General features: G+C 39.6%; 6 protein-coding genes across 13 annotated transcripts; 5 read left to right on the top strand and 1 right to left on the bottom strand.

The window, feature by feature from the left end:
- The first annotated feature begins 4,452 nt into the window (after window positions 1-4,452).
- foxj1a (forkhead box J1a) lies at window positions 4,453-14,079 on the top strand. Its single transcript, XM_088599447.1, has 3 exons — window positions 4,453-4,689; window positions 6,566-7,163; window positions 10,255-14,079. The coding sequence occupies exons 2-3, from the start codon at window positions 6,627-6,629 to the stop codon at window positions 11,077-11,079; spliced, it is 1,362 nt and encodes a 453-aa protein (XP_088455573.1). The 5' UTR covers window positions 4,453-4,689; window positions 6,566-6,626; the 3' UTR covers window positions 11,080-14,079.
- Window positions 14,080-38,201: 24,122 nt separating this feature from the next.
- Window positions 38,202-52,073, top strand: tsen54 (TSEN54 tRNA splicing endonuclease subunit). 4 transcript variants are annotated; one of them, XM_088599446.1, is made up of 11 exons: window positions 38,202-38,305; window positions 41,973-42,131; window positions 43,057-43,120; window positions 43,768-43,851; window positions 44,628-44,726; window positions 45,876-45,928; window positions 46,426-46,530; window positions 46,907-47,553; window positions 48,582-48,642; window positions 49,730-49,846; window positions 50,938-52,073. In XM_088599446.1, the coding sequence occupies exons 1-11, from the start codon at window positions 38,301-38,303 to the stop codon at window positions 51,086-51,088; spliced, it is 1,545 nt and encodes a 514-aa protein (XP_088455572.1). In that variant the 5' UTR covers window positions 38,202-38,300; the 3' UTR covers window positions 51,089-52,073. The 4 variants fall into 4 exon arrangements, with proteins under 4 accessions (XP_088455572.1, XP_088455569.1, XP_088455570.1 ...); XM_088599443.1 differs by lacking the exon at window positions 38,202-38,305 and adding an exon at window positions 40,570-40,824; XM_088599444.1 differs by lacking the exon at window positions 38,202-38,305 and adding an exon at window positions 40,575-40,824 and having other exon boundaries at window positions 46,910-47,553.
- A 4,626-nt stretch (window positions 52,074-56,699) lies between these two features.
- Window positions 56,700-67,896, top strand: LOC148652556 (5-hydroxytryptamine receptor 3A-like). Its single transcript, XM_088597622.1, has 10 exons — window positions 56,700-56,703; window positions 58,721-58,735; window positions 58,867-59,006; window positions 59,613-59,657; window positions 61,240-61,349; window positions 62,833-63,002; window positions 63,457-63,617; window positions 63,743-63,953; window positions 64,803-64,979; window positions 66,263-67,896. Exons 1-10 carry the CDS (start codon window positions 56,700-56,702, stop codon window positions 66,523-66,525), a joined length of 1,296 nt encoding a protein of 431 aa, XP_088453748.1. The 3' UTR covers window positions 66,526-67,896.
- A 1,330-nt stretch (window positions 67,897-69,226) lies between these two features.
- Window positions 69,227-75,957, top strand: lrrc59 (leucine rich repeat containing 59). Of its 2 annotated transcripts, none has more exons than XM_088599439.1 (8): window positions 69,227-69,415; window positions 69,836-69,956; window positions 70,524-70,583; window positions 71,078-71,236; window positions 72,277-72,381; window positions 73,224-73,296; window positions 74,016-74,195; window positions 74,837-75,957. In XM_088599439.1, the coding sequence occupies exons 2-8, from the start codon at window positions 69,852-69,854 to the stop codon at window positions 75,082-75,084; spliced, it is 930 nt and encodes a 309-aa protein (XP_088455565.1). In that variant the 5' UTR covers window positions 69,227-69,415; window positions 69,836-69,851; the 3' UTR covers window positions 75,085-75,957. The 2 variants fall into 2 exon arrangements, with proteins under 2 accessions (XP_088455565.1, XP_088455564.1); XM_088599438.1 differs by having other exon boundaries at window positions 69,228-69,425.
- Window positions 75,958-76,168: 211 nt separating this feature from the next.
- On the bottom strand, window positions 76,169-83,072 carry nat9 (N-acetyltransferase 9). Of its 2 annotated transcripts, none has more exons than XM_088599441.1 (7): window positions 82,934-83,072; window positions 82,449-82,542; window positions 81,525-81,634; window positions 80,627-80,767; window positions 80,062-80,121; window positions 79,016-79,110; window positions 76,169-78,017 (listed from the first exon to the last, which is right to left on the bottom strand). In XM_088599441.1, exons 2-7 carry the CDS (start codon window positions 82,523-82,525, stop codon window positions 77,862-77,864), a joined length of 639 nt encoding a protein of 212 aa, XP_088455567.1. In that variant the 5' UTR covers window positions 82,526-82,542; window positions 82,934-83,072; the 3' UTR covers window positions 76,169-77,861. The 2 variants fall into 2 exon arrangements, with proteins under 2 accessions (XP_088455567.1, XP_088455566.1); XM_088599440.1 differs by lacking the exon at window positions 82,934-83,072 and adding an exon at window positions 82,739-82,922.
- A 146-nt stretch (window positions 83,073-83,218) lies between these two features.
- slc38a12 (solute carrier family 38 member 12) lies at window positions 83,219-192,154 on the top strand. Of its 3 annotated transcripts, none has more exons than XM_088599436.1 (10): window positions 83,219-83,470; window positions 84,024-84,082; window positions 86,333-86,454; window positions 88,841-88,922; window positions 95,920-96,007; window positions 96,565-96,645; window positions 107,232-107,331; window positions 109,874-109,973; window positions 161,217-161,310; window positions 187,534-192,154. In XM_088599436.1, exons 2-10 carry the CDS (start codon window positions 84,038-84,040, stop codon window positions 188,295-188,297), a joined length of 1,476 nt encoding a protein of 491 aa, XP_088455562.1. In that variant the 5' UTR covers window positions 83,219-83,470; window positions 84,024-84,037; the 3' UTR covers window positions 188,298-192,154. The 3 variants fall into 3 exon arrangements, with proteins under 3 accessions (XP_088455562.1, XP_088455561.1, XP_088455563.1); XM_088599435.1 differs by having other exon boundaries at window positions 83,223-83,470; window positions 88,841-88,925; XM_088599437.1 differs by lacking the exons at window positions 83,219-83,470; window positions 84,024-84,082; window positions 86,333-86,454; window positions 88,841-88,922 and adding an exon at window positions 93,188-93,344.
- The last annotated feature ends 64,579 nt before the right edge of the window (window positions 192,155-256,733 follow it).

Here is a 256,733-nt window from a genome sequence, read left to right as displayed (position 1 = left end):
CATCCCCTAATTTTGTTACAACAAACTCCCAATTTACAAATTTATGTTACAGCAAAGCCAGTAAGTGTCCATTATAGTTATTGCATCATATAGTATATTTCTCACCCAATGAACAATATTTTTCTCTACAACAAAAGAATCCTCTTCATAGGCAGAAAACTTAGGTTTGTGGAGGAGTATGAGCTGAGGTTGTGACTTCAGTGCCCATCCTTGTAGAACTTTGCCCTGCTGTTTAGACCTGTTTGGGTTGTGCTTGGTGTGTTGTGCTTTGCGCAGGCTCTCTCAAGGGTATTTTATTGTGCATTTTCTACACAATCAATATCCAACATGGCTCCAAAACATGGAAAAAGCAGTGGGTGAGTGTTATTAGTTCTTATATATTTTTCTTTATTTCCACATTTTAATTAAATATTTGATCAAATAGAAGCTTGAAAGCTTGAAAGCTTGAGATAACTGTTCTGTTTTATAAGATCATAAATAAAGTGATTGGCAGGTTGGTTGTTTACTGGTTCTCGAATAATTGATTAATATGAATTCACTGCTGGTTTACTGCTTTGCATATGTTGTTTAGTTGTGTTAGTATGGTAATTCGTTATTTTTAAGGCTAAAGCAATATTGATATTGTTTGATGATTTCTTGCTATTTTCCCACGTTATATTCTAATGTACAGTGTTGTGGGGTTCTCTGGGGATCTCATATATGAGTAAGACAATTTAACATGGGATCCTATGGGAACTATATTTTTTATTTAGACATTTTCACCTTACAAACAATTTTCAGTATACAATTTAAGTTTGTAAATCAAGGGATGACTGTATACTGCTGATCATCATGGACATTTAAAATCCTTTCGTATTAACAGCCCCTTAAAATGGAGATGTCCTTGTTTTATTTTTAAGTGTACTTTCCTTGTAGCTCACACCATGACAGTATTGTGCAGTGACAACAAATATTTTCCTGCTGTCCTTCAACATGCCCGCTGTCGGGCCATTTGACATGCTGGGAGTTACATAGGCCCCCCAGGGAGAATCAATATTGATTAGAGGATGGATGCATCTCTCACTGACAGTACTGCATGCTCACTGGTGCATTGCATGTCCCAGGAGTGGAAGTTCTGTGACAGGCCAGAGTTATCTCTTACAGACAAAGCCAGCTAAACCCTGGATATCCTTGGCCAGTTAGCTACTGCTCGAGTCCCTAAAACAGCAAAGTCAGAACGCTTGCATAAAGCTGTGATGTTTGGACTGTAAAACTCAGTCTGTGCTCCAAACCAACACCCCTCTTTATTAAGCTACTTTGAAGTCACTGAATGTTTTTTTTAAGTGGGATCTTCCAATTAACGGTAATTATGGAGCCTCAGCTGGGGTTTAGATATTATTTCAGGAATACATGAATCAGGTTAATAAGCAATCCAGCAGTCACTGAAGAGCGAAGAATCTCGGAAATCCCAGAAAGTGGCCCATGTGAAGCCGTGTTTTTACCCAAACTAAAGAAAACAAAGATTTTCATATTTAAGGTCTGCTGAGCATTTATGTTTTTTTAATATTAGTGCTTTGGTTGCCCGCAAGAAACACGTTGTGTTGAGCCCATAATGTTCATTAGTTTGTACTTGTTTCAAGTTAGCACTGTTGTCTCCAAAAGAAATAATAGAAAACTAGGAAAGAGTTTTCCTAGTTGGAAAATTCCAATGTTTCACAAAGCAATATGTGAAAATAGTTTTGGAGTTTTTCTTTCCCTGTCAAGGTGTTAAGGTGTTTGTTAAAGAACGATCTTAAACTTCACACTCTGAGACTGAGTTGGACCTGCATTGCTTGGACTGACTGTCCTTAAGCACCCTGGAAAAAGCAGCACCTAGAACCTTTCAGTAATAATGCTGATTCAAGGTCTGTTACAAGAGCCGCAAATCATTAAATAATTTGGAAATAATTCTGAGAAGTGAGGTAAGCTGGAGAATTGCAAATGAATCCATCTACAAAAAGAGAACAAACTCAAGAGCACAATATCTTGCCTCTGTACATACAGTATGTACAGCTATATATTATTTAAATTTTAATAATCTTTTAATTAATGGTCAATGTCGGATTGTTAAAGACAGATCCTCTTGTCAATCTGCATTGAACCACGAAGAACTGTGATGGGTAAAAGGGGGCTTATAATGTGTTTAGTTTTCCTGAAGGTGTTTGTTAAAATTTATTGTGAAACATTATGTCTGAAACTGAAAAATACAGGAATCGGTAGTAATGTGCTTAATTTGGTTAATGCATAGAAAATACAGAGAAGTGATGAAACTTCAAATTAAGGTAATTAGTGGAGTGCCAAAGAGATATGTTAAGCCCAACTGGCGTAATTAGTAAACTTATGGAGTTAGCAAGTTACACACATACAGTATAGGACAGGTAGCAAAAACTGTACAAGAAGCTAATGAAATGCTTAGAGAAGTAGACACTGTTCCGTACTGGGCAGATCAGTAGAAAATGAATTTTAAGGAACACAAATGCAAAATCAATGCATACAAGTAGGAAAAATCCATCTATCCATCCATTTTCAATAAATCCAATACAGTATACTGAGAAATGAAGCCTAATCCAGCAGATTACAATGGGTTACCATGGGCAAGACGGGGCAAGATACACCTTGGATAGGACTAGATCAGAGCAGAGCACACACACATTCACATCTGTGATCTTTTGACAGTCCTTAAGGTGGAGTATATGTTTTTGACCCTTTCAAAAGAAGTACAATGCAGATTTGCCAGATTTATCACAGGGATCCTAGTTCAAAACTTGGCTCGTCCGTTGACACAGGATGAGTTATTCTGAACAATAGAACCTTCTGTTCTGTAAAACTGAGGTGTTATCACTGATAGAAGCGATAATTGCACAAACTGTTTCATATACAGTAGATGCTTACGAATTGCTAATGCTATTATGTCTTGTCTTAAACCCTTCTTGAAATATCTCACAGCCACATGAAGTCACATACTTAGTAGTAATTATACACTACTATGCTTCTTGCTGTATAGGTCTGAACTGGCCTAGTTCCTCAAAATAATACAGCAAGGAAAGTACTTCCCACTGGTCAGCACATGCTTGTTTTAAAAAATTATGGGCACAAATATTTGAAAAACTTTCAATGTTAGTCATATACTGAGCAAGTGTGAAATAAGACCAGCCATAGATCTCCTGAGCTTATTCCTGTCTTCATTCTGTAGCCCAGAGACGTAGGTGTCATTTTTCCCAGCCTGTGACTTGCATTACACAGGTGTAATGCTGAGACACACTGGTGCTGAGACAGGTTTGCTGAGGTGAGGGCTGCATGCAGTAATTGCAGCCTGTGAAGAGAAACAGTGACTGTCATGACCTGAAAAAACACAAAGGATAGAAAGTAGTTAGATGAGATTTTAAAAACTGTTTTACTTCAACAGCTTAATAAACTTTTAATTGTACTATTTCTACATCTTCTATAACTGTATGATTTCACAAAATTGGTTGACAGTGTACTGGAATTCCTTGGGGTAGAAAATAGTTATTGTAAGTAAATGCATTGAAAAACGCAGAGTTTATTACTTCCAATGTACTGCAACAGTGCAGAGCTGGTGCTCCAGGTGTCTTGGAGATGTCTCACTGCCAATTTAAACAATACTGGTACAGTTTCCTTCAGTTTCACAAAAATGGTTTATTTGGCCCTGCCTTTTCAACAGGTGGGTTGCTTTCCATAATTAACTTATGTTTTAAGAAAACAATTTTTGTATTTCTACTGAGGGACATCTTATGTATCCAGTGTAACTTCATCACAGCACAATTTTGCGTATAAACGTTGAGGTACAGGTTTTAGATCGAGTTGGTCGTATTTGTCAGAGTGGTTATATCTGTTATATTTTATCCTTGGAGATCAAAACCTTCAAACATTGGGCTTATTAGTAATACATATTATTATGTGCAAAACGACAAAGAATGTCCACAGCTTCACTGTAGGTGAGTTGTAGGTGCGATTATCTCCTCGTAAAATCGTTTAATGTCAGTGTGTCTGGATCCATTGTAACAATATTGACTCCTGTCCGGAAATCGTTTTGCCACGTTGAATCACTCCATAAAAGCAGCAAGCGAGGTAATTTTAATGAAACGCCAGGCGGTTTTAAATGTCTGGAACGGTGAAGGTTTAACAGCGGACGCAAAAACACGCATCAGACAGCGGGCGGATTCCTTCCCCATTTTTACACGTTCCCCCTGTCCTGTCTGCCTGGCTGAATCCCTCTAATTTGCATGAAAACAAGTAAAAGTTCAACAAGTTTCCCCCCTCCTTTGGACAGAAACGGCTGAAAAGACTAAAAACTTTAAGTGAGAAAGTGATTAAAAAAGAAGCACCATAGCAACCACCAAGCCAATGGAAGTACGGGAAGCTGTTTACGGTGCGTGTGGGGGGGCGCCGTTTCTATGGTGCCGGGACAAGCCTCCTGCTGCAGGTATTAAACTGTTCCCGGAGAGCCGCTCTGCACAGCCTTACGTGAAAAGCGCCTCCGCTCCGGGGCCCCGAATTCCACAGGGTTCAGCACACTGGCCAGCCAGGGCAGTGCGGCTCGGGGGTTTAGCACAGGGCCACAGCACAGGAGAGAGCATCAGCCGAGCAGCACTCTTCTGGAAGTTTCTCGAACAGCTTTTCAAGTCTTGTCATTTAGGCAGTACCAATAAGGTGAGCCAAATTATTATTATTATTATTATTATTATTATTATTATTATTATTATTATTATTGTTGTTGTCAAGTGTATTAAACATTTAATACAGGGTCTCCCGTGGCATGAGGCTATCAAAAATAGAAGAGAACTCTATAATACAGAACGTGTGCTTTTTCCGTAGTATTTCTTACTATCTCTAGTGGAATATTTGTCATGGACGATTTCCAAGAATTACATTTGAAGTTCTTCGGGGCTTTAATATTAAACATTGTCTGCTAAGAGCGCCTTATCGTTTTGTGATTTAGCTTTACTGTAGCTCTTTTAATTATGTGTATATAACAAATGTATTTGCAGGTAAAAACATCTATTTTTTAATAATGATTTTTTTTATTATGACAAATGTTGTGGGTGGAAATTTCAATTTGAAATACTTAAATTCACTTAGACCGAAGTAGTGACTTAATACTTTAAATTCACTTAGATCGAAGTAATGCCCTAAAGTCTTTAAAAACATTATTTTTGCACGCAGACGCGGCTCCCTACTTTCACTTGTCACAATGATGAACCGGCTACTTCGAACCGGATAAAACATCTTCTGTTTGTGTTTTCGATTCTTCTTTTCAACTGACCGTCTTAGTGTACTCTAACCCCTACCGTCTTTGTGTCCTAACATCGCCCTCTGACTTTCCGCAGGTTCTCAGTGAGCCGGTGCGGACAGGTGGCGTTTTATAAAAGACTCCTGCTAAGATTACTGTTATATCTTAGCAATTGATTTCGTCTTTAACTACTAGCAGAGCTCGCATATACTGTATAGCAGTCCGCATCATGCATGCGATTGTAGAGCAGTTCTGCATTCATGAAACGCCACTTTGAGTATAAGAAGGTTTTTCAGAGGGGCTGCCTACTTCAACAAAGTGCCTCTGACTGCAACCGGACAGTAATTTTTAAATTAATATTAATCGTCTTCATGTGACCTTTTAGTGTCTTTTTAGTTACTGCACAAATGTGTCTAATAAATAGAGTGTGTCTAATAGAGTGTTACTCTGCATACTTTATTACCTCAGATCAGGTGCTCCCAGTCCTGGTCCTGGTGGATCACACACTGGCTGATTTTAATTCCAGCTGAGGCTAAATGCCTTATTGATCCCTTGACTGATCTAACAAGCTGATTGATTGGAATATGCCCAAGCTTTACTTGAACTCAAACGTTTTGTTTCATTACTTCAGGAATGCAATAGTTAATAGGCAACCTCCAACACGTTAAGGAGCTGAAAACAGGCAAAGTTTAAACTAATCCTATTATTAAGTCAATTAAGGGTTCAATTGTGTAACAGACTGCTTGGCTGGAACAAAAACCAGCAGGTGTCTGGACCACCAGAACCAGGAAAAGGAAACCCTACATTATTACATTCTTCACAGGTAAATATTTGTGCTATAAAATGTTCATATGTCAGTTCCGTTTTCCAAACATTTTCATGCTGTGGATTCTGAGCTTTGGTGTTGTACAGCTCCAGAGTCATACAATATTGAAATATGTATTCCCATATAGAATAATAGGGGAATTTAATTACATGAAGTCCAGTCTGTGGTACAAACATTCATGCTCTTTTTATTTATATCACTTCCAGCACGTATCACAATAGCAAGCAAGCAGAAGCGTATGTGTGAGTGTCTGCTCGTCTCTGTGCTTGGCGGATTGTTACAGCTATGTGGGCTACAAATCAAAGTGTCCAATTTTAAAATGGCAGCGCTCTATGTGAGTTTCCACTATGTTAAACTTCAATAACCATTGGAAACCAAGAGCTAGAGCAGTAATTGCTTGTCACCTTGGGAAAACCTTGGGTGAGCGTGCTGTTCTCAGCTGCTGAAAAGAAACCTTTCTGCGTTGTCAGGTGCTGGTTGGGGTTTCTCGTTCTTTGGAGACGGCTCCTGGCGCTTGCAGAGGACGCAGCCATGATGCACCTGAGCTCGGCTGAGGGCTGGCAGCAGGGCTGCGTCGAGGAAGAGGAGGGGTGGGCAGACGAGAGCCACGCGAGTAGCAGCGGTACTGTCAACCTGGATGACAGCCTGACCAGCCTGCAGTGGCTGCAGGAGTTCTCCATCATCAACGCCAACAGCAACCAGGCCTCTTCCTCCTCTGCCCACCTACAGCATCACCTCTATGGGCACCAGGGCCTGGTGGGCACCGAGGCGCCAGCCTCCCCACTGGCTGCTGACCCAGCCTCGATGGGCATGCCCCACACCCCTGGCAAGCCTACTGCCGCTGCCTTCTGCAGGGCCCCCCAGTCTGCCCTCTTAGGTGCCCAGGGCCACTCACCTGAAGACATCGACTACAAGACCAACCCCCACGTAAAACCACCCTACTCCTACGCCACACTCATCTGCATGGCCATGCAAGCCAGCAAGAAGAGCAAAATCACCCTCTCCTGCATCTACAAGTGGATCACCGACAACTTCTGCTATTTCAGGCATGCTGACCCCACATGGCAGGTGAGCAACAGGGCGCCCACTACAGGGATCTCCAAATGAGCCCATCTCGCATGGGCTTCTATTAGCTTGACAGGAAAACAGCACAGACTCTTCTGTATTGGATCCATTTTAGGCTTTGTCAGCTGCAGTCTCTAGTACTAACTGTGCTGCTGTGCTTATTAGTACTGTATGTAGCACCAGGGCTTGGCTTGCATAAAGAGCCTGCAGATCACCTCCTGGAAGGGATCAAGCTGCGAGGGGAGTCGTATTTCCTTGGTTTGCATTCATTAGAGGTTCATTGACACGGGTTGTGTATTCGTCAGCTTTGTCTTCAGCACCAGGTGAACTATGAGAGAATCTACCGCAAGAGGCTTTGTTTAAGTCATGGACAGAGCTGTGGCAAGGGACTGCCGGTTGTGGCGGTTGTTTAAAAGACCAGAAGTCTTCAATGAGGTCAAAATGTTTCTCAATGCAAAAAAGACCTAAAGGCTTTCATAACACCATGTACCATTTCAGTTTTGTCAAGTTGCGCAGTCCCACCAATACTATCAGTTGTGGCTGTTTCAATTTTTTACTTACTGTACGTAAATCAGGCACTCATAAAGTTAAAATTCCGATATACAATTTTGTTACATTGCTGCCTCTGTTGAGTTGTTGTGAGGGCCTAAAGCTTATGAATCATGGACCAATTCAAGCTGCAATGCACTGAGAGTCTTATTTTCCACCCAGCAATGGCTGGGAATGTTGTCTTACTGTGAGGTTGTTTGCAGTATTTTAAAAGTGATGGAAGTGCATTGAATATCAAGGGGTTCTAGCAATATGTATTGCCGGTTTGCAGCATAAAACAGTAGCAATGGAATGTAAAAATATAAAGTTTAAAGCAACATACAAAAGTGCAAGACATTGGTGCTTCAGAAATAGACATAAGGACTTTAATGATTATGGCACCGGTTCACTTCCTGCTAATTCCCACATATGGTAATTGAAATGGAAACATGTTTACTCCACGGTACAGTATACACAGACAGCCACTGCTATCTGAGTATTTGGGATTGCATTTGGGATTGCTTTCAGGTTTGAAAACGGAGAAAATTCCAGATCATTCCAGATAATGCTCAACATTATTTAAAGCCATACAAAGAATGTTTAATTTATTCTAAATCCTCATGAATTACCCTAATTAAATTGTCCGAGCACACAACCATTTTTTGTACTCTTAGACATAAAAGTTGATTACTGGAAAAAGAAGAGTGAGGTCATTTATTTATGTGGGTGATTTTGTGCAGTTGTGACAAACTAACTTTGCTGTGCATATTTCTGTTGTGGAACGCCCATGTAGGAAATCGCATGGCCCATTCTTGAAGCTGGGCAAGGGTCACTGTGTAGAGACAGTCTGCGCACATGTGAATTGTAATTCATTTACTGAGTAAATATGCAAGATATCAGAAGAATGATCTGGGACAGATTGCTTTTTAAGACATTGTGCATGAATATAAGAATTGCTACAGTATGATGATGTGTTGTTACTGCAAGAACAATAGAAGATCCAAAAGTCACTTCATTTGATTCTGGATCTCCATTTGTGATAAAAAGAAGCAATTTAGGTAAATGAAAAGTATAAGAGGATGTCAAGCAGGTACCAGTTTGTAAACTCAACAGTTTGTAGTTATATTCTATGTATCTATAGTATATTTTCAGATCACAGTTACTTTGGAAAAAGTTACGACTGCATGTTACACAGCTGAAAAACAATAGAAAAAATTGAACGTGAGAAGGGAATATTACAACAGCTATTTCCAAATTTACAGAGCAGATACAAACATGTAAAAGTTGATAGTAGAACAGTAGCTCTCAATTTGCTGAAAGGCAAAATCAACACTTTGTTTTTTAAACATTTAAAAGAACCACTTTTGAAATTCCTGTTCATCAGCATTTTTTTTCACTGTAGGGAGATCATATTGTTTCTTCATTCCCTGTCAAACATTAATGGGATCGTATTAATAATTGGCTGATCTTAGGTGTTCCACTAAATAAAGTTTTATCATTTTGCCAAAGATGGGTACTTTCGCATTCTCTTGTGAAACAGGATAGTTCACACTCATTTCAAGCCCACTGGGCAATTCACTGCTAAGAGATGTGGAATGGAGAATCCAGGAAACATAGTATCCTCAGATTGCTTTCGGTATTCACAAGGGTCTGTGTACTTTGGAGAGAAGCCAAGCTGCAGGATGGGCAATTTTTGGAGAGGGTAGGAGGACTCTGTGTGGGAGGCTTGATATTTTGAGAGCTCTGGGCTGACTGCCACGGTTGACTTGCATTAGGGCAAGGTACTGTGGCTAATCAACCATAGTGGTATCGGAGCAACAACCGTACTTTGCATGCAATTCTCCAGTGGTCAAACCCTCCCACTGAGGACTTCATCCCTGCTGAATTTTTATCCAAGGCTCGAAGCTTTTCCTCCAGTGCTAAGGGTGGCATTTCTACACCCGGTCTTTTAAGTGCAAATTCATGTTTTCAGAAATGTCTTTTCTTTTCATGCCAGATTAGCAGGTGCTGTGCTGAACATTTTGTTCACTAGATGAATTGCCAGTGTAGAATCAGAATTAACGTCTTTCAACCTCTTCCTGATTGGTTCCTGTGATAGCCCTTAAGAGCATTCCCCGGCAGTTTTGTAATTGCACTGCAGCACATGGTTGTCAATATTGAATTAAAATATTTAATTAAAATTCCTGTGTGATGTCTTTGCAGAATCCTATTTCTTTAAGAATAAAAGTTTTATTGCTAGATTTCTCCATCCTGATGCTCATATAGCTCTCATGCAGAAGGCAGCAATGTGATGTACGTACTTCAGAATCATTGCACTTCCTGTCATGGAATCCATGGTGCTTAGCATGCATGAGACAGGCTGTATTTTCACAATCACCTGTGCTGAGATTGTAGTGAAACCACTCAGATGTGATTTGTAAGTTTTGTTTTTGAAATAAGAATAAGTGCTTAAATCAAGGATGACCATATTTTAAAATATCTTTTGTTTTTTTTTTAATATTTGGAGCAGACCTTCCTTAAACAGTCAACTTGATAACCGTAGCGTTGGTCCATTTTTGTGTTGCAGAACTCCATCCGGCACAACCTGTCCCTGAACAAGTGCTTCATCAAGGTCCCTCGTGAGAAGGACGAGCCGGGGAAGGGGGGCTTCTGGAAGATTGACCCCCAGTACGCCGACCGGCTGCTCAGTGGCGCCTTCAAGAAAAGGAGGATGCCGCCCGTGCAGATCAACCCCGCCTTTCAAGCCAGGGTCTCCTCTGGGGTGCCTTCCCCTGTCGCCCACCTGCCCGCTGGGGGAAGCGAGCTGTGCATCAGTCAGGAGTCCCAGCGCCTTCTCCGAGAGTTTGAGGAGGCCACGGGTGACCAGAACTGGGATCCCTCTGAGCATGGGAAGGGCGGACAGAAGAGGAAGCAGCCGCTGCCCAAGAGGATGGCGATGAAGGCCCCTCGGCGATCCAGCTCCCCTCTGCTCTCGGCGGAGGAGCAGAAGGAGCTGGGGTCTCTGAAAGGCGACTTTGACTGGGACGCCATACTTGACTCGGCCCTGACTGGAGACCTGAGTGACAACCTGGACAGCATTCCCTCTCTCAGCCCCATCGCGCAGGACACGGATCTGACTGTGAGGGGGAAGCACATCGACCGGCCTCAGGAGTGGGCTCCACTGGACGGCAGCTTGCCCCACGTGCTCTCCGAGACCCAGCAGAGCAGCCTGGACTTCGACGAGGAGACCTTCCTGGCCACTGCCTTCCTCCAGAACCCCTGGGAGGAGGAGGGGGAAGGCCACAGCGGCTTTCTGTCTGGCTCCGCGGTCAACTTGGACCAGCTGTTTGACTTTGGCGACTCTTTTCCAGGTGACCTCAACGACTGCAGCAGGATAGACTCATTCCTTTGAAGGCGACTGTTCAGGCACACATCGTGTGAAATCAAACCTGTAATGACAGACATTTCCTTGTCCTTTCATTGCGCCTTGAGCTTCCATTGAAAACACTGCTCAGCCATACTACAGATATTTGGAAAGCTGAAGTTTCTATTGTTCTTTGAATGAAGTATACTATGTGGTGCTGTCTCTCTAGGATAAGTGAATACTATGGATGGGTCGATTGTAAAAGCTAAACTAAATCACACCTTTTAATAAAAACCATAAAAACCATGATCAATAAAATTGAGGCCATGATATGATAAAAGACTTACCGGAGTTTCCAGATCCCCGAGTTCTTTACTAAGACTGGAATGTTTTTTTCTAGCCAATTTGTGGACTTGCTATGTGTAGCTAGTGGAGGTATGCATGTACATGGTGTGACAGTGTGATGCCGAGAGGAGGGTGGTGCCAAGAGCATTTCTGAGGCCAGTTACATTGTCACTTATAATTTTGTGGAGGTTTAAAGGTTTTGTGTTTGCTATTGGCATACCTCTCTGGATCAAGGATGACCATTTCCAGTTTTATATATCTGAATTAATAAGGGTTGATTTTAATACAGAATGTTTTAGGCATACTTGATTGTAGCTTCTAAAGGGCTCTGTGTTTACTAGGTAAATCCTGTCCTCTGTGAATTATGAGATGTTTGTGTCATAAAACAAGACGGAATGAGTCATGAATCTCACAGGAAAAAATTGCGTGATGTCCTAAATAAGGGATGTCTTTCCAATTTGTAATTTTTGATACCGAGACTTGCAGGCAATAATTGTTGATTTATTGTTAGTAGTGATGTCAGTCAGTGTTTTAAAGAAATAGGAAAACAACTAGATTTGAGGATTTTTTTTTTGGCTTCTGACAACAGATTAAATGTAGACAATTTTGCTCACTATTTCACTCGGCAATTTGTTTACTAATAATAACTTTTAGCTTAAACCAAGCTATTGTTGCAAGTTAGGTGTAGGCAATTTTGGACCCTCAGACTTTGCAACTTGCTAAAGCTGTAATGTTAATAAGAGTTAGTTCCCTGGATGTTAGGGGGTGGGGTTCTTGTCAGAATATGGTATACAGTATGTAATGGGCAATGCACAGACCAATGCTGATTGTCCCTAAACCTCAGGTCTGAAAAAGTATGGGATTATGCTTCTTTCTTCCTTCTCTTCTTAGGCTTAAAATATGAATGATGAAGTTTTATGGTCTGTATTATGTTCAGTTTATAAAGATGTGAATATATTTATTTTAAAATAAATGGCTAAAATCATAAGCTGAGTTTTAACAAAATAGTGCTTCAAAACTGAATCACGTGCCAAATTATTTCACTCTGTGTGTGCCCAAACATTCAAAAGGGAAATTACAGTGTTTTGGGTTGGATTTGTCAGTGGATTGGGCACTGGAGCTGGTATCATGTTGTGCTGTTTCAGTAAGTACTGGGATTCTGCATTTGGGAAATCAAAACTAGGAACGCTTTCCTAAGCAAGTGTTGATTTGCTCATACACGATGTTTGACATTAGTATATTCTTAGCTGATGTTGGCAAATTGCAGAAGGAGCGTCTTAATTTAATACCCGACACTGAATCTGCTTTGGCGCTTTATTACAATGAATAATTAAAAGGAAAGAGATCACTAGACTTGAATTCATACCGAAGTAATTTAACAGTTTACATTGAGTGCTTACAGTAAGTTTACAAAGACAGGTTTCCCTTTTGATTTTAAAGTGCCTAACCAATGTAGATCAGTTTCATGGAATGCCGTATCTACAACCTATTTAAATCTGACTACAGAGAGTCTTCATGAAATTAGAGGCATTGCATCTGATCAGGATGGTAATGAATATAACTGTATTTAGTCTTTACAGCAGTTTCATAACTTTACATACAGGGTCAAGATCCAAACTTCATAAAGTAAAGAAAAATATAAGTACTATTTGGAGACAAATCTGCTGGCATTAAATCACATCTTACCGGAATGTTTTGAGAGCAGATTATTATGCAGGCTCTTTAAGAGATCTGTCAGTGTGCAGGCACAGGCAAATCACGGCTTGTGGGTGTTTATATCTAAAAGGTTGTATCATTGCAAATGCTACAAAACATGCAAAAGCATGTTTTCTGTTTTTCAGAATAGAGACTACGGAGGTCACAGTGGATCAGGATTTTAATGGATCAGCTATAACATTGGAATCATATGGCATTAAGCAGTTTCAAGTTATGCAAAGGTATTTTCATTTGTTAACGCTTCAGTATAAATGCTGTGAAGGTTATATACCTACATGTGCACAGTCCAAGTTCATTAGACAACATAAACTGTTATGATACCACGAACAAATCATGATGTTGAGAGAAGAGCTTTCTGATATTTCCACTCCAGGGAGTTGTACTAAAGTACCAGAACTTGTTAAACAACAAACAGGTGTAGAGAGATGTAAATGCAACATTGTAGATATGCTTACTTAAAATTTGTAATTGTTTGTCACAATCGTTTACTTACAGTATGGAAATAAGATTTATTTCTTAGCCATTGCGTGAAATGACTTTGTAACTGACATGATGAGTCTTTGATTTCTCCCTAGGAAGCTAGAGAGTTTCATTGGTTGAGGCTTGTGCCCAAATATTAAATAATTTAAAAGCAAGCTTTGCACTTTCAACAGACTGATGAGACAAATGACCTGAAGATCATTTTGATGCTTGGGTTTACATTGTGGAACGCCTAGCCTAGCGCCTCTTTCAGACCAGCTACATTAAGACAGGCAAGAGAAAATACAATACCAGCATTGATAGCTGCAGAATAATATCCCCCTGTTTCTTCTCCCCTCTTCTCTCTTTTTACCATGTGTGTCTGTTCTTCTGAATGTGTGCTCACATTTTGTATTTTTTTTCTTTTTTGATAAGGTGTTTGTTACAGATGATGAAAAAAGTCAACTTGTACAAAAATGACTTTTTTCACTTTGAAGTTTTATTTACAATAAAAAATAATTGTTGGAATTTTTGTAAATGTCTCTTCATAACAAAATGAATTCCCTACACAACGCTACACACTACATAAGCATATTTTATCTTATTTTTGCTTCTTGGACTAACTTGACACAGACCATAGGGCAGAGAAACATCAGAGCCATTCTTGTCAGGGCATTGGAATGAGATGTGTTGTCCTTCTCCCTTGTTTTTGTTCAGGAATAGACAATTTAAGACAAATACAGGCAAATAAGCACTAAGTTTCTTTATCACCTTTGTACCTTTTACGAAGGTGAATCATAGTTAAAAGTGATTATATTGTGAACCACAGTAAACCATAGTGAAGTAAGGCATAGCATGGTTCATAACACACAGGACACTTCCTCTCTATGCATTTTAATGCTTTATACTTTTTACCCTGTGCTTTACTATAACTTACATTAACCAGGGAGCAGCACAGTAACCTTATGTGAGAAAGGATTAAAAAAGCCCTCTTACAGAAAATCTCAGTAAATGCAAGATCTGACATACTGTAGCCCTATTAATAACCCCAAATTACTTTCCCCAAAGCCATCGAAATATTCTTTTGGAACTTCTTCTAGAAGTGGAGAGAGTAGCAGGTTCCACCCATGAAGGCACACCTCCTTTGAGCACTGTAGTCCAGACATCGATGGTTTGATTCTGACCTATGACCTATGACCTATGACATTACATATTGCTTTACAGTCTCCAAACAGAGGTTGCACAGATACCAGGTGTAGCTGTGTCTGGGTGGCCTCGCCTACCCTTAGCTTGTCACGCAGTAGCGATGTCCTGCAAGTTAACCCAATACTTGCTAGCTTGTAGTGTTTTCACTGACAAGATCTCCTCTCTTCCAGTTCATGCTCGTTATTCTGCACAAGCTCCACCATGCCATCTGCAGCGGCTGATTCTGAGAAATGTACGTTTCAGATGAAAACATGCACCTTCTTCAGGCCACACTCCTACAAAGTGTTGCATTGGCTTTTCCAAATTGGAGGGGAGTGTTTGAAGAAAAATGCTGACTGTTCCAAGTTAAAGTTAAAAACAGTAACAAAGATTTGACCCTGAGCTGCTGTTTTTGCTGCACCTCCGTGATCTTGTTCAGGTTTCTATAGGACACATGACTGTCATTGTCTGCTTAATTCTTTTCCTGGCAGCATTAGGGCAGTAAAGGATATGGTCTTTAGTGTCTTTGTCCCTGTTCAATCAGATTATCTCGCCTCTTTAGGCTGCTTTTGTTGTGCCTGCCTGTGTTTGTGAGGTCCAGGAAAGCTTTGTGTCCAGTTCCTAGTTATCCTCAATTGTTCTTTTTTGCTCAGCCTTAACAACTTTTTTCACCCACTACACAGTTTGCTCATCTCACTCTCTGCTATGGGTTTCGAATGAATCTCCTCATGACACATATATGTCATGCGACTGAAATGGTTAGTGTCCCGATTCGGTTTATGAGCTGTGTGTTAACATTAGGTAGTTTGGATCATAGTTTGCAGTTGTGTTGACAGAGAATTACTACCCAGCTGATTAAGATGATGACTGGAAGACACTGTTTCTTCACCCTTAAATGCAGACTTTGCTTCTCTTATTATGTGTAAAAATGAATATCTGTTTTCTGAAGTCTTGTCATCTAGATCCACAGAAAGACTGACTAGCTTACAAGCAGGAAGGCACTTGAGATAAGTCAGTGTACCCCCTGGAAATTCAGTATGTGTTAAAAAATGTGTCACTTGTAAATTGAGGTCTATAATTATAGCGTTGGTTGTTAAATGAGCAGGCACTGTAACTTAATACAGGCATTATATTTTCACCTCGTTAAAAATCAATAACCTTGCTGACAGGCACATGTAACTGGATATCCTTCCTGTAATGTTCATTCAATGTGTTTCTTACTTGAAGAACTGAACGAGCACGTTATAGGACTTGAGAGTGTTTTTTAACAAAACCTCCTAAAAAAATTCTGAAGATAGCAATTCTAGTGAACTGAAACTGCACTTGATTTCAACGGCTTTGAATTCCTCAGCCATTAAAGATAAGAGTGAGCCAGTCCAGACATTGGGGGTAAATGTACGAGCAGTATCACTAGCAACCTGTAGCTGGTTGTTAGTGGAGGTGCACTGGTTTGAGCTGGGTTTAGATGGCCAGGGTTTCAGGAGTTGCCACAAAAAAGTTACTTCTGTCCAGCAACTGCAGGCTTGCAGTGATGTCAGGGAAAGATGAGTGCTCCTTCAGCAAGTCCTCGCTTGTAGTGAGGCAGTATGGAGCTTGAGAGTGTGGTGTCTTATAATAATAATTAATAATTGCTTACACTTATATAGCGCTTTTCTGGACACTCCACTCAAAGCCTTTACAGGTAATGGAGACTCCCCTCCACCACCACCAATGTGCAACATCCACCTGGATGATAAGGATAAGGTCTTGAATAAGTGAAGTCTTAAATCTGACATGATTTTCCTTCTCTCACATATGGGCGATTCCAGGCTGATTCATAAGACCTTCCTCAGGCCTACAGAAGTCAATATGGCTGCACATATGTTATATATACTGTATACTGTATATATCACATTAAATTGCTTTCAATATCCACTTATTTAATTCAGGGTCAACATGGCCCAGGTGCCTTTCTTGGAAAGCATTAGGTACAGAGGCAGGAGTGACCCCAGGGCCCCAGCACAGCAATGCGGCAATGCAGCAATACAGCAATGATAACCATTGTGTTACTGTGATGACCTATATTTATATGTGCCAGTATTGAATATGGTATATTTCATTGAAAATCAAGGAGAGGTTCTAGGTGTATCTAATATTCATACACCGAATAAGACAAGAATTGAAAATACTGTACCCTCCTTTCTCAAAACCTGATTCTTTAAATGATCACTTCCAAGGGGTTTTTATGATCTTACTAACAGGGTCTTTCAACGGTACAAATAAGGTGCAGTGATGACAGAATTATGTTCTAGAGCTCATTTTACAGAGTCAAGCTTCAGTCTGAATCTCAAAACGCCTGGATCTGAGAGGGCAGGCCATGAATTTTTGTTATTGTGTTTAGTAATATCAAATCAAAACAGCCCAGTGTGGTCATGTTAGCTGCTTGAATGAAGCTTTTTCTTACTTCAATAAAAGCCGGTGCCCTCCAGAGAGGCTATTGAGGAACAAGAAAATAACCTTGTCTACCCTCCCCGCCTCCTCCAAACGTCCTTTAGATTTTCTGTGGTCAGTGAGAGTAAAGTTTTATGAGAGACCCAGACTCAGAGACTTGCCACACACATCTCCTGCTTACAGACACAAAACTTGCTTTTGAGTGTCTGCTCAGCCAACTGTGACCACTCTGGTGCTGACCCTGGGTAGTTTTTTGGCCTTGTGAAAATATTAGCCCAGCGCGTCACCAGAGAAGGAACAAACGCTGTCTTGAAAGCCATGTTTTCCCGCTGTTGCCCGACAACCGGTTTGGCATTCCGGGCCGCAGAGACGGCCCAGGCTGCTGGTGGTAGGCTTCCTTGCGAGTTCAGCTTGGCCCTGTGGCCGAGAGAAAAAGGAATTCATCTTTTTTATCGCGCTGCCGCTGAAAGGATGTCTCCTGGGCAACCCTGGTCCTTTTGTCATGCAGAGGAGAAAAAGAGGCGAGAGGGAGCTTCTCTGCTGATGCGCAGGACTTGGGGGGGGGAGAGTAGTGAGTGAGGGTATTTGGGATTAATTACAGTGATGGTGCAACTCTTTTGTAAAAGTGCATTTGACTCACCAAAGTGAACTTTTAATAACCCCACCAACAAGGGAAACTCTGAGGGATTTCCAGAAGCATGCTGTCCCACAGTCACAGTTGGATTTTTACACAAAATCTAGCCTTGCCAAACTGGGAGAAAGCACAGTGAAATTTTCAGTACTTCCATGAAAACACAAAATTTACAAAAGGGAAATGCACAACGTTTAACAACAGTCCAACACCCATGTGTGTGCATATTAGTGAGGGTCTCACAAAAAAGAGCATAATAATTTGTCGATGTGTTGGGCACACAGTTTGAGCTAAATGTTCAAGCAATACTGCTTATCTCATGGATGTAGTCCAAGGGAGGAATGCTGAAACACTGAAACAACGTGGTCTGGAAAATGTATAGTCTGCCCAAGTGTGACCGCAGTGTTCTGCAGGTGAACTGTACACTCCAGATAATGCTCCTTAACTGAAAAAAATCAAACTCAAATCACATTTTTACTCTTTTCACATGTATCTTAATGCCCAGCAGTTTAACCGGGTGCTGAAAATTTGGAAATGGGAAAACACAAATGTACAACTTGCCTTCATGCAGTGTTCCTCTGTCTTTCAATTGCAATAGTCCTTCTTTTGTTTGGCATAGACCTCTTGCTGAAAATCAAGAGTCTTCTCTGCAATTTATTGCAGAGGCTTGACTTCCCACAACCCAGTTGAGTCACGATGCATTTGCACACTATTACCTTTTTAAGACTGAGTAATGCTTAAAATAGTTACAAATGGTTACAAATGAAAAGTAGATACCTTGCCTTGCTTGTTGATATCCCCATCTTAAGTCATGAATACCACTTAACCTCATAGGAGGTCTACCTAATGCGCGTTTCTTGAACCTGAGGCCCTGTCTATATTTATATGACTGTCCACATCTGACCTTGCATGACCCAGAAGGTTAATCTATTTGATGCCGCAAAGTCACTGCTACTGTAGATTAGTGCTGGCAGACATTTTAACGTGGCAGAGCCCTGTCTCTGTTCATGGTGAGTAGCAGCTCCTAAGGCTGACTTATGGAATCAGAAAATGCTCACTGCCTTTGGTTTAAGATAGAGCATCAAGGTGCCAAATGATTGTGGATCCAGGAAACCCTTCTGAGTCTCTGCAGTTGGCAGGCACAGTATGCTCACTACTGACCAAGCTTGATTTATATGGATGTGAGGGCAGCGATGGCTGTCAGTGAGGCTCAGGAGAAAGAGTTTGCGTCACTGGGAGAGAGCAAACAAACCATGACCAAAGTGAAGCTGCGGTACAGGCCTTTTTGTGATAAGAAGGGAAACGTTCTTCACACAGAGCTACCTGGAGTCTCTCAGTGCAGCTCTGAGGTTCCAAGACAGGTGAGAATTGAAGGATTAGGAACCAAGTAGCCTCTAGCTAGTCTGATTGTTCCTCAAAACACTGGACTTTTCTCCCCTTTTGCCCTTTATAAATATAAAGCTGGTAAAGAATATGAGTCCATCACAGATATGACATTCTTTTGTATTTGAAGTATACATTTCAGTGAGTTTTGACTTATGTTCATGACTTCTGTTTTGACTTATATTTCTGACTTATGTTCTACATTGTCAGCCACTACAGAAATCCTCACGGCACTTAATGTTGTTTGGTAGCCTATTGCTACTGAAGTGCCATGAAATCCAAAGCGAATGTTCCAAAGTGTTGTGTAACAGAAACAAAAGAATAAAATGAATCATTAGATTGTGCCATAATGTGAAAAAAAACTTTTTCAGTGGTGATTTTAAAAGACCAGTATATTCAGATTCATAACGGGTTACATTCCTGGATAGTTAAGGAGTCATTCATTGGAATGCTTAGCCAGCCACGAAACAGAGCTCTGTTCTGGATTTGCATAGTTACAGCATATCCATGTTAATACTCTTAGAGTTAGATATGTGAGCGCTTCACCTGTGGAGAACATATTTTTACATAATCATATCATGTATATTAAAGAAAACTAGTGCAAAATGGTTAGGAAACTAGCCAATCACACAGCAGGTGTCTTGGCAGATAGTGAAAATCCATCCAAATGCTTCAGCTTAATCAGCAAAACCAGGAACTTAAAAAAGTATTGTAAAAAAAAAGTATTGACTCCCTTCCCATGATTTCCTGTTCATTCCATTTTGAACTGCTTTATCCAAATCAGGGCTGTGGAGCTGGAGCTTATCCTGGCAAGTAACTGGCAAAAAGAGGGATACACCCTGGACGGGATGTCAGCCTATCACAGGGCACACACACACACGGGCCAGTTTTCCCAGAAGCCAATTAAGCTGTCAGTTCATCTTTGGATTGCAGGGAGGAAACAACATCACCTTAAGGAAACTCACACAAACTGGGGGAGAAGCTCTATGCAGTTAGCACCCCAGGTCTGGAATCGAACCCAATGCCCCAACTCTGCGAGGCAGCAATGCTAAGCACTGTGCCACTCTCCCACCTCCCGGTGATCTCCCATTTTGTTGAATTAGAAATGATGAGTACACAATTTTTAAAGGTGAATAACTTTAATCAAAGCTCAACGTTCCTATTCAATACTTTTTACGGGTGTAAGAAGTTAAACATGAGCAAAACGTGCAGAGAAAAAGCAAAAGCCAAAATATGTTGATGCTTGTATTCAACCCCCGTGTCAAGTCTTTTTGTGTCCGTCTTCCTCAGCCGTCGACACGAGGATGCTGCAGTGTTGGCCATTGCTCAAACTCTGTTAAGTTAGGTGGGGGTCATTGATGAACAGCCTTTTTCCAGACCAGCTTTGAGTCACAGACATTTCCTCCCATTTTGGGAGGAAATCTCAGGAGCTCGTCCAGTGTCGAAGCCGGCCTCACTATAGCATTCCTCACCAATTTCCTCCTTCCCTGACTGCTGAGTGTGGAGGGATGGCCTGATGTAGACCTTCCACTGCTTGATTCACTCTGCTCAAAGGGATATTCAGTGTGTTGAATTTTTTCTCTGTCTCCTCATCTGTGCCTTTCTACAAATTTAAGCCTGAATTGTTTTGAAAACTCTTTGGCCTACATGATTGGATTTTCCTTGAAATGTATTTACCTGACTCTGGGAACTTGAGAAAGACGTATTTATTAGAGACTCATGTATTTATTCTGATATCATGCAAACCATGACTGTGGCACACAGAGGCCATTTGTCTAATTGTACTGTATGATTATTTAAGTGATCTTATGCTGCAGAACTTTAGTTTGGCGATGCAATCAAAAGATTTTACTTCTTCATTTTGTTTTGCAACTTATTTTACTCATAAAATGTCTATACTCCCATCATTTGTAATTCAACAAAATGGGACAATATTGGAAGTGAGTAAATACTTTTGAAAGAAACTGTATTTTTTTAACAAAGTAGAGTTTGAAATTACAAACTCTGTAGCAAATCACACAGAGAACAGTGCGGTGAATCAGTTTTCACCGCTGTAAATCACTGTAAAACTGTACTCTTGAATATCCCGTACATGCTTAGGAAGTGTCTAACCTGTATAGGCATGCTCTGGTAGGTTATTGAGTAGACAAAAATACATTGTGACAGAATGTACACAACAAGCAAAGCCATGCATGCTAAGTTGGGAATAATTTGAAGTCTATTTTTATTTTTAAATAAAAGTTATTATTTAAATTTCAATTTAATCAGAATAGGTATATTTTGAATTCCACAGTACACTCAATAAGTTGTCTGATAACTTTCTTCCAGACACAGGGCGCCAATAATTATACTATGTCTGCAACTGTATATATCTATCTTTCAGCCTATTTTGTAACAGGCAGGGGCTCTGATGGAACTAGGAACTGTTTGACTACCAGTATAAAGGATCTTAAGGACCTTTAATAGCACAAAGACTCAGGTTTCATATATTAATTACTTTGCATTTAAACAGAGCATAGGATCTGTGTGTATGTACAGTTGCACAATACTGTACGCCACTTGGCACACACTCTAGTATGAGAAATGCATTTTAAAGGAGCAAGTTTTCTGGCAGCCAGGGTGAAGCAGATGCTCAGATGTGCAGCAGTGCTGCTCTGAAGGAGGTGTGGGGGGGGGCAGTAATTAGCTGAGCTGTAAACATCAGTGTGTCTCCATTCTTTCTCGGAAGGCAGATCCCCCTATGTGCTCCATTGGAATCCCAGGCAACCAGTGACGCTGCTCAGAGAGTAGCAGCACCCTGGAGCTGTCCTGTCCTTCCTGCCAAAGCTTAAGTAGCTGTAAAATAGAATAGCGCTATCACTTTACACCAAGTACATCTTATCACCTCTCCTGCCACGTCACAGAGAGCTCCTGTTACAAGCACTTACAAGTTACAAGAGCTCTGGAGCTCATGCCTACACACACTTCTCAGTAAACAGAAACACAGTACAAACAGAGGCTATAGCCCAGCTCCTTCTTCTGTTTGTGATGTATAGTGTATTTCCTTGGAACCCCGGCATGACACACACGTTCACTGAGCCAACCCACAGGAGAAATTCTCTTTGCAATGTGGGAATGAAACTAGACGTTCTGTTTCTTTAGTTAGGCCTTCTTTAAAGATGTTCATTTTTTTATACCATCTGGCTTTAGGAAATGGAGTCTGAAGTTTTAAAAAAAGGGTACAAATTTTTTAAAACCTCTACTGAAGCAGAGATTGCTAACTGATCATTTAGAAATTACATAGAAGGCTATGCTATTGTATTGAAGAAGGTGCATTCTGATGACGAGTCCAGGGGGAAGAAAGCTCCCATTGTCTTTCCCACCTAGCTCTCTCCATGCATTTGGAATGCCCTACGCAACAATAAAAAGTATTTGTTCCAACTACAGGCTTTAAGCTGACTGTTTGTTGGAGGTCCTAATTAAGTTGATTAAGTTGCTGCCTCTGCTTTATTTTTGCTCCAGTGCTAGCTGGTTCCGTGGAAACTGTGATTGTTTGCCTTGAATCAGGTGACAGGCTCACACATGACCAAAGCTCACACATGATGTGACTGCATCTGCAAAGGGACGTGCAGAGGGGCTCTTGAGTGGCTGAACCATTAACAAATGATTAAGATGGATCACATTCTTCCTCTTATTTGGAACTTTAGTGGTGTTTGTATGTCCTTAAACAGTAAAGGTTTACAGCCCTACAGTCTAGGCACCAGTCATCAAAGTGTGGGCTGTATCATTCAGTGAGCTCTGTCCAGGAGTCCCCAAGAGGTGATGTACCATTGGCACTGCTGGGTGTGGGTAACTCTGAGTAGCTCAGAGTATCCTTGAATTGCCAGATGTCACGATCGTAAACCCCTCCTCTTAAGGACGCTCCAGCCCTACCTTGTTGATATCTCCCGCACCTGCCTCCGGTTCCAGCCCCCCGTGTTATATAAACCAGACGTTCCTGCCTATCGGGGCTCAGCTTTGGAACATGGACGCCTGGAAGCCCACCTGCCCGCGAGTCCAGGAGCGACTCGACGGCATAGGCTTCACAACGGCGTCCTGACCATCTGGGTCCGGGATCAGGGAGCATCTGGTCCCGTTACCCCCGACCCTTCGCTGGATCCTGCTCTGGTTTTTAACTCTGTATGTCTGTCAGGATGGATTACCCGGCTTTGGACTTTTGCTTCATTCATGGATTTGCCTCGGACTCCCTTGGAAAGTTTGCCTCGGCCACACCTCCCCCGAACACTAGCGCACCATGGACACGCCCCCTGTTTTCCTTCCAGCCCCTAGCATGCCTCTTTCCCCGTGTTTTCTTCCCTCCGGATTGTGTTGTCTGCATAGGGCCCTGAAAGAACGCTTCGTGACACCAGACAGCAGTGATGGCTGTAATCAGTTGGGTCCCGTGGATGTGTAGTGTTGCCAGTGAGAGTTTAGTCAAATCTACAGTCAATCTTCACTTTCCTGCTAGTATTCTAGAGCTGGTATAGTGTGTAAAACCTACGTGACTCCCAGGAATGTGTGATACAGAGCAAATAGCATACACTGTAAGACTCCAATCCTTTCTGTCCATACTCGTTTAGGTGTCAAAGAGGAACATTTAAATGAATTAGCAATTTGGGATCCTAAATTGGGACAGAACAAAACATGTATGAACAATACAAGACGAATCAACATTGATGTAAAATGCCACAGATGCTGAGAGTCTTGGAAAGACACACCCATGTGGAGATGGATCTCCTTGTCACGTTCTGTAGAAATCGGGACACCAGTTAGGTTCATTATTAATTGACAATCTCTGCCCCTGCTGACAGCAGCAGATTATTGCTTCGGTGACACAGCTGACCCATATAAGAAGAGGGGAGTAAACTGATACCCAGTCATATTTAGCCTCCTTCCTTCATCAGGTAAATCACATCTGCTGACTTCTGTGGTCTGATTGACCTGACTCTGGGTGTAGGGAACACCGAAATCCAAACGTTGCAAGAGTAAACAAACATAAACAACATCCATAGCATCGGGCAGCTATTACCGTGCACATTCCTATAGAGCACAGAGTGGCGTTGTGTACTACCAGAGCTCTGTGTACCCGGGGCAAGCCTGGACCTGCCTTTGAATAGAGGGTGTCAGTGAACAAAAACAAATCCCAGCCCACGTTGCCTTCAATATGCAGGGCTTGGCCTGGCTCAATGGGGTTGATGGGCTGAGCTCATTGTAAAGACTTCAAGGAAACTGGAACTCAGTTGGTGTTGTGCTTTTTTTTTGTCTTTCTGATTTTGTTATTGGCTCTCAATAACAACCTGGCAGAGTGTTTTGTTTGGGGGAGGGGGAATTATTTAAGTTGCTTTTCTTCTTCCTTCTTCGAGTTCGATGCGGTTTTCACGGAGGGAGAGCAGCTTTGCATGTCTGAACCGCTCTCAATAGGGGCACCAATGCAAAAACAAAAGCCCGAGAAAGACCCATGAGCACGGTTCCCTCACATGAGGTTTCCAGAGAGTGGCCCTTTTTCTTCCCCAGTGTTCGGCGGCTCGCCTCAGTTTTGCCTTTTCTCTCTCCGACTGAGGAAAACTGTGCGAGGTACAAAGCACTGCCTTCTGAAATGGTTCAATAGGAACCATAACAGAGCCTTGCCAAAATATTATGGCCTGCTCACTTTTCCCACAGAAGCACACAGCCCTGTTGGCAGTTTTGCCTTGCAGTCAGTCTTCCGACTGTGTCCCATGCAGAGCGCGTCTGTGGCGGGTGGAGTGGAGCCGTATCAGGGTGATTCAAAAAACGATACTGTGTGACCGCTTCATTCTCAGTATTGATTAATATAGGCAAGGAGTAAATTACACGAAAAAGGAATAAATCTCTATTTTAAATTAAATGGTACTGGCTAGTGGGAGGCAAGGTGGCACATGGGTTGCCTCACAGCAATGAGGGCCTGTGCTCTGTTCCTGGGGTGCCATCTGCCTGGAGCTAGTATGTTCTCCCTGGGTTCACATGGGTTCCCTCCAGGTGCTCCAGTTTCCTCCCACAGACCAAAAACATACCGGTAGGTCCATTTCCAGGGAATGTTGGCCCTGAGTGTCTGTGTCTGTCTGCCCTGTGATTAACTGCCTTCCCATTCAGGGTGTACCCTTAGTCCCATTGCTCACTGGGATAGGCTCAGGCTCCCCCATGACTCTGAATTGGAAGAAGCAATTAGAAAATTGATGTTTGAACACTGTTTCCGAAACTCTCCCAAAACGCATTTTTTTCTGGTGTTTGTTTTACCTGTTCTAACCCCTAATATGACCACTAATCTGTTTTTAATTATCCTTCCTAACTTTTCTCAGCTTTTCAAAAACTGGAAAGGTTATTTAACATTTTATTGAAACCCTGAAACTTACAATAACTGAGAACTGCTTTTAAATGAGAACTGAGGTAGGTCTGTTAAGAGATCAGTTGAAATTTATATTGCACACCATGTAACAGACCCGACACACCAACATTAAGCATGTTAAGATTTTTTAGTCTGGGGGGGGCGATGCGAGGATTATGAAGCTGACTCTTTAAGACGGCCAGGAGACGAAATCTTTTTGACAGCAGTGAGCTCCGAGGCCCTGCTCAGCTCGTTTTTCTCGATCTGTTGGAGTGCAGCAGGCATGTTGCCTACGTGTGGGGGTAATCTTTAGCTTCTGCTAGGTCTCTACAAATACTTATTAACAGAAAGGAATGCAAACAAGCGAAAGGTCAACCTCCCGTCTGCCAGGTAAACAGCAAGACAATAAAAGCAGCAGCCACACTCTCCAGCAGGGCGATGATATTGCGATCACTGGGGAGCTTGAGACACGAATTTCTCTTATTACCCTGCAGATGGACTGTCACACCAGGGCAGGACGTAGCTGGGAGTAGAACCAATGACATCGTTAAACAGTACACTTGCACTACAAGAAGAACCCTGTCTTTTTCATCCCGGGGTTCTGAATGCCAAATCACAATATCCAAACAAGTCATTTTCGGTCTGCTTGGCAGCAGTAGAAGCAGGCAAGAGAGAGGGGGTTTGTTGCCTGTTTGTCTTTTTTCATGTTTGCTGTTTTTTTCTTAGCCGGACAGACTATTAAACTAAAGGAATGACTCCACTCCCCTGTTATGTGGGGTTATAGCTTTCTTTGGTCTGTATCGCCCAAAATAATTGCCTCTCCGCTACAAGGCCTTCAGTAGAATAGTGTGAATCAAAGATTCCTGCCCCCCATTATCTGCTCGACTTGAAAATAACTTGTAATGGCTATTACGTCTGTAATCTAACCAATTTCACTGGTGACAATTCATTGGTAAATACATTGAGCTTTACCTTTTAGATGGTATATCAATATGTGCTTATCGGGTTTATAATTTGAGAAGATAACAATAAAATGGGAGATGCTATTTCGGACACAGAAACCATATTAAAGTGTGTTTATATATGTGGAATGTCACATTGTGTGGAATAAACAACAAAAACATAATAAATGCTTACTCTAATGTGAATTCATGTATTGACAGAGGATCCTCGTTATTCACCGTAGATGCATTCCAGAAAAGTGCAATGGATAGCAAACATACATCTAACCTGGAATGCGTTACATAAATTTCCTGTCAACTGCTATCAGAGATTAAGTCACCTGGAATAAGGTTCCTCTTCAGGTTAGGTTTTGCATTGTCATCGTTCGTGTTACAGTATTAGTTTACATGCCTAACATCTAAAATATTAATATGTACAATAACGTACACAGATCATACATCATATTTAAACAATTTGATAACCTTTCTCCAAACAGCGTCGCATCATGTCAAGATACCCACGCTAAAGCAGCGCAAAGACTGTTGGGAGCGCTCCAGCTACAAAAAAAACACTTAAAACCCAATCACAGTTCAAAGAATTTCGGGAACTGTTTCCAAAGGAAGGAGGGGCGTATATGCGAAAGACGGAATATGACAAATAATAATAAGAACCTCGTGTATTAGAAGACATGGTCTGTTTAAATAAAAGTTTAAAGTGCCTGTATGTAATTGGAGAGCAACCATGGTTTTGAAACCTGCAGTCCTGAACGCTTTGTAAATTTTGTCAGTTACTCGTGCAAAACAAGGAAGCAATTTGTTCAATTAATCAAATCTTTAATTTAACTAATGGCAAACATAAGAAAAAGTAAGATACTCCCGAGATTTCAGATTTTCCCGAGGAGTGATGTTGCCTGAAACAAATGTGATGACTTGATTTACACTACATACACAGTAAAATGATTTAACCTGCTGAGTTTTCATCTCAGCTAAACGTAATTCCTTATTGAAGCCTTATTGGACTGATACATTGCTTAATCTGAATGTTTGCAAGGTTTTTTTGGGGGGCTCAAAAGTTTGGGTTTTTATTAAATGCATTAGTTAAAAGAGAACCTTCAAAGTGTTTAAGAGCTGAAAACTGTCAATTTAAATTAAAATAATCCTAAAATTAAGTCCATTAACTGTTCAATTGTGTAAAATGTACCATTTCAAAGAGCTTTATTGATATGTCCGATGAATTCCAGTGCTGTCAAAGCACAATTAACAGACTTTTTCACAGAGATTTACATCTAAATACATACTGTATTATTGTACATTTACTGACATCACATAAAACATTATTGTGAGACAAGCTCACTCTCTGTTCCTCAGGCTGTGACAGGACATCATGTACTGGGCTGCTAGTTCTACTGAAATTCCTCCCCCCTCCCCCAGTAGAATTAGGAGCTGTTAAGGTTCTGGCAGGTATGGGATTAGATTTGTTTTAGAGAAGATTTCTAATCCCAGAGTATTTTTCACAGCTAATAAAGTGCATCTCTGTCTATTCTTCTCCCTGCTGTCAGTGGGAGCACAGGCTGTCCTCTCTGGGCAGCCAGGTCTGCCTATCTGTCCCAGTTTCTCTGGCCAGTCTATGGTAACTGAGCCTGTATATCGTCAGGGTCTGCTTCTCCTTGCTATGTCTTAAACTGGTCAAATACTACAGTGTATTGTCTTTCTTCAGGTCTTTCAGCATTCTAGTTTGCATCGCATTGTGTTCTTTGATTTGTGCTGTTATACGATTGACTTTGATTTGTGTTGTTTTTTAGTGTCAATTTGTTTAACTTAAAGCTTGGTTGAACCAAAACCCAGGAGGTGTGTTTCCTTTCAAGATAAGATCACTTTCTTAGCCATCTACAACTCCTTGCATTAGGAATTTGTTTTTTCGCATACCCTGAGCGCAGGGTCAGCCATTTATACGGCGCCCCTGGAGCAGTTAGGGTTAAGGGCCTTTCTCAGGGGTCCCAACGTAGTAGTATTCCTCTGCCAGCCACGGGATTTGAACCAGCAACCTTCCAGCCACAGGCTCCGCTCCAAGACTAGGATTGAGAAATCTGAAAGATTTTTCCTAGTTTTCAAATCACGAAGGACATTTGTCGGTCCAGATCAAGAAGCAGAACATCTATCAACAACTGAAAGCTGTGGAGACGTGATTGATTTGTCCAGTTCAACCTTAAATGGATCAGTTATACATATAATCCAAGTGAGGAGCTGTTTATACCTTAAGGACACATGGAGAACTGGCTGGATTCCAGACCAAAAGGCCTAGAACTGGGAACACTACGCCTAATCAATGTCAGCTCTGCCGTGGGCAGAGGAGCTCACAGTGGGTAATGGCTGATGCCATTTTTGTTTAACAGTTTAAGATTAAACACTGGAAGGCCATACAAAGAAAAGGAATTACTAATTCCAATGTTAAATGTCAAAGAAAGAACAGTTGTACCATTGGCATCTTATTACACCACAGTCTGCATTTACTGGAAACACACCTTTAAAACTAGTTATTTCAACAGTATTTCAACATTATTTATGAAATGTGTGATAAGGCTGAACTCTTAATCTCACTCTGTTAATGTGAAAAACAGAGCTGTGAAAGCATGTGTCTGGTTTTGTTTGTCTTTAAAGAACAAATAAATGCATGACACACTGGAAGCGTGTATACTTTCTTTAAACATGCCATTGAAAGAAATACAGAGTCTTTTAAAATAAATTAACAAATGGCAAAGGACATTTGAAGACCTGTTTCTGCCCATAACAAAAGAATGTAGTGTCTCCATCTCTATGAATTTTTTCCCTCAGGATAAAAGAATAGGTTTCTGCAATTCTGGGAGCAAATACTGATTTCCCATTTCTTTTTTTCAGATGGATGAGTGACTTTTCTCACTTCAGCCAAGAGGGCCAAAGATTCGCATCTTGTACCCTGTCCGCGGATGTGAGAAAAGTCATAGTGGCACGAGAGTCTGCCCCCTCCCCCCCTTTGGAAGTAAAACAGGTGCTTTAGTGTAACTCCATTGTGCTGACTCTCGTCATTAGCAGTCCGGTGGGTCTTTGTCACTGTCATTGTGCAAGACAGGGAGGCTACAATAGGATGTGTACTGGGACGTCAAAGCAAGGTGCCAATTCAGAAAACACCTGACGCTAAAGCATAAAGGTTTTGGAATAACCTGTGTTTTAGGGATTCTTGTGTTGAATGAGCTACCTGAGGTCAGTTAAAAAAAAAGAAAAGCTATGCATTGTCTCACAGCAGAATGCAAATGTAAGAATGGCTGTTGTTTGTAATCTTACGATTTCATTTGCTCTCCCTATTAAACCATGCTTTATTCAATTATTTTACAAATACAGCTTTAACTGTATTTAGCTTTGAGTCTCTGTTACAATTCTATAATGCCTTGCATGTGTCAACATGCACATTTCAAACGGGTAGCTTCTGACTTACTAACATTTGTATGAGGTATTAGGACAAGCCAAGCAATTACTGGTGTTTCAATTACACGAAAATATTTAAAACGTGGGCTTTGACAATGACAACCTCTTCTTGAAACATTTATCTTCTGAGATGCCAAAAACATTCTATTAATATAAATCATTTTCGCAGTAACTACAATAGTGAAAATGGTAAATATATAAAGGGCTAGAAGTGAACTTGTGCCAAAGGTTTGTCTTAATTCCACAGATACAGCATATTAGATTTGCACTAAAAAGAAGTCCGTCCAAGTATGTGTTTTTTCCATTGAGATTTTTATTTATGCAAACAGGAGGTCAATTTTGAACAAAGTAATGTGTTGTAAACTTTGGGGGGGGTGCATTACTTACACTTACATTAAGTAATCTTACATTACTTAAAGTAAGATTAACATGAACTGTAGACTACCAGCAAGTATCTTTTTCCTGAAAAGAAAAATATATTGTTTCATGTTTGTAGCATTCTACCTCTATAAAATAACAGAGAAAAGTCCTAATTTCCACTGATTTTTCTCTGTCCCAAAACTTAATAAAGTGAATTGTGTTTACAGAAAAGCCAACAGGTGTCTCAATCATAGTGAACAGAACCTTGTTCAGTAATACATTTGAATAAGGTTTGGGATTAATCCCACCCAAAGAGAAAGGACATCCATTGTAATTGATCCCCTAAACCACATTACAATAACCCTTCTCATTGTCATCAACCTGCTCAGCCTGTGAAGAAATGATGGTGGCTGTAATTTAGCATTTTATAAATTTACAGTCTCTCTAACAAAGCACAGCTAGGGGTTTACCAGATTAGAAATGTTAAACTCCAATTAGGGGGTCTTTAACACTGGATTAACAGAGTCAAACGTTCAACAATTTCTGAGAAGGTGGAAGTGAACTAATAGGGATTAAAAAACAGCATTAAAGGAAGTAATTGAAGATAATCAAATTAAGAAAGTACTGGAGACCAACTGTGTGCAATGTTATTGGCACCTCACATCCAAAGTAATTTTGGGGGCCACCATACCTAATGTTCTCTGATTTATGTAAATATGAAAATGTATTATGAGATGTCTGAGATAGATTTGTGGCAGAAAGTGATTAAGTGAGATTTTATTAAAAGAGAACTTTGACACAACTGTCATTATAAAAATGTATTAATACATGCATACATAAATGTGTGCATATAATAATAGGATGTGCATCCATTCATTTCCCAAGAAGATAACACAACTTTAAAAAATGTAGTCAATCATTCAGAATAACTTAAAGCATCCAGTAGTTATTTCAATATTCACACTTTCGACTCTCAGAAAAGAGAAAAGATGGAAAGGTAATGAGTCAACACAAGTCTACTTCAGGATCAACAGTGAACACAAACATGAGGCCACAAGAAGAAACTAAGAGGGATTAATTTATGGTATTCAAACACAATGGGAAGCAATTCTTTGCAAAAAGGCTTGCTGGGTCTGGAATACGCTGCCCAACCATGCTGAAGGAGATTCCTTAGGATCCTTCTGGAAAGCATCTGAGTGAGACCCTTAGATCAATAAGCAACCAGCAAGCCAATAACCAAGCCTGGCCATTTGCTATTTGAAACCCTCTGTTGTCATGACTAGGAGGACATGGATTTGAGAACAGAACTAGAAAATAAGAGCAGGATTATTCAGAACTAGAAAAATGCAGGAGGCCTTTCACTACACAAATAGCCTCAGCATTCTAAAAAAGATTACTGATACATGTTGTTGCATGATATATATTATAAGAATCTGATTGGCCATTAGAAACCAAACTGGGCAGAATGGCCTCTAATTTGTATTATTCTTGGGTTTAGTGGTAGACAGCCCATCTATCAAAATCAAAAGACTTGAGAGAGATGTGAGAAAAAGGCCTTTCTCATTTCCCTGGTATATTTTTATGGAAAGGTGTGGCGATGGCATGGGGGTCAGAGATCTCACACTTGCAGACCTTTACAGAGAGAAAACAGCAAGCCTTAGCACTTTCCTGAAGAAAGAAGCACCTGCCTCACCCTCAGCAAGTGTTTGTACTGTGAATTCCCATTCAAAGCTGAGGAAGCAGCCATTTCACCAACAAAAAAAGGTGAGCACTAATACAAAGATCTGAATTGCACTTCAGCCGAAAAAGACAGATTCACACCTGCTGCCCTTGTCACAAATTAGTCAGTCTTTGCCACTGAATGTGAATTTTAAAGCAAAATGTGGCCACTAGCTAAGGAGGACAGACGCCTTAATGTTCAATTGTATCAATGTCCACACTGTTGCCTAATTGTTTTCTGTAAATGTATTTTATGTAATATATTTGGTACAATGAGTACACACTTTGTTTTAAAAAGTCTCAAAGCATAACCTAATGATACACAACAACCCCACTACCCAGCACATAGGGTGGAGAAGTGAGGAATTACTGCATCGAATGCGTGTTTTGTGTTTTGTTTTGTATGATGTTACTGTAACTAAAAATGTGACAGTAAAAGTCTTTCAAACATCTGAAATATGTTTAGTATGCTGCCATTTTTTATACTTTTACTCCAGCTGATAATTCTAAAGGATGAAAAAAAAATAGCAAAAGAAAAGTAATTGAAAGTCAAGCAACAGAAGGCAAGTTATCTTTCACAGCTCTGCTGACACTCAGCTTGAAATACACCATCTGAATTCTTTCAGTTGTTTCCACAGGGCGTTATTTCCAAATGTTTCAGTATTTCAATAATTCAGAGTATGTTTTTTTTGTAAAATTAGTTCCACAGCACAGGTGGTTGGCATTTTAATTTCTTCAGTACTGGCTGCCATGTAAAGCCTTAAAGCTCCTTATGAGTTAGGCACAGCAACGAAAAACACAAAGGAAAATAGTGCTACAGAGAAGTATGTCAAAGTATCTGCATGACTGACCTCGGTATATACGTGATTTTAAATATGGAAAAACTATTCAAATACTGAATAAAAATTACTTCTAAAATCTCATACAGGAAATACTGTAATTCGCACTTGTACTTTTGTGAAAATAGCTCCTAGGTGTTGCACACACCCACCTTCAATGCAGAGTAAAATGATAACAGGATATGTCCTAAAACCTTTGTTGGCTCTGTAATGGTAATTATAGACTGTTTAAACATTGACACTTCACAGTGAACCCCAGTTTACCTGACAACAGAGTGGACCAAGGCCAAGGCATGAACCAAGAGCTGAAGGAAGAGTGTCTTGTCTCCTGTGTTAATGATTACATCTTGGGTTAAAGAAAACGCTTTGGGACTGCAGGAGCAGGTTTTTATGTGAAGATTTTTAAAGTCACAGGAGGATCTTCAGACTGTTCCTTCAGATGTACATAGCAGAAGGAACCTTCTTTGCCACATATCCCAGGGCACATGACTTACACAGAGCCCTGACTTCAAAATGGTTACTCGAATAAGGGTGTGTTTTTTCCTCCTCACTTTTGTGCTTTATGTTATGTTTTTATGGATATTTCTCAGGATCAAGACTGATATAAGGCAGATCTCAAAAGTAAGGCAGGGCTGGGCCTGGTCAGATCTAGAAGATCTTTAAATAAAAACAGGTTGTGGATTTAAGTACTATTGGTTGACCTGTAGCTGACTCTCTTCCCTTTGGACAGAGAATCCAGACTGACCCTGTATGGTGACAGGGACCATTGTGCTGTATAAGGTATCGTCTTTCCAAAGTAATCTAGGTTTTAATCCTGGTGTCCTGGTGAACTTCCCACCCTGACCTGTCTAATGTTTCCCTTATGATCACTTGGTGAAACTATCTCACAGTTTTCTACCTGATGTGGGTCTGGGTGTTAGCTACCCAAATTGTATGCTTTAGTAGTGGACGAAGTTTGTCCCCTCCTATACGTAAAGTGTGTCGAGAATCTTTGGGATGGAAATTGCTACATAAATACAAGTAATGGCTCTTTTTAATAAGTTCTATCAGATAATGGATGTTTGCAATTAACATTTTTCCAGGGAGGAGTTTTGTAATTTGAATACAAGCAGCTTAAGTATAGAAGAAATAAGCACTGCCTATGCTCTACAATGAACAAGGAAAACTGATACTTGTTCTGACAACATTTAGGATTCACTAATGTGTCATTACATACTTTAAAAGGTATTCTGTTTGGGACAATGCAAATTCCTTCTTTATGCAGCTATATTTAATTGCTGGGTCCTGACTGTCTGATTACAATACTTTCATGGCCTGTTGGGTCAATACAGCATCGTTTCCACTTGTTGCTAGACAACATTCTCTAGTCTTTTAGCACAACACCAAAGAAGACAAATTCCAGCTAATGTAATTAAGCTTAATATAAAGTTAAGGGAATTTGTATCTCCAATTTCCCTTTACAAACTTTGCATGTCCTACATGTCCTGCATGTTTTATGAAGTACTTTTTGTCAAACGTTAGATTTGCTGATCTCATGTCATTAAAAATTGCTTAAAAAAATAAATGGTCTCATCAGGACATCAACAGCAGTCTTAGTCTCAGGTACTCCTTAAACCACCTTGCATCTTAAATTACTTCATTCACTCATTAGAATGTCTTTGTTTTTTCAGATTAAGGGTGGCATGGTACTGGATGTGCAATTGACAATAAATGTGTACTGCCGCTAATTAAAGAAGCAGTCTTTGCTGACCTCTAAAGGCACAACGTGAAATTACATTTTCGCAGGTGTGTGTCTTTGATTACGGCTTTGTACAGGATACGCGGTACAGGTACAGGCTGATTGAATAGACCACACCCGATTGCTATTACTGTATTGTATTAGGACTATTACTGAGGGATGCCATCAGCCTGCTGTTGAAAGATTAATGCTTCAGTCGAAAGAAAGTGAAACCATTGTGTATCGTGTGATTTGATTGGCAACAGCAGCCTCCGCAATGGCAGCTGAGTATGCTCCTGGGGCTGAGAGCTCCGTGAAGTTGCCCCCCTACAGACAGCACAAACAATGAAACCCACCTCATTCGTTAGTGCTATGTTTGTGCCGTTGAAAGTAACGTTTGTGCTGCTCTCGTTCCCGAAATATAGCGCCTTGATTTTCCGGTGATCACGTGACCATGCACAGTGACTTTGACCTCCAGTGACCCCGTCTGGCGAGTTCAAGCGTCTGTTACCGGTGCGAGAGTAACAGTTCTGCAATTGTGTTCCTCTGTTTGCCTGGGTGGGGGGTGGCGGTGGATTTTGCATTTAATATTAGTGTCTTCTATGCGTTTTTGTGAGCAGGAAAATTAAATTTATCACGCATATTACATAGCATCAGAATCAGAAGAGTTGCGGGTGTAGTCTCAAAAAGCGAACACTAGCAAACAATTACATGTTCTTGCCAAGAGGCTTTAACGGGCACGTCTTAATACTTCGTAGCGGTGTGCTTTTTAAAAACAAATCTGAAGAAGTGATCAGTTTCTCACTGTCTCCTTCTTAAACACGCGCACCAAGGGAAGTGTAAAGATTCGACCTGTTAGTCCAGCCCCGTGTTGAAAAAGGCTTGATTCTGCAACGTTACAAACAAGACCAGTGTTTACTTTTTATGCAAAACACATTCGTTAACGTGAAAAAGAACCAGGGTGTTTTAAGGGGCACTACGTACAAGGTTGTCTAGGGTAGTAAATGACACATCCGAGAAGCAACACTGGAAAGTCAACCGTCTCACACCTGCGGACCGCGGCAATATTGGAAACATATTTTTTTATTTTCACATAACAGAAGTGAACATATATCTGAATTCTTTAATAAACTTTCTTTATCCGCGTGTTGTATTTACAGGGGTCTTATGCGCAAAAATGAAGCGATGAGCTCACAGTCCTTTTCTCTTTGTGTTTCCGGCCAGTCCTTGGTGTAGAGTACAGCGTGAGGGCACACCTGCCCTCTGAAGACACAGGTATGGGCGCCTGTGTTAGATCCTCAGGTGAAGCCGAGTCTTCTGCAGTCTGCAATGTAATGACCCAGACATGTTGGCTTGTCCTGCTCCATGAAGTTGCCCACCCGCCCGTCGAACAGCACAAACAACAAAACTCACTGCATTCGGTTTGTGTCGCTGTAAGTAGCGTTTGTGCTGCTTTCGTTTCCGAGATATAGCGCCTTTTGGTTTCGGGTAACTCGGTACTTGAGCTCCTGATTGTGATGAAAACAATGGGGGTAATTTGTTTTCCGAGTCTGGTCGGGTGGGGGTGGATGTTTCAATATATTTCAATATAGCGCCCTCTTTCCCTGTCTGTGACGTCACTCTGTGACGTACAAAACAGCAAAGTCACGACCACCAAATCTTTCAGTTGTGATCATTTGATCAGTTGACCCCAGACTTTGCAGCCTTTACGCGAATAAATAGTCTTACATTTAGGGAGGAGTTACTATGTTAGTTCATTGGGTTAGGTGTTTTCTTTTAATTTTTAACCACGTTCTCGAAAATGTATTTCTTGTGTACTCCTTTCATTGGTGAAGGGACACCAGTTTCCAAATTACCACTGGTACAACACGAGAGCCCATATTCACATTTTTAGGTATTAGTTTCAAGATCGATAGAATTTAACAATAAAAAAAACATAATTGAAAGCATGAGCATAATAATACCTGTATAATGATCATAGACTTTACAATTCTATTCATTTTTTAAGTACAAAGCGGAGATGTTTCCCCTACCTTAAATATACGATTAAAATGATTTAAATACCATGTATTCATTACAGAAAGCAGCGGAGACAGTTATATTGCAAATAAAAAATGTATTTATTTCGAAGAGTACGGGATATCGTGAATCAATAAAAACGTTAAAACTATAAGCCGATGTAGTTATTTTGCAAATAAGTAAAGCATTTTAAAAATAGATTCTCATTGACAGTAAACAACCCGATCCACCTGGCGCTGCTTGCTTGAACAGCTCTCAGACCCGTGATTGGCTAAACCCCCGAACAGCTCGTGCCGCGATTGGTTGAAGAGTGAGAATCGATACTCTGATTGGGTAAAGCGCCACAGCGGAAGTTCCGAGAAAATGCAGATGCACAGGTGATAGATGTTCTTCTTGGTCCAAATACTGTAGCCCCGTTTAACGGTGTGTGCTGTATGAGCATGCTGGATATTCAGTAACACATCCATTGGTTTCAAATTACTAATCAATCTAAGAGAAGTCGCACTGAGGTCAAAAGTGAATAGCAGGCAAAGAATGTCATGACATCCACAGCGCGTTCACGACTCCGATAGCATGTTACGATAGAAGTGTGCGCATCAGGATCACACCCCGATACCCATTGCGACTGGCGCATCAGTCATGGCGCCACTGTCGGAACATTAAGTCCATATATCGCGATATGACATACCCCGACAACCCCAACCCCCCGCGTCGCGACATGAAGCCCGCATATCGCGATATGAAAAATGCCCCCGCGCCTATGTCGCGACATGAAGCCTGCATATCGCGATATGAAATATTCCGGCAAAAAAATGCCCCCCACCCATGTCGCGACATGGAGCCCGCATATCGCGATATGAAAAAATGCCCCCCCGCGCCTATGTCGCGACATGGAGCCCGCACATCGCGATAGGAAAAATGCCCCCGGGCTGTGTCGCGACATGAAGCCCGCATATCGCGATATGAAATACCCCGGCAAAAATGCCCCGCCCCATGTCGCGACATGGAGTCCATATATCATCATATGACAAAACTCTCATGCCCATGTCGCGATATGAAGCCCATGATATGAATTGACATGAAGTTCATACTGTATGTTGTGATAGGACATACCCTGACAGGATATGCTGACCCCATGTCCGGACACAAAGTCCACATCTGGGTATATCATGTCCTAATATGAGACCTTTGTTGCGACAGCAGTGCCAAGGTGGCATAGAAGCAAGGCGCCAGTCGTGATAATATCTGATATGTACTGCGATCTACATGCGATATACATTGGGTCCCTATCATGACATGCTGCGGAGGTCTTTACGCGATGGTATCCCACAGTTTGGCAACAGCGTGTCACCGTAGAGGAAGAAAAGGAAAAGGTGCCATAGAAAAAAAAACATAGATCTCACAATCGCGGTGATTTTACGTACATTACAACCACAGGTTTATGTCATAGACAGTTAACTTTTTGGCATCCGTCACGTTTTAGTATTATTCACATGTAAGGAGGCTCATATGTTTATGGATACTGATTGTCTTTAAAATGTTAAAGGTACGAGCTAAACTGTAACAGACGCTTGAACTCGGCAGACGGGGTCACTGGAGGTCAAAGTCGCCATGCATGGACACGTGATCACCAGGAAAATAGGGCGTTATATCTCGGGAACGAAAGCAGCACAAATGCTATTTTCCACGGTACAAACCGACACAAATGCGGTGGGTTTCATCTACTCTGTGGGGTGTGGAGGGGGCAGCTTCACGGAGCTTTTACCTTGCCTTTAAATATTCAGCGGACTTGAGCACAATATACCAGAAAAACGTGCACGCACGTATGGGTTTCAGAGGCTGGAGTAAATGCACCGCCCTAAGGGTAATATCGAGTGAGGCGCCATGAGAATAAAAACTGCGAAGGTATTAAAATATTAAGTTCTGAAGATCTTGTTTGATCCTTCATGATGCTTTTAAACTTGTATGAAACCCACGAAATTAGTATTCTAATTTGGAAATTCGTGACTTCCCACAAGACTTAACACTAAATTGGTATAGTCGCACTACAGTGCTAACCAATTCATCGTACCTTTAATTGCAAGAATGGTCTGCTAATAAAAGTGTCAAATACATACTTTGGATGTATTTTAGCTCTGTAAACGTCGTTCACATAAAAATACTGCAGGGAATTTAGAGGCGATCTGAATAGTTATCTGTAAAATGCACACTCGCATCTACAGTCAGCATTATCTTAATGTTATTCATGCATTCCAAAAACTTGTAATTTGTTTACAGGACAAATTTTAGAACCTCTTCGTGCTCAACTCCTACAAGTCGAGCATGTATCGAGCTGCTACAAGCAAACGCGTGCACATTGTATTCGGGAAGCCAGGCTGTACTCCTTAAAACCCAAGATGCCTGTAATAATAATAATAATAATAATAATAATAATAATAATAATAATAATAAAAAACTTTATTTTATATAGCGCCATTAAAGGGGGCTTCTCAAAGCGCTTTACAGGATGACAATAACAATAAATAAGAAGACTACAACAATAATTAAGAAGATTTCACAAGATAGGACACAATTATAATTACAACAATACAACAATAACAATAGAGGAGACCGTGGAAGGTGGTATTAAGAAGAGCAGAGGGGTGAAGAATGGAACCAGTTAAAGGCTTTTCTGAAGAAGAAGGTTTTGAGTCTAGATTTGAAGGAGTTTAGAGAAGGTGACTCTCTAATATCCTTGGGCAAAGAGTTCCAGAGCTTGGGGGCATAGCAGGAGAAGGCCCTGTCGCCCATACAATGTAGCATCTCATGTGTCTTATTTGTTTCGGGACTGGTCTGGTCATCTACAGGCGGCTTTTTGAAAAACGTAGATATATGCATTTCTTTTGCCATGTTGGCTATTAAACCAAAAACATAGCGGTAGATAGCTCTAACAGGGTCTGACGACAACGATAGCCAATTAGCCTACGGCTATGCATCCACCGCCCTACAATATTTACATAATTTTCTTATTGGTCAGATACAGATACAGCGAGCCAATTTCAAACCACATACGATGGAAAAAAAATCAAACCAGTAACATTAAAAAGTAAATTATGTAACGCAAACAAGGGAAAAACATCTTAAGTTACTTTGGAGTGATTGGGTAGGCCTGGTTTGTCCCAGGTCTGGGTCAGCACAAATGTTATTTTCAACGGGACAAACGTAGCACTAATGAATGAGGTGGGTTTTGTCGTGCTGCAGCAGAGACACAAACTACAGCAAAATAACTAACGTCAAGATTTACTCCTGCTGTACTAAGATGTTGAAAAAGTGTTATTTTAGAACCACTCCTTATGCCTCTCAAGAAAGTACAAACCAATTCCTCTACCGACTGCAGCTGATAGTAACTTATTTTTATTTGGCTATCACCTTTATCCAAATCAGCTTACATTTTCCCCCATGTATACAGCTGCGTATTTTACTGGAGCCAAAGTTCCTTTCTCAGGTGTACAACAGCAAAGCCTCACTGGAGATTTAAACCCATAACCCTGACATTATACTGTATGTTAAAAAACCAAACCACTGAGTCAAAGTTTTGTCTTTGCATATATGCTATATGTCAATTACAGTTACGGTTGTTTTGTGGTAAAATAAATGTACCCAAAGGCCTAATGTTAATGTTATTGTAATGTTGAATATTCCTTTCAATTCTGATTCTAACCATTTAAAATTAAAAATTAAAAGAATAAGAAATCGATTGTAATTAAATCGTTAATTTTGTGTAAGGGTCTGTTTTTAATGTAGTTACTTTATTAGATGCATATAGAAACATCAAGCAAGCAAATCATGCAGTAAAGCAATTCATATTACAGATCTTTTTTATATTTTATATTGCACTTTAAAAATTGTAATAAAGTCAGGAAATTAGATATATTCTGTACATGCTATTATAGTAAATGTTTTGTGTCACGGTCATGTAAAAATTTGACGCTTTACAAAACTTTTAAGCGTATGCAAATGTGTTACAATCTACTGTATATATATTTTTTAGCTGTTTGGCTAAATCGGCGATGCGTAAAGACTTACACCTACAGCTTATGACCCAGTTAGCTTGCCGTAGATTGGTTGTCATTCGTACGGGCGCTAGGACCCAGAAACTCGCAGATATTGAGGTGCGTTTTCCTAAAGATGGCAGATCTAGAAAGCGAAGGAGTGAGTAAGAAAGCCGTTTTCTGCAGCGAATTGCTCTGGTAAGAAACATGTATGCACTCAGAATTTGTAGGCTTTATAGTAATTTACATGATCACCCCGGGGTTTCTTCATGTACAGTGTCAGCTGTTTTTCGCACTGCAGACAGCGAGGCAGGTATGTATTAGACACGTGTATAATAAGTTTCTGAGCGTTATTGTGGAAGAACTGAAACTTCCCAATAACAAAGGCGTGAACTCTACCATCGCATGCTCTTCCGTGATAATAAATGCAAGCTTTTGGTAGTGTTTACATTTCTTCATTGCGAACTTCACAGAAACATCTACATCTGTAGTGCTGTATCGTAATGTGTAGGTTTCACGGAAAGTCGGTGTTTGATATTTGGGACGTTTTTGCACGACAGAATGGCTTACGTTTATTTGTACTGTATCTGCTAAAAAATAGCTCACGTTTCCTAACAGTTTTCTTTATTAAACCATTATATATTATAACTATATGATTCGTGTAGTATTATTACTGTATCTAAACGTTATCTTAGCTGATGCCCTTACGCCCTGCCTGGCACAGTAAGATGCCTTTAGTGTCATCATGATTAACTTGATCCTCTTTTCAGACTTGCATTGAATTCCATTCAGAGATCTCACAGCCTCAAGCTGTTTTTCCTAAATAATGAGAATAGTAACGGTAATGCTTTTCTTAATTATTGGAAGTCTAATACTTATTTTATTATGCACGTTCCACCCATAATTTCTATTGCAAATATCCCCCAAAAGTTTAGAACCAAACAATAAATGTAAATACTGCTAGTGGTAAATGTTTTAAGAATCAGAATATATGTACAGCAGATTGTTGTCATAGTGTCACACTGTGTTTCTTCAATGAATGAGTAGATAGATACTCATATTGTGTCCCATGGATTGCACTGTAAAAAATTCACTCTGTGCCTCTGAAGGATGAAAATTCCTCAAGCTTGCATCACAATCTAACCTCACAAAATTCTTAATATGGTGGTTTGGGTCATGCCTCTCAAAAGAGAGTTGAGCTGGTAAACTCATCTGAGATGAAGATGGAGTTGGGACTTGAAAACGCAGAAGTACATGGAGAGTAACACAGGGTGTATATGTAACAGCACAATATCCCACACTGAGGGAACAACTCCTGGCAGAGTTAACTTTTTTTATCTTGACAGTCCCACAGAGCTCTTTTCTGCTCGGTCCCGGAGCCACAAGATTCCGGCACGGGGCCAGAAGGATTTTCTCCCTGACGCCTCCGAGAAGCAGAAGGAACGGCTGCGGAGGAGCCTGGATGAACACTGGGCTCTGATCGAAGAGGAGCGCGTAGAACGATTGTGAGTGTTTGGGAGAGGGAAGTGGAGGGCAGTGTTGGTCTCCAGTATCAGAGAGCTTAACTCTATACCAGAGCCGTGAGTACTCTGACAGCAGACCTTAAATGTCTCCTGCTAGGAGACATAAAGTAAACCCATGTGTTAGGTGAGAGAGAAAGATGAAACAGGATGCTGCAGGCAGCGTGGTGTGATAGCAAACTGAGGATGCAATAAAAGTGTTGTCCGGAAAGCAAACCAGAATTCAAGCTGAGATAAACACCATAAAAAGTAACCAGCACAGTGTTGACCCAAGAGGTGTAGTGGAGGACAAAGCAATGTCAGGAATGCAAGACTAGCACAAGATGGGAGACACAGAAGCTAAAGTTCAAGAGGCTCTCAGTGTCTATATATGAAAGTCCTGAGTACTCTGAGAGCACACCTTAAAAATACTGCCTCACCTGTGGCAGGTGTGGTGTAATTGCCCACAGGTTATACAGGCTTCTTGTCAACAGTCACAGGGATTTCCATGGCGACCATGAGTGACAGATGAGTGGAGGTGTGACTGGCAGCCATGACAAATGCTAGCTCACTCCACAGTATTCCTGCGAGAGCAGGAACAAGTGCAATAAGTTGAGGAAGTTAGGGATATATCATTTAAAAAATCAGACTGTGATCTGAAACAAGTTACTGGAAATGCAGTCCTACAAACAGCGCTCAGTCCTCAGTTCACAGTTATAGTGTCTATACAGAGTTATGCCTGATGTTTAGCCTCTTCTAGTAAATGTCTGCACTTTTTAGCTTCAAAAAGAGAAGTCTTTCCTGACCTGTAGAGAATGCAACAAGAAAACATCCAGCTTTAAATCACATACCTGAATTTTTAGTTTTTTCCTCTTGAGAGAGAAAAAACAACCCCCCTGGTTTACTGGTAACCGTCTATGTGTATCCCCAGAGGAAGCCTGGTGAAAGCAGAATGGATTCCCACAGGCAATGTTGTGGAGCTTAAATCTCCAGCAGTAAGTACCTTAATCTGGGATACAGTTGTGATGAGAAATATTTTCGTAAAAAACTTATCAATGGTTTAGGTAATAGAGAGTTAAACTATGAAAGTACTCTCCAACATACCAGTTACCTTTATACACAACAGACAAACATGTGGCAACAACAACTGGGCCAAGGTGTGTATGTGCTGGTTAGACTATAGTGGGAACTTTTCTTCTATCTTCATCACATTATCAGTTCCTATTCCTGTCCCTCAGCTGGGCTCCAGCCTTATACAAGCAGATGGATGGACACTTCACAGATATTCAGCTCCAGTGTGAGGGGTGCCCCTCACATTTTCTTCTGCGGTAGGGGAATTTTAAGGCGACACAAATCACAAATATGTAGTTATATATGCTTTGAAACAGCATTGCTTTCACTTAATCTGAGGAATTCAAAAGCCCCCCTAAGCCTTAGGGTAGATCAGGCACACTGCGGAATATTCTGTTTTATATACACTGATGAAGCACTGTATGTTTTGGGATTTCGCAGCAGATAAAACACACAGCATAAGCATTTTTTGCACGAAGAGGATTTTTAGTTCAAACCTATCTGCCACTCATGGTTCCCACAAAGCACCCCTGGGAGGCAAGCACAGGTGTTTATCTTTTTCATTTTCCAGGGGAAATTTTGGCAGACCATGGGGTTCTCTGAGCAAGGGAAGCAGTTTCTCCTGCCGGAAGAGGCTCTGCATCTTCTGGAGTGTGTGAGTTGGGTTGTTCCAGCCTTTGGTCTGTTCTGTGTCAGAATGTGTGGTAGAGTAGTGATTCTGTAATCTTGGCCATGCAGCAGAGAATTATTGGTTTATACAGTCCAAGCTCTATATTGCCTGCTGAGTGAGTCTGTCTGTGCTTTGTGCAGAATTAAGAATCAATGAGAAAGCTGATACATGGTTGTTAATTTAATGTGGCAATGAGGTATCAAGCTGGATTTTCATGTATCTTTGTTTTAAAAAAATCAAAATCAAGAAGGCGCCTTTTAAGGTCCATATCATATCTGTTTTTTTACCTTTACAGGAAAAAATAGTCTGACATATTTGTGCGATTGCAGATGCTTTCACTGTACATGCAATTGTCAGAAATCTGATGTTGGGAATCATTAAATAAGAGCGGTTCAGAATCAATAAAAAAACATTGAGAAAATTAGCTCCCCGTTTTTAAAAACTGGAATCTGGTGAGTGAGAATGTAAGCATGGAACAGAGGAACATATCTAGTTATATGTGGCATTTTTTCATTGAAATTTGCTTAATGTGTGAAAGAATTGAGAAATGTGTGTTTCTGGAGTTTCAAGTTATACTTTCCTAAAATGCTTGACTTTTTAAAGTTATTTACATGCTGTATATTTAGTATGTTTGTCCTTCTATAGATTTTGTTAGTTTCTCACAGTAAAATATAACGTTTTTTCCAGGTTTGTGTTTTTAGAAACTACAGAATGCAATGCATTGTAACAGTTTGTTTTTTTCTTTTGCTGTTATATTGTAGGGGAATGTGCAGGTGTTCTACAGAGATTTACCCCTGTCGGTTCAGGAAGGTTATGAGATGTTTCTTTCTAGTGACACCATAACCTTGCAGCAGTACCAGGTATGACACAGGAAACAAAAGAAATGTACTCATGTGAGCAACTCCCTTGCAGAAGACATTAGAATCCATTTTTGTTTGCCAAACTGGCAACAGATTATAATGCAGCTGCCTGTTATTTTTACATTTGTGAAAAAGTTATTTTATGTTATTAATTGATTCCGTGGGAATATGCCACCATGTTGGCTCAAACTATTGTGGTAAACCACTTCAGGCTGAAGAATGCTAAAAGTGTCCTTAAGTGATGATAAGTGTTAAGTGATCTTCTTTGGCATGATAGTGCAAATGTAATAAATTAAAGGGTGTTTTCTGAGGCAGCTCAGTAGAGCTGCAATCAGTGGTGGCTTCTAGCAAAAGAGCAGCTCCTGTGAGATGGCGGTGAGGTCAGTGGTTCTCTCTGTGCTGGACAGGAGTCGTATCTGTGGGATCCGTTTTGAGCTATTGGTGATTCCAGAGTGGGTGGGAACAAAATAATTGTTGATTCCAGTGTATTGTAACATGACTCTGCTTTTTAAAAGTCTGCTTGCAAAGTTTAAAAAGCATGTAAGACATCCATATTTGATGGAAAATACATATTTAGTGGGTCTCAACCCTGGTTCCAGGATTAACTATGTCTTCTGGTTTGTGATGAGTTCTTAATTACAAGCTAATGTATTTCAATTTTCTGTTGGTGACTTCTTTTTAAAATTTGCTTTGAGCTCTTAAAAAGCTGAAATTTACCTCTGGTTTGAACCCTGTGCTAATCAAGGTGTGGCAGCTTAAATATACCGACTCATCGTTGGAGTTGTCTGATGTAGTAGTGTCATTCTCACTACATCAGCATCAGGAATGTTCACCTTGAGAAAGAAAAGTGAAAGAGAGTCTTCAGATTAGTGTAAAGGAAATGAATTCTCCTTAAGTACCCCATTCTCCTATAAGATGAGGTAAATCTGTCTTCCTTAAAGACAATATGGTAATTGAGATAACAGTTTCATTTTGTTGAGTGATGGGGCTATTCACTAGCAAAAAAGTTCTTGTTTTTTAATTGATACTGTAAAATCTCCCCTAAAGCTTCACTTTCTGACCAGAAAAAATATAATCCAGGTAAATTGGAGATAATTTCATGCAACTCTACTGGACAGTAATGTAATCATTCTCTCTTTTTCCCCCAAGGTCTTCAGCCATTTGAAGAGACTGGGATACATTGTTAATAGATTTGACCCAAGGTAACAAGCTGTAGATTGATTCAACACATTTCATAAGTGGAAGTTATGATGGTGTTATTTTAAGTCACGTTCTTAAAGAGACCACACATTTCTTTTTTGTTCCTTGGTCCACAAGAGAACAGGTTGTAGTGTAGAAAGTGGACATTTTCAGATGTTTTGAAATCATATTTTGTTTTAATCATGTTGATTGGTTTAATCATGACAGAATTGACCAATAATATTACCTGTGATAACCTACATTGTGCCTCGTTGGTCTACATTTCAATTTTTGTTGGGTGTTGCTCAAGGAAGCCTGTAAATAAATGACCTGGCTTGTCAGTATACACTCTAAAGTTTATAGGTGTATCATTTTGCCCGTTGGCATATGAACATGTATTTATAGCTGGGATTCTTTCTTGTTCTGCAGCCTCCTGATTTAATATGGCCTTCAGAAGAATTTAGAAATGTCCGTGAAATAATTATCACATAGCCCTGTTCTTGCGTCTGTGTTTTTGCAGTAGTGTTCCTTCACCGTATGAGAGACAGCTGAACCTGTCCTTCCAGCGAGAGAAGCCTGCCAGACAGCACCTGAAGCGAAAGCGCAGCCATGGGCCCAGCTCCAGGTGAGGAGGAAGATCGGGGGTTGACAACCCCTCCTCCAATAATAAATAATTTACTTTAAAAAAACAGAAGCCTACAGTCAGGAATAAAAAAAATAATTTTCCATTTGCAAACAGAATTGCAAAGAATTTAACTCTTAACTTGGTATAGGTTGTATAGGCTCGGTCATTAAATCGGTGTCGGCACTGTAGCTAATGCATCTCATACGACAAGATTGTATCGTGTCGTCATGAAGAAATTCAGCAAAGTTTGGTAACTAAAAACCAGTGGGATGTGTTGAGGGGCATTCTGCTGACCTAGCCTTTTCTAGGGCCCAATATTCAGCAGACCTGGGAAGAGCTTTAAGCACTGTGGGCTGACGTTGAGTCTCTGCTTCAGCAGGATTGGAGATGGGCAAGAAGAACAACAAGAGAAGCACAAGAAGGAGGATTCAGTATTTGACAGGAAGAACGGTCAGGACCCGGGGAGGACTGTGTTGGGCTCGGAGGAGAAGTTGATGCCGGACCCCCCAGCGCCTGCTGTGGAAATCCAAATGGAAGCTGAATCTGTCTCTGCTGCCCCACAGAGAAGCTGGTGGGTTAGTCACCCAGATGAGCCTCCGTGTCCACCGGAGGGCACAGAAGACAGGTTGGGGAGCTCCTCACAGCTACCCAGGCCAAAATGGGACTTCAGTAAGATTTCCTTCCCTGATTTGGGGTCATCTGGACGGCTCCCCAGCCTCCCTGCCCCGAATCCGGCTCTGCTGCCCCCGGGCCTGTCGGCGGGGACTTGTGACATCACCCCGTGGCTGGGAAGGCTGAACCTAAAGCCCGAGCGGCTCTCCCAGCGGGAGAGGGAGCAGGAGAGGGTGAGGTGCCACAGACGAGGGGTGAACGAGGACAGGGAGGTCCAGCGCTGCAGCAGCTGGAAGGAGTACAGGGAGCTGCTGGAGAGGAGGAGGCAGGGGAGGACGAAGGGCAGGCCGGCACATCTGTGGGAAGAAGCGGTCAGGCCTCTCACTGCGCCGGGGGACGCCTCCTCCACAGGTAGCCTCAGGATCCTTGGGAAGTACAATATGGCTGCGGTCCTACTATAGCTTGTGAGAGCAATCCAAGATTTTTGCCTCAGAAGGCCAGGTTATGCAACATGGTGTGGAGATGTTTTTTATGGGAGCCTAAGCTGCTTTGGGTTTTAGTAGCAGCTGTGTTAGAAGCAAGTCGCAGCCATGTTGCAAAGTGTGGGACCATGTGAAGGCAATGTCTTCGGCATGACTGACAGAGCACCTAGTGGGCCCATGATTAAATTTCATTTTAATCTGATTGACCCAATAGGCCTATCAAATGAGTCAGTTAACCATGTACCTAAGATTTGCATTACTTTTTACTGAAGCAAACAAAGATGTCAGGCGCTACTTGGCATTACCAATATTCATTGACATGTGCCAGGCTTATTTCTTAATAATATGGTTTGCAAATGGAGAAAATAAGTTGTTCCCTTCTTGATCAGTACAGCCTGTACAGCTTATTTGATGCATGCATTTAATAGTCTAATAGTTTAAAAAAATATGTAAGACACAGATCTGTGGTTTTAATATGCATGAAATTGCTGTATATAATTTCATTCAATGGTTTTATACATCTAATAATGGTGTCAGGGTGGCACAGTGGTTGACATTGTTGCCTCACAGCGCTGGGGCACTGGGTTTAATTCTGGATCTGGACTGCATAGAATTTGTCTGTTCACGTGGGTTTTCTTTCAAGGTCCAAAGACGTACTGTTAGGTTAAATGGCTTCAGGGATAATTGTCCCTAGGTGTGAGTATGTCTGCCCTGCAGTGGACTGGCATCCCATCCAAAGTGTATCCTGCTGTTGCTTGCTGGGATAAGCTCTGGCTCTCCTGCAACCACAAATCAGAAGAAGCATTTAGAAAATGGGCGGATGGACATCTAATAATTTGCCACACATTCAATTTTTTCAATTTTAAAAATGTAGCTCTCCATTTATAGTACTGTTTTATTTAAGCTATACATGTTTAAACATTTTAAGTGTAGTCTGATTCTCTTTTTCTCCTTCAGGTGACCTGCTAGAGAGAATCGGTATTATCAAGCCTTCACGCTTGTGTGATGGAGCATCAAAGTAAGTTACTTTGATTAGCTGGGACTTGTAATGACTTGTGTATATTAACTTGTGCTGCATCTGTTGAGACATCTAACAATAGATGTTATGTACAGGGTACAGAAAACACAATTAACATTTCTGTAAGGTGTACATTATAAATGTCTGACCCCAGTTAATTTGGTCTGCCAGCTTATCATGCTTCTTTCTGCTCTGTCTGCCAGCTTGCAAAGCCGAAATGATAGTTAATAATTACTTGATATCTCATGATGCTAGAGCAAAAAAAAATGCAGCAAAATGAAAGGAAAATGGTCTGAGGGTCAGGATACCAACCTTGGACTTTGCAGAAACGGATCATGTTCTATTATGATTAATGTACCACTAATGCACTGCTTGGAGTGCAGGGGGAATAATTGGGCCCTGGGACCCCAGAGGTTTCTTTCCTCCCACTGGGGGGTTTTGTTTTCCTCTCCTCCATGCTCATGCTGTACATTTGCTATATTGTTTACTGCAATATATTCTGTAAAGTGCTTTGTGGCAAGCTGATTCGAAGGACATTATTAAAAAAAAAGACACATCTCATTACTGTCATAAAAAATATAATTTTCTGAGAGCATTTATTGCATGTTCTCCAGTTTAAATGTTTTTTTAAACTACATAAAGCTGTTGCCTACTGATACATGTTAGGGCTGTGAATCAGTGTGCTTGCTGGACTTTTCTCAAGGGATTGAAAGGTAGAGCAGTTTGAAAAGCAAGTAGGCATGTAGGATACATGCTACATGTTACAAAATCAACCCATTCTCATTTGGGGGCTAATAACTTACTGATCAGAGTATCTCATCCTGGAGGATCTGCTTCAGCAACTTGGTCAGTGTTTCCCACAGGCTGTGATCTCAGAGACGTGGGACGCTGATCACATCTGCTCAGCAGGTTCCCCAAGTTCTCCTGTTCAGCCAAAGAGAAATAAATACACCCTTGTGTGTTTCCACATACATTAGCATGAAGCTGAGTCCTCTTGCTGTCGAAACTGAAATCTCCAATTAATATCTGCTAATGCAGGGGAAGCAGAAAATGAGATCTTTGTACAATTACATTTATGTCTCCTCAGCCTCTCAGACAAGTCAGATCAATGGAAAATTGCCTTTGATGTCTACCAGCCTGGTACAGTTGCGGAGTTTAAGAAGACGAATCCCGGGAAACCTTATTCTCGCATGTGTGTCTGCAGGTACTCGGATACTACAAAAGGAATTGTAATTTTACCTTGTGATGTAATGCTCAGCAAACATACAACATGTAGCTGAATACACTGCAGTCGGTTTGAAAACGCAATGAAATGATTTGTGTATGTGCAGTGAATCAACCAATACAAAACGCATTGCCTGTGCAGTCCAGAGGCTGCAGGTTCAAATTTGGGCCACCCCTAGCCGACTGTGGTTGGGGATTCCCCAGCTGCTGTCCTCAGCTGGTTGAGAACTTTTGCTGGACAATACTGATCTCTTTGCATTGCCAGGTACGTGTGAACATGCAGTTTGATAAATGAGAATTTGTGGATGCAGTTCTAAAAATAAAAACTGATATTTCTGGTTATTTGCACAGTCTACAAGAATTTAGTGTATGAAAATTAGTGGCGGAAAACCCTCTCCAGTGTATTTTCTCTGGGATTTTTTTTTGTTTGTATCCCTGCATCCCTGGTTTGCTACATACCAAAAATAATTTTGTTCATAGTCAACGATTGTGGACTCCAGTGAGACAGGTGTGATGTGCAGTTCATTCTTATGTCAGTGGCGTCACTTTACAAGACTAGAACTGTAAGACTGAGGGCTCTGCTGAAGATAGTGAAGCACAAATACTACAGAAAGAACTTGATCTCTTAGAGCACGGAAGATGAAACATTGCTTTGAAACACTGTACAAAAGACTGTGAGCACAGCATGTAATTTTTGACAAAACGTTTCTAGTCACTTTCTCACAGGGCTGAATTGGTAGATGGACATATCAGTACAGATATTATGGAAACATTTTTTCAGTTTACTCACCTTTTTGAGGGTGAAGAGATCAGATGAAGAGATCAGTTAAAAAAAAAGAAGAGAAAAAAAGCTTTGCTTTCAATGAATTCTTCATTTACATAGAGTACATTAGGTAATCAGTTACTGTGATAGGTGAAACCTCAAATACAAAGAGGAAATGATAAGGAAAATGAAATCTGTGGTCCACCCCCTTCACTGATTTAACATTGTATTGAACATAGTAATACATTTACACTGTCTGTAACAAAGAGACCTGAATTACTCATTAATTTGTTTCTGCTGTTTTGTAGCTTTGATGGGCCAGTCCCAGACCTGCAGGTGCTGAAACGACTGGCCCATGAGAGTGGAGATATCCCCGTGATGTTTGCAGTGGTGGACAGCGGAGACATTTCCTTCTTCACCTTTAAGGACTTTCAGCTGCCCACTGATGTTTGGCATTGAGGGGGTCACAGAGCAAAGAGCCCCTGAAACACCCACAGGATATCTACCTTGGGTTTGATGTTATTTTGAGGGGGAACAAGTTAGGTTGAAAGGGGCTGGTTTATCTCTTCAGTCAAAGTAACAATTATTTAATTTAAGTCAATTTCTGTTTTACTGAGCAAACGTTAAACATGTCCACAACTTGAATGCTTAGTTGTGCAGCACCAAAAATGACTGAAGTAGCAGAGGAACTAATTCTAGAAGGTTTTTCCCCCCACACAATATGGAAATCGGCAAATTCACTGGAATTTACTTTTGTTTTGGGTTTTAAATGTAAATGTTTTCTAATAATTATTTCGCAGTACTCTTTAAACGTATTCGTTTTTTTTTAAATCAAATGAACAATGTTAGTAGTTCATTAACTGTTTGAGATGAGTAACTGTAGTTAGGCGAAATGCCTTTTTAACAACATGGAAGTCACTCCTTGGTACAGAGCCGGAGTTATTTCTGAACTCCAGCTATAAAATCAGTTTAGCACATTTAAAAATCGTGTTGTTCATTTTTTCTATGTTACTGTATATCTGAGTATTTTTACAGTGCTTTTGCTGAAGACGATTAATTAAATAAATATACTCTTGATTCAGTTTTAAAGAGTTGCAGAGAATCCTGAAGAAGTGACAGTCCTTTTATGCTTCTGTCTGGCCATACTAAAAGCATGTTCACTGGCAATCAACCCTCCCACCTCTAGATGTCTGTAGAAAGAAACATGCCCATTGGTATGAACTGTGAACCTGCTGATGTTACCAACTATTTTGGGAAGGTGGCACAAAAGCAGTGTTACTTATCCATGGTCGTCTTTTGTTCTTTTAAATTTGGGAAGATGGCTATTAAAAGCCGTTTTATAATGAAAATAAATGGTAATTTGTCGTCTTCCTCATTTCTTTGTTGTGCTTTGTGTTGTAAAATTGAGGAAATGCCTGTTACATAATGATTCTGCCTTCTTGTATTTGTCTCATGTTTTCAAAGTAGAAGGACCCCTGTTGCACCTAAGTTCTTGCAGAGTTGCCTGCTGTTTACTCTGTGTGTTTCCTGCTTCTCTGCCCAGCTGCAATTAAGTGATTTTTTTTTTATTGTTCTCAGTTGCAGAACAAAGTTGTAAAGTTATACAGATTTATTTACTTTATTAAGAGATTTCAGCTGAACCCAGGTTAGTGCACTGAAATTTACGGGGAATGACTGTGATCTCCACTGATTGATCTAGATGTGCCTTCGGAATTGGACACAAAGAGGAACAAGTAAGAGGAGCAGTGTATGGAGAGTCCCATTAGGTTTAGTGATGGGATTATTGCTGTACCTTGTAAAGTCGATACATACAGATTAAGTTAAAAGTAGAAAGATATTCAAATATAATGATGAAACAAAATGTAATGAACACCAAGAATGCGATTTAAGTCAGTTGGGGATGGCTTATGTATGAATACGAATTTGGCAGATACATAGCCATCTAAGCAAATGTAAATTTTAAAATCGATGCAGCTATGCACGGTTTTTGTGCTCTAGTCACATAACTGGGAACATTCTATAGAAAAAGTAATTATTCAGCAGAATGAGTCCTGGCAATTTGAGGACTTTTCAATATACAGCTAAACTTTTTGTTTGCTTCAAGAGATCTTGTTCATTTAAGGTTATGCATCCTCACAATAGTATTCCCTGAAGTTGTTCTTCCTGGAGATAAGTGCTCTTTTTATTCTAATTTAATCAATTTGGGTCATCAAGAAGTTGCTAATGCATATGAGGTACTGGTCTCCTTATATTTATGCTGTTGTTGTGAAAAAACTAATGCAGACTGCAATTCTTTTAGGAATGAGTTGTAGAGGAAGTGGAGCGGCTATGCTAACTGTGTTTCAGAAGTCTTCAGATGTTTTTCTTGGTCACCCCTCATCCTCTGATTCTGTAACTGGGATTCTAATGGGGTACAGTAAAAGTACATTACACCTCATCTGCCTCATTGTTTAACAGGTATATTCTACTGTAACAGGTCACCCATGCAAGGACTGTATCGAACAATGGAACTGTCCCTAGCAGCCACTGACATGGCCTTAGCACATTTCTGATGCTCCGATTGTCAAGTTGAAATGGTGCAAAGTTTGCAGTGGTGACTCAGGTGATGTTAAGATGGGAGTCCCAGGGAAAAACATCAGCAAAGGACGTCAGTGGGTGGAGGTGTACACTCCAGGATTATGAGATCAGTGGTTTAATACAAAGTGCAAGGCAAAAGAGGAGTGCAATTGCAGGTCAGTTTAAAGTAGATTTCAACCTGCAAAGATGCGCAGCCAGTTTAATCAAAAGCAGTGGGTCGCAGGATCCCACACTGGGTTTTGCAGTGCACATTTGCAGATTCAGCAATGGAAAATAGTCTAGGCAATGGACTATGGAGCAGCACGGAAATATACAGTATGGTCAGATGAATTATCCTTCATCATGTCCATTCATTTCATTTATCAGGGACAAGTGCTTGTGTGCTAGCAACCTAAAGAACACTACAGCTCTGAGAGCTTGCTTCCAACTGTGAAAGGTTCTGGTGGTTTCTTAATATTGCAGGGCATGTTTCCTCGCATGGTTCATGTTCACTCATTTCCTTGTAAGGCAAGGGATGAAGGCAAGACATCTTTACACCATGTTGTAGTGTTTATTGCTTGCCAGCAGAGGTTTCTTCCTGGAAAACCATACCCCCCTCCGCAGAACATCTGTAGTAGCTCAATGATTCGATGAGCATGACATTGATCTTATCCATATTTCATTGGTAGTTCTATTGTATTCTCAGTCATCTGATCTGAACTCATTCAAGTATTTATGGAATATTCTGGAATGGCCCCTGTGACAGGGTTTTCTTCCTCCTTCAACCTGGCATGAGTTAATTGTTAACACAGCCACTGGCTGCATGTGGTTTCCTAACACCCTGTTAAATCACTCGACTTGACACATCGCCATTTTCTTGTTCACTGTAGTTTCGCAGTTGTTGAACAGGAGTGCCATGTCTTTGACACAATTTATCATGAGACATTAAAATGAAATGGTCAAATTTTACTCGGTTTGTGGATTATACTTCTGTGACTGTGTCCCTTGCAGCCTTTTTTAACCATCATCCTCCACATAAAGACACCATGGCTCATAGGGAATGCATGAAACACTGGCAATGCAACAAACCAGTTAGCATCCACTAGACAGTTTGTGAGCTGATAAATTTTTCCAATTCTAGTGGCCATCCCAAGCTCCATAATGACAAGGCACTGGGCTGATGTCACTGCCGGAGTGAGTATTCTACAGTATCTACAGTAAGTAAGCCCACTTTTCACTGCACCTTCCATGAGCATGATTTGTGCATCAGTTTTCTTGGGATTGCATCGGGCAAAATGGAACTGTTTCTTATTTCAAAGGTCATAACTGGAAACTTAAAGGAAACAACCCAGACAGGCATTAGAGCTGAGGACCACCAGTACCTTTTATGTGAAGGTTGCTATGCAGTTAGTTTTGATGTTTTTTTGTAACCACATTAACGGATGTGCTCACAGTCCACATCAGTTTAATGTAGCAGGTCTCATACTGTGAAACAGGAGTGTTGCTGCTCTCCAGAGCCCTCAAGGTCATTCAGAACCTCCCATTCCTGGAAGTCCTGTGGGTCTTATGCACAGCTGTGTACCTGTGTATCTCTTCAATAGCTCATTCTCAATTTGTAAATTCAGCAGAATACAGTATATCGCAAACTTTGAGGATGGTTAATGCATGCAGATCCAGCATATTTTGTACTTTGCTTCTAAAGAAAATGTCCAAACTATTTCTTGTATTTTAGCCAGGTCTTGAATTGAGGGGGTACAGAGGGGGGTGGGGAACTCCATTCCCTTTGATCACAAAACCACAAAAGTGTTCCCCCGTCTTCCCAGATCAGTGTTGATTTCTCCTTTTCCAGGCTTCTGTATACCCTAAAGCACTCTTCATCTTATTTCTCATCCAGCCCTGGCTAATGGATGTACAGGATATTCAACGTCAGCCTTCTAATGGCAATAATCTCCTTTAATGGACAACCACACTTTACAGCATTCTGCCAGAAAGGGTGCACAGGTCAAGCTATTAAGAATGCTTAATCTCTTTTTTTCGCTCTTAGTTTTATGGTTAATTGCAACAAAAAAAAAACATTGCACAAGGGAGACTGCACGGTCCCGCAGCGGGAAGAATTGCTGCCTCGTAGCGCTGGAGCCCTGGATTCAATTTCAGACCTGGGGTTCTACCTGTGTGGAGTTTGTATGGCCTCCCCATGTTTGTGTGGGTTTCCTCCCACAGTCCAAAAAACCTTCGGTACGTTAGTTGGCCCTGGTGTGAGTGTGTCTGTGTTAGTGTCTGTGCGTGTCCTACGATGGACTGATGTCTTTTCCAGGGTGTAGCCTGGCTTGTGCCTGTTGCTTGCCATGATAGGCTCTTCCCGAAACCCCAAATTGGAAGAAGCAGTTAGGAAATGGATGGAGGAAGATCCACAGGAGAGAAGGACTGAAGAGAACACTGGCATTCTTGGAAAAAATAGTGTTTCGAGAGTTTTAAGGAACAATAGGAATTCCCAGCAGAACCAGAAACAATCTTAAGCCAGGCAAGCTTTTGTTTTCAAACAAGGTTTTATATCCTAATCCCACTGGATTAAAATGTTTTGTTTTTTTAGGGAAGGTCTTAGTCCAAAGAAAATGATGCCTGTCTTGACAAATGATTTATTTTTGTTTTCCTCCTTTATTGTTTGATGTATCTGCCTGTGGCTTTGTTTCAGAATTAAATATTTGTAGTTCACGAGGGAGAAGTTATGAGATCTATATAGTTATAACTCTGTGGGTATCTCCCTGATCCTAAATGCCAGGAACATGAGATTTATTTCTCTAAACGCATTAAGAAGCATCAGGCAGAAGAAAAGGCAATTTAAGATGTCTGTGTCAACGGGATCCCACCTAGTTTAAGCCATAATTCCCTGGTATACAGTATCTTACTAAATAAATTAATTGAGAACAAATTACAATGACCACCCGTTTATACAAATGAGCATTTTGTGGGACAGCTTGTACTATGAAGGAACATGATACATCATATTCAAAGTCATTAAAGGCGTTGAAAGCCCAGCCATGTGAGCTCCTTCTGTATCAGCAGTGAAAACATGGGGTAGAGGTAACGAGTAGAAAGCTGCATGGAAATACATTTACATCTGAGAACAGGAGGCACGTTTTTACACAAAGCGTTGTGGGAGTATGGAACAACCTACTCAGCCTTGTTGTTGAAGCCAAAACCCTGTCTTCTTTGAATAAACAGCTCTTGTTCATTAGCTTTCTTATATTCCCTTGATCTAATACACAGTGTATGGGTGATGGGTGTATTTCAATCAGTTTCCCAACACAGACTCCACCTTGCAGCTGACCAGTTTCCTAGCTACAGAGAGGGGCACCAATCACTATATGTTGAAGGCTCTACAGCACAGACAGGCACTTGTGAACAGCAGGAACCGTCTTGCACACATAACCCAGTACTCTGCTCTTCAAAGCTCTGGTCCTGGTGATAAATGACTGTGAACATGTGGATGTTACTTCTGTTTTCACTAACCCTAATGGGTAAGTAGAACTGGGACGTTTTCTTTTTTCTTTTTAAATATTATGCTACACTTATGAGGCCAGGCTTTATGTGGTTATCTCCAAAAAGAGGTTGTTAATTTTAGTTACAAGCTCTGTAAGAAAGTCTGGGAAGAGCCACAGCTACTGTAGCATTGATTTTTCATTGCCTTTGCAGTTGCAAGCCTGATATACTGTAGACAGCATGTTTCCAGGACGAAAGTAACTGAAACCATAAAGAGGCTGAAACCTTCAGTTTCAAACCATAAGCTTGAAACCAAAGAGCCGGTTTTCTGGGGGGGGGAACCAATTAATTAAAAAACCCAACAATCATCAAAAAGCAAACAAGTAAACATACTGAGTTTGTGAAATGTGCTTAAAAGTAGCTGGCCAGCTACTTTCAAGCACATTTTAAGTGCAGCTTCACGTGTACTTTTGATAAAAGTGCTGTGGTGTCTCCTGGAGTGGATGACAAGAGGACAGTATTTTAAAAGGTGATTTTAGCTCTGCCTAAAGCTGGACTTTTCACTTAACTGAAATGTTTCTGCTTCCAAAACTGAAGTTGCGACTTTAGTTTCTAACTTGTTTTGCAGGCAAACTTTTATATTCTGCATGCGCCTTTAAATTGCAGAAGGTTGATTCTCATGAAGCTGCTTATAGGACTGAAGCACCATTTTGAACTTATACCAAATTAAATGTATTTCCTTCCTGAGCAGGGCTGCAGACATCCAGAAAGAGGTCATGTACTTAATGTGATAATTACAAAACCCATGTTGATTTTATTCATTTGAAGATGGACGCTAAAAGTACTTGTACCAGTTTGTTGAAGTGATAATAGACTAAATGTATTAATTTTATCATCCATTCACTTGATCTAACATTGAGCAAGAAAACTTGTTTCAATCTTGCATGACGTCTGTATTCACAGGAGCATTTTTCTACTCCATACAATTACAGCAGCATCTGCTTGGGTTATTCTGTCATAACACACACTTAGGCAGTTCATTACAGTCTGGTGTTTGTCAATTCTGTGTCAATCATCTCCTTTACCAGAGGAGATTTATACTAGTTTCTGTCTTCTAACTACAATACTAAAATCTGGAAATGGAAGGCAGATGGAAACAAGAAATGGAATACCCATCTAGTCTATGAACCTGAGATGGAATTTTTGCAATTCAAATGTAATAAATACTGATGTTGTACTCAAATATCTCATAGGAGCAAATTAAGTTTTTACCAGCTGAGGGGATTTTCGATTCCTCATCCAAGTAACAGTTTTCTTTCCCGGCCTTGTCCTTTACTACCAGCTGGAGGTTCTGGTGCTGGTGAGACAGACTGGGACAATGCTCTAGGTATTGTTGTATCTGCTTAACAACACTGACCGGAACAGTGGAGTAGGCTTTGCACGTCAGGCCAGCCAAAACTTACCTACTGCTGTTCCAAATTAATAGCAAAGCCCACACAATGGGTGTGTTAGCAGATGTCTTTTGCAACAGATATTTTATTGGTTATACAGTAGCGCTTCTAATTTCCCTAAATTCTCTTACAACAATGGATTGATATAACACAACAGCAGATTGCTGTATGTTTGTATTGGGAGCTAACCTTTCCTGGCACCTCTGAGCTTCAGTGGCAATAGATGTGGTGTTAAACCTGATGTCCTAGCACAATGACCATTCACTAGGGCTGGCAAAATCCATTTATTGAGTGTTTTAGTAACAGTAATTTTGGATCAACTCACAACTAGGGAGGCTGAGACTCCCCTGGAGAGTGAGGAGCGAGCAAGGGGCAGCTGCACAGGTGGAGGAGGGGTACAGAAGACGAACACAAAGAGAACGGAAAGAAGGGACTCACATATATGTAGGAAAGAAGTCTAGAAAGATGAAGATTTCAGACAACTGGGGTGAATTGTGGGTATATCTAATAACAACTTCTCAATCGAATTTAATCTTTGGAGTAATTCCTCTCTACAGCACCTTATCTGCTGTGAAATTAGCTGCCGGGTCCAAATGACTGGCAGGTGTGACCTCAGAGAGTACTACACCTCATGGTGGGTGAAGTGAGTCTTCTCACCCAGAGAGAACAGTGGTACAGTATATAAAGACAGGGGTGGTTTCTAAAAGGGGAATCATTTTGCCATTCCAGGTCAGCTTTCTTCAGAGAAAGTCTGCAGCTACAATGATGTTATTCAGTATCTGAATTTGTCCAAGGACAACAATCTGTTCACTCTGACCCGTCCAGTGAAGGACTGGAGAGACCCTACAGAGGTTTATATTGAGGTCTTCCTCTATGCTATCTTAGCAGTGGTGAGTGTCTGAACTGAGGATTTGTGTGTGGGGGGGCAATCCTTTTCTTGGAAAACTGAAGTCCAGTTGGTTTCATGAGCATTTCTAAAATACCTACTTTTTACCAATGGTATAATTTAGTAAATGTATGCAGTTAATAAAAATCTAACTCTATACCGTTGGCTCTGTAGGACCAATTGTGATCAGACTTGATTCAGAACCATTTTGTAATTTCAGGGCATGATTACATTGGCAGACTTGGCAGTAGACAATGAAAGGCATTTCATTTCAGTTGTTTTCCAGTCTCACAAATTGTTAAGAAAGTTTTGAACAGAATGCCACTTAATATTCATTAATTCAATGTTTTACTAAATATAACAATTGTATCATATAAAACTAAAATAAGGATTCTCTTCCATGCTGAAAAGAGAATGATTGTACATATCTGGTATTGGCGATTCCAAAATAACAAACATGTGGAAACCTAATAGGTGAGAATAAAAGAATGTAAGAATGATTGGATATATGAGTCAGATGATGCATCCTGTGAACAATTAATGTTTTCAATGAATGGTTATTAAAAGCTATGCTTTTATTTTTTTCTGCATAAATATTCCTCCTTTCCAGATTGAGAAATCCCAAATATTCACTGCCTTCATCTGGACCTTAACAGTGAGTTTCAGGTTTACACATGTAACTCTTTTACTCTGTGCATGCAGATTTCACAGTAACAGGTTTGAGTGCTTCGAAAAGAAATTGTTTTGAAATGCTTTTGAGAAATCCAACCATTCTAATCCTCAGTATTTCTTTACTCTTTTGTCAGTACAAGACAAATTAAACTCTAATAATAATAATAATAATAATTGCTTACACTTATATAGCGCTTTTCTGGACACTCCACTCAAAGCGCTTTACAGGTAATGGGGACTCCCCTCCACCACCACCAATGTGCAGCATCCACCTGGATGATGCGACGGCAGCCATAGTGCGCCAGAACGCTCACCACACATCAGCTATCAGTGGGGAGGAGAGCAGAGTAATGTAGCCAATTCATAGAGGGGGATTATTAGGAGGCCATGATTAGTAAGGGCCAATTGGAAATTTGGCCAGGACACCGGGGTTACACCCCTACTCTTTTCGAGAAGCGCCCTGGGATTTTTAATGACCACAGAGAGTCAGGACCTCGGTTTTACGTCTCATCCGAAGGACAGCGCCTGTTTACAGTATAGTGTCCCCGTCACTATACTGGGGCATTAGGACCCACATGGACTGCAGGGTGAGCGCCCCCTGCTGGCCCCACTAACACCTCTTCCAGCAGCAACCTTAGTTTTTCCCAGGAGGTCTCCCATCCAGGTACTGACCAGGCTCACACCTGCTTAGCTTCAGTGGGTTGCCAGTTGTGAGTTGCAGGGTGATATACAACTTGTTATTCCTGGATACTAGTTGCTTTCTTTGATTGATATTTAAGGCTTTATGCCTTTACCTTAAAAATGTCTGAGTTGTGAATCTCCACATTTGGTTTTTATTATGTTACTGTGTTCCAAGCAAAATGTTGCCTTCTGCGACAGTTTTTAATACATTTATCCCATGTATATGTCAATATAGTAACATGTCTGGTACCAGTAAGGTATCAGACAAGACAGTCATGTCTGACTGGTACAGATGAGCAAGTTTATTAATTATTGAAAACTGCATTTCAGGACACTGTTAAAGCAGTATATAATAAAAATTACCACGCAAGTTGGATGCTTTCCAAAGTCTTAGACACAATCAGTAATTATATATATATAATGAGCACCAACAATTTACTCAAAGCTTGCACTAGCATTGTCTACAGTGCTATTAGAATAACCTTGTTATTAATACCGCTTAGTCTGGGTGAAAAGAACCTCAGCTCTTCATTAAGCATCTGTGATTTACGCTGATTGGTATGTTCAGAAAATCAGAAAATCACAAAGGCTTATGAAGTGATGTAGCAGCTGAATCACCTCGTTTACAGTATACAACAAAAAAAAAACTATTTATTGTGCTTTGAAATACAGAAGTATCAGGATTAACAATGTCAAACAAAATAATAACATTTCAGTTGAAGATCTCCATAAAACTGTTTCTTTATAAAGAAGGAAAAAAATGTAAAAGAATTAAGGAATAATGCAAAATATCTAAGTTATCTGTAAAGCAGAATATACACATTTTATCATGGTTTACCGTTAAGTGCTTTTGAGTTTTAAATTAAAATGTTATCAATCTACAGAGCTGGGAGAATGAATTTATTTCCTGGGATCCTAGCCAGTTTTGTGGCATTTCCAATATTTCAATTCCCAGAGAGCTGATGTGGGAGCCTGATGTGTTTATATTTGAGGCGTGAGTATGCTTAGATTCTAACCTTTTTATCTTATAGTAGAGCTTTGATGTAAACTTCCATTTTCAATGGCTCCATAACCAAAACTATTGCCAGGCATTTCTCTCCTTCTAAAGGATGAGACAGAACATCTCAAGTAGCTTTCAGTGATTGTAGTGACATGGCCATTATTTTTGCAAGATTTAACCATAAAGTTAGCTGTTTTCGCAATCAATATTATACATTATCTCTGGTCCTTGGGTGCTTTGGTTTTTCAAAGAGAAAGACATAATCAGATTATTCTCATATTCCTGTTTTCTCAATACATTTGCAGCCATTAGAGTATAGAAAGCTGTGTGCAGATATAATGTAACATCTTAACTTCAAAACGGTTTGTCTACAAACCTTTAGTACTAACATAGCATTACAGCACGTGTCCAATTAGATCACATATTACAGACCGACCTGTTGGGCTGTTTTCCAGGTTTGTTTTTATTATATAAAAATAAATGAAAAGAATAGTAAAGAGAAACTACAGAGGTATTGGGTTGTTCTGTTAAATTAGCACAGGACAGTGTGAGTGCAGTTCAGAGAAGGCATTATTAAGCACAGTTCAGTTTGCTAATATTTGGTTTTATGAGACTCACAATGAAGTCTGTCCCAGTAGAAGTAATTGAATTGGCCTTGTGTTCACAGTAGATGGCTGACTGTTCATGTATTCACACAGATACAGAAACATTACACTTTGAAAACAGATTCTACCTCTACTAACTTTAAGACAGATTAAGCATAAAATGAATAGGAGTAAGACACTAAAAATTAAGGAACAAGTACAGTATAGGTTTATTCCATGCTGAAAAGAGAAGAAAGGAAACACAACATTTCGGCTGTGGAGCCTTCTTCAAGTGTGACACAATGTGTTTCTTTTCTTCTGTTTTCATCATGGAAAAAAACATTACTTGTTCCTTTGCAGCCTACGCATGCTGACGCAGCTACCCACCTGCACTAAAAATAAAGTTGCCAATGTTATTATAGGAGTATATTGGAGAATGTATGCCACTGTAAAACTGGTTGCAAAACTGTAAAAAAAATGTTTTTATTCAAAACAGGCTGCATTAAGACGATGTATTTGATTAGTAGATATTGAGACATTTTAAGCAGTTCACAGGTTATAGGATTATTCAAACATATATTAAATATAATAATCTTAACGTATAAAATTAATAGCACCTGGCCAGAAGCATACATCATTATTGCTGAGCATAATTTTTGTATTATACATACACTAAAAGCCCTACAAAAAGTACAGATCTATTTTTTAATTACTTAGCACGAAGACCTCACCTGGCTGCAAAAGAACTGAATGGGACCTGTATCAGATAGGTCTGGGGATGGCTGTTGATAGTTGATTATGGCTTTAATAGCAAGTAGCCTGCTGAGCTCTATACAAAGCAGTGAGACAAACTCTACAGGAATACTGTAAGTCTGTTTCATGATGCCTTTTAGCACTGATGAGGACAAGTCTCAGCGGAGCCCATATTTGTATATCTTGAACGACGGTACAGTGTTTGTTGAAGACGATGTCCGTGCGGTTACCAGTTGCAGGATGAACGTGTACCAGTTTCCCTTTGACACACAGACGTGCAACCTCACTTTTGGAGCTATGATTCATCAAGGTAAGTGCTGCTAATGCTAACCTGTGTCTGTGATTTTCCTATAGGCCAGTTCAGGACACTATGATTTGCCTGTAGGCCAGTTAAAAACATTGCTGAGATTCACATAGGGCATTTGCAATATGGCTAAAGCCTTTTCTTGATTTTAACGTGGTTAGGGATTTTATTGAATTTTGTATAATGAAAAAGGTTAATGAAAATACATAGATATTTTGTGGGTCACCTATCTATATCCTATCCTGCTTTTGGCACACTGGATGTTAATAGTTAAGGCATTTGGAAAATGGGTGACACAAGAAATTTGGATCTGTAGTTACTCATTGGTATTTGAGACCATCTCTACCCTACAGCAAAGAGATTTTAGAAGGCATCTGACCTTACAATGTTATTTGCTTGTAATCATGAAGATGCACAGGGTCACAGCACAATTCCTCATATGGCACCTTCCTTCCTGCAGTGGATACAGTGCGACTGATTCCCTTCTCTAATTCCTCAAGAGCCACAGACCTCTCCCAGCAGGTGCTACACAGCCAGGGAGACTGGGAGTTTTTGGGCATGCGTGTCCTGAATTCATCATTTGGACTGGACAGGGGAAAATGGGATCAAATAATTTATGAAGTAAGACTAAAATCTATCACAATAATAAATATGACAAGGGCTATTAGCAAATGAGGAAGATTTAAAATACAATTCTTTTGTCTTTAAGTCTCTGTGTGTGTGCTGCCTTCTTGATCGTGATACAGATATCGATGAAGAGGAGGCCCGAGCTTTATGTCATCAATTTCCTGCTGCCGATTTTTTTTTTCCTGTTGCTGGACATCTTCTCCTTTTTCATCTCGGAAACGAAAGGGGAGAAACTGGGCTTCAAGGTGACGATCATCCTGGGGATCTCTGTTCTGCTGTTGATACTAAACGAGATCCTTCCTTCATCGTCCAGCAAACCGCCGTTGATTGGTGAGCTCACGTTTCCCTTTCCCACTTCAGAGTAAGGAGCCGCATTCCTGCAAAGAGAGAAAGGTAGATGTTCTAGATATAGAAAAAGATGGTCATCTTAGCATTTTCTTAGATCTAAAGCCGTTTATCCTGGAATGAAATGCTTCCAGTGACAAGTTTTACCTAATCTGCATAATATGATGTTTATCTCATTTCTGATTTCATACCTTCTTTTTAAAAAAACATTACAAAAGCTTTAGTGGGGTTTATTGAGACCCACCTCTCCTAACATGTTATTAGGTTTCCAAGCAAGAAAGTCTACATTGATTATAGAGAGTTTTTTGCCCCCAAAATTTACACTAATGCTGAATGCTAAGCTGTGTCTGGGATTTTCCTACAGGCTAGTTCAGGACACTCCTATGATTTGGTGCCCTTATTTATTATTGCAATAGATTGTCACTTATCAGATAGATACTGTATTGATCCTGTGAGGGAAATTGCAGTGCAATATAGTGATCAGCCCCAGATTTGGCATGCTGTACTGAGATGGCAAAGTTATGTATGGATACATCACAAAATCCCATGGTTCTAGGTGAACCAAGATGATGGTCTGACAGGAATTACACAACATTTGTCCTGGGAACCATGCGCTGACTGAATTGGAACTTTATCAAAAACTAAAGTTGTTTCCTATGTGCACCTGCACTATGTGCAGTGCTTATTTTTATGGATCGAAGTGTTACTTTGTTTCCGGTTGAAGAGAATAATTAGAGTAGTTGAGGATTCCTCAGCTGAACTCCAGGAAGTGAGTGCTTCTGCCTTAACCCAGAATCCTTTGTGACAGTGAAACCTGTCATGTCTACTCTTCAGCCAATTTCTGCATTGCCATCTTTGCCTTCATGTTGCTGAGTCTTCTGGAGACCATTCTCATCACATACCTGATGGAGAAAGACTCTGCCTCCCCTGCAGAGAGAGGGCTGAAGGGATGCGAAATGCTCTCCTCAGAGCCCAGCAGGAAGGCAGAGACAGAGGGATACCAAGAGCACAGTGAGTGTGCAGCAGGCAGGAGACCATTTCTGTGCTTTACTATACTGTGGCCTTTACAGGGATCGAAATTACCAGCAGTCATATCACCTTGCATCTCACAACTGGCAACCCACTGAAGCTAAGCAGGCATGAGCCTGGCCAGTCTCTGGATGGGAGACCTCCTGGGAGCAACTGAGGTTGCTGCTGGAAGAGATGTTAGTGGGGCCAGCTGGGGGCGCTAACACAGTAATAGCATGGTTCATAACTTCTAACAATGATGATTTACATTAAAAGGGATGTATTGTTTAATTGGGAAAAAATATTACCATTTACACATGTAAAGAGACCTATTTCATGTCAAACCTGATAGCTTAAAGCATGTCAGAAAGGATTAATTGGAAAGTACAATTATCAGTACAACCATTATATTTGAACAACAGTGATAAAGACATGGCTGTGACTACCAAGACTTTGCTGTGCAAAACTAAGGTTAAAAACTGCATTTTTACCCTATATCCTTATTTTGTCAGTTCTCAGAAGATGAGCAAGGCTGGGCTGGTCAGTTCCTCTCAGCTAAACCAAGCTTCTGCTGCTAGGGTGTGGGAAGATCAGTAGGCAGCACTTTTCCTACTTGACAAGAACGTCTAAACTAATACCCAAGTATGGGGAGAAGTGATATTATGAAATGAGATGTAATATGTTAAACTAAAGTCTTGACTACTTGCTCTTCTATCACTGTAAAAAAGGGGTGGTTACAGGTACTAAATTTATAGCTGATGTGTTCCACTAAAGTCTTGCACAATCAGGCTAAAATAGATGTTCTCCTTAATTCAAACAGTGAATTAATGTCTCACTTCCCTGCTTCATCTGCCCTGTAGTAGTGGATGTTGCATTGCAGTGGTGGATGATGTGCGTACAATATCTACATGTTGGGATCATTCTGGAAGAAAAGCGATGTACAAATGCAAACTTTACTAATTAAGACCACATTAGTACTAAAATGTCTGATATCTCTTGTCACTCAACTTGTCTAGCCACCCAGCCACAGGGGTCATTACTGTGCCCATGGAAGCCCCGAGTCACTCTAAACCCACTCAAACCCAGCAGCTCTTTGTTAGTTTTTGTGCAGCTGCACTGGAACTTCTGATCACAGCTCTCTTATGGCACAGCCCACATTTAAACTAACAAGCCCCGAACTGCATGCCCAAGATATGCTTCAAGTGAACTTGTGTAAACCGACAGCTACGTGCAGTTTCAAAGGTGATCTGGAGTGACACGCTGTGCTGATGTCTGTCATTAAGCAGATTCTTCTGATGAGCTCCTGGCCACTGCAGAGCATGTCAGCATGAAAGCACTGAACTTGGAGTCCAGAGAGAGACACTTACTGGAGAGTATCCTGCTGGAGCTGCAGATCCTTCATAACAGCCTGCTTTCCTCCACCTCAGAAGATACAGAGCCTGGCTACTGGACCAAACTGGCTGAAAAGATACACAAAGTCTTCTTCTGTTGCTATCTCGCCTCTGTAGTAGTGTTTCTTGTATTTATGTTTCTAACATGGGCAGCTTAGAGTCTCTAAAAGGACAAGACATTTTGTTAGTTTTTCCTTTACTGCACTAAAAACCTTCTTGTATATGTTTGTCTTTTGTTTGTATCCTGTGACACAAATCTGGGGCTGTGTTTTGGCTCTGTGGCTAAGGATCTGCACCTGTGGTTGGAAGGTTGCCGGTTCATATCCCGCGGCCGGCGGAGGAATCCTACTCTGTTGGGCTCCTGAGCAAGGCCCTTAACCCCAGCTACTCCAGGGGTGCCTAACCCAATGGCTAACCCTGCTCTCTGACCCCAAGCTTCTCTCCCTTTCTGTGTGTCTCATGGAGAGCAAGCTGGGGTATGCAAAAAGACAAATTCCTAATACAAGAAATTCTATATGGCTAATAAAGTGATCTTATCTAATACCCCTAAATACACAAAACACACCTGCATACACATCCATTATATTATCAATACTTACAATACACATGAAAATAATCACACACAATAGTACAATGACATCGAACAGGTGCACTACTGTTTTTACAGCTCATTCAGTCTCTGAAATCTGCATCCAGCAGCAGTCCCTGTGTAACTTAACACCTTTCAGACAGTCTCCGTCACAAAAGGTTTCTGTTCTTTTTCATGTTTACTGCCTTCTGCCTCTTGTCTCCATTCTGTTCAACTTGTGCTCTGCTGCCAAAATACTAGATTTATTATTAGGGTATTAATGATCATTGGTATCAAAAACAAGCCATCTATCAATTTTCTGTTTTATCTGACAAAGAGTCATGAGACAGCCTATCCCAGAAAGCAGTGGGTGCAAGGCAGGATACTCCCGAGATGGGAAGCCAGTCTATCACAGGATTTCTGTCCTGCAAGGTGAAATGATTTATTGTTAATGTTTATTTGCCAGCCCACATATTCTTCCATTGTTTCTATTCTGGTTGTTAAAACCGTTGTGATTGCCAATATAATCACCTCCTGAAAGACACACATTGAATCTTAATTAATTAATTCCATACAACTCTCCCTTTTTGCTTCATATTATTGGATTTTGTGCTTTGGATGTTGTGCTTTTTCTGATTCCTATGTATATTGGACTATATAAAATTTGCTTGATCCTCTAACAGAATTACATGTGGGACTGTGTACTTTTCTAGAATTTGATAATTGAGCCTTTGTCATTAGACTGCATGTAAGACATTTATTATAACCTTTGTAGTCCTATTGAATGAAGGTGACAAATGCAAATGCATACATTATTAAATAATAAAAAGAAAGTGTGATATGCCCTCACTCAGAGATGACCCAAGCCTGGAAACATGTGTCTTACAGGTTGTGCAATTTGAGTAGAATTCATTAGTTGTTTCTATCCTTTCAAAATTCAGTTGTTCCTTGTCTTCATAGCTTTCCTGACAGCAGCCCCACTGAACAGTGGGTCAAGGAGTGAAGACAGAATGTGCTAGATTTATTGAATTAAGAGGGAACTTTTAAAGAGGTCCAGAGAGGAATTTAACCAGGACACCAGGGTTAACACTCCTATAAAAGTGTTTTCTTACACCCCTTTTCATTTGTTATTGAATGTCCTTTTATGTCCCAGTGTTTATGTTTGTTTCCTTTCGTGTCCCTGAGTTCAATGTTGCCACCACGCCAAAGTCCACCATGAAAACTATGCCATAGAGAACCCAGAATGTAGGCTGAGGCTGTAAAAAAATGAGCCAACAGCCCTCTGGGGGAGGCACAATTTTTCAGGCTGCCGGGATAGTCTCCATAATCCGTCTGGCTAGTCCGATGAATGGAGAGTGCGGTGTCCGGGATCCGACCTCAAAAGAGAGGAAACGTGGTTTGTCATTCCTGAAGTGTGTAGTCCAGAGTCTGTGAAATGTGTTTCTGGTCTGGGGAGAGGACTGCAAGCTGTCCCGCATCACCATATGGCTCGTGTGGAAGACCCGAAGGCCAAGTTAGGCTGGACTGTATCTGAAGGACCGTCAAGATCGAGAAGGTACTGATCGTCACAATCTGGAGCTCTTTCACCTGTGCCAGTGTAGAAACCAAGTTCCTGAGGGAGGCTGTCATCAGTGAAAGGAAAAATCTGCAGCCAGAAAGAACAGGAAGGGAGGCCGTGACAGCACCTCTCCTGCTATATTATGTTGTTCTTGCACTCTGTTTAATGTTCAATGTCAAAGTAGGACTCGAGACACAACTTTCAAGGCAGCAGAGAGGCAACAAACTCTGAGCCCAGCCTTACACCTGGGTGTGAATGGATAACTTTATTAGAAGTATTCCATTTCAACCAGAATTACAATGTAGGATTTCATAGTAAATAGACTTTAAAAATGTCTACAATTCATCATGTCATGCTTTTTTTCTCGAATATTTGGAGTCCTTGAACATTTGATTAAGCTTACACAATGAGTAAAATAATACGTACTGTATCTAAATAAAAAACAAAGACAAAAAACAAACATTGAATTAAACAGAATTAGTTCTAGGTATGTAAGAAAACGTTTCGATTGTTCAATACAGCAGCATTTTAACAAATTTTTGTTGCCTGCAGTATCACACCTTGGAATTTGAAGTCCACGAGTTTCTTCAATGTATTTAGTAGTTTTCGACGCCGTGAAGAAAATAACGGTGCTCGGGAGCTCAAGTGTAGTTTGTTCCTCCACGCAGCGGATGGCGCCACTCGTCAGCACGTTTTCCTCCTAAATTAACCTCTTGCCCAGAGCGCCTGTGCCAGCAGGGCTTTTCAATGACGTGGATATTCATTCCCAGTGAAGGAAGAGAGGCGTAGAAGTTGGTTTTGTTTTCTGCATAGAATAAATTCGTGTAGACTTGACAGCGAGCCTGCGTTCGGTCATTTAAAAATCCTCCTTTTCCTGAAAAAAAACACGCTGCAGTAAATTTATTTCGACAGTGTTGTTCAGGTAGACGCAAGTAAGTTTAATTATTTGGGTTTGCACACTTTGCTTTACTGTAGTCGTAACTTAAGAATTTACACTTTTGTATTGTCAATGCATGGAAAAAGTTATTTTAAAATCATCTGAAAACTGGATAAAAGCTATAAAATTATTTAGTATTTCTGCTTTACGCGAATATTTCGGATTCCATTGTCAGATCGTCCTTACAATGGATAAGCTGGCAATGCAACTAAAACAAGTTCTAACCAGATAAGACTGGTTATTTTTTGAGTTTATTATCGTTACGTTCGAGTTACTATACTTTTCCGGCTTAAGAGGCGATGCAGAAAGATTTGTTCCACTGTCGGGTCCGTCGCAGTGGCTGTGTTTCAGACTTAGCAGTGTCAGCATCTTGATTGTGTTTTTAATTTTCATTGTGTTCTTTAGGTGTTGTAGTTGCACAATGAGTAAAATCATCAATAAAGGCGTGAACCTACGGGATAAAATCAATGGAAATGAGATGGACCTCAGCCTTTGTAACCTGACGGAAGTCCCTGTTAAAGAGTTGGTATGCTAAATATAGTTGGCTTTCTTCATGTGACATTTTGATTTGTGGCTCTACATGGCTTTATTTTACTTAAAACGATTATTTTATTAAGTCAATCGTGAAATTTGAGAAATTCCTGCAAGAACAGAAGTTAAATTGATTTTAAGCTTTCAAAGGCTCTTTTGAAATTGTGAAAGCTCCCAATAATTAATAAAAATTATAGAACAAAACTGCAGTAGAAATTAACTGTAGTTTTCAATTGATCACTGGCAGTCCTGCTGGTAACTTCATGACAATTTGTGATTTGAGATTTTATGGTTTCATAGCTTGCCTGAAATACTACAGTTCTCTTGTTTCCGGAGTTACTGTGTGGAGTTGCAAGATGCAAGAGTTAAAAAAAACTGCTCCAGAGCAGTATTCAGGAGGAAAACTGAAGTTATAAAAGCTAAAAGTCTAGCAACAGGTGACAAGTGTATGAAAAAGAAGAATGAAATTAGTCGTTTGAACTTGCAGAGCAGTCTGCATCTTCAATACTTAGAAGAAGTGTCAGGGCTGAATCTGGTTTACCTTCTGTTGTTTTAATTTTAGTCTGCCTTTCCGAAAGCCACTGCCTTGGATCTTTCCTGCAACAACCTCACCATCCTCCCTGTAAGTAACCCGAAACCGTCATTTCTGAGTCACTGTGTACAGTCATATGTGTAAAAAGGTCTTCTCTGTTTGTGGTTCACCTAAAACTTTTCTGGAATTAAGTTGTTCAGCCAGCAGAGGTGTGCTAAAGCACATCACTAGAGTAGGGGTTGGTATGGTCTGATGGGGAAAGATCATGTGAAGTGTTTGACATATGGTGACTGAAGGAAAATGTGAAAAGAAGCTTATTTCATGGATCTATTAGAAAAATACATTATGAAAGAATTGATTTTCCCTGCCGAATAAAAGTAAGCAGCCTTGACTCAGAGATAATGGTCAACACAACACCTGTTGCAAAATGGAGCAGTAACTGGTCTCATCTAGAAAGTAATCCTATAGCAGTGCAGAAATGTTGTGAGAGAGCTGAATGCCTCTGAGTTAAGGAACTTTTTAAGAAGCTAGGCCTCAGCAATTATATCACTTCTTTATGTTTGAAACTTTATTTCTCTTTCCAGTCAGATTTCTGCGGCCTCACACACCTGACTAAACTGGATCTGAGTAAAAACCAGTTGAGTCAGCTACCTGCAGAGCTGGGGCGTCTCACCAGCTTGCAGCACCTTGACCTCTACAACAACAAGCTCACCATGTTGCCTGTCAGCTTTGCCCAGTTAAAGGTAAGATGGACACATTAATTTGCATGCATTCCAAATCTCCTGTTTGGTGACACCTGGTGAATGGACCTGGCCAGTGACTGGCTCATGTCTGGTGGTGCTTTTCAGTGATTTTAATGGAGGAGTAGGCAGGACTGCGCCAGGTGGAGCCATTGGGGGTGTGACTGTACTCAAGAGAAACCATTAGATTGACAAATACACAGCAGTTTGATCAGGTTTTATGAATAGCAAACTCTTGAGTCTGGAGTTAAAGAACATGGAAAAGTCCATCAGTTGGTGTTAAATATATAACTGTGTAAAAGTTGAGATCTGATAACTGCAGTTACGACTCGGAAGAAATCGCTTGGTTAGGTTAGAGTGAAATGGCAAGTTCTGAAGAGATGAATGACATGTTCTCATTAAATTGTTACCTTTCTTTGTAAAGCTTGTAGTTTGCATATGCCTATGCTATGCAGAATCCAAACCTTTGTCCCTTCATTTACTTGTGCTCTGAAATACAACAAAATTATCCTCTTTAAGCATTTTCAGCATTATCTATAATCAAAGTAATGGTAAATATATTAATCTAGTGGCATAGTATTGCATGCTACTTCACGATGATTATCTACTATCTGTAAACAAGGAGACCTGCTGTCCCAAAATGGTCAGCTTTGAATCTGGAGATGATACAAATGTTACTCAGTGATACTCGGTGCCAAGCCCAAAATGAATCACATATATAACATCTCATTTAAAAGACGGGGCGGCACTGTGGGGGAAACGTGAATGCCCTACATAATGAAATTAATCACTTGTAATTGGTTGTTTAATAGTTAATAGTTCTGTATCTGACTTATTTGAAGCTAAATCTCAGTATCCAAACATAAGCATTGTGCTGTGTTCAAGCAATTCTTTTGTGCCACTGTGATTTCTAAAACACAGTGGTCATTTTTATTAATACATTTGTTTTTGGCTTGAAATGGATGGGATGATATTTTTACCAGCATTCTTGGACCATCATTTGACAGGTCAGTTCAGCTCAATATAATTGGCTTGTCTTTTAGAATTTGAAATGGCTCGACCTCAAAGACAACCCCTTGGAACCCAGCCTGGCCAAGGCCGCAGGTGACTGTCTGGACGAGAAGCAGTGTAAACAGTGTGCAGGCAGGGTAAGACTGCTGTGTGTGTGAGAGGGTTCATGCCAAAGTTACAGCCCATCACAAGACATGGAAGAAAAAATCAGGTTTTGGCCTGAATACATGATTCAAGATGGAGGCACTGGGGACTTCTTGCAATAGGCCTGATTCTGTGAGCCTTAATGGATGGTTCTTATATCTACCTTTGTAAGGTTATACAATCTTTTTATCAGGGTATGTGCTGTATTTTCCAAATGCATTCCTTTCACTAAACCACAAATAATGATTTTCCAGCCCTGATTGTGTTTTTAAAAAAGAAAGTGCTGTTTGTAACTATCTCACCACAAAGTAAGCATATGTTTGGTTGTAAATAAGTGGTCAACCTTAATCATTCTTACAATTACTATTGTAATACCCCATTTATTTTATAAGTTAACTGCCTACAGTGCAGGCCCTGTGGTTTCTGTGTATTTTTGTTAAACAAACATTAATAATACAATATGCACATTAAGCAACAGGTTTCTGTGTATTATTGTGAAGTGATTGTGGTTACTAATGCAGCCTGAATGTTTATTTGCTATTCGCTTTGTTCAGTCAATTTGGTTATTACATAATGGGAACAATGTGAAAGTAGCAATAGTTTTAGTTTGTCTCATGCATACATTTACCCGTTTTATGAATCCCTAAATCTTAATCATTAAAAAGAGTTGAAATTAAACTATATTTTGTGGTGCAAGCAGAGGTCTGTAATGTCGGGCTGCCTGGAAACATATCTTATATAATAAAAGCCTTTCAGTGTAGATTTTTCAAACCATTGGACTCCAGTGCGTCAGCTCAGAACAGTGTTGTCACTTTTTTGTTTGCCTTGTGTGCAGGTTTTGCAGTACATGAGGGTAATCCAGGAGCAGGAGGACAAGGAGAAAGAGCGCCGCCTACAGCGAGAGAAAGGTGGGTGCCACAGGGAGTCCTGTTAGAGTTGAAGTTGTGCCAGTTTATTTTTATTTCAAAGACATTGCCTTTTGCCCAGACCTAAGAAAACAGTGTTAATTTACTGTGTACACTCTCAGTTGTAAAATATAAGACATTTACAGATAACAGTGAGCCTGGGTGAAGGGTTTTGATCACTTGAATTCATCACTTTGTGATCTCAGATGCCTTATGTTTTAAAAATCAAAAATTTTCTTTCCCGTTTGTTTTATTTTTAAAATTTAGTTTCACTATTTTCTATCATACACCCACCCCCACCCCCATTTTGACTCGCCAGTAGTCAGGTGTCTTGGCTCAAGCACCAACCCCTGTACGCACATGGGGGAAACAAGGAAGTGCCATCCAGCTCATCTGACCTGTCTACACATTGAGCTCCATAGCAACGCACAGGAGCTCTAGTGCTGATTGGAGGGGAGGTGTGACCCGTTGCTGATGTCACCACAAGCCTTTAGTAGCTCAGTAGGTTACTGTTTTGATGGGAGCTGAGAGATCCCTATCCTTATTGTGATTGTATTGATAAAGAGAAGTTATTGTTAAGGCAAAACCATCTCCATCGAATTCTCCCCTATGTAGCAAATGATTTATTTCCTCTTAAATGTTACCTGAGTTCTGTGTAGATTTTTACCAGCTTATTTTTGGGGCAGTGGTTGTAAATAGAGCTTCTTCTTTAACACCATCAGAGCTGGAGAAGAAGAGGGAAGCACAGCAGAGGGCGAAAGAGGCCAGGGAAAGAGAGGCTCGCAAACGGGAGAAGGCAGAGGAGAAGGAGAGGAAGAGGAGAGAGTATGATGCCCAGAGGGCTGCAATGGCCTCTCAGGAGAAACCGAAGAAGAAGGAGCAGGTGGATGGAGAGGCGAAGGGTGAGTCCACAGGAGTTAGCTGTCCTCGCTCATGAGGAGCTACTGGCTTTCACTACAATCTTTTTTCCCAACTTTTCAAAAGAAACCCATTAACCAGTGCTGATATAGGTCAGCACTGACTCGAGAGATTATTATACTCTCCAATGAGTGACACATGTTCTTGCTCATTATTGAATTCATAATTTGGATGAGACATAAAACCATGTTCTGACTCTCCATGGTGATTAAATTCCCAAGGAGTTTCTTGAGAAGAGTAGGGGTGTTGCCCTGTTGTATTGGCCAAAATTTCCCCCGGGCCTTTACCACTCATGGCCTCCTAATAATCCCTATCTATGAATTGATTTCATCACTCTGTTCTCCTCCTCACTGGTAGTTGATGTGTGGTGAGTGTACTGGTTCATCATTCAGGTGGGGCTACACATTGGTGGTGAAGGGGAGCCTCCATTATCTGTAAAACGCTATAAGTGGGGTGTCCAGAAAGGCATTGTATGAGGGTAAGGAATTAGTATTAAATTCATCTTGATTTCTCAAGTGTGGCAACTCCAGTTGGATAGAAATTGATGTAATAGAGAAGTTGAAAAACAAAACTTAAGAGAAAGTATTTAGATGGAATCTCATCAAACGTGTTTTCCTTTCCCCAGGAAATCACACTGTAGTCAAGAAGTCTGCCCCCAGGCCAAGGCGCTCTGTGATTAGCCTCCTGCTGAAGCTCCTGCTGTTCCTATTGGTGGGTGTCCTGGCCGTGGTGGGGGTGTGTCAGATGACAGAGCTGCGGCAGGAGGCGACTTGTGTTTCTATAAATGTCATGTACGAGGAGGCTGTATCCCAGGTGAGGGGACAGGAGGTGGTCCGGCGGATTTTACAGAAACTCTCCGTGCAACAGCCATAAACCACGACCCCTCGTTCAGCCTAAGAGGTGTACAGAAGAGCATACAATGAGGGTGGGTGCGGATGCAGTTAAAATTCCTATGGAATTGTTTTTTCTTTTTTTTTATTCCAAGCTGTATATGATCACCAGCAGACACGTTATTTCTGGGCAGTCTTCTGACTAATCATGTTTTAGCATCTTGCTGTCCTAGCGCTGCCAAAATGAAATGGTAAAGCTTGATTTGCTCATCATGCACTACTCCTCTTTCAAAAGAACAGGTTGCAGGTACAAACGCAGATGATGAATCTTAATTTTTAACTTGATTATGCATTCCCAATCAAGAAGAGCTGCACACAGTTTTTTGGCAAATGTTTGTTTTTAATTTCATTGCATTTGCATGTTTAGAGGTTGAATGTAACTACACTGTTGGGATACACTGACATACCTATCAGTTACTCTTCTGGTGTAAGTGATGCATCAAATACAGTGCTAACAATATAGCTTGTGGTTTGGAGACTCAGGCCACATGAGTGTATATTTGTGTCTTCCTTTAATGCAAACTGAGCAAGAGTCCATCATTTTACACAAATTACAGCCTTTCTGTGTCTGAAATTTTAATTCCTACACACTTGGCATCCATGCCAGGGTGCAAAAAAAGACACATTGCACAAAGCTTATGTCTTTGTCTTTTCTTGCTAGCTGGTTGTGAATTCTGGTGGCTCTGTCCAGGTTAGCATGACTTCTCTGGAGTCCTTCTTCAGGCATGGACAACTGTGATTTCAGCAGCTGTATATTATCCGCGGTGAACCGGAAAGGTCTGAAAAATCTGTGTGGATGTTCTTGTAAGGAAAAAAGTTAATCATGAAAATAAATCTGCTACCGGCTGAAGGACAACGTTTCAGTGGTGTTGTTTTCATGCATCTGTCAAGTCACTGAATCCCAGATGTACAGATCTTCAGGTATGTTAAGAAGTGTAATAGCAGGTAAGTGAAATAAGACAAGAATCCTTTCCATATGTTTGTGTGTATATATTAAGGCAGAGAGAAATTCATTTTACTCCTTGGATATTAGTTGCTAATATTTTCAAATGTAGAGCTCAAAGGAGAAAATTGTAAGCCTAAGTTTATTTTCACCATAATCAGTTAAATGCACACCATACCATGTCATCTAGACTTCAAAATTCTGAATTTACGGAATCCATTGGCTTCCTTCCCCATTCTTTGGCACTAGAGATGGCTGGATAACTAGCAGGACCTGGGAACTCATTGGGCCTCCCTGCCTGTGAATTAAAAATTAAAAATAGCTTCTTTGTTGCCTGTAGTGATCATTAAAATGACTCCCTTATGTGAGACACTGGAGAACTACTGTACAGGCAGCTCTATAGATTAGGCATCTATAAAAAATATGAAGTAACGCAGATATAAACTTGGAAACTCAGACAACTTATTTTATAATTAATTTCAGGCTAAAAAAGTAACAATTACAGATTCTGAAATGTACAATAAGAAAGGTTACAGAGCAGAGAATACCATTTGGACCAGCTTCATTGTTACATTACTTGTAGTTTACAGATCTAGCATCAACATTGAAGCATTAAAGAAACTCAGGGAAACAGGTTCAACAGCATGATTTAGACAGTTTATACTAAGCATCAATGTCTTAATATGCAACTGTTCATCTCTGCAGATTAAGATGCATTCCAACATTTACGGAAACCAGTCTTACTGTGGATTGGATGCTTTGGTTTGTAGGCTTTTTATTCCTATTTAAAAAGTTTTTTAAAAAAGCAGGATGGGGCAGAAAATAGAACTCAAAATGTTAGAGGATGTTAAAGAGAATTTAGCAGCTCCAACATTGTGCACAAGTACTAATTAGATCTAATTCACTTGTTATATTTTCCAGATGAATGAGCTTTTTTTACAGTAATTCACATACACAATTCTACATCTGTTGTACTCTCACTAACCAAAAATAACAGCTGGTTGGCTTGAGGAAAATGAGACAGACGTCCGTTACTTTCCTGCTTAGAATTATCCCTCTCACTGCTATGGAAAATGCATAGAACTGCTGAAATGTGGTATGCAGTCCCAGAATCCGTTATCCTTACTGCTACCAGCTGAAGGTGATTCTGGTGGAAGTCTGGCATGGGATTTGGAGGCAGAGCACAGCTTCAGCTTCCTATTCAAGTTGCTCTTGCAGTGTGTAGAGGCCCAGTCTGTTTGGTGGTGTATAGCTATATTGTGAAGCCTATCTTTGAACCTCTCGCATAGTGATATTGTTTATCCAATAAATACTTAGTTCTAAAACTAGTATGCTGGGATTCTGTTTTGACTAAGTCCCCTCCACCTTATACTGCCTAGCTCCCAGGCCCTTCCCCTCTAGCAAACCGGAAGAATGGAGAAAGACAGGAATACCATGTTCGTACTGTAAACGTACTATACGTAGACTCGACATTATAAACGTAGACTTACTCGCACTATTCCTAAACGGGGGAAGAACGTATCTGGCATTGAGTATCGAGTGACATTTGTTATTCTGTTGTGTGTCCTGTGTGCCGTTGAACATCAGTGTAATTGCTAGTTATTTTAACCAGTGTGTTATGAACCATTTAGTCATGGAAGGCAGTGGCAGGCAGGGCGGGTTTATATACAGCAGTGTCTGCTCGGTCACCTGTAGAAGGCTTTTAGGCCCAGCTCTACTGGAAAACGTGACCCCACTGGTTCTCAAACCGGAATGCTAATATATACAAAATGGGCTTCCGGGTTTGAAAACGGGGCTTCTGCACGTCGACGTTGTCCTCAGTCAATGGAGGACTCTTCCCCCAGCCGCCGAGCCCTTGCTTTCTTGTAGTCTTTCTCCTGCATGAAGTCCAGGTTGCCGAGGAGCTGCTTCTCCTGCTCTTTGTCTATTGTCAGCTGTAGTGTCACCTCGTGGAAAACCTCGCTCGAGGACACCTGGAACATGCAAGCCAGTTGGACCCATTCATTGGTTAATGGACATCCATGGTTGTGTGGCATGAAATTGGGTAATTCAGCCTAAAAGCCACAGTCTACTGGCAATGGTAGTTTTCCTACTTATAAGGCTACTGTTGTGTTTCTTCACCTCTGTCAAGTATATGTACTTCTGTTGACCCCTGCATTGAAACACGTAGATGGTAACTATAACTATTCCAGTTTTGTACCTCAGTAAGTGTGTGCTGTTTGCGGTCTGTAAAGTGTCATAGCTCTTCAGTGATCCACACAAGGGGTCAATGGCATAAATCTAATCGGAGATCCTCTACAGCAGTAGTTCCCTGTCCCAGTCCTGGTGACCTACACACTGGTTTTCATTCAATCCCTCCTCAGATAATTGGAGCCTTGATTGATCTAACAAGTTGCTTCTTTGGAGGAATTGCATTTTTTTTCTTGTCACAAGTTTGAGATTTTATTTAACTTATAAATTACAATGGTTAAAGTTCTAATGACTTAAGAGCTGGGAGCAAACAGTTCTAATAAGTCTTATTAAATCAATGAAGGGTTTGATTGTGTAACTGTGGCAACGACTGGAACAAGAACCACCAGGTGTGTAGGGGACCAGGACTGGGAACCACTACTCTACAGGCACAACAGTACACCCATGGAAACAGAATTATAAAAAATGAAGGCATGAATCGGTCAAGAAGGAAACATGCTCCTTCCTCATCTAATCTTCATTCCTGACAGGAGATGGCATGGTTATCAAAAATTGAGTCTGACATTTTAGCTTTTAATCAGGATGTGCAGTGTGCTCCTGGAGATGAGATCTAATACCTGTTTTTTTCTAGGCATGACCAAAGTGTTATTGGTAACAATCATTCAAAGTTCAAATAAATTTCCCCCGTGAGAAAATATTCTCCAAAGTGGCACTGTTGGTTAAAAACCCAGCATCCCAGTAGAATATTGTTTTCACACATACAAGAGAAGATGTGTATTACCTCCTGAAACTGAAATTTCTTGAACAGGGCGATGCTCACGTTGTTGTCCATTCCAATTTTGGCTTCAAATTTGCGAATTCCAAGCTTGGTTACCCCTGAAAAATGGGGCAATCAGACAGAAATAATTGGAATCAAGTGATTATGGACAGGCAGCACTTAAAAGCATTATATCTGAGAAAACTAATTGTTTCAAATGTGGCTGAGTGACTTTATAATACCACATAAAATGTAGATTATTTCTAAAAAGGTTCTTAAAATGTCATTTTCTTTTCGGAGAAATCATTAGAATTGGAATTATCTCCCATAGTAAATTAAATATTTACTATTACATATTGGTTACTAACACTGTGACTGTGGTCCAATGTACACTGGTACATGCCACTAATATGTTGGGTTTTAACTGAAAATCCATCTAGAATTAATTAATGGCTTTCTGGTATGGGATTTCAATGTTTGAACCAACAATCAGCACGGTCGCAGAGCCCTTCTGTACATTTCTGTGAAAAAAAAAAACAGGAAAGTGAATGATGAATTTATGAACCATTCATTTTTTTTAACTGCTTCATCCAGTTCAGGGTCAAGGGGGAGCCAGAGCCTCTCCCGGCAAGCAGTGAATGCAAGGCAGGGTACACCCTGGAAGGGACACCAGTCCATCTCAGGGCACACACAGATGCATACATTCACATCCGGGCCAATTTTACCAGAAGCCAGTTAACCTACCACTATATCTCTGGACTCTGGGAGGGAGCCAGTGCACCCAGAGGAAACACATTGGATAGAATTCCTTTTACTCATGATGTCCATTTGTTTTCCAAAAGATGGGGGCAATTAGTTTAGTACAGCTTTATTTAAGGGCCAGTGGATATTTCTAAAGTGACTAATTGCAGTATTCTAGGCAGATTTTCTTTTCTATTACCAAAACGTGCTGCTAGTTTGGAGTAGGATGGCTTCTGATTGCCATGTAAGATATTCTCTTGCTGACATGGGTCTAACTTAGGTGTTAAGAGTCCCTTGAAACGGTGCTGAGGATTGTAGTGGTACCATACCATAGCACATCATCATGCGAGTGACCTCCTTGCCGAACCCCCTGCCTCTGTAGCTGGGTTCTGAAACAGAGAAAATGTATTGAGCCCATTAAGGTTACTGTGGAAGTATCGGAATCTCTGCAGATCTTGCAGTCTGTACAGTCCTGTTACGTTCAGGCACAGTTTAATACTACAGTTCTGCCTGTTAGAATTTGGAGCCATCTGTAGAGATGTGTGGGGCTAAAGATATTCTTTTTCATTCTTTTGATTGCTGTTGAATCTTTGCTTAACATAGTAAAACAGGGTGTGTGGAAGTGTAAAGTGAATCAGAGTCCGATTCTGATGATAAAATCGGCAAATCTGATTTCTTCATTCAAAGAAGTCAATTCAACACCCAAGCACTGTTCAGTTGCTGTTATGTATACATATAAACCTAACTTTAAATAACTACAAAAACCTGTTGACCCCAGGCTGCAGGTCTGAAAAACTCGACACTTTTCATTACTGCGTTTCGGTCCTCCCAGAGTCCTACCTCGTGCCTGTTGCTTTTTGTACATCAAGGGAACCTCAATGCAACAGCAGTTACCTGCGATCATGATCTCAAACTCTCCGAGAGAAGGGTCCTCCGGATCAGTCAGGAAAATGTTGACGTCTCCAACCATGCAGTCCTCCTCTGGTACCGAAGGGCTGGCCCACCGCTGCTTGTCGAGGATGATGAAAGTGCACTCTGAAAGCACAGTTCTGGTCTGTTAGAGCATAGAAGAGGGGGCACCTGCGAGCCCGTCTGAACAATACCAACAGGTACATGAACGCTTTTAGATTTTCACAAGTGGAAAATGCAGTGGTTGGCATTGCTGCCTCTTGGCACTGGTGCCCTGAGTTCAATTCCTGGGGTGCAATCTGTATGGAGTTTGCATGTTCTCCCTTTGTTTTGATTTCCTCCAATAGATCAAATTCATACCTGTAGGTTAACTGGGTCCTGTAAAAACTGGTGCTGGTGTGAAGGTGTGTGTGTGTTTGTATGTGTGTGTGCCCTGTCATGGACTGGTGTGCTTTTCAGGGTATACCCTGCCCTTACCCGTTGCTTGCTACGATAGACTCTGCGACTCTGTATTGGAAGAAGCAGTAAGAAAATGGATTGAGTTTCATAATCCTGTCACAAAACCCCCCTGCATCAGTCCAGGTTTTCTTTTCAAACATAACCAGATCTTTTATTCTAGAAACACTTTAATCTAGAATCTACCTTGAGTATAAAATACAAGCTTGTCTTAATATTAAAACCTTGATATGCTAAAATAAACAAAAACACGATTTCTAGTTGAATCAGAAACTATGGATTGATGGGGCCGGCTCTGGCACATCTGTTAAGGTTTAAGTGTTTTTACAGGAGGATACTGATGTCCACTAAAACCCACAGTGCACTTATTTATTCAGGCCGTCTGGTTGATCTGTAGAGATGTCCAGTAGAAACGAATGAGTCTTACTGTCGTCATCTTCCCTCCAGCTCCTCTGCATATCGTACTCCTGTTCCAGAGTGAGGGGCTCGGAAGCTGTCAGCTTCTGCAACTCAGAGGAGCTCATCCACTGATGATACCTGCGCAGGGCACAGCCAGAACGAGTGTCAGCACAGGGTTCAGGGCAAACTGTCCAAAGAATGATCAGAGCATGCGGAAAAAATCCCCACTTCCCAATTCCTTACATGGAACAAAGTATCCAGATTCCTTTAATGGTCTCCTTGCATGCTTTGAAAAACTGTGTTGTAAAACTTGGACAAGACTTTCAGATCTTTTACTGCAAACGTAAATGGAGTGCATCTATCAACGTTTGCCAAAGCAATCCGAAGCCGCTACACTGCTGTTTTAAAATATTTCTGGGACCACTGCATAAGCGGACACCTTCAGCAAAATGCAAACTGTGAATTTCTGGCATCCAGGTCAACCCCCAAAAAATTGTTCCTGTTTTTTACAGTTCACAACCATCAAACAGCACAAATAAGAAACTTAACAAGCCTGAAGTAAATTCTGCTTAAAAATGGATACATTTAATAGATTTTCCCTCTACATAATTCTGCAGTGACAGTATAACCTACTCCTCCAATGATTTTAAGACCATAACAAAGAAAATGTGCTCCACTAGTGAAGAACTTATTGTATTATTTTCCATATTAGAACAATGTACCTTGCGGGCCTAAGTATTGATGCTGAACACTACTTGTACTACTATTAAGTCAATTATGCAACCACTAGTACAATGATTGCTTTCAGTTTGAAATTTCTTTGGCATTACAAAGTCATTTATCGGAAGCTCTAATGTGCTCAATCTCTAACACACTAATTACAGCAATAGGTGTAAATTTAAAATGGAACACTTGGGGCTTCCACAGGTATTTTCTGACAGTGAGGCCCTACCTGGGAACGTGATTCTCGTTGTAGGGCACCAACACGACATTCTGTCCTTCCAACAGCGTGTCCTCATTTATTCTCATGATGCTGGACCTGATGACTTAGAGAAAAAGATAGCTGATGGGTACCGCTTTTTAGCATTTCATTCACACAGACGTCAATGGACAGATGTGTATCCTAGCGATTTAGGGGTGCTCGCAATTACTCCGTGGGATCTCCGTGCGGCGAACTTCACGGTTAGAGATTTGTTGAAGTTTCAAAGAAATAAATAAAGCAGGTCACAATGGAATACATACTGTAAATTGGAAGGCATCTCATTTGTGATCACTAGCTGCATTTTTACGCACTGAACACAGAGTAAATGGACAAAAAAGCGATTTGTGGAATTTTCTTCACAACGTTGTCTGTGGGGTCACAGCAACCTATATCCCACTCTGTCCAAACATTTGATAGAAGTGCCATAGGCCCTTCTCAGGCAAGCAACCGCTTACCTTGATATTATTACTGCTCCGAGCTACTTCCTGTAGTTTCTGACAGCGCACCATCACCACTCATACTGCGTGCGCGTCTCCGAGAGAAGGAAATAAACACGTTGCCGGGGTCGTGCGCGCTCCCCCTACAGAGTCCTTGGCCACATGACGGAGACTGCCGGGCAGGCGCAATCCACGAAATTGTTTCCCCTTATTTCACCATGTTGGCGCTACGACGACTAGAGTTCAATGCCATTGATATCTTCTATTAGAGCCAAGATGGCGCCAGATTCACTTTTCTGTATCCACGTCGGTCTCGTGACAGGCACCTGAAAACCTGGACGTCTCAGAGCTGCGGAAGAGGCGGTGTTGCTGGAAATTGAATGTTGTTGCGTTCGTGGTGGAAGTGGCAAAATGAAAATAGAAATTAGGTTATGAGCGTCGACGTTTACGGTTTGCCATTCTCCGGTTGTGCCTTTGTAGCCGTGACAGCACTGTAGAAACACGGAGAACAAGGGGGAAAGGACGTGTTTTCTGCTGGTCACTGTGGTAACCCAGGTGAGTGATCCTACAGGTATGGTAAAATGCAGGCAGTATCATGCCTTGGCTTTATGTGTTTTATGTGCGTTTTAATAGTATACCGGGAACAAATGGCATTACAGTCTCGAAAGCAAACAACAGCGCAAACTGAATTTTAGAGAACATTTCTATAATTTTCCTCTCTCCAGTGTAAATGTGCGATCTATTGAAGAACAAAATAAGATGTATGCCTTCTATTAAAAAACAACAACGCAGGTTTGTGTATAGGCTCTTTCTAAACTCTAGAACTAATTCCGCATTCAAATTCTACAGTATGTTAGCCAAAAGATGGCTTACGTTTTTATAAAAAATAACCACCGTATTTCCGAAGAGAAGATAGTAGGAAATGACCTCGACCCCTCGCAGTTTCAAAACATCTGTTCTTTTCAGCCTTATAACCGTGAAGTGGGACTGTAAAGTAGAAAACACGCACTAACATGCTACTGCGAGTGTTTTTGAAATGCATGATTCATTTTATTTCTTCCAACTTTGGCTGGAGTTGAATGCTTCAAGTGAGTCTTTCTCTTCCAAGGCGGCGGTATCGGAATGGCTGGGGGCATCACCGACACCGGGGAGCCGTATTCCCCTTATGTGAGTAACGATCGTCCGGTTGAAGGGAGGGTTGCTGGTAGCTCTGAAGTTTGTGTTGACATTCCTGTTTCACTCAGTCAAGGTCCAGTTTGCACACGATTATAAGGCTGCACTCTGGAGCGTTAAAATAGTTTTTTCGTGAAGTCCCACCACCGGGGAAATGTCAGCACAGGAGCACATAAGACCAAGCTGAAAAAATCTACACCTCCATACCAGTATGCCGTGATCGCACTACACTTCTTTTTGTCTTCATTCTAACCAGTGCTGGTTCTCCTGTTATCTTTTTATTCATGTGTGCAGACATGAGAAATTCTGATGATGGTCTCCAGTTGCTGATGAAGCACCAAGCCAAAAGATTTCTTCTCTCTTGACACAAGAGAACGATGCCCTGTCACAATCAACGTTCATAACCTGTCATGAAACCAGTTCGCAAGAATCAGGGGATTTTTGCACTGTAAACCCTACTCTGCTGTGACAGTTTTATCTTACAGTCCCTGGTTTTGATCACAGCTCACTATATTGAAGTTTGCCTTGGCACAGTTCTTAATCTTAACCTAGTGACACACTATGGCTCTGTTTTGCTAGTAAATACTCCAGGATATTGGTAGAGTGAATTGTGTTTTGTGCTGTAGTTTACAATGCCTGTAAGTGAGTGTTCTAATACCGTTTTATCTGTGTGAAAGGAATGTTTTAGTTTTGCCAGTGTGTTCATTCCTATTTGGCCATAAATATGAGTAAATTGTATTGTATTTTTGTAAAGTGAAGTGCTTTTTTGTTGCTTGTTATGTAAACAACACAAGCAGTTTAAACAGCTATTTGCGTGCTTTAACGAGAAGTATTGAGGAGCAGACCATGAGTTGAAGGTTGCCTTGATGTCAGTCATTGAGTTTAAACATTTCCAAGCCAGGTCTTTATAATTTCTATTATATTGTCAATGAAAATTGATATTCATAACATGATAATGCAAACAGTGCAGCACATCAATATTTGTGAGGAAATGGAGTGATGGATGTTCATGCTTTAAAGTTTTATGCTATAGTGCACAGTAGCTCTTCAGCAGACTACTGGTTCTGTAAGTTAGAAAGGCAATTACCAGGATTCTAGTGAAGCAGGCTCAACAGCAGATTCAATGCAAAGGATCACTAAGTCAGCAACAATCATGAACGGTAGGAGTAAAAAAAATCAAACTGAAATAGCCCACACTCAGTGCTGCATCAGGGGTTTTAAAAAGGAGAAGTGTAATAGTGGTTTTCTGTGATAAACAGGTCTGCTCTGGAAAGCTGCAGGTCTTGCTGCTTTTTTTTTTATTGTTTCGCAAGACCTGGGTAGGGACTTGGTCATTGAATATCCAGTGTGAAGGAAAACTGAAGATCTATTTTCTATTTTTTTCAATAATTTAAAAGGTCGCATTTTTCTCAAAGTGTGTCTGACAGATTTGCTTACTGTCCACCTCTGTGAATACAGTAAGCCTTGGCTTCAAAGTAATTCCATCATGGTACAGTGTCTTCCAATAAGCTTTTAAGTAGGTTCAAAATGATGGGGTGGGCCATTTATGACTTCAAGAGATAAAATCTGCATATATTTTTCATGTCATTCTTTATGACCATACAAAATTCCATTCCTAAACCTGATGTGATGTCTGCTGGTGGTGGAACATTCAGCCATAAGAACATAACAGTGGTTACAAATGCAGGATCTAGCCCATTTTGTAGTTAGTAGATAACTGACTTGAAGATGTCAACCAGTTGTTTCTTGAAAGATGTCAGGGTATCAACTTCATGAGCGTGTGCAGCTGTGCGGCTTGTTCCACACTTCCATAATCTTTAAAAGTAAGACTCCGATTCAGTTGACATTACAAAATGCTAGATTTTTTTAACATTGAAATCCGAAAGCTTGCGTTTTTTAAATGAACATGTATACATGTAGCATTAGTAATATCGGTCTTACTAGTTCCCACCCAATATACATTTGAATGGCTTGAAACTTCAAACATATTAAGGTGAAAATTAACAATTTCTTATTCTATGGGTGAAACATATTCAAATGCTGTTTTTTCTTTATCATTTAAAAAAAAAACATGGTACTATGTGAATGTAAATCCTTATTCAAAACAAGCTATATTTTCCTAAAAGTGTTCACCATTGCAGAAGTTCAGGTTCTGGTGCAGTGCTGTTCTCCTGGTGTTATTGGTGGTAGCAGAATACTGTGTGATCTCACCCCTGTGCCTGTGTTTTCTTTCTCCTCCTCTAGGTAGGTCTGGTGTACATGTTTAACCTGATCGTTGGTACTGGGGCCTTGACGATGCCTAAAGCTTTTGCCACTGCTGGGTGGGTGGTCAGCCTTGCACTCATCTGCTTCCTGGCGTTCATGAGGTGAGTGTCTCTGCTAGATCACTCTTCATACAGTGGTTGCATTGCTCTACAAAGTGCACATTCCATAGACACAAGCCAAACCCAGAAACGTGTTTTGTGCTGCCTTCCCTGGCACACACTAAATGGGGAAAAGATGTGAAAATGCTGTAAAATCCATCCATTGATCTGTTTTCTAAGGGCCTCTTCCAATTCAAGGCCACAGGAAATCTGGGGCCTATCTCGGTAAGCAGTGTGCACAATGCTTGGACACCCTGGACAGGACGCCAGTCCATCACAGGGCAGACACAAACACGTGTACACTCACACCAGTGCCAGTTTTCCCAGACATCAATTAACCTACCAGTCTGTCTTCAGACTAGGGGAGGAAACCAGAGCAGCCGGAGGAAACCCATGCAAACACGGGGAGAACATACAACCTCAATGAAGATATTTATATAGTCTCAGTGGCTGCCAGCTTATTCTTTATGACAGTATGGTATCAAGCAGAATTATTTATTTTTTTACAAAGTGGTCTACATCTGAGGATTTGTCTTCTGAATGAGATGAGAAGTCTGCAGTTACTGAAGTGAGAGAATTGTAGTATAAATGCAAAGTCATAGCTGTTACCCTGTCCAGAGTAACAGCGTTCTCCAGTAACCTCAGATTTACAGCGAGTGGGAGCTGTAAGTAAGTAGGAGGTGCATGTGCAAAGGCACACTGGTAGCTTAATTGGCTTCTGTGAAACTGGTCCTGCTGTGTGTTTTTGCATGTTTGTGTCTGTGAGTTCCATCCAGGGTGTGTCCTGTCATGGGGCTTTCCTGAGTTAGGCTCCATACCTCCATGACCCTGAGCTGGATCAGCAGTTTTTGGTGCGATGTGATGAATGAGGTTCTAATGCAAAGCCTTTCCAGTTTTCCTCTGGCTCCACCAGACAGGTGGTGCACTGAGCTTAGCTTATTCTAGCTACATATCCACACACGTAAACCTTATAATGTTCTTTAGAAATAAGAATTTAATGAGGAGAAACCGTCAGTTTTTACAGCTTTTTCATTGGTTTTTCCTTGCTTGGTGCAAGAAAAGGCTGAAAACCCCAACTCTGCCCACAATTTACTCTTCGCCCCATCCAGTCCTTTGTACTTTGGGTTCTTGCAGTATTGCTATGTCAGACTGTATACATTTCTTTGTTTTTCGGGAAGCCGACTAACTTCAAGAAGGTAACAAAAGAGAAGCTGCCCTTTCCAAGTGTAACTAGAGCACAGTGTTCAGTACAACCTGAACTGCTCTTAATCTGCGCTGATGCAGCCGCTGTCACAATAATTGTACTGTATGGTTGCAGGGATGTATTTGAGGTGGCAGGAACCTCAGTGTATTGGTGGGGTGTCCTGATGCACTGCATGTTAGACACCTGGGTCTCAAGGATATCTTTACTTTTCATTATTGTTTGTCACAAAATGGAGAGTCCCTCATATCCCACAGTTCATCATCATCATCATTATCATCATCATCATCATAATAATAAACAACAACAACAACAACAACAACTATATTATTATTGTTAATTGTTTACACTTATATAGTGCTTTTCTGGACACTCCACTCAAAGGGCTTTAAAAGTAATGAGAGCTCCCCTCCACCACCACCATGTATCTGAGGTGGCAGGAACCTCACTGTATTGGCGGGGTGTCTGCTCTTTTAAAACAGTGGCTCGGGTGGTGCTTCCTGATGCACTGCATGTTAACCTTTCGGCTATAATGCACATTACACTGCATGACACAGCGTGCTGTGAGGTTTGTGTTCCTCAGTACAAGCCTTGAATGGTGACTGGCAAAGAAATGAGGACACATGACCGGTGTTATTACATCAATCACCGAAAGACACCGAAAGAGTCATTTCTCATCAAAAGTTTCCTTGTGTGTGATTGTGAAACCTAAAAGACTGTCTTAGTTCTCAGTCGTTTTGAAGTTACTGGTCTGTAAATTAAATCTACCCAGGTGTTCATCAAGGTTAAAAAGTAGAAAATTAAAGTCTTTGACATAGATTTAATATTGTTGTAGAGAGCTTTTAAAACTTCTGTTCTTTGAAACAATTTAGTATAAGCAACACTCCACAAGGGGGCAGTGTTTATCTATGAAAAACACACAGGAAAGCATGATGAGCTGGCAAGCAGGACAGTTACTGAGTGCGTGGATCACTGTACCCACACTAGCTTGTGGGTTAAGCTAGTCCTCCTGGTTTTCCTAAGAGTGTACCTCCAGTGTTAGTTTAGCAGTCTTTGACTTCACTCCTGAGAAGAAAACACACTTCTCACAAAACTGCTTTACCTTTGCTGGGGGTGGTTGTGAGACATCAGTCTTTGCAGTATTTCCCGTGGTATTGACGTCTGCCGGAATTCTTTCTTTTTTTGCAGTTACATGACGACGACGTTTGTGATCGAAGCCATGGCTGCTGCCAATGCGCATTTACGCTGGAAAAGGAGGGAAACTGAGAAGGTGGTGAGTGTTGTGTTCCAGTGAGCTCTAGGTGGAAACAAAATTGAAACCAGTTTTTGAACCCATGTTTGTTTAAGCGTTACTGTAATTTTTTCCTGTATGATCCTTGTCATTAGACACCTTGGGTCTCAAGGATTTCTTTACTGTTCATTATTGTTTGTCACTAAATGGAGAGTCCCTCATACCACACAGTTCATAATAATAATAATAAACAACAACAACAACAATATTATTATTATTAATTGTTTACACTTATATAGTGCTTTTCTGGACACTCCACACAAATGGCTTTAAAAGTAATGAGAGCTCCCATCCACCACCACCACCATTGTGTTGCCCCCACCTGGATGATCCAATGACAGCCATAGTGCACCAGTATGCTCACCACACACCAGCTATCAGTGAGGAGGAGACCAGAGTGATGAAGCCAATTTGTAGATGGGCCAAGATGCCGGGTTAAATCCCCCACTCTTTTCGAGAAACGCCCTGGGATTTTTAATGAACACAGAGAGTTGGGACCTCGGTTTTACGTCTCATCTGAAGGATGGCACATATTTACTTTATATGTCCCCGTCACTATACTTGGGCATTAGGACTCACATGGACTGCAGGGTGCGTGCCTCCTCCTGGCCCCACTGGCATCTCTTCCAGCAGCAGCCTTAGTTTTTCCTAGGAGGTCTCTCATTCAGGGACCCAGGCTCACACCTGCTGAGCTTCAGTGGTTTGTCAGTTGTGAGTGGCAGGGTGATATGGCTACTGGTTAAGGCTGCAGTTTATGCATAAGCTACATATCTGAAGAAGAATGTTTGTATGCTTTCTTTTCATAATAATAATAATAATAATAATTGCTTACACTTATGTAGCGCTTTTCTGGACACTCCACTCAAAGTGCTTTACAGGTAATGGGGATACCCTCCACCATCACCAATCTGCAGCATGCATTTCTTGTGCAGTTGCTTCATCTATTGCCAAAGGACTTACAGTGCCTTGCGAAAGTATTCGGCCCCCTTGAACTTTTCAACCTTTTGCCACATTTCAGGCTTCAAACATAAAGATATAAATTTATTTTATGTGAAGAATCACCAACAAGTGGGACACAATTGTGAAGTGGAACGAAATCTATTGGATTTTTGAAACTTTTTTAACTAATAAAAAAATGAAAAGTGGGGCGTGCAAAATTATTCGGCCCCCTTGCGTTAATACTTTGTAGAGCCACCTTTTGCTGCGATTACAGCTGCAAGTCGCTTGGGGTATGTCTCTATCAGTTTTGCACATCGAGAGACTGAAATTCTTGCCCATTCTTCCTTGCAAAACAGCTCGAGCTCAGTGAGGTTGGATGGAGAGCGTTTGTGAACAGCAGTTTTCAGCTCTTTCCACAGATTCTCGATTGGATTCAGGTCTGGACTTTGACTTGGCCATTCAAACACCTGGATACGTTTATTTGTGAACCATTCCTTTGTAGATTTTGCTGTATGTTTGGGATCATTGTCTTGTTGGAAGATAAATCTCCGTCCCAGTTTCAGGTCTTTTGCAGACTCCAACAGGTTTTCATCCAGAATGGTCCTGTATTTGGCTGCATCCATCTTCCCCTCAATTTTAACCATCTTCCCTGTCCCTGCTGAAGAAAAGCAGGCCCAAACCATGATGCTGCCACCACCATGTTTGACAGTGGGGATGGTGTGTTGAGGGTGATGAGCTGTGTTGCTTTTACGCCAAACATATCATTTTGCATTGTGGCCAAAAAGTTCGATTTTGGTTTCATCTGACCAGAGCACCTTCTTCCACATGTTTGGGGTGTCTCCCAGGTGGCTTGTGGCAAACTTTAGACGAGACTTTTTATGGATATCTTTGAGAAATGGCTTTCTTCTTGCCACTCTTCCATAAAGGCCAGATTTGTGCAGTGTAAGACTGATTGTTGTCCTATGGACAGACTCTCCCACCTCAGCTGTAGTTCTCTGCAGTTCATCCAGAGTGATCATGGGCCTCTTGGCTGCATCTCTGATCAGTCTTCTCCTTGTCTGAGCTGAAAGTTTAGAGGGACGGCCAGGTCTTGGTAGATTTGCAGTGGTCTGATACTCCTTCCATTTCAAGATGATCGCTTGCACAGTGCTCCTTGGGATGTTTGAAGCTTGGGAAATCTTTTTGTATCCAAATCCGGCTTTAAACTTCTCCACAACAGTATTACGGACCTGCCTGGTGTGTTCCTTGGTCTTCATGATGCTCTCTGCGCTTTCAACAGAACCTTGAGACTATCACAGAGCAGGTGCATTTATACAGAGACTTGATTACACACAGGTGGATTCTATTTATCACCATCAGTCATTTAGGACAACATTGGATCATTCAGAGATCCTCGCTGAACTTCTGGAGTGAGTTTGCTGCACTGAAAGTAAAGGGGCCGAATAATTTTGCACGCCCCACTTTTCATTTTTTTATTAGTTAAAAAAGTTTCAAAAATCCAATAGATTTCGTTCCACTTCACAATTGTGTCCCACTTGTTGGTGATTCTTCACATAAAATAAAAAATTTATATCTTTATGTTTGAACCCTGAAATGTGGCAAAAGGGGCCGAATACTTTCGCAAGGCACTGTATATGTCACTAAGGCTGATGAAACCCTTTATCTGAACCACTTGCTTAAAAACACCTTTTTGTAGTTGATTATAGCTTTCTAGGAGTCAGTTGGGTTTCAGAACGACCGTTAACTGTGCACGCCTTTCAATAATTGTTTCAGTCACCAGGTGTCTGAAGTAATAGCAACTGAACCCCCTATATTCTTACTCAGGGACTGTTTGTTAGAGCAATATTTCCACAATTATCAGGGCATCATTAACTGACAACCTTTTAAGAGCTGTTTAGATGGAAAAACAGGAGAAAACAAATTGAGGACAGGCCATCTATGGTGCTGTTGGTTAAATGACTTGATGTATAGAAAGTGGTGTATTTCCAACACCAAGGACTCATTTGAAGGCAGTTCTTCACCAAAAGAGTTGTGGGAGTAAGGAACAAGCTACCCAGCTGTATTTGTAGCTGATGCCTTGGTAAAACAGGTGAATGAGATCCTTGTATCAATTAACTATTAATAACGCAAGTGGCCAGATGGCCTCCTATCATTTCTAACCAGTCTTATGTTCTTATATCAGTTAAGAGTCTCATTATTTGGAATAAATTAAATCCAGAAAACAGTGTTCCATTTTAGCACAATCTACAGGGCTTCAGGATTGCATTTGAGTTTTTTTATAACGGTGTTCCTTATCTTTGGATCTTGGTGTCTGAGATTATCAAGGGAGGACAGCCGAGACTCAACTGTTCTAAGCAGTAAACATGCTGTTCTGCGTTGGCCAGTCTGTATCAGTATTTGACTTTATACCCAAGATGTTTGTATTTTCTCATGTGTGTGTGAAAGTGGTTACAGTTGACTTGACATAGAGATGGCATCGTAAAATGTTTTCGACTATTGCTGACCTGCTTTGATGTCTGTCCTACCAAACATAGAGATAGAAAGCTGAACACAGGATTGCATGAGTCTGCTGCAGAAGGCATTTTAATTTTCCACCTGTGTTAAAATGCTAGTCTTGCTTAAATGATTGTGAAGGCAGTTGGTTCTTTTTATCATTTTATACTTAACTGGTTTTGACTGAGAAAAAAAACTCAAGGAAGTGATTGATTATGCTGTTTTCCTGCGAGGCTACAAGGGATGATGCTTAAGGCTTAGCATTTCCACTTCAGACATAATGACATTTCCAATTATGATAAAAGCCTGACATTGGTAAAGATTTCAGGCTGTCTCACTTTATTCCCTGCTTGGCTAGACTTTCTTCAAGATCTGAGCATCCATAACAAATGAACATCTTCTGTAGCAAGAAGAGTTATTGTTGTGTTCCCACACAGTATGGAAATCACATTTAACTTTATTTTGTTTTAACGTATTGGAACTGGCTCTGAATGTATTCATGCTCTTTCTGTAAGTATACCAAATTTTGGGCAATGGTTTGAATAGGGCTAACAAATTATATTTAAGAGAATATAAATACATGTCCATCCATCCATCAGCACGGAGCTACTTATTCACCGTGAGGCCTGCGTGATCTCAGTGAATTAGATATCAGCCTGGTCAGTACTACAGTCCACCGAGTCCAGTGCATCAAAATTATATATATGCCTATACAGTAGTAAATGTCTTTTTAAAAAAATGTTCATTTCCTGTATTTTGCAGTGCACATCATAAAACCATCTGGACCAGTTGTCCACATCTGGTGTCTTGAAATTCTGATCTGTGCAGATCTGCTGCAGCTTCAAAGGAAACAGGATTTCTTGGGATTTTGGGCGTAGTTGGAAATGCCTGCCTAGACAGACTGAAAGACGAGTGGTCAGAAGAAACCTAATCCCTGAGCAGACGGAGTAAATGCAGAAATGAATGCATGTAGGAAAACTTCGGCATTCATTTTTACCTTTTTAACTTGCAGTGCTCCCATCCAACAGAATTGGGAGATACTGTACTGTTAATCTCCATCCCCTCCAGCAGTTAGAAGCAGGAGCATGCTTGTTTTTCAGAGCAATAAAAACCCTGACCCGTACAGGAGAGGACACGGAGGGTCAGCCTTTGGAAGCTTGCTGTGTAAAGGAATTCTGCTTTGTAGTTTTCAAATTGAAGCTCATGTTCAGAGCTGTCTCCTCTGCCTCTGTAGCCCTCTGCGTGTTCTGCCTGCTCAGGCCGTTCAGAGTCATTTCTCTGCTGCGGCCTTCTCCTGCAGTAACCACCTTTAAAGATTTGTTTTTCACAGAAGAGAAACTTCTACTTTTCAGAATTCTGCATTTGCAAGAGCTGGTTTGGCACAGTTTATTTGTCTACTGGATTTTCTTTGACATATCAGCAATAAGCTGCAAATTCTTTGTTTTGTCGCTGAAGCATCAGTGCAGTTTTCTGCAATATATTGTCCAAATAATAATAATAATAATAACATTACTTTATTAACCCTTTACAATTTCTTGCATTAGGAATTATCTTTTCGCATACCCCAGCTTGCTCTCCATGAGACACACAGACAGGGAGAGAGCCAGGGGTCAGAGCGCAGGCTCTGCCATTGTACAGTGCCCCTGGAGCAGTCAGGGTTAAGGACCTTGCTCAGGGGCCCAACGGAGTAGGATTCCTCTGCCGGCTGCGGGATGGGTATTTGTGAAAAAAATTGTAAAGCAGTGACAGTTTTAAATCGCAGATTGTTCTTCCTAGCCTGTGTAATTGTTTTGGAAATCTTGAACATGCTTTGACACTGAGAGGGAATATGGTTTTGTCCTTGCAACTTTTGTTTGGGGTGCCACCTTCTCTAATGTTGATCTACGTTTGCATTGCATGTTGCGCTAGAATCTCTAATATCTGTAGCTGAAAGTGATTGAAGAAATAACTTGTTTGCAGTACCAGGGTGAAATATGAAACTGAAAATTCCTGTTTTATTGCAACTGCATCATCTCATCATGGATCATTCTTTTTCTACTAGGATTCACTGAGTTTCCTTTAATTGCAACTTATGTTTAAGCAGCGCTAGCCCCTCTTTTTTGTTGTTGTTAATCAGTTTATGACAGCCCTAATGTTTACCTTAATTGCACTGTAATTGAAACAAATCTGTGTCATTTTAGATGATGAGCACTTATTATAGGGCACAAGAACAGGCACTCTCCCGATGTGAGTGAAGGGAGGCATTATCATTTATGGAGCACAAAACAGCTGCGCTTGACAATTTGCAGATGCTGTGCTATTTTAACTTGCAGATGTTGGCAAATACATTGCTCATAACATATTCTGAACCTTTGCTGTTTGACAAATGGCAATTGAAAGTGGGCTTGTTGGGTTGAATCTCGAGAAGAGGAATTGCTCGGTTGGCAAATGCTTAACCAACTGAAGGCCAGCATTGAACCAAATCCAAATAGTGGGTTTCTGTCATTTGATGGAATAATTTTCTGGGGCCATTTTAGGGGTGTCTGTAAGGATGAGTGTATTGTAATTGTTGCAAAGTGTGGGCTAGTGTAAAGACATGGCAAAAAAGAAAATCTAAATACTTTATATGGTTTATTGTTATGTGCATTCCACATCTATGAAGTAAGCAGCATGGAATGTCTAACATCTTGTCTTGATGTACTGTAGGTAAGGTGTCTTAACTCCAGTCCTATATAGGTACAGTGGCTTCTGGTTTACATTCCACCCAGGCTTTGAATGATTTAATTAGATCAATCACATCTGGCTGCCTACAAAAGCCGGCAGGACTGTGCCTCTGTAGGGCCCTGGCTTGGGTACAAGAGCTTATGGTGTATACAACTTTGGGTATCTGGAGAAGGTCTTAATATCATCGCTGTCTATTGCATTTATTTTTCATTCTGTATTATCCCCATAAAGCTCAGCTATGGCCAAAGTTCCAAGTGAGGTTGTCAGTCAATTGATTGTCTAGGACCCCAGTTTTTTGGGTGTAACAGAGGACTGAATGAAAGCAGTGCCTCTGCACAGGATGATTTTGGGGAGTGGGTAAACAGATATTCCTTCACTCCTTCAGCTACATAGCACTTTGATTTCAGGCTTTGCAAGCTGCAGACCCTTGAATCAAGTCACACTATATCAATGTATCTTGTTGCATGGGGCAGGGCAAATTGACTCAAACCAAAACAAAGGGGAAACCAAGCTGGTACTATGGAGCTCTTGGTCATAGGGAAGAGTTTGCAGTTAGCAAAACTAGAAATGGGACAGTTTTCTGTGCTGAAGCAGTTTTTTTGTTCTCTTTACTCTCAATTAGGAATAAACAGTTACCCAACAGCATGGCATGCTGCCTTCCTTGGGAAGGATGAGCAAAAGGTTCAGAGTCTGGCTGAAGTCTGTGCAGAGACTGCGTAAGGTGGCCTAGGCTTTCTCCATTTCTCTATCCCAGACAGAGAAGTTGCTGCAGGAACAAATGGATCAGTGAATCAAAGGTATTTCCTGTCTAAAGCACCATGTTTGCTCTCTCCTCCCCTAGATCAACGACAGCGATTCCACATCCGATTATTCAGATGATGAGGTGCTAGCCCGTGATCACTCGGAAACTCATCCCATTCTCTCCGTCCGTGAGTAATCAGTCCCCTTTCAACAGATGGCATTTCAGAGGGGATTTGTGTTTGCAGCTGTAGAGACACACTTTGACACCCTGCGTCTGAATGATATTCTAATGATTTGCAAAGTGAATTATTGATTGTTGACCTGTTATTTCTTGTTAATTATGCCCCCAAGTTTAATAGCCATTCAGTCATTTTACCCAGCATTACATAACGGTCTTGATCTAGTGCCAATATATATTTTTATATTTTCAATTCTGTAAATGTAGATGGGTTTGGAAACCAGAATTGCAGGCCTTTTCTATAAATTAATTTTCTCATTAAATCATTTTCATTTACAAATCCCTAAATCACTGCATACTGTATGTAATAAAGTAGATCTGAAGTTCTACCCTGCTTTGTATTAAATTATAATAATAAAAATAATAATTTGCTATAATTATAACAAATGGCCTCAAAGTTTGCATATTACAGTTATGTCTTTGATATGCTGTGTCTCTCCATTTTGGTACCCAGTAAATAAGTTAACAGTTTATTTCCGGTGTTGCATGTTTTTTATGGTTTTGTAGGGCGTGGTGTTTCTCCAGATCACTTTGAGATTGTGGAGCGAGTCGAGATGGGTCAGATGGCCTCCATATTCTTTAACAAAGGTAAGAGAGGTGTTTTATTTAGAGCACTTTTGAAAATTGTGTTTAGTGGATGAGAAATCATTGTTGATTTCTTTAAAAAAACATTTCCTGGGAAAAAGGTGTACTGTAAGTAAAAGGAGTCAGAGCTCTGGGAGGTGACAATAAGTGATGGACCTCTGGAGACCGACTGCTGTTGGATACTTTCTGGCTACATTTTTGTGACCGCACATGGTAAGCATCAGCTGAACTCCGCAACTCCTACTGGATCTCTGCCTACTTCAAGGTGTTCTACTGAACTGTTCTTTTCCAGCAAACTGTTTTTCTCCCAAATAAGTTTGTATTATTTCCCTGTCGCATCCTGCTTTACTTGGAGGTGCTGAAATAGCTTTCGGCAGCAGAAACACAAAAAAAATTGTCGAAGCTGTCTCTCTGTGGATTCTGCAATTTAGGATGATTTCTTCTTCTGTGTTGGTTTTGTATTAGTTTTTTTGGCCCAGCAATGATCTGGTTTTGTGGTGTGTCCAGCTTATTGCAGTTTCTTTTGCTCTTCCAGAAATGTCTGTGCCGTAACAGATTGTTTTATGATCTGTACCTATACATTGATCCTAGCACATGAGTGCAGGTACAGATTTCACCTCCATGTACTATTTGTAAAATATTTCTTCTAATTTAATAAAAATTAAAACTTAAAATTAAAATTAAAGACCAAAAAAATACCACAAGGAGCTGCAGTTGTTTGTGTGGAAGTCATTATGAAGACCGACATCAGCTTGTTCTCAGTGTTGAAATTCAGCACAACGCAAGATGAGTCAACCAAAACCATTTTGTTTACAGGAGGAGACTGTTTTTTATTTGTCCCGCATGCAAATTTTGTGTCTGCTTATTGAGTTTACTCTCAGGAGCCTAATTTGCCATGGATTTTTGTATTAATTGATTTTGTGTTTGTTGTTGGCTTTAATGACAATGCCAGGTTGACCTGACAAATGATATTTAGAGTTCTAAATAAATATGTAAGACAAATAGTTAATAGGAGGAAAACGTTTTTTTAATAACTTTTGAAGGATGGTGCGATATTAAAGGGCTTGGTATGAGCAAACTGGAACTAGGTATTGTAGGTGTGACACATGACAGAGATGTCTTGCTGGTGAAGGTTTGTAGTGATCAGGGTACATTTTCTATCCTGTCATGTGTACTGCAGAAACACTCACAATGAGTCTGTAATCTAATGAAGTGTAATCATTTATCACTGAATTGCCACAGGTGATAATTACCTGCCATCTTAATTAAGCATTTTAGTATTCACTTTGACAGACACAGCCAGAAGTGAAGAAGTTAAATCTGAAGGATATCAGTGCTGATCACTGTCTTGTTTATAGAAGCAGCAAAGGGCACATTAAAACGCAGGAACTTATCTGTGTTGTCTGTCACAGTGGTGGAAAGAGAAATTGGCGATTTTTTTAGGGATTTAGAATTGGCAGGTTTTCTTCCTGGGTTGGTTTTGTCAGCTCGCTTCATTGCCCATCTAAATGTTAAAGCCCTCGTATGCGTAGGAGAGAGAATGTGTGCTGGGTCAGGCCATCTGCTTTTTCCCACACTTGCAGCCAGGGGCTGAGCTTGGGCAAGGCAGGGAGGATGAACGCTTCAAAACTGCACACCTACCAAGGCACAGTCGGGGCTTGCACTGTGGGTAGGATCCGCTGGTTCATTCAAACCCATTCAGCAGCACTTGTCCTTGAGAAAGACCGGCCACAGTTGACTAATGACAGAGCCCAAATTCGAACCTGTGGTACTACAGGGGACAAACTGCGCTATGAATGGTTTGGCCCCTCAGGAACCCTTTCAGTGTGTAGTCAGCTTTCAGGTGTTCAGTAAGATGCTGAACTGTATATTTTCAGTAGGTGTTGGTCAGTTTTGTCCAACTTATAATGTCTGCTGAAGATAATGAATGAAAAGAAACCTGGTGCTTATTCAGTTTATCTTTTGTCTTCTGAACATTTAATACAAATAAGAACAAAAACATTCTGTAGTATTGTGTCTGTGCTTAGTCAGCATTCTCTCTGTGGATTCTAAGAGGATGAACAGTCTTCGTAGCACTGCCCCATGTGTGGTGGATTTCTTGTGAATAGAGATGACCCTGGGGGTTCGATACAGGATGTGGTGTGCTATTGGTGTGGAGCTGGTACTGTATGTTCTCCCTGGGTTTGCGTGGGTTTCCTCCACGTGCTCCAGTTTCCTCCCACAGTCCAAAGACATTCTAGTAGGTTAATTGGCTTCTGGGTTGAGTGCATGTGTGCGGAGTGATAGGCTCTAACTCTCTCATGACACTGAATTGGAGGAAAAAATATTATTTTTAAACATTTTAAATCAAAAATAGGATATATGCTCTATATTTTTTCAAACTCGCAAAAAAACCAGCTAATTTAGGAATAGTGTGCAATGAACAATAAACATCAGTTGCTTTGCATGAAATGCTGTTAAAGGCTAATTTGTGATGTTATTTTAGTAGTATAGTAACAGAGGCCAGGGTGCCAGTTATACATGAAGGACGTGATAGCAGTTTCCATTGGTTAGATGTAACAAGTATCTAGCCTGTAGCAAAGAGACATTTTGGAATATGTCTTTGGCAGGTTGGCTGACATTTTACTTTAACCCAATTCAATCTAGGTTAAAGGCTTTATCAAGCAAAGTCAGTGATTCAGAACAGTTAAACATGTCTTCGAGGTAATGGAATTGTTCCAGGATTAATTACACTGCGGGGCTGGCTGATGCATTTTTTAAGGCAGGCACATTCTTCTTTAATTACCACTGAACACACAGTTATAAATATCTTTGTTCCATTGCACGCTGTCCTGCAGTTTGGAACTTTGTGCCAGAGGTCCTTTCCCTTATCTCCCACTGGGTGGCGTTTGCGACACATGTAAAATCCTACTGCGTCCAGAGTTCCGATTCAAGAAGAACAGTGTGTGAGATTGGCTTCTTCACTTTGTTGCTTGCCCAGTAACTTCATTAAAGCTGAAGTATTCAAATATTATTAGCGTGACCTTTTAAATAACTGGCTGAGCTGTGTTACTGCAGTCCTTAGAAAGGTTCTGCTCTTCTACATCCACAGATGTTTAGTAGTTTTACATCTACAATTATTTATTATTTTACACATGGGTGAGGAGAAAGAGGTATCCACCCATATCTACTGCGCCATTGTAGGTTCCTGTTCTCTTTTCCAAGCTTTGCTCTCAGTCCATCATCTCTTTTCTTTTTTTAATGTTTTAATATTTTGTCAAAGTCTTTTTTTCAGTTTATGTGTCTGATTCATGGGCCGTAATGTTTAAGATCACCTCTTAAGCCTGGTGGTCTTGGCTAATTATCTTTTCAAGACTTTTCACTATTTCCACCACTATAGTCATTACATTATTAAACTCATAATTTCAAGTCCTGGCATAAAGATATTCCTGCCATTTTCCTACCATAGCAGGGGCGCTGTCAGTCATCACAGAAAATATTTTCTTGATATCAATTCCTCTTTCCTCAAAATAGTTAATATATGTCTTAGCTGTATCTTCCCCTGTAGTTTTGCTGTGCATGGCTGTAAGGCAACACGGCTATTCTCGGCTAATTCCATCTGAGTCAAAATATTGCTCTTCGCCGTGTCGTTTATATCCACACACTCATCAAACACAACACTAAATACTTTTACGTCTTTTAACGTCATTGTCTGCTGTTTGTTAACATGTTTGGCCTTTCCAACTATGTGTATGTCCATTGATCTAGCAGACACATGTAAGTCCTTAATTCTTGAAATTTTCATGTCTTTGTTGGGCAAACCATTAAACAAACCATCCAAACAAAGGAAAGCCTATTTTTTTATATTACCCATCTGTAAATGACTTTTCATGTTTCTCTAATTTTTTAACTTCCTTCTGTGGCTTTATTTTTGTGATATAAGTAAAGATGCTGCTTTGTTTTTCGTACCTTGCTATGGCCCTTCGATAGACTTCAAACTTGTATGCCTCATCCTTAAACTGCTGGTCATATTTTGTCTGAAAACGTCATTGGTCACATAATGTGTGACAAACGATGCTCTCACAATATAGAGCAAAAACAGCATGGCCTTTATGTTGAACAAATCCATATTCATTTCTCTCTAAAAGGGCTTAAAATATCAAACATCTTACTTTGTTTTCTTAGCAGCTGCCATTATGTCAAAAATATCGAACTTTACACAAAAATGTTTTCAGAGGCAGGTATTGGGAGCTTTTCTTTGAAAACAAAAAGCTAGCCTCACTAAAAATAATGCAGTAAATTAAGCAAAAGCCAATAGAAAGAAAGCCAAAGAGCTTTTATTGGATGCCATGCTGTTGAGAATTACAGAATAGCCAAGTGTAGTTTTGATTGTTTTTTTTTACTTAATTTCTTTGTGGCTTAGGAGACTTATATTGCAAGTGCCATTAAAAATCCCTTTGTCTGCCAATAAAGGCACATGTGCCATAGGTTGATAACCCCTGCCCTAGCATCTGTAGAAGTTCTGTAGCATTTACAATATCAATAATATGGTGCTTGTGTAGATCATGAATATTTATGTGCAGATCCGTATGCTTCCGTGTAATTATTTTTGAGTCTTTTTGTCTCATGCTTCTTATACTTAGCTGTTTCTGTAGAGTTCTATCCCAGTTTTCTTATTTCATGAGATTGATTTCATTCTTTGGTGTACTTACCGATTTTCTACAGTATATTCTGTTTCCTGAAATAAATGTTATATATAGTCACTGAATTAAGTTCAGTTTTCTTATTTTCTTCTTACCTATACACTGCATAGGTCTATATTGATCGGTATAAGGAACCTCATTGATTTGCAAAGACAAGTTTTATTTGGACTCCCTGCCTAAAGGCTTTCACTACTCTCTGAAGGGAAGTCCACCTTTAGATGCCTTGGTATCCTCTGCCTTCTGACAGTGATAAGATTACAGTTATTAGCATTGTAGCCTTAAAGCACTGGGGTTCAGTTCTGGACCTGGGGTGCTGTCTGTGTGGAGTTTGTTTCTTTGTCCCCTGCTCACATGGGTTTCCTCTGGGTGCTCCAGTTTCCACATTTCAAAGACGTATTGGTAGGTTAATTGGAAAACTCAGTGGTATGAGTGTACGTGTGTCATTCAACAGAGAATCTGGTTTTGAATGTTTTTCTTTTTTAAACGCTGTATAAGATGCTATTGTTCTTTTCACAACAAAGTATACATTTCTTTGTAATCTCTTTTTCTAGGTTTTCTGTTAGGTTTGCTTCACAGCTACTTTTCTAGCTGTGTTTTATATAGCTGGGTGCAAATTTTGGCTCACAGCAAAGATCTTTAATATCAATTTTGAGATGCTTTCCTCCTTTCCTTGGCAGATATTTGTAAAGCTCAAATATAGGTAAGAGAAATGTCATCAGTTTTGACTGCTTCTCTTCCTGTTCTTTATAGTTTGCCTCATGTCTTTTAAGCTAAGATGTTTTAGCAAAATCACAGAAGGCTTTTGGTTTCATTAGTCATCAAAGTGCAATAGACTTTGTTTAGAGATCCAAAACATGGTCAGAATTTTCTAGTGTGTAATTTTCTTGTTTTAATGGAGCACTAATTTTAAATTGTGTAAATTGTGATTGGATGCCTAGGAATATAGGTTGATGGCACCTTACAGCGATATAACTATGAACATAAATAAGTGACTTTCATAAATTACAATTGCTGCACCTTAATGTCAGCCTTTGAGGCAATGATGAATAAATAAATGAGTTCATGAATAATTACAATCTTTTCTACTATGTGTGGGAATAAATGTGTCCAAATCGAAGTTCAGTGATGCATGCTTGTTTTTTTTTTACTTTAAGTTTACTTTTTTACTTTTTTAAATTTAGGTATTTCTCCATCCAAAATAATTTTTATTAAAAAATATTGTCCAGTTGCATTAGACTTTATTTCAGTGAAATCACCAAAAAGAACCATCCACTACACACCCATCATCAAATAGGTATAATATATCAAGGTGTTTTGGGTTTTGATATTCAATCCACAGATGAGGATTTTAACTTTGACCTGGCTTTCAGTCCTTTAGCAATTTGCAGAGTCAATACATTCAATGAATGAATGAGTGAGTCATTCAGACACAGAGCCTCATAATGAAATTCCTGATTAAAAAGCAGAGACTTCAGGAGTTTGTGTTTTTTGACCCTTTACATCTTTCTGCTGAGAAGAATAATTAACCTTATTGGTACATTAAAGTTATTGGTTCATGAACTGGAAAATGATAATGGCCACCTTGTGACCTTTACAGATTTGTTTGTTCATTGTTCTCCTTTGCCAGCGCACTGCGTAAAGCGATAGAGCAAAAAAAAAAAATCCAGATAAAATAAAAAAAAAAACATTCTGAAATGACTTGCATCACTGTTGTAACACACTGGGGAATGTGGGCATTTCCTCTGGGGGGCTGTTCCATTTGTACACCACGGTTTAGGTAATTGTGTTCCTCTTCCAGTCCAAAGTCATAAGGTTTGTCTGCTGACAGATTGGTCTTCCCAAAAATTAACCTGTGGTCTTTCTTTGTTGTTCCTACTAACCTCCTCCACTCTCCCTTGATAGCTGTTCTAAAGACACAGACCTGTCTGTTTTTTCCCCCGTAAATACTCAAAGGAGGAAGCAGGTGCTCATCCAGTGTGTCAGTTTCCCTTGATTCTCTTGAAAGTCCCATGGTTCCCTGGGATCTGTAGTTTCACGGCCATCAAGCTGGCTCTCTGTGGCTCCGTTTCTTGTACGTTTTTGCTGGGAAGGTAACTGTATTTGATTACCCTGCCGCTTTGGATGTTACTCTGTTTGAGCAATGAAATAGGAGTGTCGGGAAGCTCTTCTTGACCTTACAGGCGGTACTCTGTGGCTAAGGATCTGTGCCTGGAAGGTTGCCGGTTCGCATCTTGCGGCCGGCAGAGGAATCCTACTCTGTTGGGCCCCTGAGCAAGGCCCTTAACCCCAACTGCTCCAGGGGTACTGTATAAACGGCTGACCCTGTGCTCTGACCCCAAGCTTCTCTCCCTGTCTGTGTGTCTCATGGAGAGCAAATTGAGGTATGCAAAAAGACAAATTCCTAATGCAAGAAATTGTATATGGCCAATAAAGTGATCTGATCTGATCTTAATACCCTGAAAATCTGAACCAAGTCTCTGTAATCTTGTAAATAGGAATCTTTATTATATGCCATGCTTGCTCCTGCCAAATAAGTGAAGTCTAGCTTGTGGTTTGAGACAGTGCTTTGGTAAGTAAATAGAAGTAGCTAGGTTTGCATGTCCTTGATCTATGCATTTTTCGACTGTTCACCATGTCCTTTAGCTATCTGCTCTGAATGCTCCAGATTCCCATGTATGATGCACGGAAACCTGCACATTACAGTTGGCGAAAGTCAGTAATGGCTCATTTCATTATCAGTTCATATTTATCTAACAAACAAATCCTCTTTTCCGTCCAATTCAGTGGAGCAGAATGGTGCGGTTTATGGAAGTAGGGCCCAGCTGTTCTTGTGAGCTAATGAAAGCCTGCTAACTTAGGAGTGCTTGAAGTATGAAGCATGAGCTCGAAATCCTGGCTTCATTAGCACAGACAAATCAGAGAAGGCCAAGGGCGCATCAGGCACAACCTGCTCGAGTCTGTACTGCTGTATGGGTTACTCTTGCTGTTGTGAGTCCACAATATGAATTAAATACTTTTAAAACTCAGTCCTGCTGTGCTGTCCCACATAGCTCTGTTTATTTCTCTTGCTCAGAGGTCTGGTCTGGTCTGGTCTGGTCATGGGATCAGGTGATGGACTGTCTGTAGCAGAGCGGGTTCAAAAGCCCACTATGGGTGACGCACACTTACTGTGCTGTTCACACATTTTATTTGAGATTGTCATTTGTCAGTTAGGAACTTTCTTTCACCCACAAGTAGACTTGTCAAAATTTAGTAATTTAGTATAATAACATACAAAGGTTAATACTACAAGGATGAATCCAAAAATGGTGATTTTTCCCTTTGGCTTTTTAGAAGCAAAACAAGGAGAGAAGCCCCAAATTGATGTTTTTTTGGTGACTAAGATGTGCTAAATAATCACATTCACAGAAAAGTTTTATTTAAGCTCCTTTATTAAAGATTGTAAGAAAATTGCTCTTAGTTTTAGACGAATGATGTATTTTCATTTTATATTAAGGAAAAGAACAGGCTGCTGTAAACAGTCTTGTCTAAATAGTTGTAAAAAAGACCCAGCTGTAAGATTTCATGCAGGGTTGGTGACTGAGCACAGGTAATTGACTGGTGTTAGTTACAGTCACTGGCAGCCCCCATCTACTTAGATACACAGTGGCCTAATTTGGGCTGTCAGTCTTTTCCACAGAGCCTGATAGACCTTAGCATTCCCAGTAGCATCACAAAGCTTTTCAGTGCAGCAGAACTGATTACTCTTTGAATATCGGGCTTTAGCAGTGGCAGCAGTAGTGGGTTACCAAACCAAAACTGACAATTGCTGCATTTCTTGAAAGAAGCCCAGTGTAAAAGAGGCTCGGGCACCTTATAGTTTGAGGAGTGCTCACTTTGCTCAACCGAGGAAGGGCAGATGTATTTCTATTACAGTGGGGCACTGTTGACTGTGAGAAGAGAAGTGCATGCCTCTTAAAAGATGCTGTAGTTTCAAATGCAGCCATGTTGAATACTGTGGATGCTTTAAAATATCCATTATTGCTTAAAATAGAGGAGAATGCTTGAAACTGTGCTTACAACACATTGAAATTCCTTGCCTTCTCCTTAATTTCTCATTCATATTCAACGCAGTTGCTTAGGGCCTTGAACTATAAAAGCGTTTAGCACATTTAGCAAACGGAAGGAATTTGTTTTTTAATTCTGCTGTTCCATCTTTCTTTAGAAGTTGCAAGTGCTGTTAGTCAGTGCATTTTTGGGCTTTGTGCTTATTCTGAGAATTAAGAATTAAGCTTAGTGGGAACCAATCAGGTGGTAAATGATGCCACACAGAGAGGTGGAGGAGATCAGTAGTCGCTGTGGTAACATGAATACTGATGCTTTTGAGGAGGAGTTGAGGAATCCTTGCCCCAGAGTAGAGGCCCGAACCCGGATGCCATGGCTTAAACCTAGTGTAGGATATCCTAGTCTGGTCTACGCTGGTATCCATCTTTTGGTGACCTTTGAGGAATCAACATCCACCCTCCGCCCCATATGAAAAATCATCTGATGAGGCTGTGAGAAATTTCAGTGGGCTGGTTTTGCTCCACAGCAGTTCTGTCTCCCTTACTTCCCCTGGAGAGCTCGGCCATCTTTGTCCTTCATTAATTCGCTGCTCTGTTTATTTCCATTAACACGGTGTGTCAGGGAGCAGCAGGGAGCGTCTGCCCATTTATACAGATAAAAGATTAATCAATTCAGCCTCCAAACAATAACCCTTTTCAGTTTAATGGACTCCTTGCTCTAATTTCCTGGCAATAATGAATTGACTGACGGGGAAACGGGGAGCGGGGAACCTCATTTGAGAGCTCGGCTGCGTGATAGATGTGAGGCTTGATGCTGCCTATCTGTCTTCCCTCTCAAAGTCCTCATTCTGCTGGGTTCCTTGGCTCAGACAGAGAGAGAGGAAAAAAAAGACATGGGCTCTTTGCATAAACTGATCACTTTCTTAATTAGTATGATTAATAATCTGAGCCCCGACTGGCAAAATCATCTGCTGCTCCCACTGCTCTTTGCGGGAGAGATAAATGTCCAAAATAGCAGAGGCCGGAAAATAATTTGGCCAGGCAGAATTGATATTATCTGTATTTTCTGTTTTTCTTAAGTAATTTATTTGTCAGGAATGCTAGCTTTACTAGATGTTTGCTGCAAAGATTTGGATGGTATTCCCAAAATTGCTCTTACTATATTTGATTTGTGAAGTTGCAAAACATCCATTTCAGGCTGCAGTGGCCGAAACTAGCTGTCAGAGATGTGTTTCACGTGGTAAATGTGGTCCGTGGCACAAAAGATGGTCAGGATCACTGTGTGCTATTAAATGACTAGATCCCCTGGATCTCCAAAAGCCATATCGTGTAGATTTTAGTTAACATTGTTTGTTAACATTTTTTCACATCCAGTTCAGGGCTGTGGGGGCGGTGGAGCCGATCCCAGTAAGCAACAGGCACAAGGCAGGATATACCCAGGATGGGACGCCAGTCCTTGGCAGGGCACACACAGACGCAAACACACACTCACACCAGGGCCAATTTTCCTAGCTGGAGCCAGAGGAAACGGGAACACCCGGAGGAAACTGATACAGAAACAGGGAGAACTTACAAACTCCATGAAATTAGAATTGAACCCAGGGCTTCAGTGTTATAAGGCAGCAATGCTAACCACTGGGCTCCCATGCCACCCACAAATCCCCTTCTAAAAACTTTGGGAAGCTCCATTTCAGTTGTTGTTTGACACTCACTGCTTTCCTCCCATTTTGGTAGATTTCCTGTTCTCCAGCTCAGAATCTTAATCGCACTCCCAGAAACCAAAATGATCCACTTGCTTTCCTTTTGTTCACAGGGAATTGGAGGATGGCCAGGTTTACATTGATGTATTTTGTTCTGTTCGCAGTTGGCCTCAACATGTTTTACATCTGCATCATTGTGTACCTCTATGGAGACCTGGCGATCTACGCTGCTGCGGTGCCCATCTCTCTGATGGAAGTGGCCTGGTGAGTAGTCCTGACTTCACTTGGAGGAATGGGGACACGTATGCATTGGGTAGTGCTGTGCCTTGTGTATGTGGGCTCTCTTTGGAGGTTGTCACTGGAGACAATCCAAGGAAAATCAATGAATGCATTGCAAAGCTTTCATTTTCTTAGCATAGTAAATCTTTATCTGGGCCAGGATCCTCCCTCGTATGTCTGCACTGCATTAGTCGCTTGTTACCCCTTGAACTTTTTCAGGCAAGGTGGATCAGATCTTATATCAAATATTGCGCACAGTTCTTTATCAGATCCCAAAGGTACATTAGCTTCTGTGAGTGCAGGGAAGTCAGCCAGTGTCCCCCTTGCATAGTAGTTTGATGCATCTAAGGTTATGAACTATAGGCTTTTAGGGATCCCTTTACATATGGAGTGGAAAAGCAGTACATGTAATGTCCATTTAACATCACTCACATAACTAAATGAAAGGTAACTGTAAGGTGCTCAAGTGCTGTAAATTTGCGAAACATGTCTGATTTTATGCCCATCAGGGCTGTTCATGGCAGACAAAGCCCTTAATTGTGAGGAAAGCAAAATCTCCAATACTGTGACTTGACTGATTCAGTAAAACGTGCTCAGCAACTGCTACACAATGCGGACCCCAGAGATTTTTGAACCACCCTGAATTACTATATGTGAGAAAAGATGTAGTCATGGCCCTTTGCACCAGGTGTTACCCCTTGGACTGTCAGCCTTTGCCACTCGTTGCAGAGGTTCTGGCAGGAGCCCTTTTGATCTTGTGCGAGTGCTGCTAGACCCCAGACAAAATTTAGTTTGCAGCCTTTCTGTATGTTCCGTTTGTTGCCGTCACTTCTAATAACATCGGTGGGTGCTAAATTGGTAGTACTCACACTGATAGTATTGTTGGCCGTCTCAGTCATTCAGTTTCAGTGCCTCCGATAACGTCACTGTTCCCTCTTCCCGAGTAACAGCTTCCAGATGTGTTTTATATAGTGCCCTAAATCCAATAGCCTTACCTTGAGTGATTACATATTTCATAAGGCAGACTGTCACGTCTTGTGACCTATGGTTTCCCGATCTCATTCTCCCAGAGACTACTTGAAGGTTGTTTTCCAGTTTCTGTTTTACTGTAGCTCGAGTCTTTATTTTTAGCTTTTCTTTCATAATTACATTTTTCCTATAATGATATTGCGAAAGTCTGCTTTGTTTGAAACATAGCTGGGAGCAAGAAGAAAGGATTTGTTCCTGGACTGGAATTTAGGCAGCATTTTTCTTTAATAGCATCCTTCTCAGCTTCTCTTTTTATCTTGAGAAATTGCTAATTTAGTATAGCTCCAGCTGTCATGTAATGTAGAGGTCAAAGTGAAAATGCCCATTCCTGAGTAATTTGATCTGCTGTTTTTAGCTTGTTACATTTTTTTAAAGTTAAGATGGATGAATAGATGTGCACATTAAAATAATGCTAAATATAGCATGCTAATTTGGCAATTTTAACACTACTATCCGTTTAAGAGTTGTTTGCAGGGGTCTAGCAAATGACTCCCAGCCATGAGATTAAAGCTGATCTTTTGACTTCTTTCAATTAATATTGGGATCAAATCCTCGGATCAATTAACGATCAGCAACCAAACAAACTATATGGATTGGCTTCCTCTTATAGCCTTTCTTTACACATCACAGTCTGCAATGTGTAAAACCTGAAATGCTGTTCATCTGCATTTGTAAAGCTGAATAAGTTGTTGCTAATTGTGATAAAGGCCAGTTACATGTGTTTAAAGATTTAAATAAATGCTTCATTGTATGTCTTTTGGGAGTGTCCCTCAGACAGTCCTATAATATTTGTGAAAATCAAATTAAGACGGTGTTTATTTGGCAAATGATGTTAAGGATGTACCTGATTGTTTTGCATGAAAAGGTATAAATTGGCATAATCAGTTACAGTGTGTTTTGGAAATATTTGTGCTTTGTTAGCATTTAAACAAAGGCTAAATTTCGCTCAATATTCATTAGTTAATCTCTCTTTTTTATTCCAAAATATAAACCTTGATTTTGCCAGACTATGCTGGAGTTTTTAAATTATTTGATGCTGAAATAATACACAGCTGCTCTAAAAGGATGTATTGGTGTGGAAGTTGTATTAAGTTTAAGTTGAAAGCCCTTTAGAGAACTGATAAATTAAGTCAGCATAGTCAGAATTAGAGACGTTAGAGAAGACATTAGAGAAGAACAGATTACACAAATCAGATCACAAAAGTATTTTTTCAAGCACATGCTTGTGTTTAAACAGCCTGTTACTTTCCCCTTCTCCTGATATATGGTCTAACAACAAAAGGAAGCCCAATTCTCATGACGGAGTGTATTCTGCAGTGAGTTTCAGAGAATGGGTTAAATAGGCTTTTGCTCCTTCTCGACCTTCTGATAAATACAGTTCCTTATATTACCAAACTGATAGCTTAGAATGTTTTCTTTTTTATCCACTGTGATTCTGTTCATCACCGTGCTAAAGGTGTCAACCTTAAAGAGCCCTCCTGTTCCTCATGTTCTGCAGTGGGAACCATTCGTGCAGCGCAGGGAGCAGCGTCAAGTACAACGACACTGATGCATGCTGGGGCCCCGTCAAGCGGAAGGACGCCTACAGGGTGTTTCTGGTACGAGCTTTTCTCTCACATCCCTCTGCTCAGAACAGCTTCTCACCCACACAGAGTGTCTATCATCACTCGTTTTATCCACTTCCACAAGTTATCCACAAGTTCTCAAGAGCCTCATCCGCGGAGGTGAGCGACAGGCATCAGTGAGAATCTGTGCGAAAAGGTGACTTGTTTAGGTTTCTTCAGCGAAGGAAAGGCTGGGGAACCGAACCCCCAGTTCTGAAAATGAAATTGTTCAGAGATGACCTTCGTTTGGTGAAAATCTTATTCCCTGTTCCTAATGTATTTCTGTCCCTGTCAACTCTCACAATTTTGGAGGTGCAAACCAGACAACGGTCTCTTGACATTTTTCTGGACCTCAGATGCAATGAGAACTAATGTGTAAAAATGTGTATAAAATCAAATTAAAAATTTGAGCAGTGAAATAATTGTGTGATCTACTTAGCCTAGCTTCACACAGACAGTCCCTAGCGACAGCATTCTCTGTCTTTTGGCTTGAAGATAGACCTGTGAAGCAGCTACCACTTTGAAAGCTATTTACAGCAGTGAGCCATTTGGATAGTATGCCATATTGGTTAATACTGCTCACAAGGAGTGTATTGATGCTTTAGTTATTTTTGCTTTAGTTGTTCTGGGTATTTGTAGCAAATTATTTGCTCTGAAAGAATGTGGTGGAGCAAAAACAGGAATAGGCTGCTAATGATTTTGCATTTAATGTATTGTATTTTGGTCTGCTTTTTTCTAAAACAGACCTTAAATGATTTCAGATTAGTTTTACATTGAGAGGCTGAAATTCAAATACCATCAGACACCTCCCTGCTACAAATCGTTCTGATTTAGACATTGCTGATCTTAAATCTCATTTTTTTGGATTTGTCAGAACTGTACATCAATCCCTGTTGTGGGTTCTGAGCACTTACCATTTGTCATTTGAACTTCTCTAGTGGCTCAGAAGTGAGGCACTGCACTGGATCAAGTGTTTCCGTAATACTTCCTACCAATTATTAGTGATTTTCATGCTCTCAAATCACATTACATACAGGAGGGCACCCACTTCAGCACTGAGAAATTGCTTCACCTGCTGAATTAAGGGCGAACTTTAGGGAGGTCAGATTGGACAAGTTCAGAGTGGAATTTAGCCAGGATGCAGGTGTTAACACCTAAGCCTTACAAGACCCCCAGTTTCTATAGGTCTCTTTACAAAGGTTTAGACTAAATGAACACTATTGTTGTATTCTGTGAAAGCTATCTTTTTTTAATGCTGACTCCCTGATTTCTGCATCCGAAGATGTGTGGCTTTGTCAGTTTGGTTTCTTCAGTGTGTGTTGAAGAGTGTGCCTAAGAAGCTCCCATTTCATTCTATGTGACAAATTAAAGCAGCCTGCGAGAGACTATTTTTTCCTCGTTTCAATTTTTTTAACTTATAGCAAACCTTCCACTCCACCACAAAGTCAAACTTCACTAATTTTTTTATTTGCTTTTCTTTTCAAGTAAATGGAAAGCAGGTTCATGAATGTACTTTCCTTCAAATACATTCTATAGGATATTTTCTTTGGTGCATTTTTTAGTGATATATTTAAATTCAGAGTGGACTTGTGCTTCTAAATTACTTGCTTTGATTTCCATCCATGTATTTTCTAAGTGCTTCATGCAATTCAAGGTCACATGGGAGCTTTAAACCCAGGACATCAGCACTACGAAGAAGCAACTAACATATATTACTGCTGCCTTGCTTTGACTTCAAAGAGCAAAAATGTTTTGAAATATTCAACAATAACCTCTTATGTGCTACTTGTACATTTCTGACAGAATTAGTTGCTAGCACACTCCCCTTTGAGTTATCATGGTAAATCTATTTGCATTACGAATTCAGGGGTTTAAGTGGCTTTGGAGGGAGTTACCTCACTCCAGTTTCAAATAATAAAAGAAGGACTTGTGGGAAGGTATTTGGGAAAAGTTGTATTCAGCAGAGCCCTGTTTCTTGGCATTTTTTGTCAGCTTCTGTGCTCTGTTCCTGTGTCAGTAATAAACATCTGTCTCTGTTACCTTTAATGTTCCTCACTCTGGATGTATTACAAATAATATCCAGTGCCGTTTTCAGGAATGAAACAGTAGGGGGGTGTCTTGTGAGCGGAAGTTTGTACTTGATGTCCTGTTAAAATTCAGCAGTGCCTCTGACCAAAATCACTCAATTGTTATAGCGTGTGGGGGCAGCCATCTTTCAGTTCAATTTTGCGTGTTAGACAGTTTGATTAGGTCCACCTGAGGTGTAGATCATGAATCAAAAGAGAAGAAAAAAAAATAGCTCAATCCAAATTTTGTTCTGAAACATCAGTCATTTTGTGATAAGCCCTTATGGTTCCCATCACTGATGTGTAAGCAAGAGTGAAGAATGGGTGTCAGGCTTTTGCAAAACTGAAGCTGCACTTCACTCTTGGAAATCTGCTTCAGCTTCATCTTTGTAAATTGCTCTCTGGTTGTTAGGGATGATGCAAGGTGCTATATCAGAATGTAGTTGACCTTTATGTGTTTTATAAGTATTTTGTTCTGTGCCTTCCACATTATTAGTAAAACTATTTCTGTTAAAAGGACACCCTCATAATTGGGAAAGTTTTATTCTGCAGTTCTTAAAGGCCCATGGAGTTTAATATTTATTGATTTTGTCCGACTGTTTGTTTTGAACCCTGAATGATGCAGAAAGCTGAGTGTGTGTCTGCTCTGTTTTTTTTCATCCCTTGGTTTAAAATCTGTTCTTTGAAATATCTGAACATTTTGTTGGCCAGTTTCAAGAAGGTGGAAGTGATACATCACTGTAAACAGTACGCAGGTCCTTCAAAGTCATGGATTACCATCTGTACATTTTCAAACCCCTTTATTTAATGCAGGGTTTTGAGGAAGTCAGAGTCTATCCTGGAAAACAGGAAAAAGGCACACGTATACTTTGTTTTTATTACATATCTTCAAAATGTTCATGTCTACATCTGCCAGGTGTTTGTCTAAACATTTTTGAATTTCATTTGCATCTTCTCTTATTTTGCTATCTTTGGTGTCATAATCTTTTTGGTATCAATGGTAAACTTGACTAGTATGCTAACTATATCAGTTTCAAGCTCATTAATATAAATCAGGTAGAGCACAGATACTAATACAGACCCATCTCATACTTCGCTAATAACCTCTGTCCAGTTTGAGCATATACCCCTCATCTGGTATAAGAATTAAATGCTTCTAAACTAATTTCTTTCATTAGGTGGGAAGAAATAGTGGCCACCTTTGAATTTTCTGTAAGATCTGTCCTAGATGTATCATCCGCAGCAGGCAGTAACTCATCAGATGATTTGAATAGGCTCAGTAGGATCACAGTTGCAGCAATATATTGCATAAAAGTTGGTTTCCTGTAATTGCTCTCCCTTTTCTCAGGGGTTGTGAGGATAGCAAAGTGGAATGAGAGCACAATTCCAAGCAATACAATTGTGGGAACAAGTGTCTAATAATGGATGGAAGGATGATGATTTATTGCCTTAATTTTTTTTCACCTGGATTTCATTCACCCTATTATTACAATAACTTCATCTCGTTCATCACGCTGAGCATTTAGGTCCTCCTTTTCATAGTCTTGTTTATCTTCTTTTCAGGTTTGTTACATTTAAGGGATCACACAAAGTGTACATTGTTAAAGAAGAGTTCAGCAATGCTGTGTCAGTGTGGCTAGGAATGTTCTGTTTACTGTAATCACTCCAATTACATAAAAAGGAACAAGGAGAATGCTTTGTTTCTGTCCTTATGATTCCTTTTCTGCATGCTAATATATTCCAATTATTTGAATGTCTGATCCAATTTAAATTTGTTTACTCAGCAGATTATGCAGTTTCCATTATCGGCTGCTGTAATTTCTAGTATAGGACGTGTTTTAATTGTCTTTCCTTCATTACAAAGTTGTTTCTTCATGTTCACTGGTTTTGGCTGCAAAGTGCCTTCTGTGCCCTTGTGCCCTTAACTATAATTAGTTTAGACAAATATGAGAGAAGAAGAGAGAGAAAATGTGATTCTCATAATTATGCCTTTTTATTAGGTTTACTGTGCTCTCAGGCAGAAATCAAGTTCCATTTTTTTAAATGAAATCTTATTAAATTTCATTTCTTTGTGGACTTTTTGTCATTAATAAATTATATGTTTAATAAAAGGGTTATCTCTTTTGAATGCAAATGGGAGAATGCACGCTGGCCTTTATTTCCCTAACTGCAGCTGTGGTTGGTTTTAATGTTTGATCTTCCTGCCAGGACTGATGCAACAGGTCTCATTCCATTATGAAATTTTGATTTTGGAGCTGCTGTGCATGTAAAGTATAGGCCTCCACTGGCACACTACCACTACCCCCACCCCCACCTGCTATGCCATTTGCTTGAAACCTGTCAGGTCCAAATTCCATTCTAGTCACAGAGGATACAGGAAAAAGATACCAGCTGCATTTTCCTATCGTGGCTGTCATGTCCTTAAAGATTATTGAAAGCAGGCAGTCGTCTCCTGCCCTGTGATAAGAAATGCTCAAAGTCATGAATGCTCTCACCCAGCAGTCAGAAGCAGAAAATTGTTGCTGCATTAATGGGCACACATCAAAGGGAATGCATTTGTATGGCTACTTGGCCTACAGAGTGAACCTTTGAAAAAGGAAACTTAAGTAGAAATTCTGCAGAGGAAAGAAATGTGTAAGTTGTACTTATTCAGGCTGTGTGCTTTAAAGCAGTGCCTGTTCTTGCACTGTACCTGAATCTTACCGGCTTTTCCTTCTTAAAACCACTTCACAGATCTCACAACTTGTCGCTATGACTCCTAGCGTTTTGGAAGCCAGGCTTGGGACTGTTTTTTCTTACCCGTCCCTTGATTGAAATGGTCTTGATGAAATGAAACAGAAACTTTGCCCTTTGCCCACCTGTTGTAGCCACAAAAATGAAGAATCACAAATTTATGGAAATAAATATGGATAATGTGCTTACTATTCTTTAATATATAAGTAAATAATCAGCATGCCTGGATCCTGCCTTTTGCTAGTTGTTTGAACGGACTTTCTTCCAGTTGGTCTGGCCCTTTGTGCTTTGTAACTAGCAACAAAACTGCTTGGTGCTTAATAGAGTACAGTGTGTTAATTATCTGCAGCATCCCCGGGAAAACATAAAAGCAACTTGGCGTCTTGAATTACTTTTACCAGCTTTAATATATTTTTAATTTTACTTTTGTATTGAGAACCCCATTAAGATTTCAGCAAATACTGCTGCAAGAAATGTTCATTAGTTTTGTTTGGAGTTTTAATTAAATCATTAAAATTTAAAATGAGCATAATTTTTTCGCTATAAAGGCTGTGTCATTACAGAAACAAAATATAATTTGGACATTTTGTTCTATTGCATTCTAAAATTATGTTCTCATTATTTTGCATTTGTTGTTTACTTAAAAAATATATACTTAATTGTGCTACAAACTCACATTATGGCTGTATTTAATAATAGGAACCGGGTAGTTTGTGCACATAAATTATAGAGGGCACTTAAAAGTCTTGGTATTCCTTTTTGGAGTTATTTCCCATTGCTGTTTCAAAGTCTCAGCGGTTTTTAAGTGACTGACATGGGATACTGTCCTCCATGTAGATAAGAGCAGTTCATTCATTATTGATGAGCTTGTTTTAGTTAAATGTTAATTCCACACTCCCCCACCCTGCTTGTAAAAATTACTCTTGTATACTGACCTAAGAAGAACAATTGCACAGTATACTGTTAGTGAGGAAAAAAAAGTTGCGCATGATATAATGTATCATTCAGCTTGGTGTATAAAATGGTAGAAATGTTGTGCATATCCTGGTATGTATGAAAGGGTAGAAATGTTAATCACTTTGAATGAAAGCATCTACTAACTAATAATGATTATAATAATAATTATAGCGCTTTTCTGGACACTCCACTCAACGCGCTTTACAGGTAATTATAATAATAATAATAATAATAATAATAATAATAAACTTTATTTTATATAGCGCCTTTAAAGGTGGCTTCTCAAAGCGCTTTACAGGATGACAATAACAATAAATAAGAAGACTACAACAATAAATAAGAAAATTTCACAAGACAGGACACAATTATAATTACAACAATACAACAATAACAATAGAGGAGACCGTGGAAGATGGTATTAAGAAGAGCAGAGGGGTGAAGAATGGAACCAGTTAAGTAAAGGCTTTTCTGAAGAAGAAGGTTTTGAGTCTGGATTTGAAGGAGTTTAGAGAAGGTGACTCTCTAATATCCTTGGGCAAAGAGTTCCAGAGCTTGGGGGCATAGCAGGAGAAGGCCCTGTCGCCCATACAATGTAGACGGGCTTGGGAGACAGTAAGGAGGGCAGAATTTGAAGAGCGGAGGTTGCGAGGTGGGGAGTAGGGCGATAAAAGTTCAGACAGGTATTGAGGTGCCAAGCCATGTAAAGCCTTGTAGGTGAGCATGAGGATTTTAAAGTCTACGCGGAATTTGACCGGAAGCCAGTGCAAGGACTCCAGGATAGGAGTAATGTGAACACTTGCACTAGACCTGGTCAGGAGTAATGGGGAACTCCCCTCCACCACCACCAATGTGTAACCCCCACCTGGGTGATGTGACGGCAGTCAAAGTGTGCCAGTGTGCCCCTCAAACTCCAGCTATCAGTGGGGAGGAGATCGGAGTAAAGAAGCCGGTTCATAGATGGGGATTATTAGGAAGCCATGATTGGTAAAGGCAAAGAAAAAATCTCTACCCTTCTAATTTTTTTGCACTATAGCATTACTATTGCAGTGTTGTCTGCAATAATCATGCAATAGTAATGTTCACAAGGACGGGGGAATGAATACCACAGTAGGACAGTAGGAGTACAAACCCAAAAACAATCATGTTTCCTTTTTCAGAGGGAAGGGCGTTAAAGTCTGCTAGTCACTTTTCCTGCTCAGTGCGGCAGGAGGCTTGAATGTCACGTTATTCTCTTTTGATTTTTTCACCAAGCTGTCCGTTTTGTATGGAGGCAGTTGTCTGGGGTAATAGAAATTTGATGTCTTGGACATTAATATGTCTGTTGAGTTTAGGTTTAGGAAAAAAGATTAAAAGCAGCGCGATTATGATGTCACGGGGCCCAGCTTTAATCTTCTGTGGGTGGCTGTCAGAGATGGAAGGCAAGACTAATGCCAGAGTAAAGGAAAGAGAGATCGTTCTCTTCGAGGGATTTCCTCATGTGGTGCCATGTACCATAAGAATTTTCTGTCTGAAAGGATTTTCTATTCTAAAATACTACAGCCATAAATTTATGTGAGCAATACAGTAGGTCACCTTTTGTGATCATTAACAAAGTGTTCATTTGGGAGAAATATTTATTAATTGTACTTTATTTGAAGGTTTGGGGAGATTTATTCTTTTAGTGCTTTCAAACCCAAAAGTTCCACCTAGAAAATTAAATTTGCAATTCTGTTCTATGAGATTCAATAAGAAAATTAAAATTAAATGGAGAAATAAAAATAAAATAGCATTCAGTTTAATAAGCTCAAAGATGGGTTAAAATTGTATCTGATTTGCTTTGGGGTTGGTGATAAACCATGCCTGTAAACATCTCTTTAGACAGGTGTAATGATTTCCAGACAGTAATGGCAGTGAGAAAATGCCCATAGGCATCAGACCTGAATAAACAATGTTATATAACTTTCTTTGCATACAAGACCATTTGAAAAACTAAAGCTAAACACCTGAAAGTATTTATATTTAGTCTTGGTTTATTATTTCCTGTATAATTACATGAATTATTCAAATTAAATTGTATCTCAAAAACTAGTACAATGTGCGTTGAGTGAAATCTAGTATTTACTCAATACCAAGACCTCAAAAATCAAGCACATTGTTTTCACTGCATTCTTAACACTGTTAAGAAGGTACACTTTAGATTTTTTTTAAATTTAAAATATACAATGTTAACTAATATATTTTGTTTTGACAATAGAAGCATTTTTACCCTACAGTTGCTTTGTAGGGTAGAAATGCTTTTCTCTCCTAGTTTAGTTCAGCAGGCATCTAGCAGAGTCATTCCACAATATTTTATCAACCTGTTATGAATATTACATTGTTATTTAAATGCAGTAATACTTTTGCGTTTCTTAGCATCATGTTTATATGGCTTCTTTACAGTCTGACTTTTTGCATTTAGTATACGATTTCTTAAAAATAAAAAAACTAGTTTTGATATACATTGCACCTACTGTTTGATTGGCTTATTCTAATTGGGCTCAAACCAGGTGAACGTGGTGGTCTGACTGGCCTTCTCTTACCTGTGGACTTTCTGATTGTCTGATGCTAAGGCTGTTTCACCCAGTCCATGTTTCAGGACTGTGCAAACACCCAGCAGTAAAGTACTGACTTTTCGGAGTCGTTTGTGATTTAACATGCATTGTGGATTATGATATTAGTGAAACAACAGCACATTCCCATAAAGCTAATGAAATATGTTCTGTGTACCCATTGCAGACTCCACCAAGCCTCAAGCTTGAGTAAAGTTTAATCAAATTGTGAATGTAACTGTCCTATCATTCGTTCTCGAGCCCCGTTTTTTGCCAGTAATTGCTGGCAGAATTGGTGTCTTTATCTATGTTGCTGTACTGATTCGTTTCTATTTTTAGCAAATGGGGCAGCTGTCTTTTTGTCTCTGTAGCTATCTGTCCTGCACAGTTTCTTCCAAATTAAACCTCGAAAAAAGTCACCCCGTTGAAAGTGCAGATAACCTATATTATCTCACTGAAGCTGCCTGTTCTGAGAGCCTATTTTAGAGCACATGACAGTGGATCCCCTCTTCTTATCTGAGTTGAGGGAGCGGAGTGAGCCTTTTGCTCGAAACCTTTGAAGTCCGTGTGCCATCAAAACCACTGCCTGTAGTATTTTGATGGAGGTTAAGCGTCCTGCTGTTCAGAGACCTCCTTACACTCTTTTTGTGCTTTTTTATTAAATTGTATTTTGCCCGCTTCCACATTCCCAGCTACGTCCTCCGACTCGTTTTAATTCTTGAATATGTACACTTGGATGGAGCAAGTTTTTTTTCTGCAGAGTGTTCATGGGATTTCGGACCTTATCTCCTTTGTTGATGAAACCTGCTAAGAGCGGTGACACTCAAACCATATTTAATGTTCTGATATTGCTGATTCTGAGAATCCCTCAAGCTTCGTCAGGGAAAATGTGTTCTTTTCTTTTACCTGAGTGAAGTGTGAAGTTCTGAGCGCCACGCTGGTTTCAGTAATAGATGCTGACAATGAAAGCAGCTTCTGTTCTCTTCTCGAGCTGCTACTATATGTTCTGGAACTGACTGAGTGAGAACTGAGTGAGCAAAAGAAAATAGCAGAACTACTACTTTCGATTTTTCTGACTATTATGGACTCATTGGGGTAATTTTTTGAATGTAGCTTTTTAAGGCAAGGTTTTTTATAATACAGGACTGTATGTTCTGGAAGTGTCCAAGCTAGGGTTAGGGTTTGGACAGGGTTTGGATATGTTGCAAAATGTAACAACATTGGAAGACGTCCTCTCCTTAATTTCTCAGCATATGTGTGAGGTTTTTCTTTGCTCACTCAGCCTTAGTACAGCACTCCTTGCTTTCTTCTCTTCCTCTGAATTAAACAGCAGTCCAAAATGTGCTTGTCGGCCCTGATACTCTTCTAATTATAAAATTAGAAGTACATTTTTTTTTTACCACAGATGGCCATGTAGCAGAAATGCTTGATGGACGTAACACAAATTGTAAGGCTACAGGTTTTTGGAAGCCAGATGTGGGCTTGTATGATGTCAGATATTTCTGGAGCTCTTTCTGGGCCCATTTTTTTCAGAAAGGGACTGCATTCTCTAATGTTTCTGTGCCAGTTGACAGATTATCTCTCTAATGGGAATGATCAAAACATACAGATGAGTAAACCGAAACTCTGCAGACAAACACACAGTGTTTGTTCAGAAAAGCTGCTATCTTAATATAATATTTAAAATGAAAAATGCATTTCATAAACAAATCATATAAAAAATCATTTAAAAAATCAGAAATAGTAGTAACTGCTCCTTGTCGATCAATGTTTAACCTATAAGCCTGTTCATTCAGAGTCCCACTGGGGTCATTTATTAATTCAATTCTGAGAAAGCTTTTAAGAGGATTATTGTCCCTGATTTGATTTGAAGCCGATAGATTTTGAATATCATATTGAGTAATTTCCTCCCTGTATTGAAATCTATACAAGTGGTACCCAGCATCTGCAACTTTCTCAGAGTAGCAAGTAAACATTCTTAGTTTGAACTCAAATATGTTTACCTCTCTAATCCTGAGTTTTCACTCATTGATAAACATGCATTACGCTGTCCTTTTTTGAAACTGACCAAGTTATTCATTTCTCCAACATGATTGGAAAGATTTACAGCTCTTCTGATCCCTTGGAAGTTCATGAGTGTGTATGAAATGGCATGGCTGCTTGTGGATACACCACAAACAGGGATAACCCCCATACAGTAATTTCCAGAGATTAAGTCTACTTCAGTTAAAACTTCAGTTTTAATTTAAAACCAGTACCAGCTGCAGGTTGGTTTGCGATGTTCTCAAGGAAATCTACATAGAGAACCTCTTCAGCACAGTTTGTATAGTAGCCTGCAGCTCATGCTATTCACACGACTGATCGAATTGCTTTGAAATAGAGAGCTTATTTCCTGCTGTGAATGTGAAGCACAGTATTACAGGGACAGGTTGGTGCAGTAGTTATGCCTCTGCACTCGTGGGCTCAGGCCTCCAGGATAGACACCGTTGTTATATCCTTGTAGAAACTACCTTATCCAGGATGATCTGGTCCATCTAGCTGTATTTAAGTTTACTGCTGAGGGTGTTAGGATGCGATACACTTCTATCCCATCCAGGTGAGTCTTTACTCTGATTAATGCTGCAGCAATCGGGGTGAAACTCGACTTCAGTGATGCAGTTGGCCTTTGAAGGACTTCAGTTTTTAATTTTTTTCTTGAGTGCATGTTTTTCTGGTAGGTGAAGACACATAATTGAAGAACTTAATATCTGCCTTTACATCATGATTTTATACAGTGAGCAATTGTTCCTTTCTCTTTAGTGATGAACGCTGACTCTGTGTCCAACTATCTGTGCTTAGTCAATACTACCTCTATCTGATGCCTGTAGTTTCAAAAGGCTTCTGTTAAAATATTGTAATTTGAATACACACTATTCATAAAGTAGTAAGAAAGTAAAAGACAAAAAAAACCCAAAACCATGCAGGATAGAATGACATACAGTGGGGTCTAATAAGTAGGTGAGTTTAGATTTAAAGAGAGTCAAATAATTTGACTCTTCTAGAGACTGAGGAGAGGGGCATTCTGTAACAAAGGAGCAGCAACAGAATAAGAACAGTCACCAGAAGTCAAGAGTTTTTGTCCTGGGTACGGTGAGCAGAGGATCAGCCTCAACTGATCACTGCCTACGGGTGGAGTATAAGTATGGAGGAGATGCATGATGGAGCCAGGTTATTTAATGCCTTATTTAAAGAAATGCTTGCGACCTGAGAGCACGGATCCTAGACTGTGCTACAGCCATCAGACAGACCCTGGCTGTGAGCAAACATGCTTCAGCCTCACTTTTTGCCTCTCCCAGTGGGAGCTTCTCACAGCTGATGTGCTTCCGAGATGAAAATCCTTTCAGTGATTATACTTAGCTGTAAAAGCTGCTAATTCAGTCTCTTTGTATTTGTTCTGGCTTTGAGAGCAAGTTGTTGAAACCTCCCGTAACTCATTCATCTTTTGGAATGTACTGTAAACTTTTTTTTTTGTCCTGGTAATTATTGAAGCAGGGAGACGGTGCTAAGGTAGTCTGGTGTACATCATCCTAATGGCTTCTTGTGCTGTTGTTCGGCCCACTGGTACTTTAATTAAGACTTTGTGATAGAGCTCCTGGGACAATTGGCCCTGGGTGTGTGTTTGTGTCCTGTTGATGGACTCATGTCCCATCCATGGTATATTTATTTTCCGCTAAATGAAATAGTGGCTCCCTTTTCTAAACCCTTTTTCATTGAGCCATAGGTAACACATGCCTGTCATCTGTCTACTACTGGACACACACATTTCCCATTGTACTTCGTATGCCACAGTTTTACAATTAAAAATCTAAAATGAAAATTGAAAGAGTGGCTCCCCTAATGACAGATGGGTCAGTTTTATACTGATGCTCACAAAATCTTACCATTAGGCTGCATGTAAACAGTAATTTCCATGGTTTTTGACAAAAGAAGTTAGAAACCACCCCTACCATCCGGTACGTTTAGTACGTTAAGATACAGTAGGTATACGGACATCATTCTAGTGTGTTTCATCACCATCCCAATAGTACATCTCTGACGAGCATTGTGTTCTGTCAATGCTAATGCCTTTCCAAATTAGCAGTCAGAAAGGCATGAGCATAGGAGGTGTCCTTACCATGGTGCCTGGGTGAGGCACAAGTGTCAGGAGGGACTGATGGGGCTGTTGAGAATGTGGTGCTGAAAAGGAGTGGTGAGGTCAGGAGAGAGCGGGACTCATAGAACATGACGAGTGCAAGACCAGACTGGTGACTGGTGTTATGGACTTTAGTGTTATGCTTTTTATAGCCGTGTGTGTTGTGGCGTGTTAAAATGGATCTGCTGTAAGATAATAGCTTGTAAGCAAGGTCAAGGTGTCCGATCTAAAGCTTTAATCAAAAGATATATGAATGCTATTTATTAGGTAGTTGCTTTGTGCCTCTTTCCCTTTCCTGATACTGTAGCTAAGCTTTTTCTTTCCTCCACCATTAAAGTTAATCTTTTTCTTTACTGGCTCACAGAGCCAGGGCACCCCTTGGCCCGCAAGCATACCGTGCTGGAATTGACTGGGCATTGTTGTGGACCTCTTCCTGGGATCCCATTGTAAAGCTGCCTCAGAAAGGAGCTGGTCCAGTTTCAGTCTCCATCTTTCCATACGCTTGTATGCCTCCCATGCAGCAGAGAGCCCTAACCTGATGCGTTTTGTTGCTGTTGCACTTGTTGAAAGCGGTTTTTTTTTAAATGCCGATTTTAGGGATATTAAACTATTATCAGCCGCATGGCGGGGGTGGTGTGTGTGTGGGTGGGTGGGTGGGGGGGGGCAGGAATGTGGCTGTGGCCGTGCAGATGGTGAATTAGAGATTATCCCAGCTGGAGGAGTACTTTAGCAGCAAATTAGAGGAGGGGACAGTGAGGATCCCGCCAGCCGGCTTCGGGACAGAAGACTGTGTGCCCAGCGAGAGATCCTGATTAGAATATTGGATGCGCCCAGCAGGACCTGCCTGACGCTGAGAAGGAGGATGTTGAGTTATAAAAGACGCTTAGTGCATGGGGGCTGGGGTCCAGGCTGGAGCATCTCTCTCTGGCCCTTCTTGACTAACTCTCAGTCCTGCTGGAATGGAGTGGCTTTTAAAGACTACAGAAGGAAGCTGGGGAAATTAGCGGTTCTTTCACTTTGCAGGATATTGTGCAGCTGATGTGAATAACCAGAGGTTGCGCAGTCTCCTCTTGAAAATCAAAGGCTCCCCTGAACTGTTTTCATACCTTTCTAATTACTGTATAAAAAGAAAGTAAAGATCCTCTTTTCCTGAAAACACTATGAAGTGTCCAAAAATACCACTCCCTCCCGAAAAAGTGTTTTCAGTACCGGTTTAAGAGTAGAGTTTGAGCCCCTTCTATTTATGTTTCATAATAACATCATCCACAAATTTAACTGTATAGACATTCTGGTGTGAAGTGCTTTTAAAATCATTACAAGGAAAATAGTGATAAGATGGTGCTACAAACCCAATTTAATTTGCACATGGAAGGCCCGTGTTCAGTGAAAGGGACAATCGTCCTAGAGCAAGGCTGTGAGCAGCTGGTTTTGAAAACCGAAATATCTACTTTTTTTTCCCTCTTTTTATGCAAGAGGATTGCCTTTAGTTGTTTTTTTTAAAGCTATTTGACTGCCTGAAATAGTTGAACAGCTGGACGCAATCCTCAAAAACTTCAACCTGTTACGAAACATGTCTTCACAATAGCAGACGGGTTTCAGAGCTAAGCTGACCCCTTTCCCTCTTTATAGTGGGAGATGCATGTTGATGTTTTCCAGGGAGGTGGCAGAGTCTACTAAAAAACACATTTCAATTTCTGGCTCAGCTCATGTCACCTTTATTTTGTATGGTTTTTAAGCTGCAGAAGCTAGCAGAAGCCAGACTGGGAACTGCTGTGAGTACAATGCTCTATACACTACTCACACAGTGTTTGCATAGAGCATTTTTTATATACTTTTTTAAACTTTATTCACCAGGTATGTAGCCCATCCATCCATTTTTTTAACTGTTTTATCCAATGCAGAGTTGTGGGGAACCAGGGCCTACCTGGCAAGCAATGGGCAAAAGGCAGGGTACACCTTGGACGGGACGCCAGTCCATTGCAAGGCAGAAAGACACAAACTCACTCACACCAGGGTCAGTTTTCTCAGTAGCCAGTTAATCTCCCAATAGGTCTTTGGATTGTCAGAGAAAATCCATGCAAACATTAGGAGAACATACAAACTCCACACGGACAAGACAGCAGTCCAGGAATTAGACTGGATAGCACTGGGAGGCATCAGTGCTAACCACTGTGCCACCCCCAAACACTTAACTAAAATTAAAAGAAGGTTGTTATGTTCAAGTTTGTTTGCTTAAGTTTTATGAGTTTGAACTTGCAGGCTTAGATTTTAAATGCAGTATTTTATTTTCAGTCCCCTTGAAGATTTTGGAATAACATCAACTAAACCTGCCATCTGACATTGTCAAGACTTAATTAGCCATGAAATAATGTTGTTGTAATCAGAGTACAATATTATTTACTGCAGTGCCTAGTGTTCCTGTAAAGGTCTAGACTATTTCATATTTCTGTTTTAGTATATTTTATAATTCAGATGTAGATTCCAAGAGCTGCCAATGTAAGGCATTTGCTGGTCTGAAAGATTTTTTCTTTTCTCTATGGGTGATGTAGGCCAGACTGAGAGTGTAAGCATAGTGTCTGAACCTCCAAATTGTTTTCAGAGGATGTGACTAAATATGGTTGATGCAGCACTGCTAATTAAAATTAATAAAGACCCACGGCTGCCTGAACACAAAGCACACTCGCGCCCTGCTGAGTGTAATATATATTGCTCCACGTTTCAATAAGCTGCCACTGTGGTACAAGGACATTGCTGTGTGATGGAGAGATCTAGCTCAGTGGGCTCTTACACTTCAAACGTGACTGTAACGTGAAATGGTTAAAGTCATCTTGGAAAGAAAGCTTTAGGGCTTATTTCTGTGTGTAAATCAGGCAGATAGTGTGTGGTATTTATGGTTTTCATTGCTGTTGAACTTCTTTTTTTTTCTCTCTGCACAATTCATCACCGGAGAGCAAGGCACAATCTTGGGTGCAAGGGGTTATCTACTTGCAACCACACAAAACTAAATGGGCTGAATGGCCTCCTGTCATTCACAACCTTTCTTATAAGTCCTTACATATTGGACTATGCCCTTCAGCACATCAAGCACATTCTTTGGGGATCTGAACCTGGGCAATGGAGTCTCCGGCATTCAGCTGCCCAGACAGATCATGGCGATTATCCAAGAGTCTATTCCAAAGTATGTTCAGCCCAGGCCTTGGCTACGTACTGAGATGTCTATAAAGGAGTGTCCATTAAATACCTCTACCTAGTTTCAAAATGGTGCTCACCTTCTACATTTATCCATTGCTGCAGGCTGAAAACTATTAAAGGATGAAGAGCTTCCTCCTATGGATTTTCAGCCTTGCGGTCTGCCTCCATAATCTTGCAAAATTGTAATATCAAAGTTGTTCACCTACAGGTCAGCAAAAGCTTGGGCACTCCAAGCTCCTGAAATATAATAACCACATTTCACCTGAAAGGGAAAGGTAGGCTATTATCAATAGCCCAGCTCCCTGAAATGAAATGCCATCTTTACCTTATCAGCTCCTGCAATTAAAAAAGACATGGTACATGAGACTATGAGACTGTCAACTGCTAATTCCAAAACATTTTTACTATCACTAAGCACACCAACACATTGGTACATCCAGGAGTTCATTACAGAAAGCTTTTGTGGTAGCTTTGCACCAAATTATTTGTTCTGAGGATCTTATCTGGCTGCTTCATAAAAGACTCTAGGCTATCAGCTTGGACAACATGGCTGGCTTGTTTCAGACCCCCATTTGTGTTACAAATATTATGTTGAGAGTTCTGCTGGGGCACAGTAGATGAAGAAGCAAAGATCTACAGTAGCAACCTTGGGCAGGAGCCAGCTCTTCACACAGTATCATGTAATGGGTCAAGCAAAGCTGTGACATTTCTAAAACAGAAGAAGACTCAATAAAGCAAAAGGCACGCACTCAAGGCAGCGGAGAGGCAAAAAATAATGACAATGAGCCCAGCACAGCCTCGTGGGAAAAGACGGGTGGTGCTAGTTGACATAGCAGAGTACCTTTGGGCAACCTTATTATGCGAAGTGCAAAGATGAAGAGGTGACCACTGCATTTCGCCTGAGAGAGAACGGCTGCTTATCCTGTCTTCTGTCTTTCACCTGAGGTTCATGGTAAGGTATTGAGCACCAGCAGGTTCTTTATCTGGATGAAAAACCTAACCAGAGAAGTCTTCAGGACTTTGGACAGAGCTGTATAAGCAGTGCCTGTCTATAGCCTTTAGAGCAAATATGTTGTGCTCACAATAACAGGTGATAATTCTTATGCTGCTAGTTATAGGTCAGATTTCGATGTTTAGGTTGTTAAATAGGCAGCATAAACTATAAGCAGTGAGTTATTTATTCATCTGAATTGGGACATCAGATAACCACATCGTTCTTAAGAAGCCAACAGTTTTTCATTAAACTTATTATTTTAGTCACATTACAAATGATTTTCAAGGAAAGCTGGCTGAGAGAAAATTAGTGTTATGAAAGGGAAAGAAGATGAGAGAGCTAATGGCAAAACTACATAATGGTTCCACAGGGGAAGACAGTGAATGTACTATATATATAGCAGCCCCTGTGATAAGAAATATAATAGAATGTGGGTCATATTGAACTTTAAGTATGAAAATTGGCAGAAATCTAATAAACTTGCTGCTGGTTTTTCAGTCCTCTGTGAGCTGATGGTCATAGCAGTGCTTCTCTGTCCTCTTGCAGAGGACATGCTGTCTTATTGGAGTTTGCCTTGCATGACATTTTCTAATAACGCTCTAAAAGCGCAGCCTTCCTCTGCCAAGGTAATATTAGATTAGCCTATCATAAAAGAATGTGATTTTCAAAATGCTGAGGATAGGCAATAGGCAAGAAAAAAAAGAATTATCTTAGCAAGTGTCTTTTCAGGTTTCCTGGAATGGTAAATATTATTAGAATGTAATCTAGTTTTACAACTGTTACTTCCTGGTCTCCAAAATGATTTACTAAGTGAAACACATGATGAAACATGGCTATTGCAAGGCTAGTCAAGCCACACATCTTGCAGAATAGACATGCCATCCCAATTTTTTTTCCACTTAATCTGAAACTGTAGGTTTAGGATTGCTTTGATCTTTGAATGCTAAGAATTGTCTTAACGGAATATACAAAGACCTTGCATCAGTTTAATATTCTGTAACTGGATTTATTAGTACTGCCTGCCATTAAAACACAAACATGTACTGTTGGCTGAAGTCTAGTAGTAAAAAATGGATACAAAAATAGAGCAAAACAGATTTTTGTATGTGGTGTTTGAGTGAGTATGTGGGACCAACATATTTTGCAGTTTGTACTGGTCATAGCTCTCCTGTACAGCACCAGAGATCCACATTTTGTACTGATGCTAGTTCTCCTGTACAGCATAAAGGGTCCCACATTGTGTATTAATGATAGCTTTCCTGTACACCACTAGTGTCCACAGTGTGTATTGATACTAGCTCTCTGTGTATTGTGTATAATATATATAGACTATATATATATAATATATAATATAATATATATATTCTCTCCTGTGAACATTAAAGAAAATATTTACAGGCTAAATACTAATCCTAATGGTAGTAGCACCCTACTTTCTACTTACTGTTTAATCCTAGGTTTTTGGGACTTAGTTGCTGATATTTTGAAAAGTTTAATTAAATAATTATGAGTCAATATTTAAACTACACCTGGAGTTTAAAAATTCTGCAGATGGCTTATTCATCCATCTTTCTGACATCTGTGGAGTGTTGTATGCAGACTCATTACAAGCTCTTTAGTGCTTCTTTTAAACAAAATGCATTTTTCACACAGTGCGTGGAAGCCGTCCACTTATCCAATAGGGCAGCCATCTCTGTCTTGCAGAGCTTCAATCCTGGGAGCAATAGAGGTGCAATTCCTTTGGAAAGACAAAGAAAAGGAAACGTGGGTACAATGCTTGGACAAGTGACACCACTCTGAGCTCAGCTGAAATGACAAACTTCAAGCTCTTCAGAATCAGGATTTCAGATACTTGTGTTAAAGTAAGAAAATAATAGAAGTGCTGCGGGTATTTTGTCTAGGGATTCCAGATGACCAATAGATGGAACTCATACAGTTTAGAGAAGGGTTGTTAATTTTGTTTTTGGAACAGCTGTTCAAGCAATTATGAATTTATTACATAGACGGTTTGTCCCCAGTAGAAAATTATTACCATTTGCAGATGGTTTCTATTACCGTCCAAACGGATGACATTCCAAACAGTGGTAGACATATGAAAGTTTCATTTCATCAACAGTAATAAAATTCCCAATACATTTATTACAATGGGGTTGTCTCAAACTTATCTGGTTTGCTAGCAGATTTACCAGTCTCAAGATTGTTTGGAAGTGGGCAGAAATTCATTTTTGTTATTCTCTTCTTTATTTTTTGCTTTCTTGGTAATTGAATTTCATGCTGCAATAATCAAGTGAACTTTCTTCCTCTTAGATGCAACGTTTATATCATTAGTTACATTGTTAAATCAGTTGTTTTGGCGTGTCCTCAGTGTTAAAAAATGCGTGATGTTTTTTACTCTGTTGAATCTTACATTGTTCTCCGTTTCACATAAATCGTTTCTGTTACAGGGCCTGAGATAAATTGAATTTCGCCATCTGACCATAGGTCTTGGAAAAACCAATCTCTCTCGTTCCCTTGGATATTGCTGTATAACATTTGTTGTATCATGAATTTTTGTTCGGGTGCTTCTATGCTGTAATTAATGTACTGTTTACAAACAAACAAAGCCTTTGTTTTGGTTACTCAGTTTGTTTGCCAGATGCATTGAGCCCACCTATTCCAGTGGTCTGAGAGAGATAGGATAATCTGCAGCTTATCCTGGAAGCCTGATGACAAGCTCAAAAAGCACTCTTCAGATCACAAGGCCATCTTGCCACCTAGAGAGTTGATATCAACACCTTTTTCAAAAACCATCACTTCAGTAATCTCTCCTCTCTCTCCGGGGGTCAAGGAGCAAAGCACTGATGGGTAGTTTTTTATCCAGAAGATAGAGACTATGTGACCATTCTTGGTGTTCTCTCTTGGAAAACTCTCTTTTTTGCCTGTAAACACAAAGGATGACTCACCAATTCTGATTTTCGTGCATTTACTTTTCTTTTTTTACTGTTGTCTGTATTGATTTTCTCAAAGCTATAAAGTTTTCTCTCAAGTTTAGGGTACAGGTGTGTAAATCACCTCCTTTTAGATAAGATAAGATTACTTTATTGGCCATATACCTGTACAGTTTCTTACATTAGGAATTTGTCTTTTTGCGTACCCCAACTTGCTCTCAATGAGACACACAGGCAGGGAGAGAGAAGCTTGGAGTCAGAGCGCAGGGTCAGCCATTTATACAGCGCCCCTGTAGCAGTTGGGGTTAAGGGCCTTGCTCAGGGGCCCAAGGGAGTAGGATTCCTCTGCTGGCCACGGGATATGAACCGGCAACCTTCCAGCCACAGGCGTCTCAACTAAGACCGTGCTCACACATCTGTTTTTTATGGAGGTAATGTTCCCTAGAGTTGTCTTGGATGCTGCCCAGTTGTGGATGAATGTGTTCCGGGGGCCTCTCCTAGGGTTATTTTTTCCCCAGTTCATCCCTGCTCTTGGCTCTTGGCAATCTACACTGGCTACTCTTATATTTGAGACTCAGTCGCTTTGATGGCTTTTCAAGATGTGGTTAAAATTCCATTTCAAGTTATTTGTAGGCAAAATTCAAAATGTTTTACCCGCTTTTTGTAACAGCTCAAATGAATCAACTACAAGATGTGACTTAAGTTGTTCGATTGATTGACATATAGGCTGATGAAGATATCTGGATGAATCTAGAGGGCTTTGTCAGAAATGAACATTTAGGAAATTATCCTTCCATTAATTTTCTTCAGCATCATGGAGGAGCCAGAGCCTATCCCCGCAAGCAAACGGTGCAAGGCAGGATACACCCTCAACAGAACGCTAATCCATTGTAGGATAGACAGACGCCAATGCAGATACACACACACACACTCGCACCAAGGCCAATTTTCCTAGAAGCCAATTAACCTACTGTACCACTATGTTTTTAGAGGAAAGAGGAAACCCATGCAAACACAAGGTGAACATACAAACACCACACAGATTGCACTCCAGGTCTGGAATTGAACCCTGGGCCTCAGTGGTGTGAGGCAGCAATGCTAACCACTGTGCCTCTGCTGCCCATGTATGAAACTGGTCTTTATGAAATAATACATTTGTCTCGTATGTCAAAAGCGTTTGGCAGATATTATCTGCACTCTGTGAACACAAGTACTATGTAACCCAATTCCTTCCTCCGTCACAGTCAAATCTCCTAGCAACCAGAGTCACGTACTTCAGCAAAAGTTACACTGATTTACCCCCTCCAAAACTGGTTGTGAATGGCTTTCAGAGTCACACCACTGATGATTTGTAGGGCCCATCCTTTGCCCTTAGCAGTCTGTTTCATTGGATAAAGTGCTGAGGAGTCCCTGTAGAATAGATATTGTGAGCCAGGAAAACGTGGTTGGGCACTTTATAGAGTGTAATACAGTTTCATCCAAGGTCTGAAAAACTAATAGACTTCTAATCTAAATTCAATTACGTCCCCACATTTGTGCAGAAATTCTCACATTTCAAAAGCCCAAATACAGGATCTGTCTCCGTGTGTGTCTGGAGCTGTTTGTGCAGAGGCTAAACTCTGAGTGCATTATCTTAGTGACTGAAAGGCAGCAGAAGTTTTCTTCAGTGTCCAAGGGTTGTGGGGTTGTAAACTCCAGCTTTTTGGTTAAATGTTTTGAATGGCAGTGGATGCACAGAACTTCCATTTAGTAAAATGTGAATTATCATTTGTGTTTTGGATTGGTGACTTGCAAGGGGCCATATGTGTAAGAAATTATTATTATAAGCCATCTTGTCTGTTTGGTGCTTGGCTAGTGTAATTAACTGGTCTGAAGATCTCATACAGCCATTTCTTCAAAGAAGCCAGGTTATCTCCTTCAACAGCATGACTGATTCATTCTCCCACAACACTTTATGTAAAGAAACTCTTGGTTTTATATGCACTTCCATGTTCAGTAGTTTCTACTTGTGTCCAGCTGTTGATTCAGGCATCTGCAGGGCATGCCTGTGCAGCTGTTAAGCACCTATAAAGCGTCCTTGCTCACTCGTCTCATCCTTGCAGTAACTGCTGAGTGGAGATCAGCTGTGGGCTTTGTAACATTAACCTGCTGAATTGCTTTTTGAGTCTTTTCAAGGCGATAGCGATGCCGTGTCTGTATGAAGGCAGCACCAGAAAAGTATGTGGAATTTGGCCTTGGTGTCACACAGCTGCAGGCCAGTCAGTCAGAAGTGCTCTTGAAAGATCAGAGATGCCCTTGAGTGCTGGGCAGTCGGATGATCTGGGGGTGTGAGTGCACTGTTTTCGTGCTGAGAAATGTATTCCACAGCTCAGCCAGCAGCCTGTCAATCTATCAGGCACCTGCACTGCATTCTGAGCTTACTTGTTCTGGTTTCTAAATGGAGTAGACTTTTTCTGCTGTTTGATATTGATTTAATCTTCTTCAGATGATTAATTATCTCAATCTATTTGGCTGACACCTTCATCTGATATGACTTACAGTTAATGATAAGTGGCATTAGATATGAAGGAACATTATAAACCTACAGGTTATCTGCCAGTAATTGACAAAGCACAGTACTAAGTATTCCAATGGAATGCAAAATAGGGTTTGATCCTAATGCAGTAAGTTACACCGTGAAGCAGCAGCAGTAGTGAACTACCAGATATAGTGTGGACAGCTGTAAAAAACAAGGTACAGGAGAAAAATGAACTATGCTGCAAAAAGTAAAACTGAGATGGAAGTAAGCTAGTATAATTAGAAACCAGAGCAAACTATTATTCTGCCTTTTAGCAGTTATGATAGGGTGCTTACTCTTTATACTATATTGTTTAACTGTACTATATTATAGTTGAAGTAGTTCAAGTAGGTAGCTGCGTCAGCATGCGTAAGCTGCATATATAACTATATTATAGTTGTTTTAAGTGTGACTTGGCTGTACAGCTAGGTAACGTGTTCTTTTTTTCTGTCCTTACAAGTACTATAGCCTTGCCTTAGGATAGATGGCAAGACAACACATAAACATTGTTTTCAGCTTGTGCCATTGGGGCATCGAACTCTCTTGATATAGATTTTGAAAAGGGTCATTCCATATGTATTCGGTCAAAACGGCCGTTTTCTAACCTTTTTGTTTTTAACACACATCTTCATAAATGTATTGCCTATGAGAAATGTAATTCAGGAGACAGTGTGTATCCACAGGGGAAGTCTGTCTTCTATGATTTCCAGGAGCTGGTCTCTCCTGGTGTTATTTATGAATACCAACCCAAGAGGTCAGTTTCTTAATGTAGCGAAAGATAAAATTCTAATAAAATGCAATGGGGGGAAAAAGCTGCTGTATCTATCCATCCATTTTCTAATTGCTTCATCCAGTTCTGGGTTGTGGCGGAGCCAAAGCCATCCTGGGAAACAGTGGGCGCGATGCAGGACGCCTGTCCACTGCAGGGTACACTCAAACAGAAACACGGACACTACACCCTAGGGCCATGTTTTTGGACTGTGGGAGGAAACAGGAGCACGGAGGAAAACATATGCACACAGGGAGAACATACAGACTCCTTGCAGAAGGTGCCTAATCTAAAAACAAAATCAAGATCCAAGAGTGCTTGAGGCAGCAGTGCTCTCTGTTACCCGAGAGCAATGATTAAATCTTAATAGTTTGTTTCCTGTCCATGCAGCAACCCAAGAACTATATCTAGGGCTCTCACCTTAGGGCCATAATTACATCTTAATAGTTTCATGTACTCTGGGCACACTGTACCTTGTTTCCATAGGTAAACTGTAAAGATAAGGGGGCTTTGTCACTAGCAGATTTCTTCTGATGTTCAGCGAAATTGCAGCAGCTGATGGATTTTACCCTTAATGTTAGAAGCTAGTTGTCCCATGCTTTTCGTACTGCTGTGTAGTTAGAAAAAGGTGTACAGATGTAGAAAGCAGATTCTCATTTGTTTGGCAACATTTGGTTGTTTGGAGGATGCAGTACTGAAGGATACAGGTGTGCATAGATACAGTGTTCTTATTTTTGTTCTTACTTTTTTAGTTTGCACAGCCATTGTCAACATCATTTATTTGTTGTACTGTGTGTCAGCTGACCGTGCATTGAGTTTGTTCCTTATTTTCTGTATGCAAGAAGATGGGGGAGAAAAACATAAATCCTAGCTTTGAAGGAGAATATTTTTTACTCTTAATGAAATGTGTCTTTGTATGAGTGCATTGCTGGGTGCACTTATCAGCTATGCATACTGAGCAGCAAACTTGCTGTCACTTCAGTGGAAGTCGAGAGCGTTTCATTTAATGTTTCTCTCCCTGCCTTTTTTTTAGTAACAGTTTTCTAACGTTAATTATCTTTATGAACTGCTCCTCCACTTACCGTGTCACCTTCATCATTTATTTTTCTGTAGCTTTACGTCCTTCTGCTGCTGGCAATAACTTCTGAACAAAGCAGATTTGGAGGGAAATGTCACTGGAAATCACGGAGCACGCTTAGCTTAGAAAGGCCTCGCATTAATTTTCGTTTGTGAGGGGAAAGCTCTATTTGGCGTTTCTCTCAGAGTCTGTCACAGCTTACATCTTCATTAGCGGCTTTGCATTGAAAAGGAGCTGAGCAGAGCAGAGCAGAGGGCGGCAGCACAAGGCAGCCAGTACAACTGCTGGAATTCTCACCCTGAAAGGTACCTTTTCTGACGTAAAGTATTATGGGGCCTTGTGAAACAGGTGTCTTTTTTGTAAATACTCACATGTCACTTTTTTTGGGATGTGCCAGCTGTTTCTCAGCTCACTTCACCAGCCCTTGTTCCAACAGCAATGGTATAAAAACTATATCCACACATCCTCATACAGTAAATATACAGTACACTGTCGGGCTAACAGTGTCTTTGCACAGTACTTAAAAGAAGAGCTGTGGTTTCTGGGGAAAAAGGCCACATGATCTTCTGCCAGATTTTCTGTAGGATTTAGAAATTTTTACCTTTGTATGTCTGTTTTTTATTATATGCCTTAGAAAGAGTTAACTATAGTTATCTTTAACTATATATAGCTACCCTGGTTAACATAAGGGGGAGAAAAACTAACTTTTTGTAAGGGGCAGACCTCACAGAAAAGACTGCCAGGTCTCCAGCACACCCATCTCTTAGTAGTGTCTTCTTTGTGACGTCAAACCTAATGGTCAGGTAAAGACAAAACCCATGTGCAGACCAACATTCTCTGGGCTGTAGTTCCCTGCGTGTTCCACATGTGTAAGCTTTAAATCCAATTATATAAGGTCCAGCTGGGCTTCTTAGAAGCTCCAAAAATAGACATTTGTATTGGTGGCTTTAGACCGTGGGGAAAAAAAGAACTTTTAGGGTATTGCTTAACCTTTTTTAATGTGTCTCCTGCATATTTGTTGTGAAAACATATTGCAGAGGAATGCAAATCAGAGGACTGGAACCAGGTGCTGCCATGGATTAAGTTTCTAATCTTTCATGCTAAGACTTGACCAGCTAAAGTGTTAGTTTTTGCAGAGTCCCATGGGGTACAGGCTCAAATAGTAAAGCACACACAATTAAAGCAGCGCTGTTAAACATCACACCTAGAGTAGATGAGCGTAAGGACCAGTAACTCCAGCACCCCAAAAGTGTCATGTGGTGTGCTGGGATAACACCTGAGGAGCCCACTTATACAATGACTTATTCTTTTTTAAAAAAAGATTTGAATGAATTAAGTAAGTGCATATCCTTGTACCATGTGCAATAGTTCCTGATACACTTTTCACGTTTGGATGTGTGACCTATGAATATTCAGGCTTGAATATTTCTTACTTTGTAATGTTTTGTCAGAATACCATCATCAGTCCAGATGTCTTTCTTGCCATTGTGAACAGTTAATGACAATGTCTTGGGAGCATTATGGGCAGCTTTTCACTTGTTTTAAGAATGTTCCAGTTTGGGAACAGGTTTCCTTTGTCAGCTATTCTAAACGGGATCTTTAGGAGTTTTCCCAAGTACTTTAGCTTTGGGGTAAATTGAACTTGAGTGGTTAGTGCTTGAATTTCTGCAGCTGATGCATTAAAATCTTCATTGCCTGGAGTTGGAGCTGTTGGAGCTGGAGTCTTACTTTGTTGAAGGCTCTTCATATGGATGGTGGTGGGTGGGTACCTCTGAAGACAGGAAGAAGAGTTGATGCAAGTAATTAACCTTAGTATCCCTTTAAAATTAAATAACGTCAATCTAATTTCTTCTCAGACCTTTTAAAGAAGAAATATTCTGTTATTTCAGTCTGTCTTCATAAATGATCTTAAGTCCTGAAATGAGTTTTGTTGCTATTCTCTGGTGTTTAACACAAATTGAGCTCATAGTATTTCCTACAGCATATGAAAGTTTTCATAGTGTTAGGTTTTGAAAAACATGTCCAATGTGTTTGAAGACTTTTATGATAAATTTTCACCTTCTCTTGTCTGAACAATTTGCATTGCCTCCACTATGGAAATAATTTCCTAAATAGAAGCAGAAGTAGAAATGAAGGCTTCGGTAATAAAATGTCAGATTTCTTCATAGGGCAGCCGTGAAACCTTTAATGTAAACTCAGCAGGGCAGAGGGCAGGCACAGCAGGAAAGGTGAGAGATCTGAGCTGTTTCATGCTCTGATCCATAGCCACCCTCGTGTACCACTGCCATCAGTAAAGTACTTTACAAGACTGCTCTTATTTCTATTTCTAGGCACAGTAGAAATAGTTCTGTTAGACTGAAAATTGAGAAATAAATTGTTGTTTGGACACTGGAACAGTTTATTTTGCTTTAAAATCAATATCCTGTCAAGGCAGTGCTTTTTGTCTCTGGTTTAAAATACCTGAACTTTCTTTATCAGTTTCACCTGCTTCTCTTAGCCTTTTTTGTCTGTTTAAATGAATGCCTCCAGTCCAGATGGTTGTCGTCTAAGTTTTTGCTTAAATATTTTTTACCTTGTTTTCTAATTATTAACTACAGGATCCTAATGATTTTATTTCAGAAGCATTGATTAAATATAAGAGCAAGTGCACTAAAACAGCATTCAGAGTCTGTCATATTTAAATCTCTTACCACACATACGCAGGGCATATAACTGCAGGATAACCCTGAGTCAGAGTGGGCTTGACAGCAGCACAAAGCTTGAAACCAATCCTGAAAATGTATTTAAGAGCTTAGCATGCTCAACACGTAGCAAATGACACATTAATGACCACACTTTAATAAAAAAATATATACTTAATTAAATTAGACAACGAATAAAATGAAGGTCGCTCCGGTAAGGTCATTCACAAGCAGAGAGATGAACTCACTTGACAGCCTGCCCTCTTATTTCCGTCATTCCAGGTGAAAACACAGCACAGCCATTCTGCTGCTCCTTCCTCTGTCCAGTCATCAGTCCTGAAACCACCCTCTTAGTTTCATGTACCATAGAGCCCCTGCATCTGCAGTTAAGTCTTTTCATGCTGCTTTTGGCTCTTTGGGTTTCATTTGTGCAACTATAAGCTACAGTACCTTTTGGTCTGCTGCTTTAAATCAGTCTCCCAACACAGAAATAACTGCAGGAGCAGTTAAAACACTCATCTTGAGAGCAGCTGTTTTCTACAAATGTCTTTTCTTCCTGGCACAAATTTCATTATGTACCTGTTTGAGTTTTCCACTGTCAGTAGCTTTTAGTCTGTTACGCTGAGAAAGTTACTTAACCTCCTTATGGTCCTTTCTTTCACTGAGACACAAAAAACTAAACTCCAGGAATAGCAACAGTTTTTATTTTAGATTAAGGACATGCTATCAGAGTTATCCTGTCTTCTGAGCCACAACACAGAATCTCACATATGCCAGTCATGTTTTTGATGCATATTACATACAACTCATCCTCGGTTCATAAATTAGGTACTGCCAAGCTTCTACGGTCAATACTGTATGACCATATGTGTCAAGCTTCTTAATTTTGGTAACAGATTATTCTTTTGTGGTGTTGTGGATTTTGCAAGGATGTAATAACGATGTAATAACTAGGATTAATAACTCTTCCTTAACCTTCGTGTTTGCAAACATTGACACTGCTGATGAGCACACTCGCTCACACACAGACATTGTTACTCATAATGAATCAACCTGCCCTGCCTACAGGGGATGCATTTTAAGGTCTCTTACCTTAACTGAATTTCAGCGTGTAAGTATTTCTTTAACAGGGGAGTGGTCTGTGGTGTAGTCTGGAAGGGGTTATTTTGAGAATATACAGGATATATATATAGGTTAATAGTGTTGTGTTGTGTTCACTTAAGACCAGTGTTGGAAGATACTACTTTTATAAAATGATCCACTGCAGTTACAAGTGTAAGTTGTTAAATTAATATCTTGGAGGAATTTGCTTTCAATATGTAAGGCTTTGTGACTATAAATAGACCGGTTATTAAATTGTCTGAAATTATAATTATTTCCCCCTAACTTTATTTTTTTAAATGCAGTTCCTTCTATTAGTAACTGTAACGATGACTTTTTAAGCTTAACTTTCTCCAACACTTGTTTTGAAATTCAACTCTACTGGCAAGAAATGACTTTTAAAAACAATTGCCAGTTGTTTGTTCAAGAATTGAGACTTGAGAATAGGTGATGATGGTTCCTTTTCTTTAAAAATTGGGTAAAAACGCTGTGATTGAGCTGGATGTGATTGAAGACAACAGCACGTTTTGAATGTCAGGGGAATTCGCTATATCACAGCTCCTTAGGGGAACATGAGAGAGATTAATGTTTGTTTGTTGGTACTCTAATCTTCTCGCCTGAACCATGAATGAACATAGACAACAAAATCGATGTGGAGCTGGCGTAAATTATTCACGCGCAGGTTTAAACTGTCGGTCTCGCAGGAACTGGCTTTATTGTGTTGCAAACATCAGTCTGCAGAGAAGTGTATAATTCACTGTACACAGTCATTTTCCTCAGTCAAGGTGACAGCTACTGATTTCCACATGCTGTTTACTCTTATAATCATGATAAACAGTTGTATAATAATGAATAATGCCCTCTACTGTGCCTCGCAGGGATACTTTTTGTTACATGCTGTTGATGCTTTTAGCGGTCCTCAAGTGTAACTTATGCACTGACCTGGACTATTCATACTTCTCTTATTAGCAGTGTTTTTTCTGTAAAGGGCGGCACTTACTACTTTAATGTTTTTTTCAGATATTATTGGATCTTTTAACATGCTGAGACTTGGCAGCTGTTACTTCCATTGAGGAGAAACTTGTTACAAAGGCTAGCTGGTCCAGTTTCCAGGAGGTGCCTGGCTCAAGCCCCTGCTGTGCTCGCAGTGCCTCTTCAGTGCATCTCGTTCCGATCACGGTACTGAACCTCTGTGCACCCTGTCTCTCAGATGAGAGATGTAAAGTCAAGGCTGAGATTTAAGAGACTGTTCTGTAAGTGCTTAGAAAAAAATGTCTGCCAAGTGTTTGATTTATTATTGAAAAACTATCCAAGGTGAAGTTACCTGCCCTTTTCATTGCAATTTCCTACTATGTACTGTATTTCTTTCCGCAGTCAGTCATTGGAATTAACAAAATTACTTTCTGATGATATCAGCCCTGGAAATCATTGATTTTGCTCTTTACTGTTTAATGCAGGGATTGTGAAAGTTTGGATGCCAATGGATTCCGATCACTGCTATTGCAGGAACACAGCACACCCAGGTTGTGATGCCTTGATAATACTTTTTTACAGTATGTATGGTTGTGCTGGATGTTACTGTATGAAAAGTAGGCCCTTCAGTGTTGCTCTGTAATGGTTCTGGGGGGTCTGGTATTTGATTAATGCTGGTTTAAAAGTGGCATTAGAGAGATAAAAGGTGGTATTGTTGAGATTAAACTTTAGCAAGATCCGATTTGGCCTGCACACACAGAATAGCCTATAGCAGGCTTGAAGGAGCATTGGTAGATAGTTGGTTTCAGTGCAAGTAGATTGAATTCAGCCTCTTTAGAATTCTTTAACACCTGTGACCTCTCATTTGAAGTATGCGCTGCGTGACTCCTTCGTCCTTTCTGGCTCCAACTAGTACTACATGTACCATGGTTAATAGCATGTGTGCCCTGGGGCTCTGGCAGTAAAGTGAGGCAAAACATCAATTCTAACTTTAGGGGAATCATACTCTTTCAAAATGGAAAAACAAGCATAAAATATTTCTAAAAGTTTAAAATGCAGAAATTACTTTGATTGTTTCTAAAAACGTAATATTTTAAAATGCGGTTGCTATAGTGTATTTGATATTGGTGTGCTTTGCATGAGAAATAGTTGCTGTCTTATTGGGTGCCTTGGTGGCCAATTTCAAAAGCACTGCAAGTGGCAAGTTAAGCACATTCAGCATCCCATTGCTTATCGATGGCTTAACACTTTGGGCAGCACAAATCTCACACACTCATAGATAATATTTATACTTATTGTCTTACATTAATAATGATTAGATATAATATTCTTGATTATGTTTCTTTCTTCCGCTAGTTGCATGGGTTTATGCCAAGATGATGTGTGATGCTAGACACATGGAAGCCCAGGCTGCAATGTAGACTTTCAAGTCACTTCCTATGGAACCCATCCCATGGTGTCAAATGGTTTAAAACTGAGGTATAAGTTTACATGTTTTTTTTAAGATGCCGTTAAACAAGTAAATTAATTCACAGAAGGCTGTGTACATCAAGTAAGCCAAACTCCAGTCACCTGAGGGCCATCAAGTCTAGAAGATGCTCGTAAAGGCCTAGTAAAATCTCAAGCAGACCCTGTATACATTTCATGCTGGCTCTCCATACAGTGAAGTCTGTTAAATTGGAGAACTTAACACTATCTGTTTAATAGAATTACCCGAAACTTAAGTATTAATTACTTTACCTTTAAAAAAGGTACAGTTTAAATTGTGGAAGGGCAAAAATGCCTTTGTTAAATTATAGTGGTTTAATATATTCTGGTGATTAATTGAGCACAAGGTAAGCTCTCTTTCATCTTGACAGATGCAGGAACCAGAACGGCACTATATACATGATACTACCTCCCAGTTATCTTCTTTGGTTCTGCTGTTTTCCTCTATCATAACTGGGGGAAGTTCAAAAGATAGCTTGTGATGAATGGCTTCTAGTTTAGCCTTCCGTTGAAAATCTGGAGGGCACAAGCCCTTGGCAGTGTTCTTGGTGTTATATTTTTGTTCCTTTCAGAATTTTGTTTTTGATCTGAATGGCACGTATCTGCTGAACCAGTTATGACAAATCTTGCCTCTGAACTTGGCTTCTTGTATTGAAATGCTGACGCTGTCTAGTACAAATGCATTATGTATATCAGTGTTTTCAACATTCTGCTCTGCAAGACCCATGAATCCAGTAGCAGTTCTTGCTGTGTTGAGCAAAAAGTTCTTCTTTGATGCTACCTTTGCTCAGAAACAGAGTACAAGTCTTGAGGTTTTTTTAAGACTATTCTGAAAACCCAGAAAAAAAGAATATCAAATGAGGTTTTGTAAAGGAAGGGAAGAAATGACTGCTTTCAAGCTGGACCTCAACTTGGGGAATTTCTCCTTTGAAGTTGTGTGTGAGTGTCTGTGTCGGCCCTGTAATGGACTGCTGTACTGTGGGCCTTGCGCCCATTGCTTGCCAGAATAGGCTCCAGCTTAGTGGTTAGAAAATGGATCCATGGAATATTACATACTACTTACTGTTTTAATTTAATTTTTAATCATTTAAAAGGAGAGGGCCACAATCAATAAAGGTGGTCGATTTTGAGGAAATTGATTTCTGGTTCAAGCATAGCTCATGTCACTTGCTGGTGGAAAATGTGCTGACCTCCACTACGCATAGGTTGGCGTTAGTTAGCCAGGGTTCTCTCAGCTTTCAGCAACATAGTGACCACTGTGGCTTCCTGGGTACTTGAAGTCACGCGCGGTGCTGTCGGTGATGGATGCGCCTCTTGTTCCAGTGGTGGTGGTCCTCCAGAATGGGGCTATGCTGCCCATAGTGTGTTGAATGAACAGTGGCTCAAAGGTGGGTGGGTCGCAGGGCTTTTCCTGCACTTCCTTGTTCTTCCTTGTGTGTGGCCACAGTGTTCGAAGAAAAACACAACTGGCAATTGCAAATCAGATGGGAATAACATAAATAATTGTCAATTCTAAATTCATGAAAAAAGAAAGAAGGCCCATTGAGGCTATACTGCATCGTGTCGAGTCTTAAGTAAAAAAGTTATCCGAAACCTAGTGTAATCTCTGAATAACAGATCTACATTTCCTAGACTGGGAAGAGCAGTATTTCTGCCTTGGAGGACTTGGAGGCTACTCGAGTGTCCATGATAGTCTCGTTTCACACTGACACATATTGCATTTACTTATCATTCAAATTTAAATGAATGCGGTTCGATGTTTTTCTGTGTGAACGTGATAAAACTGGCAGTAAAGCTTAGGCACGGTGAACTGCTCTCCGCTATAGGAGCAAAAACAACAGTGTTTCTAGCTGTCATCACGCTTCATCTATTCCCTGTCAAAGGCTCATCACTGGAGCTTTCTCTTAAGTCCTCTGGTAACATTTTGACAAGCAAGCCCCACTTTTTTCCCTTTCACAGACCCATCCATCCTTAAACCATCATATGATGAAGCAAATCATTATTTTTTACAATAACCCATCTTCATGATGGCAGTATCTTTAATTTAATCTTTTTATTGATGACTGTACCTTCAATTCAATGACAGTTGCATTAAAACTGCTTCTCTGAAGCTACATTTCCAGTGTTCTGTACCTTTGATCTATATAAACCATAAAATACCAGGTGTTAACATTGCTGATACTTTAAAGTTGATAAATAATGACATTGATATGTTTCACATATTGATGATCATGCAGATAATTTATTTCCCCTTCTTCCTTTCTTTTATTTTGTTTGTTATGATTCTTATTTTTTACAAATACATAAAATGCAGAAATAAGGTTGCTCAGTTAGACTGTTAATTGCTTACAGAAATGCAAAAATGAAAGGTTAAGAACAAGAGCTGTGTTTTTGCCTCGTCATGTGTTTGCGGTTTGATTTTTATCACATTTAGAACAATGACAGCAACCACCCTTTTTGTAAGAATTGTTCTCAATCGTATATACACCACTTTGTAGCTTTTGTGTTCTTGTTTCTCTGCTGACTCTAAAGTAATCTAATAGGTAGATTAAATGTGTCGGCCATATTTAGAAGTTTATAATACAGACTTGTCACATGTTACCCTGCTAAATTCAAGGCATTGCATTTTTAGAGTTTAATATGCGTTCTTGTACCACAGATACTTTCATTTAGAAAGGCCTGATTTGGAACGTTTTCCCTGCCAAAAACACAAATAAATAAATTTACCCTTGAAGAAAACAGCATTGGTCTACTGCTGCAGTAATTATTAAACTAGTGCCTTAGGATTAGGATCTTAGTCATTGGTCTTTATGTAGCCAATATATTTTGGCTGTCAAAACGCCCCATAGTATTCCATGTATTCTCTAGTATATAATGCTTAATGTAGGCTTTAGTTCTTCACTTCTAGTGAACAGAATTAATTTATCTCTAGGGTGTGTAAAATGGATATGTGATCAGCTGAATGAGTTTACCCCTGGTAGAATCATGAAGACTCTGGCAATCAGAAAGCCTCAAAAGTAAAAAAAACTTTTCAGATTGCGATTGGTGTGGGGACTGACATTTTGATTGTATAGGTAACCCCCTTAGTCACCCCTGTCACCGTTCGTTTTGTGTGACATCATATTCTTACATGCTGGTTACTGAAGTGGAGGTAAAAAGCGGAAGAAAAGTCTGTGCATTAAGTGCAGGTCAATTATGTGGGCTTTGTGCAAGACGTCTATCTTCATAAACCTGCCTGCCTAGTTTTGCACTAGTAGAATTTGGTGTGAAATACCAATATCCCATTAGAGATGATAGATTGAGAAAAAGCAAAGAAAGGAAATCGGGGTTGTGAAATTGAATAACGGTTACAACAGGGGAGCTTTTCCCTCAATAAATTAAAACAAAACGGAGAAACTCTTTATAGTCTGCTGTGTCCGTGTTGATGGATCACAGTTTGCTCTCTTGATATTTTACTGCTTTTGTTCCAGAGTGAGAAAAATGAAAGTGACCTTTATATTTTATTAGCTGCACAATAAAGGAGAGTGATTTTTATTTGTATTTATTGTTTTTTATTCTCTGTCAGTTTAGACTCCAATAAAGATTAACTTGGGAACAAATGGTCAGGGATATATAGGCCTGATGGGATTGTTAGCATAATCCCCCTTTCTGTTGGCTCTTGTGGGATTAGTCCGCCCCGTTCTGTCAAATCACAGGAAATGGGATCCATGTTCTCAGAATTGTCTCACGGGACTTTACTCTGTTTGGGCTTCAGGCGTTGGAGTTGTGTAGCGGATTTCTTTTGGTTTTATTTATCATTGCTAAAAGGGTGTTATAGACCCAACAAACATATTGTTTATCCCCATATTATTCTACGTGTACTATGGCGAATATCGTATAAGGACAATATAGGACAATAGTGTATATATAAGTATAAGGATTCCATTGCTCTTCCATACCGTGATGACTTTCCTCTGTGCAAGGCTTGAACAGGGGTAGGGGTGTAAGCCCGGCGTCCTGGCCAAATTTCCCATTGGCCCTTACCAATCATGGCCTCCTAATAATCCCCATCTGTGAATTGCCTTAATTTACTCTGCTCTCCTCCTCACTCTTAGCTGATGTGTGGTGAGCGTTCTGGTGCACTATGGCTGCCGTCGCATCATCCTGGTGGATGCTGCACATTGGTGGTGGTGGAGGGGAGTCCCCATTACCTGTAAAGTGTCCAGAAAAGCGCTATATAAGTGTAAGCAATTAATTAAATCATTATTATTATTATTATTATTATTGAATGTTATAAACCCTCTTCTAAGGAAGGTAGATTATGGTAGAGCTATGGCTCATCTGTAAATAATTAACGTGTGAAGCAGTCGTTTAGACAACATCATCTAAAGGCTGTAGGTTTGAGACAAGACCTTGCTGTTGCATGTTACAGGGACCTTGCTCTTCCGGCACCACTAAGCCCAGCTCTGGACGAGCTTTGGCGTGGGTCTTGACCTGTGGTGAAGCAGTGTCCCATCCAGGGAGAATCCTGTTCTTAGTGTTGCACTCACCACTGTCACGGTGCAGTAGGCAATGTACAGTACCAAGTGCAGTCTCTTTAGGGCCCTGCCTTGAATGGGGCCCCATACATCTAAGCATTTTAACACTCTGTACAGCACATGATGAGTATATTTCAGGAAAATAGTTGCTACTCTAATTCTTTTAGTCCATCTATATTTATACTACTGATCTTGAAAGTCTCTCATAGAACTCTCTAAATATTCTCTTGGCTTTTGCTCAATGATAAAAGAATTTAGGGCCAGTGTTACAATGAATTTCACATGAGTGCGTAGGTTATTTTATTTTCTTAGAGAACTGCGAGTGTGACGTTGGGACAGGTGGCCCATAAAAATATTTGAACTGGGAGACACTTCGTCACTGTAACCAGCGTGTGTGTGTGTGTGTGTGTGTGTGTGTGTGTGTGTGTGTGTGTCAGATATGTAGAGCTTTATGTAGTCCTTAGGTATTAAAACAAGCAATAGTGATGAGCTCTAATAATCATGAGATTTATTATACTAAATTACAACACAGTATCATGCAAGTACACAGCAGGGGTTTCACAGTGCAGTGATCTAATAAAAAGACTAGTGTGTTTGTCTTTAAAAATCCTAGTGTTTTCCTTTGCATTTCACACAGTCAGATATTGAACATTTTCTCAGTAGAAGAGCTCATGTGGTAGGGCTCTGTATATAATTTTGTTTGAATACTTTTAAATGATTATGTGTAATGCAGCAGATAAACTTTCCAGCACATAATAGTTCAAAAGACTCTGTAGGGATCCTTTGAGGAAGGTATTCAAATTAATTAGCCAAGTAAGATGGGTGTGGAATTGCTCACTATTTGTACGGAAGTGCACCTCCTACGTGTGGAAACTGGGCACCAGGCCGTTCACAGATCTCCAGTCATGAGTGGCTGTTGTTGTAGGGGATTGGTGAACTGAGAGGGAATCTGTTAGAAAATGAAGGCAGTTTCTTGCCTTTTTTTTGTTTTCCTAGAGACTCTCTATTTAAAAGCCTAACAGTTGTTTTTGTCTCAGACAGACATCACGCGAACTGACAGCAGTGGAATTAATCACATTTTCTCTCTGGCGGGAGACAGGTGGCTCATTAAAATTATCAGCTCCTGGTGGAAAAGCTGTGCCAAAGATAAGGCCGATTTGAAAAAGCTGATTCCTCATCTCTGTAATTTCAGAGCCCCAGTGGCTGTGAGACTCGGAGAGCCAAGTAAAAAGCCGTCTTTTTTTATCTTAATTATCGGGCTGGAGGTTTGAGAGGTTAGAGTGTGTGAATTTCTTTGATTTTCAGTAGAAGGAAAAATCTGCCTCCGACCCTTTGCCTTTAAACTGGTCAGCTCGGAGATGCTTCTTTTCTCCAGCCCTGTGCTTCGTGTGATGCAGGTTTTAATTGTCCTGAAGCTGTGACAACATGTCCGTCCTGTGCTAATGGGAAGAAATATCACAATTGTCACATCTGGTTCTCGAGGTGAGGGGATGTCGGAGATTGACATTTCGGTCCTAGAGTGACAGAATGAGCCCACGTCAAAACACTGCCTAGGGTATAGTATGGACCTGCTGTTTTAACCACAAATATTTTCCAATATAAATAGGCTGGGCAAACGATTTTTAAATTTTTTTAAAAAGAAATAAAAAATGAGATATAATGATGTGTTCCTGCTTAACTTAGACATTGCACGACTTTAAAACCTATAAAAATGGGTTACGAGAGTTAAAAACCACTTTTTATGCGCGAAAAATGGGTGATTTTTCTTCCTCGTGATCAGCTCAGAATCTCTGTGTACGCTGTAAGGTTTTTACTTCTTAATTAAACGTTTAAAATACACGGATTTCATAAAGACAACACACGTTTCGAAGAGAAAAAATCCCATTCTTTTCTCTTCCTGTTGTGTGAAACTCATCAGCAGGTCTTTTTTTCCCCAATCAGAGGCTCTGAAAATAGCGTACCGCCCACTGCGCTCCGTCAGAGAGGGGCGCGGCACCGAGAGAGGGAGGAGGCGCGGAGCGCAGCAGTACAGAACGAACGTTCTACTGCCTGGAGCGCTTATGGCAGCAATCGCGTCTGCATTTATAACTTAGTTTTTAAAATTAATCAAGCAATATGAACCATCTCTTTTTACTTTTAAGTCACTTAATTATCATTAAGCACAGCTTTCTCACCACCTAGACTACTTTTTGATACCATCCTTAGACATAGCAGAAACGTCTTGTTCTGTCTAATGACATTACAAGTGGAAAGATTACAGAATTTAATCGTCTTTAAATTTGTTACGTTATACATTTTAGAAACGTTTCATCCATACAAACACCACAAAACTATTCTCGATTGTATTTCTGAATGGTATTGTAACGCAACGGGGGCTCAGGCGGGCGCCCTTGCCGCATCTGGTCGGCCCCATCCCGACTGGAGGCTCGAACCCGGGACTTCCGCGTCTCTCTGCAGCGACCTAGCCCCGTGAGCCAAAGAGAGATCTCTCCACAGCCCAGTAGCTGTGGTCCTGCTATCACAGGGAAGGGCGGTGACGTCACCCGCTCTGGTACGCCGGCTCTTACACACACTGCTTGTCGGCCGTAAGCGTTACACTCTCCCCCGCTTAAATCGCCGTCCCCGGCGAAGGGCTATCCCACCCCGCTTCTGACACCAATGTAACGCAACGGGGGCTCAGGCGGGCGCCCTTGCCGCATCTGGTCGGCCCCATCCCGACTGGAGGCTCGAACCCGGGACTTCCGCGTCTCTCTGCAGTGACCTAGCCCCGTGAGCTAAAAAGAGATCTCTCTTTGGCTCACGGGGCTAGGTCGCTGCAGAGAGACGCGGAAGTCCCGGGTTCGAGCCCCGGACGGTGCAGGGGCCGACCTAATGCGGCAAGGGCGCCCGCCTGAGCCCCCGTTGCGTTACAGTATGTTACACTTAGTTCACTGTTTTAATTACACCTAATTAAGAAAGTTAGGTGTTAGCATAAACTATTAGCAATCAATATTAAATTTAGCACTGTAATAAGTTGTTGCACTTTCCCCCGCATCTTGTAAAAATATATTTTCATTGTTCAAATATACATTAAATCTGACTAATTAAATATAATTCAAAATATTTTGCTAACAATGTTAACTGTTTATAAATAATAAATTGTATTAACCAAAGAGTAGGATGGCACAGTTGTTAGTATGCTTTTTGTTTTGTTTCTTTTTCATAAATACAACAGTAGTACCTGATGTCTCAGCGCCTTTCAAAATTAAATTATGCATGCAAACCTGTGAACTAGAAAGATAACTAAGATATCCATCCATTTATAATGGTGGCAAAGTGGTTAGCATTGCTATCTTGGAGCACTGGGGTCCTAGATTCAATTCCTGCCATCCTGTGTGTGTGGGGTTTGCATGTTCTCTCTGGGTTACATGGTTTTTCTCCATATGTGTGATATGACTCCCTCTCGCACTCCAAAACATACTGGTAAGTTAATTGGTTTATGGGAAAACTGGCCCTGGTGTGTGTGTGTTTGTGTCTGTCTGTCCTGTGATGGACTGGCGCTATGTCCAGGGTGTATTCTGCCTTGTGTCCGTTGCTTACTGGGATAGGCTCCTAATCCTCTGTACTGGATAAAGAGATTAGAAATGGATGGAAGTAAAGGCACTGTGTGGATTGAACTATACACAGTGTTAGAAACCCACTATGAAATGGCAGCATCTCACTAAGAATAAAATATTTTATAGTGCTGGCTTAAGTAAACAGCCTTTCCACCTCTCTTGCACATCAGTATCCATACCTAGTTATTTAAACAAATTGCCTCTAATTATAAACATCTTAATATGCTGGCTCTGTGGATCCGCATCAGCGATGTTTGCCCATTCCTTCAATTCATGTGCATCCAACACACAGTTCAATGCTAGCAACTACACAAAATCTAAAATACAATCCTCATTTCAGTATCTATGTAAACATACAGTCTGTTAACTTCATCATCTTCATCAAAAGTATGCCTAACCCCATTAGGAAGTGTTCTTGTTATCAGTGTATTCCTCAGCTATCCCAAAATTATCTTCTTACCAACATCTCTAGTTTTTTATCCTGCAATAACTCAGCCAAAACTTAAATCTCGAAAAGCTGCTTGTGTTCATTTCTTTAAATCACAATATCATGTGTAAATACTGTCCATATAATACTCTGCATTGTGGAATAATAGTTTATTTTAAAGGGAACTAGAGAAACTAAGAACTAGAGAAATCAAGAAAGGCTTTTTTTTTCTAGAATTAATAAATGCACATCCTGTTCACTGGGGAAATTAAATCCACACTGAGCAATCTTCAATATGTTCAGAATATGACAGCGAGAATCCTATCAGGGATGCATTACACCTGTTTTCAAGTCCTTGCATTGGTTACCTATCAGGTTTCGAGTCAACTTCAAAATCCTCATCCTCATTCAGTACCTACAGTATATGGCTTATTGTCTGTCTACTCCCCACCTTTGTCCGTCTGACTCTGGTCTTCTAGCTGTCCTCAAGAACATCTACATTCTGTGGGTGACAGGGTCTTCTCTAGCTGCACCCCAGAGCTCTCAATTTGTATTCCCAGTGATATCAGTCACGTACCCTGAGTGCATTTAAATCTAACCTCAGAACCTTTCTTTTCAGAAGACTTAGTGTCTGTATCTGCTTCATTTTCTAATTTTGGTAGCACCTCTAACTGCTTGTCTTTCTTATATCTGTTTTTATATCTACTGTATTGCTTTGAGATGCCACTTTTAAAGGTGATATATAAAATAAAGTTTTTTATTATTGTTATAGAGAAACATGATCAGTTTTCCCTGGTTCAGATAAAAAGATCTAAAGCATACTAGTTTGTCACTCTTCTCATTCCCTTTGCTAAATAACTTTTCATACTAATCTGATCAATCTAACTGCCTGTTTTCTGTGCTTTCTCTATCCTGCTAGATTTGCAATTATTCTGAACATTTTCTTCTTGAAATAACTCATTTCTAAATACCTTTTTTCACTGTTAACATCTTGCAGCAAAGCTGCGACAAAATATACACTTAGCACAGTTCATCCTGCTACCAACATTGAATAACAAAATCTTAAGATTTCTATATTTATGTCTTTATTTAGTGGTTTCATTAGTGACAAAGGCTAAACTTTATTGGAAAAATGTATTTTATGTGTTGCAGAAAAAACTGACTTGCTTTAACAAAGTATGTTTACAAATCCTTTCACCTGGCAATCTACCTGAATGCCCAACTATCTGAGAAGCCCTCCATGAAACCATGGTTGCTATTAATTCATTTAGGGCTTATTGACAGAATTGCTGTTTTTTATGCATGCTAATTTTCTGATTCCTCACTCTGTTTCATGTTTATAGATAAGACTTTATTGATCGTGAAGGGAAATTGATGTACATGATGAACATGTTTGCATGTTCTTTTGTAACATACACCTTTTTGTGATTTGTTTTGTATATCTAAGCAAGTGTTCCTGCATCCCTCTTCTGCACTTTAGTCATGGCTTTTTTTCTGTTTGCTTATTTCAAAGCAACACCTGCTCCATTTCTAAAACTTTTTACTCATGTGCATTTTTGTATTTTTTACACCTCTAGCACTTTAACATCCTGAATTTTCATTTGCCTTAATTTGTAGAATGAACTTGAGTTTTAGCCTAAAGAAGTTTTCATTATCTTTTGTTTCTTGTCCTACAACTGTTATTATTGATCACCGAATTATTGTTCTTGACATGACTTCATTCAGCCTTTCCTGAACGTCTATGACGGGCAGAGAGAGTGCTGTTTCTGGTGCGATCTTTTGCAGCTGACATTTCACTGTTTTAAACGAACAAGAAATTAGATTGCTCATAGATCACTTATCCTATATAAACACAGCGTAATTGCCCTCCGAAAATCCTCTTTTTCTTGTTCGTTTTAGAGACCTTGATCGAAACTGATTTTAGATGTCAGAAAGGATTTCTTTTCTCTGTATTTCCTACATTGCTTTGTCGAGATTTTAACTTTATATCTAACTTTATATCTAGGCTCAGATTTCAACTATAAATCGTACAGTAATTAATAGCAGTAAATACTGATGTTTTGCGCCCTCTTACCACAAAAATATATATGTTTTGTAGCTGGGATGAACTTTATTTCATACGCGTAGCTACTGCGATTCGGACACGGACGGTTAAACATGGCGGCAAATCAGACACCCAGAGAGGGGGGGGGGGGGCGTCTTCTCGCCTCCATAACTAAAATGCCAAATAGGAGTGGCTTAAGCGACATACACAGTCGTGTAACTGACAGTTTGAGGTAGCCTATCGTGTAAATTTCGCTTTGTTGCTGATAGGTTAAGCTTTCGAAACTCTGCCCCAAAGTCATGTGACTGGTTTTTCGCCCTGTTTCGTTGGTTAAACGCAATGATCACAAGCACCACCATGGTAACTGGGATGTGTAGTTTTTAATTCCGTTTGAATTATAACTGTACGTACTGTCTTCGTATTTGGCCAGGGCTTTAAAGAGAGGGCGCGCCAAAAAATTTCGGTGCCGTCGTCTCCGCTTTAAAGGTACCCCTGTCGCGGAAGAATTCGATCTCGGGACGTTTGCCCAGCGTAATATAAATCAGATCTCTTTGGGCTAATCCTAGCATTGAGCTATTTCATGGGGGAGAGGCCTGGGCTGTAGGAACTCCCTTATTAGGTATAATAAGCCAAGGAGCTATTAGGGTGGAGGGAGGGAAGCAAAAAACTAAGAAAAAGGGTGTTTGTTACCCATATTTATACTTAAAAGTTTGGGGGTTATCAACATTCTTACAGTTGGACATTTTGCTCTTTAAGAACTTATTTCACATACTATTGCACAGTGAAGATGCGTATTCAATTACAGTTTTGAAGCAATGATACAGAAATGATTGATGTTCAACCACAGCAACACAGTTTGTTTTCTGATGTCACTATTATGCTCTCTACCTTTGTTGTAGTTTGGGAAACACCCAGTGAGGAAATGGGCACAAAGACCCAGTCCTTTCAAGGAAGGGTGTTCTTTGAAACAGTAGTAGTAGCACTAGAAAGAGTCTGCTCCAGAAAGGAGGAGCAAAAGAGCAAAATGTTTTGGAAGAATTTAATTATTGATTGGTGGTGGAAAAAAGACGATGATTTTCTTCCCTGTTTCAATCTGGCAGAGCTACAAATATTGGATTTATCTTTTATGAAACCTACAATATCAGGTCCAAGCCCTTATCTCCTATTGTAATGTATTCCTGGCCATCCAAAGTGATTTTTATCCCCAATTCTTTCCATCAAAATGAATTTCCTTCAATAATGTTCATCTGCCACTGAAGCAAGATACTTATCTTCAAAAAAGGGACCAAAACCTTTTACCATTTTGCCTTCTGAAAAATTTGCTGGACATTGTTTTATTTGTTTTTGCAGCATAAGGGAAACGTAAGCACTTTCTGGGAGAAACTGAACAAAGGGCTGAGATTTTTTGATGCAAGAGACTACAAGAGAAGAGCAAAACAAAATTAAATGAATAAATGTATAAATGGAGCACTGTTCCCTTTCAAGAAAGGGTTGAATGTTAAATATTTTTTTCCTTGCCCTTGCTCTCGAGTCCTCAAACTGTCACAGGCACAAATTTTATTTTGGTTTGGGAGTCACTATTAAGATGTCTCCTCAGATTGTTAGAAGGCAGCATGGTGATTCAGTTTGGAGCAAACAGATTTGTTTTTATACAAGAGGAGCTATGAAATATGTCTGTCACTGGCTGAAGGCCGCTGTACAATCCAGTTGTTAGATTGAGGAGCCTCCCACTGTGCGGGGGAGATTTTATATCTAGGGTTTAGGTTGAGATGGTGAATTGCAGACTTCTGTCGAGCTCTTGATGAAAAATGATTTACTCAGGCCAGACACTGTGTGATGACAGAATTGTTTAATGATGATACAGCTTAGGTCATAGTCGATAGCAAAAATGTCCTTTACATCGGATGGCATCTATTTTTTAGATAATTAATATTATTGCTTCTTAGTTTATTTATTTTTATTGTTCATTTGTGATGTACGTGAATAACATGTTGAGAGACCTGTGAATGTTTTGTACTCCTCAAGTAGAGTAGGCAAGTTTACCACTGTAAAAAACTGGTTTAAAAGAAAGGAATGCCATTTTTTGTAAAAAGCAGATGAATACAGAAAGTAAGTGAAAAGAACAACACAGGTGTCAGGATACGTTTTCATCAGCATTTAAGCTTTAAATAAGCTAGCTTCTTTTTCCTTGTTTTTACTGTTCATGGGCATGATATCTTTGTAAAACGATGTTTCTCACAGTCTGCGCTGCTGAAAGGAACCATCTCATCTCAACCTTCTCATTCGAAAAGTGATCATTTAAGTTGCACCCAAATACAACGTCAATGTATTTGGTTTCAGAAACTGCAGTGCTCTAGCTGCTAAGCGTCAAGCTTGGGAACAGCCTTGCCTTGGTCGCATTGAGTTATGCCAGGTCAAGTGGCCTAGCTTGACTGGCATCAGGCCCTCAGCAGTACTTAGCAAAAACTTGGCAGTGAGTAGCGAAAACCATGCAGAGCCTGTCAGGGCTTCAGTTTGGTTTTGCCCTATTTTTGCTGGATTTTGTTTTTGTAAAATCTAATGGCTTTATGGGAATGTTTAAGAACTCACAAGCACTATTTAAAATTTCAGGATCCATGACTTCCTGGGCCATAGTAAAGTAGGAAGTAATTGCTAAGAAGCCCTGAAGTGGACCAATTTGTGCTGTCTGACAGGGTCAGAAGTCAATTTGAAAGGCTTGAATAGGTGTAATTTTGAGTTTATTGATCTTTTGATTAACTGAATTGTGTAAAAGCCTTTGATAAACTAAAACTATATTTTTAACAATGTGGAGAGAGAGAATCTGTAGGGAGAAATCACAAACAAGATTCTGGGATGTGTTTAATCACCTGTGTTTACCTGCCTTTGTAGTTCTTCCCTGAAATAATACAAAAAAAAGACAAACCCCTGTGCACTAATACTACACAGACATGTGCTAATGTTTTCTCATCGTAAGTGATATTTTTTACCGAAGTATCCAGAAAGAAATTGAAACACCTTAATCTAACTGTGACTTGAAACTGATTAAAAATGCCTGATTCATAAATGAATCTGATTGGTCATCAGATTGTTTGTTGTAGATAGTTTTTGTCTTTTGGTTCCTCGGGACGGAAGCAGACTCGAAGGTTAAATGTGTCTTTATCTGAGCCTCTCTTGTCAAGGCATACTTAAGGTAAGACAGCTTTTACATTTAATAGCTAGTGGAGAATGCAATTTAAAACCGTCATCATAGAGAAGTTGGAACATTAAGAATGTGAGATAATTAAGAGGTCCATAGATTTTTTTGCATTGTAAATAGAATGATACATCAAATAATCATATCTATAAGACAGTGTGGGTTTTAAAACTGCCATCTTCCCAGACCAAATGTGACTTAGTAACCCCAAAGGCCAGGAATTCAGCACAGGACTCCCAACTCTGTCTGTATCATACCTGGAGCCTGTGCTTCAGCTGAAGCTTTGAGTCAGGGCCCTGATAATGCATCAGACAGTGAGCAGCAGTTGGAGTGGTGGTTTTGGCTGCATCTCCCAGTGAGAACTTGGCTCTCCTTACACTGAGTGCTTTATTTATCGCTCAGCAAAGATGTGCCAGATGTGTGGCCCTGACAAGGCTATTTATGGGAAAGTCTGATTGTTTTGTGAGGCCAGTGAGGAGCTTTTGTTTTATCTGTCTTGTGATGGAAAGGACACTGCAGACTCATGAGAGGATTGAACGCAAGAATGGCCTTCTTCTTAGAGGTCAATCAATTACTGCTAAATCTGTAGGACCCTAATTTCAAGACCTTTAAATTTATATCCCTATCTTCCTGATATAATATATTGAAAAATAATGTAGTGGTTTGTGTTGGACATGAGGGCTATTATACAGTATTTTTGACAGAAGCAGGGTTGTAGAAATGGTGTTTTAAATGTAAATTTTACTTTAAAAAAAACAGGGGATTCAGAGTTTCAATCAAGGTGACAGTGGTCCAGTAAAGGAAGGTTTCGGATCTGTATTCAAGAAAACTATTTTTTTAGTGTTAAGTGTTGTGCAATAAAGTATTGATTTTTTTTTTTAAAGTGGGGTAACTGTTCTAGTCCAGGTGAAGACAGTTTCTTTACCTTAGATAAATATCATCATGGATTGTCATAAGTTTTCAATTCATGAGTATAGATAAGCAGCAGTGTAAATATATACCAAGCACAAAAAGGAGGCACAAACAACGGAATACTGATCTTCATGCCACAGTTGCTGCAGTGTGTTAAATTTGAGCACCTCCAGGCTGTCTTCGAGAGCTTAATTTTAATATGGCAGGACTTATTGCATTTCTGTGGATCCGCAGACAGGGTCATTTATTTTAAAAATGCCAAAAACTGGACCTTAGGACTACACAAAAAGTGGTTAAAGTCTCTCTTTAATTTCATGCCTTTAACTCAGTTAACAGTAAAAATATTTTTAATGAACATTTCATTGTTTTTAGTAAGTGCAATTCTTTGCCAACTAATAACAGGAATGTTTTGTAAAGGGTTCACCAGTGTCCTTTCTAATAACAATGACAAATTAACCTGCACAACTATTTCTTTGCTTCTGCTGCATTTGTGATTACCTACTGAATCTTGAAAAGCACCGTGACTGTAGACTACTATGATGGAGTGTGTGGTGACAGCATCTTTCATAGAGAGAATGTATCGGTAGGATTTCTTGAAAAAACGTCAAACGATTAAATATATTCAAACTATTTTCATTATCAGTGGAAAACATTTAATTGAAATCTCTTCAGATTGTGTCCTGTGAAGCATGTGAAACTCAAATGTCCAATATATAGCAGAAGCACAGAGGAAAAATAATTAGTGACTGAATGTGTAGATAGTTCCAGCTATAAGTAAGGTGAGGTATAATACTAGTATTTTGAGTTATTTCAAAACTCCCATATTGTATGGGGTATCCTGTTCATTAGTTAATTACTTTTGTTCTTAGATTTATTAAATTAAAAAGTACAAGCTTGAATGATTTCTGCAGTTTTATCTTCCTCTATCTTCCACTGAAGAACTTGGACTGAACCAACCCTGAGATCGAAAACCACTTTCCCGTTTGTCACATTTGCCATGAAACCCCTCTTTCCTCTCTGTCATGCTGGGAGAACACAGGGAGAACATAAACGTCCTTCGGATGAGACGTAAAACCGAGGTCCTGACCCTCTGTGGTCATTAAAAATCCCAGGGCGTTTCTTGAAAAGAGTAGGGGCGTTACCCCGGCGTCCTGGCCAAATTTCCCATTGGTCCTTACCAATCATGGCCTCCTAATAATCCCCTTATATGAATTGGCTTCATTACTCTGCTCTCCTCCCCACCAATAGCTGATGTGTGGTGAGCGTTCTGGCGCACTATGGTTGCCATCACATCATCCAGGTGGATGCTGCACATTGGTGGTGGTGGAGGGGAGTCCCCATTACCTGTAAAGGGCTTTGAGTGGAATGTCCAGAAAAGCACTATATAAGTGTAAGCAATTATTATTATTATTATTATTATTATTATAAACAATAATTATATGCAAATAGCATCCTAGCAATTGAACCTAGTGTCCCCGTGCTGCAAGACAACAATGCTAACAACTGTACCACCGTGCTGCCCTGTCTCAGTTATCATTTTTACAAATCACAAATTGCCAGGTGAAAAGAGGCCTGAGCTACTTTGAGTATGCTCCCAAGTAAAAAGTACAAAAATATTTAAGCAAATGACAGATGTGATGAGTGAGGGAGCAGTCTCAGTGTGCCAGTGGTAAGCAGGTGAGGTAAACGAATGCAGACTTGTTGCTGTCAGCTGCTGTTTGCTCAAGGCATTTGGAGGAGATGCTGAGATTCATGAGGTTATAGGCACCATTCTGGGAGCTTTGTCATTTTCCTTACCTTTCAATAAGCATCAGCCTCGGAGGGAGAGGCTGTTTCTAGTTATTTTGCATCCCACTTCTCTCCAGTTTTTAAGCGCAGTTAAATTATAGTTGGTACTGAATTTGAACTTAAAGAGCTTTTAATATTGTCTTACTGTTAATCTCAGTTTGAGTTCTTTCAATAAACTAAACACAAAGTGTGACATTACCACATTACTGAACAGTACGTATATACAAAAAGGAAGACATAAATTCATACTGCATTTTCTGCCCCATATACATTTTGTGAAGTACAGTATAAACAGTTTTCTCTTATCTATTTTCTATACCGACTCTCACAGTACCTCACCACAGTAAATTTACAATTTTGATTGTCTTACTTTGGACCACTAATTTTCCCCTATACGCTTGTGTGTGAATGTGTACATACTCTAACGAACTGGCATCCTACCTTATGCCTTACTTTTCCTGGATAGACTCTAGCCGTAACCTTCAGCAGCCATATCAGCAGCCATATCACCCTGCAACTCACAACTGGCAACCCACTGAAGCTAAGCAGGTGTGAGCCTGGTCAGTACCTGGATGGGAGACCGCCTGGGAAAAACTAAGGTTGCTGCTGGAAGAGGTGTTAGTGGGGCCAGCGGGGGGCGCTCACCCTGCGGTCCATGTGGGTCCTAATGCCCCAGTATAGTGACGGGGACACTATACTGTAAACAGGCGCCGTCCTTCGGATGAGACGTAAAACCGAGGTCCTGACTCTCTGTGGTCATAAAAAATCCCAGGGCGCGTCTCGAAAAAAGAGTAGGGGTGTAACCCTGGTGTCCTGGCCAAATTTCCAATTGGCCCTTACTAATCATGGCCTCCTAATAATCCCCCTCTATGAATTGGCTATATTACTCTGCTCTCCTCCCCACTGATAGCTGATGTGTGGTGAGCGTTCTGGCGCACTATGGCTGCCGTCGCATCATCCAGGTGGATGCTGCACATTGGTGGTGGTGGAGGGGAGTCCCCATTACCTGTAAAGCGCTTTGAGTGGAGTGTCCAGAAAAGCACTATATAAGTGTAAGCAATTATTATTATAATTATTCACCAAGAAGCAGCTCTCTGATAATGGGTGGACTATGCCAAACCATGTTGTATAATTGTAACTATATTAGTCCCATTTTGGGTATTTCTATGGTCTAGTGTACTGAAGTGTTGTAAAGTCACACAGGTAACTCACAATAAATCCACAGAAAATGTGTGGAAAGCTTGTGGTAAATGTACCACAGTAAATTATCACAATGGTGTCCTATCTCTTACTACATTTACTTCTCTTACTACCATTAAAACAATTCCAGAACACTTTAAAAATTCCTGGGGAGGTAGTTTTGCTGTGGAATAAAAATACATACAATTGACTTGTAAACTCAACAGACCAGCTAGTGAAGTGCAATATTATAAACTCAATAATATCATAATATATTATTGCTTGTTGATATTGAATACATGAGAATGTTGCAGGCCTGTGATTTTGTTTAATCTGTGGTCTGCTCAGTGTTGTGTGAGACTAATTTCCTTCCTCCTCACGCTTCTTGTCAGATATCCCTGCCCAGGACTTTGGTGGAAATGAAACAGTTGGCAAGCAAAAGGCTGTATCAGCAGAAACATGGCGGAAAATTGGGTACATCAGTTGTACTTAAGCAACTAAAAAAACAAGGGCCAAAATTACAAACATTCAGTAGATGCAGATTTGGAAAGAGGTCCTTCCTCAATGCATTTTAATTAGAGCCACTTTAGGTATTGGTGAAGTTGACTCACTTTAGGAAGTTGGTGAGTCAGCAGTATGACTCACTGACCTCTTGGTATTTCATGCCTTGCAGCATATTTTGGGAATATTTGCATGGAAGCATGGAAATTCAAGCTGAATAATATTAAATATATACATTTCCATATTTATTTGTTTTTATGAAAGAGATCCTGCTTTTATGCATTGGAGATATGGCTTTGATCAGTTAGCCACAGCACAACAGGAGACATTAATCAAACACTTGGGAAAGTGCCAGGAGAACACAAATGAACAGGTCTGAGAGCTTTCAGAAAGAGAGGTTGATCACTACCTCTCTGAAGGGCACTGGGTGTGATGCAGGAGGAAAAATTTTGCCTCTTGTGGTCTTGATAGCATAACCTTGTATTCCCCCCCCAAAATCTCCCAAAACATCTAGGAAGTGCGTACAGATTCTTTTTTTTCCCTACAAACCTCAAACCTTCTCCAGGGCCTTCATGTTCTCACCCTGGGTGCGATGCCCCACTGCTCTGCCAGTTGGCTGGACGGAATGCTAATTTGCACATCACACCTGTTCTTTAATAGTCCAAATCTCTCTACTGTCTGTTTGCCTAAAGAGCCTTTCACTCTGATGTATGAGGTGTTTGTCTGGGACTGAGGAAAGGGAAAAAAAGATTCCTAATTATAACTTGAGTGGTCTGCTTCTACAGTATCCCCTCTAAAAATAAGCATTGTTATCATCAGCAGCACATACAGTACATCACCCCATAAAGTGCAGCCAAATCCCAGCTGTACTAAAATTTTGCTCTTCTTTCGTTAAATGATTTTAAGATTAATCCTTTCTTATGTTGTTTTTTTCTGTAAGAAATAACATCTTGCAGGAAAGTACAGCAATGTAGCCTTGGCTTTTTCAAATGTTCAAGGGCAGCATGCTGTATCATGTACGTGATACAGAATGGCTTTGCTAATTGGTTGGTAGAACTGTTTGGTGAGGATTTGTTCTTATTAAAAAGAATCCACAGTCCAAATTAATTTGCAGTCCTTTTTTGGGCCTTAGAGTGAGAAACCTCTCAATATTAAACAAAAGAAACTTGAGACTTAACATCAGGAAATGGTTTTGAAGGAGCAGGCCCCAGCTGTTGAACTGCAACAGGCATTTGTCTTTGCTAATCTTATTCTCCACCAGGCACTTCAGCAGTAGTGTCACTCAGGGTTTTCTTATGTTCTTGGTGTTGTTGTCAATTTTAATTATTTTGAGGGATGATTCAGGGGTGGGATCTTCGTTGACAGCACATATCAACTTGCTTGTAAATTTTCCAGGCAAAACCTGCGTCTTAGACGTCTCTCAACTGAAATTGCTTTTCTAGCCTTGTTACTGGTTACATGTCCTTTGCCTTCCTAGCTGCTGGCTTCCGGACTACATCAATTCCATTAATGATAGGAGCAGATGAATCTGGTCCAGATCTACAAGGAAATAAACCAACATATACTGGAGTCCCCCTCAAGCTGGCTTCTGATGAGTCTAATAGACAGTGGCTTTTTATATGCATCCGTAGTCATTGCCCAAAGCAAATATTAAATGCATTTCTTTGGTGTCTATCCATCTGTCATTTGTTTGTACTTATGTGCCTTGGAAACACAGTTCTGTAATTTTATATAAACAGAAAAAAAACATGATTGCAGGGGCCTTTGGTAATTCTGACTGGGTTGGATCTCCAGAACTGCATAAATAAAGCAAATATCATTAATAGTCTTAACTGCATGAGCACAACATCCACTGGATGAAGTGATGCAGTGGCTGTTACATTATCAGATTTGTGATTAGAATTCAGCAATTTCAGGTTTTTAGCTGCACCTACAGTATACTACTGTTAAAAAAACAGAACAATCCAAGTCTTCTTATCTAATCACACTCTGTAGGTATGTCCGGTTGGATGGGTGGAAGAGTTTCCTTACGGTATATACTGAACCCCTTCCCTGGGATTCTTTTTTTGTGCTTTAAATCACATGTAAAAAGCAGAAAAGCAATCACATGTAAAAAGCAAAACATAGTGCACAAAATATTTGATTTCTCACTTACTGAAAGTACTGAGATGACCAGTTACCAGGTTGTTTAAGTCCAACATGGTCTGGCTATTACAAATTGAAGTAGACTTTCTGTAAAATCTAAGTCATTGACAAGTCCCGTAATTTAGAAGTAAATTCATAACAAATGTACACTCCTTTGCTAGCCATTAAGTAGGAGTATTTTTCCCCAAAGCTATTAATCAATAATAGAACAGTTTTCCTACAATGCCTTATTATATTTCCACTATGCTCATTTTTAGGATGCATTCAGTTCAGAGGTAAGCGCTTTTGAGTACATGATGTGTCTGACGGTGTGCAAAGTCAGAGAAAGCCTTTTCTTCAGCACCTGCAGCTAACATTTTCCCAGGAGCTCAAAGCAGCACCGCACCTGCACAAACAACAAACTGACATTTGGAAAGTTTGTATGATAGATTTGTAAACTTTTAAGTGTAAATATTTTTCTGGAAACGATCAGTTTTGGGCTCATAAAGTATATGCACATTAATCCTTAATAATTTTCATCATAAAGCTCTTTATATGAAGCATGAACTCCTTCTGTGATGCTGGTAAGACTATGTTTTAAGGTGGGATTTTAAAGAAGCTGATTGACATGATTTTTCAGGAACTCTGGAGGTCTACAATGGTACTAAAGTTTAATACATTTCCATTCTTTTCTCTGTTACAGACCATCTTTACTTTGCTCTTGGGTCCTTTTACCTTCTTCAATGCTCAGAAAACCAAGTATCTTCAGATCATGACATCTGTCATGAGGTGGATAGGTAAGATCTTCATAAGCTTTCATTTTTTCCCAAAAAGGAGTTGTCCTGCTCTTCTCTTTTGTTATCTCGGTGTCTTGTGCATATTTCAGGGCCTGATGCAGACATCAATCAATCAATCAATCAATCAATCAATCAATCAATCAATCAACGTTTATTTATCAAATGCACAACAATACAGCGTACAACAGTAGTTGCTGGCAATGCAATGTCTTTCTCCGAGCTCACTGGGGGGGGTGAAAATCACAAAATTAAAGTTACAAAATAAGGTTACATAATAATAGATAAAAGTGCAATAGAAATTGAATAAAATAAACTGAGACAAAACTCAATATAAATAGAGCTGCTATGTGTCCAGGGTGTATGCAGTACTGTACATTATGTCTAAGTAGTGCAGTATTGCGAATACAATAAAAACTGTGTGTCCATGTAGCCATATTTGATTTGCTGAAGGAACTGCAGCTTGGCTATTTAGCAGTCTTATTGCCTTGAGGTAGAAGCTGTTCCCATAATATTTTGGTCTTTGATTGAATGCTTTGGTACCGTTTACCGGACGGTAGGAGGGAAAACAGGGAAAACTTGATGACATCCATGCTGGAGTCCATTGTTTATATAGCAAGGGCTGTGAATATGAGTTGGACAACAGTTTTGCAGTGCCTCACAAAAGGGTTGAAAAGAAAACAAGTTGCAAAAAAGCCAGATGAAACACAAATGCACTTTGGAAGAAACAGATTGGGTTTACCTTTGCAAGTATCTCCTGATGAGTTGCCTAGCCCATGCCTTGACAGCTTCTATGACTGGAGCCCATGCTTTTCACACAGTGATGTTACAGTCACTCTCACATTCTTTAGAGGGGTGATGAATGACAAAAGCAAGGCACAGGTTGTCATAAAAAGGACTAGGCTTAAAACCTTTAAAGGTTGCACCACTCAGGAGTCCCCTCTCTTATAAATAAAGCCAGTAAAATCTGTGGAAAGACTTTGCATCACCCCTGTGTGCAAAGTTGGTAGACTTGTTTAAAAATGGCATTCAGTTTGGATTTAAAAAAATATCTATCATTTGTCATTCAACAAAATGGGACTTTGCTGAAATGGGGTGAATACCTTTGTAAAATACTGTAATACATCCTAAAACACCATTCTTTTTTACCTCTCTCCATGTGACGGAAGGAATGGCTGAGCCAAAAAGTAGGGAGGGGCATAAATATCTATATTTTTTTGTTGTGACCTTAATGGTTAAACACAGCTGGAATGCGTATGAAAGTTTGGGGAAAAAAAAAACGATTTACGGGTTTATAATTGGATCACCTTGAAGTGAAGCTCTGAATTATGAGCTGCTGTCTATTTATAGATAGCCCAATTCCGCCGTGATTTTTGTGCATGCTTTTCACATCTTGTCTGCAGAAAGCACCCTCGAGAGGGGTCTTGTCGGTTGCTTCTCTTATCTTTCTCTCGTGCACCGATTGCAAATGAGTAATGCCCCCTAAAATGTAAGCCAACTCTCAAACAGATGTGTTGTATTCAACTGTAATGGACACTTACTACAATCAGCACTGAGGACAGCGGCTCATACTGCATTATTTGCTTTGATTGTACAGGACATTCTCACATGTTCCTGTTTTCATCCAAGCGCCTGTATTGGCATCTGTTGTGGGCTGCTCATCATGCACTCCAGATTTCCCCACCTTTCAGACCCTTAATTATTCACTTATATCAACTTGCAATCAGATGAATAAAAAATGGTTTTGAACAGGGACACTGGCTTGCTTAGCTCAGGATCTGATCACTGTTTCTCAGGCTTGTATTGCTTTCTTTAGTCAAGGGGTGTGTGGGGTTCCTCTGAGGAGTTTGTATTGGGTGACACACCATGATGCCAAAAGGCTGCACCCTCTCCAGTTTTAATAAAAGGGCTGGTATTTTGAGATTCTAAATGGCAAAAGCCAATATTATTTCTACAAAACTGAGTTTTAGATCCTAATTGTGCCTTGTAAACAAATGGTTCATTACACAAAGTGAATAAGAACATTGAGGTAAAGGTGAAAGCTGAGAAGAGCAATCTTACCAATCTGATCAAGCTGTTCCTTTAACTGGCTTGGCAGTCTGTTAAAGACCTCTACAACCCTTTGTAGGTTCCTGATAAGTCCTCTATTTTTTGAGCAGCTGAAGTCTGTGGTTTCTAGAAAGGAAGAATGACTGTTTTGCTACAACTACTAGGTAACCTTAAACCTAGCCTTAAGATGCACTTTTGCACTGAAATTATGCTGTTGAAACTACAGATGTAATGCTTGCTGGATATCAGTGGCAAAAGGTGATGAATGTCTTTTACCTTTGATATTTCAATGCAAGAGCATGCTGCAATATAAAATGGAACATGACTGTCTAAATTCTTTTTTTTTTCAAATGTAATAGTAAAGTCTCCAATTGCTACTTTAACAGAAGGATGTTCTTCAAACATCTCCAAAACTGAACTCTGTGAAAATTAATGAAAGCTGAAATTTTCCTCAGCAAGGTGTGAAATGAAAGGCTGCTGTTTCTCTCTTCCTCAGTGTTATCATCATCTAAAGTGGTGAAAGTGCTCATACAGGGAGCTGCCACCTACTCTGACATGGTGGTAATTGTACTTACTGTATAATGGTGAATGGGAGAAAGGTTTGTTCTGTGTTTCTCTTTCTGGAAACTGATTTTAAGAAGGGCTTTAAACATCTGGATTTATCCCATCAGCTTTTAATACTTTAGAAAACGTGAGAAAACTTTCAAAGATGTCTTTACATGATATGCAATACACAACATTTACAAAGCCTTGAGGGTGAACTCTGTATCAGCAGCTACAGCTACAGAGTGTCTTACAAAATATCTGCTCCAAATGATTAAGTGGCTGAAAGTGATACACCACATTTGGATTACACTAAACGTTCAGGGATGTTTTATTACTACAGTAATTTTGAAAAAAAAAAACCTAATTAAAACTTAGGTTGGACATAATTAATTTCTCACTTGTTAACACCCTTCAACATTATTTCCTAGATTCTGTTCTGTTCAGTTTGATTGTGTGTCAAACTGAGTTAATTACCAAGCTGAAGTGGGTTCTTAAAAGTTATTCCACAATTAGTTTCTGGAAGAGTGCCCATCTCTGTAATGCAGTTCTAGATGTAGTTGGCAGAACCCTAAAGTAATAAAAAAGACAACAAGGAAATGAACTTCATATTTACTGGGTGAGTTTTCAGCCCTCTCCAGCATGAAAGAGAATTCTAAGAATTTCTGCACTTAAGTTCTGCTGTTCAGGAGAGTTTTAATGGTGCAGAATGGTTGATGGTAGGTCTCGCAGGGCAGGAGGAGACCCTTGTTCAGAGAGAATGTACCGATGAAATCATTGCACTGATCCCTCAGGTCATGTCAAGGTCCAAACCTCTCAAACCAGGAGATCAGCCTTTTGCGGTTGGTGATTTGTGTTTGGCTTACTTGGGGTGTGCAGTGTGAATGCTTGGCAGGTTGGAACAACTGTACCTCAGACAAGGCAGTTTTTCATGGTGAAATGCATTATAAATGCCATTCCACTCATTTGCAGTCAGTGAATATAAAGCCTACAATACTTCTGTTTTTCAAAAGGTGTGCATAAAAGAGAACGACCATCTGCCCTCGCCAGTCCCCAGTCCCTTAGCTGCTCTCTCAAGCCAACGTGATCATTGGCAGCCCAGGCTGGTGCTCTACACAGCCGATTGCGATCTTCACTCATCCCTCACCTCACGACAGCTATGACACCTGTCCCTCCCTTGATTTGGCTGTCACTCACAGGAAGCCTCCAAAAATAACCCTCCGTCATCATTATAGCCTGCCCCAACACTCCTGAACGCTCACATCTTTTCTTTTTTTTAATTTCTCCCACGGTTCCAGACATTTCTACCAAGTGTCTGCATTGTACTCAGTCTTCCTGTGATGGATTTGGCATGTCACATTTCCCTGGCAATGTGGCCTTGGCTAATGATTCTAAATGGCCTGCACACTATCTCTTTGTTTCTGCAGTGCGGCGGGTGACACAGGCTCATGGACTGGGATAAATTGCCCACTTTTCATGGAAGCTGGGAATAAAAGCTGGGGGACAAAAAAGAAAGCATTGTTTCAAAAGAAATTTAATTTCTTGAATACCAGAGGGATAAATGAGTTTTCTCTCACAAATAATGAAGGAAAGAGCGTGTTCAATTCCTCTCTGATAAGTTGTTCAGATTCCACTTTTGCAGTTCTGTGAATGTACTAGAAACCGCACAGCAGTTCAATCACAAATGGATGATAGATGTATCTTTTCTTGTGTCGAATCACATTGATATGCCCCTTTAGATGTGATATGTGGAGCTTTGTTTTGGGTTTTGAATGTTCTAGCAGTTTCATTCTAGTAGATGATAATGTTTAAGAACACGATCCAGGAACAGAAGGCCCCAACATTTTCCATTTGCTGTAGAGTAGAATTTCCGACTTAATGCTCTCTCCACATTTGAATGCTACTAGACTGCAGTAATGTTGAGCCTTCTTGAATAGGGATACCAAGCCTGTCTTTTGTTTTTTTATTTTTGTTGGTCCAGCTGAGTACTTCAAGACATATTTTAGCCAATCATTGTGTGCAGTGTAATATTCTTTTATGCCATGATTATGATTAAAGCCACTCATAAAACATCTAGGAGAGCATCTCTGGTGGAGCAAGATTGTAGATTCAGGGACTATTTGTATATACAGTATATGGGTATGTTAATTGTAGCTTTGGTTTCCCCAAAGTGAAGGGTCTCTGCTCTGCTGTTTTGCATTTTTTTTGCTGTTTTGAATCTTTCAAAGATTCAGTTTCAGTAGGTAAACATTGAATTTTCACATGAACATCTGCTTGTGCACCACACCAGTCACTGACATGACATTACTTTTCATTACAAGCCACAGAAAATCCAAAGTTTGTTTTGGATCCTGGAAATCCTTTCAAAGGACAGACTGTATTCTGTGCTGCTCTTCATTGTGATCTGTGTGTTTATATTGAGGCAGATCCTCAGTTCTTACACAAAGCTCTATGACTACTGTAAATACTTGATCTACTGACACGTCTGTGCAAGTTCTCAATGGGCGGTTGTCAGTACAAAATTGAAAATTCTGTTAATACATAACTCCTCTTTGGGATTTAATAAAAAGCCCACCTGATAAATGTTCGCTTTAAAATTCCATTGCTGACTTGCAAAGGTTTAAAGGTTTTCTCTCATTCCTTCATGGCAAACTTATTTGTTAGCTATACTGTGTCAATAAATTTATGTTTTATGAGCCCTGGATTCCTCCCTGTTCCAAAAAACAAAACTGCACTTTGTGAGTAATGGAGCATTATGTTGGAAGCATAAAGAACCAGAAGACTCTCTTCACAAAGCTATTAAAACTCTCTTTATGTGTTATTAAACCAAGACTCAAGACTTTTTTTCTCTTCTGTGGCTTATTCTAACATTTGATATTATGTTAAGATTTTAAGTTATGTTACGTTTTTTCGAATTTTTGATCCGTTGGTCAATTTGAATTTTGCGCATCTTTTTTTTCTGCTTATGCTTATGATGACTGCTTTATAACTTCTTCAATATTGTTCTTTCTAGTCAAAGTACTGTAATATGTCTTCACAAGACAAATCACTGTGCTTCAGCTGATGGTACAGTGAAAAAGAAAAGCTTTTATAGATAATGAAAAGAGACTGGCCTCATGACACTTTGATGAAGTTCTTTAGTTCTAGAAGCATAAGAGAACAAGATTTTTTTTTCTGGGTGAGGGTGTGTTGTGTATGTTATATTACTTCCCTTTCCTGGTTTCCCTGCTACATGTGTGAGGATCTCATTTTTCAATTCCTCAGCTTAGGCCTTACGGCTATTGTGATTATGAATGTGCATAGTTCCCAAATGGAAAAGGGGGGCATCTGTCTAATCTTGACCTTCAAACAGAGCACTTTTATTTCACTTGTGAAACAATATTAATGTTGCCTTAAGTTCCAAAAGAGCTAGACAGCACAAAACCCCTATGGGGATTCTCTTACTGCAATTGGTCACCTGTCTTTTACTTTGCTTATTACCTGGAAATTGCTGTTTTTTATATTGGACACATTTGTTTAATAGCCAGTGCACAGCGCTTTTTTTTTTTAGTTTCATTTCATTAGTTTAGTTTCAACACAGTTATGAAATGCTTTTTTTGGCGTGTGCCCATTAGTTGGGTTCCCAAAACGGTGGTATCTGTTTCTTTTCCACTGTTGGTCGTGGTAAATGAAACAAGTCACCAAAAATGTTTCACCTGACTAAAGCTCAGATTTTAAAAGCTTTGACAGACCCCACAAGCTGAAGATTTTAAGCTCAGTGAGTGATTGTGGTTAAGAATCAGGAGGCCTCTGAAAAACAGGAAGCTACAGGCAAGTACTGGATCGTGGGGGAGCTGGAGCCTAAGCATTGATGGCAACTCAGGGTACAGCCTGGACACCAGTCCATCGCAGGGCACACACAGACACAAGCACAGATATACACACACTTACACCAGACACAGACGCACACGGACTCACACCAGGGACAGTTTTTTTCTGAATCCAATTAACCTACCAGTATGTGTTTGGACTGTAGGAGGAAATTGGAGCACCTGGAGGAAACCTGCCCAAACACGGGGAGCACATACAAGCTGCCTGCAGAAAGCAGGTCTGGAATTGAATCCAGGGCCCCAGTGTTGAGACACACCAAAGCTAAAATTTACGCCAACATGCCAACCTGTTCGATTCCAGCACAGTAAAGCCTTAAAAGGGGACAGCTTGCTTGCATGTAGAAGTTTGCACTTCAAGTGCAAGTCTGCTTGCAAGTCTGACTAAGAAGCAAACTGATTGACTTTATTTTTAGACTAGCTGGGAGGAGAATAGCCATTGAATGTTAAGGTCTCAGGAGTGATGCATTGAAATAGAGGAAAGAGGTATTTGAAGTGAAATGAGCAATCTTGAGGAGCAGTTGAAGCTGACAGTGGTAATCACAGTTCTAGCTAAATTAATGTGCCAGTCTTAATTAATTTAAAGAATACTTAGCTCTGTGTGCGCCATAGATTAAAGATGCTGTCTGGCTATAACATGGCTTTTTTTCCTTACTGGCACTGGAATCTCTCCCTTCAAAATTTGTATTCTTTATCTTCTTACTGATGTCAGGGCCATGTGCAGGGTTAATTTAACCAAAAATAGTGTGGTTCAAGTTCTGTTTTTACAGTTGTGCAAAACTACGTTCAACAACCATTTAAAACAGACCAAAAAAATGAAAAATCAGGAATTCTTAAGTAAATTGTTTATCAGTTTATTATTTAATTAGTTATTAAGTTTCATGTTTAATTCTTTAGTAGAGAGCCAGTGAAAGATTTGCATATCTTCCATACCATGAATTAGATGAAAACCCATCACTTTATTCCCAGGAATTCATATCCTTTTCAGAGCTCAGGGATTGGTTGCTTAAATCACTGTAAGTATTAAGAGTCTGAAGAATTAAACATAACACTTACCTTTTTCTCAGAAGTAGGCTATTGACCGAAATGTGTTGAACTATTTTGTACAACAACCTTTAACCAAAGGAGCACTGAAGGGAAAAATGAAGAGAGTGAACATAGAGTGTTTTATCCAGCTGGCCACAGGTGTGCCTCTTATCCCAGGAGCTCACCATTCAGAGCTGGTGGGAAGAAAAAATGACACAAGAAAAAAGATTTTATACAAGACCGATTTAGGACTGAGGGAAATTTAAAGTGGAATACAAAGATGTATATATTTTAATTAATCTATTTTAAAAGCCACCGGAATTGGCTGCCTTTAACACTTTAGTCATTGTTACATCCAAAAACAACACCCCTTCAAGCACTGCTATTTCCACAGTTCTAGGCCATTGGAATGGTTTTTGCTGCCCATGACTAGGGAATATTGTCTACTTGTCTGTTTGAATGAATCATAAAATAGATCCTTTATGACCTCCACACAAATGTGACAGAAGTATCTACATAAATTCTAACTTCGGATGTTTTATTTTCTTCTTTGCAACAACCGTTCTTCTTAGATATTCAGTAATCTGAAGGAAAAAATACTTATAGAAAATGAAATACAAAATGAGATTTGTATTTTAAACTGAATAAAAAAAACCCCAATCATAGGTAGTCTAAATGGAGTGTTGGTGCCCATGCACAATAAGTGTCTCATTAAAATTCGATACAGCATATAAATAGCCTTGCTGTTTGTGGAAGCTTAAAATTCAGAGTAGTAAGTAATCATTCCATGCACCTTAATCAGCATCTAATCACCATATAATTAGCGTGCAAATGACATCTTATTAATATTAATGAATGAAAAAGCAATCCACTGGTTTGCAGTAATGAAGTGTGTTTAGATCTGGTTGTGCCAGCATACAACTCAGAGACTGAACAACGAAGTGGAACCAGAGTTGTTGTTTTTTTTGCTGCTACAATATTTTATTGATTTACACAGCGTCTTGTAAATGTGCAGCAATGGAAAAAAAAAACCCGGCCAGCCTGTTTGAGAGCACGTAAAACCCTGTTCATCAGTCACACAAACACACATTTCAGGAATAGCCATCCATCACACTGAGGAGCTGTAACATAACAATAATCATAATCAGGCTTTGGATCATTTCCCGAGCTCATAAAAGTAAGGCAAATTAGTGCAAGTTTCCTGTCGTAAGGCACACACAAATTTTAAAAAGAACGATCTGACATCTTTCTGGATGAAAACAATTTTGTTTTTGGGCTTTGTCAGTTCATTTCTGAAAAGCTCTTCGCTTGCAAATAAACAGGCAGCAGCAACACCTCCCCTTCATACTGCTTATAGGGCACTAGTTCTGGGGCGGAGCACAGTGGATCTTCCTTGTTTCTACACTTTCTGATGTGGGAGTACACAGTTGAGAGGCAGAGGATTTGAAATGAGCACTGAATCAGTACCTGAGAGTAGTTTTCAGTTTGCACTCGTATCACTAGAGGTGGAGGGGACAGGGAGAAAGGTGATGGCAGAAGTAACCAGTTTGAAAGATTAGGTTCTTCTAGAGGAGACCAGGAGCTCCTTTCAACATTAACATTAAACCTTACTAGGATTTACTACAGCCTTTTTACAGAACGATCCATTTAGCCATGAATTCCCAGTATAAGGAAATCTGTGTAGTGGAAATCTTCTGTGATAGCTGTGGAAAAACACATCTTACCTTGTTAATCAAAAGTGTTTGTCAGTGCTTCCTGTGTGAGACAGACAATTTTATAATATAGCAACCAATAATAAGAATTATTCCTTGCATAGAGCTTGTCCTCCAAAAGGATTAAAAAATCTTTAAATATAGGAGCAGCCATTTTGCATCTATAGTCCTACACAGCAGATCAGGTAAAGATGGGACAATTGTTTCACCAAATAAATTAAGGGGGTTCTTAAGGGAGGCCAGATTGTTCAAGTCCTGAGTGGAATTGATCTAGTAAGTCAGGATTAGGACACCTGTGTTTTAAAAAAAAGTGCCAAAGGTGACAGGTCATGATCAAGTAGCCAGGACCTTGATCTGGAGGACCGCAACCTCTACAGCACAAAAAGGCCCAGACTTACTTTGCTTGACATCTGAGATCTGACAGAGTCATGCTACAAAGGGGTAAACCCACTGACGAGTGGCTCAAACTACAAATGTTTTGTAAGCAAAACAAATGTTCCCCCCCCCCGTCTCTCATTGACCATGAGGGGAGGAGTGTTCTTTATATCCTGGAAACATCCAAGGAATGTAAAACAGGTGGTTTCGTGGGTTTAGATAAATTATCTGTGGTCTGATTTACAGAGGACAGGAATTCATACACACGTGAGCTCATAAAATCAGTGGCTTTTTTCCTGGCAAATGTAAATGACAAGAAATGCAAAGTAAAAGTCACTTACATGCTTGTCTGTAGTTTGCAAACAGAAAATTAATTCAGGTAGTTTAAATTTCTGTTAGGTATTGGAAACCATATTGTACTGAGGAAATCTGAAATAAAATATTTTCCCCCCTAGTTCCAGAGAAATATGAAGTTTTAGTTTTGTGGGGCGGTACCATTGAAAGTGTTTAATTAATATTGTAGGGAACCTTTGTTTTAATGTTGTGGAACATAGACAGACCAAGAGAGTGTCTTATTTTACAACATTTTTTGCATTTTACATCATTACTGCATTACTAAAGCAACCTGCAGCGAAAAGTAAGACAAACTTAGATAATTGTGCAATGATTACATTGGCAGTGAAAACTGACAGACAAAAATGGAATTTTTGCATGTAATTGTGCTATGCACGGTGTTCTTAATAACCACAGATAATGGCGTAATAACAGTTTTAGTTCACATGCGTGCAACTCTAAAAATGACCAACCAGCCAGTTCTAGATATAACCAGCCTGTAAGCTACTGTACCTTTAGCAGCTCTAGCGTTAAACCTGGATGCACATGAAAGAAGTGTCTTAAGTAGCGTTTTACTTTATTGATGGTGTGATATTACTTTTAGTACCAGTAGAGTGCATGGTGACATTGATGACAACGACATTTTGTTCTTCCCCTCCCCCTCTTTGAGTTCATCTTTACTCCCATGAGTGGGTTTCTTAATTTGCAAAGAACAACCAAAAGAGGCCAGCAGAGACTTGAACTTTATCCTTGGCTGTGCAAACCTGTACTCCATTTAGGTATTATGTAGTTACTTAAAGCTCAGCTTGAACAATTTAATGAAGCGACGTATCCAGCCGTGAAGAGCAAAATACCTTTAGGTTCCTGTCTGCTGCTTTCTGCGTAGAACCCGAAAATCCCTAATGAATTGTAAGCTTGCATTTCCACAGCTTTGCAAGAAAACTCACACGGCCTCCGTTAAGATTCTGGACTGTTGCTGCTGTGTGGGGGGTGAAATGCTATCATTGATCAAAGGAATGGGTGAGCTTTATCGCCAAAGGGGATTTTCTTCAATGCCTTTACAAAGCACAAAAAAACGACATTCTCTTTTTTTCATCTGTTGTACTTTAAGTTGCTAGATAAGTTTAATTTCTTCTACAAGTTTTCCTGCTGATGGATTGCAGCAGTGTGTGAATAACTCAAGACATTGGCAGGTGCAATCACAATGCATCAGTCCAAGTCCTAAATCTGCTCGCCCTCCCTTGTAACAAGAATATTATCTAAAACATAATTTTGATGATTTTGTCTAAGTAAATACATCCAATGGAGATTTTTTTCTCTACACCCCCTAAAAATGAGTTTATATGTTTAACCATTGGTAAGATATGACCTGATTTACTGAGCTACAAAACAGAAGCTCTAGAACAAAAACATAATCTTAACACTTACAGTCCTGGTGATATATTCAGTAAGTAAATGTAGGCAGAGACTTCCACATTGTCAGGTAAGATTTAAGTTTTAAGTTTTGCTCTTAAATGGAAAAATATAAAATAATTTAAACTAATTATGGCCTTCATGCTTAGCGGCATGGTGGTGCAGTGGTTAGAGCTGGGTCCCTGTGGCCCTATGCATGAGTGGGTTTCCTTTGGGTGCTTGGTTTCCCCTGTTGCCCCCATAACCTTCCTTACATTTTAACAGATGACAAGTCCTAGTGACTGCACCAGTTAAGCGCTGAACACAGCATGGTTACCAGCTCCTGTGCTCTCATATCGGTTTTATTTCTTCAGGAGATACTGAGGACTCATCGGATCACACTGTGGCTCCTAGTCTCTCATGTATGCTATGCATTGGTGCACGTATTAATCCCCTTAGTGTGATGGCTATGGTCAGAGTGGCATCTTCAAACTGTCATGGTGTCCTGACAGAGGCAGCAGCTCTCATTTAACCCCCCAGTCACTCGTGGCACCCTTCATCTTGCAAGAGGACAGGCAGGGACTGTTGGATCTCGCCATCGTGGTACAGCGTCCTCACCCCAATTATCACAGCACTGACCCACTGTAACCAGTCCCATCACCGCTGGGCCTGTGATGTCCTTGAGTCTTCCTCCCACCGTCTGTCCACAATTAACCCCAATTAACGGCACAATAAACATCTGCATCTTACGTTCTGTCATGCATATTGCTCAGGTCAGGGGGCAATAGCTGCAGGAACTTCATAACCTAATTTCCCAAATTACCGAAATGCTATTCCAAATGTAAATTAGTCTAGTGCTTTAGTACACTCCACCCTGCTGTTTGATGCTCCCTGTGGTGTCGGTACACTTTACAAACTTTAACTGTAGTAAATTAGAAAGATGGATAACATTTCTCCATCATCAAACTAATTGAGATAATTGGTAAATAGCCTTCATGTTTAGAATTATAATTAGAAGGTGGTTGTAGAATGCATTTTTCATGAAAAGCGACTTACAAAGACTACATGCATCAGCAACTGTGTCAGCATTGTCTCCTGCTCTGGGACCTCAGTTTAACATCTCATCCAGTGGCTGGAGCACGAGAGATATTCAGAAACTTGCTCAGTGTGACAGCAGCAGAGCTGTATGCTTCTGAAGGGGTTTTTGCTTCCTTTACTTAGACGAGGCATTTATCTTTATGTGCACTTTTTAGTTGTCCCTTTAAACAACAACTAATTCAAGCAATTGTAACATTTCCTGCTCCAAGACCCCCCACTGCCTCCCCCCACACACTCAATAGGAGTCAAAGGGGGGAAAAAGCTCCTTGTTGCCTTTTGCTTGGGTGCAGGCCCGTGTCAGATCTCGTGGCCTGATCTGCTATGGACTGGTCTCTTGAGCTCTGTCTCCTTCATGAGCCCCAACTGCTGTACAACCTCTCTGGCACAGCATCTGTCAGTGCTGATCCGTCAGGGCTGAGCACCTCTTCTCACTCTCCGAACCTAGAGAGAAAGCCAACACCATTATGCAACACAGTCCCTTTGGTTCACATGATAGAGACAGTTCTGCATAAGCTCATGCCACTAATGCCTAAATAAGCATCAAATTAACTTCTAACTGAGCGAGACTGTGAGTATCTGAAGTTATGAAGCCTTTCATTATACACTTTTGGTTTGTTACATTTGGTGAAGATATGTACTGTGCTAAATGGAGAATAAATGAAGTAATAAGCATTAAAATACATAACATAATAGGTTTAATAAATATATATAATAAATAATAAATAGGTTTTTCAGCCTAATTGTTCAGTTTTTGGTCACAAATAATAAAGACACATTAATTTTGCATCAGCTGTTGGAATCTTCTATTGGTATTTAGGTTGAGTGATGTCTGAGCCATGTAAAATGCTGTTGTAGAATAATGTAAAATGCTTCTCAATAGACATATAAGGTTTCCTGCCTATTTTTCTTGTTTTCTTCTTTCAGTTTATGTAGAATTGAAACCCCTGAGAAGCAGTTGATATCTTCTCCAATGTCCCAGGACTTTATATGTTTTTCTTGCCTCCTGCTATTGTATGGTAGGTGTTTCCATGAGGTTTGCTGCTGGTGCAGTTTAGATACACTAGTTTCAAAATTTTTGTAAGCAGCATCTCTTCACTGAAGGGATTTATCACCCTACAGTACAAAAAAATAATTGACTAATTGGCACCATATTACAACAAAACATTTTGAGCAGTAATAGATTTTTTAGCATAGCATACATTAGTGGAATATACTTCTGTATTCTGTAAATATTTCACTTTGGTGCTTTTTATTATTGAGAGTTATAAAAGACTTTTAATATTTAATATTGTTTCAAATGGATTTATACAGTTGATCAAAAACCGTGAAACATCATGAACAGATTGGAAAAGAGGATGGGCTCTACTGAGGCAAAGGAGAACAGATTTTCAGCTGAAGAACTGCCCTGCTTATTGTCTCCAGGTACACTCTTCTGAAAGTTAAATAGGCTTAGCTAATTAACCAGCAATACCCCAGACAGTGGTAATTACTGTACCAAAGAGAGCAGACCAAATTTTCAGTTGGTTCAGTTACAGTGTAAGAAGATAGTTCGATGCAAAATGCATCATTATTAAGTTTTGTAAGTTTTTTTCATTTAAAGAGAGTTTAGCATGTAGAAAGTGTCTTTTGAAACTTTTGATTTTTGACCATTTTTGATTGACAGACTTTCTTTTTGAGAAAACAACAAACTAACTATTTTCCTGCATTTTAAATGCATCCTAAACCACAGCACATACAGTACATCACAAAATGTGTACAGTAGGTGTTGTCAAAACCCTAACCCTAACTTGGGCACCTCCAGAACATGTATCTAAAACCTTGCCTTAAAACTCTGTGTTCAAAAAGCTACCCAAATGACTTAAAATTAGTCAGAAACATCGATAATAGCAAACTTGGGGCAAATTTCCTTTTTTTGAGAAAGCAACAAAACAAACATTTCCTGTATTCAAGAGCTGGTTGCACTTGGGTGACTACTTTGAAAGTAACTGGTGATTATTGTTACTAGAGTAGCCAGTCTGCAGTTTGTAGGCACAGTGGTTCCCTGAAGAAGATTGAATACTGTTCACTGCTCTTAAATTCCATTGCATACTTATTTAAATTCTTGGTACAGGAGACACTGTCTTGTCCTCTGCTCTTAGTGTTGAAACTATAGAGAAATTTTGACAAGGTGAAGTGAGGTGGTTCATGACTTGGCTTTTTAATTTTTATTGAGTAGCTGGAGTAGGGAAGACATAGCAGAATTTTTTATAAAAAAGTCTGCACTCAGTAATCCAGTATCAATCATCAGCATTTGCCTTTGGGACCACGGCAAGGGTGTGCAAGGTTTGAGAGGCAATTTATTACCATTATCCACTGGCAAATTGATTTCAGGGCCTGAGAAAAAACAAATCCCTTCTTAAGGTTCAGTAACGTTGTCGCACTCGTCTTTATACAGTAGACATCATATCCAGCTGTGGTGGGTGGGGTTTATATACAGAACTGTACTTGTATACTATATGTTTGAAGAAATATGGGCTAGATTTTTAGCCATTTTAGTAAAAAAAGTGAAGTAGTGAAGAGATCAGTTGGGATCTCTAGACCTGGAGGATTTGTATGCTTACTGTTCTCTGTTAAATGTTAAATGTCTTTTCTTTCTTGTGGAGCTTGAACCTTTTAATTGAAATACTTTGCTTAATTATAACTTTTTTAGCTGTTTTCTGCTCTCATGGCTTCTTTGGTTTGAAACATTTGTACTTTTGAAGGGATATTGATATTCAAATATTTCACAAACACAGCTGAACCTGCTTAAGCAGTTGTTTCCATATTAATATCTTAATTATTATGGTTAGATGTAGGTGGCAATCACACAGTACCTGACTTACAGTATGCCCAGAATAAACATTATTTAGCACCGAGTTCTGGCCTAAATTGTTGCTTAAAGTCCAGAATCCAAAATTTCTGAAATTCAGAAATGAGTGGAAAGTTGATGATAATTCTTAAATCTGTCAAACCTAAAAGAGTGTTTTAGAAAAAAAATACTACTTAGTTAAAAGTGTTATTCTGTTAAGAGTTTTAAGTAGAAATAAATAAAATTAAGTTTGAGCAGGCAGCTGCATTAGCATTCGCAGACAAACACTAATTTCATGCTGAAAGGTAAAGAAAAACTTTTTAGCTGTAGAGCATAAATAAAATTCATTTTATAATATCATAAAAATACTTTATACTAAGTCATCATTATCAGCTTCCAAACAATGTCTTCCAAGCAATTATAGAAGCCTACAGAATGCTAGAGTACATGAAGAAGAATGGAACATTTCATTGAAAGGTTATACAAATGTTAAAGTTGTACAGAGCACCACTAACACCACATTTTCGATTCTGTCTACATGTCTGCTTTTTTTACACAAAGGCTGGTTAGGGACCTGGATCAAGCTGCACAGTCATGTTGTTGAAGCCAATTGCCTGAAAACCTTCCATTAAAAGCCGGGTCAGTTTCTTGGACAAGTAAGCAACTTGCAATCATGTGAGCACAATGGGTTTATTGCCCTCCACTTGTCTTTAACATTCTTATGATTTATGAAACAATTCACAAAAGGCAAGCAGTCCATAGCCTTGGTGAAACAAACATAGTAAAGAAATACTAGAGCACCTACAGGAGTCCTGAACAATGAGATGAGGCCATACTGCCCATCTGGCCTCTTTGCCAGTTAGTACATTGGATCAGTAAGTTACGAAGTACCAAACTAGTCAGATGGGTCAAATTGCTGCTTCCTGTTGTTCTTGTTTTTTTACTGTACCTCTCTTATGTTCCAAAAAGACAGCAGGCAACCAGTTATTTGGAAGCAGTGTTAATGTTTTCATTGTCACTACCATCAGTTTAGTAATTCTTCATTTTTGGAGTTGGCACAAAAGTCAGGCACAGAAAAGCCTTTGTTTAATGATGTCAGACTTGTGTGATTGGTGAATGGACATCTTGATTTAAACCAATCCTAATTCAGAAAGAGAACTGTCTCCTAAAAGTGGCTTTACTGCAGCTTAAGTAAACACACTTGGAAAAAAGGTCAGAAAACTAAACTGGCGCTACGATTAATACCAAATTAGATTAACAGAAGCATTGACAGAAGCATGGTATGTATGAATATGCTTCTCTTGTGTCCTCTATATTTTTAGTTGTTAGTATGTTTTGTTTATCATCTGTAACATCAAAAATACATTAAAATATGTCTTGCTCACACTAGAAAACATTTAGGCCAAGAATGGTCAATTGTAACTCTATTTAGGTCAATTTCTACAGTGTAGTAGTGTTTCTAGCAAATGTTTCTACATAAGCACTTAGTTACTAATGGAGAGTTATAATTTTATTGACATTCTTTCTTCCCAAATCCCAGATTATGGTCATATAAACTGTGCCTTGTCTATTGTACATCTTTTACACCAACTGTAAGTGGCTATGAAAATGTCCAATCTAATAGCCTTATAAAGTAATTATAGAGATTGACACCCCTGACCAAAGACTTCAAGCAGTAAATACTGTTATTGTTTTTGGAAGGTGTTGTGGATTACTCAGCCTTCAGGAAATTGACGGGGGTTGACATGTAGAAGACACCTTGTTTCACTAGTACCTGGAATGATTTTTATCAAACCTTCCTTTTTCATTCCTGATCATATAAAAAAAGCCTTAAGCTAATTTGTCTGTATTTCTGTAAGAAAACCAAATAATTTTCCCTTTTAACACCGGTAACCTACAGCTTTTGCCTCTGATCTCTTTAATTGGAATGTTTGCTAATTTGGAAAAGGAATAATTTTTTTGCACATAGATACCCAGGGACTGTCACTTCATAAGGCATGGTCAATATCTGCTCAATATGCATTAACAAAGGCCTTAATTATTGATGTTGATTTTGAGCTACTCTCTTCAAAGTGTTGCAGTTGTTTTTTTCAGCTTCTGGCTGAGTTTCCTTTCTCCAAATACCATCTTTTTTTTTCTCTGTTGCCAGTGGCATCTCGTCTGCCACCTCTTTAGCTATGTTCATTGACAAAAAGTAGCAGTACTTTGCTTAAAATGATTTATGAGGGGACAAATCAGTACGTAACTCTGTAGTTTCATAGTGTGCCTATCTACAAAGTTTCAGGAGATAAATCAAACCTAAGCCAACTTCATTCTTGGCCACATCTTTAATTTTCATGGCGAGTTAAAATAATGGAGCTGCTGTACCAATTGATTTAAGCATACAGTTGGTGAAGATAAAAATGCCTGTTGGAAAGAATAATCTTTTTTTCTAATTATTATGGATAAATGTTTGCACCAGATTCCGACAGCTAGGAAGGAGTTCTGCAGAATTTAGAAAGGGCATTGGATTTTGAGCTTATACTCATCAGGAATTCCAGATTAATCCAGGACACCTTGAAAAAGTAGGCCTATCTCTTTTTTTCAAGTAATCAAAGGCTGAGCTCAGAAATTCATAAGTCTGTATCCAGAAACAGGGAGAGAGTGGTCCCAATGCTTTACAGTATTATCCCATGTATTTTGAAACTCTTTCTTAAGGGATCCAGGGAAATATAAACCTAATCTAATGAATTAGTTAAGAACTAATTGTGGATGTTCCAGGCTGTTTTATTACAGGAGGCTCAATAAGCGTTGCCTTGTTTCATTAGTTCTGCATTATTAATTATTAAATCAACTTTATAATTTGACACACTTGTACACCAACAAAAAAAAGCTAGTAATATAATAAGCCTTAATTTAAATCAGTTTTTGTATTTAACATGAATTGTTGGATTTTAGATTTTAGATTTAGATTTTAGTGTGTTCTATAGTGTGTCCTATCTGAAATCTGCTCCCACTTTGTAAAACATATTGTTATTCTAACATGTCCATTAAGTTCAGTTTCTTAGAGCCCAAATGTGTTTATTGCCTCATTATCCCATATTATTTAGAGCATTTCTTCTTTAATGCTTTGGTGTTTGAGTTGATTGATTGATGTTTCCTCTTTTAAACGTCAGTCTCTTTCCCAGTGTTATAGAACAGTTAGATGAAGCATGTGTAACTGGCCTCGTGGCAGGGGTTAATCTTTTTTATTTTATTCTATGCAGAAAAATAAATTATGGATTGGCTGTAACCATCATAGTCATAGTTATTGTTTTATTGATGTTGTTGTCTGCCTTTATAGACACATAAGAACAAAAAAAAAGCCCCTAGGCCTGTCTACCTTGAATGTTTGTTAGTATTTGATCTAAGGATTTCATTTAACTGCTCCTTGAAAGAGTTCAGGGTATCATCCTTTACAACATGGCTGGGTACCTTGTTTACTCTAGTGTTTTCATGTTGATTCTGAAGTCCACCAGGTTGACATTGTCTTTGCCTTTGATGATTTTGAATTCTTGAATTGGGTCTAATTGGAGTATTCTCTGTTCTGAAGACTAAGATTCAGTTCCTTTAGCTTTTCAGGGTAGGACTTTAACAAGGGTAGGACAGGGTAGGAATTGAACCTGGGACCCCGGCAATCCTAGCCACTGTGGCATTCTGCCACCTTATTAGTAAACCATAACATTTCTTTATTGTTGAACGGATAAAACATTATTTTGTAGGTTTTAGATTTGAAGTGGATTATGCTGGAGACATTTAATTTCAGAGGAAAGTCAGATCCTACTCTTTTGAATGGGTTACAGATGCATTGGAAAACAGTGTACTGTATATGCGTAACAAAAAAAAACCATTAGAACGGCTACCAAACTTTTACGGTTTCAACTTTGTGCTGAAAATACTGTACCTTACATTTGGGAAATGTGGGATTGACCACAGTAAGTTAACCATAGTACCGTCATATTTCCTCTATAGTGTTATCACTGCTTTGAGTTTGAGAACTAAGTTGAAATTTAATTACAGTGGGTACATTCCATTGCTGAAATGAGTTTGCATTGCTTGAAGTGATGGTGCTCATACTGATGTTGCTCACAAGTACAGTAAAATGTAGGGATTGTGCTTGCATTTCAACCATACTCTTACTAATTCAAGCTCACCAGTCCCATCAGTGCTTGGAAAATTGTGTGCCTCTGTTTGGGGAACCCCAGTCACAGTGGGTTAATGATAGACCAGGACTACGCCACTTCTTCAAGAGGCTGAATGGAGTGTTAATTATAAAATAGCAAAAAGGCCCTTCCTTTTTGAGTGTTTAATTACGTTGACTCATTGAATTTCTGACAGCTGAATTGCTGCCTCACTTAATTACTGTGAAGTTTTTGCTGAACCTTTAATCCTTTTCTACCCAATAAAGTCTGGCAAAGAAAAAAAGATAAAAGGGCAAAATTGCTCTTTCCTGTCAGCTGACCTCTGACTTGAACTCCCATGAAAGGAAAGAACTAAACAGGACAGCAGGCTAAAAAGAAATAAAAAACACAAATGAGCCTGTCTAATAATCCAGTGAGGCCAGAGAGTTGATACATGAAAATCAAGAATAAAGACATCAAGACCAAATATATTCTGTAGTGTCTGAATGAGCTCTCTCAATGGGCTGCCTAGCATTACCCAACTTTGTGTGGAAATTCATCATGGAGTTGCATACTGTAGGTACTTCATCTGTCAGGGTCTTTGGTTAGCTCCTTTAATCTCAAATTAAGGGGAGAACGGTTGTCCATGCACAGTGCGTGTGTATAAAAAGAAAGATAAGCCAAAGAATGCTTCCTCTCCCATTGCATTTTATCAGGTTGATTGGCATCACGGAAATATTCTGCAAATGAGATTTAAGTGTGGTCAGTAACTTAGCTTATTATTGGTCTTATGCTTTTTTCTCCATTGATTTGGTTTTTCATTTCTCCATTGGAATATGTTAAACGCAGTAAAATAAAAATTGAACTCTAGGGCAATATGAGCAGCTGGTTTTGGTTCATTCTGAGCATAGAAACATCAGGTTTTGAGAGAAGGCCTCCTGACAAAACAGATTTGGCTTATTTACACTAACAGCACCCTTGCCCCTTTCACTGACAGGTCTGTAGGTAGTGACATTCAATAGCTAGAGTGTTTGCACAATGAAACATACTGTAAGTTGCCTTTAATTAACTTACTGCGACCTTGCTGTTGGCCTCACTGACTCATGCATAAATGAGGCTGCTCTCCCTCAAAGGGCCCCTGTCTCACAGACTCCCCGCCATGCTGTATATTATCTTCGGATTGAAAAAGACTGGTGTGGTTGGAAAAAAAACTATCTGACCCATTTTCAGGAGCAATGGATGATAGTATAATATAGTTTCACTATCCATCTTAGTTTATGCCTCACTGAGGCAGCTGTTTATTATTTGGCATCTTTTTTCTGGTTTAAAGGTTTCAAATGAGGCCATGTGCCTAGTTTTGCTTGATTGGTGGCTAGCAGTATTTATCTAAAGTCCAGTCATTTTCATTTTCAAAGTATCCCAGGGAATCGTGTTTAACAACCTGGCTGGGTACGTTGTCTACCCTTCGGTTAGATAAGTGCTTCCTCTTCTCGATGCACCTCGTTGTTCTCGATGCATGCTTGTTTAATTAATTGATACATTGTCATGCATTGAGCTGATTTCATCAGGATTTTCAATACTTGTATCAAGTCCCCTTCTAATCTCCTAGCTTCAAGAATAAACTTGTTCAGTTCTCTAAACCATTTTGTCTGACATTTCTGTGAGACTGGATCTTTATTTAAGTTTCCATCTCCTGAATTAAGTTTATGCCAAATGCTCATGTATATATACTATAGAATATCACAAAGTGATGTGCATGCGACTGTTGGCAGGGAGATAATCTTCCTTCTACCCAGGATGCAAAAATGAGAAATAAGTATTTTGTCAGTTCTAGCACAGTGTACAGGAGTGCATTTTTCCCACTTCTGAGAAAAAGCTGCAACTGTAATATTTTTGTGCAAGTGACTGATCCAGTCCAGTGATGAAAAACATGTTGAGTCATTTGCGAAGATTGCTTTAAACATATAGTACATATGATTATAGATCTATTGATGGAAACACTTAAAGATCTGTGAAATATCTAGAGATGTTTTTGTCATCTATTTGTTCACTCATTTTCCATCTGCTTTTCCTAGTGAGGATTTTGGCTGTGATATTTGTTCATAATAGAACATAGTCCAGGTAAAAAACAACAACAATTAAACATAATTAGACAATTCAAGTCAGCTTCCATTCCTATAATCTAGCCATGTTCTGGTGAAACATTAAAATATCCATAGCAATTGTATCTTTTGTTTGACCTGGGTTTCACACACACACATTTCTATCCTGTTTTATATATATATATATTTAATATTTGTTATTTGGGGGTAATATACAATACACTTTAAAGTTAATGTTTATTTTTCTGGATGCTCATGATCATGATCAAACAACAATCTACAATCAAATACTACAATCTTAGATCTGTCTGATTCCCTAATATTTTTTAATATAATAGGTACTATGCCCTAAGCAGCCACATTTAAAGCCAAAAAAAACAAAGCACTAGAACTTACCAGTAGCCATATCACCCTGCAACTCACAACTGGCAACCCACTGAAGCTAAGCAGGTGTGAGCCTGGTCAGTACCTGGATGGGAGACCTTCTCGGAAAAACTAAGGTTGCTGCTGGAAGAGGTGTTAGTGGGGCCAGCAGGGGGCGCTCACCCTGCGGCTCATGTGGTCTTAATGCCCCAGTGTAGCGACGGGGACACTATTCTGTAAACAGGCGCCGTCCTTCGGATGAGACGTAAAACCGAGGTCCTGACTCTCTGTGGTCATTAAAAATCCCAGGGCGTTTCTCGAAAAGAGTAGGGGTGTTACCCCGGCGTCCTGGACGAATTTCCCATCGGCCTTTATCAATCATGGCCTCCTAACAGTCCCCCTCTATGAATTGGCTTCATTACTCTGCTCTCCTCCCCACTGATAGCTGATGTGTGGTGAGTGTTCTGGCGCACTATGGCTGCCGTCACATCATCCAGGTGGATGCTGCACATTGGTGGTGATGGAGGGGAGTCCCCATTACCTGTAAAGCTCTTTGAATGGAGTGTCCAGCAATTATTATTATTATTATTATTATTATTATTATTATTATTATTATTAACTTAAAATGAAAGTGGATCCAGAATCAAGCGATGCAAATAGTATATCCGTTGGGTATTCTTACAGTATGTTAATCTGTGCACTTGAGAGATTTACTGTACCCACAGTTGTCATCTGCTGCACTTTTCTAGAAACACTTAATGTGCTGAATAGAGATCACAATAGACCAGCTTCCAGGGAGTGCCCCTAGTCAAGAAAAAATGGTATGATCGCATTATTATGTTATCTGTAAAGACACGTTGTACATTTGTACATTGTTACAAATGTAAATAAGATTAGTGCATTTAGAAGGTGGAGATCTGTCTCTAAGTATGCTATTTTTCTTAACCCTTTAAATCAAATTTTCCCTTTAACTCCAGGCATTGGCTCTTTATAATTTAAGAAGTTTAAGAAAGTAATGAAGAATTAGATTAGTAAATGAAACAGTATGGTCATTTTTCCATAGCTTTGCATGGCATTGCACAGGGCAGAGTAAACAAGTCATGAATTACTTTGTCGATGACAAAGTGACACAAGCAATGAGCAATCAGGCTCATTTTCCTCAAATTCAGTCTTCCTTGAAGGTTACTTAGTCTAAATCTCACTCGGTAGCTCAGAAATTGTTTTTTCTTTAGCATAAGTAGGATTTACAGATGAACTGGGTCCTGGCAGAATCTGAAATGCACAATGACAGAGCATCTCTCTGGTACACTAGAACATGGTGTCCTGACAAGAATGTGCCATACTGTACATTCTTAGCATTTGTTCAGTAGACTTTAAGTCTCTGTGCGGTACATTGCTACTTACAAGTAGTTGGTTCTGTGCTGTACTAAGGTAGTCTGGGTGTTTGAGGGAACATTTTTGTGTTCTGGAACCAATCAAAGAAGTAACAGGAAGTAAGGGGAATTTAATATCTAATTCAAGTTATGCGATAACAGTGAAATTACGATGATCCCAACAGAACAGACTTGTCCAGTGTAGCTGAGGTAATTCTGCAGGAGGAATGTAAGAATGTTGGTATCTGCAGAATGGCGTTCAGCCAGAACAAGAGATATATGGTAAAAACGAAATGGCAAGCATTATGCGTTTACCTCAGAAACCCTTTGCTAGGAAAGGAGTTAAGGAAATAAGATTATATGATTTAGCTATGGAAAACTGACTAGTGAAATACAGGCTTATCTGGTCCACCTCATTCTGCAGAAAATGTTACTGACTACAGTATGTATCTTTTTTTCCAGATGTAGGATTTCAATGGTGTTTTGAAGTGCTCACAACATGATTTGAGACTTGCATGTTATGTAAAGTCCTCTGAAATACTGTCCTAGAAAGTTGTTGTGTTTTAGGAATAAATGAATTTTATCTGGGGAAAAAAGAATTAAACAAAATATTTTTATTTTACATATTAAGGACAGCTGATTTTCTTTTTTCCTGGAGTTGGTCTGATTGTTCAGGGTTTTGAGATGGTAATTCCATTTTAGTGTTTTATGCCCTTATTTTGGATTTTTTCCCCTTTTTCTACTGATGTTTGTTTAGAGCTTCAGACTGGAGTTGGAATTTTCAGTGCAAAATAATTTTGAATCTTGAACAAACTCATTTATGTTACAATAGTCATATACCACAACATCTGCTTTCAGATCATGAAGAATAGGGACACCAGAAGTCTCTCTTAACTTTTCTGTCTGCCTGACATTTTGAGGACTCCCAAGGAAAGAGAGAGGAATATTCTAAAAGGAATATTCTGTCAGAGATGGAAGAGAATGACTTCACATTCCAAATAATATAAATTTAAGTAATTTTTGGATCACAAATTGGTGACACATCCAATCCTGAAAATCTAAAAAATCTGTTTCACTATTATCTTAGATTTTTGTTTTCTTATTATCGTGCTAATCGTGGTTTTCATTATTGCCTGTAATACATTATCGTTTTTGCAAATGCCAAAGTCTTTGATTAATGTGAAGAGATTAATGCTACACATTACAAACCTCTTGAATATCTCATGAATATTGCACAAGCATCGAACTTTGAAGAAGCGAAAGTGATTCAGTCCTGTTCTTGGCTGTGTCACTGTGATATTTATTAGACCCACAGTTTAGTTGGATCACCGACCCTCGCCAACTTCAGATTAATGGATTACCAATTGGCCTTTCACTTAGCAGTATGTCTGTAAAGAAGTAATCCATCTCATTCTGGCACTGACGGAGCATTTTCTTATTTCCGATTTAGCCCTGATTAGTGTTGAGAGGGCTGTCCAAAATAACATGCTTGCTGTTGTCTACTGGCTAGTAGTAACTCTTACAGCATGTCAGAGTCTTTTAAACTGGGACTTTGTTCCCCCATAGAGAAAGTGTCTGCATGGTGGCAGAGGTTAGCATTACCGCCTCTCAGAGCTGGGGCCCTGGGTTCAGTTCTGGTCCTGGGGTGCAGTCTATGTAGATTTTGTATGATCCCCCCATGCGCACATGTTTCTTCCCACAGTCCAAAGACTTACTGCTGGGTTAATTAGCATCTGGGAAAACTGGCTGCGAAGTGATTGTTTGCATGTCAGAATTTGTGCCTGTGTGTCCCCTGTGTTGGACTGGCGTCTCATCCGTGGTGTGTCCTGCTTTGCGCCTGTTGCTTGCTGGAGTAGGTTCTTGTTCCCCTACAGACCCTGTATTAGATAAAGTGGTTAGAAAATGGATGGATTAATTTATACATTTAGGAAGTAGCTGTTTATTGCATTCTGTGTTTGTAGCATTCCGCAGTCCTTCTAATCATGATAGGCTGTAACATTATTTCTACTACTACTATTACTTCTGTTTGGTTCAGAATGTATATGAAGTGGAGACAATGTGCATTAACAACACCTTACCCCCAGTTCTTGAAATTGTCCTGAAGAGTGTCACACTGTTTTCAACAGCAGTCTCCAAAGCAAGTGCACAGTGTTTAATTGCATTAGGAAGATTACTCTGTGGTATTGTTTCCGAAAATAAGAAAACAAGGTGAGATAAGCATGTAATTAAGAAGTAGCATTGAGAAAACTGTGTCCTTTGTTGTCTGGGTCTATATTGTTGCACATGCTGTTCATAAGCAGCCTCAGCTCGGCTGGTGTGCATGAGTTTGAGAGAAGTGATGTCGAATCAATCACGGTGCCTAATTGGTTCAAAATGATGTTTCCTTGTCAACATTAATTCTCTCATGATTAAAAGAAAGATGTGTAAGGGTGGTCATTTAGAGTAAAATGATGTGCTGCAAAAAAGGCCTTTTCTAAAACCACAAGGGCGCGTTTCTCCAGAAGCTTGTTCATTCAGGTCAAGAGGGGGCTGTTAATGTCAAAAGAAAAAGGTTATTTTTTTAAAAAATGCACACTTGAACTTTTCTGAAGATCTGTACCACGACTCTGAATGTTTGACACACGGCAATCTCGGGCAGTTCATTGCCTTGATTCATTTTAACCATTTTGATTTGATTGTGCCAGAATTGTAAGGGATACTCTTACATGTATGCAAGGTAAAAAAACTATTCCTTACAAACTTTGTTGCCTTTTAAATAAAGCCAGGTAAAATAAAAGAAAAATATCATCACTGTCATACATCTTTTCCATGCCTCTATTTTTTTGTGTTTGCACTTCTGCGCTTTTCACAGCTGCTTTCAAAAACTGCAGAGAAAATTCCACAACAGTGTTATGTTTCTGTTTTCACTAGAAAATTTGAGTTATCCAAAATGTAAACACACCCAGGTGAGGTAAGCAGTTCTATTTTAAAAGGTGCCTGTCAGCTTCCTGCCTTACATTTTCTTTAATTTTATTCTTCTGTCTTCCAGCATTCATCATGATGATCATCCTAGCTTTGATCCGCATTGGAAAGGGTGAGGGAAAGGGTCATCCACCTATGGCTGATATAACAGGGGTCCCTAACCTTTTCGGGGTGTGTGTCTACTCCTTTATGTGCCAGCACTCCCTGCCTTCCCTGGTGACGCCCATCTCGGACAAGAAGCGAATGAACTGCCTTGTGCTGTCAGACTACGTGCTCATTCTGGGTTTCTACAGCCTGCTGTCCTTCACGGCCATCTTCTGCTTCAACAACAGCTTCCTGAAGGACATGTACACGCTCAACTTCACTGACAACTGCGACGTCATTGACGTGGCAGTCCTGCGCTACTTCCTGGGGCTCTTCCCGGTCTTCACCATCAGCACCAACTTCCCAATCATTGCCGTCACCCTCCGCAACAACTGGAAGACGCTCTTCCATCGGGAAGGCGGAACCTACCCCTGGGTGGTGGACAGAGTGATCTTCCCCCTCATCACCCTCATCCCCCCGATCATTGTGGCCTTCTGTACACACGACTTGGAATATCTGGTTGGCATCACAGGTGCCTATGCTGGCACGGGCATCCAGTACATCATTCCTGCTTGCCTAGTCTTCTTCAGTCGGAAGCACCTGGAGCCAGTGTTCGGGCAGGACGTGGTCAACAAGCACCGGTCTCCCTTCCGCCACACAGTCTGGGTCATCTTTGTCCTGGTGTGGGCCATCTCTTGCTTGATCTTTGTTACAGCAAATATCATCCTGACAGAAACCAAGCACTGAACCCCCCTGCTTGGAGGACAGCTCAAACACATCGTTCTCTTGAGGCCTTAAAGAGCCGTTCACGGCGGTGATGCACTTTCGTAAACGAGTAGGGATCTCAACACTGTTGATGGGGTGGGAGGGGTGATATAACACAAATGGGAAGGACCCGTATTGTTGCTGGAATGCAGTGTGAAGAGCTGTCAGATGGGGATAGAGTTGTCCGAGGTCGGGAAGCAGCTCCTTTTCAATACCTGTCATTCGTAAAAACTTGTTGTGGTTCCCCATTTGGTTCGAGGTGATGGGAGACCAAAGCTTAAGTCTCACATGAACTGGGCTTCCTTAAGGCTTTGCACTACCGTCCATTTGTAACTTACACAGTATTCAGGGTTCCAAGGGATTTGCAAACGACATGTTTTTTAATGCATTTATTATGTTTCTTTTCCCTTTTATAGTGTATGTTGGTGTTCAGATGAGCACAATGCTCGGATTTCTGTTGAAGGTTGCTGGCTGTTTTGGACTTTGGAGAAACTGAAAGAAATATGAAAAACGAAGGAATGGTGCTATTATCTGACCCCTATATGTTGTTCATTTTAATTGTTCTTCTTAATTCATTCTTGTCATTCATATTGGGTTCTTTTTTTATTAATCTGACAGGGCATTCGACATAAAGACATGCAAGTAATGTTGCTCAGAAATGACTAGTCCTTGAAGTTGAAATTTAGCATTCCCTAGGGATGATTTCATTGGTCCTTGTCTTTCTGACTGGGGGAATCTGGATGTCTCAATTCTGGTACCCAGGGGCAGTGGTGGATTCTGTAGCCCTATTCTCAAAAAGTAACAGATGGTGAAAGAACTGCTGTTGTTTTTCTTATTTCCACTTCAGTCTGTAAAATAGGTGAAATACAAACACCATAAATCAATTCCCAGCCTGTTGTTAAAGCTTTTGTATGTTTTCCAAATGGAACACATGATGATAAATTCTAATGTGACATTAAAGCTATGTGCAAACATGGGATTATGGACTAACTTGTAACTTGCTAATGGATCCCTTCAGAAAATCTTGGTTGAGGGCTGTTGTTTTAAACTGCCATCTGTGCTTTTTTATTGTTTTAGCTTTTTTTTTTGCTAGAAACATATTATACACTAGGTTTATAAAAGTGTCCTGAAACAGCTGAACAGGCAGTTCTTTCTAGTTTGCAAATCAGATGCAAGTCTGTCAGTTTATCAGTTTATCAAGAGTATCAGAGGTAAGCAACCTTCACTCTCCCTGAGGCTTTTGTTTTATTTTCCTTGGGAAATCAAACACCAGAGCTTTTCCAGATTTCAGTTTAGAGAGGGTAAAACAAGTAAGTACTATTCTTGTCTCTCACAGAATTTTCTACTAGAGGGCATTCCAAAGAATGAAAGAATCATTGAAGCACAATATGCCTTAGTGACTTGTGTTAAAGTGGTTTATCCTTTTGTTTGGAGTCAGATAAAGTGAGTTGCACTTTATAGTCTATTTTTTACTGGCCTCATGGGCAGAAGGGTTGCGGCTGGATTGCCTATCCCAATAATTAGGGCTTCCCGGATTTATTTTTGATCACATTGCACCCTGTTCAATTTTTGAGCCCATTGCAAAGGAAGCTTATTCGCTTCTAACTTTGTTTTCACTGAGTCACTGGTTGTTTCGCTCTGACACAACAGTGACAAATGATGTTGATTTCTCATCCCTGAACCTGTTTCTCTTGCATTATTCCACCCACCCCGCTTAGCCTGTCGCATAATTTTCATTTAATCATTTATTTTCTTGGAATAAAAAGTTCACCGACAGCTGTTATCTCAGTACAAATTAACCATGTTCAATTTTTTCAAATCACAAATGCAACATTTACACTTTAGCCTGTTTATATAAAAGCATCCCTAACCCAGTCAATGCAACACTGAAATGAGGATGAATCCTAATTAGGGTGTTTAAATTGAAGTATGCAGTTGAAAAATAAATGTTTAAACTCTACCTATGCTCTTGTAATTTTGTTATGTTATCAATAACCCCTAGGTGAACAAGAGATAAAGGCAACATGATCACAGGGTTGGTTATCCCATTCTGTTGCAAATGCTGAAATGGAAATTGTCTTGAGACCCTCAAATTAATTCCATCTTGACTTCAATGGCAATCCTTGACAGAAGGAATCATGTACAGTATGTGACTTGAGAACCTTGGATTTGCAGCACAACATGTCATTAACATCTCATCTCTTGGAAGGTTAAAAGGGATATAAGTTTACTTCTGTCCACAAAATAACCAACAGAATAGAATAAGACACAAGAGTAAAACACAAGAAGAAGAAATTTGCCCTTGTAGCTCTGGGCCTCAGTTATTGTTTGTCTACACACAGCACTAGTATACCCTGTTTTATGGCTTCAGACATGTTTTCTCATCATCTGGAATCACTGTACATGCTGTTTGAAAGTCTTGCACTGTGATAAATAAATGTGCCATTTAGTCCAGTTATAATGTTCTGTTGTACCTACATCCTCACATTAATGGCAAGGGTGCTGACATCCTCAGTTCTGCTGGTGGAAGTCTCGAAATACCTTAACTCAGGATTCTGATGCCTATAGGTAGTGTAATTTCAAACTGAATTTCATTGCTTGTTTGCACTTTCTTTCACTTTTTTCACTTTTAGTTGAGTCATCTGCATTGAACTTGTTTGTCCCTTTATATCAAAACTAGGTACTGCTGTCTATTCCAGTGTTGGATACCTCTCAACATGAAGGGAACACTAACCGATTTATATGATATATATACCTGTATATATGATATGAAATTGCACGACTTTCAGTTTGGAGGACAGGAAAAGCCTAATTTATTTCAGCCTCAGTCCTAAGTCAGGTGCTTTATAAGTAAAACTCCAGTGTGGGAGGAGATTCAGGTTTTCAGATCTGTTTTCTTTTATACATTGTTTTGAAAGGTTCTCACCACTGAAAAGGGACATAAAATCTGAATTCTGTTTTATTTACTCTGCTAATTTTGTATTGATGCAGGTGTATACTGTACATGCTGACTGAACATAAAGAAGAGTCTTCTCTGCAGTCTGTTTTAACTCGTGTACATCTGTATCACCACATTAGAGTATAATAATTAAAAGTACAGAAATAAAAATACCAAACTGCATTTCACAGGTGGGCAAGTGCAATGTTGGTTATTGCCATATAGTTTTGAAAATCTGCAGTTAGGGTGCAAAGTTTGGGAGAAATAGAACATGCCATGCTGACCTCTAGTTAAATCATAACCTTTGTGTAAAATAACCTATGTTGTAAATGCTTATTTAAGAATAATTTCTCCATAATATAATTGTATAAAACGTGGACACCTCATACAGTATACAGTTGTAAATCATAATAGTAATGACTTACATGCTGTGAAAGGAAGGCTTCCAGATGCCCACATGTAAAATATTCACACTGTCAAGTACATTTAAATGTTGATTGCTTCTTATTACCTGTTTTTATGTGCTTTGCTAATCTGTGTAGACTTAGCATTTATAAATGTGTTCATGTACTGCACAAAGTTTGTGACAAGCGCACAATTACTTTTCTCCAAAAGCTAAATTGCTACCAAAGTTTGTTTACTGTGTGTTTTAAAAGGAAAAGGGTCCTGTTGCACTTGATAAGGGTATTTTTAATCATGTAAAGCCTACATGTTTGGTTTCAAATTGCAGTTGTGCCTTGCCCTAGATTCATCCTATTGTTCAAACATGTAAGCTTCAGTCATTTTGCTTTCTCTCGCTGCTTAAGCACCCTGTCAGATAAGATCTGCATGTTGACGCCTTATTTAGCTGAGGTTCAGTGGCTCCTAGAAATAAATTTGGGCATCCTTGTCTTTTAAACTTTGCTGTCTGCTGCTGTGAATTTGTAAGATGCAACAAAAACCTACTTTAAATCTGACTATGTTTTTTCTCCCTTCAGGAAGTTGTTCTCTGAAATTCTCTGCTTTGAGGTTTGGTTTTACGAGTGTAAGTGAAGAGTCAACGCTGTGCTGAAATCTCATGTGGCTGACTAAAGCTGGATTAAACCTAAAAGTCAGACCACATCTGAGCCAAACCCAAGTAGTTAAGATCAGCTTCTTGTTTCTCAGAGGCTTCACTGTTCACCCAGTGGAAACCTGCAATTGAGTGCTGTGCTAATAATTTGTGAATGGTGAGAATATGGACACCCAGCTGTGAAATATAGTTTAAAAAAATAAAAGCAGGAAATAACTGCCCCCAGTTGTTACAAAAGGAAGGTATTACAAAATGGAGGTAAATAAGGAGGTAATCTAATCAAATAATAAGAAAATTTAATTAGATAATTTAATAACATTTAATAATTGAATCTGCTATCCCAGCAGTTTCTAAAAACTAATTATTTTACCCCCTAAAGTCAGGGATTCCTAAGCATAACATGTCATTTGTGTCCTTTGTTCCCCAGCAGAGCTTGACAATAGAGTAATAGCTCTTCCCAAATTTAGGCACATTTAGTAGAATGTGTTTTAGAGTAGTATCGCAACAAGAGGGACTATTCTTGGACCATTTACTCAGATCTTGAGCCCATTCTCTTTGTAGTCAATACTTCACATAGATGAGCTACAGAAAGCGCTCTTGCTTGTACTTTCACCATCTCAACGTCATCGTCATTTTCTGATGCCCTTTCCATCATCAGCCCCATTGCCACTGTTTTCCATTCAAGTCTAAACTAACACTTTTTAAATTCAAAATACTTTATTCATTCCCAGGGGGACAATTTTGGGTGCTTCTTGGGCACAGATATATCTAAAACACTTTTTACTTGCTTTCCAGGCATAACGGGTATTAATTTAGGAGCTAGTTTTTGTTTTAATTGGCAAACAAATACTGACACAAAGATGTAGCAGTATGAGAGCAGAGAAGAGAAGAATGCTGTGATGTAGGTAAACATGGACGCTTTTGCTTTGTTGCTTAATGCAAAATATTCCAAGCAATATTAAAGGTATTAAACTATAATGAACTGTTGACATGTCTACCTATGCACTGTACTGTGCATATTTATGGCATGGTGATATATAATATACGAGTAAGATAACATCCATCCTTCCATTTTCCAACTGCTTTATCCAATTCAGCCGTTCAGGGGAGTTAGTCTATCCCGGAAAGGAATAGGTGAGAGGCCAGTTTTCCCAGAAGTCAATTAACTTCCCAGCATGTCTGTAGGAGGAAGCCAGAGGACCTGGCGAAAACCCACATGAACATGGGGAGAACGTACAGTACAAACTCTACACACATGGCACCCCTGGAATTGAATCCAGGACCCCAGCTCTGAGAGGCAGCAATTGTAAGGACTATAACACAGTGCCACCCTGATAACATGCAAAGCATATTAAAATTAAGATAAAATGCTGTGTTCATCATGTGTGGGAAAGTAGTTCCATGAGATTATCCACTGAATACTGCCTTATGACTGGATTGTCGGCACAATGTTTGCAAAGCATCAGGCAATGGAAACTAAATCTTGGTGTAAGTATAGCAGCTACTATAAGTATGTATGAATCAAGTGTTATTGAATCAATGTATAGCAAACTGTATATGGGATTGTAATGTTGGCATATATAAATTTTATTTTTCAAAATATACCTTCAGATCCCATACTGGTTATAATGTGCAAGTTAGCCGGTCATTCAATCTACCAGCAGGCATTTGGCAGGTGTGTGGAATACTGTACGTTGAAGGTGTTCCAGTTCAGAATCAAACCCAACTGCCGCTAGTTAGTGCAACTGCCTCACAGCTCTGTATAACTGTAGAGGAAATTAAAATTCAGAGAACATTAACTATGGTTATGGAAGTTCTGCCCTATTAATATAAATGCATTATAGTCATTAATTTCTGTGTTCTATATATGTAAAAACTGCCTTTCACTCAGCAATTCCAATTCTGTGTAAAACTTAGCTTGTTTTTCAGAAAGTGTTAAGTTAAATATGAGTTGTTAAAAAGTAATTTATTTTGACAGGCACATAATGATTTCCAGAGATAGAAAAATGAGAACTAGAATGAAAACGAGGAGGAAATAGATTTATTATGGATTTTGTAATAACGTGCACACTGTCAGAGAAAAATAATTATTGAAATTAAAAAATGCTGCATAAAAATTGCGTTAAAAATGTGCGCTTGAAGTTCCCATATTAAGGCTCCAGCTCTAAGTACTGTAGGAGTTAGGACTCGGAGGGTGTTAGGTTTAAATCCCAGGTGCTGTTGTTGGAGCCTTGAATACATACTGTATCTTTGCTGATCTGATAATTCCTCTGTATGATCCTGTATTAACTGGACCACAGAGCCCATAAGTGGACGTCTTCCATAATATTTTTAAATGAAGGTGCTTTCCAAGTACTGTAGCTACAGCATCATTGTTTTTCATGTTACTTTGACAGGACAATCAAATCAGTTCAGACATTTAATTAATCTTGATATTAGTCATATACAGTAACTGAAGTTAGTATAGTGTTTAATGGAATTCAAATGAAACAAGCTTTGTCAGGTGAAAGTTTCTCAGAATGCACGTAAGGAATCATGGAGTTTGCAATACTCACTCTTCAAGAAACCAGTCCATTTTAAGGTCAGTCTTTGTATATTATGAAAGGATCACCTTTAACACAGGCCATGAGTTGGTCCACATTAAGGAAGAGATATGGAAACCATTGTTTGGTGAGCTATAGCTGTGTCCTTTTTCTATGGCCTGTCTTACCTCTCTTGGGAGACTATAGACTCTTCTGAATGCAGAGAGAATGAAGGGCTCTCCTGGGATGTAGAGAGACCACTCAGGATCCCTCTGGATGTAGAGAGACCATACAGACTCTTGGGATACAGAGACACTGCAGAGAGTGAAGGAAAACTGCACGACAGCAATGTATGTCATTGGACAGCTCTCCAGAACTTGCAGAGTCTGTCTGTTGTGTTTGTGTTTGACATAGACTGGTCAGTCAATGAGAGAGGCCCGAGCAGGTGTGGGGATGTTTCTGTGGGTGTGTCCACTGGGGAAGTGGGCAGGGAGTCCAGCCCAGGCAGCACGGAGGTCTATGGAAAACATCTAGTAAGGGGAAAGTCACAGAAGCTGAAATGGAGTTAACACTTTTCACTGGAACTCTGAGAGAGATCCCCATGAAAAGCAACCTTAAAGCAGAGGCTAACAGTTGTGGTCACCAGCCATGTGGCAGGGCAAGACAGCAGACTGGCTGCAGGCTACAGAAGCCTGAGGGTGACGAATGTGAGCCAAAGAGGAGGCATGTCCTAGGTACAGTAGCTAATGACTGTTGCTGACGCCGAAGGTGTTTGGCCAGTGTTTGTGAGCATGAAGGCTATGTGGGAAGACAGCAGGATGAAAAGACTGAGCCGTCTTCCCCGAAAAGGGAGATCTAGGAGCCTGGAGGGGTTCTGACAGAAACAGGCTTTCAGATGGCAACAGGGCTTCTCTTCTGTCTGGTCAATACCGAGGATAATTGAAAGAGAAGTGCTGGTGTGAATCATGGTATAGGTGTAGTAACTTCAATTGAAATGATGGCATTCGTAAATGAGTGGTGATCAGCTGGAATTTTAGCAAATGTGTGGCTCTGAGGCCAGATAACATAACATGTTAATCATAACAGGGGAGTACAGCCATCTCTTATTCTCCAGCCCAAGGTGGGAGGGCTGATTGTTATGCTTCTGGTTCTGCAAACAGTGGAAAGTGTGATGTAAGGGTGTAGTTGCGAAACCAGAGAGCAGGAGAAGCCCCAGCTCTTGTTTAGTAAGGGTGTTTAGGCTGTTTTCCTGATGTGCCTTAGAGAACAGGGATTTCTGCATGAAGGAGTCTGGAAGAAGAGTGGCGGGGGTTGTCTGTCAGGATCTAGCTAGAAATGGGCAAGGATACACACTAGACAGGATATCAGTCTATCACAGGGAACACACACAGGCATGCACACACTCACAACAAGGCCAATTTTCTCAGAAGCCAATTAGCCTACCAATATGTCTTTGGACTGTAGGAGGAATCCAGAGTACCTAGAGGAAACCCACACAAACACAGGGAGAACATACAAACTCCATGCAGATAATACCCACTGTGCTACCATGCTGTGGTTAGTATTAACATTTTAAGATATTTAAAGTTATTCATGCATAAGATTCCATCCATTGTGTTGCTTTCTGTTACGACCCCATGTGTCCAGGGGTAAAGGGGTGTAACATTTAGGATAATTCTTTTGGAAGCAGGGGGGTTTTGGTGAGGGACTAGGAAGCGTGATAAGGGTAAGGAACTAGAGTGGTGCCAAAGGAAAGAAAATAACAAACAAAGTGGAGCTGGCTAGGACAGTGAGGGAAAGCTAATCTGACTACAAAAGAAAACCCGAAACACACGGTCTTCGGTGTCTTCAGCACCCTAGCTAACCTGCACTGACTACAAAATGGCAAAATGGCACTCACCCGTACTAACCTAGTGTACGAATACAAAATCAACTAAGTGTGTAAGTGTACCCAACCACCTAAACTAACCTTATATACAAAAGTTCACACAAAAACACAAGTGAACCAGAAATACAAATAAGGGAAAACAAGAGTAATCAACAGGAGCAGGGTACAAAAGAACACAAAAGTTGAACATGTAACACTGGGGCAAGGTAATGACAAAACAAGGATGAACACACAAACAAACGAAAGTACAAAGAAACTAACAAAAAACCAACAAAACAACAAAGCCGAAGCTATATGAAAATACACACACACAAAGCAAAACAAACCAACAAACGAAGCCGAAGCAATAACAAGAAGCGAAGCGAAGCGAAAACCAAAACCGAACGGGACCAAAGTCAAATGAAAGGCCTTTTCTTTCTGAAAGCCTCCATGTTAAATAGTGAATAAATTGGGTTCTGATTGGCTGAGGGCTGATTGATGATGACATCATACTGAAAATGTGGAATGATGGTGGGCCAATGGGGAAGGGAGAACAATCAAGGGTCAGCAGTGTGGACATAACAGAAAAAACACACACAGAACACACACTGGGACGTAACACTTTCAAATACAACATACTACACAGGAGAAACAATCAGATGATGTTATTTGCTTTACAGTAAGCAGCCCTGGCTTTATAGTAACATTGCATTTTGTTTTCAAAATATTTTCCGATTTTCACCATTTTGTAAGTTGCATAACTTAAATGCATAATACCTTCAACTGTAGAGTCGTCCTCAGGTGTGTACTGCATTATTGTTCTTTGGAAAATGAGTGTGATGTACAGCTGCATCTTTCAGAAGCATGCAGAACTATTTACTTAACCATTCAGCTGTGTTCTGGTACTTTAGAGGCTGGATTACATACAGTATATCAAGGCTGTACAATCTTGATTCTCGAGGGATGGTGTGTCTGAATGTTTTAATTTTAACCCAGCATTTAACAGCCTTAACCAGATCATTAATGCTTTAATTGCTCCAATTCAGCAGCCTCTGCCAGCTCTTCAGATGCTGGGACTGTTGACTCTGTGGCTAAGAATCTGCGCCAGTGGCTGGAAGGTTGCAGGTTCGTATCCCGCGGCCGGCAGAGGAATCCTACTCCGTTGGGCCCCTGAGCAAGGCCCTTAACCCCCACTGCTCCAGGGGCGCCGTATAAATGGCTGACCCTGCGCTCTGACCCCAAGCTTCTCTCCCTGTCTGTATGTCTCATGGAAAGCAAAATTCCTTATACATGAAAATGAAAATTTGGCCAATAAGGTGATCTTATCTCTTACGTGTATGTCATATGCTTAGAGAATTTGTGTCAGTTCTTTTGACCTACTTTAGCCGTGTTATTGTATTTTTATTAAAAAACTACTGTACTGACCTGAAATAGAAATGCATGTGCCTGAAGCATCGTGTATTTTAACTAGTGAATATTGTTTAAGCCCAACAGGCAAATATATTGTGTTAATTTTAGATTAAAAAAGAACCACATGTTGTCTGCGCTTTAAGGATAGCATTCATAGGAACACTTTCACAAGGATAATCAATTTATCTTAAAGTGCCATGAGGGAAACTTTAGACAAGTCTAAGGGCATGGTGTGTCTTGTCTTTAAATTGAATCAAGAGAGTAGAGTAAATGACCCATAGCTTAGCAAGGTACTGAAGCTGATCCAAGACATTTAGAAGTTTCATGCAATGTGATAATGTCATTAATGAGTCATTCTCTAGGATGTTTCCAGAACTTTGAGTTAAAACTACACATTTGTTTTTTTAAAATAAAATAGCACATTTGTGATTGACAATTCATTTGTTCTATTAAACTCTAAATAGGTTAAATCTAGACTTGGAAACTTTGTATCTTGCAGAGTTTGTGTCTGTCTCTCCAGACTGCACTGTTGCCTGAGTTAGTTGAGCGCTGTATAGGGGAGTGTTTTGTTTACAGTATCCTCATCTATCTCAATAATTTCAACATAAATCAGATCCTGTTTTATTATCATAATAAAGTTCCCTACTGAATTTTAATTTCGGCTAGACCGCAATGTGATTTAATTTGTGCTCTACCCTTCGCAGGGGGTGATAATGAAAAATTAAGACTTCTAAAGCTGTAATTTATTCTCGACTGATTTTACTTGAATTATTTATATTTGATATCATTTCCTAGAGGAAGGGAGTGCATGTTTTAAGTTTTGCTCCATTTAAAAAGTAAATTATCACATAGCCTGTAAAGATGGTTACCACTCACTTTAGGAGGCATTGCTGAACATATTGAACTCTGTGGCTCATCTGGTTGTCAGTAGCTTATTATACCACATCAAGCTGTTTTGTGAAGTCACCCATTGAGTCATTCTCCACAAATAGTTTGTTCTAAATATAACAGGTCTCCGAGTGTAAAACTAAACTGTTACAGAGACATAATATTCACATCTCACAATAGCTGTACTTGTACTGTACATACTCCCTGCACCAGTGGGTAGCTCTTTAGATGCTGCAGGTTTGCTACTTGCTTGGACTGTAGAAACCTGGACTGTACTTCATACAGGTTACTCTCCCCTGACTTGGATGAATGAGATTGATATCTTTCCATACCTGATACACATGAAGATTTCTGCAGACATACTGTGAGAGAAAGAAAGCATTACTGTAACTCTAACAGTGTCATCACTCCTTATTTCTGAAGACGATTCAAACCCCACCCCTGCAGGAGCTCTTCTGGGATAGCAGATGTGGTCTAGGTAGAACCTGAATACCTGAATCAAAATACCAATGAAGAGAAGGGTCCATTAACCTCTTAAGCAGGGGTTCTTAACTGTGGTCCCGAGGACCCAAACACCTCCTTTTTTTAACAGCTGAGCTCTTTATTCATGTGACCATTAATCCGACTAATTAATTAATTGAACTTATGAAACATGATGGATAAAAGGCCATCTCCAAAATGTTTAGGAGGTCAAAACATTTAAAGAGGTCACATCCTATTATTAGGTCAGTTACTAGGGGTTTAACTACATTAGTGAGAGCTGATATCAGTGTGTAAATCCCCAACGTCAGTATTGGAAAGCCCAATTTCAGTTCACATCAGAGCTTTATTTGTGAGAATGATTAAGAAATGTATATATAGAAGGGTATTTCAATATATAACAATACATGTACCAGCGGAAAAGGAGTTATTCTGGTGTTTTAAAATCCTGTAGGTAAACTGTAACACCATTGTCAGTTACAGCCTGTACCCACACAAGTGTCCTGCTGGTTTGTGACAATGTCAAGTTTGCATGGTCTTGTGAAGATGTAGCCTGCATTGAAGCATAGAGCATGATGTCGGAGGGTTAAGGCATGAAGCTGTCTGAAATTCAAGGCCGGCTCATGGAGGTGTACAGGCCCCAGTTCATTTTACGAAGTGTAGTGCTGTGCTTTCAGCACAGTGATTGCTCATGACTGGCAGCAACTTGGGCCTGGGCAGCTGGGAACTGAATATTTTGTGCCCACTGGCTGCCACAGCAATCTAAAAATGTTTACAAATGCCGTGAGTGTATTACAGGTGGGGAGATGCTTAATTGCTCACCCTGAAGCCTTGACCTGACCTGTGGTGGCCTCTTCTGTTAACATTTAAAGAAGCATCTATCCAGCAGATGAATTACACCCAATTCAAAAGTGCAGAAGGAAGGCACCGTAAATCTTATCTCCAGAAGCCTGAGACTGACTCTGTTGTTATTGACATAAAGTGTTGGAACTATGGAGGCCAAGTAGGCAAGTGATGAGATGCAAGTAAAACAACTCCTGAGAAGTGAGTAATGTGAATTTCTGAACTCTTGAATCTCCTGAACATTAGGTATGTCAAGCTCTTTAGTAAAACCCTTTAATTAAAGCCACAATTCTAAAAAAAGGACAAGAGCCTAGCGGGACTCTTAATATACGATGAAGTTGATTAATTCTCTGAGGGTTGACTGTGAATTACCCTTTAATTCCATAAATCTAAATTCCTATCAGGTAGAAGCCATCAATCTCTTGACATGTATGAAAGATTTTGTTAGAATTATTTTTTATTTTCTTGCCTTAAGGAAGGTCTGATTAGCTTCACACAGGTAGAATGCAATTTATTTGCATTAATTTATCTGATTATCTCCTGAGATTAATTTGCCTGGATCATCACTGTGCCAATGTGCTTTGTGTTCAGCATCTCAAGCAGTGATACTCTGGGATGTGGATAGAAGTCTTTCTCTCTAAAGCAACTCTTATAACCTAATATTTGCACCAGACTGCTAAAAATGTTTTCTGGCAGAAATGTTTCCATGTTCATGTGTGTTTTCCTGGGTTTTTCAGTTTCTTCCCACAGACATACTGGTTATTTGGCTTTTGGGAAAATTGTCCCTAGTGTGTGTGTGCCCTGCGATGGACTGGCGTCCCATCCACGGTGTATCCTGCCTTGTGCTAGTACCTTGCTGGGATAGGCTCTGGCTTCTCTGCAACCCAGTATTGGATAAAGCAGTTCAAATAAGAGGTGGCCTTTCAACAGATTTAGATGACTTGGCCGTTAGTAACTAATCCATCCAAAAATCTCATCCCGTCATTTCTAGAAATATACAATGGAATTAGCTTCACATTCTCAGTCCTAACAGTGCTCTAAAGTTCATTGTTTCCTCATGCCTCTGTTTTATTGTTACCATGGTTCCTTCTATTGGAATCATCTTTTCAATTCCTTTCAGGATTTTCAATATTGTTAAAGACTGAAGAGATTACATTTACCTAACAGTGCTATAGTGTATGTATGCCAAGCCTTTATACCAGAGATTAACCTAGTGGCTTTTCTTCAAACTCTTTTTACAACATGGTGACCAGAATTACACACAATATTCTAAGTGAAGTCTGAAAAGTGTTATACAAGTTTAGTACAATTTCTTTGAATTATACTGTACATCCCTCACATCCTAGCAATATTGACTTGGTGGGGGGCAGCCCCTGAGTGTATTACAGAGGTTATTTCAAAGGAAATAATTTTTAACCTAACAACAGAAAGACCTGAAGTTTCTGTAAAGGTTACCTGATAAGGGCCATTATTCCTTATATCTTTGCAACCTCCACCTCAAGGTGAATACCTACTGAGCACACAGCTCTGGACAGTATTTGTTTCCACGGGTTTGAAAGATGTAACCTAATTTTTATTTCAGGGTAATTAAGGATTTAATTAATCACTAAACGTTCCAATGCTGTCACCGACTCCATCAGCGGCCTGGCCCTTTTGATAGAACAGGCTCCTGTGCTTGTTGTGTCCGCCTCTTTCACAGTCAGTCTGTCAGCGCCAGATCTGGGCTCCAGGTGAGGATTCAGTTGGCGCAGTGTCTTTTAGATAACACCGAAGTGCAGTATCCCATCTGCCAGGCGGGTGCAGAAGCTGGAGCATGATTTGGCTGCGTCTGACCTGAGACCTCCCTGTGTTCGGTTCCCACTCTAACTTCATCGATTTTGCTTTGCAGACTTCAGTGAGCCTCACCTGACTGACAATACCATGCAATAATAATACTTCATTGTCTGATTTCTTAGAACTTTGTTTTGCTTCCAAGCAGCTACAGTATGTTTTACACAGAGACATACATAAACATACAAACAGTACATATAAGCATTATATTAAAAACAAATATAACATTACATAAATAACATCAAGTCATACAAAGTCATTACTCACCACTCCTACAGGAAACCACATGCCTGTATTTTACCAGAACCTCTAAGTTTAATCCCCCACAATCACCCTACGCCCCTGTAATTGCACAATACCCATTCATTTTTGCACATACGGTAACAACTCATTGTACCTGCCCATTAACCTGTACTCCTTTATTGTGAACTCATTTATCGAGTAATTTAATTGAGATAAAGGCATTTCTCATTTTGTTTCATCTACATTGAGGGAATCTACTTCATGCAGAACAGAGGAAATACTAACAACTAGTCTCAACATACTCTTAATGTTATTGTTGTAGAAGATGATGGCAAACCTTTGGGCTACTGTATATACAGTACATAGTCTACAGTAGGGAAGGGCTATTTAATCGGGGTGAAAATGACCCAGGGAAAAGAAAGGTAAATAAAGGACAGGGGAGAGCCTCTGGAATAAAGCAAAATCACCATAGAAATTCCAAGTACCTTAAACCTGAAATTAATCACTAATTCATTGTCCAAGCAATGATTATGGATCCAGACCCCTGGTCAGATGGTCAGGAGGTTGCAGGCTCAAATGCCAGCTGGCACACTGCTACCATAATCTTGGACAAGGTATTTCATCTAGATAAGACAACTGTGTAGAAGTCTCACACAATGTGCATTTAAAAGTTTTAGAAAAGGAAGCATTCTATTATTCATTTTCTTTTACTTTGATTCCTCTTGATGAATATAGAGGATGACCTGGTTTATCCATGGACCGAATTTAATAATCCTTCCATCCTTTTTCTAACCTCATTATCCAGTTCATGGATTGCAGGGGAACTGGAGTCTATCCTGGCTTAGCAATGAGCACATGGAAGGATACAACATAAACTCACACCAGGGCAAGTTTTCCCAGATTTTAATTAGCCTCCTGGTATGTCTTTGGACTGTGGGAGGAAACTGGAGCACCTGGCCAAAACTCATGCGAACACGGGGAGAACATGCAAACTCCACGTGGATAGCACCCCTGGTCTGGGATTGAACCCAGGGCCTCAGCATTGCCGCCTAATAAAAATATAGTGTGTGTGCTGGGCTTTGTGGCACTGTGTTGTGCAGAGTTTATTTATATGGCTCAATGACACAGTGACTCCAATAGTAATAATTTACACTTGTCGAACTGCTAAAGATGACCATAAGCTGTCCCTGCAGGCTGCTGTATAGAATGTCATAATTGAGGGCTGATTATCAGGCTGTCAACAGTCCTTATTATAGGTGCTACTACTTTCTGCTGTCTTGGTGAGTCATTTAGAGAGACCACAGTCTCAGCAGCAGCCTACACTGTTGGTCAGGGCATTTTTTTTAAACAAATTCTTTCACAAACTCTACTCTGCAACAGAGGTGCATTTATCACACTTCTTTGCCAGGAGATTCCAGTATGCCCTGTCATTATACTGTTTTATATATTATACTGTGTGTGCACACTTCACTGAGTGGAGCTAAAACACCAAAGCTTATGAAAAAAGAACAAAAAATGTCACAAAGTGGGAGCTAAACTAAATGAGATTCGAAGTTATCTTTTCAGACGGTTACCTTACTCAGGGCTTGTAAAATCAAATTTCAGCAGAAGCTCCATTAATTAAAGAACATCTCACCATCTCTTCACAAAGAATGCAGTGCTTAACAACATTCTTATAAAGTCTTATTATAACTAAGGTCCTATTTAAAGAATAATAATAATAATACACTTTATTTTATATAGAACCTTTAAAGGTGGCTTCTCAAAGCGCTTTACAGGATGACAACAACAAGAAATAAGAATACACAAGATAAAACACAATTATAATATATAAAGGAGACCGTGGATGGTGGTACTAAGAAAAACAGAGGGGTGAAGAATGGGGAACCAGTTAAGTAAAGGCTTTTCTGAAGAAGAGGGTTTTGAGTCTGGATTTGAAGGAATTTAGAGAGAGTTCCAGAGCTTGGGGGCATAACAGGAGAAGGCCCTGTCACCCATACAATGTAGACGGGCTTGGGGGACAGTAAGGAGAGCAGAATTAGAAGAGCGAAGGTTGCCAGGTGGGGTGTAGGGTGATAAAAGTTCAGACAGGTACTGAGGTGCCAAGCCATGCAGAGCCTTATACAGTAGGTTAGCAAAGGGCATGTTTCTGGTCCTGTTTCTGGTGCTAACATACTGTAGTGAATGGGAGGCCCAGCGAACGCAACAGTCCAAAAACATGACACAAATCCTTCAGTGCACTTGTTTTGATGACAGAAAGACATTTAACATTTATAAAGACTGTAATGTATAGAATTGGAAAATATCCACATGGCAAACTACAGCTGTTCCTGTAACATTTATCAGCTTTGGAGGCCTGGTGTATGAATATGCTGGTATTATTGTTCTAGACCTGCAAGAATGATTGTGATGCTATGTCAGGATACCCATGGGTTCAGTCCATATGTGAACAACTGGAGAAAATAGCTTCTTGTCTTGTCATCATATAGTTCATCTTTAGCAATGCACAAAAAGAGCTTCAGGTGTCATTCCAAACTTTCTGCTAAAAGATTAGAATTTCATCCTACTGTATATGGCGAGACACCCTATTTTCATAAAGGGAATTTGTTCAACAGTAATGTCATTGTGCTAGCTAATACCCTGCCAGTTCAATTAATCTGCGGTATGGCCATCTGCAACTTCAAATACGGTACGGTCGAACTCATTCAGTAAACTAAGGTCATCCCATTTTAGAAAAAGAGGATCTTGACCCAAAGTGCTGACATACTCAAATTTAGGTTTTAATTGAAATATATATATATGTGATATTGAAAATTTTCACATGGCTAGTCAAATAACCGGGAATATGTTTTTTTAACGAGGATTTGCATGGGTTATTTGCAGAAATGAAAATTGCGACTTGAGCAAAATGTTTGGTTGATTATTCAGGAGGATTAGCGACTTCTATTATGAGATAGTAATTGGAAATGGTTTAAGGATGGTGTCTGACTTTCTCCACATGAATACTTTCAGCTTCTTAACTCCTGGCTATATATTAAAACATAGCAACGTTAAAAAAGTATCTTTTTATTTAAATATTTTATTTAAAATAAATATATATTTCCTTTTATGTGCCATCTCAAGGAAAGAACGACATGGTGCCTTTGCTATTGGCATTGCTGCCTCACAGGTTTTGGTCCTGGGTTAGAGTCTGGCCTTGGAAGCTTTCTGTGTGGAGTTTGCATGATTTCCACATTGACACCTTTTTTTTCTGGGAGATCCAGTTTTCTCTCCTAGTTGAAAAACGTGCTGTATACTTGAATTGGTCTCTCTAAATTGCCCTGTGTTTGTGTTTGCCCTGTGATGGACTGGCAGTCCCAACTGGGCTGAGCCTTGGATCCAAACCTTGAGCCTGTTGTTTGTTGGTGTTTAACGACAACCCTGTATTGGAATATGCAGTTATTGACAACAAATGGAAGGGATACCCAGTCACGACATTTTTTTAATACTAAAGACTGGTGTTCAACTCTCTTTTAGGTCAGCTAGAAACTGATAAAACTGCATTGTTATCTAAACAGAGACCCACTGCACAGGTGTTCAAACTCATCCATTATTTCCAAATACCTTTTGCAATGATACAAAAAATTGCTTCATGTTTCTCTCCAAAATAAAGTTAATAGTATTTCTTGAAAATATGTCTTGAGTAAGCAAAACTGTGTTGTTCCTTGCCTCATTATCATCTTTAAACATGTTCAATTGCTTTCAGAAATCTGAAGAAAATTGCTCTGGAGCAGAATGCTCTAAAAAAACACTATTTTCATTATAGAAAGAAAATTAGTTATATTGCACAGCCCTGATGCTCTGAATTTAGACAGGTCCAACAAAGTCAGTTTTGACCTTGAAAATGACCTGAAAATAGTGATTTTTTTTAAGCATTCTGCTGCAGAGCAGTTTTCTTCAGCATTTTCTGAAATCAGCTGTATTTGTTTGTATAAGATGGTAATCGGGTGAGGAACCTAGTTTTGCCACATAATATTTACTGAAAAGTATTTTCAGGAAATTGTATTAAGTTTATTTTGGAGATAAACACAGGCTTACAGGCCACAATTTGAAGAAAACTGTACATTTAGCAAACACTTCAATTTCACACATTTGGGCCACAAACAGAAAAAGTAAGGAGAAGAAAAACACCCTAAAGCAGTTGAATGTGTTATCATCTGCAAATCGTTTTCTTTAGTTTTTGTTAAAGAACAGATCCCACTCTGTGAGTGAAGCTGGATCAAAAGATGTAAGTTTTTTGCTATACAGCATTCTAAATCATATATAAAAAAGCAATCAATCACAGAACAGCTTTTGTGAAAAAAATGTTCTCTTTATCTCAAATTATAAAAAGAACCACAAAGAGGCATTTGTAGACTTACTCTTATGTTGTGTACAAATGTCATCTGCTGTACATTGCAATAGAAACCTATACACAAACAAAATACTAAAATATTAAAATGGACCAGAACATTTCAACACAGAAGGAGATGTCTTCCTGGTTCCTTGTGTAAAACAATTTGCAGCCAGAGGAGACAAGGGATTATTTATGGTCAGTTTTACAATTCTTTTCCTCTTGTATCTTTGTATTGATGCCTATTCCAAAAGCTTTTTAAAAAGTCGCACCTGTGATGTAGCTCTCACAAAACGCTTGACCTGTTTGATATTTTTTTCACATTCTCTTCTCTTCTGCCAATGTTAAACTGAGGCCTGTACTGCAGCTGCCTAGTCCCACTCGTGGGTGATGAAACTCAGGGGAAGTGGTGTGTCTGCAGGACGGATGTGTGATCTCTCAGCCTGTCTCCTTTGGGTATGGGCTTTTCACAAGGTCATCTACCACTAGTCCAGCTTTCATTTCAAAGCCGACACAAAACTGGAAGCCAGTACCCAGAACATGGAGAAAAGTACAAAGTATTGACTTTGCTAGTCCCAAATCCTCATATTTTTTTTTACAAAATACAGTTCTACGAAATACTCTAAAAACTCATTTTCTAGGGTATCCCCATCTCAAAGCATAAGGGCTGTGAGTGGGAGTTCAGACCCCACTACATCTAGGTTGTGGGTCCAGTGGCCACTTGCGGTACCTGAATGGCTCCTGTTCAACAGCCATTTAGAAAGGCACCTGTATTGTTGATGGGTTAACCTCTCATGGCCTAGTGTTCCATCCAGGGGACACCTTGACCTCTTACTTTGTTTACCACTGGAGGAACTGGGTTCAGTTCTAGTGCTGGGTTCAGTTCTAGAGACAGTAGGCACATGTACTGTAAAACTTTGCATGAACCATCTCAAAATGGTTTGCTGTATGGATTCTAATATTTATTGTCAAAAGTAAAATTGTTAGAATTTTGTTTTAGAAACCATACTGTACTTAAAGGGCAGCACAGTGGCGCAGTGGTTAGCCTTGCAGTGTTGAAGTCCTGGGTTCAGTTCTGGACCTGGAGATCTATCTGCGTGGAGTTTGTATGTTCTCCCTACATTCACATGCGTTTTGTTTGTGTGTTCCTGTCGCCTCTCCAAAGACATACTAGTAGGTTAACTGACTTCTGGAAAAATTAATGTGCATGTTTGTGTTTCTGTGTACCCTGTGATGCCACACAGATGGAGTAGCATACCATCCAGGGTGTATCCTGCCTCATGCCTATTGCTGGCCAAGTTTCTGCTCCACCATGACACAGTATAGGATAAAACAATTATTAAATGGATGTTTGTAACACTGAGCTAATAGTCCACAATTTAAAAAAAGACAAAATAAAAGTTTCACAGGCTAGGAGCCTGAGGAAGGACATCACAGTGGTCAAAGTGATTAAAATCAAATCAAAATGATTAGCAATCTGTGATTCAAACTTGAGGAGACGAGGACAATCGGATTGTTGAAGATTCCAAATTGAGTCAAACTTCATGATATAATTAATAATATTTACCAAAATTACCAATATATAAAATAGTTCCAGTGACAGAATCCAGTGACAGTTTTTTGTCTCCTAGGACAACAGAGGCACATACTGTAATTGAAAAAATCCTCCATTCCCCTCCCTTCTTTGTTTCCCTCTCTACATCATACCTGAAGCCAAAACGTTGTGCCTCTTTTCTTTTCAACATGGAATAAACCTTTGCTTGTTCCTTTGCAATTTAAAATGTCAAGCTTCTCTCTTTTCCAATGTAAACCAACGGTGTGTTTGTTTTATTTCCAGAGGTAACTGTACTGTACACACGGTACATGGTGTCCTTACGCATGGGATTATGGAGGATTAAAGGAGCACCACCTATTAGATTATTGTGGATAAAGTAATATGATTATTTAGTTTGCTCTTTTAAAAACCAAAACTACCAATTTTTAATTCTTTAAATACTTAAGCCACTTGATATGAATTCCCACAACATTAAACATTCAGTGCAGTACCATCTATCACCACTCTGTAAGGGAGATATAGTACTATCTAGCAATATTTTTGATACCTCGAAGTCATCAATGCCAAGAATTCTGGAAAATATTAAATTTGATCAGTTATACAAACACTAAGAGCAATAAACTAAAACAAGCACACTCTGTGACTTTTAAACAATAAAGCTGAGTGATTCTATTAGAACAGTTTTCTAAAATGTTTATATTTGTGTACTGCAGACAGCTGCTTCCAAATGGTTACAGGCTGTCCCTAGCAATATTTGTTGGTATGATCTTCCAACAGCTGAGTCACAGAACCACAGCTCACTTTTCAGAGTGAAGGTGGATACAGGACAGTCAGTATAATACAGGCTGGTTTGTTAAATTGGCTGTTTCATCACTGTGCGTCTTTCACAGGAGTGAAGCAAGAACTCAGTTTTGTGAATGGGATGACTTTCTTGATTCTTCTGAGGATGTGGGAAAGCATCCTGCTTATACTAATAAGGAGCTAGGTTCATAGCCATAGGCCTGTGCTCTTCTCACAGTAATGATATAAGACCACATAATGACAACATAACCCTGACCTTTTTTTCAGCCCTTTGGGAATCGATTGGTTCTCATGGGATTTTTAGCGATTTTCCTGTAACTTCCTGTTTGTGTGGCTAAAATTGTGTGCGATAAGGTCTTAGGTTTTGTTGTCCCACTACATTTTTCAAAGCATTAGAAGCTGTCTGTGTCTCTATTAAGGAACAAGTAATAGGTTTATTCCATGCTGAAAAAAAGAAGAAAGAAAACATTTAGGCCGTGGAGCCTTCTTCAGGTGTGAGCCAAAACGTTGTGTTTTCTTTCTTCTTTTTTTTCAGCATGGAATAAACCTATTACTTGTTCCTTTGAAGCCTACGCATGCTGACGCAGCTACCCACCTGAACTACTGTGTCTCTATTAGTGCTGTGAGGTTTGAGAAGAACAGCAACAACAATGAAGATAACCCATGTCAAAGTCTCCTCTAGATCCTTACTTTCTAGTGTGAGAACTGTGATCTAATCTGACAGATCTTCTCAGCAGATGGTAAAGGCCAAATCCTGGATATTCCTGAAAGAGTTGATGTACAGGTATGATGCCCATTTAGAAGTGTAACATGATTTGGCACAATATTTGTTTCAATACAACTATTGTATTTTAACTATCATTATTGTATAAATCACACACCACAAGATTATATTTCACATTAAATACAGTACATTAAGGAGCAAGTTGACATAACATTTAAGACTATGCCCACCTTTTTCAGATTGGTGTCAATCATATTAAACATTATACATGAAAGCGTATTTAAAAAGGCTTATTAGAAAATATTAAGCTCATTGGTAAATTCTTTGTTTCAACCATATGTTATGAGGCATCTTATAAAGAACTAATACATTATTAGTTCTTTATTGCTGAAATACAACCTTTACATTAGTTAACAATGTGTAATGTTTGCCTCATAAGTAATACCCTGCATTTCTCATGACTTTGTTTTTTTACCTGTATTTCTGTCCTGCAGTCCCAAGCAGTCTTCTTTACATCTCCAATCAAACAATCATCTTGTAATCATCATGTTACTTTAGTGATCTGCATTTGTCATACTGATACTACTAATTACATCCATTAGCACATTGATTAAGAAAGTGATGTACAGAGCTACTGACATTTATTTAATTAGGCATCCCTGTGTTAGTAATACGTCTGATTCATTAGTGTTGAGAATGTGTAAATAAATTATTGAAATTCTGTTATTTACCAGGATCACTCACAATATGCTATAGTATTGTATAAGATATTGTTTCCTAGGACTGCTGCTTTAGGAGATTTCTCCTTTCCAGCACTGATTCCCAAACGTTTTACATCCCATTTGATTGTATTTTTCTGATCATGTTTAGTAGTTTCAGTTTGAAAGTTTTCTGGTTGCTAACCAAGTGTAAACATTCTGTATATTATTTACGAAGATATTCCTGGTGGGGGCTACTATGAGGGAGTTAAGTTAGTTTTCTACTCTGCTAAGAAACCTTGATTGCTGTAGTGAAAATGTCAAAATGCCTGAACAGTAGGTTTTTAAACACTATTGAATCTGAACAGTAAGTTTCAATAAGGCCTTTAAGGTCCTCTGTTGTCAGAGGCAGAAACGAAATCACTGTTCTTCCAGTTAACCTTGTCAGTGGGATTCAATCTAGTTGCCCCCACCTCATCTTTAAAAACTCCTGCCCCAGCAGAAAGTCACTGTGACAGAGCGAAGTGATTAACCCTGGGATGATGTTCCTTCTCTGTGACTTGTGGAGTTACCCATAGACACCCTGCACTCCCCGTGAGACTGCTTCTGTCTCCACGGCGACTGTACAAAAGGCCAGTAGTTTATCTATAGTGAATAGTAAAGTGGCACACTAGAGCAGGCCTCGACAATGAGGATTTCCAAAGTGTGCTCTTTCAGTACCTTGCTTTTCTCTGTTTCCACGTTCTGTCTGCCTGTATTTACAACTGTGTCTGGAGAGACTCTCAGAAACTCAAAGAACAAATGGGAAACAGATCAACAGAGACTTACCGCTACAGCCAAAAACTTCCTTTCATTGAATCAGGTGATTTTCCAAATCCAGCATTTCCTATTTTTTCCTTATAAACATTTAATGTTTTGTTTTTTGATAAGATGTAGATGATATATGGTATATGATATATTTTCTAACTCTCAAAAAACTTTTAAAATGTTATTATTTTGTTGTGTTGCAAGGTCAAAAGTAAAAGCTCCATTATGTTTTGAGTCGTTGTTAAACTTCTTCCAAAAAATGTTTCCACCAATGTAATGTTCTGGAAACAGAAGGAATGTCTATAATGTTTCTGAACACGGTTTAATGGTGTAGCATTCTAATTCAATTATTTCCTGAGATTTACACCCTTTTGATCTTACTTTACTGTTAGATCAAGTTTTCCAGAGTGTGACATTGACATCCTGTCTCCCACTGGCCCAATAATTAAATTCACAGAATTCAGGTGTCACCAGAAGAAGGCTCCACAGCCTGGACAAAAAATTCCTGATTAAAGTTTTGCTACATGCAGTAACACTGTTTTTATTTTTTCCCAGTATTGTCAAGATGAAGACATACTGTAGAAGAATATATATAAACACTCAGATCTCTTTCATGCATAGTATCCTTCAGTTCAGGATCACCCATGGGATATGCATGGATTGCTCCAACTTCCTTTGTCATGTTAAAATTCATTTGCCAAATGTCTGCTTAAACCTAGATTTTGTCTTTTCTTTGCTGAATAATAAACTATTCTGTATTTAAAACCTTTATATCACCTTGAACATTGTTTCTTGCTCCCACTTCCAAACCACACACATTTTCCCTCCCTGTCCCTGACTATCGATGTGTATCTAAACAAATACTGCAGTAATGAATGTTTGTATTATGCTTCAATAGAGCCGATTTACTAATAGGTAGATTTTGGGGGTGCTGCTTGTCTGTACACCTTTGTAGAGACCTTAAAAAACAAACTTAGAAATATTTTTCATGCAGAGATGTAGGGATCCCTAGAGACAGTGCTGGGGGTCCCCAGAAACACAAGAAAAGCATTTTACCTCAAGCCCAGTGGTGTGAGTAAATTTAAATTTCCCCAGAGAAACAAAATAACAGCTTTTTTGTATGTTGTTTAATCTGAGTTCATGTTTAAAATGGGGGTCAATATGTTTTGAAATGGGTCTTTTTCAGCACGATTGACAGTGGTTTAAACCTACACAAGACTAGAGATCTTACAGATACAGAGGAGTTTGTGACTTTCTCTGATGTGAACCTTCAGTTTTTCCGCAGTCCCATTCTCCCTCTGCCAGAGCTCAGCCCCAGACCCAGCTATTTTACTTTATCCTGGGACAGAAGCTTTACGTTTTGATGATGATGCTCTGTGAAAGTAATTATGTTTTCCAAGATGGGGAAGGCGATTATCTCATTATCGTGACAGATCAACTTTTCAGAGGGGGGCCGCCAAGGCACTTGTGAATGCAAATTGATGTCCTGGGGAGTGGAGGGGAGAGAGTACATGGACCTTCCTCCTGCCCACAACCACAAAGCTGTCTGTTGCTCCTGTCCAATCCATCATCAGGTCTGGTAGCTGTCCCAGTGATGTGTACTGCATCTGCAATAGGCTTTAACATTGCATAAACATCTACAGTCATTGTAAGCTAGTATATCTGACATATGTACAGTACTTTACTGTGAATCTGTCATGCTCCAACAGCCTGTCCTTGTCTTTCTGGGTATTACTGTACAGACATCGACCATAGCATACCACATGTTTCTGAGGACGTTTCATTTAAATTATGAGTAGAATTTACTAAACTTCACGTGGGAAATTCATGATGCTGATACACCATGACTTGTCTTTACCAGTGACCATTTAGAAAATCCTGCGAGTTGGTTTTAGTCATCAGTGCCAAGGGTGATGACCATTAGGTACAGCACAGTGCAGCTGGATTGATAGACTGAGTTTCTCAATGAATCCCTGCAGTTTCCCGTTGCACTCATCGACAAGAACAGGCTGTAATTGCTAAAGATTTCTGTGTTGATAGATATTACAGTCAATCTCTGTGTGCATACTGACAGTTTTCAGCTTTTACCTTTCTGTCTATGCATTAATGGTTCTGGAAGGAAGTTCTTCTAGGAATATGATACTGGTGGGATTTTATATGGATAATGCACAAACCTCTAGGTCAACAGCATCTAATAAACATTGACATCTCAAAAATGTATATTAACATTGTGCATTGCATGATTCCCTGGTAGAAGAATTACCTGGGTGGATTCTGCGGTTTCCTAGTACACAACTCAAGCAATTAAGCTGACTATCAATTCGCCAGTTGCTTGCGAACAAGGTAACAAGATATAAAACATAGAGATTGAAAACTTTGACAAAGATAATGTTTTGGACATCTCTTAAGACTGCTCATCGTCAGTTACAATCTCAGCTAGTCCCCTTTCTCTCATTAGGATAACATTCAGAATGCTAAGACCTCTTGAACAGATCGATCTGGCTTTACTAAAAAACACCTTAACCACAGTGGCTAATGTCTTAACACTGAGGAGCCTGGCTTTTGTAAAATCATTACATGAGATTTAGCTTATAATTAATAATCCCCCATGAAGGGTTTATATAGTTAGTACTAAAATTAAACCTCAAGAACATTAGTGTGACAAGCAACAGAAATGTATCCATTTAATCACAACTATTCTACTTTGTTATTGTGACTAACATTTTATTCAGTTGTACTAGAGAAAGAATTGTGAGAAGATTTTGACAAAGTGTACCCTTAAACTTACATGGAAAATATAGATAGATTTCATGACTAACAGGATAATATGTGTATATCTGCGTGCATTCCAACTCTGTAAATGCCATTTAACTATATAACTAGTTTTGTCCTATGATGGAATTGTGTCCCATCCAGGGTAGTGGCTCTCCTTGCACCTCAGTAACTAACTTGCCACTAATTAAGGTCCAAAGGTCCAAAGTGGTGGAAGGAAAGCATTGTGGGATCACACATCCAAACTGACAATAAACTGAACTAAATATGATGGGTGCCATTTTCACTGTAGAAGAATATTAACCTCAATGGACATCTGGATAGTCCTCTAGTTCAAACGCAATCATGGAATTGTCTCCTTTTAATTTCCAAGTTCTAGTTTTTTCAGATCTCTCCTATGGACACTGTGTTTCATCTCCCTATTTGGTGTAATATAGTTTATCATGATTTTTTTTATCTTTGTGCCATTTGTAATTTTTCTTGACCATTATGGATTTAACATTTTGATTTTACAATAAGTTATTGTTTTTAATACATGCCACTTTGAATAATGCATTAGCTAAATCTTAATTGTTAATAATACTTCTGATAAGTACTGTATGTTTTAACCATACACTGTAGAAATATGACTTATTTTATGTTATATATTCCAATACATATCATATACTGTATGTACATCACATATACAGTATGTCATACTGTATGTTGTATATTAGATAACATACACATACTGTAAATGTTAATATATTAAATATTTGTATTGCTGTCTTACATCCCTAAAATAGATTTTTTTTCCCACAATGGCAGCTCAGATATTGTCTCTTATAAAATTAAGCAACATTTCAGGGACAGGCAAATAAAGGAAACTAAGTGTATCAGTTTTCAGAATTACTCCTTTTTTTGTACAACAGGGATGCATTAACAATGTTCTTCAATGCATCCCTGTTGTAAACAGGGGTATTGCAGTGTGAGTGTAAGGTACCACAGTGAAAATCTAGATGTTATTTCAGCTGCTTCCACGTTTTCTTCAAATGAGCTCTGGCGGTCAGGTTCCCTGAAAGAGAGTGTCCAATCCATTAATCTAATGCTGGAATTAAACAGCCGAGTGAGAGCCTGCAAACTTGGCATTTGTAAAGAAGCTTTCTGTTTCTCTTGCCAGTCTTATTCTTCTATGAACAATGATCCGTGCTGCCCTGTTCATTTTTTAATAAGCTTTTTTGACCATAGTGACATTAGAAGTAATTATATTTGGATGCCTTTTATTTAAAATTGATTACATGGAGGTTTATAAAGTTCGCAGTCCCGCATGCTTTCTTTTGCACCTCATATGAACATGAGATGGGATGTGGATATTTCTGGTTGTTTTTTGAGTAAACATAAAAAAATAGAAAGGTTACAACTGAAGGAAGGTTATTCAGTCCACCTAGCCCTTTAGGTAGTTAATGGCTGAATATTCATCCAGCTAATTCTTGAGAGATACCAGGTCATTTGTTTCATCAGTATGGGATGTTGATATGGACTCCCACAGTTCTTTGTGAAAATTGTCTCTTTGAGGACTGAAGACCTCTCTTTTTAGTGCTAAGAGGTAAACACATAACAGTTATTAACTGAAGTAAGTTTTTGTTCATTTATACTTTAGTACCAGCTCCTACACTGATAACAGCCATGCTTGTTGTGCACATATAAAGTGAGATTTGCACAGCTTAGCATGTGTGGTGTGTGTGTGAGAGAAAAAGGATTTATAACAACAGGAAAGAAGTGAGCGTACCTGTATGTGTGCTGGAGCGTTTGGCTTCTTTTTCAGCCAGCGTCTTCAAACCTGAACTAATTGAAACACATAAATAAGACTCTCTCTCCCTCTGCCACTCCCCGTTCTCCTCAAGGGCTCGCCAGGGATGCTAGAATCACAGGGAGGCTTGATTGGAATGCAACAGCGCTCCAGCAATCAGCTCGCACAAAATGTTCCATGCAATAGACGTCTGCTCTGCTACTTCATCACCCTGTCATTCTTCCTTTAAAGCAAAAGCTCCCCAAGGTCACCCCCTTCTTCCACAAGGCCCTTTTAAAGGGCTCTGGCACATGCCCTGCCTGGCCCAGTGGGAAGGGCAGGGGGTGTAGAGTTATTCACTAAATCATGTCTTAATTGCCATGTGAAAAATTCAATTAAGGAGGTAAATGCAGCTGAGGGTGAGGCAGTGAAGTAGCATTTATCATCTTGTTGACCGTTGTCCAGCCTGGTAGAATTAAAAGCCACAATTGTGGCGGGTGTTAGGGGTGGGATAAAAGAGTGGGATATACAGTAATTATTAAACATAAAGTCTTGGAATATGAAATTGATAAACGTTATTGAGAGCTTAATTAAGCCTGAAGGCCCATTACATTCTAGTGGTGACCCATGGAGTCAGTGATCGTAGGCAATGAACCCAGTTGCGCATAAAGGTAAATCCTGACACAGGTGATAACCACATTTAGACAATTTGCTCTTTTAAGCTTTTCTTTTCAGGAAAGTTGTTCTTTCCCGGAGCTTACCTTCACACTTACCTTCAGCCCTGTTCTTTGTATAGCCTTTAAAAAAATGTTGAATTGGATAAAAAGCAATTGTGAAAGGAAGCAGAGAAAATCTTGCAATTTAGGCAGTCAGTCAAGTTCAATCAGCTTCAGCTGCCCTAAACCCCAAATCATTTTTGATCTTATTTACTCACGTGAGAAATTATAAATACCATATGTAATCCGCTTGTCTCCCTCACATTATTCCCTGGCATCCCTCCTCCACCTCATCTCCACCTCTGCAGCTGCCCCTTGGTCACTCCTCACTCTGCAGGGGAGTCCCAGCCTCCTGGTCCTCTAGCCGGGAGGATGGCCCTCAACAAAAGTGGGTTACACCACAATTTACTGTAACTAAAGCACTGGATAAACACTCTCAATATGTTTGGTTGTTGGGTGTTGTTATTCCTACTGACCTGTCCATTGTTTTTGTTTCAGTGCTCAGTCTCTCATCCGGGCAGTGGAAACCTCCAGAAAGCTGACTCTCACACTTGTCGTGAGTTACAGTACCTGCTCTGGGGAACATTCAGTCGTCTGCGGTTTCCTCACCTTCCTCTAGGTCACTCCCCCTCTTCTCGTTGAGAATTAATAGCAGGGCTGCATTGTCACATCTAATTAGTTGTCATGAACTCTGTTTTCCATTTTCCCATTTTAATACACCTTCGGAATGTCCTTTCACTTCAGTAAATAGCCTTGGCTTGAACAACATAAGAACAAAAAGGCGAATTAAGTCTTTTTAATTACTAAAAGTATTTTTTCCCCGATGACCTCAATCAAACTAGTCTTACATAACTGTTGGTTCTGGGTGACCTTTTTACAAATCTAGCTTTAGATCCAGTAATACTCTCAACCAGATTTTTCCTGCTCACTTTCAATGTTTCTCAGCTGTGTTTTCTGTCCCATTAAACCTGTGGTCTGGAAACTGAAATGTCAGAGAATGCAAAAAAAAAGATGAATGGGGAAGATATGATGTGTGTGTGTCAAATCAGTCTCTCATCAGAACAGGCAGGATTGATTTGTCTGCTTGCTCCACAGCAAAGAGCACACATGAGAGTACACCACTCTGATCACAACACAGCTTAGTTGTCCAGAACTAAATAGATTAGTTTTAAAAAGCTGACCAGTTTTGTTGATGAGAAAGAAGGCCTGGCTTAGACCTAATATTGGAAATTATACTCATTTGATACAACTAGTTCATAAAAGAGAAAACCAGTGTTTGCTTAGCAGCGAACAATAGAAAGGATGGAAAGGAGTTTACAAGGAAGTCTATTTGCTCACAAAGTGGCGTCTGTCTGGACAGACAGGTTGTTTAATTAGACTTGGATAGAAGAGACTTTCTGACTATTTTACCTAGAGAAACTGATCAGTACTAATATAGTGTATCAAATTGTTCATATTGCATGTTCCCTATGGTCCAGACAACCATCCATTCTAATGCTTTATCCAGGGGTGTGGGGGAGCCAGAGCCTATCCTGGCAATCAATGGGCACAAGGCAGGGTACCTTGGATGAGATGCCAGTCTGGTCCAGACATCCCTTGTCCAATCCAGAGCCATTTGCTGACTGAGAAGAACTCAGAGCTTCTGGAATTGATTAGGCTTCAGTGAACATGTATCTCCTTGGCATTCAGCTTTACAACTCCCCCTGGGACTTTCTAGGCATTTGAGAGTTCACAGTTTTTCCTGCTATAGGCAGGTCACACCTCTAGTTGAGGTAAAATCCCCTGTATCATGAGCCCCTGGCTCTTTAAGAGTGGAAAAAAGCAACAGATAATAGTGTGTATGGCATACACTGTCGTTGTTGCTTTATGCTGCTATAAAGATGAAAATAATTTTAAAACGTGCCTTCTAATATATTGATTAAGCAGCAGAAATAATTTGGAATGAAAGCAAGAACACACTGGGGTTAAAAAGACAAGGGCTTTGAAGGTTGATTATACACATCGAAGAATAATAATGTTGGCCAGCCTTATAAGAGACTATATGACTAAAAGCTTTTCTTGCTTTTTAGACACACCAGTTGGTGATCTTGTATTTAGAACAGTCCTGCCTTAATATTTTGTGTTTCTAAAACTGCAGGATTCATTTTGCGTTAGAAAAAATGGAATACAAAAAATGTCCCTCTACTAACAGTATTTTGAGTGTAGTCTTAAGTGATTGTTTGTTAATTGCTACGTGACATTTAGCTTTTCATCATGTGGCCTATAAAATGGATATTTAATATAGTCAAAAGTGCAGCTTGGTGCTTTTTATCTGTAGGGCTCCAGTGTCATTGTATTTCTTGACAATTCAATAAGGAGAATAGCTCTCTCATGCTTCGCATACCTGGCTGAATCTACTGACTTGGAAAGGTTAAAAAGGCTGTCTTTGGCATTGTGCTTCATTGTGCGTCGTTCTCCTGCACACGTGAGCAGTATCGATCAGGCTTGCGGGAGGACATTGTCACAGAGGTTACACTTTTCTCCCCTCCCCCGTCACTTGTGTGTTAATCTATAAGATTTCTTTAACAGCCAGGAGACTCAATCACTTCCACCTCTCCATAAATCTTCTGCTTTGTTCCTTTAATTATCTTGAAGAATCAAGCCACAAATCTGCCCTCCCCATTCCATAAAGGCTCATCGGTCACCTATGTGACAAAATTAACTCTTTGCCCTTCTCATTATTGGAGGCACATAATCCTAATTTGACCTCTGGATCCAAGATCCAAGGTAGGTGCGCCCCTGGAATATCACTGAAGACAACACCATACCTGACTAATGTAGTGCTTTAGTTTATCTTAAAGTTTTACATGTAGCAATTGGATAGAAAATCACTAAAAGGATGTGAAATTCAGGCTAAAATAAACTACTGAGTTACTGATATGCCTTGTATGAAGACTGCTGAGTGGTCCATTATCCCCCTGGAAATTTGATAACATCTGGCTATCAACATCACAGCGTGTTGCAGTTGAAAATGTAAATGGGACTGGAGATGGACTGACCTGTTTCGCTCCTGCCTGTGGCCTCCTTTTGGAAGCAGGCTTACTTCCCTTCAGCTCTCATTATAAACTGATATTCCTCTTTCACTATGTCTAGACAGAAAAAGCAGCAGACAGCGGCCCTATGTGTTGGTGTCAAAGCCACGTGGCCTGCGTTTTTGGCTAGCCTTGGGCCTCACTGTTTCTGTCTTACAGCTGAAAGCGTGTGACTACATTACCTTCTGCATTCCAGATGTTGTTAATCTCTTTTGTCTTCCCTACAAACTCACATGCTCACACTCTAGAGACACAGATACTACACCCCTGAGTCTTTTTCCCCTTGTGTTCGTTTAGTGAGTTGAGCTCACAAGAGTGTTCCCCGCTGCTTAGAAGGTCCTGCATGTACCCCATCAATAACACAGCCAGTCAGTTTTAATATGAAGTACCAGTGTTGTCCCCACTGCATTGCTCTGACAGACTCCAGTGGCTTTTCATTCCTCACCCTTAATTCTGGCTTTGACATAATTAAGATAAATTAGAACAACTGTGACCTTAACATTGTGAGAAAGAAAGTGAGCCTTATTGGAAAGTTAGACCATAGAAAAATATCAGTACAGAGCCTGAATGAAAATCATGTTACAGAGCATTGCAGTTTTACAGGGTGGAAAATTATTCAGTAGGAGCTTAAGATGGTGGAAGTTACCAGACAGAGCAAAATGAGAGCATGAAGAAATTCAAATATAAAAAAAGCTCGTATTAACCTCTGCAAAAGAGACACAAATACAACAATTCTAAGTGTTCTGTTGGTTACAGTTCACATTTTTAGTAGCCTACCCTTCTCTAGTCTAGCAGTTAATACACCTGGTGAGAAAAGAACGCCAGCTTGCATTTGAAAACGTACTGTAGCATATTTAATAACAACTTTGGGTGTAGGGTATTGAAGGGCAAGCATTCACTCAAATATGCATGCATGTTGTAATTTGAAGAAATACAGCCTGCCCAACCCAGGCATGGATGGGGAGGACATGCAAACTCCACTTGGAAGGAACTAGTTTCGAACCCAGGAGCCACACACCAAAGATTCCACCGATTATGCCATTCTTTGCAATACCCAAATACCCATGATTATATTAAATATATGCTGCTCCATTCCAGGCTACGGCAGATATTGTGGTACTTGTTGTATCGGAAGCACGTTTTCAATGCGATACTTTTGCTAATGAGCTCTCCTTGTGCTCTGGTCTGTGAAAACGAACAGAACAGCTGCATGGCACTTTTTTCCAGATTCTAATTTTGCTTCTATCCCCTTTATACATGCCTCTCAGCTGTACTGCGAAGCAATCAATACTGCTCTTTCCCTTTGCATATCACCACCCATGTTCTGGGGTGCAGTTTGCAGGTTTTTGCTTCAAGGACAGATTGCGGCTCTTGTAGGATGGCTGTAAATTCATGTATAGAGAGAGATGAAAATAGAGGGTTAACGAGTACCCCTTTTGCACCAGTTCTTTTGTTGTCAGTCGGATAGTGTAGGTACAGTATGCTAATCTGGTCTATAATAAACACTTTCTAGATTTTAAGATTCATCCTCTCTACATGTAAAGTGTTCTCTAACATTTCATGTTGTTGTAACCGCACATCATATAGCATACCGTACAGGAGAAATGTGGGATTTTGCCTTCTTACCTTCTTATCATTTATTCCTTTTTTCCTTGTTTTTTGGGTGCCCCTTTTCACATGTTTTCAGTAACGTCTCAGTCTATTGTGACCGGGGAATCAAGGAGCACAAAGCAGGATACAGCCTGGAGGCAAGTCCATGTTAAGGCAGATACCATACACACTCTCACATCTAGGGCAATTTAGAGATGCCAGTTAACCTCAGCAGTATGTATTTGGATGTTGGTAGCATCCATGCTGGGAATAAACTGAATCACAGAGGAAACTGGAGAAAAACCATGTGGACTATGGAGTGAACATGCAAACTCCAAACAGAAGGTACCCTGGACCAGAATTGAACCCAGGGCCCAAGAACTAGGAGGTAGCAGTCCTTACGTGCACTTTGCCTTCTTTTTTCATTTCATATCATTTTCCAATAGCTGTGTTTCTAAGAGCATAACGCAGGAAATATTATTTCTTTCAATGTCTATTAGATTCCATTATTTTATTTCTGCATTCTGCTGCAATTGAGCACAAATCCTCACCTTTAATATTTAAGACTTGGAATTAACTTAGACCAGAACAGGACTTGAGCTGAGTTTCCTGAAAATGTTGTTTGTTCTGCATTGGCCATGGGTTATTAAAATAAAAGGTAAGAATTCTCAGTTAAAGGAAGTTTATTCCAACTTTCCAGGTGGATATCAACCTGATTTCCAATAAACAAAATGCCTAGCCATTCATTTAAGAACAAACAACACATCGACGCCCAGGTAGATGTGATGTAAACCCTTTCCACCAATTACAAGAGTGATAATGTGCCGTTTCTACTTTTTACAAAAGGCAGGAACATTCACAATCTTGTTACTGTACTTGTGTTGAAGTGATGACTCAATCATACCTTCTTGAAAGCAGAAAGCAGATCTCACTGATCTCGTCAAAATAACGTGTTTCGTGCAGAACTGCATAAAACAATCAGGAATGAAATTCACATCAATGGCAAAATTCACTGTAACCACAGAAATTACTGTGTTTTTGCTGGAAACCAAAATATCTAACTTCTTTATTCCTTTGATTTGGTTTTACACTTTTCAGACTTCTCTATTTAATCTGGGTTTGTAGTGAATGTTTTCAATCCTTCATTTAATGGTTTTATTTATTTAATGTGTTGTAATTAAAACAGCATTTTGTTGCTTCATTTGCTTTGACCAGAACAGAAATGCAGGCCACACATCACAGCTGTGATGGCCAAGGTTGATGAAACTCACAGCATTATGAATTGATTTCCATCCTTTTCATGCTTTGTCCTAAAGTGAATTAAAACAAATTGCATGAAATCTCTCTATTGCACGAATGTCCCTCATTCAAAACATGCTAATTACTGAATTCCTTGATATGATGGCTTATTCTAAAGTTTATGAAGGATGATGCAATGCAAGCTCTCCATGTTTCCTTAATCACAAAGACCTCTGTACTTATCTTAAATACACAACATTGTAGATATCTTCTCTAGATATGTACTATCTGTATTCTTGTTAACTGTTTGTCAGTAACACAATCTACCCTCTGCAACATAGACATTCAATTTCTGCTCTGATAAATATCTGTGTTGTAAGAACAAATGGCTCCAGACCTTAACAGTCCATTATAAATTATATCAGTCTTGTCATGGGCTGGGGGAGTGTGAAGATCTCTATACTTTATCACTTTAATGAAAACGTGTGCAGGAGGTGAGGGGTAGGATGAGGTGGAAGGCTATTTGCTGCTTGATTTATCTATCAGAAGCCCAGTCCTAATTCCATTGTGCTCCAGTGGCTGTGACTGTATACCACGGGCAATTGCAGAGGCCATCATGAAAGTCGTGCACATAATCACACCCCAGCACATACCGTACATATGCACGGGGACTGTAGGCATTTTAATTTAGAATCTGAGTCCATTGAAAGTGTAATTTCCTGATTCAGCTGCAGTACTATATGTGGTAGGCAACATGGCAATGAAGTGGCATTGGCAGTATAATGTTGTCCATGCAAATTCTCTTACCAAAGAAGCAGCCTCATCCTTCAATGAATGGGAACAGATGTTAATCTCTGTAAATCAAGAGAAGCATCAATTACATTGAGATGTAAATGAAATTATAGTACAGGCTTGTCAAGCCTAAATATACTGTAGATCACAGAGCAGCAACCCCACCTTGATCTCTTTAATGTACGGCTCCAAGCGGAAGCACTGACACCCCCAGTCTCAGATCCGTTACTTCACAATACCTTAACAACCAATCACATGGACAAGTAAGATTCTGGCCAACCTTGAAGAAGCATCTTTACAAACATAAGTAATGTTTAGGAGACAATACATATCGCACTCAACAAATCAGCAAGTGACATTGAGGTTCATGGAGGCTGCCAGTACTGTGTGTACAGTATGTGAGTAAGAGCAAGTTGTGATAAGAACCAGAGGAAATGGCAAATTCACAAGGTTAAATACAGCTGAAGAGATTATCATTCATTAAGATTCATGATTCAAGAGTATGATTCAGCTGAAAAGCCTGAGTAAAGAGCTTTGATGCTCCTCCATCCACCCATTTTCTAAACCCCTTTATCTAGGACAGGGTCATGAAGGAGCCCGAGCCTAACCCAGTAGGCAATGGGCACAAGGCAACCATTTTTAACCAAATTTACAGTAACCAATTAGCCTAGTATGTATTTGGAATCTGGGAGAAAAATGGATCACTGTTCCTACTCAGCACTCATATGCAGCAGTGACACAGGACCCGGTAGCTTTTTAGTAGTTAGTAATCAATTCTTTAGAAGATAATCTCCCAGTATTATTCAACTTCTTTACCTCACCTTGGCACAATAAATCAAGGGTGCTTCCCCAATTGTGATTCTATTTGAAGCAGGTGGATACACAGAGAATGGCAGAGTGGCTAAACTATGCCATTTATGGTGCCAACTTGAAGTGGGAAACCACTGGCAGAAAGCCTGCTGGGTTCCTCCTAGGTGACTGCGACCCTCCTCTCTTCAAGAAACTCGAGTGACCATATGGTTCCATAGGTCGCTACTCTGACAAGAAAGTTCAGGTTTTACAACTCCCTATCCCAGAGCGTCAGGCACAGTACCTGCGTATGGAATGTGGTGGAACAGACAGTAACGTGACCTGGCCCATCTCATGGTGCCTGGGTGAACTTGCAGCCATATGTCCCTCCTGACTCTTATTATCTGAGTTTTCTTCTCCCTCACACAGACAAACACAGGTAGGTGTCATATGTCACTGTCAAATGATCGATCAAAGCATGAATGATTTTTATTTAGAACCACAAATTCTTTTTTACACTTCACCGGATGTGGAGTAGTTGATAGTTTGTTTCTCACGGCTCGGTTTGCTGACCCCACAACAGTACATTGGAGAGAATGAGGAAGCGCAAGCAGACTGCGCTGGCCTGCCCAACCTTTCGAATTGCTAGTTTTGTAACACGTCACAGCTGAACACAGGCCTGTACTGGAGGTGCTTGGAGGAGTGGTGTGTTGGCTGATCGTGCCAGTGGCACACAGGCAAACACGCATCGCCACATGGGGAATCCCAGCCACAGTTGGATAGTGACATAAACCAGGCTCGAACACGTGATCGCAGTCCGCAGCTGGTGCGTGGGCCAAAAGCCTTTACCACATATGGGCCCATGAAAATCAGAGTCTTTAACACGTGCATTATAAGCAGCCATGCCTTCTTAGGTGCCAGAAGTGAAGACACTTCATATTCTGTATGTTTGGTGTTGATTTAAACCTCTCTGATAGATCACATTTTGGCAAAATATGTTCATTGCAATAATATATTTAATTATCATCAATAATTGTTTTAAATATTGTAGTTGTAGTTGTACACTGCATACATCTCCATTCTGTTGAAAAGAATGCTAGTGAAAACAAATGCACAAATATTTACAAATACTGTATATCAGTTGGCAAGATGCAAGAGTGAAATGCAGGTTAAATGGGATCTAGGATTAGTGATCATGTGTAATCTGTACTGAGCTAACGGTTCTTAGTGTTTTTAATTATTAAAACATAATTAGCTAAAAAGAGTATCACATGCCAAAATGTTAAAATGCCTGTTAAAACAAATAATAATAATAATAATAATAATAATAATAATAATAATAATAATAATAATTGCTTACACTTATATAGTGCTTTTCTGGACACTCCACTCAAAGCGCTTTACAGGTAATGGGGACTCCCCTCCACCACCACCAATGTTCAGCATCCACCTGGATGATAAACGTTTTCTTCTTTTCTAATGATTTTCCAAACTTCAGTCAATATTCCATCCGCCTGTTGTAGTGAGGCTCATGCTACCAGACTGCTTAATACAGAGCAACAGGTATTTAATGTGACAGATTCCAGCTCTTCCTTTGGTATTCGCTTCCCATCTGTGAGATACAGTCTTGAGTTAAACTAGACTACATCTACTGTAGGTAGAGGTTGGTTTATTGGCTTCTGGGAAAATTGGTCCTGGTGGGAGTGTGTCTAGTGTCCCACTCAGGTGTGTCCTGCCTTTCACCTGTTGCTTGCTGGGATAGGCTTCTGCTCCCCTACAACCCTGTATAAAGTAGTTAGAAAATGGCTGGATGGTTTGGCTTTTTTGTTGCCACTTTTTGTTTTATTTTGTAGTGCCCAGGGATGGTCCCCCTGAATGCCTCTATGAAAATACAGAATATGATTTGATTGATGGATATCATTATCTTCAAATGTTTTAACTGACATTGCTGAAAGACCGTGCTAAAAGCTCTCGCAGCTCCTCATTCAAGCTTCTATTCGATTCTTTCACCCTTTTGATCTGATTGTCTTGATTCCTGCATCTGCAAGGACCAGCCCTTTTCTGTTCATCTGCAGCAATATGTGTATCAGAGCCTGGAGGATGGAGCTGTGATAGTCCATTATACACTGACGGAGAAAAAGGGTGAATCTAATTAAAGTATTTAAAATATAGTGCCCGAGGAGAACTGTGACCAGGGCTGCTTCTGTGGTCGCTTCATAGCAGGAGTTGCTGTATTTTTTCAAATGATTTAATGTATAATCAGGGAAGGAGAAACTTGAAATGCATTACAAAATGTGACAGTTTGGTCAAATTAGGGCATGTCAGAACTGTCAGGACTCAGAGAGCAACACATTACTGAGGAAATAAGATTAGGAGACATTCTATACTTTATGCCACAAAGTCTAAGAGACTGCAGTGGCACTTTTTGAGAAAGGAAATTTAGAGCAATGTTTACTTTTTCAGGGAAGGAAAAAAAATGAGATGAATATGAAAAATACATTACTTGCTTATGCAGTTCCACTACCTGGATGCTGTTAACATTTCAAAGCTGTACTGTCCAGTTCAGATGTTACAGAACCAGAGTTCCCTAGGTCAAACAAATGCTTCTGCTTATAGGCCTCTCCTTTATGATCTCCTCAAAACCTGAAAGCTCACCATTCCAGAACATGCATCTATCTGTAAGATTTTCAACCTCCTTGAATCCACACATATTCAAGATTCTCTGTAAAGTGATCTCTTTCATTCATTCTTTCTTTAAGCAGCAATGACCTGAAGATAGAATGTCTTTTAATCCATTTTTATTAAGTTTAACATCGGGCTCTGGGCTAAGTGATAGGCAGAATACCAGGCAAGAATCTGCAGTATGCTCTGGCATAGAGTAGCAGTCAGTTAACCCAGCCACCCTCTGCTCCCCCAAGGACGAATACCATACGAAACACTGGGCGATCAGTTAATGGCTGGAGCTGCATGCAGTATACTACATCTGTGCTGGATGCAGAAACCAGAGAGTGGATTCCCCTGTTGTCCTCTGTGTCTGTGAACATGATTTCTGACTTTTTAAGGGCAATACTGGCTGTTGTTGAGTAGCGAAATAAAGGAGAAATAGAAGCAGGAGCAGGTCTACAGCAGATGAAATACACAATAGTTCTACTTTACATCCAGTATACTGTATGTTTTATTGTCCACACATTAAACTGAAGGAAAGGGCTGAAGGTATTTTAGACTAAAAGCTGCTTTTTCTGTGACAATTTCTGCCAAACATGGCCCTTTCTGACCCAAGCATCAATAAAACAAAAATAGATTGTAAGTAAAGTGGTCTTTTGCAGCTAAAACAAAGAAAAGTGCTTCACTGGTGAGCCCTAAAGTATAAGGCTCTATGTGCACTAAACGTTACCCTGATACTATTACACCATTTTAGAAAATAATAGATGTGTATCAGATACTGTATTATTTAAGTGCTGGATTGAACTAGGAGCTCTATTGATGCACTAAATTAGTTTAGCCTACTTGTCTGAGCTACGAAATTAGCTTACCTCTATGTTGTTCCACTTCATTTACTTAAGCCATATTTACAACATTATCCTACCTCCCTGCATTCTGATAACACAGTAGAAATAATAACAATAATGATTAGACATAATTATAGGAGCATGTGGCCTTGAGCGTTTATCATTTTTTAAAACAAGCGATTCTGCAGTGATAAAATGCTTATTTTTGTTTTCACCTGGAAAATGAAGGAGTGTTTGGATTCTTGTGTGCGGGTATGTTTAATTTCCATTTACAGGAGACAGATGCCTGCAGTGTATGTAAAAAGATATGTTACGAAGATATGTAAAAAGGAGTAGAATTTAAAAAAACATCAAAAAGGGGCAATTTAGAGAAGCTCACCATAACATTTTAAACAAGAGAATACAATAATTTGTGTATTTATTGTACCATCTTATCATTATTGTTCATAAAATGTCTAATTAATTTTTATTCAATTAATTTTTGAGGTTTAAATGAGGATAATTATTAGATCAAATAGCCTCTGATCGACTTAACGACCTACTGCAAGTAATTCTATTCTTGGAGTAGCTTTGTGAATTAAGTGTTGTAATTTAGTTAAAGGAATTACTGTACAATAAATTAGTCACGTATAAATAATGCTGGACTATAACCCACAGCTCCACATGCAATACTGGATTATGCTTTTACCCTTGCACTTCATCGATTAGTTGATACATCATTTTTTTTAAAGGATACAGTACGTCAGCAGTAATAAATTAGCTTCTTCCAGCATTACTTCCAAGATGTGAAATGTTATTGTGCACTATATGACAGAGTTCGTAGGTATGCCTCAAGTGTATGAATTTTGCTCAACCAATCACAAGGCTGGATTAAGGCACTTTAATCACAGATGAATGGTTTGATGTGTTTGGCCCCGTGCTGCACTGTTTGGCACAGGTGTGCAGACTCACTTGGCCAGGGCCCAGGACTGTTTTGTTGTGGGCTAACAGGTCAGAACGGAGATTTGTTTACAGAAGTAGGAGTGGAAGCTTGTGCAGCTTGCAACTGGCACCAGGCCTGGTTCATGTTGGCACCACTTCACATTACCTCTGCAGAGTCCAACACACTGAACTAAATAAGACAAAACATCTAAATGCATTGCAACCCAGCTGGCTACGTGATCAAGTGGCAGGAGATACACAAAACTGTGGCGAAAAAAATTCGATTTCAGAGGCATCTGGCAGCACTCCTTGGCTCAATGCATTTTTTTGGTGGCTTATCAATAGGCATGTGGAAATGTTTCCAGCCAAACTTGGTATCGGATCAATAATCAGTGTGGTGATTTGCTGTATAGCTGTGAACCTCTGAGGAACACGTTAGCTGTTGCTGAATGGTTTTAATGCAATGCAAAAGATACATTTTGATTTTGTTTTTTAACTTTGATTTCTGTGCATCAGTTGGGTACCATACGTCTGTGTGGCTGTAGTTTAACTAGGTTGTGCTGTTATGTAACATAAATGTAACAAATGTAACACAAATGTCTATTTGTTAAGATGAAAATCTCATGTTGAAAGAAACATTTAACCAAACCCCATCCTCTGTGAATGAAAAAGAACCTAATACACTTTTCTCCAGTAAACTGTGTTCTCTCCAATGCCTGAATGTTTTTTTATTGTTTGTATCTGATGATGGCCTTTGTCCAAAAACCTTTTAATTGTATACATTTTATAGATTTTTATACTTATACTTAATTTTTACTTCATTGTCTATACAATATTTTATCATAACGTACAATAGTTAGGGAACAGCATATTGTAGTGGATGAGCTTCTGAACCCATTTCAATAAGGTTATGGGTTCACATCCTCACTCTTGTACCCATGACTGAGGTACTTTCCCCCAGTGGTCAGCATTTCTGGTGGGTAATTCCTGTAATGGACAAATATCCCATCCTAGTGCTCTCTGTTTTGTGTTATCTTTGGAAACCAGGAAGAACTTCAGGCTGATAAGCTACTTTGTCTGGGATATAGACTTTACGTCTTCCTGCCTTTAGTTGCTGTTGGTAATGTTAATAGAGCTGTGTCTAAGTGGGTTTTTGTACTGTACCACAGAAGTGTTCCTTTCCCTGCCGTTAGGTTAAACTAATTCCGACAATTACCCTCAGTCTTCAGTATGAACTTGTTTTTTAGAATTTCTCAGAGCTGCGATCTTTATAAGCTTGTTTCTAGTAGAAAGAATTAAACACAGCTTCTGGCATTTATGAAATAAGATGAAAGCATGTTAGGTGGTTTGAAGAACCTCTTATTGTTTTCCAGAAATCCAATTTGTTTCCTACTGTTGTTATCTCGGGAGCCAGCAACTCTTATTTTCCTGAAGTATAGGAAAAAGGAGCACGTGGGTTACCTGGCACGTTTTAAAGATCAAGATAAAGAATGTTCTCTGAAAATAGCTAAGCAGCAATAAAATGATTGCTGATATGCATCGCTTTTGAAGGAACAGGAAAACAATATCACAAGTGCCAAAACAGCAAGTTGCTGTTTTGACTCTGTGGGTTATGGGACAATAAATTTGAACTTATGCTTACTGCATGAGAAAATGAACTATTCATATAAATTTACAGAATGTCTGAAGGAATGATTTCATTTCAAGATAATAAAACAAATAATTCATGTTTATAAAGTGTCAGTTTTATAAGCTGCAAGCCAGATTCACATTTGTAATAAGCAAAGCTATATACAGTACACTGTAAGGTGACATGGTTAGCACTGCTGCCTTGCAGCTCAGGGGACTGGGATTAATGCTGGACCTGGGGTGCTCTCTGCATGGAGTCTATGTTCTCTTTGTCTTTGGTTGGGTTCCCTCCAGGTCCTCCATAGACATACTGGTAGGTTAATTGGCTTAATTGTGAGTGTGTACGCGTCTGTGTCTGTGTATGCCCTGTGAGCGACTGGGGTCCCATCCAGTTTGTACCCCTCCTTGTGCCTGTTGCTCGCCTAAACAGGTTCTGACTCCCCCTTGACCCTGAATTGGATGAATTGGGTAAATAATGGATGAATGGATACTGTACAAGAATTAACCATATTTTTTGAGACAGAGACACTTATTTTTTATTTCTTTTTGCTTTGTGAGACTTCTAGTGTTAAAGAGGTCTATAGAAAGAACATGCGCTTCACCTGATACAGTATTTTAACTCTACTGTCATGACCACTGAGGCTGAGAGACATCTTAGCACTTTCACAGGAACAGGGAGGATTAGGATTTTCATCAAAACTTGTGAAAACAAGCCAGCAATTATCTGTATATGGTGGGTGGCAATGGTGGAGAGGCTTTCTTTTTTTAGTTTTTGAGTTAAATTACACTGAAGTCTAATGACAAGCCTCTTAGAAGCCATGATTGAGAGTTAGTACCAATCAATAAGGCATCTCATCCCGAGTTACGTCCTTGGTATCCAACTGAAAAATGGTTTATCTTAAAACGCATAAATAAGGACAAGGAGAGAGTCATCGCATGGCGAGAACTGCCTACTCTGACCTTCAGGGAGCTGGTGAGAGTGTTCATTACTGTAACCCACCACAATATTGCTCTTCAAATAGGACCGTTTCTGTAGGCGATCTGAAGGTGAGCTGGGACACTTGCATTTAAATTACCAATAATCTCACCCCCCCACACCTTAAAGCTGCTGAGCAATTATACATGCATTTAGGGGGCATGGGGGACATCTGGACCATCACCATGGTAACAGGCTTGACACTAATTTAAAGAGGGTCACTAATGAGTCATCAAAAAGAGCAGAAAACGTGGTGACAATAAAAGATTATTGTACAGTATGCACAAACACCTCATACTGTCTGGCTTCTATTTCTTTTCAGTAACAGCGTCACATTCTCGAATGTTTTTGTTACCCTCACAGTCTCAAGGGGACTCACAACAGTGCAATGTTATCTCAGGGGTTCTTGAAAACTTTGGCCCAGACCCTCTCATATTTAGACTATCATCTGCTAGGAAGTGTACTGAAAAAATCTTAGCCTTGTAGTTAATTCTCATCAAAGTCATCATTAGCTAAACATCGTATTTAATTTGACAGTGGTCATGAGAAATTGGCACTGATAAGTGTCACTTCTAACTTGGCTATTTCATTGTGCTTGTGTGTCAAACCGAGTGAATAATTTAAACAGTAAAATCTGCAGTTTCCCATATAAAAAAGTAGGAGGTGGCTAACTTTAATAATATTAATCTTCTTCAGTTTAGCCAGTGGCGCTAATGGCACTGCTCTGTATTAAGCCATAATTCAGCAGGGGCTGTGTATTACAGTAGTAATGGAGAAATGAAAGCAAAACGAAAACAATTTTCTAAACAAAAGTACATTTGACCATACCAGGCATCATTTTAATGTCAACCTATTTTACCCTGAATGGTAAGCAAACACATTGGTGTCAAAAGGTATTGACTGAAAAAATCTAATTTGAAAAGAATTATTTTAATGGTATTTAAATAAATATCATTACATTAGAAATTTAGAATCTGACTGTTCCAATTCTTAATCAGCTGACTGCTACAGCCCTCTCACTTACAGTATACCAGATGGTGACAACTCATAAACATCCCCTGTGAGCACATGTTTAGGCTTTGAATAGATGGCTGACCAAAGTGTCAGAGTTACAGTAGTACTGCCAGCCCAAAGGTGCCAAGCAGAACACAGGTGACGCTGTTGCAAGGTAAGACAAGGCCACTCAGGCATCTTTCATTCAAAATGGAACCCGGAACACACCTGAATAACAAGGCCAAACCTGTGTTTTGGGCAGTTCTTCGTGGAGCTGCTCATGAGCTCTCTTTGGTAACTTTTGTTTGTCTCCGGAACTACTTTGAAGGTTTCACTTTCATCTCGGCTGCTTCTAGAAAAACTCTATGGAAGAAGAAAAGAGCAATTCAATTCCTAGCTTTCCTGCCACGAGACATTCTAATTAGATAACGGACAGAGATTAGAGACCCCTCGACTCAAACCATTGCTAATTGATAGTGCAGAGACAGCATGGAGTGTTGGTCTGGGAATAGGATGTGTCTGTCAGTGGTGAGTGACAAGAAACTGTCACTACCAGCTTGTCCTTTTCCTCACCGCATTCTTGATATAACCCCTCAATCCCAGGTGAGGAAGGGGTCAGCCGTTGCTGCAGTTAATAAAATTTGAAAGTATTATCTTCTGCAAAGAAGATTCAGTAGGAGTTTATTGTTCTTGAAATTAACTTGGAGAATGATTTATGTTCTTGCAGATTTGGAAAGGCTATCTCTCACACCAGTTTGAAGAGCTCTTTGTAGCTGATTTGAGTCAGACTCTTCAAGAGGGCCTTGGTTCTTATCTGGATAACCAACTGTCATCCTGCCTTGACATTACTCTATTCTAGTCTTCTCAGTCATAGTCCAACTGTATCAGCCTGCTGTACACTCTCAGGTACATACTCTAGTTTAACTATCAGTTAACCTAATATTAGGGTTTATTTGAGTTCTCTTGTTTCAGCTCTTAAACATTTTGGAGATTTCAATTTTAACATTTCATTTGTATTTTGGTGTTTGGAAACACCAACTTGCACATGGAAAAATAGTCTGATTTCAGATAGGGGTTTAATTAAGTAAAAAGCTCAGTTGGAACAACAATAAAAACAGCAGTTTGTGGACCTCCAGGGCTAGGACTACCATTCAATACTTACAGACTTTGAATAAAAATGATCTCTAAAATTCTCTCTGTACTGACTTTTAATTTAGGGGGTCCCAAGCTGTGGGTTGCACAGTTCTGGGTGATCTGCTATCACGCTCTTTGTACACTTAAAACCTTGATTCTATCGTGGTGGAGGAACTGTGGGAAGACCAGAATTACTTTAGTAGTAAGATTAATTTACAAAGCACAGTATGTAAGGAACTTTTTCTTTTTCTTTTATATTCTCCAAATTATACATAAGGCATTTTGGCATAAAACATGTTTTACAGAAAGTATTTTGTTAGAAATACTAATGTATAAAAGTATTAATATTCTATGTTCACAGAATTTTTATTTAGTATTGCACCCAAGGTTCCAGATCTGTTGGTATCATTTTGATGGCTCATTTCCTTCTAATTTTGTTGTTTAACTGCTTTGTCTCAATAAAAAAAACTCTTCTTTGCGCTGCAATGTTTACATAATAAATCTTTTGGTTTCCAGGAAGCAATGTCACCCTGCTTCTCTGACAAACTAGATTTTGTCAGAGAAGATTCTAAAGGTACTGTATGTACAGTATGAGTTATAGGTGAGCAATGTGTAAATGTTATTCTTATAATGTTTAATCCATTCAGGGACAGTGGACTGGTGGAAAAAAACCAACAGATGTTTTAAATTGAAACTCTTAATGACTCTTAATTGTTTTATGTTAATGAAGCGAGATGCTTCTGGGAAAGGAATGACTTCACAACTGAACTGAAAGATTATATTGTCAGAAGTACAGAATGCTGAAATTGATGTGTAATATTTAACATAACAATCCTCCACATCTTCACTGCATCCTCATTATGCTTTGTGATAATAACAGATGCAACTACTGTAAATTCTGTTGTGGGTAATCAAATTCAAAAGTTTGTTAAGAGCTGATCTGTCCTAGTTTAATGTGTCCCCAAACACATTCCTATCAGGCCCTACATGGTGAAAAACACAAAGTCACTACAAACTGAGGTATTTATACCTGCTCTGTTTTGTGCCTGGTAATTATCCTTGAAACAAGACTGGCTGTTGTAACAGGCAATTGAGTTAATACTGGGAATCCAGAACCATGCTATTAGAGAACTGTAAAGTTGTCAAAGTCAGACCGACCAGATAGAGTGCAATTTTAACCAATCTGCAGCCTCTGAAAAGCAATTTAATAGAACTGACTTTCAGCTCTTTTTTAAGACTGTTCTGTTTGGCATGGAACATCAATTAATAATGGAAAAAAAAGAAATGACTATTTCTAACAGAAACTTTCCAAGTGTCAAGTTCTCCTATGATCAAAAGGTATGAAAACATACAGTAGGAAGAAAACTGTACTGAACTAAGGCTAATAAGTCTGATCAGCTTTGGCCCAGATGGTCATTTGTCTTTGTAGACTTGAGGATCACAGGGAGCACATTTTCTGCATCCTGGCCACACATCATGAACATAATTGTAGGAATTGTTCTCCGTTAATCAAAGTTAACAGGTGCAATTTGTTCAGAGCCCCCTTGAGTAATCAGTTTTCAGAGACTAAAAGTATAGCAGGAGTGTAACGTCCATGTTCTAGCAACACCTGCTACCAAATAAATATCAAGGAACACTCAGAAACAGACAAATTGATTGCTTACCCTAACCTGCCAGCAGAGAACAGAGAGATGGCTAGGCTAACTTCATATCTAGTGTAAAATTGGTTTAAATTCAGAGGTTGATGAAACTCTCATGAAAAAAGACTGAATAATAAAATCCTGTGTCCATCCATCTGCCATGGAAACGTTTTACAGTACTTTAATGCATAGAAAGGATAGATAAGCATTTTAGGGCACTTCACAGGAGGAAACAATTATCTGATGAAAAGCAAAGAAAAAGAGAGGTGTTTTTGATTCTACCACACACTTGCTATGATGTATTTAAACTGTGCCAGCCAGCAATGATGTCTTGCTTCATTATTTGGTTTGGGATGTGGTTGAGCATGTGCTTCCTTTGAAAGATAAGAAAACGTCCTTTTCATAGGGTGCCAGCAATTAAGATCAAGGATGTCATGATTCAACCCATTGCTGAGATATGCTGCCATTTTCCCTTCATGTCGTCTTTTGTTCTTGGAGAGCAAGATCCTGAACTGACACAATCCTCCCGTATTGCAATGAATTTAAAAACGCTAGCCTTGATACAACACCAAGTCAAAATTGGAGCCGACACAGACAAAGTACCTTGCTGATTTGTCCCGGTGCATCATGCTGAGTCCGCCACAAGTTTATTTCAATATATTTGATGGTACATCTTGTTAATACATCAGGGATCTGTAGAAGTAACAGGACATATAATTTAACAATTGATTTTTAAATGTGGTGTACTCAATGGGGAGATGAATGATTATCAGATCTATGCTAGTAAAACACATAAAACTTCACTATACTCTAAAAGATACAGAATATTTCTAAATGAGCTAAAGTCCCCCATGATTGTACTAATTTCCTGCTAATGGATACAATCTACCATTTTAATTACGGCTCTAATTGAGAGTGACTTGCCAGAGTCAAGCAGTACTAAAATCAGGTTTTAGTGTGAATAAATACCTCTTAATGTTTCATGTAAAAATCCTTAGCCAGATAACACATCATAGACGCTGGTGCCGCTACCATCTCTCATGGAAGTTCCCACAGACTGTGTCCTGGCACTGAGGTGCAGTGGTTAGCAGCACAATTGCTTGTTTTTTGTAATAACAATGCATAAAGTATTGCATCATGTTATATACATTCTTTTATTTAAACAATGTCAAATTAATTTAATCACTGCTCAGTACATGAACGTCAATCATGTTACATTACATTTTTTTATAATTCCTTTATATCTATTTCTTTTATTTTGCACCATTTAAAAAAAATAAACCAAGCCTATTGTCGGACTAACTACTGTTTTACTATGGGGAAAGTCCTGTTTTCTGATTTTACAGAAAAAAATGAAAAACATTACAGCAAATGTTGTCTTCAAATCTGAAATCTATTAAAGTGAAGTCTGTTAAACCAAGGGTTTACTATAATGTTTATTATGAGATTATGTGATATACTATAATATTATTGGCAAACATTATTCAGATGTTTGAAACTTGCAGTTTTTGAAGGCAAAATTACACACTGAAAACAATCTAATTCTTTCAAACTGATGTATGCAACTATGATTCCGGAAAAGCCCAGTACAGTAAGTAAGGTATGGATGAATCAATCAAATAATCAATCAAATAAATAATAATACTACACTGTATATCAAAAACCTTGCATTGAAAAACTGTGTTCAAAAAGTTACCCAAAATGACTCTGTGACAGAGGAGTCTGTCATGAAGTACAGGTAGCACAGGAAATACACTATTCATACACTTTCTGTTGAGCGTTTGCTAGATAAGTTCTTGATGGTGTACACTCAGGGCTTGACTAGTAACTGCTATTACTTAATTTCATATACATTCACATACTTAAACACCGGTATGAGTGAGTATTGAGGTGTGAATTGTATTGAGAGGGCACTCTGAAAATAGATGATACTCACTGCTTGTTTGGTGTTAGCACTTCAAGGGTGGATAAGCCTATGGTGGCCTCAGAAGGCCAAACCTAATCCCACGTCTCAAGGTTTATTTATGGAGATAGGGAAAACCACATGCATGTGAAGGGAGGGAAATGTTATTGTTTGTATTGCTTATTTTCTGTATTGTTTATTTGAACCAGGATCAAAAGAACTGTGTTTTTAAGATATGTGATGTTCTTTGGTTAGAAAGGAATTCATTATGAATGTATAATTTGTGAAATTATTATGAACTGGAGAAATGGTTTGTTCCAGAGGGGGAGGGGCTTACAAGCTATTTAAGCTGGCTCCTCAGCCTAAGAGGGAGTTGTTATTGGTGATTGGTGAGTCAGGTAGTGTGACTTAAATCAGAGAGAAAGTAATAAGAAAAGGAAGATTTGTCTTTATTTGAATAATTATTTTTGTTCCTTTTTGGGGTTTTGTTTCTGGGTGTGTGGGACTGGGAGCACTTTAAATAAACTGCATTTGTTTTGCTTGAGTGCTTTGCAGTGGGGCCATTCTTTTGTAAAAGGGACTTACTTTGGCCTTCCTCAGGCCATTGTGTGACAGACTTAAAATTGTCCAAAATGCTTAAAGTGGCAGTTTCCGGCCTTTTAAAAGTACCTGCTGTGAAACTGCTTTCATTTTACAGTATTTCTTTTTCACGTTTTTTGCTGTTGAAATGGCAAATAACCCAACATATTTTGTATCGTCTGTAGGTCAAGAGTACAAATAGCACAAGTTTAGCTGAACTTAGTTTTTCTCAGGTTTAAATGCAAGAAAAAAAAATTGTAGAAAGAGTTTTCAAACTGAGAACTGAAAAATGATTCTTGACCAGTTTTGCTTGACAGGCTTAGCAAAAACTGCAAGATTGGGCCAAATTAATTGTTCAAAGGAAATAAAACACTTTTCCTGCATTTCACGTGTCCTAGAGCACAGCAAATGCATCACAAAATCTCTGTGTTGTACAAATCCTAACCCTAATCCTAGCTTGGGCACTTTGGCAACATACCATACAAATTGTTTGATTCCCTCTAGGACCAGGGTTAGACATCCCTATTTTAAAAGTACACCCTGTGCACCTCTTTTTTGTTTCCTGGAGTTCTGGGCAAAAGGAATGCAGATTGATTAATTCCTATGTTCCTATAATGAGCAATGAATATTGCCAATTAAATGGATTGTTGCACAACAATATGCATGTGTAACACCTGCCAACAAACACACTACTCTAATTCCAACACTGCCAGCATGTCACCTGAGTTTTTCCATGTAGCTGTCTTTCTTTCAGACCCTCACTAGGACCCTAGCTCTTCTTTATCTTTCCTTCTAGTAGAAGATTGTACAGTCCCCTTTCTTACAGGCTGTCGTTCACTTACAGTAGCTCTATTCACATAGGTCACTTACTCTTCATTAACCACTAAGCACTACACATATTCATCCCACTTACTACAGTAGGTCTGCTCTTCACTCCCATTCTTCAATTATCACTAGGCACTGGAGTATTCAATCAGACCAACTCCATGTCACTCAATCTTCACTAACAGAACGTTTCACTTTTACTCTTCACCAGGCACCAGATCTTCACTAACATCGAGTCACTCTTCTTATAACTAAGTGTACCGATGGAACCTGTTTGTCCATGGATGCCTCTCTATAACCTACACTTGTGTCCCTGATACAGCCACATCCACTGTGTTGTTTTCTCTTATTCCACACTCTAAGAGACCACCAACTCTGTCTTCTAATGGCAAGGCAGAAGGAGTACTCCAGACTCAACCTTTACCATCTACACTGTTCTCTCTGTAGAGATAAGGAACTCCACTACCTTGGTGGGCAATGTCCCTCTGCTCCAGGTGTTACCATCAAGATTTGTTTAGCTGTTCCTTAGCTGCGCACCTCAACCCCATTGAGTCTTGCAAGCAAAACTACCACACAGTTCACCTCTATGTTCAGCCTACCCTATACTTTCGCAAGCCTCACAAACTCACTGAATCACACAGGTCTGTAAGCCACCTCAATCCTTTACTAATTAAGTCTCCCCTCTGGAGCTCTCACTCTCCCTCCTTTCACACTGGAGCACAGACACAAACTTAGACTCTTTTCCTTCCAGCTGGTCTTATAAGCATCTTAATTATCCCAGAGGAGTGGCAAATTCCGTACAGAGCCTATCCCTCACATGGAATTTCACTCCCTGTGAAAGTGCTAATTTCTCTTTCAGGCCAGCTGTGCCTCTTTCTGCAGTTTTTTTCCAATTAACAGGCAGCCAACTTGGCTCAAGGCCACACCACTGGGCCCAGCTTTTGTGCCAAGAATGGTGAGTTTCTTACAAAGTTACCTCTCACTATCTCACAATAACAAGATTGAGGAGGGCTTCAAGCATATCATTTGATAATAAAACTTACCATTCACCTTTGGAGGCAACAAAATCAACATGAAATGGATCCAAAGATCTACAAATAGTATGTATTTTGGCCATAACATTGGTTATGGTCCTGTTAGTGTTAATTTATCATCACAATTTCAACTATTAGCAGTCAATGGCATGGTGGCACCTTGCTATGGTGGGGCCCTGGATTCAGTTCCTGGGGTGCTACAGTATGTGTGTGATGTTTGTATACTCACCCTGTGTTTGTGTGGATTTTCTCCCACAATCAAATCAAAAGACATTCTGACACTCATTAAGTTCTGGGAAAACTGGCCCACATGTGTGTATTTTTCTGTGTGGATAGAGTGGTTAGAAAATGGATGGCTATCAGCACTCATTTTACTTAATATTAATTTACATTCTAGAGCTTGATTTGTAACTGGCTTTATGATAGATTTAAATCAATAGGGTCCAACAGCAAATGCTGTAATCCAAGAACACAAAAAAAGAGAGAGAGAGAGAGGGCTGGTTGTTAGTGCTGACTTTGCTGATTTTGATTTGCACATCTTCTCTTTCTCCTAAATTCCTTATGGCTCCATAAGTTATCTCACTATCTGACCAGTGGATTGGAGTTTCTATGTGTTCTGTGTCCAAGACCCTAATGAGGCAGCCTTCCTATAGCACTGACCTTTAGCTTGAGCTGTCTTTCTTAATGTTGCTGTTTTATTATTTAGGAAAGGTAATTATTTCCAATGTGGCTGTCATCTAGCTGGAGAGTTTGACAAATGACAGCATGCAATTACTGACCATGGTTATCCATCATATTGTAATTAATTGTATTCTGCAACCCCTGTATGGCAGAGTTGATGGAAACATAGAAAGAGAGATGTATTTTTGGATGGCTAGAATGACAGTGGGAGACTGAGACTTTACATACAGTACATATGCAAGAGTAAAGCCCATTTCTGTCCTCAGGGAAGAGTCTGTGTCTGGATAATAATGGGCAGTATGTTCTGTTACTTGAAAAGGACTTCTTCTTTAAAACATCTGAACCATTACGGTTGTAAAAAGCTTTCAATCAATAGGGTCACAGGGGATTTGGAGCAGATCCTGGCAAGCAGCAGGCACAAGGCAGGGTACACCCTGGATGGGACACCAGTCCTTTGCAGGACACACAACAAGATCACTTTTCCCAGAAGCCAATTAACCGACTAGCATTTCTTCGGACTGAGGGAGGAAACTTAGATGAGCACAGGGAAAACTTAAGAAGTCCACACAAATGGCAACCCAGGAATTGAACCCAGGGCTCCAGCACTGCAAGGCAGAAAAATGCTAACCACTGTGCTACCCCTTAAATAAATCCAAACATTTAAATTACAAGCAGTACAGAAAGAGTGTCAGACACTAGATACATTTTAGGAGCAGGTCCAGATCTATAGTTCATTGTGAACTGAAATAGTGAATGTAATCCCCTGCAGATTTGTTTCACACACAGCACTTCTAGTAGGGCTTTTGTCAAAAGCTCTTTTTATTCACAGCAAAATATTTGGCATTGCACATGGACTTCAACCTCTGGTGTGACTACCATTAAAGAACAACAGGCCCAGTTTTAAGAATGGTGGTTTAGCCCTTCCATGCCATAAACATTTGAAAACTTCTTCCTTTTTTGCTTTGTATAGAAAATTAATAAGTAGGAGTAAGTTTGTAGCAAACCCATTTGTTTGCAGAGCTTGATGGGAGAAATGAAATGTCAAGATTTATAGTTCATTCATTTTAGGAGTGCAAATATATATTCACTTTAGATTGCATCAGTATGCTTATAAAGAGAAAGGCATAGAAAAGGATGTTCCACCACAAACTAACAGTCATGTACAATTATTACCTTGCACAACACTCACCAAATGGAAACAAAGTGTTCCACTGAGTATTTTTTTTTGTTGAAAACTGAGACATGTTCTTTGAATGCTCAGTAGATTGAAGCAGGAAGATGCTCTTCATTGAGCTGTCAGGACTGTTTTATCTAATCTTTCAGTGAAGCTTGCTGTGGGAAATTGGAACTCTCAGCTCTCATGGGATATATCACCCTTTAAGACAAAGAGATATCTGTGGTGGAAGTATCTCATAAGTTGATATGCACACAGCATTAAACCACTCTGAGTTTGCTTCCTCTCTGATAGTCTAATGCAAGTGATCTATCACAAACAGTAGATTTTAAATTCTAAGAAAGTAAATACAGAAAACAACAGAAGACTTAATGCTTTTGCTCTTATTCCTTGCTTTGAACTTGGTCAATTGTGCAATACCTGGATTCCTTATTGTAATTTAGGGTGCAACAAAAAGTGCTTTCAGGAAAAGTACTGAGAAACATGATTTTTACTCCTATTCAGTCCTACTTTGCTGTGTACGTCACATTAAACAATTTATTTCCAGCCATACACAAAATATTGGCACCACAAATATTGTTCATTAAAATGTACTGTACCTGTTGCTTAATATTAAGAATATTTCATTTCTCTCTTTGAAACATGGATGCAGAAAGTAGGATAATTTCAGGCTTTCCCACTTCCTGCCACAGGCTTCTGTGTTGTGAATCCTGCCCTGGATATTTCATTATCTCTCACCTTATAATTTGTTATTACCCGATCTTCCCACAGCACTACCTGTGCTGCTAAGGGTAAAACACAGGCTGAGATGATTTAAATATATATGTCACATCTGTTTAGTAGCCTGACAAACAGGTAGGTTCATTTCTTAGAGCCATAGTATTGTGGTTTCTTTATTTTTTCACTAGTGTGTGATTCTCCATTACTATATAGACTCATTTATTTTATTTTTTTTTATCTCCAGAGCAAAATACCTTTTCTGTAAAATGTAAAGACATAGCAAACAAATATGGCAAATTACAAGCAGAAATAATCAGTCCATAGAGTAGGTTCTGTTAAACTTACTCAATTCCAGGTATGGAACAGATCAACACCAAAGTCACTCTTCACAGGCCAGAGTAGTGAGATGGGATACCTAGCTTGCTTCTTCATGGGGACCTAGGATTTTACACAGACACCCTTCTACCTCCTCTTCACACAAAAAGAACAAACAGACATGTGTTCAAAGATGGATTTGAGCATAGGACCCAGGTGTTATGAGACAGCAGTGTGAATCTCCACACTCTAATTCTGTAGTTTGTTCTTTTATAGTTTTGGGAAATTAACTGGAGCTCATTAGAGTTTTAGACAAAGTAAAGGATATTCTTCTTTTGGAGTTTTGAAATCAACCCTGTAAGTTTGGTTAATGGGCTGCATTTAGCTTTGTGAACTGTCTATTATGTGTGCAGACCTTCCCTATTAACATTAACCTACAAGACAAAAAAAATACATTCAGCTTGGCAATACTATTTTATGAATGTCATTAGTAACTGGGGAATATGTAGCAATTCATTACATTTAAAGTTCAGCCCAATGTCAGCATAACCGGAACAGCCAGAGTTCGTGAATGAAAATGGGAACATATTCCTCAAAAATGTGACACCAGCAGATAGGTGCTGAGTTAATCCTTGGTCCCTCTAGCAGGATTTGTCACTCTGGATTTGTCTCCCATGAAGCTTAACCATAATGGCTGCTTTACATAAGGGGACCATCCTCACTACTGCACACTCTTTGAGAATTTCTCTCACTTTTCATCTGTATGAACAAAACCTACTGTATTAGTCCATAGGAAGCAAGTTTCTAAACATATCATCAAATTATGTTTTTGGGATTCTCACATTGCATCCACAGGTACCAACATCTACATGAAAGCTGGAAGGTTATCACTTTTACAAGGCATAGACTCACCTTTTTCATTGGAGAGCAGTGTCACTCAATCAATCAACCAATCAATCAATCATGTAATATGCTCATGATTTTGTGTTAAAGTTAAAACCTTGTCAGTTGCATTTTGTACAAGGCACACTCCAAGTAAAACATCACATTGTAGTAATCAATTCCAGATGTCCGAGATGCAGGCATCAGTCTCTTTTCACCTTGTAGAGAAAGAAAACATTAATTTTCTCTGTAATATTTCTAAGGTTAAAAAAATCACTTCAGTTATCCTTCTAATATGAGGATTGAAAGAAAGACCAAAATTAATAATTCATCATTTGATTCATTAATTGAAATAGATCCAAATTAACAGCAGCTCGCTCTAAAACTGTGAGGCGTGTTATTCCAGTTCTAAAAGTCAGCACCACATGTGATAATTAGGACAAGTGGATATGGGTCAATTTTGGAGATACAGTATGTTGAAAAAAGTCAACAGAACTGAAATAACATAAGGTCATTTCTGAGAGGATCTAAGTTTACAGAGGCATGGACATTAAATTCCCCTAACACCACAATTCTATCATGTATGACAGCAGGTATCAAGCAAAGGTCACCAGATAACAAAGATTTAGGTCCGAGAAAACAATAAATAGCTCCCACCTCTTAGTTCTTACCATCCTGGTTTAGCACCTGTCTCATGGGGACTGTAATGTCTACAGCTCTGCAATATTTAAGAAGACAAACATACACTCCTAACAACAGAAACTTTGTGGAAAATGGAACTTGGGTGTTGTAGATGTAGATGTAGCCATAACAGTTGATAACCCTGTTGCTCTTTGATCACTCTAACTGGGGTGTCTCACAATGGCAGAAATTGATAATGCTTGCTTATCTATCCATTCATCCATTTTCTGACGGCTTTATTCAATACAAAGTCACATGAGAAATGGAGCTGTAACAGTGTGGGAGTTGAAGGAGCTGCGGCGAGCACCCATAAAAGTCGATGCCCTGCCCTGGGGGGCAGAAGCACCAGTGTGAGGTTAGCGAAAACCAAAAATAGCACAAAAGGGGGAAAAAACATAAAAAGAAAAAAAATGTGTCACTTTGCACCACACCATCCAGGCAGGACTTATCCTATCTAAGGAGGTGCCGCCTGGGAAAAAGAACCCGCTTAGCACAGCGGTAACCAGACTGAACTCCGTTAAATAGGGCGGGGACCGCAAGGCCAAAAATAAAACCTCAACCTGTGCAAAAAGGGTCAGCCTGCCCTGGTGGAGATGCACAGCAGGACAGGGAAGAATAAAAATAAAATAAAATGAAGGAAAAATTCTTAAAATCACTTAAAATCCCCTCTGGGACTGTTTCTGAAATGGTCCTCCCCTTCCGGGGGTCTGCTTGTCCCTTCTGGAGGTGTTCAGTGTGATTTTAAAGAGCTCTCACAGCTGTGGCTCATCCTTAATCAGCCAGTAAAGCTGTGGCCACTAGGCAATGCATCGCCCTTCATCCAGGGCTCTGCCTCTACACTGAACTCGCCCCGTGTAGTGCCACAGAGCCTATCCTAGCAAGCAACAGGCATAAGGTAGGATACACACTGGATGGGATGCCAGTCCATAGCAGAGCACACACAAACAGAAAAACAAACAGGGCCTATTTGTCCAGAAGCCAATTAACCTACCAGTATGTCTTTGCATTGTGGGAGGAAAAAGCACCCAGAATAATCACATGTGAACATGGAGAGAACATACAACCTCCATACAGATAGCACTCCAGGACCTAAACCCAGCAACCCAGTGTCATGAGACAGCAATGTCAATTACTGCACCACCATGCCTACTGGCTAATCTGACTGTAGACAGTTTTTTAACTCTGTTGTTGGCACTGTCTATGCTCCCTCTCCTGGCATCACTAGGTCACACACTAGCATACACAGACACAGCAGTGTCATTTACAGTAGCTTAGCCTAATTGTTTGCCACAGGCGTGGAAGCTTTGGTAAAAAATTGAAGACCCCACTGTTTGTGAGGGTCTTATTTTTCAATGGTAAGACATTGTCTCTGCATTTTTCTGCATTCCTGCAGTTTTAGCAGCTTGGAAGCTTACTTTGTACCAGGACACTTTAGTTCTGAGGGTAGCCTGGTTGTATAGATGGACAATTCAACTAGATCTGCCTTTGACAGTGGCAATTATCTGGTAGGGACATAATTTATGTTACTTTTGACACAGTTTATTACAGTATGTACTTCTAAGCAGTGTACCAAAGAGCCTTCATTACATTAAATAAAAGCCTTCTGGGAAAATAGTTCAAACTAAAAAATAGGTAGTTGGCAAAGTCGCCTAACAGGAATGTGCTGGTTCAGAGTGGAGATTTTTCTTCTGTGTGTGTAGGAATCTAAGACAGTATTATATTTATCCTTTTGGGGACCTTTAAAAAACTTGAGAGCATTTTTTATTATGGGCACTGTAGGCGGTAAGTTATTATGCTTTTTAATTAGACCAACACTTGTTCTCACCCAGTGACAGGAAGCTTGGGAACTTGTTCCTTTCCCTCTTACACAGACCCATAGTGTGAATTCCTGGGGTTAGTTAATTCCCTTTTAAAGAGCCAGGCCTACTGCTGCGCAGATCTCCTTGTTAAGGACACAGGTACAGTAATCCTGTTGCAGGATGATGCATGAGGCACTGACACACACACTGTGCAGAACATTACACTGTAGTGAAATAAACGTGTGTATAGAAACGTATTAAACACATTATGTGAAAATATTTGGCAGTATATTGTATCTATATCCATAACCATCACACCTGTTTTTAATGTTTGAATAATTTTAGAAAGACTTCAATTTAGTATGGTCATCATCCTTAAATACTATATTTGAAATTTATAGTCCTTTTCATAAATAGTTAAATGTGTTGCCCCTGCCTTCAATAAAATCAAGTCACATGCTTTAAGGTCAGGGGAAGGAGAAGTTGAAGAAAGATGATACTTATTCTACTTTCTGCAATTGCTGCCTATAAATACTCTTTAGTATATTAAACACTCTGAATAAAGCTACATAGATTCTGATCTTTGGATGTGAGTACCTAACCAGTCCTTTGCCATTGAATTCACAATTTTCTTATTTTGAGAAAGTTGTTGGTACTTCTTGAGTTTCAAGCTCAGTATAAAATTCAAAATATTTTTTAAGAACACATTTTCATTCATGTTCTGTGATGCTACCACCTAATTGGAAAACTACTGGAAGAGTTTTCACAGTGGATTTACATGCTGATGGTACTGTACATTACTTTCACTTTTTTATTCTGTGAATCCAGTGTTTTCCACAACCCCCAGAGTTTAATTTACTTGCAATAACCATTTGTAGCATCTGTGTGCAGTCATACCTTAGATTCAATCTGTCTGTGAGGCACACCTCTGCACCTGGTATGTAAAGGTCTTACAAGCAGCAGACAGTGACTAGCCCTCTGTGATGGGAGATTTGCTATGTTACGCTAAGCTACAGTATGTGGGATCCAGGGGATTGATATTATACTAGAGACCTGTTACAGGGTTGCAGTGATTAGCATTGCGGACTCGCAATACTGGGTCCCTGTGCTCTACTGATGTTATTTGCGTAGAGTTAGTATGTTCTCTATGTGTTCGCATAGGTTTCCTCTGGGTGCTCCAGTTTCCTCCCACGGGCCCAAAACATACTTGTAGGTTAATTGGTTTCTGCAAAATTGATCCTGGTGTGTGTGTGTTTGTGTCTATTTTTATCTGTCCCATCCTGACTGGTGCCACCTCCAGGATTTATCCTGCCTTGCACCTATTTTTCCTGGAATGGGCTCTGGCTCCCCCAGGATAAGGTGGTTAGAAAATGGATTCATGGATGGACTTGTTACAGGTCTAAGGATAAGAACCTCTGTGTGGCAGTCATCTTGCCAGCTAAAAATTGGATGAACATGCTATTTTTAATTCAAATGGGTAATACAGATTCAATCACAGATTTTTGTTCTTGGAGTGAATTTTAAGTAGGCAGTCAGGCACAGATGTCAGACAGCAACTTTCTAAAAACACCACTGCAGCACATTCTTTTTTTTCAATATCTTTGCCTTTGTAAACTAATTTCACAGACAAGATCATTTGTTTATAGGAAATAAGCAGTCCCCAAGTAATACCATGGTGGTATTTTAGTTAAATAGACATTCACAAAGAAATAATTGTACAAAGAAGCCACAGAGCTGCAAAACTTTGCTGCAATTTGTCAAAAAGAAATAGATATAGTGTAGTCCATACTTTACAGAACAAAAAATAGGTTTATTCCAGGCTAAAAAGAGAAGAAAGAAAACACAACGTTTTGGCTCTGGAGCCTTCTTCGGATGTGAGAAAGACAGGGCAGACAGCAAAGGTTAAATAGCTTAGGAAAACAAAAGCTCGGAGAGTGGAGGAGGCGGCAGCAGGGGAGAGGCAGAGAGGCCCCTCGGGTGGTGCGAAGTGGAGAGTTCTCAATTGGTTTTAATTCATGTCAATTCATGATAAAAAATGATCAGAAATAAGTTATAGATTCTTCTGTCACTAAATCTATAGAATACTGCAAGAATAAGGATGTGTCTTATAGACTCATTTTTATGATCAGGCTAAAGAAAAACAAATCTATGCTCTCAATCAATGAAGTCAGTATTGGACAGAGTGTTTTAACAGGTTCAAAGGAAGAGGTCTCTTTTTAATGTTTTTGAATTTGTCACATTTGTCATTTTGTAGACATAAATTATTCCAGAGAATTAAGAATATCCATCCATTCATTTTATACTGTAGCTATTTCTTCCAATTCAAAGTCGCAGAGGAGCCAGAGCCTATCCCAGAAAGCAACAGACGCAAGGCAGGGTACACCCTGGACAGGACACCAGTCCATCACAGGGCACATACAGACACAAACACACTCACAGAAGCCAAATAACACGCCAGTATATTTTTGCACTGTGGGAGGAAACTGTAAACATCGGGAGAAGATACAGTACAAACTCCATACAGAAAGCACCCCAGGATCAGAACTGAAGAGACAGCAATATTAACCACTATGCCACCTGAATGAAATGCATAAAAGTATATCGTTGAAAATAATTACCATTTTAAAATTATTTTTACTTGTTTGAGTAGGACAAACTGTAGAAATAGAACAGGAGCGTCCCGTGAATTGTCCCATGATCTTATTGTGTGGGATATGGTTTCATCACAATAAAACCAAGAGCAGTAATTACTACATACTGTAAGTGCAGTAATTACTACATCTTAGATATTCATGGCTGAAACAGGAAATTTCATGGATTAGTCCTCATTTCAACATACTGTATAATACTACACAAAGACAGGGAGAATTAATAAATTCCCTTGACAGACTAGACAAATAGATGCCTTCGGGTCCTGCAACAGACTTAATGCTGACTTAAGTAGAGTTAGCGTCGACTGAAGGAGTGGTGAGATTGTACTCTTAGTATTGCAAGCTGTGATCTTTCTTCTTCATCCACAGGGGCTATCATTCTGCTGCATTGCCCCAGTCACAGATAGTTAAAGCAGTAGATCAGACTTGACCCAGATCTACAATTTAGAGCTCAGCTTCCATCTCAAATAAAAACTGAATGGCCAACTCAGAATCTGTGTAGCCTTTCACCACTTGTTGATTGTAAAATTTCTTCCAGCAATCTTTTTCCTGTAAACCTTCACCGATACTGTATGAACGTTCCCCCACAAACACTCCTTCATCTGTTGCTCTTCAAATGAAAGCATTAATAAGATGAACCAAATCAGGAGTCTATCAAAATAGGACTTGTTGTAAAAACAGCCTCGATGCTTTAAATTTGCTTCTCAATTTCAGGACAAATGACTATCTCAGTAGAGAGTGAAAGGGTGAAGGTATAACTGGACTCAACAGATATATTTGGCAGAACTGACAAATTTAACAAATTGCACAATGCTCCTTGGTCCTGCGATAGCTCTGTGATTCCGCACTCACATGGCAAAATGATGTTGATCAGTCTAGAAAATGTGGAGCGGATCATATCCAGCAGCAGCTGGTCGATACAGACGCTGCTGTCCTGTAAGTATATTAGCAGTTCATACTGCAATTACATAAGGGGGCAAGTGGGTAGATATGTCTATGATGGAATTAATTCAATTTAAATAGATAAACAGAATCTGAAGGCTGGAGAATATAAAATTAAAAAATTCTGTATTGACAAAAAAGCAGAATTTCCACAGTGGTTTATTCACAACATTCTAAAGCATGTTATCAAATTTGTATCCACTTATTTCATTTAAATGTCCTCTTTATTGTACTGTATATAAGTGATATTATATTATTATTATTATATTATATTATATTAAAATGTATGCAGTTAATTTATTACATTTATTAAATTAACAGCTCTGAACATGTACAAAAGTTAAAAAAAGTAAATTAGTTTACTCTACCTGTTATTTACACAGCAGACATTAATGTAAGTTTTTAAAAAAAGACCTCCATAAATCATTTGTGAAATATAACATTATATTGAATTTCCAAAAAACATCCATCCATCCATTTTCTAACCAGCTGGCGCTGGTTAGAAAAGAAAAGCGCTATATAAGTGTAAGCAATTATTATTAATTATAATTATTATTATTAACCACTTTATCCAATATACTGTAGGGTCACTGGAGAGCAAGAGCCTATTCGGGCAAGTCATACAAGTAAGGCAGGATACACCATGGATGGCACACAAACAGACACAAACACAAATATTCACACTAGGCTGATCCACAGAACCAAATTAACCCACAAGTATATCTTTGGACTGTGGGAGGAAACTGGAGCACCCAGAGGGTAGAAAAATAAGGTAATTTAATCAAACTATGCTTGTCTGCCAAGCGACCACAGTGTAAGTCAATATTTACTTTTGAGTCATGCATCATATTTAATAGTTTTTTACCAACAAAATCACAAAAACCTTTATAAAATCTGTTATCATTCAAAGAAGGACAACCAGAGTGTTAAAAAAAATGTTTTCAGAATCAAAAAACATCAAAGCAATCAATCACAAAGACACTTTTTATCTGATGATGCACTTCCAAACTTCCAAAGTGCATCGATTAGGTAATCAATAAGCCAGCAAAACATGATGGCAAAAGCAAAAACCAGCAAACAAATATATATCCTATGTCTTTACCTTATTCTGAAGCACGATATACAGTATATCCACAAAAGGCTAGACTAACCCACCTCCAGACCTGGAGGAAACTGAATGTTATTGGCTTTGGAATAGATATTTGAAACTGGACCGCCAGAAATAAGGTAATCTGATTGGTAAAAATGCTATGATTCATTGTATTTTCAGCCATTCAAAGCCCTTAGGGGGTGAGCCTTCCTTTAGAAGCCTCCGGCTGCATTACACCTGCCTTCTAGCTGTCAATCATTGACTCAGAAGGGGTTTCTTATCAGTGTTCCTTTTTTTCACACCTGAAGGCAACTCTGAGGTTTTAATTCAATGCCTATCAGCAGAAAAGGGCTCTCTAGCAGTGTTTAAAGGTTTTTTATAAGAATTGTAATGTTTTTTATTGTTATTGCTTTCAATATTTTTTATGATTTATTTTGGGATGTGAGAAATTTCATACAAAACATTATGTAGAATTTTTCAAATTGATCAATTTGTCCCAAATATTTATCCAAGCTAGTAGACACCTAGGACAAGACCTACATGCATTTTCAGCTATTGACAGGCCTAGAATGGAAAATTCTGACCTCTGAAGACCAAAACAAAATTTCCGCCTGCTGTTTTTTCTTCATGTTTGTCCGCTGAGTGGACACATTAAGAAATAAAATAAATTTGACTGTTCATACCCAAAGCCACAGGCGTTAGATTCAATTTAAGACCTGAACCAGGCTCCTGCTTTACTGCTGCAGAGATAAAACAAAATGTTTAAGGGGAGGAAATTCCAGGCGGACATTGGCTAGAGGGGTCTCAGACAGTAATAGGACAATTTACTTTTTCACTGGTGTTTTAATCTTTTGACTGAACACACAGATACAGGTTCTGCTTAACCTTCTCATTAATGAGCAGTGTGTGATGAATGTAAAGCTTAATGGTCTTATCTCTGAATAATTGAATTATTGATGTCCTGGTAATTCAGTAACAGATTGTGTGTTTTTTTTCACAGTGGGACCTTGAAATAAAGATCTGATCCATGTGCTGAATGTAAATCTAAAAAATGGAGGCATTCTGTTAGCCTGAAGCTCCTTTAGTCAAATGAAATCTGATGTCAAAACCTGGGCAAACCTAAAGTCAGGAACCATCCATTCATTTTCTAACTGCTTAATCCAATACAGGGTCACAGGGGAGCACCTGAAAAGGACACCAGAACATTGCAGGGCACAGACACAGACACACACTCACCCCAGGGCCATTTTTTCCTAGAAGCCAATTAACCTACCTTCGAACTGTGGGAGAAAACTTGAAGTACAAAGCAAAAACCCACAGGAACATTGGGAGAACATACTGTACAGTACAAACTCCACACAGAGAGCACCCAGGTCCTGAATTGCAGTGCCCAGCATTGCAAGGCTGCATTGCTTATCACTGTGCCATCATACTTCTCAAGTCAAGAACCTAAAAAGTGACTCGATGTATAGCTTTATCCTGATGTGAGTTAAACTTACAACTGTATAACAGCAGAGCACATATACAATAATTATTTTAGTTACAGGTTTACGTACTGTACCTTGTACCTTGAGAAATGGTGAAATTAAGATTTTTACTTTTTTCAGAGATGGTAGAGCTCTATTATAATCTTCTCATTAACAAGATGAATCATAAGTGAATTAATAATCAGTAATTGTACAGAATTTCTTTAAGTTTTTCCCCTTGTGCTTTCCTTGGCTAGAGTATTAATATGCATGATTTCTCACTGCATATGCCATACAGTCCCAGTGCCATAGCACGCTCAAGGCCAGATAGGACTAAAAATGTCATATGCTTCTGAGTTGTGAGAATGAAGGCCGAGTATGTCATGTTTTTATTCCTGAAGTCATATGAAATAAGTTTACTCAGCAGCTACCGTACATCTTCCTTTCAATTAATTTCTTTCATTAAGTCAAGTGACAGTAATCATCTGTGATTTGAACAGGAGCTGTTACAGAAAGTATGTGATTCGTGCATTGTTTGGGGTATATGGGGTAAACAAACGTACTGGAAATTTACATACATACTTCAGCCTAAAAATGTTTATATAAATCTTTCATAATATAATGTGCAATGTCTGCAAACCCCTTTCAGAATTATATTATGATGTGCAGGATATCTAAAAAAATGTATTTGTGTTTATATGTAATTGTATTTTATTATTTTTCATTGTCAGAAAGCTGCACATTCTTGGAAAGGGTTACAGCATCCTATATATACTGTATATAGGGTGGAAATGCAAATTACACAAAAGATACTGTGCATAATATACTGAACATTGCTAGAAATACAATTCCTTTTGCATGTTAGTTTGAGCCATCCAATATGTTGCAAGCATAAGGTTCTTGAGCAAATTGTACTTTAGTTGTTAGGTCAAATTCTAATAATGATGAAGCAAACAGATGACAATAAAGAGATAACTTGCTTCGTACATTGGCTTTAACTCACCTGGCTGAGGAAATAACCAGTGCTGTCACATCCCTACAAAACAATCCCTAAAACAACGGCAAACACTGAGCTTAGAACTAATCACCTGGCTGCAGTTTCGAGCAGAATGTGCGTGTAATGGATGAAAAATGCATATGATTCAGATATGTGCATGAGAAGCACAAATGCTGTGGCTGACAAAATACAAGTCAGGAATCTGGTGACTGCACTGTCGGGTAGCAGTGGTAGCAGAACCAGCTACCTTGGATTGGAACTCTGTTGTGGGGAGTGGAAGAAGCTGTGGCAGCCACAAGAGTAGTCTGATGTGAAAGCAGGAAGAGAGCTGCTGGTTAGCAGGTAGCAGCTCTGGCTAATTTGAAACTGCAACTCAGTGAAAACTGCACTGAAGTGTCTGGATGAGTAGCCTCATATGAAAAAGGAAGGGAGCTGCTGTTTAAGTTTGTAGATATAATGGATAAGAACATATACCAAGCAGAATCCCTGAAAAGAGAAGATACGCCATATACTGTAAACAGCTGGAAGCTTTAGGAATGGAAAAGAGTTGAGGGTCAACACCAATCAGTTGGACACCAACCAAATGGGGGGAACCCTTTGGTGTTGTTGCCGAGGCATAGGTGCTAGGGAGAGCACACCAACGGGGACACTAGATTCAGCGCAGACAGATGTCATGGCTGGTACCCACAGGGCAGAATAGGAGTGAGTGAGCAGGCGTTCCTACGACAATGGAAAAAAGGATAGGGGAGAGGGGAAGGCATAAAACAACAGATTTATGATATATAATACAGGCCAGAGCTGTAGATGCAGTGGGTTGGACCAGCAACGAACAGAGAAGGGAGAAAAGAAGGAGAGAAGCACAGGTGAAATTAGGAAGAGAGACAGCGAAGACGAAGTGGCACATAACTGGTGCAGTTGTTTGGAATTTCTTGAAGGCTTGCTGCATAAAAAAGGCCCATGAAAGAAAAATGTAGATGTTATTGCGGATGCTGAACAGCTTGTTTTTGGTGGAGGGATGAGGATGCAGAGGTGAGAAAGCAACTCCAGTCTTGTATGAATACGATAAAGGTAAGATCCCAGCAAACACTGATTGCGAAACACATTCATCTATAATTAAGCAAAATGCCAAGTGCTAGAAAAGATGTGCATAGCACTGTGTTCAGCCAAAGAGCTATTATGCTCAGGGAAGCAGAAGTACTAGATTAGAATTTTGATCTCCACATGAACCTCTGTTCAATAGCACAATTAATAAAGACATGATTACAAATATCAATTGAAAACAACTGTGTCCCTGGACTGGTGATACTTTTCATTACAATTGCTGCTAAAGATGGGCTAACATACCGTTAGGATATTAAATAATACTTTTAGATCATTGTATGAGAAAATTGTATGAGAAATTTGCTGAATTACATAAAATATTCTATCTGCCATACTTCTATGATTTAAAATGATTTTGAATTTTGTGGTACTATTAATTACCAACCTTAAAGCACCAAAACCACCACCACCCTGTTTCCCTTGTACACAAGAACTCCTAACTTACAGGACATGGAATGACTTCAGTTGCTGTACACATATTAATCTTTGTACTTTACCTGCCAAATAACTGGTCACCTGAAATATACACAGAGGAAAATGGTAAATTAAACACTGACAACCCATGTTTTAATTTCTGTTTTCCAGAAAAGAAAGACAGAACTCAAAAAGTCTACAAAACTGGAAGAACATGTATGTGTACTGTATATAGCTAGATTTTCATCTCTATGTAGGAATGATGGCATTCCAGCACCGTTCTTCGCTGACAAAGATCTTTTTTCTCAAGGTGACTAAAAGTATTTGGGAGATTTCTGAGATATGAAGTAATATACTCAAGAGGATTAATGTGTATTACTATAGTTTCCTGACACCATATGGAAATGTGTGAGATTATTAACTAGTGGGAGCAAATGTGCAGTATATTTCACGTTGCCATTAGTCACATTTTACGATAAGAATAAGGAACCGTAGGCACTCAGAGGATATTCCCAGGGGGATAATATCCTGACAAGGGAAGGGAAGGTTGAATGAAGGCTGTTGATACAAATATAGGCACTTTTCAGCAAAACAATTGTTTAGAGAAAGGCAAGAGAATATATACTGGAACTTGAAACATAGAGATCTGCATCGCTTCATTGACGCCACCAGTTATGTTGCTTAATCCACTGTGGACAAACACCTGGGCCTGAGGAATAAATAAATCCATCATTTGCTTAATATCTGGAACAAAGTTTAAATTTGTGCAATTAAGCATGTACAGTAATTAATTAAAATAACTGAGAGTACAGAAATCTGCACTCCTGAATCAACTCATTTACATCATGCTTTATTTCTCTTTATTCTGACTGACTTCTCTTACATTAAATTAATAAACTTGAAGAAAATACATTTTCTAATAATGTAATTTTAAAGGGAATTCTACCAAATAAAACAACATGAATTACCTCTAATTTAAAATATTGTGGAATGGGAAAAAATAACATTTTTTAATTACAGAAACTTGAAATGTTTCTCCAATGGTGTCTCTCCACTGTCCTTTATTATATGAGTGGCATGTTGTGGAATTGACAAATGTGTTTAGATGGGTAGTAAACCTCCAATAACAATGACCTCAGCAAACAACAAAAACTTGGCTGGTTTAAGTTATATGATTTTGTCTAACAGGATTTAAAGAAATGAACAAATAAACTTTGCATTTAATATTATATAAAAGCTGACTACGTACTTATTGTAACGCAACGGGGGCTCAGGCGGGCGCCCTTGCCGCATCTGGTCGGCCCCATCCCGACTGGAGGCTCGAACCCGGGACTTCCGCGTCTCTCTGCAGCGACCTAGCCCCGTGAGCTAAAGAGAGATCTCTCCACAGCCCAGTAGCTGTGGTCCTGCTATCACAGGGAAGGGCGGTGACGTCACCCGCTCTGGTACGCCGGCTCTTACACACAGTGCTTGTCGGCCGTAAGCGTTACATTATTATCTGCTGTCACTTACTGTATAAAACATTCCCTTCATATTTTGCTATTAAAGCCTGCATTACACATGTTGGTCAATAACAAACTTACTAATAAAATAATACCTTTACTTGCCTCTTTCAGATGATCCCTAGAAGTGTTACTGAAAAAGATCTTTAGCGTTACTTGTTTTATGATTAACAAAAATACTTTGGCATGCTACAGTATCTGCTTCTTTCAAGCTAACTCCCTCATGGTGCAGAGTGTTCTTGAAAACTGTGAAACAGATACATTTTCAAGTTCAACCCTTTGCCTCTTTGCTGCCTGTCCCCACCTCAGCTGCTGCCCTCATAGGAGCAGTCCAAGCTGCACAAGTGGATGATGGATAATGTATATTAGATTTCCTAGGGGAGTATCTGACAATCTGCTGATATAGTGACAACTTTGCCCTTTTCTAGCTTGATACTGTGCATCACTACAGATCAGTGGGTTCTGATACCCAGAGCCCAGATGTCCAGACATCTGCCTATAAAGCTGCTGATTTCTAAATTTTAATTATTTGTTATGTGCCTGTGAGCAATAATCCTAAGAATGGCAGGTGCCTGGGTGGCTACCTGTCCTTGTGAGATTTGACATATGCCATTTCTGGTGACTTTGGAGCTCAATCAATCACCTTTAGTCCTTGCTAAGTGTACCATCTGTGCAAGCACAGAGAACATTCCCTTGATTTTCACTCCACAACAGTTTGAATAGTGCTTTCTTGTGCAACCTGCAGTACGTACAGTCATCTTTCTTTTATACTGTAAGTGCAGCCAATGTGTGGAATATTACCTGACAGCTGTGTGCCCAGCATCAGGTCCTCAGTCCCACACTGACTCTGGAGAGTACAGCAAGCCCAGCACCTCACCTGCACATCCTATTCCATCACCTCTTCTTCTCTCAAGGCTCTTTTCACAAATATAAACCCAAATGAGACTGTAGAATTTCAACAAACTTAATCTGTTGTTTACCTTATGTTTAGAAGCAGCCATCTATTGTAACCCTATGGCAGTAAAAATCATTATTTAAGCTGGCCACGAAAGAACCAAGATAACTGTTTGATGGCATTTAGTGCAGCTGGCCAA

Source organism: Lepisosteus platostomus, chromosome 11 (genome assembly GCF_059453375.1).
Source record: "Lepisosteus platostomus isolate fLepPlt1 chromosome 11, fLepPlt1.hap1, whole genome shotgun sequence".
NCBI lineage: Eukaryota > Metazoa > Chordata > Actinopteri > Semionotiformes > Lepisosteidae > Lepisosteus > Lepisosteus platostomus.
This window is presented reverse-complemented; position numbering and strand designations above follow the sequence as displayed.

What these genes read in the sequence shown, in the direction of transcription:
- foxj1a (XM_088599447.1), top strand. Translation starts at nt 6,627, where the DNA reads ATGATGCACCTGAGCTCGGCTGAGGGCTGGCAGCAGGGCTGCGTCGAG. An exon ending in ATGCTGACCCCACATGGCAG is followed by an intron (nt 7,164 to 10,254) that starts GTGAGCAACAGG and finishes TTTGTGTTGCAG; the next exon opens with AACTCCATCCGGCACAACCT.
- tsen54 (XM_088599443.1), top strand. Translation starts at nt 40,763, where the DNA reads ATGGCAGATCTAGAAAGCGAAGGAGTGAGTAAGAAAGCCGTTTTCTGC. An exon ending in TTCTGCAGCGAATTGCTCTG is followed by an intron (nt 40,825 to 41,972) that starts GTAAGAAACATG and finishes TTATCTTGACAG; the next exon opens with TCCCACAGAGCTCTTTTCTG. An exon ending in TGGAGCTTAAATCTCCAGCA is followed by an intron (nt 43,121 to 43,767) that starts GTAAGTACCTTA and finishes TTCATTTTCCAG; the next exon opens with GGGAAATTTTGGCAGACCAT.
- LOC148652556 (XM_088597622.1), top strand. An exon ending in TCTATGCTATCTTAGCAGTG is followed by an intron (nt 59,007 to 59,612) that starts GTGAGTGTCTGA and finishes CCTCCTTTCCAG; the next exon opens with ATTGAGAAATCCCAAATATT. An exon ending in CCTTCATCTGGACCTTAACA is followed by an intron (nt 59,658 to 61,239) that starts GTGAGTTTCAGG and finishes ATCAATCTACAG; the next exon opens with AGCTGGGAGAATGAATTTAT.
- lrrc59 (XM_088599439.1), top strand. Translation starts at nt 69,852, where the DNA reads ATGAGTAAAATCATCAATAAAGGCGTGAACCTACGGGATAAAATCAAT. An exon ending in ACAACCTCACCATCCTCCCT is followed by an intron (nt 70,584 to 71,077) that starts GTAAGTAACCCG and finishes TTCTCTTTCCAG; the next exon opens with TCAGATTTCTGCGGCCTCAC. An exon ending in CCGCCTACAGCGAGAGAAAG is followed by an intron (nt 73,297 to 74,015) that starts GTGGGTGCCACA and finishes TAACACCATCAG; the next exon opens with AGCTGGAGAAGAAGAGGGAA.
- nat9 (XM_088599440.1), bottom strand. Translation starts at nt 82,760, where the DNA reads ATGAGATGCCTTCCAATTTACA. An exon ending in GAGATGCCTTCCAATTTACA is followed by an intron (nt 82,543 to 82,738) that starts GTATGTATTCCA and finishes TTTTTCTCTAAG; the next exon opens with TCATCAGGTCCAGCATCATG. An exon ending in GTTTGAGATCATGATCGCAG is followed by an intron (nt 80,122 to 80,626) that starts GTAACTGCTGTT and finishes TCTCTGTTTCAG; the next exon opens with AACCCAGCTACAGAGGCAGG.
- slc38a12 (XM_088599435.1), top strand. Translation starts at nt 84,038, where the DNA reads ATGGCTGGGGGCATCACCGACACCGGGGAGCCGTATTCCCCTTAT. An exon ending in GGAGGGAAACTGAGAAGGTG is followed by an intron (nt 88,926 to 95,919) that starts GTGAGTGTTGTG and finishes CTCCTCCCCTAG; the next exon opens with ATCAACGACAGCGATTCCAC. An exon ending in TCTCTGATGGAAGTGGCCTG is followed by an intron (nt 107,332 to 109,873) that starts GTGAGTAGTCCT and finishes CATGTTCTGCAG; the next exon opens with TGGGAACCATTCGTGCAGCG.